Below are 226927 nucleotides of genomic sequence, written 5' to 3'. Positions count from 1 at the left end.
CAAATGTCCTCATTTAAAGTCATTTACATGATGTGGTGTTTTTATTATTTCGTCTACTTTGTCCCGTGTACAGAACAATATGTCCTACAGATGTACAGATGTTTACAATAGGTTTCATCAGGTGGATGATGAACATGTGCGGGTTCTGTTTAAATGAAATACCGGACATTGTGCTCGTGTGTGTTTGAGATTCTACCAATGTTTTGAATAAGAGACAGATGGTGGAGCGCTGGTGGAAAACAAATTATTGGCTTCAGGTCAGAGGGAGACCAGGGAGAGTAATCAACATGTTGGTCTCCATGCGCCACTCCATCATCGCCCTGAATCATCCATTACCCATGCTTCATTGCAGCACTGTGTTTGGACAAGATGGTGCTGTCTGAGTCCACTGAATGACCTCACTGTGTCCGGTTTGAGCGGGACAAGAGGTAAGGTCAGTGTTTCCTTTTCTACAGAGCCCAACAAGAAGTCACAGGCAGTACTGAAGGCACAGCTGCCGAATTTAATACAGCCTTAGATTTAAATCTGTTTACGAGAGAGGAATTCAGTTCGCTCGCCCTTTCTTCCTTTTTCAGATGAGATTACAAGGCCGCTGAGCTGAGCTGAGAAGAAATATGTGAGCTCCTGTCATTTGAAGATGAAAACAGAGGAGTGTTTGAGTTGTGGAAGGTCGCAAACTATTCCTGGCTCAACCGTTTGAGGAAAATATTTCAATTAACAGACTCACATTTTCATTCATTTTCCTCCTTTTTGCTAGTTTGGTGGCTTGCCTGCCTTGGATCGCAGTGGAAGGGCCCCGTTGTTAAACTGTCATCAATAGGGGGAAAAAACAGTGGCCCCGTTACGTAACGCACACCTTTAAACAGCCCAGTCACACAACACACACATGGAATGACAGTTTGTGTTGGAAAAGAGGAATTTACCGAATCTGTTCAATGTGCGTATTAGAACTCGTGGAATCCTGTAAACCCATACTTATAAAAACAACGTGCCTGGAGGGGGAGGCTCCAGAGACAGTACTGGAATTACAACCAGCAGAAGTTCCATTAGCTCTGCACCGTGTGTTTACATGACGTAATGTCACAAAAAGACAGACACGAACATTCGCTATGGACAAGTCACAAGGCAATATTGAGACATAGAGGCTGAAAATATTAGCTTTCTCAGCCAAACGTCAATTATTTTTGTGATATTGTGGATCTTAAATCCTTTACACTTTCAGCCTATTTAACTGTAGTCAGACTGATCAGTTGTCATTGCTAGTCATGCTAGTGCTGCACTACTATATCGTGCTGCAAGGATGACGTACTTTTACCCAGAAGTTAGCATCACCCTGGTGTCCTGGCAAATGAAATTGCCAGAAGTAAAAAGCTAATGTTAGGCTATAACCAAACTACACTGTGATTGTATGACACAACGTCACACCACTAAGCTTCCTACCCCGCTCTTCAGCTCTTTAGCTTGTGTTAACCACAGACCCTATCTCAGGCATTTAACTGAAAACCCATTAAAAAAACCCATTGACTTCGAGACAGGGGAACAGGAAGTGCAAAAATGCTAACTTAATTCCTGCGGCACTCTATAGATTGAAATATCTCAAGTATTGGATGGATTACCATTAAATCTGGTCCAAACATCGATGTCATGGACTCATCTCAGTGTCATCATCGTGTCCAAAATTTGGTTTATGACCAAACACAAACAAAACTAACTGAACCTCCCATCAACCTTAGCTGTACTTTGTGTTTAGTGCTAATTAGCAAACGTTATTATGCATTAACATTCGTTAACATTCTAAACTAGGGTGGTGAACATGGGAAAGATTATACCTGCTAACCATTAATGTGTTTTGTCATTGTTAGCATGTTAGCATGCTTAGCATTTGCGTTTTTCTAGTGACATGTTTCTGAAAATACCGTAAACAGGCAGTTAAACTTTCTTGACCTGAGAGTCAATAAAGTTGTTTGTTTAGTCTATACAAAAACAAAATGTAAAAACGATGAGTTACTGTTAGGGCCCAACTGGTCTAAAGTTCTTGTGCTAGTGGTGTAAACACCAACACTCCAGTGGTTCCCTAAAAACTCCTACTTCAGACTGCTAGCTGCACGGCTAGCTGAGCTAACTAGCTAACGGCAGCTACAGTTAGCAGCAGTTAGTGGTTGCTCCAGCAATATGCTTGAACCCTATTTGTTTTGAATTCGACAGGTGGTCAGTTCTTACATATTGCACCTTTAATTAGTGAACATTAGACATACTTGGAAACAGATTTTGTTATCTTTGGACAGAGCCCGGCAAGCTTTTTCTTATCTAACTCTTGGCAAGAAAACAAATAAGTGTATTTCCCATAATCTTGAACCATCCCTCTATAAACCATGTATTTCTGCACATCAAAGCAAATCGAATTGATCTCCACTCCATAACTAATCGCCAATTGATTTATGCTGACGACTTTTCACTGTCTCCACCTTCACATGCTGGAAATACCTCAGATTCCTGTGAGGCATCCATGGAAAGCATCACTGCTGTGTTAGCTGTTTGTATGTGCGGCTGTCTGTGTTTTCACAAAGGACACTCTGGTGCCATGTCTGCATGGGTAATGAGGACCTCTGGTGTAACACCTGCACCGAGCTGACAAAGACCAAACAACACCTACTGTGCTGCTGTGAGGCTGAGAGGTTTCGTGTGTGTGGGCGTGCGATCCAATGTGATTATACCCTCACAGACACAGCAGACAGCGGGCCATTTATAATGCTTTCCTCAGAAACACCTCACACAGACCCATTAACTGAACTCTATGGAGCTATAAACACTGATTATCAGGCTGCGTCAGCAATGGATCACTATGAATCAAACACGACTCATCTGAACTCTGACGTCACAACACACGCACGTCAAGACTGTCTCAGACATTCAGAGAAACACAACTCAGGCTCGAACTCTATCCTCCAGCTAAACGTTGAGGTGGGAGGATGTGTTTAAAGGTGTTAAACCGCTAACTGCTCAACGCTCCTCTTGAGAGGGAATGCATCATGTCTGCGTTGCATTGCACATCAACAAGTCAGACTGGCACCCATGTAAATGCACGTTACGCAACACTTCACACCTGCAGATGCACGTCCAGAGAGCCAGAGATTGTCCTGTGAGGGTGTTGGTTAGAATTTGCTGGGAAATGATGTCTGTATGCCACCTTCCTGCTCTATAAAATCCTGCATGCCTAAAATCCTCTCAGTCACCAATCAGATTGCAGTGGCTGCTGTGTAAACAACTCCGATGGTGAATATTTCATTTTCCACATGTCTGTCCTGATTCAGCAGTCAACACTGTTTCTCTCATCTGTTTTGTTTTTATTCCCCGGTGCCAATGTCCCCAACAGCCCTCCCCTCTGTTTCCTGTTGCATAATATTATGTAATTCATTTTCAAACAAATGCAGCAGTGAGATGTCCCTTCAGTATTAAACAGTGGAAATCTTGTCCTGCCAAGAATTCTGGGATTGTGCTTCGAAAGGGTTTTTGAAGCGACTGCCATATGATGTCTGCTATTTTCCATTCTCTTCTCCATTTGATTGTTCTACTGATCATTTTTATTAGTTAACAGTTGAAACTCTCTATTATGCTAGTGTAGCTTAGGTACCCATTTTGCTTTGTTTAAGACAGTGGTTCCCAATCTAGGGGTCAAAATCAAGACATGACAGATGAGAAAGAAAAGGAATATTTCTTTTACATAGATGACAATTTTACAATTTTTGCTTTTGTTTGCTTTTGTGAAATTATTTCATCTTTTCAGGCCTTTTAAAACTCCAAAGACACAATCAAAATTAAGATCACATGCTGGGATGAGGGGTCACATGTACATGTTTTATTGTAAGGGGCTATGAACCACTGCTTAGAGGTGCAATATGTAGGAAATTGGCCACCTCTTGAATTCATACTCCAAACAAATGGGGGGGGGGGCAGTATATCACCGGAGTAACTGCTAACTGCTGCTAACTGTAGCTGCCATTAGCTCAGTTAGCCATACACCTAGCCGGTCTAGCTGGTTAGCATGTTAGCTTCAGTAGATATCACTTCAATACAATACGTAGATGTCTTTGACATGACGTCAAAACTCTTCTTTTTTCATATTCCATTATACATTTTTGGTATTTGGTACATTTTTAACTTAAATTCTTTCATATTGAACCTTTAAAGCAACTATAATTGATATTTTATATTGAACTTAGAGAGAATTCTGAATCTGCAGCTCCCTTCAGCTTTCCAGAGCTTCACAGTGGGTTTCAGCTCATTGTTTGGCTGTCCGGCTCACAACTTTACTGTTTCACTTCACTCTCCTCACTCTCAGCATCGTTTTCGACTGCAGCAGGCAGCTGTTACACAAAGCTCTAAACCCACTGCACAGCAGCAAACAGCAGACACACACAGTTAGCAAATAGCTGGTGAGCGTAGTGTTCGTTGTTCATTTAGCAGCTGAAGAACCAGATGTTTCCCTCAGCAGATGGTAGAACATAAAAATAGAGCTAAAAGAGAGTGAATATTGGTTTTAAATTCATCAGGTGGCCAGAAACTAGACTCCTGCATGATGTAAATAGGCTAAATTTGCCATATCATCTCAAAGATATATATATGTAACATTTCCACATTAAAATGTCTTGACCAGACCTTTGTTGTATATATTGTTGAGTTGTTTATCTACATTATCCCAAATGTTTCCAACAATTTTTACCTGTGCGTTTCATTTGGTCGCCTGTCGCTGTAACTTCCAGAGACAAAGGTGACACCAGATAGATTTTCATCTGCAAAACTCCCATCATCCAACGCTACTTCATGACATCAACGAATTACCTCGTAACCAGGTTTAAAGAAAGACTTCTGAACGGTAGCTGTTCAATACAAAGTCATGTTTGTGCAGCCAAACATTGTTTAAACCTACAGAACTTTATATTTAAAATTGTAGCGAGTATCCCAAAGTTTTAATGGTATCACCTATGCCTATTTACATTTATTAAAATGATGTACAAGACAAGCAGAATAGTTCAATATGATGGAATGATATAACCATGCCATGAAATAAAAAAAGGAACATCGGATATGTGGTTAGGCAAGAAAAGAATGTAAGCAACAATCAAGTAAGAAAATGTAGCTACAGCGTTAAAGGCACTGTAACACACTGTAAGAACCATCATCATTAGAAAGTGTATTCCTGTGCTCAAGATGTCGAGCACTTGAGCAGATAAACATGGAGTCCTGTCTCTCAGTAGAGCTACTTCAGCATACAGACAGAATACATATGGAAGAGGTTGTGTGCATGTTATGATCCCCTGTTCTCTTTTTACAGGTAGTCTGAGTCGTTATGTTACATAAGAGAACACACCTCAACGGTAAAAACATCGTGGAGTACTGGTGACTTTCCACTGGCTGTAAAACAGACAGGTTAACTAGGCAGCAGATTGATCTTGTGGGACCAAACACAGATGTGAGCTGCAGGCTGCTCCTCAGGGTAACATGGTTCAGTGCTGTTGGTATTTATATGAAATGTTTTGTAACAGAGGGCAGTCACAGCACACAGCAAGAAAAAAGGATAAATGAAAAGGACACCGGAGAGGGACTGAGAGAAATTCTCATAAATCTGACCAATGGCCTTTAGCCCCTGTGAGACTAAATTGTATTTTTGCACATTAACTGTAACTGTTTCCCCGCTCTGCTCCGCTCAGCACAGAATCAGACCCAGTCCCAGACGTATCACATGGAGACAGTTGGAACACAGGTGGACCACATGCCTAGTGTAAAGAGAGAAGAGAAAGCCGGAGGGGTTGGTTTCAACAATAAAACTAAAAAGGTTTATAGACTATAATGTGTCCAGTCAAATAAAAATCCATGGCTTTTATGTTTAGCCATGCTGCAGCGTGGCTTCAGGGGGTTGGCAATGTTTGTCTATCTGTCTATTCACTTTGGTCCAACAACTACTGGATGAGCTGCTATGAAATTTTGGAGTGACATTCATGGTCGCCAGAAGATGAAGCCTTCTGACTTTGTGCTGATCCTTTGTACTTTTCCCATAGCGCCAACATGAGGTTGACATTATTGTTGGATCAAGTGTGATGATTCGATACAGATTTCCATTGTGCCCGAAGAATGAATCCCACTGCCACCATGAGGTTGACATTTGTGTGCCTGAGTAAAACTGCATGGACTGCCATGAAATTTGGTTGAGACGTTCATGTTCTCCTCAGGATGACTTGTAACTTTTATATATTTCCAGTACTTTGGTTTATGTCTAAATACCTGCAACACTTATCCCCCAAGCATTAGCTGTACTTTGCTTTAAGCGCAAATTAGCAAATCTTAGCATGCTAACACACTAGGCTAAGATGGTAATTATGGTCAACATATATCTCTACGTTCCACAAGCTCTCTGTTAAATGTTACAATCATGTAAACATGAGCAAAATAGCTGCCACAGTCTTAAAAGGCTACCCAGTGAGACAGTTACTCCTTACTGCTGTGTGCTTTGTGCTAACGTTAGCTGCTGAATGGATCCGTTGTTGCCCCAGCAGTTCAGTCCCTTGGCTCAGGACTTGTGTGCTTTGTGCTACTTGAGTTAGCTGCTCGCTCAGGGGCTGTGTACTATGAACGCAGCACATCATTGTCAACGTTAGCTCATGTCTCACATGTCAGAAAACACCAACATTTTCACAACAAACGTAAACAACAAACATAGCTATTGTGAGTACTCACTGCTGTCAAGCTAGCATGTTAATAGTGCATCCTCACTCATAGCTCTGCCACAAAGCCTCCACTCTCCTCCTGTATTTTAGGAATTGAGACGTCTTCAAGATGGAGATGAGGAGACACAAAATAGAGATATGAGAAGATCCTTGGCTCAACATCAGCTCTTTAGTGTTGTCATTGTGACCGTGATGCCATGCTAGTGTTAGCATTTACCATAAAGCACCACTATGGCTGGTGCTAGCCACTAGCATGGCTGTGTCTGAAATCACTCTTGTTCACTAATTTCTTAAACCCTATAAAGACACTAATAAATTACAGCAGTTTTGGAGACTTGTCATCACTGACTGTAGAGTCACACAACTAAATCTGATGCATTGCATTGTGGGATTAGCAGAAAGTAATGTGCATGCCATGGACACAACTTTTTTTCATTTTTGAGGGCAATATGTAGTAGATCCATTTACAGACTGGCAACATAGTGCACTCAGTAGCAAATATCTACATGTAGGGATGTTAGCATGTGGGGTTTATATGGGTTTGGTAGGAAGAAAGGAAGAGCAACCACATCATGTCCCCATTTGTAACCAGACTACCAGCCTGTCCTCCTGAGCCAGACATCCTGTCCAGCTGTGGAGCAGGGAGAAGGGTGGCAGTGTGTGGACCAGGTTGCCTTGCTGTTGAACCTGCTGAGTGAATGTTGGCGTGAGATTCCCAGATTCCTGCACCCTCACTCCCGAGCCTAAATTTCACCCCGTACCCAGGTCATAAACTGAGATTACGGTTAATCACATGGTGGTTTAATAGTAAAACTATGAGTTACGGAGGAAGTAAACAGCACAGCCAGTAGACACATAAAGAGATGCTGTACAGTCAAAACAACCTGCAGAGACATACCTACCGCTGGGACGCACTGAAAGAATTTTCTACAGGAAAAAACAAACATCAGATTGTGTATTTTTCCACTGATGCTGTGTGATTTCCACATTGTTTGTCGCTTTCAGCTCACCTCACCAAGAAGAAGACACACATGGACCTCTACACACCCTCTGGATATTTCCCTCCCTGCCACTCTCCTCGTCCCCTCCCACTCTCCGACAGTAAACTGTATAAATATCCTACTCTCAGCATTGCTGGGATTCAGAAACTGACCTGCACTGACCAGGGACACTCGGGTGAGAAGACACCAGCTAAAGAAAGAGAGAAAGAATATAAATCAGGTGGAGACACTCTCTACTGAGCAGAAGATAAACAGTTGCATCCCTGCAGATTTTCACCGACCAGAATCGATTCTAACATGTGGCTCCAGGTGTTTTTCCTGTGTCTCTCCTGCTTGACTCTGCCCAGCCAAATCCAGGCCCAAGCCTCTTTACGCCGCGCCAATGACCAAGCCGGGCGCTGCCACTACACCTTCACCGTGGCCAGTCCAGAGGAGTCCAGCTGCACTGGAAGCAGCACAAATCCAGAGATGGATGGAGTCTTGTCCCGACTAACTCTGCTGGAGGCTTTGGTCAGCAGGCTCATAGCAGGAGAGGACGGAGGAGCCGGGGCTGGCATCAGAGCTAACGGTGAAGAGGCTCTCCAGGAGGCTTACACACAGGTTACAGGGGAGAAAAACCAGCTACAGCAGGACAAGGAGAGTCTGAACAGGCAGGTACTGGAGCTGCAGAGGAGGCTGGACGAGCTGAGTCAGGAGGCAGAGAGCCTCAGGCAGAGACCCTGCAAGCAGACGCACACCTCAGGGGGAACGCAGCGTGAAAATAGACCTGCCAGTGGTATGTAGTATCAGTGTATCAGTGAGAAGGAAAACACACACAAATCACAACTACTAAAAATGTGTTTAGGCGTTCAACAAGTACTCTTCTGGGGAAGGTGACAGGAAAATAAAAATATTTTTCTGTAAATGTTTGCTGCCCTTCTGCATTTTTGTGATAAATGTCGTTGTGGTGGACTTAGGCTATGAAAAGTCTCCTGGGACAACAGGTCAGGTTGCAGTTAACTGTCCCAGGTTGAGTAAGGGGATAGGAATTTACAACACAGACTCTTCTTTTACGGCTTTGTCACTCATGCACGTCTGTTTATGTACGTGTGATCATTTTCAGGAGAGCAATAGCAGGGTTATAGAAGAAACCTGCTGTGCACATAAATGAGACACTTAGACTTTGATGTTGTCTGTGTGTAGTTTACTAGTAGTATATCCATAAATCGTTGTTTTCTTTGTTTTTTCTCTCAAAGACCCTGCATATGATTTGGGGAATGGTGCGTACCAGGAGATGAAGGCTGAGGTTACAGAGGTTCCAGCGTCCCACCTCATTCCTGAAGGGAATCACAACTTCACAGGTAAAGTTTGGGTTTTAGTGATGCTGATGTAGCTGCTCTTATTGGACAGATACCATGAAGTTTAAGTCTCTTCATTTTTTTCTCTCCAGGCTGTGGAGAGCTTCAGTCAGTGGGAGATCCTGTGGTGCACAGGAAGGCTGACAGTATCACAGGGAAGTATGGGGTGTGGTTGCAGGATCCCGAGCCCCAGGCCCCTTATTACACCAACAGGACAGTGTGGCGCATCGACACAGTAGGTAAAGATGTCCGTCAGCTCTTTGCGTATGAAGACATGGATCAGTTTGCCAAAGGCTTCCCCATGAAAGTCCTAGTCCTGCCAGAGCCTGTGGAGAGCACGGGGGCCACCATGTACCGCGGCTCCCTCTACTACCAGCGCAAACGCAGCCGTACCCTGATCCGTTACGACCTGGCATCAGAGAGCTTGGCCTCACGCCATGACTTGCCTCACGCCGGCTACCACGGCCAACACCCTTACTCCTGGGGCGGCTACACTGACATCGACCTGGCGGCGGACGAGCAGGGCCTGTGGGCGATCTACAGCACAAGCAAGGCCAAGGGCGCAATCGTGATCTCCCAGTTGGACCCCGAGAGCCTGAAAGTGATGAAAAGCTGGGAGACCAACATCAGGAAGAACACAGTGGCCAATGCTTTCATGGTGTGCGGACGTCTGTACACGGTGGCCAGCTACACCGCGCCCAACACCACCGTCAACTATGAGTTCGACACGGCCACCGGCGTGGGGCGGGCTGTCGCCGTGCCATTCAAGAACAAGTACCGTTACAACAGCATGGTGGACTACAACCACGCCCAGAGGAAGCTGTACTCCTGGGACAACTTCCACATGGTCACCTATGACATCAGACTGGGCCGGGCTGGACATGGCAGCAGTTAAAGAGACACAGACAGAGAGAAACTGTAGTTTATAGAACTGTGCTGGTGCAATGAGATGAAACATGTAATCATTTGCATTGTACTGAGCTCATCTATGTATTTTTGCATCATTAAAATCTATTTTTTCTATTCCTATTGTAAATAAGATCTATAATGGCAACAGACATATATTCAGAGAGCAGATTCATGTAGAGACACTGATGATCTCAGCCATCAGTACAGACAGAAATCATGGTTTAGGAAATCAATCATTAATGATATTTTAAATATGTTTTTCCATCAGAAAACTGTTTTAAACACTGACATGATCTATGTTCGATGTAAAATCAGAGCAGGCTACATTAGGAGTTAAAGGAACAGAACACCAAGTTACTTGAATGACAAATTTAATAATAAACTGTAGCAGTTTATCATTGAGAGTAATAAATGGCTAAAATGTAATAAGATCATTTTATATAGAATGTCTCCTTGTATTAAATAAATTACACATTTCTGGTATTTTGATTAAATACATTTTCTCATACCAGCATTTTGTATTTTATTTTGATATACTTGATGAGCAAATATTTGTAATTTGTATTTTTAAGCAGTTAAATTTAGAATTGCGAAATATTTTTGTTTTCTGTCACAAAATGCTCATGTTATTTAAGTTCTCAATAAAACATTTATAAAGTGACGCACTTGCTTGTTCTTGTTTGTATTGTGATTTTTTGGCAATATAACAAAGTCACATCTTTGTCTTTGTAATGATGAGCAGAAATGTAGTGCTGCCTGTTATTGTCCTAATGAGTGCTGGAGTATTTATGGAAAGTGTATCAAGGCACACTGTATAGAGGCACACACAGGCAGGTTACTAATTCTGGTATTTGTTTAAGTTGATTTAATTTTTACTAAAATACAGAATTTTTTTCCACGATTCTCCATAATGCTTTTTTATTTACTTAGTTTGAACCATGAATTAATTAAATGTAGAATATAATTACCCAAAAAACTAGGCTATCTGGTAAAACTGGACATTTTGGACATTGCAATTAAAGCTTTATAACAATCCCAACATTTGTGTACACTCCTCTGATGGTAACTGTACAACCAGAAGCATTAAACGAGTATTAAATGTGTATATAGTAAGTAAAGTATAGTACAGTGTATAGTATATCCTATCCTCGTGCAGCGAGCATTCTCTTGTATGCTTGTACGTATGATGAATATATTAAATAAATACGTATGACATGTCTGCTTTGTGTGCATCATGAAGGGTTCTTCAGTATATTTACTCAATTGGCTGCATGAGGGCACCAAATAACTGTCAACTGTCTCTAACAATACCAGACTAAAAATATAGTAAGCCATTAAACTGAAGGCCAGGTGTGGCCTATCACAGACCAAGCCTGTCACCGAGCTGACATTTTCATCAAAATATGCCAAAACTTGAGCCAATGTGTGTGTGAAGAGGCACTCAGCTCACTTACAGTAGCTTCATGTTCAGATTCATTCACAGGCCCCAGCATCAAAAACACGTGCTCCTCCATCTTGGCTCCTGAAATCCAGTACACGTGGAACAAGGTACCAATCATGTTAAACTTTAACCAATTTTCTAAAATAAAATGAGAGACAGTTTCAACCAAACTTAATTTATAGGCTGTAGCATGTTATCAGCAGCGCAAATGAATCACCAGTTAATCATTATAGCAACAAAATGTGGCGGGAGAAATCCCCTCTGTCATGTAGCAGTCGGACATTGTGACAGGACCTCTTCAGAGCGACGCCACCTACTGTATGTATGTATGAAGTACAAGTGGACTGTTCTGTAAACTGTTATGTGGTTGTGTTAGTGTCATGGTAAAGTCTGTGTTAAGTGAGCCCCTTAAATGACTGTTACAGGTGGTTAGTTAATTAGCCTCTGCTAATTTTAGCTGCAGATAGAGAGCCTTGTTGAATGTTAGCTAGCAATCAAGCTAGCATATTGTTGATGGGAGGCTTTGGTAACACTTTGAAGCCGCAAATTAAGGTGCTGCTATTATATGGGGCATCAATGAAACACTTACCCAACTGCAAAGCCTGCCTTTATGTAAGTAGGGAGGAGAAGAGATTAGGACTTAAAGGTGCAATACGTAAGAATAAGCCACTTGTCAAATTCAAACTCAGAACAAATAGGAGACAGCATTTCACTGGGAGGCAACCGCCATTCCGACATACCGCCATTCCGACATTAGGCCCTAATTGTCGGAATGGCAACACTTAAACCTTTAATTAAACGTCCCATCATTCCGACATTTTTTGCCTCCTAATGTCGGAATGATGGTATTTATTTCTTTTTTAAACGTGTTGCCATTCTGACAAATCTTTTAAAAGGGTTAGGGTTACGGGTTGCGGGTTAGGGTTAGCCTTGTCAGAATGCCGGGACGAAACTTTGTCGGAATGCCAGGACGTTCGCATGTCGGAATAGTGGAATGTCGGAATGGTGACATGTCTGAAAAGTACAATGTCGGAATGGCGGTCTGTCGGAATGGCAGCATGTAACCCATATCACTGCTACCTGCTGCTAACTGTAGCTACCAGTAGCTAGTTAGCTCATCTAGCCATGCTGAAAGCCTGGACTGGGAGATTGATACACCAGGGGAGAGTTTGTGGTGTTTACTATCTGATTACAAAGTGGCTTGGGCCTAGCCAGTTAGCATGCTAACGTCAACACAGTACAAAGATGTCTGTGACATAGCGTCAGAACTGTTAATTCTCCACATTCTCTCAGTACTTTTAGTTAATTTTTGAATGTCTTGAATTATAATTCTTACATATTGCACCTTTAAAGGGGGTAACAGCTTTTTAATTATTTTTACTAAGTACCCCTGTGAGTACCCAAGTCGAGCGTATGGTAGATTGATGAAAAGAAAATGGGGTAGTGGTGCTGATATTGCAATTCATTTTGTTGTGGTATCATTTATTTTAAAATTAGGATACACTTACAACAACTTTCTACTATCAATATAGTGTACTTATGGCTGCCAGGAAACAAAACATTTGGCTAAACTTGGAGGAAGGGTGACTATCTGTTGCTATCGCAATAAAATGTGTGCATGTTTTTCAAAATGATGATCAAATCCTTGGGAAGAGTGATGTACTTCTACCTCCATCATATCATCATCAGCCAAGGTCATGACTGTTTCTTATAAGCAGCCCCTTGAAAACCCCTTCAACACTGTAAATACACTATAGTTAACACAATGTATTTCATTGGTACCCCATATTAACAACATAATGTGTTGTTAATATGGGGTACCTATGTGACCCCCTGTTAATTAAAGGCAGTTAGCTGCTAAAGTTGTGTTACTTCAGTTTTTGCCATCTGAGGTTGTAGTTGACACCAAACACACATGCAAACTTCTCTGTATTGTGGCTGACAGATGGATAAGATTTAAGTACTGTGAGCAGTTTGTGCCTATATACGGTATACCTTAGTTGTCAGTATAAACACATGTTGAGTCTCTGTGTCCTGACCAGACACTCCATATTAGTGTAAAACTCCTGAACCGTCCATGCTGTGACAGGCCGCCATATTCTTGTTGTACACTGCCCTCTGTGGACGACTGTTCGCACATGCATTATTCACACAGTTTATTCTACTTTAGTCAAGCACTGGCAAAAGGCCTTGTCTGCTTGCTGGTTCATCAGTTTAACAGCAGAAACCACAAAAAAAAAAACATCTGCATAGTTTAGTTTGGGATTTGCTGTGGTATGTTAAAGACGGTGGTTGGCAGCACAGTTAAAAACACTGTAAGAGGAGATGGGATGTATTATAATGACAGTCAGGAGACTCAGCAGCAGCAGCTGATGGAAACTTGGGGGAATGTGAGTTGACTCCCCCCCACCACTGTTCACACAGATACAGTGAACACACTGTGGGTTGTTACAGCTCATTTAAAAACCACATGCCCCTTAGGCGACATTGTGCCACCACATGCTGACATTAAAGTTCTTACTTTACCAGGAAGCAGTGTGTCAGTGTGACTTTCATACAGTAGATAAAGTTTTCATATCCAGCCACAAACTCAGTCACTGTCTCAGTAGGATACAAAACTACATCTGCACATGGTACACAGTTAAGTTTAATTGGCTTTTTTATTAAAAAGTTACTAATTAAAATTAGCTTCTGTTTCAGGATTGTCAATTAAGTCCATGCACGTCGACACCGTTGTGCAAACAAGCTGCATGTGAAAGCTACAACCCGTCAGTGACTATCCGAGCCTTCTGTTTCCATACTTCCTTCATTCTTTAAAGAGAGAACATAAAAATAAATAAACACATAAGAACTAGGGATGCACGATATGGATTTTTTTCAGCCAATACCTCTAACCGATAATTACCTGCCTCTCACAGCCGATACTGATCAACGATAATAGCTTCACATTCTTGTATTTTAAAAATAAGTTCATAACCTGTAGTGTATGCACCCCTGAGGGTAAAAAGGATAAGATGTAGCGGACAAAGATGGATGATTTATTATTCATAGCTCTAATGAGATTTATTGCGTTAAACTCAAACCAATGCCCACTCAAGCGACGACATGTGTGGCTCCTGTCTACGTTGCGTGGTTCTACACAGAGGCAGCAGCTCCACATCAGGAACACGACAACAGCATTGTTGTTTTTCTTCTTCTCTGGTTTTTATCGGCAGCTGGCAAACCAACTTTTAAGGTGCATACCGCTACATACTGTGTGTAAATGCTGCACTTGTTAAGTCATTTGGCTTTGTATTATCAGTTCTATTTATTGGCTATAATTTAATTATCTGCCGATAACCGAAAGTGTAACTTTTCTATTATCTGGCCACTAATTTATCGGTCCGATATATATCGTGCATCCCTAATAAGAACAGAAAAAGATAAACAAAATAAAAGCATACTGAAGTAACTTTGATATAATCCAAAAACAATAAAGTTACATTTTGATAACAGCAGGGAATTTCTGAATTACACACACTCATGCTACACATTTCCCCCCCAACACACACACACACAGTTCGACCAAACCTAAAGTTTCCAATCTGCCATCCAGAGTCCACTATAAACCATGCTGAGTCTCTCTCTCAGTCGCATGAGCAGTAGGTCCTGCAGGCAGTCCCAGGTCACCCACAACCTCTCCACGAGACTGTACTGGCAGTAACCCATAGCCAGACCAAAGCCCACATCTGTCACATAGTGCCTGGCGAGCAGCAGCCGGGACAGGCTCACCAAGGCAGCCCAGCCCACCACCAGGACCCGCATGGAGGCCGTGTCCACCAGCTGGGCAAGAAGGAAGCGGGCACACATGGCCGCCCGTGTGGCGTGGCCCGAGGGGAAGGAGTAGCGCTCCACGAAGAAGTTGGAGAGGATGTCAGAGCGGTTCTGGGTGGGCACGCGACGTCGGACCAGAGTCTTCACCAGTCTGACCAGCAGCAGGTCCAACAACAGAGCTGTGAGGAGCAAACAGAGAGGACAGCAGAGGTGTCAGTTTGCATGACAAGGCGCATTATCATATCCTCAAACAGTGAGGGCTCACTTTATCTAGTTAAACATTTCCCCTCACAGCAAACTGTTTTTACTGTAATGGATTGTAGGAAATGAGCAGTTATATCCCTCTGATTTACTTATCCATGACTCAGCATACAACTTTCTAATCAGGCACCCTTTGGAAACTACTGGCTTTACTGATGATTAATACGTCACCTATGTTTTATAGATCAGTTATGAGCCAGTAATTGGAAGATCTCCTTTCTATTTGGTAATAATGTAGTTAGAAATGCTGAAAAAGAAAGCGCCTTTAGCAAAGCAGGATAATTTCACAAACTGGCAACCCCAAAAATTGCTCTTATTAATGGCTCGTAACTGACCCGTAAAGCATCAGTAAATTCTTTGTTAACCATTAATACCATTGGTTACAATGTATTTATAAAGGCTGTCTTAAGGACCTTTAAAGGAACAGTTCACCCAAAAATGAAAATGTAGTCATTATCTTCTCACCCTCACGACTATGGAAAGCCATGTGAAGCTTTGTAGTTCAGTACATGTCTGGAGCTTCACAGCAAAACCGCGCTGCAGCTTTCTCCTTATGACTGAAGTAGATGGGGACCTGCGTCAGTGAATATTTGAGCTTCACAAAGGGTGTAAATAACGTCTTTTTGAATTAATTTGGGATCCCGGGGCTCCGGAGACTTAGATTACAGCAGACAGATTCTATGAAGCCACTTATGTTTTTTTCTTTACATATTTAAAACAAGTCCCCATCTACTTCAGTTGTTTCGGAGAATGCTGCAGCGCTGTTTTTCTGTGAAGCTCCAGACATGTGTTGTGGACTACGAAGTTTCACCTGACTTACTATCTACATGGTGGTGAGTAGATGATGACAGATAATAACTTATCCTGTAAGTTATTTCTGAACCCTTTGGATTTGACTTTGAACATGAATAGAACGACAAATGCATAAAAAGTTCTCTTATATGACATCACATTAAATCAAATGAGACCCTTCACCTCGTTATTTCCTCGGTTTGACTATGGCCCCATTATTTCCACACTTTCATCCTATAGGCCATCGAGTGCCAAAAATAGCTGTGGTATTCCACCACTGCACACTACAGTAAAACAGCACAGGACTTGATCTCAGAGCTGTCAGTCAGCAAATATAATCTGCACGTGCAAATAAAGCTTCAGCCATAGATGCCATCAGCTGGGCTCAAAGGAGAAAACTTTCCATGGCTGCTGCTGCTGAGCGGTGACTGTTTCCCGCTCGGTCACGGGGACGCACAAACAGCCTGTAGCTCTACTATTATTTGACACTCGGGTGGACTGATGCGGCTTTGTGTTGTGCTATTTCGGAGCCGTTAACATTATGCAGCTCCACAGAGGCGCACTTAGATGTATGCGCTGCCAAAGGCTTCACTGTGGAGCTGGCACGAAGGTGAAGCCTTATTGGCGCAATAACGCATCGGGTTCACCCGTGATAGATATAAAGGTGCGTGAACACCGTGAATGATGAAGCAGGTTGATATGAAATGGGGTTTTTTTTGTCTTTCATTAAATTTGATATATTTCATATAAGAGTGATGCGTTCAGGAAAGATTCACAAATAAAGATTGTTTTTGTTTTTGAAGAGAGATCTTGTTATAGCCAAAATGTGAATATTAAAGGGGCATTATGTAGTTTTTGGAGGAGAAATTCAAACTCAGAATTTCGCTGTGAATTTTAATGAGGTACTAATACAAACTCAGAAATGTTTATTTTTTCCATAAGTGAATAAACAAGCTGTTCTCAGAGGAAAAGCTCCCCAGAACACTGTTTGAAGCTAGAAAGGTGGCAGGGTCCGCCACATACAAACAAAGTAACACAGTATGAACTTGTGCTGTTCTTTAAGGCCAGTTTGTTTATTCAGTCATGAAAACAAAGAGTGTTTGTTTATTTAGTTTGATTAGGCAATTAAAATTGCTTCCCCGAAACTACACAGTGCACCACATCTGTTGATCATGGGTTGCAGTTGTTAACTGAATAAAGCATCAAATGAAATTATAATTTGATTGCAGGAATCAAAGCCAACACTGACATTTATAACCTTACTGAAGTCATTCTTGATAACCTGATTTCCACACATTGTCTCACCCAGGGTCAGATTCAGCATGATCTCCTGCTCCTCCACACTCTCTCCCCGGACCAGAGTGTACACGGTGCCGATGAGCCACGGGATGACGTGCCCGGAGAACTCCACCAGCCGCACCAGGGGCCGTATGCTGCCCCATGGAGACTCCTCACAGGCGCACACTCCGAGCCGCTTGGACAGCCACAGATCTATGGCCAGCAAGAAGCGCAGCGTTATGTTGAATATCGGCTGGCTCAGACTGACGGAGAAGGCTTCACTTTGCGCACCGGGGGCGAAGTAGGAGCAGCTGGAGCCCCGGCGGCGGGCATGGCACTCAGACGATGCCCGGCTTCCACACGCCACTCCACGGCAACTATTCCGTCTGGACGCTGGTGAGGACATTTTCATGTGTCTCGAGTGTCCTCAGTAATCTACCCGCCCTTTCTTTATGGACCACCTGTGGCCTGTAAACACTTTAATCCTGCTGCGCTCCTTCGCAAAACATCCTGCAGACTGGAGAGTCCGGATACTGGGGTTAAAATGTCACCAGTACAGAACTGGACTGCTCTGGTCACGTGGCTCCATTTTCCTTCCCCATTAACTTATAATTAAACTAGAACTGACTTTTACATCAATGGTGTACTTGCTTCTATAGCTGTAGTCAGTAATCTTAATGCTTACATTGCTTAATAATCCAGTGAAGAAGTGTTGCACTTTGATTAAAATGTCTCAATCTTCCGTGCGTAAATTGGTCATTTTGGAAAACTGGGGACGATTGCGCGTCAACACTCGAGCTGAACTGGTCCATTATATACTGCCACAGTATGCAAATACAGTAGCCTGTTGACACTGAAGTTTCCGCCTCCTCTCTTCTCTCCTTCCTCTGTCCTCACAGCTGCTGAACAGACGCAACACCTCCACGGCCACACTGAATATGCCCGGACTGCTGCTCGGAGATGTATTTCCTGATTTCGAGGCGGAGAGCACCACTGGCGACATTAAACTCCACGAATTCCTCGGAGATTCGTAAGTAGACTTCTTGAACAAGCTGTGGTTATTATTATTATTTTTGATCATTGATTTATGGATGTATCGACAATTCAGATCACACACATACACACACACACACACACACACACACACAGAGAGAGAGAGAGAGAGAGAGGTGCGTCCAGTTCCTGCTTTATGACTTCTGCTTTACACCTTTGACTATCTGCCATCTAAACCTTTTAACCACTGTGGCCCATATCTGCATATGTCATTAATAATGTCATCTATAATGTGGTGGACAAATGGACACCTACTTTGCTAATTAGGTTAGGTTTAACAGATATGGCTGTTTGAAAGCTCTTGATCAGACAGAAATGAACTTTTGTTAAAGCAGGCCAGAGTTCAGACCTAAAAACCTCACTGTTGACGGAGCACAATCACATTGCTGACCCCATTAAATAAATCCCCTCCTGTCATCATCTCTATGGCAGAGGTCACATCCTGTCACTTTGATGTCATGTTGGCTGCAGGTTCAGTGTCATCCTGTTTACGCAGCAGTACTAACCACAATACTAAGAGGAAACAGTCCTCAGATTTAACACCACTAATCTCTTTTCACTGCAGGTGGGGAATCCTGTTCTCCCACCCCAGAGACTTCACCCCGGTGTGCACCACAGAGCTGGGTCGAGCTGCCAGGCTCAGTTCAGAGTTCAGTAAACGCGGCGTCAAACTGATCGCCCTGTCTGTCGACTGCCTGGAGGATCACCACGGCTGGACCAAGGTGTGACAGCATCTGTTTTTACGACACCACATCTGGACCTAGATGTCTTCAAATGCCTTTATTTTTAAGCAAATTTAGCACAGTGTTAACATGGGACACCTTTTCATCGCTTCAAGGGAAAACTGGCAGCCAGAAAATACTGAATGTGAGATATTACAACCATTTTACAGACACAGGCGACACAGGTTACTCTGGTGAGGTGCTGCCCTGTATTTGCCTTGAGCATGAATTTGATAGGTGTCTGATTCCTACATATTGCACCTTTAAGTGGAAAACTTGTTAAGATGGTCAGATGAAATTATGGAAGTAGTTACAATTAAAGAAAAGCTCACAGTTCTGGGTTGTTAGGCAAGTTCAAATTAGTAAACTGCAGATCTCACCCATTTTCTTTGTGGTCCCATGCAGTGGTAGGTTTTATGTAATAATATGGTTATTGGAGGGAGTTATGGTAAATCTACATGTTGCCAACAGATAAGTGTAAATGGTTAAATGTAAGGGTTATTAGGCTCAGTGGGTTTAAAGATTTGTTATATGAGAAATGTTGACTTCTATGCAAAAGAGCTTGACTCATTTAGACAAAAATAAATTAAAAGATGGACACTGTTCTGCACCTAATCTGTTCACTGCACCTTATACTTTATTTTATTTTGCACTACAATTAATACTGCTTGTGTATACATCAACACTGCTCATTTATACATTTTTATACATATTTTTATATATATATATATATATACATTTTTATATTACATTTTATATTGCTATGTTAATATGTCTAGGTTGTTCTTTTTATTTTACATTTTATATTGCTATGTTAATATGTCTAGGTTGTTCTTTTTATTTCACTGTGTTGTCATTCGTCTCTGTGTGTAATGCTGCTGCTACACCTTAATTTCCCAGCTTGGGATCAATAAAGTATATCTATTCTATTCTATTCTATTCTAAATGACATTCGCTAAAATGTTTGTGTCAATTAAGAGCTCACAGATTCAAATTTAAGACCATTTAATGAATTTTAAGGCCTAACATCTGAATTGATACAGACACTGTGCTGACTCTGGGCTTGTGTATCTGTTCTAACAGGACATCCTGGCATACAACTGTGAGGACTCTACCTCCTCGCTGCCCTTTCCCATCATAGCCGACTGTAAACGGGAGCTGGCAGTGGCTCTGGGCATGCTGGACCCTGATGAGAAGGACAAAGATGGCATGCCGCTCACTGCCCGCTGTGTAAGTCTTCACAGTCAAAATCTAATGCTCTTATTTTAGGGACTTAATATCTTATCTACTCTCATGCCCACAGAGAGCGACTATTAGCCCTCTCAGACTGCACCTCTCTGTCTGTCTGTGTGTGTTCAGGTGTTCATCATCGGCCCTGACAAGAGGCTCAAACTGTCGCTCCTCTACCCGGCCACCACCGGACGCAACTTCGATGAGATTTTGCGAGTGGTGGACTCACTCCAGCTCACAGCTGGGAAACGAGTGGCCACACCCGCCGACTGGAAGGTATGTCATATGTTGGCGACGGTCATTCAGCATAGAAACGTGAATTGACTTGCTCCTATGTAGAATAACCTTGTTTCTTTTCAGCCTGGAGAGTGTGTGATGGTCCCTCCCAGCATGTCCGAGGAGGAGGCTGCCTCTCTGTTCCCAACCGGCGTCTACACCAAAGAGCTGCCCTCCGGGAAGAAGTACCTGCGCTACACGCCCTAGCCATGAGCACGGGCAGGGACAGCACTGATATTCAACACTGAGACAGAATGAATTTTCTAAAGGGGGGTTGTTTTGGGAGATGGGAGCATATTTTTTCTTACTTAATGATATTTAAAAAACATTTAATATATGCAGAATGGCTGAAAAGCTTTCTATTTTGCAACTGTGATACTGTTGGGGTTAATATACTTGGATCATACTCATACTGTATGTATGTATTGTTTACCAGTATACCTCTTATTTATTGGAACAATGCAAGAGGAAGTGGTTTAATGGTGTCATGGCCACAAAGGATGATGTGATGAGAGTAAATAATACTATTTTCATGCCTGTACTCTCATTTTATCTGACAGGTTTATGCCATTAAACACAGTCAGTTACACTTTTTAAGAAAAACTGTTTTGGAATTGTGTAATTTTACATAAGAGATTACGATATCTTTGCAGTAGTTTTGCTTGGCCAAATTATTTAATTTCACTTAAAATCTGTACTGTAATGGGATGTGGAGTATTTGATGAAAGAATTTCACTGGTGTGAGACAATAAAAACATGAAGGTTGCCCATTTTTTCCCATTATTTTTAGATTTAAGAATGTTTAGCAAACGATGAACTGTAGCAGTGAAATCGCTCTGACATGACTTCTGTTGGTTCTGTTCGGAGGCGGCTGTTAACTCAGCTGTGTAGGATTTGGTGTCCCACCCCCCTCACTGGGTCGGCGGCATCAGTGAAGAGCTTATCAACTTTGATCCTGGGAGCTGCTGGCTACAGGCTTCTCTCTGTGACCGGCAGACAGGAGAATTTAAGGACAGCAGGGGCTGGTCCGTGAACAGGAAATGGAAGAATAAGATAAAATACAGTGAGGGGAGAACAAAGGACAAGGTGTTTAAAAATGAATGAGTGTCACTATTGAGTTGCGGCGTGTTAAATTATATATGAAAACACATTAGGCTGCAGTGACAGTGAAAGGCACGAGCACAGTTCTATTATTTTAATTATTTATTAGGAGCACATATGAAGTTGACTGTACTGTTTGACTTTGGATGGAGCTGAGAAGCCACGAGCAAGTCAATCCCCGAAATCTGTTAATGTCCCCACAGTCACTCCTGCATCATGATTTCAATTTGAGAAGTTAGCAGCCGTGGGGAAGCTCTGCCAGGTGGTTTGAAGTCTTATCTATGCAGCGGTCATACATTCAGAACCAACTTCACCGCCTGACAGACATTCACCCCTCAGAGAGCTGTTTTCCTTCAGGTAACTGAGAAGATTTAAAAACTGGACCATTATCAATACCAGGAAACGCAGCATGGCTCAGACTTGTAGTCTTGTTTCCAGTGTATGGATTCGTCATCACTATTACGTCAGAGAGAGTCGTTTCCAGCGCAGCCGTCTCCCACCGACACCGTCATCTCTGGTTCATGATGGCCTGGTACTCCCTCTGGTGGGCGAACAGTCGCAGGAACACCTTGTACTTTCTCTCATAGAAGCTGCAAAAAGCATTAAAAATGCAGGAAATTAAGACACAGATTTGATGCACAGTACTGTACATTTCAGTTTCCATTGTAATAACATGCAGACTTCATGAGGTTCTCCAATAGCAGGGCCTTGATCTTGAGGAAATAATAAATACATTGTGGTTGCTCCTTAAATGAATGGAATCATTTTACAAATCAATCTTTATCTTCGAGTCATGTCGCGCATTTCAATTATTATCATATTCGCACATCCAACCGACTCAAATGCAGGTGTGTTGGAAAGTGTCACTTCAGTCTTGAAAAAAGGAAGAACTCAAAATGAATACACTGTGATGACGAGCAAGAGCAGCGCGCGGGATCTTTTTCAAGACATTTACAAGCAATGCACTTTGCTTCACATTTACAGAGGACCGAGGGCGTCACAGGAAGAGTAAAAGTAACAAATAGTAAAACATTTTATTCACAAACGACTAATTGTACAATCAAAATAGGCATTAATAAAGTAAGTTATTATTCTGTAAATAAATAGACTAAATTAAAGTGATTCATTATTTTATATATTATTAGCAATAAAAAGGGGAATTATAACAAGAGTTTAGGTTTTTTAAAGTACATTTTTTATTCATGAATTTTATAATATAATCTAAAATAATGTATTTATGTTTTATATTGTTTTTGTAAATCCCTTTTGAATTTGAGAACTTTATTGATAGAAAAACATTTCAAGGTTGTTCAAAGGTTGAATGAGTAGCCAACCTTTTCTTTGATTAAAAAAATGTTGCTGTGTTGCACTCTTGTTAAACTATCATAAATATTTAATCCATACTTGTTACTATTCCACTAACTTTCACCAAATGTTTAAAATAAAATTCTGTTTCTCTCACCTCTTGAGTTCACGGTCAGACTGAACAACTTTCCCCACTTTTGCCATTTTCTCCATCGCCTCCTAAAACATAAATTGCAAAGACAAATATCATTTAATAAATCATGTTACGCACATTCAGTTTCAGGCCTGCCGTGACCTACTTATGGTATTAACACAAGCCAAGTGCAGCGGTTTCGGTGCGACTGACTTTATGCCTAATGCAGTGAAGGGCCTCTCTGCTGTCTAAACCTACAAAATCCAGCCAGTTGACTGTGTGCAGCTCAGAGGATCAGACACAACAACTGCCGGCTGTAGTTATGGCTGAAAATGGGTTGACAGGTGCAGCCTAGTCCAAACAATAACGTCTTATTTTTAGTAGATCTGGATTAAAGGCTTGCCGCTCTCTTGTGCTATGAACTCTGGTGTTGAGACACCAAGCGATGAGAGCTCGACCTCGCAAAAGATTAATCATTGCTTTATATCTTTAAATGCATGGCGACTGAAGCAATGAGAGCCGTGCACTTAATACTTATTGTGTGTTGGTTCCCACCAGCAGATGGAGGCATTGAGTCAGTGATTATAAGCTCTGTGCTGTGTGCATATGGCATACAAAACAAGAAGATTGCAACATGCTAAATAAGTTGCAAAATACATTTTGTTTAAAGGGGCATGCCACCAGTTTTACTCAGTTCACTCTTCATGAGGAGCACTACTCTGGAAACAAATGTAGAATGTCTTCTGTGGCTCAGATGGAGCTTTTGAGTTTGTTTATTATTATTATTATTATTATCATTATGGATTTAGCTTGGGACTTGAGACAGTAAGCCTGCATTACAAACTGGAGGTGTCTGTTTTGGAAGAAGAAGGCATTAAAAAGACAGGGGCAGTCTGATTGAAGAGGCTATCCTGTCAGGAAATAGAGGGTCTAATGTCATAATATAACATAACATAATATAATATAATATAATATAATATAATATAATATAATATAATATAATATAATATAATATAATATAATATATACATCTCGGACTAACTGCTAGTTTTGGGTAAACTTGAGCTGCCATTTTCTTTAGTCTGCTACCCGACAGGTCAATCAGGTCACCAACCTAACATTAGTGAAAAAGTTGATATTAAAGAGATATGAAAGCATCACACAGGCATTTTATATGATTGAAATGTGAACACTTTGAAATAGCATCAAGAAAAAAGACATTTCGACTGTGTGTAAGCTAGTGTGTGATGCAGGGGTTTTCTCCCAGGAAGTAACTGTAAACAAACATTTTGTTCAGTTCTTTACTATTTATTTCACTTGCATGAAATAGCAAGGCATATTCCCACCGTGACTATTCATGGAGCTTGTGTTTGAAAGCACACATCAATACTGCTAATTATCAGGGGCAATTTCAACCCCAGAATCACTTCATAAAGCCTTTTCTGTCTGAGCCACTGTCAGCTTTATGACCTAGTTTACATACCGTATGTGTTTGTGTGTCACTCTACCTGTATACTGTTGTAGTCCTGTGATGCACATGCACCCAGGACTGCTGCTCCTATTAACACAGCCTCCATCTGGTCAGGCAACACCACAGGCAATCCTGAAAAGAACAATAATGGAAAAAGTTAAACTGGCCTCCACAGGAGATACTGTGAAACAACACTGTTTCACAACAATATGTAAGGTTTATCAGAAATTAAAACTTCTTGTAAGCATTATTTAATATTTCTGGGTGAAATTAAACTGTCAGCATCCGTTGTAAGTATTGTGTACCTGTAGCGTTGGCGTGAATCTGTACAAACAGGGGGTTTTTGCTCAACCCGCCACAAAGGAAGAGGGTTCTGATGTCATGTCCTGCTTCTCTCATAGCGTCCAGAATATGAAGCGTACCAAGCTGAAACCAGAGAGGAAGACACAAGAGGAATCAGCTTACAAGTAAACAAAAGCAACCTTCATTTGTACCAAAAGGTACTAGGATGTCAGACGGAGACTCAGAGGAAGTCATTTGAGACTTAGAGACAAATAAAACACAGCGGACTCACAGCAAGGGCCTGCACAGTGGCCAAATAAAGCAGGGCCAAGTCATCCAAGGTTTGGGAGAGTGATAGTCCGATCATCTGCAAAACAGTAATGACTCATTCATTCATGAATGTCTCAGGGCTGAATTGTAAGAGTCACCAACGAACGGGTTGATGAAAGCAAAAGTCATTGAGGATCTGGTATCTCAAATCACCAGTGATTCAGATGAAAACAATATTCATCAGTTCTCTGCTCTCTGGCTTCCTGGAACTACAGATATGGCCGAACAATAATTAGCTTTCTGAACACAGAAATCAATTCAGTGGTTCAACTGTGGTCTTAAACTCTGACGCACCTACATTTTAATACAACGTTCACTCTTTGCACTGACGCTGAAGTTAGTAAAAACTGCTGTCAGTGCAATAATACAAATCTGAAATCTGTGATATTTTGTTATGCAATAAGAACTGACCCTGGATCTGACTCCGGTGCTGTTCAATTAGCTGCAAGCTAACTATATCATGAATTGATTTCTTTTACCACAATAGTTCAGCATTTTGTAAAAAAAACAGTTATTCTGGTTGTTTCCAAGATAAGCTTATCTTATCTTAGCTTAGCTTATCTTAGCAAGTGGAGGGAGAGGACAACAGATACGCTGACTCACATGTCAAATGAAGTCAAGACACAATGATTTGTGAAGAAGAAGAAGAAGAAGAAGATGAACAACTTAAAAATGAAGTAAACTATTGGTTATCGTATCGATATCGGCCATGAGAAGTAGGTAATTATTGGTTATCGGTATCGGCTGAAAACAAAACATATCCTGCATTTCTAGGTTTTAGGGGACAGTGGTATAGCTTGGCTAACTGTTCCCCTCTTCGTCCAGGCTCTATGCTAAGCTAGGCTTATGGCTTATGTTGAGTAAAGTAAATCGTAACAGTCAACAAGCACCTTCCTTGGAAGCATACAAGTTACTTCACATCATTTATGTGCTTGACTTATTATGATTCTATTATTATTATTTTTCTACCAAAATGCAAAGAAAGAACTAAAATGGACCATATAACTATTTAATATACTTAAAAGTTAGAGGGTCTGCAATGACCACTTCACTTCTCAAGGTTATTGCTATAAATAAACTTAAAAACCCATATATCAATAATATGTAATCTTATAAGTTGAAGCTTCGACTGGTGTTCCCTCACCATGCCCTTTAAGGTGGGGTCAGCCAGGGGCGATCTGTTCCCGTGGAAGTCCGGCCAGACGTGCAGACTGGAGCCCAGCAGGTCCACAGCGGAACGATTGTTAGCCATTGAACTCAGGTGGCTGTTCAGGTAGCTGTAGATGTTCCTGCCAGTGGAGGGAAGACTGGGAACAATAACAGTGTACAAATGAAGAACCCAGTCTGATGAAATAACATGTTGTAACACATTTAACACGTCATAGCAGGAAAAGCACAGGCGTCACTAATAACATGTTCCAGTAAAACATTAACAATACACCAGGGCATCTTTGTTTAAATGTTAGTGAATGTTAAGAAAATCAAACAATTAAAAAATGAATGACTTTAGCTTTATACACAACCTCACTGAGCACGTAATCTTCCAAAAGCTTACTGAATATTATTAATCATCAGCTGAACAGGGAGGACAGCTGTGCTAAAACAGTTTTTGGGAAGTGCAGCACTAAATGCATCAGCTGACCTCTGCAGGGCCTGTTCCTGGAGCTGGGCGTATGCAGCGTGGCCCTTCACCATGTGGTCGATCTGAGGGAGTACAGAGAGAAATGATTAAACAGGGAGGATTAAAGATGATGCAGTTGATGAGATAACTGCTGAGTATCTTCATAATAAATTATTTCCAACTATTGATTAATCACTGCATCTACAAAAAACACTCATAAATTACAAAGAAGCAGCAAATGTTGGACATTTTTGCTTAAAATATGACGGACACGATTAAACGATTATCAACTATATCTCAAATAGTTGGAAACTCGTTTTCTTTTAATGTAATAATTGAACAATCATCACAGCTCTAGCCTCCTTGCATACAGGCTTCTAAAGCGCTCGACGGTGGACTCACCAGCCTTCCTGTCGCACTCTGTCCTCCCTCGTTGAGCCACATGTCGGGCACCATGGCGGACAGGCAGGGCCCCCACACTCCGGGCACAAACAGAGGCTGCTCACTGATCTGATGCACATGAAGGTAAAAAATGTGGTGTTTTAGTTAGCGTTGTATATCACATTAACAAGGAGAATGGGGATGGCACCATTAGCCGTTACTGTGGCCCTGTCATTGTACTAAAGGGAAATATCCATGTTACTTAGCACATAAGAATAGTGTTTGCTTTCATAAAACTTCACTAAAATGTACAACAGGAACCATAAACCACTCACCGCCATGTGACAGGTTGATGTCCCACAGATCATCGCCATGCGTGTGGTGATTGGCTGGTCCTCACAGGGCAAGTGAAAGCCTTTTACGTCTGCACCTATCACACCTGGGAAATTACAGATTTTAATCAGATTTGATCAACATCAGTATTTTTTATTTTGCAGGGGAGAAAACACCAGCTACATAATACAGAGTTAACAAAACTCCCGTTCGAGCCCCGTCAGGGACCGATCACAATGATTTGTAGATCAAAAGCTTTAAATCCTTCTGATGTGCTTCTCTAACCTTCACATGAGATTCAGCAGTGACACTAACTGCTGGAATAATGTTTGTCAAGCTGGTTTCAGTTTGAGGTGGAAGGTTCATCTATAGCTGGTGTACATCACTGTGACATGAACGACAACTAAAAGTGCAGAGCGTTTTAACCTCTGACTGGTGCAACAATGTGTGATGGGCAGAGGTCACAGCCAGAGGCCGGAGGTGAAAGTTCACGAGCAGTTTGTCTCCAAGAACAAAACCAGATGGTCAGGATGGATGGATCTGCTGCTGCTGCTGCCCTGAAGCTAACAAAGTGCTCACAGATACAGTACACAGCAGCATTAATAAGTCGCTTTTAAAACAGGCATCTGTTTGTTGCCCAAAATATTAAAGCTGGGAGAGCTTTGTTGGGCTCATGCGTCAGTTCTAGTCAGGGATGTTTCTCATACTTCATCCCCCTCGTGTATCCTGACTCCTGTTAGCTATCGAACAAGGCAAAAATGCCAAATGATGGTTTTGGTGAACCCCTGTCCTTTCATTCAGCACCACGATCAGGTCAAAATCAGGTCAACTCATTTGTGAAAAAGAAATCTAAAAATGACAATGAAATGACACTGTCAATTACCTCAGAGAATGCTTTTAGGAAAATTCATTGGCTTTCTTCGGGGGCATGCCTGAGGTCGAAATTTTTAGACTTGCTGTTTATATTTACATTCCCACTGAGATTGAAATGTTGTGTTCAAGGAGCCCCTGACCTTCTCTAGCACCACAGTTATGCTAAGCTTTATATTTGTGCAGAAGAAATCTCTAAATTTAACCAGAAAAGTTGAATTGAGTTAAAGAGCATCACCTTACAATCACACAAAAAAGAAGATAATAGTGGTTAAAAGTTTATATTTTAAAACCTCTCAAAGTCGTGTGGAATCTGCAAAGTGACTGTACCTAGTGCACCTTTGAAAAAAATTGATATATTTGGCAGAATTACACTGATTCAAAAAATATGTTTAATGATGTAATACCGAGGCCTCCAGCGTGAGCATCTATGAGGGAAGCACCGACCGCAGTTCCTGGGTCCAAACCCAAATCTGCGGCTGCCTCTCGGGTGAGGCCGTCTCCCAGCGGGCTCCCTGGAGGACACGTCACACTGCCTGGATGTGGGAAAACAGCACAGTTTCAATAACAGATGAGGTGTCATAACATAAAGATCATAACATAAACGCTCTGAAGTTTCTAAGCAACATTTGTTAAGTATCTTGGAAGCCTGTTTGTAAATGTCTTCTACCTATTTTGGAGGAGTTGTTTTCCAGGAGATCCTCGAGGCCGATGCTCGTCCAGAAACTGGCATCCCATCCCTCTGGAGGGCAATACGTCCATTTACAAACCAGAGTACATAAAGATCTGTGACGATGAAGAATAGTATTGTAACAGGTCTCATAACTGATCAGGTACATAATGTATATTAAGCACAGCATGATGTCACATAAACAGTAACTGAAGGCCAGCGTATCAAAAACAGTTTGTCCATGTTAAGACACCATGATAAGGAATGACCCCTCCTCACACAGTCCCGGTGATCATCGTTAAACAAAGCTCACCGTGTCAAAGAGCCTGTTGCCTTCCAAGACAGGAAGTCTGGAAGGTCAAAGAAGTGAGCAGCTTTGTTCCAGCAGCTTTCCTTTAGATTCTGGTTTAAAAAAAAAAATAGGACAAGAGAAACGCGTGCTTATGTGAAGAATAACAGATCATACATGTACTGACAGAGACCCTGACAACAAACCAAGAGGTGTGTACGGCTGAAAGACTTCTAAAGCAACACCAGGCACATGCTGACTGGCCAATAAAACATATAGAGATCAGCAGTCCTGTGGTGACCTTGCTCACCTCTCACCTCTTTGAGCCAGAGCAGCTTAGGGGGTTGCATCTCTGGTGACATGACCCCTCCCACCCTGTTCAGGACCCTGTGGCCAGTGTTCGTTATACAAGCAGCCTGTTCTTCAGCACGGTGGTCCATCCACATCACCACGTTCCTCTGTCTGTCGCCTGGGGAAGCAAAATGTAAACAAAATATACCAAGTGGCAGATACTGCATGGACTGAACACCCTAAGTGTAATTCTAAGATTGAAACTGGTTTACTAAGAGATGATAAATAAATCTGCACTGATAGAAATGTGCCATCTAGACGGTATAATTAGTTATTTAACTTGAGTACCTGGGTCCTGACCCCTGTGTCCACCTTGCTTAATTGAAAACAACATGAGCCCCACCCATCTCCATCTCCCAGGGTTCTGCACTGTAGCTGACCCTGACCTCTGACCTGGCTGTGGAGGAGGGGAGTTTAGCTTCAGGGATCAATAAAGTATCCCATTACATTAGACTAAAACAACTCAACAAAGCGCTCCAAAAAATCCATTCTAGTAAAATATTTACAACCGGAAAAATATGTTGGTACGTTACCATTGACTTACCATCCAGACTGACTGGCACAGGCTGGAAGCTTTGGTCCAAAACCACTAAAGAGCAAGTGGCATCAAAGCCGATCCCTCGTACCTGACTCCTCTCCACATTTTGGGTAACTCTCTGGAACAGATCAAATAGAGCTTGAAAAATCCCATTGGGTCAGAGCTTTTACACATAAGTCTGTGGAGCGATTGTATGAGGGTGTGTATGAATACATTAACAGGCACTGCGTGTGTGTTACACTGACATGATTACATTGTCACTGCGATTTTCACACAGATGTCCTCTCAGCCAGTAAATCCCAACCAGGTGTTAAACCCCAGAGAGTACCTTAACAGTTGCCAGGGGGTACAGGGTATGAAAAATTGTTAAGTAGCTCAATAAATTTGAAAATAGGATGCATTATGTTGTCCAAATTTTGAAAATGTGAAGTTTAGTAAATCTACTGTCACAAAAACCAGTAATACTAGTAACACTGACTGTACAGTGAACACCTCCCACCGACCTGAGGCTGCTGATGTCTCAAAAGATCTCTGCTGCCATTGAGAATGCATTAAAGTTAGCAAGTTAGCACGTAAGTTAAAAAAAAAAGCTAAAAGTAGTGGAGAGACTTTTACTCTTTCTACAAGAAAGAATAAAAGCAAAGACTATTTTGCCTAAAGTAATAATTAAAGTATGAATGATAAAGTAATGTCAGAATGTAAGCTAAATGTAATAAATAAAAAGTTGAAAAGGCTAAAAGTAATTAGCCATAATTAGCAAACAGTTGGAATAATTAGCTAAAAGTATAGTATTAACTCTTAATAGCAGATATTATTATGTTATGTTATGTTATTATATATGTATGTTGGTTAGAGAGACAAAAAAAAGGAAACATAAATTAATAATTAGCATGAGCTAAAAGTTAACTGAATAAACAATTGAAATATTAGCTAGCTCTTAAGTAATGGGTAACGCAATCAGTTGAAATATTGGCTAACTAAATGTAAAGAAATAAAAACCGAAATATTGGCAAAAGGTAAAAAGATTAAAATAATAGCTAAAGTAATGGATAACTTTATCTATTGAAATAGTCTATTGAAATTGTTAAGATAAATAGATAAGGTTGAGATATTGGCTAAATGTATTAGCTTATGGACAAACAGTTGAGCTAATAGCTAATAGTAATGGACAAACTGTTGTCATTGTTGAAGTCTCTCCATAGGAAGGCAAACCCAACATAAACAGTCACAATTCAGATGTACTGTATGTATAAATAATGTTACAACATCCACTTTTCTGTTGTGTTACGTCACATACACTTGTAACAATGTCTGTGATGGAGCACTTATATCATCTGATGTGTGTGTTAATAAAAGGCTGGACCACACACACACACACACACTGCTCTGAGCTCACCACACCTTCACAACCGAGCAGCACTTCTCCCAGATCTCAGCCGAGGACTGGACGTAGTGTTCGGCCTGAGGCTCCCAGATGCTGATGGGCTCCTCTGCGGTGCTCTGCAGCAGGCCGGCCCTGGTCACCAGTGCGGCCCTCACACTGGCAGTGCCCACGTCCACTCCCACATAGTAGACCTCCGCCATGAGCAGGCGAGCTGCATGTAAAGCAGGGGGAGCAGAGGGTCCGAGGGCTGATTATTAACCAGGCTACACTGTCGCTGTCAATATTTAATAGACTGTTTCGTAATAAATGCGCATTAACACAGATACTAACGCACGTACACGCATATAAACCATTAAACACATGTGCTTATGGCTGGTAATCATTCTCTGCCTTATCAGACACAGTTCATCCACAGCTGAACACCACAACACAACGGGAGAGATAAAGATCCCCCGCACAAGATTTGAAGAGAAAAACAGCTCAAAAGCAAACAGCAAACCTTATAAAAACAGAGAGGACGTTTGCACATCTGCTAGAACAATATCTCCGAACTTACCGGCGGGTCAAAATCTTATTTGAGCGGACGAAACATCACTTTTGAGTTTCTGTAAGCGCACTTTGAGCTAGAGACTGTGGTTGCGACGGAACGCGCAAGAGGCCAAAAAGGGCAAAGTCGAACATTTCAACCGAGCGGTGTGAAGCCAGAAAAAGGACGAGCAGGATCTTAAATGAGTTATTTTAACCTGTCTGTCTGACATTCCTCTGGTGTCTGCTTATCTTTTAAGAGTCCGTGTTCTTCGAGGACTGCTAGGCCATGAAAAAAACACACACTGCAACACACAATCAGCCCAAATCTTCACATACATACATCATTGCGGGAGATAGGGATGTCATGTAATAGCATGTGTCTCTGAAAACAGAATCATGTTCCACTTTTATAAAGACTTCCAACAGGACTATCATATAAGTATATTCTAGGCTGGATCACAGGGTCCTGGGGCAAAAAATAGCACAGCGGGGCCCCATATCTCCAGGGCCCCCAAAAGCCCTGTGTTCACTGCCTAATGACGTGTACATTATTTTATAATATTGGAAATTATGACAAAAATAACCCAATATCAGATCCAATAATCAATCACTCTTCCTACGGACGACTTTCACTTTTACCAAGATAATATTTTTAACATAATATCTTTACTTTTACACAAGTATGACTTTTGGTTACTGCATTTAGGATAATTCACCATGTGAGCATAATAAAACCTAAATAATGAAGGCATTTAAACTTGTTCTCTACAAGACAAGGCTTCAGGATTCACCAGTAATGCAAAGTTCTTGTCGTTTCAATTAATAGCCACAAATCAAAACACTCAGTGAACCAACATATAGGACACCATGTCTGTTATTATTAATTCTTTATTCAGTCAACAAGCTGTTTCCATGGCAGACATTTTGACCTGTCGTAGCGGTGGAAGCACATGTAGCTAATGATAGTAAGTCCTGTTATTAATCAGCATGCAGCGCTCCAGAGCTGGTATGCAGGTAAGAGGTATGCAGCCATTGTTACTGTCATTAAGTTCACCTCTGCTTTCCTTGTAATAACGTTGAAACATCCTCTGTAAAAAAGATCTCCTCATGAGCAGCGTACATTAATTACTGATCACTCTTGAATGAATATAGACACAATTTACTGCATTAGATGATAATGTGTTATAGTAGTTTGGTGGAACAGCTGCAAAATGGGCTGCGTGAGACAACAACCTGCCATCAGAGACATCTGACCTGTCAAACCTTCTCGTCTGCATCCCGTCCGGTCTCTTTACTCCATTGTGTTCATTTCTTAGAGGAGATCAACAGCTGTCTAAAGGAAGTGGAGCTAACTGTGATCAGCGTGTTTGGACCAGGAATGATCAGCAGAGATGGAGTACAGAGAAAAACCAAGCAGCACGACAGGAAGAAACAGATGGTCTTCGACAAACACTGCACGGACAGTGTTTGAAATCTCATCTGTCTCCCCCTTACTGCTCAGTGTGTGTGTGTGTGTGTGTGTGTGTGTGTGTCCCTCTGGTCCACGCCTGAAGGTAATCAAAACTTTTCTCTGTTGATACATCAACACATGCATATATAGTCTTTCTCTTTGTGTTTTGCTTTCATGAAAAAGGGGGAGTGTTTCCATGGACCCTGGGCTGTCCCACCTCTGGACAACAACAGCAGGCCTGTTGGGAGGAGGCAGGCAGGACCGAGCTCCTGATTAGAAAACTTCGTGCAGTGGAAACAGCTGGCCAGGGCAGGGAGGAGGAAGGAGCCCTGTTATCTAAAAGCAACCCCGTCAGGCCAGCGGAGGGGAAAAGCTGACAGAGAAACAGGAAGCACGGCCAGGGCACAGCGGTAGTTGGAGAGGAAAGTACTCCTCGGTGGGGCTGAACACAGGTGTACAGACAGAGAGCGACGAGGCTGAGAAAGTTATCTGAACATTCGAAGAGGAAAAAATGAAAGAAAGCAAAAGCTGAGGCCCTGCTCGCCTTTGTCACGGCTGTGGTATTAGACACAAACTAAAGCATTCCAGCGCTGGATTTCCACTTCAGGGTGTCAAATACTTCCAAATGGGTGTTGCAGGGCCGTGTTGTGAGGACAACATGTCATCTCAAGAGTGTTGACCTCAGGCAGCTCTGGTTCTCCCAGGCTGTCTGGGGCTGTTAACTTATTTATAGTTGGCTTGAGGAGAACATGTTGAATAATACAATGGGGGAGGCCAGACAGACTGGACTGCTGCAGCTGTACACTGCCTTCAGTCATGAGAGCAGCTTCACATTTACCTCAAAGGCCTTTTTAGAAATCAACCACAGAATATAATGAATATCTTAGACTTCCATGTGACTTAAACACTCCCACAAACTTAGATCAAGTTTATTTATCAGTGCATTGTATTTAATGCTTTAAATTCTGGACATTTAGACTAAACTGTGAGCTGATGAGACAGATCTTTATTCATCGAAAAGATTTACGTGTTCCTCTGTTTTCATCAGTGATGGAATGTAACTAAGTACATTTACTTGAGGACTGTAGGCAACTTAGGTACTATTTTCAGGTACTTGTACTTTACTTCAGTATTTCCATTACTACTTTACACTTCCACTCTACTACATTCTGGGGGGAAAAAATATCGTACTATTTACTCTACTACATGTATCTGATAACTTAAGTTATTAGTTACTTGCATGCTGCATCAGAAGCAGTAGCACATTTTTAAAAAAATGTTTTGATCAGCAATTGGATAAAAAAAAACACTGAACCTGATGATCAGAAAAACGCTAAATATGGGATTATAAGTGCTGTATCGTAGGCAACTGGACGTGTTTCAGTTTGTTGAAGACGTTTCACCTCTCATCCATCAGGCTTCTTCAGCTCTAACTAACTGGAGGGGAGCTGCAGGCTTTGAACCTGATAATCGGCCTGGTCAATAATGAGTCCACCCAAAGTAGTATTCTAAATACTTATATATGTATTTACATTTTCAGTCTTCATGTTATTTTACTGTGTATGTATAGATGTATAGATACACATATGTATATGTACATATATACTGTGTGTATATGTTGGGATGAGCAATGTATCAATATCATATTGTTGTTGTGATATTCTGTGACAGTACCAATAGTCATCGCTGCACAAAAAAAATCATGATATTTGATTTCATTCCTCGCATTTATAAGGGGATTTTGTGGAGACTTCAAAATATTAATATTAATACTAATACAGATATAAACTGTGTCACGTTATAGCAAAAACAAATTGCAATGTTATTTTAGGGCTATATTGCCCAGCCCTATGTACATACATATATATATATGTGTGTATTTATATCATCTCTATGTAGCATTTATTTATACTGTTTATACGTTTAGCAGTCCAATATTTAAACCCACCAGTTTTCTTTCAATCAGGTGGAATATTCTACTGTTGTTTGTAGCATTTATGCTCAGTTACAATGTAGTACTAGGCACATGTAGACATCTTATGTCTATTTCTAGTAGCAATTCTATTTATAAATGCAAACACATATAGAAGTATAGGTATACTCATAGTTTAATGTACATTTTTTAGTTAGTTTATTAATGATTATTTTTCATTATTATCTTTAAGTTTATTTTCTATGTTTTATATCTTATTTTTTTAAATATATTTTTTCCCTACTCTTATATCTTATTGTGTTCTCTGTTTATATCAGATCAAAACGTCTCTATAGTGTGACATTTCTATTTTAGAAGGAGCAACTGTAACGTACACATTTCCCCTTGGGGATCAATAAAGCACTTCTGATTCTGATATACATACAGTCAAATAAAAGACAGAAAATATGTTGTTATAGAACCGAAAAAGGTGCAAGTTACAATTATAATAAGCAATAACATCATCAAAATTACAACACAAGCACAGAAATATACACATTTTGGTTGTTGGAGCTACTCCCATTTTAATTATATGAAATTTGAGGAAATATATTGGGATCTGCACTCAAATTTAAATTCAGGACCGTAAGAAATCCATAATGTCTGTGCTTGAAATTCAGTTTATTGCTCAGCCCTATTCAATAATGTTAATTAATTATACTTCTTCCAGTGACAAGCATCCCACGACCTCATATATAGAGTTTATAGTCACAGTTTGACCTGTGTTGGCCTAAATGCAAATGTATTTTCATTCCCACTACAATTTATGTTTGCTCATCTCTATGTAGCTTTTCTTCCTTATGTTTCTCACTGTAAACTGTGTTTGGCCCTTTATGTAAGTCATAGGCTTATTTCCCTTACGAATCCTATTCTTCCTCTCTCTGCAACAACCAAGAAAAACTCTTCAAACATACACGGTTGTAAAAAGACAATTTGAACATGTTGTGTTCCTCACAACAAAGCAGAACCTCCTGGTGCAGGTGTGACCTCATTTTCTTTCTTCTGTCTTTAACCCTTTTCACCAGTCTACCAGCCGACAGCTTCACTCTCTGAACTGTTACATCTTCATTAAAACAGGCGGTGAAGACTTCATGTGTCTGCATTTTGATAATGAGGTCATCACTTGAATGTGTTTGAATCTGTGAAACTTCACATTCTGATCAAAAACGCCTCAGTGAGAGAATATTGATTATGTGCTGTGTGTTAATCAAGGTTATAAGCTGTGAGGAGCAGCCCTCACCTCAGGATGGGTAACTAATAATTGAGCGGGTAACTAAATATTCAAAAACACTACGTAATCCCAGAGTACATTGCTCCACTGTCTGCATTACCTAATCCCATAAGCCATCGCGGGGGGGCGGGGATATGGCCAGTTGTCAGAGCAACCTGCATGTCATTAGACATACCCCGCCTTCCAAATCATCTTCAGCCAATCGGAGGCCGTAGAAATGACATCATTGTTATTTTCAGTAGAGCTGCAGCTTAGAGGTGGATAAAGTTCGTCTCCACGTTGGAAGTGATAGAAAGTATTATCCCTGTCCGGACCGTGTTTCTGTGTTTTGGTGAAGGAGGAGAAATCTCAGCGGATACTTGAGGTGTGAAAACAGAGAGGCTCGGCTGCGGGGGAAGTCCGGTTTGTGTTGATGATCGCGAGGATCACAAGAGAAAAGTTTTCTCAGGACGCGAAGTTGTCAAGTGAGTTGAACTTCAACAATAGGCGGACTCTACCGCAAGACAGTTGAGAGACGAGAGAGGCACGGGACGTATGTAGACAGTCGATCTGGGACTTTTTTCCTTCTTTTTAATGAGAATAGACGTCCCTCAAGGTGATAAAAACTTTATGTCCAGAAAAATGGAAGCGACCTTCTACGACGAAGCCGTGGGTGCTTCCAACTCTCAGCATGACGGGACGACAGTGTACGGGTTCAACCCGAAAACCCTCAAACAGACCATGACCCTGAACCTTAACGACCCGAAGAACTTCAAACCCGGGCTGAGCTCCAAGGCGCTGGACATCCTCACGTCCCCTGATGTGGGCTTGCTGAAGCTGGCCTCGCCTGAGCTGGAGAGGCTGATCATCCAGTCGTGCAACGGGCTGACGACTCCCACCCCGACCCAGTTCGTCTGTCCCAAGAACATCACCGACGAGCAGGAGGGGTTCGCTGAAGGCTTTGTGAGGGCACTGGCCGAGCTGCACTACCACCAGCAGGGACCCGTCGTCCACCCTGACGCACAGGCCGGCGCGACCACCAGCATGGCAGCCGCCTCTGCCGCGTCCGAGAGCGGCGGGATCCCCTACAGCTGCACGGTGCGCACCGAGCCGCCGGAGTACACAAACTTGGGCTCTTTCAGCCGAGGTGTGGGCTCTGCGTCTGCACCTGCCAACGAGAGGCACCCAGCTATGTCCTACCCATCCGCCCAGCAGCCGTCCCACAACCACATGGAGCACCAGCTGGCGGCGGCGGCGGCGCAGCACTCGCGGCTACACGCGCTCAAAGAGGAGCCGCAGACGGTGCCCGAGATGTCCGGCGACACCCCGCCGCTCTCCCCCATCGACATGGAGAACCAGGAGCGCATCAAAGCGGAGAGGAAGCGCATGAGGAACAGAGTGGCCGCGTCCAAATGCCGGAAAAGGAAGCTGGAGAGGATCTCCCGGCTGGAGGACAGGGTCAAAAACCTGAAGAGCCAAAACACGGAGTTGGTTTCCTCTGCCAACGTCCTCCGGGACGAGCTGGCTCTGCTCAAGCAAAAGGTCATGGACCACGTTAACAGCGGCTGCCAGCTCATTTTGACGCAGCAGCTCCAAGCTTTCTAGACTGCCAAGGGGAAAGAAACCAAGGGACGATTCTTGGGGACCAAAATGCAGCTTACAGTGGGCTTGTTCTGCTTGGCGGTGGGGGGAGGGGGGAGTCCATGTGTCTCATTTCATTTTTCCACCAAATTATCCGCTCAGGCTGCATCCACTGAATCTGTGCAGACAAAGAGCAGAGGACGGAGACTGGGAAAGTTGTTGCGCGCAGCTCAGAGGGGGACATTCGCTCCAAAACACGCCTCTGACGGGACTTGTTAGATATTTCAGGCACTTTTTGTCTTTTCATTCAAAAACCACAACATCTAATTCAGTCGGGCAGCACGGCGACTGATCATACGTTCAGATCATTTTTTAAAGTAACTCTCACGCAGCCAGGACAGCCAGAGCCTGCGCGGGGATCAGATTGCAGACGGGCTGAAACACAGGCCTGTCTTCCACCATGTCAACTAGCAGTTTATGCGTTATAGACTTAAGTCAAGCACTGAGCATCCCACCAGCGACTATACAGTATGTACAGAGTAACACTAACATAAAAAAAAAATAAAGTTTCACACCTTTTTACGCAAGGACTCTTCTAGGTGTGTGTGTAGCAGTTTACTGACAAAACCTGCCTTACTTTCTTAACCCTTCTGTTCATACAAGTTTGTGATATAGGTGTAACTAATGTTAGACCTGAAATAACACTTTGTAATAATATTTGTACGCTGTATTTTGAGCACTTCCGAACTGTAAATACGACAAAATAAAATGTTGGACACGCGTGATGTGTTTGTACCTTTCTGAATAATGTCACAGCTCATTACTCCAAGTGTTTGTTATTGGAGGAACTGGGGCGGACGGGATACTGAGTCACCGGTGCAGTGTGTGAGTGTGTGCGTGTGGCGCTCGTAATGGTTGGTGAGGCTACGCGGCCGCCCATTGGACAGAGAGGTGTCGGAAGTGAGGCGCACGCTTCCATATATGGCAAGAGGCCCTTCAATGCGCACTGGGACGGGCGTGTGTGTGAATCACCGTCTTCCCACTACAGCTGGTGACTCCTAGAAGAAACCTATGAGGCATAAGCAGATCTGTTTACACACGTCAGGAGTGTGTAGAGGGACAAAGGAAATGTTTTGATCAAGGGCAGACACTACAGGTGGAAACAGCAGGGATATTTTACTTCTTCTTTCACAGTAGTGGGAAAAAAATACACGTCTCGATGCTTATTTTAGCTCAGAGTTCTGTTCTGGCCGTTATCAAATTAGTGGGCTGATTTTAATATTCAAACAAAATATCAGAAAACTTGTAATAAAAAAATAACCGTCTGAAAGGTATAATATGTAGGAACATAGCCAGCTGTTGTCATACTCAAATAAGAGGTCAGCATATCAACAGTGACAACAGCTAACTGCAGCGGCCGTGAGCTAGTTAGCTCAGTTAGCCGTGCATCTAGTGGTCCGGACCAGGAGCTCGGAGCATCCTGGAGTGTTGTGGTTAACACCGTGAACAAAGGAGCTTTGGGCTAACTTCAGTAGAGATCTGCAACACAGCACAAAGACATCATGATGTAAAAACTGCCATTTCTTCACATTCTGTTGAGAAGTTTACTTTATTTTTCTTGAGTGATTTCAATTAAAATTCTTGCACACTGCACCTTTAATGCAAGTGATCAACTGGGTAAGTTTCATGGTTATATCTGGTAAAAAATGTTAAGATTAGTCAGAAATAGCACTTGCATATACCAAACTATTCAGTTTTATTCCTATCTGTATTCTGAAGGTTTTTACAGATGGGTTTGTTCATATATCATTCATAGACTGATTCAGTTGAAAACATTTAAGTGGCTGTTGACAATATTTTGTCTATTTTCTGAACTGTCCAATAACACACTGTAAAAATCTTTGACTCTAATATGTCAACAAAATGAAACAAGAATTTTGAACCTGGCTTTATCTTACGTTTAGATTTCTCTTCTGGAATTGTCTGCAAATTTAAGTGCACACTTAATTAGACAATGCCTCATTTACATATCGAAACATCACATTTCAGAAGAGTTGTCATACAAAAAAATAACTGTCTTGATCCAAGTAATTTACTGGGGAAGTTTCATGGTGATATCTATTAGTTAAACATTTTACCCTATCCTATGACAGTATATACCCTTGAAGGGTCATTCCCAACCTGCAGGCTAGTGAACAACATGTACAAAAACACATTTTTATTTATTCTCTCAACTACTGTCTGTGATATAAATTACAAACAAGCTTTGTGTAGAAAAAAGGTACAAATCTATACATATTTCAACCTGAACTAGATGCTGCACGCAAACATGGCAAACAGATATTGAAGTGCACTGAGACATTAAAAATTCATCTTCATCTGTACACACATTGTGGACCACCAACACTGATGGGTACTCACTGGCTCTAAAGCAGACACCGGTAAATGTTTCAGGAACACTATGGAGAGAATGTTGAGATATGTTCATGAGGGGCGTGGTGACACAGGAGGCAGCTGTGGGGCAGATTTTAAAGAGCCTGCACAGCCACAGTAGTCCCACACAGGTGTCTTCACTTACTGCCTGATTAGACCAGAGTCATTGATTGACGTTTCTGCTGTACCTGTAAAGGCGGGAGCATTTCCATCCATGTTGAACTTTCACCTGAGACGAGGTCTAATCAGATTAAATGAAAACACCTGTGTGTAACGCACAGAGCCTTTAAGACTGTTTAAATATGCTGTGACCTGGTCGTGTACACAATGCTGCAGGATTAGATATCGACTGTTCTGTATTCTTAGGATGTTTTCGATACCCGACAACCTGAACGAGCTTCTTACCCACAAACACGACACACTTAAACATTAACGCTGTGCCTTATTTTCCTGTCCAGAGCTCCTAAGCTGATATATCCTCCACACTTTCAATATTTTACCACCGAATAAGATTCTCACTTTATAACAGAAGTTCCAAATTATTGTGGGTCGACTGCCAAAGTGGCTGATGGAACAGACACAGCTACAGTGTTAATTTGCCAGCTATTGGCGGGTGGATGGAGTTCACTGCCCACTCTGTGTCCACTGTCCAACTGCTTAGTTTCATCCCGCTCCACTCATGATCTGGACACACTGTTCCCCATCCAATTCCACGCAGGGATTATTTTTGCATTTGGTTCCTGATGGTATCCGCTGTTTATATTCAGTCCTGTGTCAGTGGGTCTCAGCTGACGAGCACGCCGTCTTTTGCAGCGAGGCGCTGCCGGTGTACGTGGTCCTGCTCTAGTTCTTCGTGGCTGGGGTGCCAGAGCCGGGACAGGATGCGCTCCATGTTCAGTGCATACATCGTGTGGGAGGGCATTACACCGTGGTGAACCTAAAGCACACACACGTTTCAGAAAGACATTCAACCATTTAAACCTCTTTTGGGTAAGTGATGGCAGCCCAGATGGACTAATGTGAGCAAATTCTGTGATACAGAGCAAACATACAGGTCCAAGCACAGGTCACCAATGTGACTCATGAAAACATCACTCTCATTTATTCAAGTGTTCTGGTGGGATCAGCTGACGGTATCATGTCACAGCACTCTGTAATGAGCCATGAAGCTGGTGTTGTGAAACTTTGGCATGTGTAGTAGTATAGTATAACCTGTGGGGGCGGAAACCTTTTTCAACGTTATTTTGGGGCAGAGTCACTACATTTTTAAAGTGTATTTTATGTATTGATTGCTGGTGATTCTACACATGCGGTTGTTATGGCCCGGTGACCACTGAAAGTGAAGTTATGACTCTAATAACCAGCTTTGCCGAGATGGCTGCTGAGTGGCAAGATTTGCCTGTTACAACTTCCTAAAGCTCAAATAGCTTGTTTCCTCATTACAAAAGAGAAAAATCTTATGCACCAATTCCAAAGCACAAAATGTCACATGGTTTATTATAAGGTCACAGTTTGATCACCGAATCTGACCACGGTGGCACAATGCAGTCACGAGTGTATGACTGTACTTGAGAAATGGACCTGACCTGCTTTTTTGCTTCTTGGGAATATCAATATCAATGGGATATGTTGAAGTCCTGGGACGGGGAACACACATGAGCACGTTTCTCTCACCTGTAAAGCCTCCAGGAGATCAAACATGCTGATCGGAGGGAGGGGTGCGGGGAGCATGTCAGCAGAACAAGCCAATAAGTGAACGGCTTGTTGTTCTGCTTCATCGGGCGACACTTGAGGTGGTGGGCCAGCAGGGAGGGAAGCACTTGGAGGGGGACTGAGAGAAAGACAATGTAAACACCATTATGGACTGAAAAATATGATCAGTGTTACCTCTTCCCTTTAATCACAGCAACAGAATCAATGATTAACTGTACAGATAGTGTATAGAGAGACAGAGCAGCAAGAGTATGTCTACCTCAACTCATTTCTTTTATGTTAACTTATTAATTGTCCATACCATTCTGTAACACTGTGATAAGCAGCGAGGCTGTTCTTCAGATAAGGCTGTGGCGTGACATCACTGCCAAAGGCATAAGGGAAGTGACCATCTCGTAAACGATACGCCTTCCTCCGGGTGATTACAGCAGTCAGGACGTCTTTTAAGTGGTGCTGAAATAAATCAGGACAGTAAGTCAAGCATGGCTCGATCTCCATGGTAACAGGCTGTCAGTCAAACTCTCTCTGTAGATGTTAAAACGCAGATTGTCAATGAAAAGTTAAGACCACCATTCTGTCTTGTTCTTGAGTTTTTACTTAAGTTAGAAATGATTAAGTACACAATGATTAGTTTCTAGAGGAATTCCCCTGTAAGGATGTAGTACAAACTTGTATGGGAGATCAACCTGGCATAAAAATGAAGCATGGATACTTGCTTCCAGTGTTGGGAGAGAGAGTCAGATAACTTTTGCCGGTATGTAAAGTGTGTGTAATTTGTTATACTATCATACTCTGATAGAGGGTATACACAGATAGTAAGTAAAGCCCTTTGAGACAAATTTGTCATCTGTGATTTTGGGGTGTATAAATAAACCTGACTCTACTTAACACTGATGGAAAGTTGCTACAAACCTCAACAGCATAGATCATGGTGCTGACGGCATCGTCTGTGATGTTATCCAGGCCCAGCTCAAAGGCCGTCACCATCATGCGGGCCTCCAGCTGGCCCCGTGTGGGCAGCAGCAGAGTGTGGGCGCTGAGACGCAGCTCCTCCTCCTCACCTCCCACCTCCCGTGGGCTGAAAGGTTGGGCGGCGCTCAGAGGGTTCTGAGGTTGGAAACGATGCTGAGGGCGCAAACAAGACATGTAAATATCCAAATGATGAAGAGAGCTGATTGTTTCAGTTGTGATATTTAGGCAACTGGTTTATTTGAAAATTTTTAACCTGCTTTTAACCTTAATGTACACAGCCTCTGCTGGGTTGAATGTCAGAAAAGATACTTACATCAAATTTCTGTCTGGAGGAACATTTCTTCTTCCCCTTTGGTTTGCCAGGCTTTGATGCAGAACTAGCTTGCCACTGTAATGGCCCTGCGCCCTCTAGAGGACAATAAAAGAACAGAACAGAGAATGAATTGAAGAAACAAAAATGGAGATGCTATATAAAGAAAAATAATAAGAATTTTCATAATTGAATGTCTCTAACTGGCTCATGAGAAATTAAACCCATGCTTAAATAGAGTCAGTGGTCATTTAAGTCATTGATCACAGGCACTGTACTTCTTTGTCACATACACACTTTCAAAATACATTTAGGATTAAATGTAACTGAGTTACATCTATCTGAAAACAGTCCTCCTCCAATACTAGAGATGGAACTGATGATCTTTATCAATTCCCTAATTGATTCCTGATCAGTTTTCAGCAACTGCTTTATTCTATCCAAGTCTAAGCAAAGTGTAGCTGGACAATTTGGAACCAGTTCTTGTATCATATCCCCATCCTATTCGTGAGACAATAAAACCAATGTAACAAATACATCTTATTAAGTTACAGCAGATTATGGAACTGCAAGAATGAATAAAACATAGCTTGAATTAACTCATATGCAGTGTCAGAGAAAGTAAGTAAAATTTGTACCTGGTGTGGAGACGATGATCTGGCAGCGTGTGAGAATGGCCAGGAGGAAATCATTGTGAACGTGGACTGCAGAGGAGGAAGGAGGGAAATACAAAATGAGCAACAGCTTTTCAAGTTGCATCAACTTTTAGGCTTAAACAACAAAAAGTGTTTATTCTTGCTCACTAACCGTTCTCCTGTGCCAACAGGCGACGCGCCTCAACGTCAAACTCCTCCTTGCTGATCTTCTGTTTGAACCATAGCTTCAGGTTTGCCCAGTAACTGCACAGAGAGACAACACACAGGAAACATCAGTACAGGACACACCTCACTGTGTATTTACAACACTGATCATTTCATAAACAAACCTAAATGTACATTATATCCTAATTAATGTCTTAAAGAGTTTAGATTTAGATCATGAACAGCTTTAAATAAGTAGCTTTATAAATTTAAGATGTTTTTTTTCTTTTCTTTTTACATCTCCCATCCTTGTTTCCTTCAACTTGACGTTAACACAAGTTACACAAATATTTTCAAACAAACACGTTCAAATTGATGTAGCCTTGGTTAGCTGATGAAGCTCGTTGAGAAAATGTTAATACGTCTGGTTTGCAGTTTGTCTCGCGTCCTCTTGGAAGCACATCATAAATACCGAATAACTGCATAAATATCAGCTCATTGAAAACCGTTGCCAACGACAGACGCCGCAAACCTTAGCATAAGTGCTAGCAAGCTGCTAATATGCACGTCGCTTGCTAACAGAAGAATTACTTTGCATTTCGGCGGCAAACCGAGAAATAGAAAAGAAAATCAACACCACAAACAGAAGACACACGCGAACAGCTTATTACTCACTGCTTGACATTATCGCCAATCGCGTCAGTCAAGTTTTTCTTTGCAATCTCAAGCTCGCTAGCATGAGCTGCCATGGCGTTCATGAAGTCCTACAGTGACGTCATCTACCGGCGACAACAAGTTCTTCTCTTTTTTTGTACCTGAACTTTATTGTAACGAGTAAGTTTTCATGAACAAGATAAATATGACCTCATGAGGCGATTATTGGATAGATAGATGGATAGAAATTACATCGTTATATTAACATGACAATACTTAAATAATACGTATTCAATGAGAGAATACATTTTAAACAGAATGATAGATAAATAATAGCTAGGGGGCGCTGTGACACTCAAACAATGTTTTTTATTTTCCCAGAAAACATGTTCATACAACTTCACACCGATACAAGACATATGGAAACTTATACTTATGGATACTTATGGATAAAAACATGCTTTTTAATTTTGGTTGGATCTATTTTGAGATGCCTTATTAAAGAATACCACTGGTTCATCTTTTCTTTGTCTACGTCAGAGCACCGAGAGTGAAATGCTTATAAATGATGTGTACAAATTTTCACTTTTCATCAATGACAAAGCTTTAACATTAAGCACACCTGGCTGTTTCACCTTTCTTCTCATCTATACAGAGTGAAGACCACGGTAGTAAAACTATTCCACCTCTAGATGGCATCATAGTATGATTTAAATCCTGCAAAGCCCAGTCCTCTGACATCTGGCTGATGGAGAGCTGCGTAAAAAGAGAATATAGATCAGTGTATTTAACCATTTGACATACTTTATTAAAGTGTCTACACACATTACTGCAGCAAGGTGAAGGTGTAGTGCAGTAAGTCCCATTCCAAGCCACTTTGTTGCTCATTATTTTTGCAATTGAGCATGTCGAGTTAAACATGATATGAGCTGATACAACACCATGGACTCACTGGAGCCTGATCTGTATGTGGCTGTAGGGTAAATATGTCGGTCTGATCACTGCCAAGAATGTCGCCTGAGAAAAACAGATTATCTCATGGACTTTGGACTCTGGAGCAGGTAAGAGTAAATCTAAATTTGTTTTTTGTCCCACCGCCCTGCAGGAATGTATTATAATAATCTCCAAACCTTTTATTGCTGAGTAAAGTTGGTGTAAGGGGGATTATTTGGTCCCCCAACTCCAGGAATACTACTTTTAATGATCTCAATAACCTTCTTTCAAAACAACGCCAGCTGCCAGAATCACAGTAGTTTTAATAAAACTGGAGAAAGCTGTATTTAAAAAAAATTGTATCACATCCCACTTTAACCACTGAAATTCCTGCCCCATTCAAAAGTCCCTCACATCTGCAGCTACTTTATAATGCAGCAGCTGAAATATGAACTACTGCTAAATGAAGAGATCAGACAGGATATTTCCTGTTCTATCAACGTCATACCAGTCAAATTCAGAACGGGTGGAAAAGTGAACTAATCATATTTAAAGCACATACAGGGTTGGCTATGGCAGTACATTAATTTCATTTGACTATTCCTTGGTATAGGCTTAATTTAGTCTGTTATCTTCCTCTTTCTGTTCTTTTTCTTTCTTATTTCTCCTCAAGGAAATTAATTAAACTGATGCCGCACACTATTTTCTTTGTTTTTTCCTCAGTAAATGTATAATTTATCGTTAACAGCTGAAAGAAAACACCAGAATTGGTGCAACTGCCGTGAGTCCTTTTTTTAATACTGGATGTGAAACATTTCTGTGGTTTGTTCTGTTGTCCTTTGTGGCTTTTTGGCTCATACCTCTCTCGAGCAGGTTTAGGCTGGGAGGCCCTTTTGTTTTTCACTGTTTTAACTATGGTGTAAAAACAGTTGAGTAGTCAGGGCAATCGCTCCTTTGGCTCCGTCTCCCCAGGCGGTCATGAAGCCTTAAACAGACCTCTGTGACTCATGCCATTCATCACAATAAGTGAAATCGTATATCCAGAGAACATGCAGTTAACAGTCATACTGACTATTAGTGTGTCCTCCAGTTCAGTGACTAATGCTGACTCCACAGTGTTTGGAGGTCACACGTCTTTACAAAGGAGATCCATTTGATAAAGGGGCTTCAAGGTTTGAGTCTAGGATAAACACGCTTTTCATGCCAACCACATGAACAATGAAAACCATCTGAGTTTCGGGTCACTTATAGATGTATTTAACAGGCGTATCTGTTAGCAGGCAGCTGAAACTCAGGGAGCACATTTCTCATGGCTCAGTTGGTCCTTTGTTTGTTATCTTTGGGTTGCGATCGGTGCTTGGATTGACCTCTTTCTGTAAAAAAAAAAAAAACTCATTAAATTAAATCTCATTTTCCCGATCTCAGCACTGTGTGCTTCACAGCTAAATTAAATATCGTTCTACCGTATGTTTTAGACTAATAAGGCAGAGTGGAAACTGCAGCTGTCTGCAGCTGAGCCTTCCCAGATCCCTCCAAATGATGATCCATCTTAAACAAGTGTCTGTTAAGCTTTAAATCAAAAGGCCACTTAGGAACGGACTTAGTTATGGAGTTGTTTGACTGTCCCAGTTTGGGCAAAAATTACTCATGGTGCTTATTTTCAGAGAAAACAGCCCCACATCCTGTCTGTTGATTTGCTGGTTGACACTAACAGAGCTTTTGAGGGCTAATGAGTCACTCTCACGGACATTCCCCAAACAGCAGATGTCTTTCAGCAAACAGCAGCACAGCCAGCTTCTTCCAGAAATCTTCCGAGCCTGGTGCCACTTTGGTGCTGACATTCACAGACAGCGAAGCTTCACTCAGTGACAAAGAGGGCTTTCACTTGTGAAACCTGCAGCAGCTCTCAGAGGACCACACTGCAGCAGCCCTTGGCCATCCCCAGTCTGCTGGCCAGGCATTCGAGGTGGTGCAGGCATGAGTGTGGTCCCCTGATCAGAGCCAACGATGTCACCTTCTCTGTTCCAACGACTGACTGCGCAGGAGTTTGGTTTTTGTGGTCTAATCATGCATTTCCATGCCCCCATGAGGCTGTATAAAATGTGAAGGTTCAGTGTGTGGTCAGCTGAGTTATTGGAAGACTTCGGTTGCAGCTCGTCCCACACTGGCAGTCTGTGGGGTGGTTAGGCTCGACGTCTGAGAGGTAAGCTTGTGACAGGAAAGTGGCCCTGTCGTAAAACAGTGTTGGACTTACAGAACAAGTGCGCTCAGATGGCTAGCTGCTGAATAAATCTCTTGGAAGAGGGTGCCTGAGCCTGCACTTGACATTTTCAGCTGTGTCAAAGGGCTTGTGTGGTTCGGGAAACAATTATCTATATAATTAGATTGTGTTTGTATCTCATTTGTTTAATCCAAACAAGAACTGAACTCACAAATTAGAAGTTGTGGCCTTAAGGGCTTTTTTGTTTTGGGAACATTTTAGTTGGGACAGCATGTTAGCCTACTCTCCGTAAAACCACTGCTTGGTGTTTTTATGCTGTTTGGTCTACAGATAAAACAGATGAGATATGTCAAAATGGGAGCTAAAGGTGCTGGTTGGTACATTTTTTAAATAGAAAACAGATGGAGCCAGATTTGCCGGGTCTATTTCTGGTCTTACACTCACTCAGGGGTCTCAAACTCAAATTTGCTTGGGGCCACTGTTGGTATTGTCATCTCACAGGAGGGCCACTACAACCTTTAAGTACTACAAGAAAGTGCAATATTTCAGAAAACTTTTTATTTAGCTTATTAACGTGACAATACAATAATGCAAACGGCAGTTTGTATACATTTATACAAACATAATTAGTTTTTAACAGTTAGTGCAGATCCTTACTGTTAAATAACTTATTGACACAGAAATGTCCCCCTTTTTGGGACAAGTAAAGGAATTCTGATTCTGAAACCTTGCACTGAACTAGCAAATGATAAACACTTTTACTAATTTTTATCAGACACCTGGCAGCACATCTGCTCATATTTTCTTCATATTTAACAAAATAAATGCAAACATAAGTACACATCTGCATGCACAGTTTTAACAGTGCAAATCCTTTTTCCATACAAATAAGTTTTTTAAACCTTGCGCTTGGCTTGCCGTGTTAGTCTGCATTCTCGGTGTTACACGATGGTCGGGCATGCACCGATTACATTACCTGCCTATTGTTCCCAACGTTGTTTTTGTAAAAAATAAATAGTCCAACGACTGACGCTGCAAGTACAAACCAACAGAGGCGCCTGCTCCACACAGCAGCAGGGCCAGCAGCACAGTCAGTTGGAGCACAGAGTAACAGGAGCATACCTGGCAACCCCCTGCCCTGGACCTGTCTGGACCAGACTGAACCCTGAAGTCGGACTGATGTAATAATAATGGATATTAGAAGATAGAAAAACTGCTGGGCCTGGGTCATCAGAGGAGAGTTGCAGAGAGGAAACGGGCAGTGCTGAAGGCTCATGTATCAGTTCGGGTCAGACTGATGAGAACAACAAAGGTGTTGCAAAATGACATTTTGGGTCCTATTTAGATGGTCTACAGCGCATGGTCTAAAACGGACAGCACTAGAGCATTTAGGGCTTGTCCAAGTCCATTTTGTTAGTTAAACTTCAGATAATCTGGACGTCATGGGTAGGTTTTTGGGCGGAACATAAATCAAACTAATACGAGTGTCGTCTCCCGTTCCTTTAAGAGCCAGGTCCTGGTGCACCTGACCTGTCTCTGAAAGGGAACAAGTGAGGGAAAATTGATCGGCTGTCTACAAACGCCAAAAACGGCCACTGTTTTGCTCTGTAGACGCATTTTTGATGAACGACAGCGGTGATTACTGAAGACATTGCATTTCCTGTGATGAGTCTACTTCAAAATAAAAGTCAACTTGTGTTGTTTTAATCAGAATTGTGTTTTTATTTCAATTACATATAAAGGTGTAGGTTAAAGCAGTGTGAAACAACTGGAAAAACATATATTTGACATTAGGTCACGGGCCGGATTGAGGGGGAGGGGGCAGTTTGAGACCCCTGTGCTAATGTAAGCTGCTCGCTTTACCATACAGACATGAGAGTGGTATCCATCATTGATTTTATAATTCATCTGTCTCCCGTTTTTATGTATTTAAAGGAATATTAAATACAAATCCAATCTCAGAGCATGAGATGTCTTCAAGTTTTTGTACTAAGCTAATTACCTTGAGGCTGCAGCTTTATATCTCACGGGACAAACATGAGAAGAGTATGGATCTTCTTTTCTGTTTTCCAAAAAAGGTTTAAGGTGCGCTGTGTAGTTTAGGGGAAGAAATTTTAATCAGAAGAGAAAGATCTTCACCGACTGATTGTTTATGCCTAAACAAACCAAATACACAAACTCTCTTTGTTTTCATGACTGAATAAACAAACTGACCTTAAAAGAACAACACAATTTCATACTGTTTTACTTTGTTTATATGTGGCGGACCCTGCCACCCTTCTAGCTTCAGACAGTGTTCTGGGGACCTTATTTTCCTCTGAGAACAGCTTGTTTATTAAAAAAAATAATAAATATTTGTGAGTTTGTATTATTACCTCATTAACATTGTAAATATTAAAATTCTGAGTTTGAATTTCTTCCCCCCAAATTACAGAGTGCTAGCTAAAAATGTCAAACAACTTCTTTACAATCAAATACAGATATGCATGTAGACACAAACTCTACTAATGAAGGGTTTACCCTCAGGAAACAGACATATGATGATGTGCTGTGTTTGAACAAAAAGAATAGACAGTGAAAAAGACTCATGTAGTCCAGGTTGTGAGCCAGACTGTGAATTGATGTGGATTGACTCATCCACAGAAATGTGTTACCACTTGAAACGAGATGTCTCCACAATGTATTCATCTGTCTCCTCGTGACTGTTTCATGGCAACACAAAGCACACACTGTCATGTATATGCTAGAGAAGTCTCATTACTGTTAAACGGATTTGTTCTTAATTTCAGTCGGAAAATGTTCTTTGGCACGTCCTTCCAAAAAGACTTACAGTATCCGTTTGAATCAAACAACAACATTTCATCTGGAAGACTCACAGAAAAAGATAAGTTTGGAATGTGCTCGTAATCTTAACAAAGCCAAAAAACTAACAAGCCATGTACTATTTATGACTCGGTAAACAGTATAAATCCGCATGGCAAATGAAAGAGATGAGTTCCTTTGAATCTGAATGAACAAGCTGTCCCCTGACGTGACCTTAAATGTTCTCAGTTTATTGACTCTAAGTTGTGTAATATTGTTTTGCCAAGTATGGTGACTCATTTTGTTTCAGCTTTAACTGCTGTTTTATTTTAACATTATAATGCCCATTTTTTTTATTAGACACCATTTTCTTTACAAAAACATAAAACATGTTTCCATGTCCAGCTGGACCGTTGTCCGGATTTGTGTTTTGTTGCTGTATAAAAGCTGGTTAAAGAGATGGGTGTGAGGGCCATTGTGGTCAGCAAGAAAATACAGCACAATATGAGAGTCTATTTTGGGCTCGGAGACCAAACAGCTTTTGGATACAGCGCTGCTGTTGAAAGCAGACCCACCACTTCAACCCTCCCCCGGCTCCCCTTTCCTCTGGGATGGTTTCCCCCAAAAAGATGCTGCTTTCCTCCCATGCCGGTGATTACAGAGTGCAGGCACCCGTGACTTTGTCAGTGAAAGATATTTTAATGAAAACATACAGTTCGAGCACTTTTTGTTTGGAAAGAATGTAAATTTCTCTGATTTAAAAGGAAAAGGGAAGAAAATCACTTGGAAATTTGGACCGATTCCATCCCAGTTCATCCCCTCCTCTCTCCTCTGTCTTTCTTTCTCCATCCTGTCTGGCTTTCAGCAATGTGTTTCTCGTTGTCTGTGCCATTGCCCCGAACTCTCAATACGCTTGGTCGGCATATTTTTCATGCTCGGAAACCACTCAAAACAAAACGTAATTCCATCTTTTTCTTTTTTTCTCTCTCTCCCAACAATTCTTGTTTTTTTTTTTTCGAGAGTCATACTGAAATTTAATCAACAGACAAATGAGAAAAACATATAACAGCAATTTCCATACGTGCAAGCACACTTTTGAGAATGATTGTCATATACACAGTGGAGGAAATTAAGCTCTATTTTCTGTCGGATCATTTACTGCTCCCTCAGGACACCTGGCCCTTTTCACTGTTATGATAAGTTAATTGTACACATAAATTATCGTTCCTGGTCATCTGCACTCGGACAAAGTAGTTTAACATACAGTAAAGGTCATTTTAAGTGTAGGGAGCAATAATAATATCAGTACTGCTTTTGTATAATCAAATGTACATAAAACATACTCACTTTTTCCATTTCATTAAGGTCTTTTCAGATCTAGACGTGGATACAGAGTCTAAACAAAACTATATAGGTCTTAATGAAATGTATTTTCCAGCTTCCAACAGCACAAGTTAAATACCATGTATGAATGTTTCCCCACATGTTTATCTTGGCGAGGTAGGAGCTACATTCAGGATCTATGACGCTATAGCTTATAAGTGTAATCAATACCAAAAGTTCTGTAAGGACGTGGCGCCTCCTCTCCATGGGGTGACCTATTAATGAGGAAAACATTGTGGTCTCTTACTCAGATAGAAAGCTTGCATCATTAGCTGCATAGTTTTGGCAGCGATTCTTTAATTTCCCTTCACCATCACATGTATTTGCTGGTTAAAGGAGCTGTATGGCTTACTATAAATAGTCATGTCCTCTAATTCCCTCTATGTGTGCATCTATTACAATATAAAGAGAGCAATGTTCAGAGTCCATGTCTGTTACAGGAGGCAGCTCAAGTCACTACTGATGGTTGGTAATCTCCATTGGTGCAGTTCTGTTATGTAGGATCAACCAGTTGCTGATGGTATTGTCCAGTCACAATTATAAATGAGGTTCAAGTTTGCCCTGGCCTCCACAGTCGCCCGTGGACCAACCTGACTTAAAGTATCTCTTCAGTCTATGGGCCTGATCAGCATACGGACAGTCTTCATAGAGTAGAAGCCCCCACCGTAGTCAGCCCAGAATATGCCATCTTGGAATTTGCTGCGGTAGACACCTCCGGTGTACCAGACACCGTTAAGATTGGCTTGGCCACAAGCGTTGTACCACCAGCCTCCTTTATGGAAATGGGCACAGTTACCTGTCATGGGGAAACAGGAATGATTAGCTACGTGAGGTGGGGTCCTTTTCACAAAGAGGATTATACAAAGACACACTTTTGATGTTGTCTTTCAGACTTGACAGAATTTTTCAAAATCATTGGCTCAACCCCATGTCCCCCCTAAAGGTCCACTTTGTAAGGCTGACTTTTGAGTGTCAATCCTAACTCCTCAAATACTGACACTCTGGGATTGTAAATCGGTCGGTTGCCATCCCAAAGCATCAGTATATGACAAGCTTGGAATGAGACTCAAAAATCAACCTTATAACAAAGTGGACCTTTAATGAAGTGAGTGATTTCCGTAGAGGAGAAGAATACCATCATCTGGATGATCATCAATTTTTTAAATGTTTTCGGGCTTCCCGATGTAAGCTTGTTTAAAATTACAACGCTATGAAGTGAGGGTAATTCCTGCAAAGTCTGCAGACATGCGGACTCGTGTAAAAGTGGCCTTAATGGGCTCAACAGGTCTGTGAGAGAGCCCTCGTACACTGATTTGATGATGACGACACCGGGAGTCCTCGCAGACTTACTGGGAACACGCCTCAAAGTCTGTGAGTCACTCTGTGAGTGTGGGCAGTCGGATACGGCCACAGCTTTCCGTTAACTACCAACACCTCTGCCACCTCTGGCTTGACGTGCATGAAGTTAATAATGTTTATGTCCCTTACGCCTAGGATTACATATACAAATCAAAATGGAGTTCTGGTTGGCACAAAGTCACATCAATTTTGGAAAAAATATACTCTGCTGATTTCCACATTGTTAACGCAAAGCTACGTGCTAGCTTGGGAGCGTTGATACACTCGCAGCAACGAACAGAAAACTGGAGGCAATGTATGGCAACATTTTTGCTTCCAGTAGGTCATCAAGGCTATTTATTCTCTATGGGATGCAAGTGAATTGCTTCATAAGGCATTGTGAGTTTCCAGGTGATGTAGGACCAGTCTGAGAAATGTGTTACCTTGAGGGTGTCTGATTTTGACCAATAAAATAGAACTAATTAGGTACTAAAGGTTACAATATTAAAAGAGAGGCAATAAAATATCATGATGCACTTTAAAGGAGACCCTATGTTCCTCTACCTGAGAAGGCGTCCTTGTCTCGATCCAGAGTAGTGAACTGTTTGCCGTTGTGACTAGTGAGGGAGTCCCCGGCGTTCCCCTGGTAGGTGCCCAGTCGCAGGCGGTAACTCTCGCTCTCAGGCTCCAGGTGGAAGCTGCTGTACTGAGCGTAGACCTTCTTGCCCATCCAGTCTTCCAGCTCCACCAACAGCTTGTAGTCCCCCTGCCTCCCCAGCTTGTAGATGCTTTCCAGACCGAGCCAGTATTCCCCGTCTATGTTGCCAAAGCCGCTCTGAGTCAAAGGAAGATTAAAAGGAAGGTTACAGAAAGATTTACAGAAAATAATGTGCATTGTTTTTTAATGTGGTAGCCTAAGGAGTTTAGAAACACGAGGACTGTTTAGGAACATAAAACCTCTTGTGACTGAGGCTGTGGGATTGTGACACAACAAATGACAATTTTCTTTTTGATGACGTTTCAGTCACGGTTCTGTAGTTGAGACAAACTGTGAACCTTCAAAAGAAAAACCACTGTGTCAAAAGAGTGCCACACTGTCTTTGAAATTCCAGAGAAAGACATGTTGTAGAGTTTATGCAGGAATATAAGCATCCATCTTCAGAATGCCGGTTCATCGCTCAAACCCCACAGATCTCTTGGATCACGGCTAATGGTCAAACTGGCCTGGGCGCTTGTGTTGGGGAACCGCAGGCAATCTACGTCTGGCCATGCGCCTCCAGAACACTTCACTTGGTAGAGGAGGGTTGAGGTTTGTGAATGTGGATTAGCTGTGTGAGCCAGCAGATGATGAATGATGTAGAGTTTCAGTCCGTGGCCTCCTCTCTGGTGCTGTGTGTGTGTACATGTGGTGGCTTTGTGGGAGAGCGCAGAGGCAAATCAATGTTGAAGAGGGCAATTTAGCTTCCAGTTACACATGCACAAGCCTGGCCGGGCTGAATGGAACACTGGATCGGCGAGGCTGCCAGCAGCGATATACTCCGTCTCATTCTCACAGTGCTTTGATGAGAGGGTCTATATGGTGTGGTGGAGTAAGCCAACCAGCCATCCATCCAGGAAGGCACCATAGTAGCAGTGGTTTTGGAAAGAAACGCCTGCAGATTGAGCTGTGGAACATACCTTCCTAGTAGGGCCATCTAATATTTCATAATGGGAATCTCAAACCAAATAACCTTGGACAAATAGTGCTGCTGACAGGGCGTTATAATCTACAGTAAGTAAAAACACTAGGATTCTGGCCCAGGAAATAGTCCCAAAGACCCCAGATGGTTCCTCTAGATGGGTCATATAACGGCACCCCTGTTGTCTCTGGATGACCCAAATGTTCAGGTTGGCTCAGGAGAAGAGAGAGAAAAATAAAGACGGACAGGGCAGGGGAAGTGCCATTGTCATCACCTTGTAGTTATCCCAATTCCTGAAGAAGTTAACGGATCCGTCTTTCCTGCTCTGGATGACGGTCCAGCCCCCGTTGTCTATATCCTGTTCACACCAGACCTGCACTGGCCTCTCTGTTTCATCTGGCTTGATCAGGTACATGCCGCTGGTGCTTTGGCCAGCTTCCTGCGCGTCGAGACAGTCTCTGAACGGGCCTGTAGGAAAGAACAATAAGAGATAGAGTTAGGTGGTAAGAAAGACAGAGAAAGTGTGTGACAAAGTACAGTGCGGTCAAAAAAGTAGGAGACCAGCAGGATAATGAGCCCAAACACACCTCACAGCTTTGCTAGAACTACTTTAAGACCAAAGAAGAACAAGAAATCCTGTCACTGACTTTCCTCCACAGTCACCTGATCTCAACCCCAGTGAACATTTATGGGAACACTTGAACTGAGACAGTCAAACATTTTATGACATCACAAGAAGCTCTATGAATCTGTTAAATCATGCTGGGATGACATGAGTCATCAGGTTTTGCAGTCCATGCCAGCAGGCGTGCACATGTCATTAAAGCAAAAGGGGACTTATACCAAATACTGAGATATTCTGAAACTCATTTTCCCCAAGGACTAGGAACCTTCGGAGGACATTGCCATCGCAGGGACCAGGGTCTGAATGCAGTTCCTGGGACCTTGTTTTAACCCCCAAAACGTCCCTGCTTGAGGGGTAGTGGAACTTTGGGGCTGGGGCAATTGTTTTTTGTCCATCGTGCTTCAACTTGGTAGTTATAGAATAAAGCATACAACAGATTATGGAGTCTTCATTCTTGTCGTCACGCACAAAAATGACACCAGTAGTCTAATCTACCTAATCCTCGTCTTAAACTGTGGTGGAGATGCAGACAAAAACAAACTGAGGGTACCTTTTAATTCCTTGAAAAGCAGCTTCTGGGACTAAAAGTTGCGGGTATTTTGGTTGGAAACATAGCTTTAGCGAGGCTTTAGCATTTAGCAGGACTACATCATCTGGCACTGCATTATTTCCATTAAGTATTATACCTTATTTTTGTGGTATAACAATCTAAATTATTAGATTTTGGAGCATCACAATTATTTTTTTAACTATGGAAAACAGATTGGAAATAGTCTGTGAATTAGCTTTAGCTAAGGCTAGCTTTAGCAGCCCTCCAGTTAGCCTGGGTGCAGTCACTGCTGTTTTTTGTAGATACTAAAAATAAATCATGTAAGGTTATTTTTTTATTGTACACATATCTACGGCATAAAAATATGTATTTGATTAAATACACGTCAGAAAGTCTGATTTTGGTCTTCAGTGGTAACGCCATCAATTTTACACATTAAAGTGTGTTTACATGTCTTGGGGAGAACTACTGCATATGTGAAATAAGAGCCCTGAGACAATAATGTAAGTGCCTTGAGTTTACATGATGAGGAACACTGAAGTCACTGTCTGGCAGAAGGCAAAAATAAGTAGGAAAAACCAGTAAACAGGAGAAAAAGAAAAAAAAAAACAAGCAGACAGAGTAATATAAAACACATTTATCTAGGCCTGCAAACATATACGTGTTTACTGTGTCCTCCCAGAACAGCAGAGAAAATGAGGCAAATTAAGCTACTTTAATACGAAATTGCTTTTGAGGTCAAAAAACCAAAATAGATGTTGTTAACCCTCTCTTTAAGGGAATAACATCTGCCTTTTTTCATGGTAATTTGACATTCTCATGAGTTTGTTAATTAATAACATATGTGGCAGTGAGTTTATTTAAAGAGCGAGTAACCCTCTCCAGGCTGATAATATAATAATAATAATAATAATGATGATGTAAAGGTGTAGTCCATTCATCCCATGAAGTATACCAGAAGTGCCTCTACTTTGTGGTTTAGCAGCAGCCTATCATGGCAGCCTGGGTTTTGTCTACATCTCACATGCGATGGAACAGTCTTGTAAAGGATCATTTTCATACACAGCTGCGCTGAAATCCAACACACTTTATTATTCTTGGGCGAGGGCGATCTAAATGTGTCAGGAATTTCTGTTGATGAGCAGAATCGCGCTGGTTAGGTCTTTCTTTGCTTTACTTTAAGTCCCCTGCCTCGGTTGGGACGTTACAACATTTTTATTTCCATCCTAGTTTGTGTTCTTTCGGTTGAGCGGGGAGCAGAGTTCCAGCTGAATTTGCAAATCTTTAACCTTTGCTGGCCCACCTGCAGCTCTGTTCGGTCGCTGATTGTTATTTTGTTATGGTTGGCCTGCAAAGTCTCGACTGCAAGAAATTTTAGCGTGACTGATTTGGACTTTCATGACTGATGCACTGAATAAATGAATGAAAATTAATAATGGTATGGACGGGCAGACGGACAACTCACTAAAGGCTCATTTATGGCCAACGTTAGATAAGGATATGGACGGAGCATCCATACTATACCAATGCGTTCATTTCGTCCGTATTTCTGCATGTTTTCTGAAATGATACGGACGGAGCAGTACCTCCGGTAGTCGTAGAGGGCAGTGTTGCAGTGTAGCCATTAGTTCAAGCGAGACATGACCACAGGACATGAGGAAGAAGTTTTAAAAATGAAACGGACGTATCTATTTTCGGAAGTAAAGGGAGCACAAATGAGCCTTAACTCAATCTTTCACTCACCTTCAGCACTGAAGTTTCTCTGTGGAGGTTTCTGAACTTCCAGGGTGCCACCTGTGGGTGACGGCCCAGAGCGAGAGCCCCTCCCAAAGGCTCGGGTGTTGTCCCTCTGGATCTCATTGGTGAAACGTGGCACATTAACAGGAATGTTCTCAGGCACCACCTGCACAAGTGGAGGCCCCATGGGTGGCTGCTCATGCCTTCGACTGTAGACCTGCATACAACGCTCCTCCAGAGCCCCAATCAGGACTGACTGGTTGTTCACTACTGCAGACAGGGCTGCGTATTTGGCCTCCAGTTCCCTGTACCTGGAGGCCAAGCGCAATGACTCAGTGGTGGCGTTGAGGACGCGTGTCTCCAGTTGCGCTAGCTCCAGTGAGTTGTCCCTCTTCCTGATGATTTCGTGCAGCAGCTGCATGTAGAGCTGGGTCACTCGGGAGTTCATGTTCCTGCTCTCTTTCCTCAACAGCTTCATCTCGTTCACCAGGTTGCCGTCCACATCCACCACCAGCCTCAAGGTCTCCATCTCCCGACGCTGCTTTGAAAGGAGGTCTCGCACCGCAGCCACGTCCAGGCGTGTCACTCGGTCCTTGTCGGTTGAATAACCACGGGCGGCACAGATGGGTCCTGTGATCTTTTGCTCAGGGACCAGGAAGGTGTAGGAGCACTTCTTGCCTTCTTCTTTGGCCTCTGGAGCTCTTCGGATCCGGGAGAGGATGGGGTGCTTGGTGAGGGCTTGGCTGTTGCTCCATAAGGACAGGCCAAACAAAATAAACAGGCGCCAGGTTCCAGGTTCCATGGTTCCTCCTCTCTTTATCACCAAAAAAGCTAAAGATCTATAAAAAGGAAAGAGAAGTGCAGACTGTTTTACCAAAGGAAAAGGTTGATGTTAATAATAAATCCCATAAGAAGAAAAACCAACAATGTATTAGTGTCTCACTTTCCATATCCTGTCTTTGGCACTCATAGCTTCTTCCTGAAAATGTGTATCTTAAAAATGATTCATGCATATTGTATTATTTAAGTTTTAGCCAGGCAAGCGGCTTGAATGCCAATGTCGATCCGTCAATCAATGGTTTCACCACTTTGGTGAAAAAACACAGCGAAACTGTCCTCTTAGATGCCCCAATGGCAGATAAAACATGATAAAGTGCCCTCTAGGGTGCCCTTCCGATGCCCTTTCTGCACGCTGGTGCCCCACCACATACAGTTGGTGCCCTTTTTTTATCACCCCTGCCCCTCAAACATCCTGAGTCCGCCACTGGTAATTATCTAACGTTAGCATGCAAATATGTTAACTATGATGGTGAACATGTCAAACATTGTGCCTCATAGATATCACCATGTCAACATGGCCATTGTGAGCATGTTAGCGTGCTGATTTTAGTAGCGTAGTTTGTAGCTTTAGCTTAAAGCACCTCTGTGCAGAAAGTCCAACCTCACTTAGCCGTGAGCTCAGCTGTAGACACTTAGTCCTGTTAAAAAAAAGGCCTGTAATATCTCAAAACAGCTGAACGTTGTAGTTCTTAGGAAAGATTACAAATGGAATCAGACTGTGCAACATGGACTTGATTCAAAATAAACTACATGTTCGTGATAACAAAGGAAGATGTCACCCAGTGCAACAGTGTAAATCAGTGGGTTTTTAGTAGTTTTTGGACAGCAGCTGAGTTCTGCTGTCTGGCCTAAAGGATGAAATGCTATATTATGCCTTGGCTACACAGACAATACTTGTTAACTTTGGCTTTGTTGACAAGAAGAAAAACACTCAATGTCACCGGGCTTGCTGTTTAAATTGGTCCAAGTATTTATAAAGACGTTTCGTTTTTGTTACCACTCATTTTATACTTCTGTTTCACTTTCCTACCATATGTTTTCTTTACTCCTCTAATCCAATATAATCCATTACAACCGCTGTGCCTGCAAATCTGACATAGCCAAGGAGCATCTGTTGGCATGGTACAGAGGAGAGCCTCCAGTCAAGGCTTAATGCTAGAGCTCTGCTTAATTGTGAAGTAAATGAGCATTAAAATGTAAAGTGAAAACGAGCAGACTGTGGCAAAGGCGCAGCTGCTTTCACACATCCAGTCCTGCAGACTCTCCTGCCCTTGGCAAGAAGTATAGTACCTTCTGGTGTGCCTGTGGTGGAGTAAGAGCAGTGCCACCCACCTACCCACCACAAATCTGTTATCGTAACTCATTTTTTCAATACTTGGCCTCATCGGCTCTCTTTCATTACCGCCCTCACCACATCTGTATCAGGTGTCTGGGTGTGTGCCGGGATCTGTTTTTCATATTTCCTTAGATCTCCTGTGTCAGACCTTCCATGAACCTCGCCCACAGCCTCTCAGTCTACCTGCACCGGCTCATGCGGAGGATTAGTAAAAATGTCTTGACTGAAAATGAAAATATTTGGTAAAAGAACTGAGTTTATGTCACCAATGATGGGATTGAAAATATTTCTCTAATGGGATTGCTTTCACTGCCCGTCATTGATGGAATATGAGGTGTAGAACAGCGTGTATCAGTAATGAGCAGCATGGTAGAAGTCAGCAGGTGGTTATCATCGAGCCTCGCTGACTCATTTTAACTTCTGCCATTTCTGCCTGGCTGGTACGAGCAGATACATTTGAATTTGGTGAGGAATAAAAGAAACTGATGTGTCTGGGTAGCAGCAGGGGGAGCAGGAATCCCTGATTTTGTAAGTAATGTTTTCTGGAGTCTATTTTTGGACGGGAAGCTTGTGTTTTGATCTTATTAGTTGTGACAGCACAACGAATGGAACAGTGGTGGGTGACGTTGAGAAATGCATGCTAAGTGAAAGAACCCTCCTTCCATAGTCAATAGCGAGGCTTGGATCTGGAGTCAGTGTTGAGCCCAAATTTCGGCAGCCGGGCCAAATCCAACCAGAAGGCAGTCTGGTGGATGTGGCCAAAGGAGGTTGAGCAACTTTCATCGAACACTTCTGACAGGCTCCACTTTACGATGGAGCTCATCAAAACAAAATCCGAGGAGGATTTCAACACATGCCAAGGAAGCAGAATTAAATTAATCCAAGACAGAGTCAGCGGGGGCTTTGAATGATTTCTGTGGTCTCCTCTTGATGTTTAGTTGCACTGAAGAGCCCTGACCACAGCTAATGGGACAGATCCCAGAGCATTACCTAGGCTCAAACTGCTGCTGTGGCAGAATAGAACTCTTTTATCATTGTTGAAGGGGAAAAAACATGCTTGACTCAGTGGGAATATATTACAACAAGTTTTTTGTCTTCTTATAAGGCACAATGACTTATTGAAGAAAGGAAGAAAGTGTCTGAGCCAACATTAATTTTTAATAACTGGCTTAAAAGTTCAGCAGCACAAGAAAATGCCACAAAGCCTTTTATCTTAGCTTGAACATGTCAAGCTGGAGTTGTCACTGATCATGAACCATCTGATGGCAAAGAAAAAGGCACTTTAAGGAAAATGGGCCATGTGTCAGAGCTCAGAAACACCTCGGCTCTGTCGGTTAGTTATTATTACACGGAGAGGATTTTTTTCCCCCCATCTTTCCGTAATCACAGGTCATCCCCCTTCAATAGCTCGGTCTCAGCAATTGGCCCGTCTGCACGTCTCCAACACCACAATATGAATCTCACAGGCCCCGGCCCTGACAGAAGTGACAGTGTTTACACAGAGGCTCCTCAGCCAGGGCTGTGAATCTCATCGGCAGTCATTACCGCCAGGTTCCTCTCCGTCGTTCACACCCTGCTGGTCTTCATCAAGTCAGCCGCAGCAGCCGTGTTTTTTTGTTGACTTATTTTCTCCTCTCCTCCCTCAGAGCCAGACCTGACCAGATCCCAACCGCCTCATCCATATTAATGCAGTCCCCTGCAAACCCGGCAGGTCAAACTTTGCGGTGGCTGGTTCTCCCAGCCCAGAGGAACACGAGGACGCTGCCAATCGGCCCACTGACTCTAAGTGGTGCCACTGAGCTCATACTGTCTTCTGGTAAGCTCCCCAATTTAAAGATTTTCATTTACATTGAAACCCTCAACAGCCACAGTCACGTCACCTACTTTCTCTCCAACTTTATTTCAACATGAATGTATTGCAAAGTCAAAAACTCCAATTTTCCCAGTCTATCTTTGTTGTGGCTTTTGCTCTGAGCCAGCAGACTTCTAGGACTCTGCCAATTAGCCCACAAGTTATTCTGATGGTGCCGCTGATTATGTCTGTCTGTTGAGGAGATGATATGACGCATAAGCTTGGTAGCCTACATGGTAAATGTGATCATGGGATTTAAACCAGATGTACATATGGAATTATATACATTTCTTTAAAATAGTCAAAGAGTTACTTTTATGTCAGCATTTTACAGCCACTCCATTGTTATTTATAAAAAGTCTCGGATGTCCAGAGGACCCCAATCTGACTTCTGGCTGTTCTATATTATCTTCACTTATTTAATCACAACAATGTCAAAGTTTCAACAGTTTGAATACTTTTCCAAAGCACGAAAATCATACCAAATTTTAAATTAATATCATAAATAACCTGATCTCAGAAATAAAAAAATGCTAATCTTACCTGTGTGAGTGTGTCAGCGGTCCAGGAGGTGCAGGTTAGACCCGGCTTGATGTCTCAGTTGTGTTTCCCCCACAGGTTCATGCTCTCCATTCTCCTCCTTTCACTCTCAGTCTCCCTCTGTCTCTGCTCTCATTGAGAGCACGGGCCTCCTACAGCTGTGGCACAAGCGAACACCGTCCGCTAGGAGAACAGTAGAGGGTGGTCCATCTAGAGAAAGAGGGAGGCTGATGGTGTGATTTCCCTGTAGTTGCTCGAGCAGAGGGAAGGCTTGGCCCTGCCTTCCTCCTCTGTAAAGTTTGAGAAGAAAAAAGTCAGGCTCCTCCTGATATAAGGTTTCACCACGAATGAAAAACTAAGTGCTGAATCAGACTGGGCTGGGAGTCAGCAGGAGTGGCGAAGACACTCAAAATCAATCAAGTTGTCAACATTTAACTACCTTAAGGTCTTGTTTACAACGTTATTCTGTCTCCTCACACACACTATTTGTCTTGTAGAAACTGATGACATGCTCATAAACTCTTCTTTTCTCTTCTTTCTTTCTTTCACACGGTCTGTCAGCTTCACCTTTTAACTACTAATTCATCAGAGTCGACTTATTCCTCCTCACAAAGCTGTTTCCCATCAGCTGTAATCTAATGACTAAGTGATTCTGGTGATCCAGTAGCTTTAGCGTACCAAATGGAGGGCCTGTTTTTTTTTTTATGTGAGCGTTCCTCTTGTGTTTGCTCCGTATATGGGATGTGAGTGTGTCTCTTGCGGCAATCCAAGAGCCATTGGCAGCTGTGTTTATTTGGTTATGAGGACAATATGCAGAGGGCTTTGCAGACAAAAGAACGCCCCTCAGCTAAATGTTTTGGATTGAAGAGGAAGCACAGGCTTTGATGCATGGGGATTCTCTGCGTGGGGAGAAATACTTTGGCATGTGGGAGGACAGATTTTGCTTATGAGCAAATGAGGAAGGACATTCATAATGAAGTTGTGTGTGTGTGTGTGTGTGTGTGTGTGTGTGTGTGTGTGTGTGTATGTGTGTGTGTGAGAGAGAGAGAGAGAGACCCATATATGTATGAGAGTGTGTGTCTCCTAGGTGGTCGGTTGTATATAATATAGGTCATCCAATTTAAATAAATTATATATAGAAGACCATGTGTTCGGAGGAAGCCGAACACATTTTGTGCTAATTCAATCCATGCCTTGGAAAATCTTTATCTGCACCACATTTAAACAAGACCCAGCATAGATCAGTGTTTCCCAACCCTAGGGTCAGGCACACCTAAGGGGTCCCAAGATAAACATGAGGAGTACCAAGTGGATGAAAGGGATGAGAAAGGGAAAAAAAAGTGTTTGTTTCATTTTCTGACTTGTGACACAGTTTTGCTTTTTTCATGTGAAACATGGGACACTTTCACCTCTACAGCCATCTAAAAATGAACTCATCATTCATGTACACACTAGGGGATAGTTGACAAATACCCTAAACTTTTCTCTGTTCTAAGTACTGATTGTGTCTTTTTTAAAAACCAGACGAGGTGCCCCCTTTTCATTTTGGCCCCTGCCCTTTGAAAGTTCCTTTACATCACTGCTGATAGTGTATATTTTGTCATGTGCAAAAAGGATTTTGTGTTGCATTTAAGGATTAATTGTTTCGTACTGCGGTTCCACATATCACTATAACATGAGCTGTCACACTGGTTAAATGTTAAAAATCCAGCTCTCTGTGTGAGCCCCTCCTTGTGGCTAAACAAGTTTATTACCACCTCCACCTTCACAGTTGTTGCAGGTCCATTGATTTTATCCTGAGCACTAACAGTATGAATGTGCAAGAAAGGGAAATCTTAGTTTCATTACATCTTAATTTACATTACTTACATTCAAATATACTTGTACCATATCGTACTTATCCCCCATCCCCTTTTTGTTATTGTTGTTAATGGCTTTTTGTATTAGCCCCATTTTATTTACACCTACGTACAAGATAACCTCTGATTATCTATTTCTTATTTATTTATTGATCTTTTTTTATTTTATATACAACGATTACTTTTTACATATTTTAGGTAATTTCCTTTTCATAATTGTAATTGTGCTTGGCAACAAATGTCAAATGAATTTGAAGTAGGAAAATGTAATTGAAAGTACAGTAGATAGATTGAGGGACAGACAGACAGACAGACAGACAGACAGATAGATAGATAGATAGATAGATAGATAGATAGATAGAGTCTGATAAATGTAGGCTAAAACTAGCATGGATGAACAAGCAAGCATACCTCTACACAAACCCTCTGACGTCATGCGGACTGACCAATAGGAAGCGGTCAGCCGGTGACAGTTGATACTCGGCGGTCGGCAGCAGCGACTGTTATAAAAACAGAAGATTTCCTAACTTTCATTTGGTTTTGTGGGAAGAAAAGGATTTGAAACAATGGCGTCTTTTAGTTTAGACATTTTCTGAACGGCGCGTTACTGTTATTTCTTTACCGTCCTGTCGACTGTTTACTTTTTAAGCATGGTGAGTTTGACCGCGTCCCCTTCTGTGAAATGTTGCTGGTGTGTTGTTGTCGTGAACTTGTTGATAATGAACGCTTCTGTTTGCGTTACACCCACCGCGCTGTGCGACTTAGCTAGGAGTTGCTTTTGTCCACGCTGGCCCGCAGACACAGGTTGGATTAGGTGATTTAAAGGGGCTTTACTTGTGAGCAGTGCCTCATCTGTTGCGGATAAAATTAGACTAGAGATCCTGTGTCACTGTGGGTCTCATGGCCCCCTGAGGAAGAAGCCTGAGACACACATGTCAGGGCATATCCTGTATAACTTCACATATGTCTTTAATGTGAGCATTAAAAGATAAACAGAAACCTCTAACACATGTATTGGGTGTTACTTTATAGATATATGACATCATGTACAACACAGAATTAGTATTATTATTTATTAAACTGTTGTATTATTCATTATGATGGTATTCTTAACATCCAAATGGGTTCAAGTTCAATATATTTAATGTGATGTTTTCTCTATAATTTGGGTGAACTGACCCTTTAAAATGCCTTCATTATGTTATGTTATTATCTAGTTGCATGACTCTTCTCATTACCTGTTAATGTGTTGCAGGATGCCGAGGGCCCAGAGGCCCTGAGTGACCTCTGCTTGACTCAGGTGTGCTGCAGCCTGGACGCTCTGTGCAGCAGGCGAGCAGACGGCTCCATGTGCCTCAGCTGGGCCCCGCTCTTCCCACAGGAGATGGTTGACCAGCTACTGTGTAAGATGGGAACTAAAGGTGGGTCAGGAGGACAGGAAAAGCACGGACAACATAAATATCTCCCAAGTGATAGCAGTTCTGATGCAAGTTATCACACCATGATAAATGTGACTCACCCATGACCTTCAGTTAGTTATGATTCTCAAAGCACGCAACTGCCTGTGTAAACAAAAGTTAACTATAAGGTCAGAATTATCCTTAACTCACCCTGTCATCATATGATTTATGAGTTCACATGAGTTCTCTGCCTGGCTCAAATGGTGGGAAAAGTCTATTCCACAAACATCAATGTGGCTAAACTGATGCTTCTTTTCCTACAACGTCCCTCTGTCTGCTTCTCTCTACAAGGCATCCTGAATGACACAACTGTTGGGATTTTCCGCAACTGCAAAGAGCTCCGCCTGCGCCGAGCCTCCATCCGCTTCTGTCCAGTGTCTGCAGAAGCTTTTCGCCTGGCCCTCTGCCCTCACCGGCTCCAGGAACTAGATGCCTCCTGGGTCTCTGGGGGCCTCACTGGGGCTGACATCGTCTCAGGCCTGGCCTCCAACCTCGAGTGCAGATCAAGCCTGCAGAGGCTGTCCCTCAATGGGCTCCATCTGGACTGGGAGTCTCTGATGGAGGATGGAGGGACCCATGTTGGCTTCAGCTCCCTGCAGGGCTTGAGGACACTCAACCTTGCCACCACAGACCTGACTGATGCTGTCCTTGAAGACGTCTGCTCTCTCCCTCAGCTGGAGAGCCTGGATATCTCCTGCAGTGCTGTCTCAAAGCTTACCGCACTCCTTGGTTGCAAGAACACCCTGAAATCTCTGATTGCCCACCGGCTGCGGCAGCTGGACATGTCGCCCGCCAGGTTGTTCTTTGTCTTCAGCCAGCTTCACGCTCTCAGGCATCTAGACTTTTCAGATGACCATATTACTGTGGATGACAGTGACGGGAGAGATGGGGACGAGACAGTGCGGCAGCTTCTGGAGGGGAGTCCTCAGGTCCTCCCTTCGCTTGTTTCTCTAGATATCTCTGGACGGAAGAGAATATCCGAAGCAGCGGTCAGAGCGTTTGTGGAGGCCAGAGCTGGACTGGTCTTCATGGGCCTGCTAGCCACCGGGGCTAGCTCGTGTGATATCCTTACTTCACAGAAAACTCTAAAAGTAAGGACCTATGACAGAGTTGATGTCATACTATAGTTTGTGACATGTCAGGAAATCAGAGAGAGCATTATGGGTAGATACATGAGCTTGACTCTCACATAAGTTTCTCATTTGTCTGTGACTTGAGGCTCTGTTTCTATATATACTGAATGTGGCCGCTGCATTTCCTGTCTCTCTGATGGCGCTGATGTGCTGTGTGTTTGTTCAGGTAACTGGAGAGGCTAATGAGAACCAGGTGTGTGAGGCCCTGAGAAGGTACAGAGATCGCGAGTGTTTCATACGAGAGGCCCTCATCCATCTCTACAATCTAATCACCGACATTGACAGTCCACGACCAGATATGCTACAGGTACTACGGTTAGCATTGTGTTTGCTCTTTGAAGCATAAATCTGGTTTAATACGACACAGATCTTAAGATAGGCAACGATTTTTCGAACAGTCTTCAGCTGTTAAATTAATTGCCAACTATTTTGATAATCCATTAATCGGTTTGAGTTATTTTTTCAGCAAAAAGTCAAAATTATCTGATTCCAGTTTTTTAAATGTGAAAATTTCCTGGTTTCTTTACTCATGTATGTCAGCAAACTGAATATTCGTTCACAGATCTCAGCAGTTACTCTCCTAAACATACACAGCTCATAGGCAGAAAAACACACAGAAACACATTTTTTGTTTTAAATTTTATTTCCACAGTTTGAAGTAGCAATCCAAATGATCAGCTATAACGTTAAAGTCTAAAAAAGGAAAGAAATAACATGAAAAAACAAGATATTTTCATTTAATAGTGTTTGTTGCCCATTCCCTCTGCAGCCAAAGTTACAATGTCCTTTGACCTGACATTTTAATTACAGTATTTATACGTGATCAGAACGAGGAGGTAAAGAGGCAGTTTCTAGCAGAGCCTTACAGATGAATAGTACAATGCAACCTCACAGCTGGCTTGGTGTGTAGTCTTAGGAGGTGGGAGGGTTACACACTAATAATATGTGGGAGATTCCCTGTCCCATCACTGTCCTCTACTGATGGAGTTTCAGTGAAGCGGACACCCAGATGGTAAGTGGAGATATCCATCCTTTTCTGGACGGTCCCAACAACAGTCAGTTTTTTACTCTGAAACACACGTGATTATGACTTGTTGTTTCCTGTAGCTGGTGCTGAGCGGGATGCAGAGCCACCCCACCTCCCTGCACGTCCACCTGGTGGCCACAGCGTGTGTGTTCAACCTGACCACTCAGGACCTGGCAGAGGCAATGCCCGTCAGCCTGCTCAGCTCCACTGTCACCCAGCTGCTGTACGCCATGAAGACCTTCCCCAACCACCAGCAGGTCAGGCAACATTCTCAGTGACTCTGATTACAGATCCATAATGATATCATGTAGTTACACAACAGCAAAATGTGGCACAGAGAGGTTCTGCTGCTACCAGCTGGCTTGTCATTCAAATTCTGACCTCAAATTTTATGCCTTTGCTTCCTTTCAGACTGGATCTGTAGTTACTTTATATTACCTCATACATGCATTAACCCACTTATTTTCTTCGCACAGTTCTTTTTAATTCATGAACTGTTTCCATCTCTCCAGGTGCAAAAGAACTGCCTGCTGGCGCTCTGCAGTGACTACATCCTTCAGGATGTCCCTTTTGACAAGTTAGTTTACTTTCTCACTCTTCCAATATGACGTATGAGCCCAAGGCCATGCATTAGCCAAGATAATCAGTGCTCTCATGGAGTGGCACTGCAATGTTTTTCCAGCAAATTGTGATCCAGCTAAAATTATTTTCTCTTGAAATGTAAGCGCCAAAAGAAATAATCCTTCCAGATGTCAAAGCGCAGACCTGAATGCACATTTTCCCAAGGCTTGTCTGTACACCGCTGGCATATTTTCTTAATACTGTCTTCCTTATATCCACGCTGTGATCATGGTTCAGGTATTTAGCAGCCACGCTGGTGATTAACTGGCTGAGCAGCCATGAGGATCCCACCCTTCAGAGGATGGCTGTGGCTGTCATCTCCATTCTGGTGGCCAAGGTCAAGACACTGCTCACTTACTGTGCATTAGCGTGCTGCAGGGAAATAGTATGGCACCTGTTAGTCGCCCTGCACCTCCATCACCTCTTGCACCTCTGTGACACTAGCTGAAGCTTTATGCTTGAATGTAGTCCAGTTAAGTGGGCCAATTTTTCCGTGATAATGGCACTATTTGTTCTAGTTTGACATTTAGAATTCAAAGAAGCGCTCATGTGTCTGTTTTATTTACAGCTGTCGACTGAGGAGACCGCTCAGCTCGCCGAGGACGTCTTCATTATGAAGGTGCATTCACACTTAGTATTTAGTTTCCAACTTACCCAACGTCCCCGGCTTAGCACCAGATAGGCGTGAGTGTATTTCCAGTTCTCTCTGTCTTTCTCACCTGCTATGTTTTCCATTACCCACCCACTGTATACACTCGTTTACACACTGTCACCTCATTGCCCCGCGCACTCGTCCTTCTCCGTTTACTGTTACTCCCTTATTCAATCACCGCTCCGTTTCTCTCTTTGTGTATGTAATCAAGCTTCTCTCCAAGCTTAAGTTATGGTATTTCTGGTGCCACTTATTAATACGTAAACAACTGAATCCAACAGTTGAATTCAATACTTTACAATTTACATTCTCTTTTCATTTTTGTCCGTTTTGTCTTTGACGTGCTGTCCATCATCCTCTTCTGTCTCACAGCAGCTGCTGGCTATCGTGCAGCAGAAAGCCATGGTTGGAGTGGTGGACTCCACTCTGAAGTTTGCCCTTAGCGCCCTTTGGAACCTGACAGATGAAATGCCCACCGCTGCTCGCAATTTCATCGAGTGCCAGGGCCTGGAGCTGTACGAGGAGGTTCTGGAGGTAGAAGAGTCCCTGAAAAATATACTGATAGACACGTTGATACAGAAATGCACCCACACTGAGGCTCACATAGAGGCTGTTCACATTTCTTATCAACATGCATTCTGAGTGATTTGAGCACAAGTGGACAGCTTTAGGTCCGTCACTTCACACCTGGCTTTTAATGCGTCTCGAGTGGTCACTTGTGATCAAGTCTCACTTCCTTGCTCTATATGCAAATATACACCTACATCACTGGAACAAACCCAAACGTTTTTTTACACAAAGCAGGAAATATCTTCAAGTATAATGTTTACGGATTAACACGAAGGCCCAAATAGTTAAGAATGTCTTGCAGCCATCTGGCGTCTGTCTCCACGGGCGTCAAAGTAATAGTTTTTGTTAGGTGTCGTATTTGTAAAAGTTAACACCAGTTTACTGTCAATATGTTATAGTCCTTAATAAATTTGGTGTAAATTGTGAAATCAGTTGAAACAGTTGAAACAGCTGTCGGGCGGCACGACGCACTTCAGACGTGGAGGCAGATGGCACACTAAAGACATAAAAACAGACAGGCTGGTACAGCGATGCTGTGACAAACTGACACTTTTGGGAAGGAAAAGAGCTTCTTGATGTTCTGTTTTTAATGCCGAATTTCCAATAAGGCAACAAATGATTTAGAATTTATTGTAGCTGTTCCTCTAAGTTCGTAAGTTTCTTCTCATGCAACAACTCTTAACATCACGCTATTTGTGTTTTTGTTGTTGTTGTTGTTACTTGTTCAGTGGTTGGTTGAAACATATGGTGTGTTCACAAACATCTTCTTCTACCATCAGCATGTTAAGAGAGCCCAAACACAGTATTTACCTCACAGTGAACTACTTGGAAATCAGACAACGTTTAATCCTTTATGATTGCTGTTGAGGCTTTTTCTTGTTGTTCGTTAGTTTGGTAGGTGGTCCTCGATGCGGCCCAGGACACATGTCCATACACACTGCTAAAAGAATGTGGTCACATGCATCCCAGACCTCCTCCAAATGTGGTCTGAGTGATTGGTTTCAAATGTGTCCTCAATGCATCTTGGGGGTGTTCACACCTGTACGCACAGCTGTCGACTTGTGATCGGATCACTAAGAACGCATGTTGATACCAGGTCTGAAAAGCGTAATACACACAAACTTTTTCCTTGCTGCTGTCCCCTTTTTTTGCATTGCAGTCCTACTACGGTGAACCTTCCGTTCAGCAGAAGCTTCTTGGCCTGCTGGTGAGTTCAGTATGTGTTTGTATATGTGCTCGTATTAGGACAGAATGTGTTATTTGAGTATGTGCCATGTATGACACAGTATACTGCATGTTTACAGCTTTTGTAAACCAGAAAGTGATTGCAGTGTTTACAGCTTATGCTCATTTTCTTTTTCAATCATTCCCACATTCATAGCTCAATTCTGTGACATCAGGCACCTTCTGAATCTGGGAGTTCTGTTAAATATTTTCATATTGTCCCCATTGTTTGACCAATAGGAATAAAATTAAACCGTTGCTATCATTTGTGTTGTAGAACAACATAGCAGAGGTGGAGGCGTTACAGGACAACCTGTTAGAGGAGGACCTGCTGGAGCACGTCCTCAGCCTGCTGCAGGACTCCCAGGTGGAGGTGGGGGTCCGTTACTTTGCAGGGGGGATCCTGGCACAGCTCGCCTCCAGACCTGAGGCCTGGACACTGGGCGACGAGCTCCTCAGCACCATACTGAAGCAACTGGTGTGTGTCTGAGAGAGGCGAGGGTTTGCATTTAACAGACTTAAATTCACCTTTGGCTCTTTTCAAAGTGTTTCTCTGTCTTTGCAGCATGCTTCCATAATGACGTGGTCACAACTGGAGAGAGAAATGGTCTCATACAGGTGAGAGGACAAAACAGAGGGAGAGCTTTGTAGAGGAATTTCTTTAATGTAAGCTACAGTACATGTTGCATAACACTTTATTTCAATTGTTCCCCATCAATAAGGCATCCTACATTCTCCCTTACATAACATTCTGGCCAGCTGTTTCAGATTCTATGTATACAATGTCTGCATGGTTTGAAACACCATGTAGATTCAATTGTAATTGCCTTATAGGTTTATTTATTTGGATATAATGAGTGCTAAAGTAAGCCAAGACAATCACAAGAGAGCAATACCTCAGTTTAAATCCCCTGGATTGCATCGATGCTTTTAAGTACAAAACAAAACAAAAAAAATGTCAAAAACACGTAGTTTTAAATCTCAGTGTACTGCCTCCTCGTGTCCACGTTTCAGGTCGTTCCATCCATTCTGCCCTCTGCTTCAGACCGGTCAGCCGTCAGGAGTGCAGCTGTGGGCAGTCTGGGCCATTCATCTGGTCTGCAGTCAAAACAGTAAGAGACACAAACAGACAACTGTGGAGAGCACATGGGTGGATTTATAGAGGGCAGCATATTTAGATCAATTTGTCAGACAGTACTGTGTGTAAAACATTACCAGAGCTATTCATTTGTTAGTCAATCGGCAGAAAAACATGCTTTATAATGTTTGTTTAATCCATAATTGTAACTATCTTCATATTTAACTCTTGGCAAAAAAGTAAATAAGCATGTTTCTCAAAATGTTGAACTATTGCTTTAAAGGTGCAATATGTAAGAATTTTAGTAGAAAACATTCAAAAAATTAACTAAAACTATCAACAGACTGTGAAGAAGTAACAGTTTTGAAGGTAGGATGTCTGTGTATCATGTTGCAGGGAAATCTACTTAAGTTAGCATGCTAACCAGTAAGCCCCAGCCTGTCCCAGTCCAAAGCTCCTGTGCTAACGTTGTAAACACCAACACTGCCCTGGTGCTCCGAGCTCCCAGTTCAAGATGAATGGCTATCTGAGCCTTCTAGCTATAGGCAGCTACAGTTACTCTATTGAAGTGCTGCCCCCTGTTTTTATATGCCTTCGTGCCGGTGATCGCCGGGCCGGAGGCATTATGTTTTCAGGTTGTCCGTCCACATGTAACATACATACATCTGGGCCATTGTTGTGAACACGATATCTCAAGAACGCTTTGAGGAATTTTCTTCAAACTTTGCACAAATGTCCACTCTGACTCGAGGTTGAACTGATTCAGTGGAGGTCAAATGGCGAAGGTCACCGCAACTGCCTGCCTCATGAACTGATAGCGATTTTAATAATCAATCAGAGGTACACACATTCTTTACTCCAGTAGAAGTAAGACAGTACAGGCTCTGAAATCTACTTACCCACACTAACAAAGTATTAGTACTTCCCACCTCTGTAATCAATGAGTTGGTAAAGTCATTTTTCATGCAAAATGTTGTAAGACTCTCAAATGTGGGGATTCTTGCTTTTCTCCATTTTGATGTAAAATAACTTATTCTTTAATCATTTTACACGTGATACAAATACAACACCATATGTAAAATAAAATAGATTTGTGTAGACCGCCTCCAGAATAACACAATTCAAGTGGCTGTGGGGTCGATCACTGTCAGCTCCCATTCCTCTCTGCTCTGCTCTTAGCCCGTCTTCTCTCTATCCTCCAGCTTCACATTACAGCAGCATGCTGGAGAAGGAGGGCGTGACTGAACTTCTGAAGGCTTTGGCTGCACATCCCGACACACACGGCGACATTAAAGGACTGTCAGACAGCATCCTGCTTATGGTGGAGCGACACCAGGGTCACACGGGGCCTCGAAACTCCTGACAAAAGAGCAAAGAATTTATTTGATTTACTGTCTTTGCGCTGCGCTTCAAATGTTGTAGATGTGCGGTTGCAGATACTGAAGCACAGACAGCTCACGTCAGCCCTCTTGGAATGAAATTTTAATAGAATAAATTATATGCTGTATATTTTATGTAAAGAGTATGATCACATGTTGTGGAACATTATTTCTGTCATTAAACTGTTGAATTTGTTTGTCTTAAAACTAACATTTTAACCACTCTGAGGTGTAAAGTTGAAAACATTCAACCTTAATAAAAGTGTTTCAAATAAACTGAAGTTTGAGAGCAAATCTTGTGTTGTAAATCATGCATGGCACCAAAACTTGTCACTAGAGGGTGCTTTGGTACTGTAGCTTCAGGGTTGTGTTGCCCTTAAGATCTGTTTGTGTAAAACATTCAGTCTTTAGATGTTTATATTTTAAGATCATACATGATAAAAAGCAAAATACCAAAGCAACCTGGATCTCCTCTGTGTTTCTGTCTGTACTGAGGCCTTCATTACAAAGCAGCTGGGCTTTAAAACAAGTTATCTCTCCTCTCTTGCTCTCTTTCTGTCTTTCTCTCTCCCCTGGTATCCTAGAGTCTGAATTCATTATATTTTATGTAACACAGCTGGAAGACAGAACTGCTCGTAGGCATCTACGGAGTCTATTCTAAGTTGCTCTATTAATAATTCCTTTTGAAAAGTGGATTAACAGCCTTGCATGAATATTTGAGTTATACCACTATGTTCAACTTTTAAGTGTCAAATCCCCTTGATTCACATTTTTAAATCCCCCCCAAGGAACTCAGAAGGGATCTACTAAATAGGATATGGCTTTGCGTGCTTGTGATTCAGCCAGGTGAGTCATCTTCTTGCCAGTGGTAGGCTATATGTTAGAAAAGAGCTGCGCACACTGATCCAGGGTCAGCATTTTAACCCCTGAACGTTAATTTGAAAGTGGCAGGCATGTGCAATCAAAGGTCAAGGGCCCTATAGTGAACGTGGTGCGACGTTCAGGTCATGAGAAGTGTGGGAAAATGCCACCGCTTTCCAGGGGCTCTAGGTTATTCTATAGCGTGCATGGTGAGTCTGCGCTAGTGTAGGTTGTGTGTGTGTGTGTGTGTGGAAAATGTAGCGTGTGAGGAGGTAAGGTTACGAGTAACAGAAGAGCCAAAGGGTAATAGTGGTGTGCATTGCCTTAATCAGGTCTTAAAGGTCTGTCCGTGGCTCAAACAGTCCATCAATATTAAAGTGACACACGAGACAGAAAGACTGTGTCAAATAAACAGAAGGAAAAACACGTGAAGATTATGAGAGTTGTTTTTGGGAAAAGTGCTTCCTTGCTTCCCTGCCTAGGGTCAGAATGTAAGAATAACACCACGTGCGCTACATATGACGTTACAGCCAGCAGCCAATTAGCTTAGCTTGTCATAAAGACTGGAAACATGGTGAAACAGCTAACCAAGCTCTGTTGAGCCATGACCATATCCACCTACCAGCACGTTTAAAGCTCACTAATTAACACGTTTAACTTGTATAATAACAAAGGTAATGTGCTAAACTATGTCTTGTCACTATGTCACGGCTACTGGTAGCTAGCAACTGCTAACAGCCCAGAAATAGTATGAAAAAAACAGACACTAGATAGCATTTTGTCCCAAAAATTCCCATTCCCCAGAAGTAAAAACGCTAATGTTAATTAACACTAACTACATCGCGGTCTGTAGCTACAGTTAGCTCAGTTAGCCGTTCAGCTAGCAGTTCAGACCAGAAGCTCAGAGCACCAGGGGAGTGTTGGTGTTTACACCGCTACCACCAGAGTGTTGGACTGGTACGGGCTAGGGCAAACTGGTTAGCATGCTAACTTCAGCAGGTATCTCTGCATTACAACAGATGTCACAATGGCCAAAACTGTTATTTCTTTCAAATCTGTTGATAACTCCAGTTAATGTTTGAATGTTTGCTAACTAAAATTCTTACATATTGCGGCTTTTAAGTTGGAGTTGTTTGTAAAGACGGTCTAGTGGGTAGATTAGTTTCTGTGCTCAGTGCGATGACATAACATTTCTAGCTTGTGCTAACCACAGACCTTATTTCAGGCTAACCTCATTCAAAAAATCCATTAACTCAACAGTAGTCAACAGTGATATCTTGTGTATTTTGATTGATGTAAAAACTTAAGTATAAAAATGCCAAGTTGTGGAGACTCTGGCACGTACACCCTGGTAAAAGGCCAAATAGTTGTTTTTACACTTAGGTTTTTGTATGGATCAAACAAACAGGATGTGTGAATTAGTCAGCTTTAGTAAACTAGATTTTTGTTCCCCTTGAATGGAGCCAAACAAGCAAGCTGTTTCCCCGTGTTTCCAGCCTTTATGCCAAGCTAATCTGCTGGCTGTAGCTGCATATTTACTGCATGGGCAAGAGAGTGGTATCAATCTCCTCATCTGACTCTGGGCGAGAAGCACATTTCCCCAAAACATCAAAGATGACAGAAAGATAAGCGCTGACAAAAAGATAGAAAAAGATACGTCTGCGGGGAAACTGGCAGGTGCAAAAATAGGATTCATGACCAAAAATATCTTTAGACGAGATAAATAAAGCATAAGAGGGATAAAGAGAGACATGCTGGAGATGAGTTAGTCAAAGGAAATTAAAGACCCTTTCAGGACTGCTGGTGCAAAAATACCACAGACCAATTTGCAGATTCCCTGTCTCAGTTTGAAATATCATTGTGCTGCTTTTGAGTTGGAGCTTAGTGTGAGTAAGCATCTGGTTATCTCACTTTTGCAGCCAGCTCCATTGGATTAGTATAATTGTGAACCAGTCTGGGCACCTAGAACACACAAATATACAATGTCTCCAGCTGTGAGTGTGCATGCATGTGCTAGTTCACGTGCGGCAGAGTGTGCAGCACATATGTGTATTTGTGCAGCTATTTCAGTGAGCTAGCAGGGCCTCAGTGTGGACCCAAAGGGGACGACGTTCAGGTTTTTGACTGAAGACATGGGCGCAAACCTTCGAAATACCCAGAGAGCGAAAGAGGGTGAAAGTACATTGAAAGAGCAGGAAGAGGTCGAACAACAAGACAAGGCAAAAAAATAAAATAAAAAACACTTCTCCAGGCAGAACTGTGACGCACAAAAGGACACACCATCTCCTCTCGAATGACCTTTTATTGCTGGGGAAGGATACAGAGTTGGCAGGCCCCTGAGCCTGTGTGCAGATATGTAACAGCAGCAGGACCACCCTCCTCTCTGCCAAGTGGAGGCAGAGGTTCACTCTTCACCGTCAATCAATAGACATGTTCGCAGAGGAGGACTGAGTAGAGTTTGGTTAATATCAACTCCAATAACAAACATACAGTCTGTAACATTGGATCAAACACAATAATTTCCTCTAGTTGAAATGAATCCCAGCTGACAAACTGTGTCTGATTATAATGTGATGTGATGGGGTAATGACAGAGAAAGTGAGGGAAATGAAGCCGGGGAAAACTCTGGAAAAGTCATTGTCGGCCTGTAATCAAACCAGGCTTTTCTTTTTTTTTCTTTTTTTGCTTATTCCTGACCGTCTTTCTGAGCTTCAGTGTGATCAAAACAAGAACTGACAAATTATTCAAGCAAAAAAGAAAGTAGAAAAAAAGGGGTCACTCTGTACACACCGTCTGTATGTTTACAATTGTAAGCATAAGAAATATATTTAACTTAATATAAGTCGCAGCAGTTCCTTTACGTTCCAGCTCCGGAGCATGTTACGTTCCCGTTGAGCACTGCATTATGGGTATATTTGTCTGACAGTAATTTGATGCTGTCGTCCTCATGTGGCAGTGATTAATGATGAAACTGTGTTGAAATAACTGAAACACAGGCAAACAGTTTCCAAGTCTCTGGAAATGTATCCCCCGTCTCTAACTTAAGTGGAAGTCATTCCCCTGCTCCGTGACGAAAGGATTTTCGTCCTATTTTGTGTGTGTTTGTGTGTGAGTGAGCGAGTTTGTAAGTAGATGTGTCACAGGGCTATTACGGTCGGTTAGAGCCAATCTTGCTTGATGTCACATCTCCCGTCTGCAGGCGCTTTTACAGCGGCCAGTTTGCCTTCAGCTCAGTAGATGCACATAATGGTGCAAAAAAAAAAAAAAAAAAACATGAGCTGAACGACCACAGGCAGAAAAACGAGCCCGCTGGAGCTTCTGCGTCCAATAGCGGTGTGCATTTCATCGTCTATTCACCGTACTGGCCTCGCAGTCACAGCTGTGCTCCTGATGTGACCATAGCCAGCTGAGTGCATCTCTGCCCTACCCTTTCTCAAGCACCACAATATCCCCATTAGTACCACACTATTTGTCTACTTAAAGGGGCTCTATGTAACTACTAGTACACTTCACATGTGTACTGTTAATCACTTTTTAATTGGTCATATGTGAGCAGATTGTAATGTGGAAAACGTGAAAAATGAGACCTTCCCCGTCTCTCTCTGTTGCCTACAGGCCTATGGATGATTTGTTTGAGTTGGTGAACGCTGCTGGACTGAGGATTTCTTTGCGAAGGACTCAAGTTGGATTTTTCGCGACAGTCCAAGAATGTGACTTTATGCGCGTTCTCGACCGCCTCACCTCGAGTCTGCTAACATAAAAGACTGGCCTTCAGCACAACGCAGAAGTTCCACAGAGCTCCTTTAAAGCAACTTTTTGGCAAATATCCTTATTTCCAAGAGCTATATGAGGAGATTGTTGCCACTTTCATCTTCAAATGCTTGAATTAGCTAAGCATAAATCTGACACATGTATAATTTTGTCCGGAATTAAAGGATAAATTCACCAAAAAATGAAAATTCAGTAGTTATCTACTCAGCCGATGCAAAATCAGGTGACGTTTTGTCGTCCACAAAGCATTTCTGGAGCTTCACAGCAAAACAGAGTTGCACCATTCTCCTAAACAAAACAGAAATAAAATAAACACAGCTCGTTCAGTGTAATCCAAGTCTCCAGAAGCCCCAGAGATCCCAAATTAATTTGAAAAGACATTATTTAAACCCCCTGTGTGCTGCTGAGCTTGTGCACCCATTTCAGATGGGGTGCACACTAACACCTTTAGGTTAGCGGCTACCTAGATCTAAGATTTTAGCTTAGATAATACATTTTCAATCCATTTTATGTTGGGGCTTTCTTTTTATTGTTTTTTGTTGTCACATTTTAAAACAAGACTCCATCTACTTCAGTTGTTTAGGAGAATGCTGCAACCTTGTTTTTTCTGTGAAGCTTCAAAAAAGTTTTGCAGACTATGAAACTCGTCCAACTTTCCATCGACATGGGGATAATGACTGAATCTTCATGTTTCAGTGAACTGATCCTTTAAACAAACAAGTTAAATCGTGTTAGCTTCAAAGCATTTATTTATGCATTTATTTTTACCTTCGGACAGAGCTGGGCTTGCTGTTTCACCCTGTTCCCAGTCTTAATGCTAAGCTAAGCAAACTAGCTGCTGACTGTAACTTCATAATAAGAGCAAAGACGTGAAAGTGGTATCAATCTTCTCAGCTAATATGAACATTTCTCAAAACCTTGGACTCCTCTAAATGTTACATTTTGATCATGTGGGTAGGTGCTGTTCAGGTTTGTGTTTGTAATTCAGCATTAGCGAGAGTAAAGCACTTCTTCTAAGCTTTTTACACAGTACATTGTCCTCAGAGGTGATTCGTGTTGGAGTCGAATATGGAGGCAGAACGGATGCTCTTTGTGTGTCTGAGCACATGCATACATGTGCCTCTAAATATGGTCTGAGTTTGCAGCGTGGGGGTGTAAAAAGTGCAGAATATTGAATTTCAGCTCATCCACTTAGTATAGCCTATTACTGAAGCTCAACATATTCAGCTTCTATAAAGTACTTCCAAGTGCCCATACGGAGCTAAAACTGTCAGTACCGGGAGCTTTCAGAGCCAGGTGTTCGCCTCGTGTGCTGTACACCAGAATAGCGACTATGTACATGTTTATGAAAAAAGGGAGACATGTGGGTATTCCCTGTCATTCCATCTGTGTCACTGTGATGACATGAATTAGGGCAACAGCTCTCCTATTTCCAGACTGCACCCTCACCCTTGCCTGTGGCATCACATGGCCTAATCAGTGTAAAACACCCTCACGGTCGAGACAAACTCACATATGCGTGTACTGTATGTAGATATAAATGAGAGTTAACTACACAGACATGCACAGTATAATGCATTTTTGTATATACTGAAGGAATCCATGCAAATATTACACCCAAAGCCACAAGAGCAACCAGCAACCAATGGAAATGTTCAGAGGCATCTCAGCATTCTGCTTTATAGGCAACTTACAGGTACAGTACAGTACAGGGTCACTATCTTGGATTGACACTTATGGCATCCAGTATGCAATGCCAGTAAGTATGTTTAGGGTGAGTACATGCATAGTTATGCAGTATGAGTCTGGATCACTCCCTTATATGACGAGGGAGTGCAAGCAAACACACACGTACACACACGCGAGATTCATTCCTGAGAGTCTTATATCAGTGGTGCAGAGAGAAAAAAACATGTTATACAAAAAGTTTGCTTCCTAACTACAACAGGAAAAACTTCACGATAGACATTTTTCACTGCAGACATTTAGACTTCTCACTGCAGGAGAGGCACAGGTGTAATTAAAGACATTAATGATGCATGAGACCAGAGCCCCGACAGCTGAACACCTAAATTAATTACACTCGTGCCCTTAATGCTGCGATTTGTCAAACTGTCGGAAAAAGGTCTATAAAGGTCGATGCAGAAAATGAACTCTCGTTCGACACACTCAACCATCCATCACCAGCACGTTTGTACTTTATAATATACTCTTCATTCTTAAATTAAAACAATAGCTCTGTAGTTGTAGTTCATTTTGGACAAATCCCAACAATATGCACATGTGAGTGCCAGTAGATGTGTGAAGAAAGGTTTCTCAGTAGTATCGCAGATCACATTAAAGAAAGACAACAGATTGTGCAGAGTCGGAGCGCAGATTAACCGCTCTGTCTTCACCACACTGCCATCACACAAGTACCAAATAAATACATCTACAAGCTGATAATCCACATTTAAACAAAGACATTTTGACTTGACTTGCAGTAGAAAAATCACAGGTATTACCAGTAGGCGATTTGATAGTTTTAAACATCATCCCCCCTCAAATCGCCTACTTGGTGTTATCATTAACATTTAAGGTCATATTAGTAACATTTTAAATGCAGACAAATATATATATATTTGTTTAATATTGCAACTACAGAGCTTGTAGAATAAAAAGTTCTCTTTTCCTAAAAAACATTATTATGATTGTGAACTATGAGTTTATGTCTGTAAGAATTCTGTTTTCTGTTTGTTAGCCAATAGTATAACACCGCTGGTGTCATGTGGTGTCTGTTTCGTCAGCGGTCAACAGTCTTCGTCGTTGCCAATAAAAAAACATAAAAATAGCTGAGTTCTACAATATACTGTATATCTATTTTATCCCAGTACGCCATGAGAGAGTAACCTACACTTGTGGTTTTCCTACGGTGACATGTCAAAATGTCTTTTGTGAAAAAAGGTATTTTATTGTACCGGCACAGCTGCACTATTATTACAGGAACTCAGACTCCCACACGTCCAGAAGTTTGAATCCAAGCCCTTTCATGATAAAACATGGTACAAGGTGAAATCTACACAGTGTAAAGTGACGGGGAAAACACTGTGAAGTTCAATTTTGTTCTTAAATCTAATAAATAATTATGAGACACATCTGATTGAACAGATACAGAAATACACAGAGGACGGCATATTGGAGCAGCGTTCTTTGTTTCCTTTAAACCAACCAGGATTTCTTTCTTTCTTTCTTTCTTTCTGCTCCTTCATAGGTTCATAACAGTCAATGCCAGGGTCAATGAAGTGGTACAGCCACATAAGTATGAGCTAAAATGGTTGAAAATGTTGAGAAAAAACACACACAAAGCAGCTGTTGTTTTTTACTATAGTCAGCCAAAATGATTCTGTTTTGTCTGATAGCATCAGCTGTGTTATTGCTGTAAAACTAGATTCATTGAACACCAGGGCTGGAGTAAATTCACTGTAAATTCACTCAATCCAAAGTGTAAATAAAAAAGTGTGATTCCCTTACTTAAAAATTAGGAGCATGGATTTTACAAAGAAAGAATCTCAAATCATTATATTGAGGATATTTCGTCAGCTGTTTCCTTCGCCGTCAAAGCTCGTACACACCTCGTAAGGCTTCTCGGTGCATCAACAGTGCATGCAGAAACAGATAGGTGCAGTTACCCAACAAAGAGAGGGTGATGTAGAAATCAATTATCACACTCTCCTGTTTACTTGCCACCCTGCAGGGCCCGCTGCCAAAACGGACCTCAGCAGTTGGCACGTCGGCTCTAAACTTCACAAATAGATCGTCAACACAAAAACCTTGACTCTGGGCTAACAGATGAGGGAAATTAACCATCAGTGCAAACACACATGACCGGACCATGCAAGCTCAGGTCTGCAGAAGCTCGATCACACATACAGCTACATAGTACACTGATGTGTACATGCATGAGCACACATTTATTCATCTACACTGGCATGAATGCATTATGTTAATGTATTTGGTCGTCTCGTCTCATACAGTACCTATGAGGAGAATGACCACAAGTTAAATATCACATGGAGGCTTTGAAGCTGAGTCACCATTATCCTGCTATGTTTGTTGCCATCATGGAGGTCCACTGGGGAATCTTGTGTGTGCAAACAATGCTATTAAACTCAGGACTGAAAACAGATTGTCATATTAATGAAGAGTAGGTGTATCTATCCAAGTTGTAACACTGGAGGTGCAAACAAACTGAATAACATGCCATGAATATTTTTGGTTTATTGATGAAACAGCCTTTGTCTTTAGGTCTGCACTGGAGTAACAAAAGGTAACAATGGTTTCTACTGGATATAGCGGCCAATGCTCAAATTAGTGTGTCAACGAACAAGCATTATGCATAATGTGAAGATAATGTCAATTTATTTTTTTACCCACTGACAATTTATTTGAAAAACAAGCAGTTCACACCAGCTCGAGCTGTTCGATGGATCTGAGCTGGACTTTAATGAGAACTGCTGCTCCCTAGCTGGAGCCAGATTGTGGTTGAAGGAATAGTTTGTTTTGGGATACACACTTATCTTATTTGCTTTCTTGCCAAAATTTGAATGACACCACTCTTATAACTATATATATATATATGTATATATATATATATATATATATATATATATATATATATATATATATATATATATATATATATATATATATATATATATATATATATACATATATATATATATATATATATATATATATATATATATATAGCCTGCAGGCCTTTAGCTTAGCATAAAGGCTGGAAACAGGAGAACAGCTAGCTTGGCTCTGTCCAAAGGTAAAAAAAAATCCACCAACCAGCACCTCTAAATTTCACAAATTAACAGTTATCTTGTTTGTTTAAGTCGCACAAAAACTGAAATGCAATGTGCCAATGTATTAGGGGGGGTTATACGCCTGACTAGAGAAAAATGTTGTCCAAAAACATGTTAATTAATGAACGTTAGAGGTGCTGGTGGGCAGATTTGTGAACTTTCGATCAAGCCCCAGGGAGAGCACCAGGCCTTGAAGCCAACTTCTGCAGTGGCCAAACCGTGTAATTACAATGTCTCCTGACACACTGGGGCAAAAAAGACTTTTCCCCATAAGCTTACATTGTGAAAGAAGCGTCTGGATAATCATAACCTGCGTGAAAAGACTTCGCTGTCATAGTTTGAGCCATTCTGTCCAATAACATTTGGAAATTCTAGAAGAGCTGCTCAATTAAATGGTTTTATTCCCATTTAAGTTAGCCAAGCGCTAAATGGGAAGTTAGCTGGCTCAGTTGGTGGTGCTCTATGGGTCCCACAACGCGGAGGATCTGGGTAATTGTATACCCACGAAATCAAGCTTTTTTTGGCTTCATGTGCAACTGAGCAGCTTTCACAGGAATGAACTGGGCTCCGCTTCCAAAGGTGTCTCCAGATTTTAATTGTTAGATCCATGCTTTCGACAAAACCAGGTCAGCTGCTTCCCATTTCCAGGTTTTATGCTAATGCAACCAGTCTCTGTCTGTTGCTTGATATCAGAGTGGTTTCAGAATTCCCAAAATGTGAAACTGTATGTTAAGCTGGTAATTGTAACCATTGATACAGGTGCACAGGCTAAAATTAGCATGTGCTCATATCATGCTAATTACCCTCCTACAACATCCTGTTACAGTCAGACCAGCAAGCTGCTAACAAGACAACTACCTTGGCTCATATAGGCTCCTTTGTTCGCCCCTATGACCACATCCCAGCCAAAAATTACAAGGTAATAAAACATATAGCAAAGTTATACATTTGCATACATGGTCAATAATACCCAAGGGCTGCAGACCTCCACAATGGCAGCCAGGGTGTGTGTTACATCACCTAAAAGCACACTACTAATGTGAACAATGAAAAATCCTCATCTCTGTTGAATCATCTCTCTTCTCTTTCAGAGCTGAGCCTGTTAAATCGACTCAGTATGACTCATTAGACTTCTCAGACAGTCCTGGAAGTTGACAGGAGGCACTGTGGGAATCCATGGCGGGCAGAGTGGGATTAAATCGTTTAAACAGTGTGTGACATTTTCAAATTCCCGTTGCCATGGTCATTCCTGGCCCGAGAGCTATGACCCGTCTCGGTGGTTTCTTCCTCGTCGTCCACATCCACCTGTTCGTCCTTCTTCTTGATGTAGCGCTCATAGAGCACCATTATGACGCCCATCACCCATGCCGACACGGTGCCGGCGGCAAAGATGACAAAGCCGATGACGACAAAGAACAGGTAGTCCCAGGAGCCCAGAGTCTGGTGACATAACGTCCGTAGCTGGATGCCCACCTCGCCCAGACGACGGCCCTGCATGTCTGTGGGTGAGCCACACACCGTCTGGCCCTCATCTGTCACACAGACACACACCAAGAAGGAATGATTAAGGATGAATCATACAACAACAAAATTCAAAACATCAGCACATTTGGGCAGAAAATATAATGCAAAAATTGTAACAATGAATTGAACTGGAGACAAAACTTTCCAGGCTGTTTAACAGTCAGCATACAATAACCAGGTCAGCTGTCCTGAGCTGGCATTATTCAGACTATTGAGTCATCTTATTTTGGACTTACAGTAATGTGCTGGGTCTGCATTTCTTCATCACATTAATCCAGGACACTGACATTTTTAATAAAGATTATTGTCATGTAACAATAGCAAACAGAACTGCATTTCTTTGTCTATAAAATATTGAGTTTGTCTAGTAGAGCAGGACAGCAACATTAAGTTAACATAATTTTAAAGCCCCTAAAAAGTTTGTTTCATAATTTTAATTGTATTGTTAAACACTGAAGATCCCCTCCACCAATGTAAAGGCAGAAAAAAATGGTATAAGTAAAATTGATTTATTTATTTATCAAATATTTTAAATTTTACTTAACTTAATTGACTGCTGGACACAAGACGTCTCTGTTTGTGCACCGGAGGCTTCAAGTTTCAATATTACAATTGTGTTTGCTGAATACTGGACCAGGATTGGCATCCAAGCTATTTGCGATGTCACAAATCATGCTCTTAGCCCCGCCCCTTAAAATCAGATTTTTCAATCAGCACAAACAAAATTCACACTTTGAGCAACTTCTTGTGTCAACCACTGCACATACGTAATTCTACACAGTGAAGCTCAAACTGTAGGAACAAGTAAGAGTTATGGGGGACTTTAAACGTACAATATGTAACTTCTGCTGCAGGGGGGCTCTCTAACAAAGCAAAACATGTTTGGGTAAGAGCCGCTGCTCAGCTGCTTAGAGCAGGCTAGAGATTCTGGATTAGAGCCAGACCCTTTGGAGAATAAACACCTGTGGAATTAAAAAGTGGGTTTATCTTCACCCCTGTTTATCAACCTGACTGCAGCAGTGATCCACAGAGGTGACCGCCAGGGGAAAACGTACTTTACTTCATGAATGTGACATTACAGAGAGGAGAGGGGAAAAGCAGAGAGAGAACCGGAGTCTCTGGTGAGTGCTGAGTTTAGTGATTGACCTGAATTCAGAAACGTACTTTAACAACATTTGTTCTGGCGACTGGGTTGCATGACCCCACAGCTGACATCATATCATGATTCAAATGCTGACAAACTGATTGGTGCACAGACTTACGAAACAGCACCTTGCTCCGACTGAGCCTCGTCCACCTCAAAACAGTGACAAAACCAAGGACAGAACACAAATACAGAAATCTTTCATGTGAAATAACTGAAACTGTTTTAATTCAAAAGAAAATAATTTATTCAGCTAGGACCCTGTCACTCAGAGTAAGAAGCTGGGTGAGAAAATATGTTGTCGGGGTCTTTAAAGTGCCTTTAACAGCTGATCTTCTTTGCAAATATCAAGTAACTTCACTTACATGCAGCAAACACAAAGACAGCCTTAACGTATAATTATCATATGATTTAAAAGATCCTCTGATGTTTGAGGTTGCTTAGGAAAAAAATATATTATACACATGACATTAAATGGAGCAGCCTGTTAAATAATTCAAGCATATTACTTCATATTATTTTTTCTAACATTTTAAGTGGCAGCTTACTGAGCTGAATATATCCATAATATATTCATGATCACACAGCTAAAAGACTAAAATGTAGAAAACTGCACCAACATAACAATGCTGCCTTCTCTATCAGAAAACGGCAAGGCTTTAGGAGCCTCCCGTGTGCTACAGTCTCGACTTGATGCCGCATTAAATTACAAAAATATATATATATATATATATCATGTATAAAATATTCAAACTCCTTTCTACCCTACAGGATTAGAGAGTGACTTGGGCCTTTGTGTATGCCTGAAACCACAGATAATACGGCTTCTCATCATCAGGCACCGGGTATGACTACGACTAAGACCTTGCTGAAAACCCACAAATCCTAATGAAAATGTTGAGTTCCTTCTACTACAGCAGAGGGAAACAATTTTAAAAGGGCCTATCAGTCAAAATTAAATACGCCGCATGATGCCTGTCAAGAGAAGCATTTTTCGGAAAATAATCCGGAAGCCTGGCAGAGTCTTTTGTAACTGTGAGCAGAAAAACAGCTACAACACAACAGAGCGCTGCCATCTCCATACGGCCACTGTTTTTAATTGGCTTCTGTTTTTTCAAAGCTTTTGTGCTCGGGGGAATTCCCACTGGGAGAGATCAAAAGACTTGGAAGTTTCTGCACACGAAGACGCTTTCAGTAACCCTATTTCTGTCTTCAGTCTTACTATACACATTCTAATTTGGTAGAGTATTTTGCAATGAAAATGAGGTTTGTACACCTAATGAATATGGGAACTACAAATAACTCATCAATATTGTAACGGTGTTATATGTTCTTGTTTTTCACACCTCAGTGCTTGATGTTACTGGTATAAAACTATAAGTTACACTGATTCTTGCACACACACTATCATTGCACACAAAAACATCCTTTAGATCAGCGGGTCCCACATGTTTTCATCTGAACTACCATATGAACTAGACAAGGCCATTACTGACCACCCGTCATGTTCCAAATGTGTTCATTTCAATTTATTTCAAAGTGGATAATGAACACACAGTAGGCCCATGTTTTTTCTGCCCCTAGGGGTCTCTCATTTAAAACAAAACAAAAGACATAAGTAGCGTGGGATCGTGGGAGTTGTTGTCTTCGCTGTTGAACAACCAGCACTGCTGATGAGAATCTATCTGACGTGACTCAGACAGAATTGTTAATGGACGAGGTAACATTATAACACATTATTACACATAACATTTGTGTTTAGTCACGTTCGCCGACTGCCTTCCTCACTTTCTGACTCTCCCTGGGAAGTTATAGCGACCGAATGAAACTCACTGATACCTTCAATAAAATGACAGACTTCTTTTGGTTTGGACATTTGGGATAACGTAAGTAAACAACTCAACAAAATATATGACAAAGGTTGAGTCATTTTTGAACATTTCAGTGCAGAAATGTATATCTTGATGTAACACGACAAAAAGTGTATAGGCCTATTGTTTTGTTTTTGTCAAGTCAATGTTTTGGTTTGATCAAGTTTGGATTTCTACTACTGCCTATTGCAGTGGCACTGTTTCAGCTATATTTGGCTAATAATTTTAGGCTACCTTTAGCTATTTGACTGTTTTAACCCTTTATCTATTACTTTTAGCTAACTATTTGACTTGTTTATCCATTCATTTTTAGGCAGGCTATCGGCTTTAACCATTTATCTGTTTCTTTTAGCTGGGCTATTATTTCAATCAAACCATTTATCAAATACTTTAAGTACCTAGTCTATTTTACTTGTTTATTCATTGATTTAAGGCAAATATAACTGATTATTCATTACTTTTGGATAATTCTATCAGCTATTTATTCACTGATTACATATTGCATACATATTTCCACTCTGCTAGCTTGCCAACTACTTTTCATGCACTCTCAGTGGCAATGCAAGGTGTCGGTGTTATAACTGACTCAGGTTGGTGGGAGGTGTGATTTGACAGAGGGTGAGAGGGATCATACTGGAGCTTTCAATCAAATCGCTTGACAAGTTAATTTCATAGGGCGCCTGAAGAGTACGCTTTCCTAACATTGTATTCACTCGGTGCATAAATCTCCATTCTTATCCTCAGAGAAGCTCTTCTGTGGCTCACAGATCTGAAAACTAATGTGCGGCTGAAGAACACGAGGACATTCAGCTTCTCTAAGCTCCATCTACCACCGAGAATTCAAAGCGTACTCTGATCCTCTCAGAGGCGGCTGCTGTGCGCCGTTCTCTCATGCTGGAAGACTCTGACTATAATAAACACACACATCCATGCATGCACACACGTGCACACTGGCTCCTAACATACATACATGCACAAGCCCCCTCCACGAGACTTAACTTTTCCATATTCTATCTCTGTCCTTGCAGAGTCTGCTAGTGTGTGTGTCTGTATGTGTTCGCACGTGTTCATGTGTGAGTGTGCCTGACAGCTAGGAAGGAAACCCTTCTGGCTTCACCCCCCTCCACCCACCCACCCACCCACCCAAAGGGACTAGCATCAAAGAAGAGGGCTTTCCCTCCCTCCTTCCCCCATCCACACTGTGCTCTATTTCTAGGCGCTCTCCTTATATAACAGCTGGGAGAGTGCTAATCTCGCCGGGAAGGCGAGACAGAGGAGAATCTGTTGGTTCCTTCCTCAAGCTTTCTCTCTCTCTCTCGCTTGCTATTGATGCGTTTCCTAAACCGAGGAGACAAGCGAGCCGTGTTGCATGAACCAGGTGAGACCCAGACGAGAGATAACAAGGCTTCCGAGACAGACCTCGCAGCTGAAACACAGTTGTCTCCAAAATGTTATCCTTCTGCCACCCCCCCTCAAGCGCTGAAAGTGCGCTTAATCTGTGTTTGTCTGTCTAAATGCATGAATCTCTGTTTTTGTACATTTGTATGCATATGTGTGTGTATGTGTCCATTTATTTCGGTGTGTATAACTTCCCACATGCTTTAGGAGACTCAGTTTAAGAGAGAAGGAGCCTGTGCTGTCTGCTGTGAAAGCGATGGACAGACTGTGTGTATACATAACAGAGGTAGAGAATGTGTGTATATGTGAGTGTCTGCCTCTTCTCTTTCTGGCAGCTGTCACTGGAAGAGGCTCCACTCCAAATTAAGCTAGACAAAAGGCAGCGAGCAGCTAGAAAATAGGACAGCTCTTGCAGGACTCATTTGGATTCGGCCTAAGCTGCACAGGGACCATGGTGAACTGTAGTGTGTGTGTGTGTGTGTGTGTGTGTGTGTGTGTGTGTGTGTGTGTGTGTGTGTGTGTGTTTGTGTGTGGGAGAGGAAGGCAGGGGATGCCTTTTTAGTAAGTGTGGCGGGTGCATTATAGCTATGGTGTTAGAATTATGACTGGCTTCTTGCTCAGTAAGACACACTATAAATAGCAGATGCCCTTTTGCATAGTGACACATCCACACCAAAGCATGAGCTGATTAACTCAAAGTAAGACAGATTGTTGAGTATCAGACACATCTATCAGCTCGGCAGAACTAAAACAAAAAGAGGGGATCGATATTTGATGCTGCAACTATGATTCATTAATCACATCTGCAGCACAGTATCCCAATAGCCGGATAAAACGGAGATGGATTAGTCATTTCCTTATGAAAGACTCTCTTGTTTTCCTCCTTAAACTGCAGCAGCTGAATAAACAAACAGTTGCGAGAGGAGAAATCAAATGGCTCCCTGCCGCCGATCTTCTTTCACCCTCTTTGTTATTTGATAGTCTGAGTACTGTCACGCTCCACTGCCATCACCTGCGTCTCATCCCGCTGAAAGCTGAGGAAGGGCTGAACTTTGCAGACTTCCCCAAATATGTGCACACATATGGTCTTCATATGAGAACATATTTTGCTCGACACACTGCATCTACCGAAGCTAACATAATAGAACTGTGGGAGATTGTGATATCATCTGTTGTGGGCGCTCAGAGCTGCAGACCTGACAGGGACTTGTTTTAGTAACATGATGTGAGGGAAATCCAGCAGTGGGGGCTCTGCATGTGTCTGAGAAGAGGGTCAGCATGGAGTCGTTCCTTCCTTGAAGGGGTCTGAGGGAGACTTTTGCTGTCATTTTGGTAGGGATCACTTTTGCTGTCATTTTTCTCTATTTTCAAGTACTCCCCTTTCTCTCTGTGCGTAGCATCTTTTAATCTGGCGGTCTTTATTAAAGGCTTCTACATTACCCACAATGCAACTTAGCCAGTGAGTTGCATCACTGGAGGTCAATGATCAGGTTACATGCAGCTTCCTCCAGAGCCACTAAAGGCTTTACAGTTTTTCCACTTTTTCACATATGCAGTAGTACTCCCCAAGACCTGTAAACACACTACAATGAGTACAAGTGGTGGAGTTACCCTTTAAGGATTTATAGGTTTTATGGTTAATATAAATCTGTTATCAGCCATTAATGACAAGAATCTTAACGTTGCTTGGTTATGAAAAATCACTCTTGTGTCTTGTCATGCTGGAGGAAGAACACCAGCAAGGTTGCATCACCAACCAGGCAAACTGCCCAGGAACGCTGCAGCTCCAGGGGCCTGGAAGTTACAGGCTTAGTGTATCATAACTGGTTAAAGCAACATGATGTAGAAATTGGCATTTTGTGCGATTCATGAGTGCAACACCACTGTCATACATACAAATCCCAGGTCTGTAACAATTTATCAGATAGGTGCTAACTGCAAACAAAACTCATGACATCATAACAATGTTATGTGTTGAAAATGTGTATGTTGAAGTAAACATGTATGTAACACTGTGATCCTACCCTCTCACTGAAGACACCATTCACCCTATTACAAGACACTGTACCATCAGCATGATTTTGAAGCTGTTATTTTAAGGTTAAAAAGTGACATAATGTTGCTTTAATGCTAGTTTTCTTTGAAAAAGTATTTGGGAATATGTAGCAGTAAAGTACAATATCAAGTGACAAGTGTAGTGTAAGATATCAATATATCGATACATATCGAGTCTGTATATTTGAAACCAGTACAGGACTCATTTTTGCAGCTTCAATACACCCGAACTAGCTGTGTCTGCAGTGCCTGCATCACCACACCACCTCTTAACACACAGTACACAAGTCTTGTTATATTCATCTTTTCCTGAAAGTCTTTAATGTTATGCCTTCAGTGATGTGTCAGTTCTTCCCAGTGGTTATGAACATCAAAAACTGTCAAATATCGATATTATTCAAGTTATAACATTGAAGTTAGAAATTCCAGTGTCGTCACAACAAGGGATTTGATGATATGATGAACCCTCGAGGTGGGTCCTGCTTTATTTTGTGATCGTGCCCTGTCTTGAAAGGGATCCCTGTGTCACTATTTCAGATTTGCTCTTATTTGTTTCATATTCTGAAATTGCTTGATCAAATTATCACACAACTGTACACATTTCACAGAGAGTGGGAGGAACAGGGGGTCAACAGAAGGATTTTTCACGATCTGGCATCACAAAAATGAGTCTTATTACTGGCTAATTACTTGTTTTCAATTATTAATTATTAGTCAATTATTTCTCAACTATTTATAACACAATTATTTACAACTTATAAAGGCTTTATATGGGTGCCTTATCAGACAGTGGTGCCATTTAATTTTCATCTGCTATTTATATCTATCAATCCTACATATTTTTAGGTTGTTCCCAATTAATATAAAACACTTAGAGCCGATTTGTTGGATGGAAGGTGCTTCCTAAATAAGTGCTCATCTTTTCATGGGATACAAGCCGTTTATTGAGGGCAGCCACCAGCAAAAGGCCAATAGTTTACATAACCAGACATTATCTAATAATTAATAACTGGAGCACAGCAGCACGGATTTGTGATTGGCTCTCCGGGGCCTATCCACTTGATACTAAGGAATGAGCAACAATAAATCATGTTGTGGTTATGTCACCTTATATGACATTAGAATAAAATGTAATATATGTTGATAAAACCTTGGAACTTGAAGCCCTCCAGGTGGACCCACAGGCACAGGTCCTCGTTGTCGCACTCGCAGCTCCACGGGTTCCCACTGAGCCCCACCGAGCGCAGGGAGGGCAGCGCGATCAGGGAGGTGATGTTTAGGACCGTCAGGTTGTTCCGACTCACATCCAGCACCTGCAGGGCCGCGTTTTCCACAAATGCGTCCTGGTGGATCTCCGAGAGTCCCGGGTTGTCGGTCATCCTCAGCATCACCAGGCTCGCCAAGGGGCCGAACGTCCTGTCCTCGATCCGGCTCAAGGTGTTGAAGGAGAGGTCCAGGTAGGCCAGCTTGCGTAGATTCCCAAAGGTGGACTCGGATATCTCCGTCAGGGAGTTGTTGCTGCAGTCCAGGTACACCAGGTCGGAGAGGTAGTTGAGCGCGAGCGGCGGCAGCTCCACGATGCGGTTGTTGGAGATGATGAGCTGCCGCGTGGCCAGCGGCAAGTTGACCGGGAAGGTGGTCAGGTGCTGCCCAGCGCATTGAACCACCAGCTGGTCATCACACACACACCTGTCCGGGCAGCCTGAAGCCAGCACCGGGGATGTGTTCACCCCCGTGGCGAGGAGGAGCAGAACTATGAGCCGCAAGGGTTGCGCGCTTGGCTGCGGGGCAAGACGCATGACACCGCCGAGGGCTTCATCCACCCCGTTTGGAGAGAGTCAGACGCAGTCACATACTTCATTGATACATCCTCAAGTTGTTTGTCCCAGAAATGATTTCCAGAGAGGTCAGACCTAACGCTCGCCCGTGGCAACCTCTTGCGCGCAATGTCTCAGTTCATCCTGTCGTCGGTTCTGGATCCAGCGCGCATCCACTGCCTGGAACTTGACATCCAGATGCCTTCATGCTTCATGTTTCAAATCCCATTGATTCATCGGCTTTCTTCCATCAGAACACATCTATTCACACGTTGTAAACGCCCACAATGTCCTCTCATGCCGTGCCGCTTGCAATGATCACGGTCAGTTGTTCCACAACATGCTTGCCATCGTCTCCCTTTCTGAAACTGAATCCAAATGAGGGGGGCGCAGTGAACCGCGCGGCGGGTGGGGGTGGGGGGCGCGTTGTGGAGTGATCTCACGCTCTGGAGTGAGCTGGGGCGAGGGGGGGAGCTCTGGGCAGTGGAGGTAATGGAAATAAAATGTTTTTAAAAAATGGCATATGGAGGTCAGCAAAGTGAAATTGATGCATATAGTTGTGGATAAAGGTCAGTGGTCCAGCTGCAGGCACAGTGATCACCATCTGCATGCCTCAGGTGTCTGTGTGGCAGCTGCATCCTTATATGATGGAAACTATACTAACTATACTATTTGTCAGGCTGTCTCAGGTGTGTGTGTAGAAGTGGAACAAAGAAGCAGGTGCACCTGACACCTGGGCATATCGTAGCGTATGTGATCAGATCACACAGGTTTTCAGGCTTTGGAAACAAGAGAGTGGGGCAATGATAACAATGTGTTGTTGTCTACACCATTCAGACCTATATGTGCAATGAGGCTTTTACAATACAAAACAAAAACTGACACATCAGCCATAGGCAACCCCCCATTCAACCCATACCCATATACATCCATCATGTGATGGGACGAGATGAGTTGGGACAAGGTGGTCTCAGGCAGCAGTTGTTTTCCTCCTCTCTCCAGTCTCAGTATGAGTCCAGAGTCTATTCTTGGTTCTCTGTGTAGGTGTTGAAGTGCTGAATCAGACTCAGCATGATGGAGGAGGAGGACAGATGTGCCGCTGACAGTCCGTGAAAGAAACCACCCGGGGTCGACAGTAAACAGCCCGCTGCACACTGACCACTTTTTCTCTCACACAGCCTCAGAATGAAGTTTAGCCTTTTATCTTGTGTGTATTCCTGGCTGTCAAAAAATACATCAGGAGGGCTGTAATCATGTATAACCTAATGCTTATTCACACTTACCATCCTGTGGACTGAACTAATCCACACAGCTGTTTTTTGTAAAGGATATTCAGTGACATTATGAGGACATCTAGTGACGAATATCTGGTATTGTTTTACACAGTGAGCAGCTGCCATGTAACAGTCTTCCTATATCTTTTCTGATACATGGTTTGCAGCTTAGCAGGTTAATAATTACACAAGACCCATTAGGACTATTCAGATGTATCTACATAATTTAAAGATACAATATGTAAGAATTCAAATTCAAACCATTCAAAAAGTTACTAACATTATCAACAGAATGTGAAAATCAGATATACCAGACTGAATTTAGGCAAAATGTGTATAACATGATATCTAGGAGATTTCCATTTGATGGAATGGTACTGTCATAAAAACAATGACGTCTTATTGAATATTTCCCCAATCTTATTGAGGAGCTGGAACAATATAATGCTGATCAGACTGAACAGAAGAAGACAATTTTAACAACCGTAAGGGGCAATATGTAATACATTTAGTTGAAAACATTCAAAAAATTAACCAAAATTATCAACAGAATGTGAAGAAATATCATGTTGCAGCAATATCTATTGAGGTTAGCATGCTAACTAGCCCATTCTGGCTCCTGTGCTTACTGAGCTAACTAGCTAATAGCAGGTACATTTAGCAGCTACAGTTAGCAGCAGTTAGTGGTGATTCTGGTGAAATGCTGGCCCGCATTTGTTTTGAATTTGAATTTGACAGGATGTCAGTTCTTACATATTGCACCTTTATAGGGGAAACAAAGGGGAACACATACAGTATGTTGTGGAGTCAAATGAAAAGGCCAAATTGTCTCCATAATTAGCCAGCAACCACAACAGGTAAAACGAATCTCTTCAAAATACAGGCTACGTGTTTTCTCCATTAAAGCATGACCTCTTGCATGTCTTACACTCCATGTCTTGAACTTTCTCTATGCACAGTTCCTCTCCTGGCATCATGCAGTGGTCACTGGAATTATTTATTGCCTCATTGACACACCTCAACATTTTTTGCACTGTCATTCCATGACGGATCAACTGCGAAAATTCAAAGGAAAATCTCAGTATAAAGCACACTGTCAAACAAGCGTACAAATGTGTTTGCTTTTGTAATCCCTTGGCTTAGAGTCATGTCTCACTGTAGCTGCAAGGACTTGTCTCCCCTGTTTATCTCTATGGATAATCTGCATTCATAAAACCTGTTTTAGTTATAACAACGACTGACATGTTGGTCGACTGCTTCTAACAAGTGTAGACAAGTTCTTACAAGAACATAAACATCTGTAATATAATATAATATAATATAATATAATATAATATAATAATATAATATAATATAATATTGTCTGACCCCACTAACAATGGTCTGCATACCTCCACTTGACCTGATATGTGATACAGGAAGCCCAGGCCTGTCAGATCCCGCCTCACCTCAACAGAGGGCAGATTTTCTGGCTGCCTTCTATTAACTTTACCAGGACCACGGCCCTGTTACTGTGAACCGGCTCAGCGGCACAGCTTAATGGGCCACTTCAAAAGGAGAGAGCCATCATTAATGTTATTACTGGAGCCTGTGTGCCTGAGATAAATGATAAATGTTTAACAAATCGATCAGTCACACACAAAGCAAATCCTGTTTCCTGTATTTTGAACCATCGCTTTATGTCTGCAATATCTGATAAGAATGTTGAATAATCTATTTTATGCATGATAAAGAAGTTATGGAGGAAATCAGAGAGGAGGAGGTGGATCGATCTGCAACTTTTAAATGAGATTAATTTTTCTTTTTTTCTCTCTTTGTAAATAAATTCTCTAAACTTTTTGTGGAAGAGAAATCACTGTTTCTCTATGGCACTACTGGTGTCTACTCATTTTTATAAATATGTGAAACCTTATGAGGTGAAATTATTCACAAAAAAGCCCAGAATAGACCTAGAGTCAATTCCAAATATATAATAAGTGATAATATGTGTATTGTACTGCTGCTATTTGTATTAATATTTAAATTGTTACTTTAAGTATCACTTTACTTTACTTTAAAAGTAAAAGTGTTTTATACTGTCAGACCAATATACAGTGTTTTATGAAGTAGTCATACTTGAGTAAAAGTAAAGATATTGTGTAAAAGTGAAAGTCACCCATTCAAATAGTACTTGAGAAACAGTCTTAAATTATCCTATATTTACTGTAATTAAGTATCAAAAGTACAAGTACAAGTAAATCATATATTTATTTGCATGTACAGATATACTGTGTGGGTTGACACAATGCCAACCTGGCTGATTATTAGATCCAGTATTCAACATTTTGAATCATATTTTTTATCTGATTGCTGATAAATAAATAAATTCATTTAAAAATGTGCTACTTTGGCTCTGAATAAACTGGTTATGTGCAAAGTAACTAGTAACTAAAGATCAAATAAATGTGGTGGAGTAAAAGTACAATATTCGCCTCCAAAATAAAGTGTAGTGAATGTAGCAGAAAATGTTAATACTCAAGTAAAGTACAACTACCTCAACATTGTATTTGAGTAAATGTACTCAGTTACATTCCATCACTGACAGATTGTTTGATATGGCAGAGCAACACATATACAGAGGCCATCTGTGAGGCTATTGTGAACTGTGCTTCAGCAGTGCAGTGCTTCCAGCTACTGTAAATGCTAACATCACCATGCTAACATGCCCGTACTGTAACCATAAATGCTTAAATATTGGATGTGCTTAATTACATCCCACTAATGCCAATATATTAAATCAGTGTATTATTATTACTGATGCTTTTGAAGTGTCTATAGCACAGTTGGTCGAGGTGGAGCGAATTTTAACTGTTTTATATATTGATGGGTAGCTTAATCTATATAAACGCATGGTATTTTACATGGTCGTCACATGTTTTGTATGTAAAAGCTCCGTCTGTAAAATAACTAGCACCTACAGCTGTCGATAAATAAACGTAGTAAATATTTCTGGCTGAACTGTGGTGAATTATGGACCTACTGTACTGAAATAAAGTAAGTTACCTGAAGTCTGTCTGTCCTCTAAAAGTTAGCTCATCCTGCTACTTCTGCCGGGACTCCCCATACTGTGGCTGGTTACTATGGTAACGTCAGGTGGTCTAACGCGCATGTCAGGACTCGAACTGTTTACATGATGAAATGTTGCCGTCGTGCCGTGAAACACTGACTTTGCTTAAAGTAAAAACCGGATGCTCCCGTGAGATTTAGCACATATAAGCTATAAAAGCTGTCTGGTAAATCATTTTCTAAAAGACAGACATTTTGTGAAGTAATCTTACAAGCGGACACCACGCCCTCGCGCCGTGTACGTGCGTGACGTAAGCCCCGACGCACACACGGATACATTTGAGTCGGAAACTTCAGTGCAGTCGCAGTGTTTGAGTGCTCCAGCTGCTAACCTCGTCCTCTGCGTCTGTAAGGTACTGTAAACGCTTTATATTATTATGAGTTGTGTTATTTTACAGGCTTCCTCTTATATGTGTTGCTCTAACATTAGTGACGCCGCAGTAATCCTTGCTTGACCTTTCTGTTTTATGGTGTCCTTGCTCTCCACTTTTGGTTTCACATCCTATTTTCACCTGTTTGACAGACTTATAAGTCATTTGTCTGATAGAGGGTAAAGAAGCATACAAGCATTTGAATGTTGTGCATTCATATGAATTCAAAAGCAGCATTTTCTGTTGTTTATGTGCCTGAAAAAATAGAACCTCCTTTTTCCTAGCTGTAGCAAAAATGACAAAAGACAGGCTTGAATAACAAAATAGGAGTTATTACCTTGCAAATAAGTCAAAGGTTGAAATGATAGAACAATACATAAATGCAATTTTTTTTTTAACTTTTAATAACAAAACCTAATTATTATTGTTATATAATAATAGTGTTATTTTTCCTCTTTCAAGTGTGCCAAGATGGTTGTGCTGTCCAAAGAGTATGGATTCGTGGTGTTAACTGGCGCTGCCAGCGTGATGATGATTGCACATCTGGCCATGAAAGTTGGCAAGGCCCGCAAGAAGTACAAAATTAATGTGAGCAGAAGTATTTGTGTTTAAATGTATAGCAAAATACAGCCCTCTCTTTCTCATTCATACTGTTTAAAATCTGCACCCACACATCCAAACACCACTTCAACAGCTCTGCTCTTTATTGGTCTGGTTTATAGCCTGCTGCACCTATTTTGTGGCTTTTGTAAATCACTTTGCCTATACAAATGAACGTGTCTTTTAGTATCCTCAGATGTACAGTGACGACCCAGAAACTGGAAACATTTTCAACTGCATCCAGCGTGCACACCAAAACACGTACGTATGGGCTGAAATGAACTTTAATTCGCACACACTCATTGATATTGCACCGCGCTTTCATGATTCATAGTAACAGTGGATAAAAGAGGTGAAAGTTAACATGCTGTTATCACCTCTCACCAGCCTGGAGGTCTACCCCGCCTTTCTTTTCTGCCTCACTGTTGGTGGTTTACATTGTCCTGTAAGTAGATTTTTGCACTTTAGCACCAACATACTGCTTCAAAAATAAATTCCATGCATTAATTGCTGAGTATATTTGTAATCTTTAGCAATTGCAGCACAAAATTGGAGTATGACTGACAGGAATGTTATGCAGGGATTCTGGAAAATGTATACTTCTCTCATACAATCCTAAATTCTGAGTATGTTATCTATCACAGCGTCTCGCCAGTGGACTTGGAGTAGTATGGATTATTAGCAGAGAGGTGTACGCACATGGGTACTCCTCAGGAGGTGAGATAATGTTTGCAATACCACGCTTCATTTAACATTTTCTGCTTTTGTAGCATACAGCAGGGTGTGATGGTGCTATTATTATTACTTTTCCAATTTATCAGATCCTAAAAAGAGAATGCGGGGAGCGTTCGGGAACATAGCCTTGCTCGGTTTGATGCTGACCACAGTCAACTTTGGGCGCCACCTGCTCGGCTGGACAGGACCAAGACGGCTGGGCCCCTTCCGTAAACCTGACTGTTGCTAGGGAGGAAGAAGTCATCAGGGTGGGCTCATCCAGTCATTCACCTTATAATCAGAGCCACTCTACATAACCCATTTATAATCTACATCATGTATGCTAACCTCTGACCAATATAACACTTGAAGCCAGGTGAAGTTCATGCTGTCAGGTGACCTGACCGGTTCTCCAGGCAGGGAAAAGCATTTATGTATTCACTGATTGGCACTCCCACAGTGTGTAAGACCTGTCAGTTATCTTGATAGCATTTTCACCTGCGCCCTGATAAGATGGCCTCATGACTTTTCATAGTATGTCTAACGGAAGATGCTGTAAGAAAAAGTGAATATTCAGAAGGAAGTTTATATTTGCTGGGCATAAAAAGTCAGTTTTGGTACACTAATGAACTTTAACCTTAAAAAGGTTAGTCAAACATATTGCTGTTGTTGATTAAAAGAGCATCCAGTCATCATGACTATCTTTTTTTAATTTTTTGTGCTGTCTCTCATACTGAAAAAACGAGTTTTGACATTTGTCACACTGATGATATTAAATATCACACATTGGTTATAAAAGATCTGGTGTTTTTTATTGTGAGGTGAATGGGTATGGACTGAATGTGTGTGTTTAAGGGAGCGGCTCTCTTTTTAATTGTTCAAAGTCCACATTTCTTGTCTGAGCAGGTGGATTTATATCTTTGCAGAGCTGCTGGCCTCTCAACCAACTGCAACAGAAAATGTACTTCATACGGTGACTCAGCATAATGCTTCAGAACTCGCCCACATACTATAGCTGTAATGAAAGGTCCCACCCTCTGTGCATGTGCGACACAAGGCTTACAGCATTGTGTTTCTGTTTTATTATCAAACAGGAAATCCTTATATCAATAAATTCTTACAGTCCATTTCAATGGCATTTTATCATACATCACTGTCGGCACTTAACAGTCAAATAACTCAGAACACAATAGGTATGGTTCAGCACATTTGCATGATACTCCAGCTAGTACAGATACCAACAATCTAAACTTGACAACTCCCTTGTGTCTCTTCTCTTTGTCTCTTATCAGTTAAACTAACACCATATGCAGAAACATTCTTTATAAATATGAATTTTACAACACATTCAACAGTAATAATAGTGTTTTACCTTTACAATTTACTCATTAAAGTGTTTATTTAGTGTAGTAAGGTCTCAGTGTGCACTGGTGGATTCAACATTCATCATCAAAAACAGAATTCAATTGATGACACAGGTTTCATAAACTACACAGTAAAAGGCTGCAACAATAAATATTTTCCACATATAATTTAGGGTAACTTAAATTTTAACAATTGAGAAAATTGGTGTGTGTGTTTTTTTCCATAAATATGGCTTTTGAACTTCTGATTTTTGTGAAGATTTCCTGCAACACATGAGTTTTAAGACAACACGTACAACCTGGCAATTTGGTTTGAAAGTGCACTTGACTAATATTTGGTCATCTAGGGGATCATAATTTTCCTCCATCGCTTTAGGCTTGTTGGTAACCTTCCGCATGTGTCTTGAAGCACTTGATATCCTCACTCTATCTTTGTTGCTTACTCCTGTTTCTCGCTGGATAACCTGAGGTTGTGTGTTAATTACATTGGAGGACTTCATGCAACCTTATATTCACATTACCTCTGATGTCCCCCAGGGGGCACTGTGACCATTCATGCCACTTTAAAGAGCTGTGCATACAAGAGGAGTCAGATAGGGGTACAGAGGTAATATTACTCGCCTCAGGAGAGAGAAAGAAAACAAAAAGTTTCCACCAGACTGAAGATCTGCAGAAAATTAAAGGGAATGTGGAAAAAAAAAAGTACTTCTGAATCCTCTCATTTAAAAGACTTTCTCATTTAACCTCAGGTAAACATTTTCATCAGTGGCCCAAGGGGGAACTCATCTGCAGGGATGCAGCTGCATCCAGGCAAATGCTTTTCTCAGATCCACACCCATCTTCTTTCTGTCTGCTTGCTTCTGTTCTGTGAACAGTGGAAGTGACTGACGAGATGCTTCTCTTAGTGGGCGTACCTGGAGAGTGGTGTGTCCTCCATCAAATCATCCTGAGAAGTTAATTAAAACAGGATAAATCGTACTTTTTAACTTTTTATTGTGGTACAGTTGTTAAGTATGACTTTGTAAGGTGAGAAACAATGCCGTGACGTGAATGCTTAAATGCTCAGTTGTATTTTTTATTTTTTTTATTTTTTCAGGCATGAGTGATGAGTGAAAAAATACCAAAAAAAAGGTGTAGAGTTGTAAGAATACAAAATCACATGTAATGCATAACTGAAAAAACTTTTTCATCTTTGTGTTTGTTGCTCGTTTTAATTTTGAAAAAAATGTTTTGAGTTATTTGGGGTTGCAATTAAAGGTCCAGCAATTTAGTATTGCACTTCCATTAAGTTGGGTGACTACAGAGAGTTTTTTGGTGCGTAAATACTTTTCCATCTCCGTTCAAGCAGCGCTCGAACCTAGTTCAGACAGCGTTGAGTTTGAAAGAGACTGAAGTAAAAAGATTTTAACAAGTAACCACTGTAACACTGCCACTGGCCTCCATGTCAAGATCCAATCCTTGCCAGCTGGCTAATCGGTACTGTGCATGTGCAAATCTCAACAGAGATGAGAAAGAAGTGAGATGTCTCACTCTTTAGCTACTTCCATCATCAGCTCAGAGGTATATGATCTGTTGCTTTCTACAGTCTCTGTTTGACCGTGCGTTGGTCACGACAAACACGACAAAACAAAAAAACAAACAAATAGAAAACAGGAAAGGGAAAACGCAATGGGAAAGAAGTTGATGCACCATTTTGAAGGTTAACCCTCGTTTAGAAAAGCAGTGCATATGTGCTAATTTTGGAGTAAAACTGGTATTAGAAAACATGAAAAACCTGAACTGAGATGACCTTAATGACATGAGGGGTTATTTTCTCTGACTTTAGACAGCTCCCTTTACAGCCACAGCAGATACTGTACAACTGTTTTCACTGGCTGAGTTGTACTCCTCAGGACAAGTTAACAAGAAGTGGTGGAGTGCCCCTTTAACCCTTCCTGTATTTTAATACATGTACGTACAGAGAAGTGTTTCTCACCATGGGTAGATCCTGCAGCCGATGAAACTCTGGGTGGTTCGTCCGCTGGCGGAACCTGAGGAAGAGGACGACAAAGACGATGGCAGTGGTGACGATGAACACTGACAGCAGTCCAGCCAGCAGGGGGTCAAGAGGGGAGCTCAGGCGGTAGTGAGGCCTCTTTAGATCTAAATGACACAAAAATGGACAAAAATAATAAAATATAATGAGAAAATGAAGTCAATTTAGAGGAAAACAATACTCTCTCTGTTGTCCATCACCTGACCTTCATCTCCAACATTAAGCTCAGATGGGACTTCCCAGTGTGTTGGCACTGCAGGCCCCTGGCCCGGAGCTGAGGTCAGAGGGTGTCCTGTGGTTGTTGGCTGTGTGGTGGCTGTGGTCAGTGAGTCAGACTGTGGCTGGATGGTGGAGGCGTGGGCTGTGGAGTGTGCATCCTGTGCTGTGTGGGCTGGCTGAGATAAAAAGGTGGTGAGGGGATCTCGGGTCAGGAGGGCTCTGCCGTCAGCGGTTGAGAGGTGTTGCAGAGTGGTGGTGCTCTGCACGGTCGGCGTGGATGAAAGGCCGTCTGCAGCAGCTGAAAGTGGGGATGGGAGGGCAGTGCTATATCAATTCAAAACAGCACAGAGGATTCTTCAAAGGAAATGGACCGTACACACAACAGCCAGAGGCAACCCTACACCACCCTGCTCATGACAACTAATCACTGACATTAAAGCTGATATACAGGGTGGTTTTGTTGTCACATGCCACTTATCCTGCAGACAATGCAAAAAAAAACCCTGTTAAAAACAGCCAGCAGTGTGGCAGTGACCCGTTTCACACACTGTTTGTATTTTCATGAATCAAATCAGCAGCATAATAACAGTTCATGATCTGATATCGCTGTGTTGGTGTTGCTCCTGGTCCATCATCGCAACTCGTGTTTTTGTGATGTCATAGCTTTGTGTCTCAGGAAAATGACCTGGAAAACATTGGAAAACCAAATTTGTAGCATTTGGTTAACAAAGTGAAAGTTTCTACTTCAACCCAAACCATGTTGACCAAGCATTTATGTCCAGATAACTCCAGGTACAACACCAACACCAGTCGCAAAGCTATGACATCACAGCAACATGATTGGTCCGTTGCAATGGTAGTCATGGAACAACACCAAAACGGTTACCGGTGGTGGTCATTACTGTTTTTGCAGTGGCTGATTCAGAAAAACTACAAATGACCACTTAATATCCTCCACCATCTTTACAGCAACATTATGTAGAAATCAGCATTTTGTGTGATTTGGCGCCCCCCACAGTTTCTGAGTGCAACACCACTGTCATAAATACAAATCCCAGGTCTGTAATAGTTTGTCAGACATAATGTAGGTGCTAACTACAAACAAAACTCATTACGTCATAACAATGTTATGTGATGAAAACTTGTATGTTGAAGTGAACATGTATGTAACGCTGTGATCCTACCCTCTCACTGAAGTTACATAGTGCAGAAACAAGTGATGGGGGGCAGAGTGGCTGAGACAGAGACACCATTCAGCCTGTTACAAGACACTGTACCATCAACATGATTTTGAAGCTGTCGACAGTGAGCTAAACTCTCAGTTTTAAATCACAGAACAAGATGTACGATATGTTATATGGAGGTGGTTATAGATTAAACATCAGAAGATCTAAAAATAGATCAAGTTGATCGACAGACAATTTTGCTAATCAATTACAGCAGTTTTTTTAAGCAAAACTGACAGTAGTTGCTGGTTCCGGCTGCTGAAATGTGAATATTTTCAGGTTTTCTGACACTTTTATGTCAGTAAATGTAATATTTTTGTAGTTTGGAAGTAAATTACATGTTACAGACCAACCCAATATCATAGGATCGAGAAAATAACCAGTAGATCAATTGATAATGAAAATATTTGTGAAAATGTAGCTTCTAATGAACACACTTTAAAGGAGCACTATGTAGTTTTGGGGAAGAATTTTTAATCAGAAGAGAAAGATCTTCAGTGACTGATTTCTTGTATAAACAAACTAAATAAATAAACTCTCTTTGTTTTCATGACTGAATAAACTGAATAAATAAACTGACCTTAAAGGACAACATATTTTCATACTGTTTCATACCTTTCTAGCTTCAAACAGTGTTCTGGGACGTCAGTCAGTTCTTTATTATTATCTCTGCCAAGGTTATGTTTTCACCTGTGTCCATTTGTTTGTTTGTTTGTCAGCAGGATTACACAAAAACTACGGAACAGATTTCCACGAAACTTGGATGGAGGACGGATCTCGGCCCAGAACAGACCCCATTAACTTTTGGTGTGGATCTGGAGAAAGGCACTGATCCAGGAATGTTTTCTCACTTTCTGTAAAATTGTGAGATAGGCCTTAATAATGTATGGATCTGGACGATCTCTGAGTGAGTACAATTTTAAATGGATCCAAATAGAATCTGGATCTTGCAGATTTAAATAGGTTTCATTTGATATTGGATTAGGCTTGATTGAATTAAAGGGGGCTGTTGGGCCTTGGTGGAGACATGCGCTCTACTGAGGGACATTCATTCATTCTCTCTGTGAAATTACTCCAGAAACATTAAGTTTCATGTTCACTGCCTTTTTTGCCCCTTTCACCATGAGTAGTCTATACTCTTACTCAGCTTTAAGCACATGTGTTTGCTTACATCACATGTTTGACAGCTCATGCTGACAGCTGGGGAGACGGGTGGGAGAGGGGTGTGTTCAAGGAACTTTGTACATTCTGTAATTACAAGTCAGACTATCTTTCTACTGTTTACATGTAGGACAGAATGAAAGGGGCAGTCATTAGTGCGAGCAAAATGGGCTAAAGATAAAGGCGACGTATTGTGAAAAGCTGATAGGGCAGAATAAAAGCAAAGCAAACTGAATTAGTGATGTCATTTTCAGCTTTTGAATGAGAAACTCAAACAGCACTTTTTGCCAGGTGACGACCTCCGCATTATTCCACATTAAACTACAGGGACAGACAGACAAGTGATAGCAACAGGTTATAAAGGGGGCGAGAGTGTGATCTGGAAGGTGTTATTGTTTGTTATTTCTGAGCTGCTCCAAGAGGTAACATGGCATCAGTGGACGGGGTTATAAATATATCTGTTCCTAAATACAACACTCACTCTCAATATCGGGCCAGTCATTCAGGAATGACTGGCCCGAATGACTGAATGCTGGCAAAGGAGCTGAGTCTCAGGAGTGAGTCTGTGTTTGCAACACAGTGTAAGTGTGTGGGATGTTTTATTTTGAAAATCTGGTTAAAGTAAACAGACCTGTTGAAAAACTATAGATGCGTTGTAACAGAATTATGGATGATGACCATCATTTTATTGTTTCCATGTTTCAGTAAAGGCTAAGAAGCATATAAACACTGCACATAGGTGTGTCTTGGTTACCTGAAGGTGAAGGAGTCATGATGACAGTTACATCCGTGTGTGGAGATGAAGCCACTGCAGAACTAGTGGTCAACAAATGTGTTTTATATACTTCATTTGTCACAGTCTCCGAATGCACCGTCCCTTCAGTCTTGGAGAAGGTAGAGGTTGGAGTCGAGGTTTCGTCTCCGCCTGCAGGATTATGTGTCCGCTCATTGCCAGGATCCTCTGTCAGGTCAGGAGACGCTGAGCTTCCAGCAGGACTCGGGAGGGCAGGAGGCAAAGCACTGCTCTGACCTATGAAATCAAAGATAAATAATAAACGGTTAAATTATTTGTTTGTATTCATTTGTAATTACTTGTAGTGTTGTTCCCAACTATTATCTGAGTTGATGGGATTTGGATGGAGGGGATGTGTTTATTGTTGTGTCTTATATGTAATTTATATAAAATTGTGTCTAAAACATTTACCTAACAATTGCCGAGAGCTTGGTATGTAATATCTTAGTAGTAGCAGTAATATTTTATATTCAGTCATCACACATAATACAATAAATAAAACAGTATAGACATTATAGTTCAGGTTGGCTTCCTCAGCACCCACTTTTAAATCTCATGAGATTAGTTTGAGACAATTGATATTTGAATTGTACTTTTGTCTTTGGTGTGGTGTTGTTGCATAATCCTGTCTGATGCTTTTTTTTAACTTAACTTTTTCTATTTTATTGTATTGGTCTTAGTGTTGTGTATTTTGCATTATGTTGTTTTAATTGTCTTTTAACTTTTCTGTATAGTTTTTTTATCTTATTAGAACATGCAAACAGTCAATGTATTAAGTAGTGACAGAACAGGCTTAGTAAGAAGCAATATGCTTAAACATATTTAGTTTATTATCACTGAAGACAAAAAAGTTGGACTCAGAGAAGTTTGGCATTTCTTTCCCTAACCAATGACTCAAAATGAGTAACTTCTTATCAAATAGTTGCAGATTCATTTTCAGTTTCAATTCAATTCAAGCAGAAATTGAATTACTCTCCTCATTGCAACTCTAAAAACCCCGAAAGTATTCAGTTTACAATCATAAAATTCCAGAAAAATCAGCAAACCCTGCTTGTGAATGACTCATCCGATTAACTGATCATCAAAATAGTAACTACACAGTAATAGTAAATCTTCTGCAGTCTTCTCATGGCAATATTTGCAACTTCATTAGTAAAATGTGGACTGAAAGCAGCTGAGTGTATTTTGCTGCTGTTCCGCATTAAATGAGGTTAAGGATAAAAACGAGATACAATGAGAAGTCTAAATGATGTCTGCATATATGACAAGCTCTGATAAATAAACAGAAGAGTGATGGGCACAAATCAGAATCATAAAAAGAAATATTCGGATGTCAAAAACTAAAATATATTCAGTTTAATATCATTGAAAAGTAAAACTGTAAGTAGCAGTAACTGCTAATTGAATATAGTTGCAGATTAATTTGCTTTTTGATTAATCTCCTAATTGCAATTATAAAACCAACAAAATATTCAGTTTACTCCTCACCACACCCCTGCCAACAAATGACTCATCTGATTAATCGATTATCAAAATGGTTGGGGATAAATCTACTGTCACCAACTAATTGATTGATCAACTGACACTGATTGCATTCTTCTGGGAGCAATGTTTGCAATTTGAAATGAAACTAAAATGAGATTAATGACAAATTACTGACATTAAACCTGCATGTATCAGCCTAAAAGTTCTCATACATAAACAGCAGACTGGCTGAAATAAGTCAGAATAAAACGAGTAACCACACAGACACTCTGCTGAGCGGACTATAAAGTTAAAGAAAGAATAAACTAAACATTTTTTTTTTTTTAAATAACGATCAAATGAAACCAACAGCCTGCAGCTCTCTATGAACTTTCCAAAGCAGATCGATGGCCTGTCTGGAGCATCATGTGCTCACTGAAAAGGAGTCCAACTCACGTCAGCAGTCTGTCCTCATCACACACACACACACACACACACACACACACACACACACACACACACACACACACACACACACACACACAGAAGGGATGGCAACTTACCTATCGTCTGCGATGAGCCGGTAAGGACCACCATTACGCAAAACACCAAATGAATGTCAGCTCTCATCCTCCCTCTGTCTTCCCCTGCAGATCTCAATGAAAAAAAGACGCACCAGAGCAGCGGGGTTCTCCGCGGCGGCTCTGCTTTTTAGCTCTGAGGTTGTTTCCGTTACGTGATTTGACAGGGCACATCATCAGCGCTAAAAATATCCTGAGGGAGTCGGGCAGAAGAGAGGTAGGGGTGGGGCTGCATGGCGGCGGCGGCGGCGGCGGAGAGAGCACACAAGACGCGCGCGTTTCATCCCCAAGGAGCCACCACTGATCCCTCTGCACATTTCATCCCTCCATGTTCGTCCTGTTCACTCATCTCTGCATCCATTCCTCTAAAAATGCATCAGTTGGCAGCCCGCTGTCGCTCCGCTGCTCCAATCAGACGCCAGTGCGTCAGAGGCGCAGCTGTGTGCGTCAGGAGCGCCTGTTGTAGCCGCGGAGAACTTTCACTATTATAGGCTTGTTGCAATATCACTTTAGAGACACTGGACAGTGATAGGAGGATGTGTGTCAGTGTCCGCCGGCGGAAATGTGAGACAACAACTCCTCAGCCCCCACAGAGGTCAGTGTGTCGTCACGCCTGAGCGCACTGCCCACATGTGTACTGGCCGGACAGCTGAATGACCCGCCGCGTCCTCTGTCAGCGTGCTGTCACACACTTTTAGAGGACACACTGCTCACGTTTTTATTGCTTCTTTTTTTTTTTTTTTTCCGCGCACAGGCTTTAATTTGTGGAGGATACCCCACAGCAACAGGAGCACACCTTCCTTCCTTCACATGGAGCCTCCAGCCAATCCGGGAGACAGCCCGGTGGAGTTGGAGCTGACGGTGGAGAATGTGGAGTCGGTAAGTGACTTGTTGTCAATAATGAGCCACTTCACCGGACGGATGTGTGTTGGACTGAGCCTGCAGAGCGAGCTCCTGTCATGTCATTCAAAACACCCAAACTCACTTGAATACTTGTTAACCAGAGGAGCTGCGGCATCATCTCTTATTAAACCACATGTTTTATTTGATTCAATAATTCAAGTCGAAGTTAAACAGCTGCACGTCGTCCAAATAGAAAACACTTGTTTGTTCATTGTGCTTTAACGTGTCCGGATCAGACGAACTGGACCTTTTTGTAACATGAGACCAGCTATAAGCATATGCTGTCCTAATAATAACTGACACCATGTGCTTTGGATTAGCTGCTATGACAACACATTTCTTTACTCCATTAAAACAATTGGTCTTGCAGCATGCAGGATTTTTAATGCTGATTGTGGTCACACTCACTATCAGTCTGTGTAGATGAGGCTCAGATGCATTTATGGTCATTAGTGTGTACATGCTCAGACACAGTGTAGAGGAAATATGGAGGGGATTGATTGTTGAACTTGGTTGAACTTAATATGATTATTAGAGCCCGAACATTATATGGATTGGATGTTAATATCAGGAAATAATGGCCTGCCCCAGATATAGGCCTGTCTTACTTTTAATTTCAGTCTCTGCCCCAATACTCAGGTATGACTCTAGTTTTCATGATTATATATCAATATATTGACTGTTTCCTCTCTTTGTATTGGTTCCTCTCTCTTCCTCCAGGCTCTCTACCAGCTCTACTTTGACCCGGACATGGAACATAAGAATGTGGCCCAGAAGTGGCTGACCCAGGCCCAGGGCTCTGCACAGGCATGGCAGTTCTGCTGGGCCCTGCTTGACCCAGACAAGGTCTGTTGTCGAGCGCTGATCAGAGCTTCAAAACGTTTCATCAGAGATTATCGTCTGCAGCAGCTTTTTTGTCTGTTACAGCAGTGGTTCTCAAACTTTATGGCTCCCGACCCATTGAAATGAAGCAACAGGCACCTGTGACCCCTGCTAAGCAGTAGCCACTGTGTCACAGTATCTTTCTGTCTCTTTCCAGCTCCCAGAGGTGCAGTTTTTTGGTGCCAGCACCCTCCACACCAAGATCTCCCGTCATTGGAGCGACCTCCCCGCAGACCAGCATGATGGCCTCAGGATGCAGCTCCTCTCCCACATCCTGCACTTCTCCCAGGGGCCCAAAATGGTGCTGACCAGGCTGTGTGTAGCCCTGGCCGCTATGGCTCTTAACTTAATCCCACAGGCTTGGTCCCAGCCCGTGGCGGACATGGTGAGGGCCTTCCAACCGCAGAAGCCAGACTCTGAAGGTGGCTCGGGTGCAGAGGCCACCCAGGACCCTCATGCTCACTGCCTCACTCTGCTGGAGCTCCTCACAGTTCTTCCAGAGGAGTTCCAGAGCAGCCGCCTGGCTCAAGCTCGTCGCGCCCAGCTGAGGGAGGCTCTGGCTGGGGAGTGGGCGGTGGTGTGTCCCATGCTGCGCCAGCTCCTCCAGAGTCAGGACTCCTCGAACAAGGTGAAGGAGAAGGTGCTCCGCTGCCTTTCCAGCTGGGTGGGGCTGGACGTGCCGTTAGGGGAGAGTCATGAGCTGGTCCAGGACTGTTTCACCGCGCTGTCCAACCCAGAGCTGTTCGACACAGCCGTGGAGACGATAGTTAACGCCATCTCGCAGCCTGACTGCCAGAGGTGAGAAACACGCTGGAAGTTCATTACGGTCGCAGTCAGTTTTCAGGTGTGTGAATCAGAACATGTGTATGCAGGTACATCGATGCTCTGGTGAGCTTGATGCCTCTGGTGCTGGGACTCCATGACCAGCTGAAGACAGCGGCTCAGGACGGGGACATGGAAACATCACATGGTATTTGTCGTATTGCTGTCGCCATGGGGGAAACTCACTCCAGGTACACACTGATGCACATACACACCTCCATCCTGTTACCTGGCTTCAGTAAATTGCTTTTATTTGTTAATTTTTTTATCAATGTGTTTATGACAGGGTTTTGTTGGAACAGGTGGAGCACTGGCAGGAATATCTGGCTTTGGTGAACATGATTCTTTTCTGTACCGGCGTCCCCGGGCACTACCCGGTCAGTGAGACCACCAGCTCCCTCACACTCACCTTCTGGTACACGCTGCAGGTAAGATCAATGCATGGGATAAATACATGTTTAGTGGAACTTTTGCTTTTATTTCTTTCCACATTAAAAAGTTGTTTCTTTTCAGTTTGGTAACTTAGTAGTAGATTTAGTAACCAAAGGGTATTTCTGATGGTTTTCTTGCACGTTCAGGATGACATCTTGTCATTTGAGGAGGAGAAGCAGGCAGTTTACCTGCAGGTCTACAGGCCGGTGTACTTCCAGCTGGTGGACGTGCTGCTACATAAATCCCACTATCCCTCCCAGGATGATTATGCCTCCTGGTCTTCTGATGACAAGGAGCAGTTCAGAATTTACAGGTAAGACACAAAAACAAAAGCGTGATTTGGAGCTGGATTTTGTTTCCTTTCTAAAATACAACTAGACGAAAAGTCTGAAAGGATGACCGATGTGATCATGTTGAGGCATTTCTTTTAATGTGGCTAAAAATGATCGCTACATTTCGATCTTTGGATTTTATCTCCTACTATGTTTTGTTGTTTTGCCTTTCAGAGTGGACATTTCCGACACCCTCATGTACGTGTATGAGATGTTGGGGGCAGAGCTGCTCAGTAACCTCTACGATAGGCTGGGCAGACAGCTGATGGACCCACAACAGTCTGCAGTGTGGCAGGTAATGGCATTAATTACTGACTGAGTATCATCATGTACAGCATTTTCTATAAATTGTTGGTTATTGTCCACAGTGGACAATAACCAGGGATGGAGTATGAATACATTTCCTCTCCTGCTCTCTTGATTTCACACCACACCTTGTTTTCCTCCATCTTCAGGACACTGAGGCCTTGTTATTTGGCTTCCAGTCCATAGCTGAGACCATAGATGTGAACTACTCGGATGTTATCCCCGGTCTTATCGGTCTGATCCCCAGAATCAACATCAGCAACGTTATGCTGGCTGACACCGTCATGTACACCATAGGTACATACCCAATAGACACCTCGCAGATCATCCATTCTTACTCAGATATTTTTGGTGGTATCTTCAGCAGTCATTATTATTATCTATAGCCATAGATGTCCTGGACTCAACTGTATCACAACTGTTTATTTTCACTGCCCATGACATGTACCTCATTCTGAATTTTCAGGATCCCTGGCTGAGTGGCTGGCCGACCATCCTGTGATGTTAGGTGCCATATTACCCATGGTGCTTCAGGGCCTGGTGAAGCCAGAGCTGTCCGTGTCCAGCGTCTCCACTCTGAAGAGGATCTGCAGGGAGTGTAGACACGACCTCAGCCCCTACGCTCAGGACATCCTCACTGTGTCACAGGTCAGACTCACAGCCTTTTTTTTAAAACAAGGTGTGATTTCTTGACTGTGTATTAACACTTGTGTTCCTCTGCAGGATGTGCTGGTGAAAGAAATCCACAAGGTGAGTAAACAGCCTTCAGCATCCATCAGATGTATTCTATTCTTAACATGGACGCACCAGCCGTCTCTGCGAGGACATGATGTATGATGAGTGCTGTGTGTGTTCCTGTGTGTCTGTGTGCAGAGCAGCCAGTGCATGTGGTTGATGCAGGCTCTGGGTTTCCTCCTGTCCGCCCTGCCGGTAGAGGAGATTCTGGTCAGACTTCACTCTCTCATCACTCCTCACGTCCAGCAGCTGGATACACTGGCCCAGCAGGAGGTAAAAGAAACTCATGCAACTACAGAAAGGCCCCATAAATACTACAATAATTACTGTAGTTGAGATGGTTGTACAAACTGGGTATATCATGTACACTACATTATACTTGAAGTATTATTAACAACTTTTACAGTAACAAGAGTATCATCAGCTGTCACACATTCCACATAACCTTTCATCAAGGCTACATATCCCATACCCATTCACCTCATGTCCCTTTACAGCCTAATCCCACGAACAAACAGTCTATCATCCACATCCTGGGGATGTTGTCCAGCCTCTTCACCACTCTGGACATCAACAGACAAGCAGACAGCTTAGAGGGAGCCTCCAGCTCCAGACCCACTCCCTCACAGAGCACACGAAACCCAGTGAGTTCAGCCATACAAATGGAAGAGATTGAGCATGAAATCACCTAAACTGTTTCTGATTGTTAATCAACCCTCTCACTTTAATTTTTTATCTCCATTGTTTTTTTAGGTTGTTGTTGTGCTTCAGCAAGTCTTCACGTTGATCCAGACCATCCTGAGCAAGTGGCTCGATGACTCAGAGGTGGCCGAGGTAGGAAGGTTTTACTGTTTGCTTCAATATGCATGTGTATGATGTGCGTGTGTGCAGGTATAATTTATCCGTGTGTGTCCACTGACTCATTCCCAGCTCTCCCTTCCCCTCCCTGCAGGCAGTGTGTGGGGTATTTGATAAGTCGGTTCGAACCCTCCTACACGATTTCGGGCCCATGGTGGCTCAGCTGAGCGGGATGCTGGGGCAGATCTACAGCGCCTTCCCACAGGCCTCCGCTCTGGACCTGGCACGGCAGGTACGCCCCCTCAGATCCGGGCCCTAGAAAAAACATGTGATGGAGACTTCTAACATGTTTGTGGGATCAACTTTCACTATCTCTTTTGGTTTAGATGGTTCACATATTTGCTGGGGAGGAGCAGCACATCTCAAACATCAAAAGCCTGACTGAGATGTTGACTTCTGCCACACTCAGTATATTTCAGCAAGGTAATAAACGCCTGCAAAGAATTTTTAATTTGCTTTTAGAGAAAGTATTGTCTCATTTTGTATTTATTTCACAGGCCCACGGGATCATCCTGATATTGCAGAATCATTTATGCACCTTCATGCTCAGGTAAGTTGAATATTCCTCTCCGTTATAGTGCACATCTGCATCACACAGAAAGCTTTACCCTAATTACTTTGTTTTTCTTCAGATTCTTAAGAGGAAGCCTGATTTGTACCTGTCTGACCAGTTGGATGTTAAAGCACTGTTTTACTGTGGTGAGTATCATTACATGTTTGAACTGTCTGCAGGTGATTCTCACAGATAAGATTCAGTATCTGATGTAGGAAAATGATGTTTTGGTATATTTCTGCATTTTCTGAAGACCAGTTAAGTCCAAAAATGGTATCAAAACTGATTAAAATGAATTGTGTGGCACTACTGTACCACTTTTACATATGTTTGATTCAGTGCAATGTGTGGTCAAATTCAAAATTGCTGAATTCATTAAAGGATAACTTCAACGTGCACAAGGGTGAAAATAAGGTTTATCCAAAGAAAATTATGTTTTCTCTGATCCTTTTACATTTGTGTGACTCACTATCTGAAACTTTCATTTAAAAACAAATCTTTCCATCTTGTTTTCTACAGGGGTTTTATCACTGAAGTTTCCAGAGACACCCACAGTAAAAGCTACTTGTCTCTTCTTTGTAAGTTGAGGCAGAAATGTGCAATCTAAAGTTGTACTGTAGTTTTGATCTCACGCTGACTCATCAGCTCATAGATTCTTGTTATTTTTGCCCTGGCCCTGGCAGACAGAGCTGCTGCCTCGCTGTAAAGACATGCCCTCACTGGGTGACGTGTTGCAGAGAGACGGAAAGCTCCTGATAGAGACCATACTCGAGGTGAGAGATATGAGACTATTTATCATTAGTGTCCTGTGTAACTTATTCCAGACATTAAGTCTCATTTATAAGTCTTATAAGCGTTCTGTATCTTTTGATTACTGTCTCAGGCGGTTGGCGGCGGCTCACCTCGCAGTCTGACGGAGCACTTCTCTGAGGTGTTGTTGAGTCTGAACAGACACTGTCCGGCTCTGCTGTCCCAGTGGCTGAAAGAAACACTGCAGACCCCCGGGTTCCCCTCCGCCCAGGTCTCCACAGAGCAGAAACACACCTTCAGCCAGCAGCTTCTAAGGTAATAACACATCCACTAACAGTTTTTAAGAATAGGTGAATCAAACATCAAAATTGTGTTTCCATTTGCAAAGCAGCAAGTGCATGTTTTCAAAAAGGTGACAGCAGTGCAAAAACAGGACTGTGTGAGAAGAACCATGAACGATGAAAAGTGAAATGATGTTTGAAGTTGCTTTCAGTGCATTTGCAGTCTTGAAAGTGCCGCAATTCAATATTCAAACTGTAATATGAGAAGCATGTGCCTTGAAAATAATTGGTACTGCAAGATTAAAAATGGATGATTTCTAGATTTGCAATAAATAAAAAGCACGCATGCCATAATTGTTGGTAGTAACTTGGGAGACTGCACCATTTCAAACACTCTGTATTGACAGTCATAATGGCTGTCATGTTTTCTATATTACTGGATGATGCTGTCACTTTTAGTTTAAACGTATATCCTCATCACAAATCAAAGACATGGATAAAAGGTTTGCAGTGATGGAATGTAACTAAGTATATTTACTCAACTACTGTACTTCAGTACACTTTAAGGTACTTCCATTATCTTAAAGGAGACATATTAGCCAATTTCAGGTTCATAATTTTATTTTGGTTTACTACTAGAATAGGTTTACAGGCTTTAATGTTCAAACAATCAGTTTTCTCAAACTCTATTCCCCCCCGCTCTGGTTTAGCTCCTGTCTCTTTAAGAAAACCCAGTCTCCTCTGATTGGTCAGCTCACACACGCCTGACCCACAACAACAGAGCAGCTGTGCTAAATCAAATTTATGCCAAACTATCCACTAGGCATAAATTAGGCAAATGTGTGCAATGGTGACATAGTATGATGTCACAAAGTCACGAAGTTAGAGGCAGGACCACTGACGAGGCGTTTCAGGAGCAGTGTTATTTGTGGGAGAGAGGAGCTTGTTGGTGTGGACTGACCTTTTTTACCTTTCAAGATCTTTTACATGCAACAGAACATACTGTATATAAATGGGAGACTTTAACTTTTTTAAAGTAATATTTCAACATGATGTCTTTACTGTCATTAATGTACGACTTTAGGATACTTCTTCAGCTTTGTGCCAAAGTGACACAAATATACAGTGAAATATAGCGATATCAATTGTTTTGACAAAACTACCTGACATCTTTTTCTTCCCTCCAGGGAGCAAACCAACAAACGTCGAGTGAAGGAGATCGTGAAGGAGTTTTCTCTGCTCTGTCGGGGCCTGCAGGGGTCTGGATACTAGATTATTATTAGATTGAGCTGGCAGCACTGTGACTTTTTACTCCTAAATAAGTCTAAGAGATTGTGAGAAAAACAGGAAACACAAACCTAAATCGGTTTCAATGATAAATGGTGCCAAACAGGATTTTTTTACTTGGGTAGGTGACACTGGACTATCAAAAAAACTGTTTGACTTGGACTGAACCGAAGCAAAAACACAGATAAAGTGGGCCTTTATTAGGATGAGTGGGCCCTCTGTGCATCGTGTTTTTAATAAAAATACTTCTGTCACATCAAAAGCTGGAAAAAATTAGGGGAAAAAAGCATCACGTTGCCTTTTTTTTTTATCTCCAGGCGTGGATCCAAACCTCTGCTCCATCTGACAAAAAACACCAATAAACAGTTTGTTCTTTTCAGCTGCGTGAGCAACTGTGTGTGAGTGTTCTCTTATTTATTGTTTCTCTTCTGTTGTATACTGCTTGTAGTTCACACATTATCAAAATATAGAAACCCCACCCATCCCCACCCAAACCAGGCTTCTTCTTCTCTCTGTTAAAAAGGAGAGCCTTTTAAAAATGTGACGTCATTACATTATATAGCTTAGAACTCTTGTACATGTATACTTCTGCTAATATATAATAAAACAATGTCATCACTTCCACAACAGAAAAAATGAAAACAAGACCAACTTTTTTTAAGCAGACAACGTGTCCTGACAACAGACTGTTTGTTTTTTTAATCAGTGACATCACTGTGAGGGATGGCAGTTGTTGGAAGTTCGGATCCTGTGTAGAAAAAGTGGATCTGAGGAGAGTTGTAGAGGTGGTCGGTGCACTGAGAGGTGGTGCTGAGATGAGAGGGATCTAGTCTGTGAGTGTCGTTGGTGACTCTGTGCGTTTCAACCACGGCTTAGCAGACTGTCGCAGTCCTGAACTGTCCTGTCCGGCTGTTCACTATCGTATCCTCGTGAAGAGGTTCAGCACTGACTTTGATTCCTGGGAAAAGAAAAAAATAGTGTCAAGAACTTTTAATATGTAATAAAGAGCTGATGATCATTTTGGTAACAAAATGGGGGTACTACTCAGTATTATGTTTCACTTTACTTGAAGGTAAACAAAAAGAGTAACTAATGACTTATGAATTAATACTTAATGAGTCGTCACTAGTTCGTGCCACTCAGCGGCTGGCTCAAAGTTTACCAGTAACAACTCATGAAGAAAGTGGGCAGTATGTCAATTCAAATTTATTTCTGAACTAATCATTACCTAATGATTCATTAATACAGTATTATCTGCTATTATTATAGATAATACTGTATTATTATTATTATTATTATTATTATCTATATCGTCCTGAAATCACAGTTATTCAGGAATGACTCATTAACAGTTCATTAACTATTAAGTAGTTCCTGATTGATTCCTTATTCGCTCCTCAGTAACTACAGTCCAAAAACCAAAGACTCTTCATTTATTATCATAAATATAATATCAATATATTTTAGAAGTTGGAACCAGCAAATGTTCGACATTTTTTCTTGCAAATGACTGAAATGAATAATCAGTTATCAAAATAGCTGGCAATTTATTTTCTTTCAATTGACTAATCGATTTATGATTTGACTTGAATCCACAATTGGCTTCATCTATCAGGAGAATGTTACCTTCATGTATTGTGAAATGCACAAACTTAAAATGAGACATCAGAGGAGACATCATGACATCAACATCGACATCATGACAAATACACTGTACCTTGGTGCAGCGTGTCTTGCTGAAGACGTTCCAGAAACGTAGTGTCTCATCCCCGGCTCCTGTGACGATGGCCTCCCCATCTGGTGACACTGCCTGAGAGGGAGGACGGAGAGAGAACAATAGTGAAAGGGTGAGCACGGTGAGAAATCCAGTGAAGAAATGTAACAAAGTAAAGTTACCCAAGCCCTGTACACTTTATACTTCTTCTCCACCACATTTCAGAGGGAAATACTGTACTTTTTTCTTCACTACATTTATTTGAGTAGGTAGTCCAGTTACACTGAACATGCACGGCCGGTCATTTAAAACTGTAATCTTACCAGATAGAGCACTCTGTAAGAGTGTCCTGTCAGCTTGGCCACCTGTGTTAGTGACGGATACTTCCACACCAGGATCTGGTTCTGAGAGTAGCCGTGAGTGCTCACCTGTAAACAAACGGGGGAACGAACAACTGACAATACATATATTGTTGTTGTAGAGCAGTGATAGTCTGCAGCCCCCTGTGGGCCTTGAAGGCGCTGCAGGTGAGCTGTGAGAGGTCATTTACAATTAATAAATAAAGTTTTTAAATATCAATTTTGTATATAAGTTTGAAATTACCGTGAAGTATGTATGATTAATTATTTACATTTCTAGATAGTGTCTTAATGTCAACACTGAGATGAAGAAGAATACTCTTTTAAAGATTTTAAAAATTATTATTTTGTCATCTGCTACAAAGCAACAATTACTCCTTAATGACACAGAAATGATGATGTGTGTGTGTCCTCACCAGTTCATTAGCGTGTTTGGACCAGGCCAGGTTGCACACCTGCGAGCCGGTGTCTGTGCTCTGCAGCGCCTGACCCGTCAGCGTGTTCCAGAAGCGCAGGCAGCGGTCTGCGGTGCCGCCGCCTGACGCCAGCAGCCCGTGCTGGTGTGGGGACCAGGCGATGGCCTTCACTGCTGCCAGGTGATCACTGTACTGCTGCATGGGGAGAAGGCTGGAGCTGTTCCACACCAGCAGCTGGGACGGAGCAGGAGACGAAAAAGGGGACGGGATCATGAAGCTTAAATCGTCTCAGGATTCTTTCATTCAAAAGTCCCTAAGAAAAAAACGAATAATTTTCTCACCTTGTTGTCGTTGCCTCCAGACGCCAGGTGCTGGTGGTCAGGAGACCACTTGAGACCACACACTTCTTGTCTGTGACCTTGCAGCCTCCTCTCAGCGGTAGGGGGGGTTCTGACGTCCCGCTGGAGGATCACTCGGTCCCGACTCCCCGACGACAGCTGCTCTCCGTTCCACGCCAGGGCACCTTGGGCACAAAGGCTCATATTTCACTGTGGCTGTCAAAGAATCCATCTGCTGTTTCTTGATATGACAGTAACACATGTTTGGTGGCACAATATACAGGATACGTTGGACAGTATGATAAAGTGCAAAACAACATTATATTCTTTCTTTTCTGTTTGGAGATTCTCCTTGTTATCCCTCTAGTTTGCTAAAAGCAGATCGTAACGAGCTGGTGATGACTGACCTACACGTGCTGAGTGACCCTCCAGACTGGTCAGTTTCCTCCCACCCGCCGCGTCCCAGATCTGAACGTAACCTTTGTGGGTTCCGACAGCGACAAGACTCCCCTGATAGGACCAGAGACAAAGTCAAATCACACTGTTGTTTTCACATTAATTCAGTTAATTTTCTCTTATACTTTTGTCATACATGAGCAGAAGGTTCAGCCTCACCCTCTCATTCCAACAAACTGATGTAACAGAGTCCCCGTCCACTGACAGGTCACATAACCTTGTCACCTGTTACACAAACACAAGAATATACATTTACCATTTTATTTTTCTCTTCGGTGGATCACACACTATATTCATTCCCAACCATAACAGAATAACTTAACCATACCTGGCTGGTGCAGGCACTCCACAGGTAGACGCAGGCTCCCAGGCCGACACTGAGCAGGTTGCCCGCTGACCAGTCTACCAGGTTGAGGTAGAAGTCATCCTGCAGCTCCGGAGCGTCCAGCACTTTGAAGGGGATCTTGGAGATCTTCCGGGCTGGTTTACGAGGAGAGCGGAGCAGCTTGTGACTGCAGATAAACATTGCGAGGAAAAGGTCAGCTAGACGGTAAAGTTTAAGCGCCATTTCATGTTTGGTGTGCAGCACTTGAGACGTGTCATACCTCTTGTTACTAAGTGGAGAAAGGGAGTACGGTGAGACTTCATTATCGCTATCGAAAGGCACTCTCTTAGTGTGGACAGTGTACTGCAGAGGATTAACAAAGCAGAATTACACTCAGGGATGATTTTATTCATATTATCTGATGTAAGAGAGAGAGCAACAGCCATTTTCTTTTATCTCGTACCCTAAAAAGGCTGTGAGAGTCCTGAGAGAGGACTGCATGCCGCCGGTCGTCTGTGTGAGGGTCCGGCACAGTCTCTATCCCTGCCCCCAGTAACTCGTTCCTCAGCAGGGCAGCGTACGCCACAGCATCTGCAGGGGGCGAGGCAGAGAGAGTGGTGATGGAAACACAGAAGGTTGAGAGACAGAACTCAGGATTTTACACAAAAAAAAAGACAACTTGGATGATATTTAAGAAGTTAGTCTGACCTTTGCTTGAATCTGAACTGGCATCCTTTGCTTTATGGGTCTGATTTGGGGAGCGACAGTTCTCCTGCAGAGGAAAAGGAAAGGTGCGTCAAATTTTGCATTGTTTTGTTTTTGAGGGGAGGTGTAAAATATCAAAAGGTAAGGCTGCAACTAATGAGTATTTTCATTATCCGTTAATCTGCCGATTAATTCCTTGCCGGAAAATCGTGAAAAATGCTCATCACAATATCCCTGAGCCCAGAGTTATACCTTCAAATTGCTTATTTTGTCCAACCAACAGTCCAAAACCAAAAGACTCTTCATTTACTATCATACAGCAGCAAATTCTCAACCAGCCATGAGTTTGACATTTTGGTTTAAAAGATGACTGAAACGATCAATAGATTATCAAAGTAGCAGGTGGTTAATCGGTTAATCGACTGGCAGGTGTAAAGGCTGCTCACGTTGGCATAGTGGAAGTTGATGCTCCAGTTGCTTCCAGCGCGGGTGGGGATGAAGCGGTCCCCTGACTTCACACTGACAGGACTGCAGGTAGCACTCACACACTGGGATGGCAGGAGAGACACAGTTAAATATAACACATCACAGCAGGAATATTAGTATTTGGTAAAAGAGACAATATTACTCAGGAGCTTTTAATTTCCAGGTCATGGTTCTCACTATATTCTTTAGATCAGGACATTATACTAGTTTCAGCCAGCTATCCTGTATACACACGTACAAGACATGCAGCTGCAAACAGATGTTCTGTCAGTCTGTGTCACCTTTGACAGGCGGGCCTCTGTCGGCAGGTTCTGGTGGTTGATTTGCCTCAGCAGCCGTCTCTCGTACTCTTGGTCCATCTCCTCACAGGCAGCAAGGCCCCTGTGCTGCCCTCCCCGCCCCCCCTTTTTAAACCTCCTCCCGGCGGGGAAGTCCGCACTGGAGCCCCATCTCTGTGGAAAAACACGTTAGCTTCATTGAGAACACAAACCAGCAGTGTGGAGCGCTCAGAGACAAAACGCCGACCGGCCTGGTTAGCATGGTGTCTGTGCTCGCTACATGGTTTAAAGACCGAGTCGCGCTTTGTGGTTTCTCGCTGGCTTATTGACAGACGGATAATATCGAGGTTAAATGAGCCTCGCGGTGCGCTAATGACAGCCGCACCGTTGTCATGGCATCATGCTCGCGCACAACAACCCGTTCAGAGGCAGCGTAACATCAGCTGACGACGCTGCCGCAGCTCCGGGCTCTCTTACCGGCCGACACGGAGGCTCAGGGGACCAAGTCGACCGTCATCGTCGGTGGGGGGGGAACACCAGCGCCGCGGCGGACACACTGCGGGCCGCTTTCCTCCGAGTGACAGCGGTGCGTCTGAATGCCAACGCGACTCGCTGGTGTTGTTTATGTTCGCGACAAAGATGGCGACCGAATCAGCTGTGGCAGAAATTCTCTGGTTGACTTCTGCTGCCTGTGCAGTCAGCGCGGCGCGCGGCTCGACAGCGGCGCCCGCTTGCGATGCGCGCTCACTGCAGGTGGAGTAACACTGCGGTTATTCGCCATGTGGCCGCGGGGTGTCGCTGCTGCACTGCAAGAATAATTTGGATAGTGCTTCCAAGCAGCCCAGTTCATGCAGTGTTTGACCCCAGGTCCCTCTTTAACAGCTAAAAAAATACATGTTTAACATTGTTTATCCGCTGTTTACTTACATGTTTCAGTGTATACACTTCAACACAAAGAGAGTACTTGTTCATGCAAAGTACATATAACATAAAACATGAAAAATGTCCCTATTCAGTGCAATAACAATGCTGAAAGGTCAGTTTTTATATTTTATCTTCTTAATGAAATGCACATTTCTATTGTCTCCGAGGCAAATTGTATTACTTTCCGACAGTTTTGGTTTTAATAAAGTCAAAAGAAAAGAAAAAAAAACATTTAAAGGATAACAATATGTTGATTTTTCAGTTGGACCCCAAACATAGAGGAAGTAAAGCTGATCATATCTATGCCAGTATCATACCAAAAAGCTATGTAGGGGAAATGCTTCCAAAAAACTACTGATTCCCCTCATACATACATTAATTAACTTTATAGGACCAATATGTAAGAATTTTAGTTGAAAATGTAAAAAAACGTGATGATGTCTACGTATTGTGTTGCAGACATATCTACTGAAGTTAGCATGCTAACCAGCTAGCTCCAGCCTGTCCCAGTACAAATCCTGTAAGATTGGTGTAAACGCGAACACTACCCTGGTCCCAGAGCTCCCAGTCTGAACTGCTAAAGTTAGCAGCAACATGTAGTTACTCTGTTGATATGTTGCCCCATGTTTGATTTGTGAATTTGACAGGTAGCATATTCTTGCATATTGCACCTTTAAACCAACCCTCTCACATTCATTTGCCTACCATCTTCATGGACAGTAGCAGAGATAGAGAGGGTTTTGATGGCACAGGCTCGCCTCAGGGCTCCTCTGTGAGCGTGACCTCAGAGTAAATAAAGATCCTACATTTGCCCTCACTGATCCCAAAACTTCCACCCTTTGCCAACAGCGCCAGCGAGCATTTTGCAAACGAAACAGGCAGATAAAGATGTACTCTCTGAACTCTTTCATGTGTGGTTTTGTGCGTTACGAACCACTAGAAAAGAGGGAGAGGAAAACTGGCCTACTGCTGCTGCAGCCAGGCCTTTAATGAGAGTGAGTGAGTGACATGGTAGAGTGGAGACATGGCATGTCATCTGTGGTGGCACTCTGATCTGCACGTAGGCTTACATTACATGTCTGCCGACACAAGCACTGTTTATAGATGCAATCTGATTTTCTTTCTGTGCTGAACGGCATCTCTGTTTTCAATACAGACCAACTACCTATGCATATGTTTCTACTGTGCTTTACTTGAGTACTTTTATACGTTTTCTCAACTACTTTAACATTATAAATTCCACTTTTCACTCCACCTCATTTATCAGAGTCATAGTTATTTGTAACTTTCAGATCCAGATTTGACAAAAATAGACAGATGATGAGCTTATAATGTTATTTATTGTCGACCTGGTGGCTTCCGGCCCTTGTGTCTTGTGACCCCTAACAAACAAAGACATATTTCTTCTCTTAACTACTCAGATGGTTCCAATTAAATACCTGTTTGAGGCCAAAAGAGTGTAAAATTAGCTGTCACATGCAATTTAACTGCCCCTTCATGAACGCCACCATTTATTTAGACAGTATAACTGTTATTTTTAGCTGTCGTTTCAGCTTCTATGCCTACTTGCTAACTAGTTTTCATGCAATCTCAACAGGCGTTATTCAGGTGTTTCTGCTGGCTCAATATGTGGATTTATTCTTTATTAAAGGGGAGACAATTTTTTTAATGCACTGGCCAATTTTGAGATTTTGTTCGATTTCGCTTCCATTGCATGTCTTCTTCTCAAGGTTGTTGAGCTACTGTCTTTCCATGGACCTTTTTTTGGTTTGCAATTACAAGAGGAAGGAAGAGAAGTATAAAAACACTGCACAAATCTTTGTAGCAGAGTCATCGTGAGACATCAAGGAAGTGAAGCACATTCATATGTGTCAAAGCTTAGATTTTACAAACCTTTTCATGTGTCTATAAAGCACCAACTGGTCCATAAAATACATCTATTTAAACACACCTCTGATTAATTGGAAGTCATGAAGCATCCAGACCCCTCAGGTGATCTGGGACAGGCTGACTCAGTGTTCCCAGGAAAAAAAACAAGCAAGGTGAGGCAGCTTTCAGTTTGTACGCTCTCCACCTGTGGAGCAAGTTTCATAAATACCCGAGGTCTGCTAAAACTGTCAGCTCATTAAAATCAGGGCTGAAAACATTACTGTTTACTTTAGCTTTCAAATTATTTCTAACTTTTCATAACTTCTTTTTAATCTGCATTTGTGTGCTTGCTTTTGTTTTTATTATATTTTAGATGCAATTTTAAATTTTAGGTGCAATATGTAAGAATTGTCCAGCTCAAAACAAATGCGGGGCAGCATATCATCTGTGTAAAAGCTAACTGCTGCTAACAAGAGCTGCCCTTACCTAATTTGCAAAGTTAGCTCAGTTAGCTGTGCAGCCAGTGGTTCAGACTGGGAGCTCAGGGACCAGGGTAGTGTTATTGTTTACATCTCTAGCACAGGAGCTTTGGATCAGGAAAACTGGTTAGCACAGTAACTTTACCAGATATCTCAGCAAATCAATACATAAACATCATAATAATGTAAAATCTTGTATTTTCCTTTTCCTTTTCTCAATTATTACCTGCAGATGTAGATTAGAGCTACTAAGCTAACTCTGGTACAATGCATCAAATGGCAACAATTATGTTTAATATGGTAAATGGTTCCTCTACAAATAAAGATTAATTGAATTGAACTGAATTGTAATACATTTTTGACGATTTTCAGCTACATTTCTTCCATGATGCCCGATTAACTGTAGCTGCCATTAGCTTTGTTAGCTTGCTAGCTTGGTTAGCTGTGACTGTAGTGGTCCAGACTTGGAGCTCGGAGCAATAGAAGAGTGTTGGTGTTCACACGGTACAGGAGCTTTGGACCGGGACGGGCCAAGGCTAGCTGGTTAGCATGCTAACTTCAGTAGATATCTCTGCAACACAGTACACGGACGTCATGATGTCAAAACTGTTATTTCTTCACATTCTGTTGGTCATTTTAATTATTTTTTATTAACAAAAATTCAACAAAGATTCGTATTGTCCCTTTAATATTTTATATTTATTGTATTTCTATGCGCTTGAAAAGCACTTTGCACTGCCTTGTGTCTGAATCGCTCTATATAAATAAACTAGGGGTCCTGACCCCTACTGGGAACCACTGAACTAACTGTGTGTAAAGCAGTCAAAACTTACTTCTTCAAGTGGACTCTTGTTAGATTGTTGTATTGCTTCTTGTACTCACGTCAAGGATATGAGAAGTTTTCCACCACTGTACATTATAAACTACGGCCATGTTTACACCCCTCACCATGCGCACATTCCACACGTGCACACACTTGCAGCCACATACGCAGACAAACACTGACCGGGATTACTTACAAGAAGCTATCTGACCATCGTCTCATTTTGCTTTGAGACAGCCCAGCCAAAACAGCCCCTCTTATCTGCATCCTCCATCAGCTTCGCACTGAGCAACGTGCAGCCAGGGCCACGTTGGAGAGGCCCAATGCCGACGTGCAGGGCAGTGTCTGGGGGTGTAGAGCGGCCGTCTGGCCCAGTCAGGGTGGAGGGGGAAACGCTGCGGCCTTATCGCTCCTGTAAATACAGCGCAGTTCAGTGGGCACAGAGGAAGCTGTAGGGGCAGTGCTTACAAACTGTGACGCTCTCAGATTCTTACTGGAATTCACAACAAGACAACAATAGGACTCTGACTAATCTCATCTCTCGCATGATGACGAGAAAAATAATAGTTTCAGTATGATAGATAATAAAAGGAAAGAAGGCGATGAGTGCAGGCTCAGCGTTTTTTCCAGGCAAACATGAATGGCTTTATTGTTCATATCCTCTCAGAGAAAGAGTTGATGGAAAGAGTGGTGTTTGTGCACATGAAACCGAGCTCTGGAAAACACAGCAGCAGGCTAGTACTGTAAAACAACAACCTTATCTTTAAATCATGTGAGCAGGGCATGTGGTGTTTGATACGTCACGGCGTCAAGTGTTTACAAATGGTGTTGATGGTGCCACCTTTATTATTAATGTGTTGGTGAGAATGAACCATTTTGGTTGGTTGTTTTTTGGGGGGGGACAGTTGGTTAGTTGTCTGTTTGGCTGGCTGTTTGGCTGGCTGCTGAATAAAGGGACGGATCCTGGAATTTTTTCTCACTTTCTTTTAACATTCTTGATCTTGATGATAAAAATCAGGCGTATTAAGGTGGCTGGTATCAATGAGTTACTACAACTTGATGTGGATCCAAATAGAAAAATCCATATCTAGCGGATCTAAATACGTTTTATTTGATATTGGATTAGGATTGATTGAATTAAAGGGGGCTGTTGGGCCTCTCTACTGGGTGACGGGTGGCCAGTTCTTACATATGGCACCTTAAGAGGAACACTTCATCCTTCAGTTTATCACAAACATTCAAAATAAACACATTTCACAGAATAAGAAGGGCACGGAAATTGTTATCTGAAACATAACTAAAGCTGTCAGACAAATGCAGTGGAGTAAAAATTATGAGCACTACTGGATCTAAGCCTTGGTGGTAGATCCAGACGTGTACACGTGACATTTTGCCGGTCTGCATTGTTATGCAGCGAGAATGTTTTTGTTATCTCGCCCCTATAGATGTGGTTGAGTTGATATTTTCATTTTGTGTGGGCCTCCTCTCCCTTTTCTCTCTTTCAGTCTCTCCCTCCACCGCAGACTGCCATGCTGAACGTCTCCTCCCACGCGCTCGCTCACTTTGACACACCAGAGAGTTAAAGAGCAGCACACTCTCCCCTCGCTCCGTCTCTCTCTGCCTTGGTGTCAAATAAGGACAAGTATTGATCAAACAGAGGGGCATGTGGGTTAAACGTGATTTGGTTTACAGTAGATCTTTTATATTGATCCGACCAACATGGAGTCACATTTCAGAGAAAAGCTGGTTGTTTTGTGAGGAAGCCAACAGTCTGTGCTGCTGTGATGCCAGAAAATCAGCCGGAAATCCCCCCAACTGTATGTGAAATGACTATATGTATGTGTCTGTGCATGCATGATCAGTGTTCACTATCCATCTTTCCTCTCCTCCCCTCAGGCGGAGTGGATTCCCTCCATCTTCAAGTCTCACTTCTGCTCCTCTGCTGCTATGTGACACATTATTCAGAGTGTGTGCGAGCATGCATGTGCTTCAGTGTGTCATCTTTAAGTATGCATGTGCGATCCCGGGGGTGTCAGAGTGCTCTTGTGTGGCGCTGCGTCCCCACAGGGATGTTCCCTTCCATGTCCGAAACAGTTCCCGGGCCGGCTGCACGCTGGGTAAAGAGCCCAGAGGAATCAGCACAAATGTCAGGCGGGTGCTGTGTCCTTAAACGCATCATGACAGATGTGACTTGACACAGACAAGTGCTTCACACACGGGATAGTGTCCAAGGATCCACTTCTTTTTAAATCAGCATCTTTCTTTCAAATAATTGAGGCTCATGAGAAAATATGCAGTCATCACACAGAATTAGCATAATATTTTACTATTCAGTTTATTTTCCATAAATCCTGATTAATTTGACTCAAAGTTGGTAATAAACTCTGCATGCATGTCCTCCTTTTCCCTCATGAAAAGGTCAGGAAACCAAAGTCTTACATTTCGGGTGTGTTTTGACATTTCTCATGCGTTCGCTCATTCTGTGTGTTATATAACTGCTGCCATACGCATTCTATGTATCTGAAGATATTCCAGAGAGTTGCATGCAAAGGCAAATCCGCACAGAGAGAAACAATGCCGTATCTATGATGACTGCCGCCATGTTTGATAACTAGATGATTTGTGACATTTTCTGGGAAGGACGCATCCTGTTATTGTCCAAATCCTGCGTTTTCGACCCCACGAAACACAAGACACACAAACACACACATACAAGAGGCCTTAGAGGAAGCTGACTGCCTCATCTGATCTTTTCCAGATTCATCTTTTTTTTTTTTAGAGCGGGGCAGAACTCTGTTTTCACTTCCTTACCGATCTGTCTGAGCCACTCAGAGCTGATCTCTGCCATCTACACACACGCCTAGGCTGCTATTGAATTATCCTGGAATGCCCCATATTAGCCTGTATTCCTCTCACTGACTGCTGCCCAGTTGACTTCAGTCCTTACTGTCAACTCAACTAAAAACAAACAGCAGCTGGCCAGGAGAAACTGCAGGAAGACATTTGTTTTTATAAAGTGGATACGGAGAGAGCAGGTTTGTTTTGCTGGAAGTGGTTGTCTTCCTCTCTCGCCTTGGCCCCGGGCCGCGGGCCCTTTCAGAGCCTGGCTGGTAGAGTGGAGAAAGGAGGTGGATTGGCTGTCAACTGGATCCACTGGCACTAGGAGCCTCCGGCCCAGCCTGGACCCAGGCAGTTCACAGACACCGGGGCCAGGGCGGTCTGCCTTCACCCTGCTGACGTCAGTCACCGACAGACCACAAGACTTGTGTTAGAGTTTCAAACAAACTCGCTGCCCATTGCCATGGCAGTGTGGACCACCACCATGGAAAACGCGAGTCCTCGTCTGCGCCAGTGTTTACCATAAACAGAACCTCATTCTTGCTGAATCTAAGGAAGGTTCATGTTTCCTGTTGTCAGCCGGACATCCACTAAGTAAACACAATCTAACGTCTCAGAAATCTTTCAAACTGGACGTGTGATGTATCACACATGGAGTATATTTAAAGGAGCACTGTGTAGTTTTAGGAAAGAAATTTGAATCATTGAGTGATTTTTTTCATGCCTAAACAACTGAATAAACAAACTGACCTTAAAGGACAACACAGTTTCATACTGTTTTACTTTGTTTATATTTGGCGGACCCTGCCACCTTTCTAGCTTCAAACAGTGTTCTGGGACCTTATTTTCCTCTGAGAACAGCTTGTTTATTCAGTTATGGAAAAAATACCTATTCCTGAGTTTGTATTATTACCTCATTAATAATGTAAATGTTATAGAGTTTGAATTTCTTCTCCAAAAACTACATAGTGCCCCTTTAAGTCAGTACATTGTGTCAACAATGGCTCTCTAGTCTTTCTCAGCACTGCTCCATGAGCACTGCCAATTTTCTATCCTACCAGGTAATTTTCATAGCTAACTAATGAGTGCCATCATCTAAGTTGGCTTTGGCAACACATTTAGAATGTAATGCCAATGAAGCCTGTTGAACTGAAAAACTGAGCACCTTTCAAACATTGGTTCACAGATGAATACATTAAAATACCTGAACTCTTGAGCTGAGACCTAAAGGCAGAATGAGTGCTATCAAGCATTTATAAGCCATCAAAGACTGAAATACATATCGTTATCATGAGATATATGAGAGCAGTAGGTTTCTTTTTTGCCGTCTGTTTTGTTGAAACTGAAATCAGTGGAAGTCATCTCACAGCTTCATGCGCGCCCTCCCGTTCATCACGTATTCTCGATGCTTATCGCCTCGGGTCAAGGTGCTCGCGGCCATGGGAGAGTGAATGCCCTCATTGCGAAGCGCATAGCATCACTATCTCTACCCTTCCTGTTTACACTGATGGCTCAGCGTCCAGAACTCAAATCAGAGAAGAGACACGTCACCAGCATCACTGCTGGGAAGTGACTAATGACTCGATTCAGTTGTTTTGCTGCTTCTGTCATTTCCAGCAGGTTTTTCCCCTCAGAGTTGCAAAACTGGAACTACGACATGAACAAAACCACATCAGTTGTTGTTTTCTTTTAATTGTAGGATCACGTGTGATTGTGGCTTTAAAGATTAATTTGAATGTTATTGTGCACCTGAAGAAACATACCTGGCTGCTTTCATCATCACTTCTTCTCAAAGTTGACGAAACAGCTTTGAGACGAGGATAACAAGTGTTTGTTTGATCCAAAAACACACAGACCAGAACTTTTCTGTAATACATGCCCGTTTTAATAATCTGATAGAAAACATTTGTTGAGCACAACATACACCATTTGACCATATATTGTGAGGAAAACACTGAAAAAATAGTTTTGAAACCACGTCATATATTTCAGCAAATATTCCTGTAGCTGTACAATGACCCGTCACCGTACACAACATACTGAGTAAATATCCAGCCTTCATAATCCGCTAGGAACAAAAAGACAAAAACAAAAGCCAGACTTCTTCTGCACCTCGGCGAGGTGTTGTTGTCGCTTCAGACTGCACAAACGATTTCTGGCTGCGATCTTAAAAACCAAAACAGACATTTCAAATTGTCAAAATTGAACTGCATAACTTCATGTTACGGTCTCATAGCAAAATAGCTTGCGAAATACATTAAACTGGAAACCACCAGACGAGTTCAGTCAAAGTGTGATTTGACATGTGGTAGTGCATATAAATAATAACAAATATACAGGGAATATTAACAATCAATATCAATATTATCATATACAAGAATAAGATAATAAATACACTGTTACAAACAGCTGAGGGGTCAGCACAACACAGCCGGGTGCAACAAGATTGTGCGACTCTGTGAATACTCACATACACACTCACATGCACGCACACACGCACGCACACACGCACACGCACACACACAGAGGAGATATCATGTCATGACACGATATTGACCCCTTTTATTCTGAAGGTTGCACCTTACAATGTGGTACCTTTAAGGTAGCGTTGGACAGATCGGCAACCAGCTGCCGAGCTGTCGACGTATTCAAAGTGCTGGGATAAAAACTACAAGATACTACGATGAATCTATCACTTAACAGGTGTCTGTTTAAAATGTGCACACAGTCTTACAGTCATTCAAAGTGTACAGCACGAGAATGGATTGCTGTTAACCACAAGAGGTGTGTGAGCTCATGAGATGGGGAATCACGAGGTGGAAACAGATTTTTCCATGCTGGAATAGCTCAAAACACAAGGGAGCAGATCTTTTAAACCTTTGTCTTGGATATTTTTGGCAATATTTCACTTCCTAACTTTGCCTTCAGCTACAGAAAGATGTGAGGGATCAATTTGGCTTCTGGTTGGAAGTTTGATTTGTTACACTAGTGACTCTGAAAAGCGTGAGATCACACTTTTCAGAGGTGGCAGTGAAATCATCAAAGTGCTTTCTTTACAGGATCTTTGGAAATTTTTCTTTAGATGTTTTTGGACTCAAAAAGCTGACGGGAATCTGACCCATGAGTTATTAAATAGCTTATGAAATGAATTATTGGAACAAAGTTAAATTATTTTGGTTTTCCATGTTTACTGTAATGTTTCCTGTAAGTTACCGATGCGCTCCACCTCTCCATCCGATGCCACAAAGTGCAAATTGTGCTGGGAAGTCAGCTGATTTTTAGAAATACATCCACCGGACGCTTTTGTGAGAACAAGCTTGTACTATTGCCAGAACATTAGGAAGACTGTGTGAGACAAATGTGTCCTCTTTTTGTAGAAAATCTGACACATTTTACAGCTACATGAACGTGTTCAATAAATTATAAAAACGCTTACAAAAAGACATGGTTGTTAAAAAAAAAAAGGCACACAAATTTTTCTCTTTTAGACAAGTGTTAGAAAAAAACAACTTGGTTACAATAAACTTGTTGACCAGTAGTTTTGGTTGGACACTTTACGAGGTGGCACCCGATCCCGACACAAAAACATACAAAGAATTTAAATGAACATAAAAAACATCCTGAAGTGCAAGTTTGGATTTTTTACTAGTCCCAGTACACGGATACACATTGTCCACTTCACGTTCTTTGTCTGTGAGAACCAAGATTCATCCCCCGACTCCGCAGTCCGACAGTAGTCCCTTCTTTAAAGAACAGACGCTACGTTCTTCCAGCTCCCGTCTAGGCGGCTCAAAAACAAACTGCCACAGGGTTTCCAAGCCTTGTTTGCAGGGGTGCCCCACATTCAGTCAGGCCCTCTTTGCCAGGCAGCTCCGAAGAGCCAGATTGCAGGATTGCTCCACTGCAATTAAAATGATTTCAGCCAAAAACAGCAGAAACTGCTGCACTCTTAGAACAGCGTCAGTTTGGACAGCTATGTTTGGTCGCGTGTCGCCGTGTCCAGATCAGTCGGATGGTCTTCCAGCGACACGCTGTCAGCTGTCTCCATCATCCTGCTCTCCCCGTCTCCATCCTGGTCGTCCAGCGTCAGTTCAAACTGGAATTTACTCGTCACCGGTCCCCCCTCCAACTCCCCGTGTGGGCCGCCCTCCCCATCGCTGGTGTAGAAGGGAGGGGAGGGGCTCTGGGGGATCATGCTCTGGTACCAGTTCCTGTTGTCTTCCAGCGTGTCTAGGATGTCCTGGGCATCGGGGTGGACCAGGTCAGCCCATGTCTCCCACAGAGGGTGGACGATGTAGTCAATGAAGCCAACCTAGAGAAGAAACGATGATGTCAGTAACAATAACAAAACATTTTATTAACTTGCTGCTTTTGGAGTTTGATGTGTGTGTTCTCTACCTGTGTCCTCTCCACTGAAGCTGTGTGTTTGTCACACATGGGGCTGATCTCCATCCCCCTCTCCCTCTCTCTGTCTCCCTGGTGGAAGAACTCATCCATGATCCTGTCGGTCCACTGCCGGTACAGATCCAGAGGCTTGGTCGGGTTGCTCAGGTCGGCACAGTGAACCATGTTACGCAAAACCTGCAGAGAAAAAAAATACAAAATTTAACTCTCTTGCATCTCTTTCATGCGTTCCAGACTGTCTGCATCATGTGTTTGTACAAGCGTGCCTCGTACCTGCATCCTGTCTGTGTAGTTGTCCAACAGCAGCACTCCAGAGCTCGTCACCTTCTTGGTTTCGACCATCGTCTTCAGATCAGCCAGCAGGCTCATGTGTTTGGACATGTCTGTTGCCAGTACCTGGAAGAGAGCGAGACACGGGGGAAATGATGTAAGAAATGATTCAGGGAGGAAGCAATAAAGTAGTCAAGACATCACTCGCAGCTTCACAGAGTAATGTTTCCCCTCACCATGTCTATAACCATCCTCCGGAGTGTTTGCCTCTGCTTCTTGGTGAGGTTTTGGAAGATGTCGCAGTTGTCTTCCTGCAGCAGTTTGAAGCCCACGGCCAGGTGGTGGTTCTCCAGCACTGACTCATCATTGTACATCAGAGCCAGCTCGGAGTCTGAAGGCAGAGGGAGGAGGAAGGAGGAACAGGGAAATTAAATGTAATGTCCCTAAACAAAACCCTTGTTGTTGTTCCCTTTTAGACAGATCCCATTAAACCATTATATATATATATATATATATATATATATATATATATATATATATATATATATATATATATATATATATATATATATCTTGTAAATAAAGACTAAATAAAAACTGTGTTTTTGTGAGAGGACTCACTGGTGTTGATGAGGAACTGGTTGGAGACTCCTGGATGGTCCACGTCGTGAATGGCTGCGGCGAAAATGGCTGCCAAGATCTCCAGATCAGTGAAGACGGCCTGCGTTTGAAGAGGAGGAAGAATAATAAAGAAATGAGATCAATGAATGAACAAGCCAAACAAGGTAAGGTATTAGGCAGCGGTCTAGAGGCCGGTCCTTCCACGTGTCATCCTCTCAGGCATGCAGTTTCATGCTAAACTGCACGTCATGCCAGTCACCTCATTAAATCAAAGTAGCCTGAGAAAAAGGTGTGGGCGGTGATGCCACATGGTAATGGTGTCACATGTAGATTCAATGAGGAACCAGAGCTCAATTTGAGGATATAAACTATCAAAAATGTAGCTGATATAATTTGTGTCTGTGACTTACATCCAATGCGGGCGTGGACAGGAGGATATGAGTGGACTGTGCTACATCAGCGGCGTGTAGGCTGTTGTGGTAGGCCACGTCGGAGTGATAGTGGCCCTCCAGGGTCAGCATGAACGTCACAAAGGTGTCCGCTGGAATCTTGAACGTCCTCATCAGGTCTCGCTCCTGCGTGCGACACACGGTAAGAAAATGAGATAAAGAAGACCTTCAACAGTGAGAAGTGATTCCTCACCGAAAGCGCGTTACTTTCAAGCGTCTCTTAAATTAGACTAATGATCTGACCTTAAAATCAATTCTGAAACCGCTTTCGGCAAATTGTGAATCATATACGGCAGAAAAGGGCTGGAGATGAATATATTTGATCTCCTGCCAGGGTGATTCACAGCTACAAATCAATTTCAGTGGCTAATGTCAATCTAGCAGATGTTCCTGTAGTGACACTGACAGAACATACTGTACACACTGCCTTCTATAGCCGTGTGTGTATGAACACTTTCACACTTTTTTTAATGTGACGAGGAGGTGGCACTGACCTGAAAGATGGTGTACATGATGGCTGTGAGCGGTCGGTTATGGGAATGCTCGGCCACTCTGAAGATATTCAGGCCCCATTTGTTGATGTCCTCCAGGTCCTATCAGAGAGCAGACTGTGAGCATCTCAGCCAATCACACGATATTCAAGTCATTATGGTGTACAATCTCTCCATCGCTAACCTTCGACAGCAGCTCCTCCTGGTCTGTCTTGACCCCGAAACGATTGCTGGAGCTCCCGGAGATGCTGGGCGTGTGTCTGACCTTCCTCACCCCGCTGATATGAGTCATCATCCCACCCTGCTGCTGCTGCTGTTGCTGCTGCTGGCCCTGCCTCCTCTTCCTTTCCCTCGACTTGGGAACCGGACACGGAAGCTCCAACTCATTCTGCTTGTCTGGATAAAAAGGAGACAAAAGTGGAGGGGAGACAGTTAAAACAGTGGTTTTCAGACGAGGCTAGGGGATGTCATGTTAATCTGGGCTTGTTTGCCTCTATACTGAGTAGACGAAGTTAACATGGGGAGATAGTTGACCTTTCACACCTACGTGAAAACACATTAAAGCTGCACTGACAGCTGTTTAATTAGCGAGCAATCCTTGAGTTACTTTACTAAAAATACTTTTCCCTTGACAGCAAAAAAGCTGCAAAAATGAAAGATTAAACAACAAATATTGACATATAAACATGACAAGATTGTAAAACATAATGACAAAGGGCCAACAAGTGCTAATGAGGTGTTGAATTATGACAATGTTCCGCTGCATTCTGAGAAACGCCTTGTAATAACAATCCACAGAATCGTGGAAAGCTAACTCACGTGAAGCCAAAATGTTTTGAAAAGGAGGGACCTGTTAGGATGCAGGTTTGTTCTGTACATGTGATGCTCTATGCAGCTGACAGTGTGCATGTGTGTGTCTGTGAACCAAACATATACTGCAGCGAGAGAAAAAAAAATCTACCTCAGCTGCATCCTCCACAAAGAAAGCACAGGAAGAAAATGATCTCACTGCACCTGACAGGTGTTAGCTGCAATGCAGATGACAACAAAACCACAGAGCTTCAAAGATCAGCTCAGTTTCTCTCTGTGTTTGTCTCCATCATGCACAAATCTCTTTCACTGCACCACTTCTATTGTTAGGCGTAGTGTCTCCGCCATGCAGCCTCTCTTCCCTTTTAGGTGTTTGCTCCTCTGAGGCGAGAGGACGGAGGCGTGTTTACGAGCAAGAGCAGGGACATGAGTGCACACAGCCCTGATAAGCTTGCTGTCTGGGTGTATGATGGCGGTGAGCTGGATGGAAAACCTGCGGGGCAGACTGGCTGTTTGCTGGCTGCCTGTGAGTCATGAAACGCTGGCGGGCGTCTCAGAGACAAGGCAACACTGCTGTCTTCCTGATGAATAATGCAGAGTCTATCTGAACCTGATGGCACTGAATGCACACAAGCATTCTCCCTCTCCCCCTGATTGCCCCCGATCTCACCAGAGGGAAGTCTTCCCTGAGTACAAACCACCACCTCCCCTCCCTCACTCTAAATCTCTCTGCAGTCAGAGCGAGGCGAGGGGACTCTCTGTCTCTCTCCTACAGACCAGATCAGACTGGTTTGAGAGCAATGGGGCACACCAAGTTTCTCTGCTACTTAGCACATGCTTTGAGTGCCACATGCAGACATGGTGTGGCATGTGAAGATACAATGCATACTTCAACGTGTGTACGTGCAGTTATTTGTGTCTGAATATGTGCTGCAGTGCTCACCGAGGAAGGTGTTGGAGATGTACTCTGACACTTGGTTGCCTGAGCGACTCATCTCAGACAGGTGGCTTAGCTCCCGGTTCAGCATCCTCTTGAACTGAAGGCAAAAAAACAAAAGGAAAAGCATAAGGTTAGATGCTCTATACAAGGTCATACACATTCATTACATCATTTTCCTGCTGTTTCCGAGCAGAAGAATTAAGCATTTCCTGTTATTTTCCACTGGAGGAGAACATGGCCTCGTGTTTTTTTATGCGCCATATAAGGTCTGTGTTTATGTCTTCTCGGTCCTGGTTTGAGTTAGTCACTGAGACACTTGACAGCCGAGCATTTCAACAAACAAAACACAGAAGTGCAGAATATTCAGTGTCGTCATGTTTTTTTGCTGAATTCTTGCGAAGGAAACAAAATGACACGCCAGGATGACAAGAATTACTCTAATCAAACACTTCCAACTGTGTGATCAACACATGGCAGAATTGGAGAAATCTGAGACATTTCACCAGCTACAACAAAATGACATGAATATACAGTATGTTCACACACACACACACACACACACACACACACACACAGTCCAATCTATGCCAGATCTCCTCTGGGACACACCTTGATGTATCCCCAGGACACAGAGAACAGGTAGTTGGCCTCAGGCATGGTGCTGAGCTGTGCTGAGCCCCTGGCGCTCCCCAGCAGAAGCCCTCTATGCTCCTCTCTGAGTGGACCCCAAGGCTCAGCTCTGAGCCCTGCAGCTTGAAGCTCAAAGTGCCACTGAATCCCTCGCCTTCCAATGGTCGACTACAGTAAAAACGCCCCAGCTGAACTCTCCAGAGGGGCTGCGGCAGACCCCTACATCCCTGGCCAAATGCGCCTCCTCATAGTTCCCCACCGTTTTCCAGGATCGCAAGCAACTGGCGAGAGTGATGGAATCCCCCTGGACGCAATCAATATTTCCTTTGCTTCTTTTCTCTGGTCCGTCTGCCTAACCCTCTTTTGCCTCCTGCCACCAATCCGAATGTTCTCCGGGGGGGAAATCCAGCCTTACCCCAGCCCAGACTGAGCAAGGCAGGGAGGAAGGGCAGGCTCTAAGACAGATGGAGAAAGGAAAGGAGGGACGGAGAAAAGCGGAGAGGAGGGGGGGGGCGCTCTAGCTGTAGAGTCCCCTGTGGCAGAGAGGCCGATGGAGTCTCTCTCTCTCTCTCCCTTTGCCTCCCACCCTCTCTGAACATTGAGCCACGCACAGCACTGCAGAAAATTAGAGTTTGGGAGAATCCCCCTATCTCTCTCTCTCTCGTTCTAGCTATTTCTCTCTTTCTCCCTCACTCCTGTGCTCTCTGCAAACCCCCTCCCACTGTCTCTTTCAACCCCCCTCCCTTCTCGATCTGCTCCCCCTGCTCAGTAATGCAGAACAGATCCAACACATACTGCGCAATGCGAGGCTTCAAAGCACCACAGCATTTATCACATGGGTGAGGAGACGCTGGGTATTAATTTATCAGATTGGGGTTGAGTCTTTTTCTTTTTGTTTTTTGCACATTGCAGGTGCAGAACCATAAGCTGCTGCACACACTTCAGTCCATAATCACTAGAGTACAATTTATAAAGGTCTGATCCGAGAACATTGTGTTTCCTGACTCACTGCAGCGGTATTCTCTTCTTAAAAACGCAGATGATGGCAGACAAACAGATGAGAGTTTTCAGTCTGCCGCCCACCGGAGTACCACCAATTGCACGACAACCTGAACGCCATGGCAACAGAGTCACGTGGCCCACCCCTCCATCGTTCTCACGGTGGTCTCCACTCTAAACTCATTGCATCACATCACACACAGACACACAGGGATGCTCTGGATAGACACAGCTGGGCGAGACACACAGAAACACACAATCACAGATAGATGTTGCAGGGGGCAGATTCTGGTGCAAGATAGCTTTTGTTGTCAGGAGAGAGACGCACTAATTCAAAACCACATCCTAATCTTTATAATGAACACAATGGAATAATGGTGCAGTCAATTATTTTTCCTGAAAATGTGATTGCAATTTCCTGTTTTTATAAAGCCATTAAAAAAAAAAAAAAAAAAAAAAAATCAGCCACGATTGTGCCTTTTGCCAGGGCTCTTTTATTTCATACAATGGGGTCTTTTCTCTTCATACTGAACCAGACTCTCTCTGGTCTCAACAGCTGTCTAATAGCTGTCAAGTCGACAGCTAACATCTACTTGACTGTGAAACCTGAATACCACTTTCAAAGCGTTGGCTTTACTCAAAACCCAGACCGCCAGAGGCAGTCCATAAAAATCAAAGAGAGCTCGTAAGGACAAAAATTTTGAGCTTGGAATCAGACGGCTTTATTCCACTCAAAGGGAACTCGTAATTGGTTCTTTAAAGCAGCGGAAAAGCGTGGATTAGCGTGACCTCTAGGAAATGAATGAGGCACAGAGCCACATGTCAGTCGTCCGGGGTCATGTAGTTCAGTGCAGACACACAGCATACGCTCACGGCATGGTGACGAGTCTATGAGTGTTCTCAGGAGACTAGATTACTCAATGGATAACGTTAACTCATACATCCTTTTACGTTAGCAAAGAGCGCGCACACTCAGAACAAACCCCCTGTTTGAGGTAACAGAGAGAAGTTACAGCACCATAAAAAACTTGCGGTTAGTTCTCAGAAAAAGAAGTGATGAAAACAAGTTTGAATATTCAAAGTAGGTGCACACACGTTTCAGTGCCTCGCAAAAAACAGCAATGTAAATGATATGTTAGGGGTGTAAGCCAAAACACTATTTACACCTGAACTCATTTAAATTAACACTAAAAGTGTAACAAAGTTTCTTCAGCCAAATATGTCACCACACTACACACACTACTCTACTTTTGTCTTACTGACCTGAATCCGAAAACAAAGAAGACAAGAAAATCTGAATGTAATAAGTAAAAAAGGCGAAAAAAACAGCAAAAACAATATTTAATCATGTTTGTAAAGAAATGAATTACCTTAGTTCAAATCAATCTATTCTTCATAAATGATACTCTCCATTAGCAGACTGCACGGCAGGCAGCACCATGTAAGAAGCTCCAAAACCAACTCACCTTTTTCCAACTCGTAAGCATCTCAAAGTTCTTCTTCTGCTTTTCAGAACAACATAGTCCCATTGTCACTTCACATAAAAAAACAAACAAAACCAAAAAGAAACGCCGTAAAAGTTCTACGGGCAATAACTCTGTCCTAGGCTCTTGCCTGCTTCCTCTCTCTCTATTCTCTTTTCTCAAGTGGAGTCAGGCAGGAAACATATAGCGATAAAGCTGACTTGACTGACTGGCCTACACAGTCTAACCAGAGACTGATGGCTCCTCCCTCCCACACAGGCCCGAGCATGTGTCCCCACCTACTTCCCCTTTTCACTTGATAAACTAATTCACTGAGGTCACTTACTGGTAGACATCCTGCTTCCTTACAGGGCCTCAGGCAACAACTAACATACCTGAGCTAATCACTGAAAAGTCCCAGATAAGTTTAGCAGACAGCCATGCTGATGTACTGCTGAGGAAAAATTATGTGTATGTATTTGGGAAGTTCTTTAAATGTTGGCTCAGTTCTTACGGCACACTTTGACCTCAACTGAAACTGAAACAGAATTGGGATTGCACAGGAACATCTTATTGCAATACCTCAGCTGTGCAATCTGGCAAAGTCCGGAGTGATCCAATGCTGCCTCTGTCCCGTGTGTGGTTGTTTACAGTGTCAACACACTGTGGATTATGCCTCGTGAGTTGTTTCACAGTTTAGTAACAGTAGAAAGACACATTTCCTAGAAGGTGATGATCAAAACTAGTTAAGAATAGAGTTACAGCAAGAGCAGGTTTCATATTTACTTTCCTAATTCTGGCTTATTTTCCATGATAACAGCAGATTACAGAGGTAAGACTTTTAATTACAATTAGGCACCATAATCACTGCTGCAGCTCGGCTGATCTCCTTACCGCCCTTTCAGTCAAACTGAATCACAACTCTATAATTTAATATCCATTGCCCCTGCTACGGCTACAGACCCACCACTACATCTGTTTCAATAATTTTGTCATTTTTTCCCCTCTGAAGACGGCGGCGCTTCAAAGCTGAAGTGACCACACGTGAGTTAAAGTTTCCTACTGGCTCGCACTCTGCTCGGGGGCTCGCTCGCACGCAAACCCGCAAAGCGCTACACTCCTCTAACTGGATTCAGATGGCAGTGTTTGTCCAAGGCCGTCACCGGCATCAGCATGGAAGTGTGGCGAGGCTAATGATAGTGAGGGGCAGGGAAGCAGCTCCCTGTTCTGAGGTCACGGCGACCAGGCTGGCGGTCAGCAGGGTGTGTGGTCCCGTAGCCCCGGATACACCTGCGCCCTTGGACACTGAAAGTGGAGACACCCTGGTTTTGATCATGGGTTCAATTACATCCTCTCTGGTTCCGAAAAGAAACAGGCTCTTTGTCAAACATTACGTCATATAAATGTTGGGAGGGAGCACAAGTCTGCAGATGCTGCATTAATGGAACCATATTTGACAGCAATTTAGCAATAAAAGATGAAGAGACCAATAATTGATTTCTTTCCTTTCCTGTACAATTGCACAACAATCACGCACACTGAGGAATCAAAACTGTGATATCATTAACTGTTGTCCTCTGCCCTTTCCAAAACAGAATTGGTCAACAATGCTTAGTGGTGCTACTGGGTCATACTGAGACTCTGACTCACGGTGAACAATGTGCCTGGCCTGTCTGACCGAGCGGCTGTGTTGCTGCATGGCCTTGTGCTCATTGTCCCGACAGTCCCAGTGACGCGGTTGTCTGTAAAGACTCAACCTGGATGCTTGGTCAAAAGCGCCGCTATTGTCGTCTGGTAACCAGGGAGCAGAGGAGAGGGGGCAGTGGGGGGCAGGGGAAATTGAGAGACAGGAAGCTGGTGTCACGGTCACAGTCACCCGTCACGGTCTGACAACACCCCTCCCCATCCCAATTCTCCCTCAGACCACGGTGGAGAATGAAGACGGAAATGGACAATGCCACCCTGGGTGTTTATAATCTGACGCCGCCGTACAGTCTCCACTGTCTGCACAGGGGTTGAGTAATAGTGTGCTATGTACAGCAATTTGGTTGAGCTCTGCACAAATGAAATACGCCTGAAAAACTTCTATGTGCATCAAAGCAAAGGGGAAGTAATTAGTTCTAAATAGCGGCTTGGTGTCATCTCTGAGTACCACAATGTGTTTATTTATATTCACTTAAACCAAACCGGAAAGCTGACATAAATATCCAAAACAAAATTGAAATAAAATGCTGGATTTAACTCATCTGTGAAGCCAATTGCTGAGAATGGTTTCTTTATCTATTTAGCTATGCTAGCAGTGTTCTCTCAAAATGGAAATGTCTTGACATTCATGGTGCCCAGAGGATGTTCCAATGACTTTGGTGATCCTCTGACCTTTCTCTCTACCATCATCATTAATTACATTAACTTCAAAATCAAAATTTGGCTGTGTCCAAAACTGGAAAATAACTACATATCTGCAAATTTAAAGACATTCCCATCATGTTCAGATGTAATTACTTGTTAATTAGCAGATGTTAGCATGCTAGCACGCTAAACTAAGATGGTGAATATTGTAAACATTAAAACTGAGCATGGTAAAATTGTCATTGTGAGCATGTTAGCATGCTAACTGGCATTTAGCTCAATGGGCCGCTAAACCTGAAAACAGCCTCACAAGGCCGCTAGCCAGATTCGCAGTCATACTAAAAATGATTGAATTGTCAGTTAAGTTTATGGTTTCAATACACTGATGTTATTTTGGACGGTAAATTTATAGTTAAACTCTAAAATATCCTACCTCGTGTACGTTTGCTTGAAAAACAAATGTTGATAACCATATTTGAGCGATCAATGCAAAAAAATGTGTGTTTATGTATATAAATATGGTACATAAATATATCAGCTGATATATCGATATGAGAACAATGGCATCGGCTCCAAAAAATCCAGTATCAGTTGGGCTCTAGACAGTATTTTTAAGTTTAGCTAGAAGAATAATGGTGCTACATCTGAGCTATTTAACTTGCTAACATTTGTGTTAGCAATTCTAGTTTTGCTCACTGGTTTCACTGGTGCTAGCTGGTGAAATAAAAATGGTAAAATTTTTTGGTTTTGATTGACCAAAGTGCAAAAATGCCCACATACACACAATATTGTACGTGACTGCACATTTTTCAGCAAAGCAGTAAATTCAGTTCCACAGAGAGCAATGAGGATATAGCACATTGTACCTGGGTAAACCTTTAAAGCTGGTATGAACTTTCCTCTAACAAGTCTTCATTTTCTCTGTTAATCTTAAACCACACTCTGTACAAACTTATGTTAGTCAGTTTAATGTGACCTTTTATGATGACGTCAAAAGTGTGGACCAATGTCCCACTGAGCTCAACCTTACAACATCCACATCACACTGAAAATGAATGACAAATGCATCTGTGTGCAGTTTAAAATCATACTGCACGCACATCTGATGCCTGGCTGGTTGTGTAACATACCGTGTGTTCAGATAGTTTGAATGAGGTGAGGAAACAGAAACAGAACAGCACTTCCATAGAATACAGGCTATTCAAACATTCACAGTAATCATGTATGCAAAACAGACACTCCTCATTTTTTATTTTCTTCTTTACAAGAGATCCATAAAATGAAGCCAGCTCACACACTACCACAGAACGGCTGTTACTTTGCAAGTGCGTCAATGTGGTGAAAAGCAATTTACATTTCGCATACACTGTGCAAATTGACGACCATGCTGTCTGCAACAAAGTCCAATTGTACAGCTGCACAAGTTCAGGCTCAATGTCATGACCTCTGATAACTATTACATAATATAGACAGAATTATAATTTTGTAATACTGAACAGCTGATTGATCTGTAACTGAACCTGTGAAATTATTGTCATTGATCTAAAGCTTGTTAATTTTGGTATGGGAGACATGGCACTGTCAAGTGGGGGTATGGTGTGTTCCTTGGAGGTCTTAGGTTGATTAGCATCTCAGTAGATAGACCAGGGTATGACACAGTTATATATACTAAGAGTTTAAGTTGCACGGTATGACGTGATCATAAATATCAGTCATTAAGAGTGTATCTGTGGTTATTTGACAACTTTTTAACCGTGTTATTTAGAGATTAAAGTATCTCCTATGTGAGTTGAAAATCTCATCTGATCTCTTGCACTCCAACATTTACAAGATTTGACCTGAGATCCTCTTTGAATAATTCCATTAAGCCAGTTGTCTAAAATATGAAAGTGAAACGCTGTGTTTGGAAGCGAAATGTATCCTCCATAACAGGCAGCTCAAATGAAAATCCATAACTGCATTTCCATAAACAAAAGTCCCATGCAACAGAGGACAGACTTAGTCACATTATATTGGACATAAGAATGCAAAAACTTCCTAACAACTTCACAAATGCACTGTTTGCACACATATATATGTTTATGTATGTATGTATGTATGTATGTATGTATGTATGTATGTATGTATGTATGTATGTATGTATGTATGTATGTATAAAAAGGCTAAATTGTCCTACCTTGTTGGAGGCCATGTCGCTGACTGAGCGGTAGGTCTGGATGGTCTCCAACTGGTCCAGACACCAGTCCAGCTCCTCCATCGTCTCCATAGCCAGCTTCTGGTAGGATTCATCTGCCAACAGACACATGGACACGTAATCAGGCCCGAGAGGATCCATGTCCATAGCGGAGCCCCCCGAGACCATGCATTGAGGTCCGAGGGTCCCAGAGTGGCTTGATCTGACAGAGGACTGGCCCGTGGGACATCCGGGAGAAGCGGAGGAAGAGGGGGAGGTGTGTACGCAGAGCTCCTTCATCTCGTTACGCTCCACCACCTCAGAAAAGTTCAAGGAAGTCGTGCTCTCAGACAAACTGAGGCTAGAGTTACTGTTTGCCGACTCTCTGTAGTCTCTTTCAGTTCGTACCCCCTCTTTCCCTCACCCTCGTGTGCTCTTCAAACCCCCTCCCACTCGGTCTGGTTCCCCCGCCCTCTCTCAGGCTCTCTCTCGTTTGCCCCCCCCAGTACCACTCTGCTGAACTAGTGGCGTGCAAAGTAGGCGGTCTGCTGCCTCCTGCTGTTGATGTGCCTGTGACCCCCTCCCATTTAAACACATACAAATGTTGTGTACATACCGTTACAGTACACAAACCCACTGCATGAAGAGGGGCTTTTGGTAAAAGATTATATTTTAATCTTTTGCTTTTGGCTATGCTTTTTTATGCCAAACAATTGCATCTCTATGATATCTAATACATCAAAACTATAGGGAGAAGAAGAAGAAGAAGAAGAGAAAGGGAACAAAGAGGAGTAAGAGAGACAAACCGACATGAACTTATTTGATGTTACACTGCTGCAAAGCCAACCGCCTAAACCCCCTCCACTCCCGGTGACTTCCTTTCTGAAACATGCAGACCACTTCAAGGCTGTACTCTGCTGAACTGCAGCAGCAGCTCACACCACACCACCGGGCTGCACAAACTGGCTCTCTCCTCTCTGAATCTCTCTGAGGGAGAGAAAAAAATTATATCAAACACCAAACTCTGTGTTTGCACAAGCAACACGAGAGGCAAACTTTGACTCCCTGAGTTGGGGGGAGGCCAGGCCAGGGTCTCGCTGTGTGCCAAAGAAACCAAAGCACTTCCTCTTTGGCCCTGAACTCACACAAAACAAGGAGCGGAATTACTGAATGGCGGAGTGACTGCCGAGGACAATCGTAGCTGTCATTCAATGAAATCGCTTTGTTGTTAGCAGCTGTCGCTCACATGTGGTAGGCACAGACGTTTTAGAAGGAAAAAAGCGGTTTATGAGAAATGCACTGAGATGATAAAAACATGAGGTAACAAATTAATAAGGAGCGTTCTCTGATTTACAGGGGAGACTGTTGATTCAACAAATTTCTGCCTGGAGGAAGGGAATGCTGAACGCATCTGGATCTCCCCCACCTTCCTTTTTCTATGGAAAAGACTGATCTCTACTTCATAGGGCTTCACACATGGAAGAAATTTAGCCCATATGCTTAGCACAACAGGACAGCCAGCGTGCTGCTCCCCAATTTACGTCAATATAGTGGATCAAAGCACTTCAAAGCAAAGTGATGGCGCACAGACTCTGAACCACCGGTGTTTAACAAAGAAGTTCAATGAAATTTCGAAAAATAAGTGTGCCTCTGAGGAAACCTCCCACCATTGAACGATAGCAGAACAACGTGATGACAGTGACTCTTCTGAATCCAAAAGGAGAGTCAAGTTTCAACCTTTTAAGCCTGACTGTGGTTTTATAGAAATCAGGCCACTGGCTGCTCAGATTACATGAGTGCGACTGCTAGCACTAGCCTCATTGCTCAGGTCAGACCAATTTTCCTTTACTTCAGCTCCAGGTTGGACAATTCAAAGAACCCTTGGCTACAATATACCGCCAGAGGCCAAGCCTCATGGTCCAAACTATTCACAGGAACCACCGGCATCCAAGCCATGTAAAAGTCAGTGACATGGAGCAGAAATCAAAGCAGCTCATGCACGAGGCGTGAGCTGTTGAAACGGGGTATACACCAATATGCGGCCACTTGAGCCATAGGGGCAGGAGACATTGCCAAGAAGGTGCAACCGCATCCTGCCCCCGTTCCCTCCAATGAGTGCATATAGAGACATTAGACATTTTAACAGGGAAGTTGGGAAACATCAAAGGCTTGGCTCATCCACGCTTGCCCGTATGACCGGGATTCAGGTCATTTTGAAGCTGGCGGCTGATTTATATACACAGTCCAGAACCTGATGGCAGTAAAACCCCTCAGATGTAGAACAAAAGTTTACTGGTTTCAGTATTTGGCTTCAAACCACTTGCCTCGAGCAAGATTACTGAAGCAGAACATTATTCATCTGTTGTGTTGCCTAAAACTGACAACAGCTGGACCTGGGGCCATACTTCTCAACATGAATCATGCTGTTAAAAAGTATGTTTGAGTCGAAGTTGTGATTAAAACAGTCTTGCACACACATGCACACAGTAGAAGTAGAAGGAACCTGCTGAATCCATCATGAATACTGTGTGCTAAATGGGCTGACAGACATTTCACAATGTCACCAGTCAAAGGTGGCGTGACGCACTTTGAGTCTGAAAAACCTGCTCCCAGACAGAGTGCGAGGTACTTTTCCAGCCTGTTTTTTTAGTCTATTTTTTTTTCTTCTGTGAGTCCTAATGCTTTGGCCATATGCTGGAGGCTGCCGAGAGGACAACAGACCTCAGTGTGCAGACAGACCCCGTCTGCCTCCCCTCTCTCTCCCTTTTCCCTCCAACTCTCTCCCCTATAGGGCCACAAACCGGCCTCTGTGAGAGCCATCAACTGCACCAACGACCAAGGCTGGGCTGAAATACCCCTCCACCCCCAACCCCTCATTCCCGCCCAGGACACCTTCCGCTCACATCCACCTCACACTGCCCCTCTCTGTGCTCTCAACCTACCCCCCAAAAACCTGTTTCGCTCGCTGTCTGGCTGAAGCTTGGTGTGCAGGACTGGACCGCCTCATCTATTATACCTACTGATAAACTACAGCCAGTGGCTGAAGGAGTATTTAGATCCTTTACTCCTTTATTTACTAGTAAAGTAGTAATACTGAACAATACAATATATATGTGTAAAAATGTAAATGGTGTCAATGATTATTATATACAATTATTTTTTTTATTATTAAGATGTTAAGATTAACATGTAAAAAGCATTTTAATGTTATAGCTGCTAATTTCAACAACTTTATTGTATTACTTCACCAACTTTTTATACTGTTGGGTAGTTCAATCCACAATGCTGAAAACCATCGCCTATCGTCTGATCAACTGTTTAGCCAAGGACCCCTTAGCTGATACAGAGACTGAGCTGGGACCCCCTGTAACATAAAATGCATATAATTCAGTTGCCATGTATACAGTAGACAGGTTGGCAGCAGTTGTAGCATGGCTGATGCAAGACATGTTAGCCTCACCCTCTGCAATCTCTCAAGGGTTTTATAGATGTGGAGGGTTTGTTAGAGTCTCTTGCACGATAAGTTACAAAGCGATCCACTCAGAAGAATGTCCGTACACTTGGGATAAAAATACAGATAACTGGCCAAAATGTTTAAATAATATACAGTATAGTTAGCTGACTAGTTCACTGTTATGGACAGCTGCTGCAGAGTGATTTAGCGTAAGGTTTGGTTAGCTTGCTCACATGATTGTACGATGGATTGGATTCATGTTAATGTGTATTTCAGCTCAGTTGGAAGAGCAGGCGTCCCATGTACAGAGGTTTTGTCCCCACTGCAGCAGCCCAGGGTTTGAGTCTGACCTGTGGCCCTTTGCTGCATGTCATTCCCCTCTCTCATCCCGTTTCCTGTCATTCTTCAACAGTCATATCAATAAAGCCAATCGAAAGGCCAAAATATACATAAAAATTTTTTTTTTAAAAAAAGCCGTCCTGCAGTAACTCGGAGGATAGATGTATGTAAACTCTAACTATAGCTGCAGAACAATGTGTCCCTTTGAACTGAAGTAGATGCAGAAAGTAACAAAATTCCCAAATAGTACTTTAAAATTATTCTAATGTAAAATACTTGAATAGCTGTATGTTGCTTCAGTGGCAACAGCTGTTAAGCAGCATTACAAGCTTGACATAGAGTTGAGTTGAGTTTGAATGCAATGTTTGAGTTTACTTGGTGAGGTTGACTTTACCACATTGACTAACATGACTCAAGTCTTGTTAATCACACTAATTTGACTTGTCAGGAAACAATTGGGCCAGTTTCAACAGAAGGTCTATGAAAACACATGAATCATCACCGCCAGTTAGAGTGTAAACAGTCCTGCAGGTATCTGCATGTCACAAACACACACATTTCTCATCATGAAGGAGAAAACACTTTAGCGACACATGCACATACTCAGAGCTGTTTGTGTTTCACTTCGCACCAAACGTGAAGCCGAGACAAGCTGAGGCTGAGCAATGAATCACCTTTGTATCACTCCCAATGTACGTCAATTCACCATCAGTCATGTCAGGGGAAAAACAGAGTTTGACACAGCGAAACAGACAGAAAGAAAAGGAGAGAAGCACCTCACTTCTAGTTTATATAGATATATGAGATATTTATCTCTTCATGTGAACACTGAACTCAGTACACACCCGATGGGAAAATACACAAAAAGTGTGAGTTCACTGAATTTGATCAGTGACTTGCCTTCAGCAAATTTCACTATTTGTTCTTTAACTGTGTAATTCTGAACGTGTATACGGCTTCATTCTTAGAATTAATACATCTACTACTTAATTTTTCCACATACTGTTAGTTACAAAGTTTTATTTATTAAAATACATTTTGCATTTTTTGGAGGATTTTCTTAGCAATTCTGAGTGCTTTCTAGAAACAATGGAGATAATCAGGAACATGAGTTAGAAAATAATATAATAACACCATTAAAACATATTGGGGAAAGCATGTATTATAACCTCAAACTGCAGTTAACTGTGGCTAACTGTGGCTGCTGTTCGCTAGTTGGCACAGTTAGCCATGAAACTAGCAGTCCAGACGTGGAGCTCGGAGAACCCGGGGAATGTTGGGTGTTTTTACACTGCTAGCACGGAACCTTTGGATCAGGACGGGGCTAGCTGGTTAGCAGGCTAACTTAAGTATTATTTTTTGCAATACAGAGAATAGCCTGCATGTCAAAACATCAGAACTGTTATTTACATTCTGTTGATAATTACATTTTTTAAAAATGTTTTTAACTTATATTCTTACATATTGCACCTTTGATGTACTGCATGTAAACTCACTTATAGCCTTTTTTTTTTTTTTTTAAACTATCAGCAGCATACAGATCAGTAAATTAAGCCACATTGTTTATATTGTATCTTATGGTCTTTATTACTGTATTCCATTCATTAGCTGTGTCATTCCTACTATTTTAATATAGCTGGTTTATATTGTATATTTGTGTGCGTGTGTTCTGTTTGGTTTTTCATTGCTGGCCTCTACCTACCACTCAAATTCATATCTTATCAGATTCTGAGGAAAAATGTCTCACAGTCGCAGACAAATATCTCATTTCCCTATTGTCAGAACAATAAAAGGGTTATATGCAAGGTGTAGCATTTTGATACCTCAATAAAATGTTTAAAGTGGTATTTAAAGTGATGTAACATGTGGTGAGGTGGACATTCACAGCAGGTCCAACCCCGAAACCACACCATCAAGCTTTGTCTCCTCTCACAAACAACCCTCACTACTGATTATGTCTCTTCATAGTTTACATCTGCGGCATAATCTACTAAACTATCAAAACAAAAGGCTTCAATACACACACACACACACACACACACACACACACACACACACACACACACACACACACCTCATCAAGGCCTGTTTGACAGCTCCTTCACAATGCACCATGGAGCTGTGTTGGCACGGGCTAGCTTGAGGGATGGGCCGCAGCGAGGTTTATGACTGTGCTGACGTCAATGACATAATTCAAATACTTAACCAGGCTGCACGCTTCCAGCCCTCTGGATCCTCTCCTCTGGCTGCGAGCCCGGAAAACCTGACATGGACTACTGCAGACAGGAGCGGAGTGGACTGGCCAGACTGTAAATGACGGGTCAGATTCGTTCTGGATGTAATTTTGTGGTCAGATGTCTGTCTCTGTGTCCGTCCACCCGTCTGTTTGATCATTATTTTAACTCTTACACACAAAGAATAGGGGCTTAAACAAGAAATCATCCAGACAAACTATGAAGTGTAATCTCTTTGAATGATAAAACATTGTTACCAGACAGCAGATGTATAAACACTCCTTTGCTTTGGTTTCTATATATCATGATGAACGATATATATGCACACACAGACTTACACACCTTCAGACGAGACAGACCCTCCTGCCCTGATTTGAAAGTGATTACTCCTTGTTCTTTAGCATCAAAGGGCAGATTACTGTAGATTAATACCTGCTATTCTCCTTCATTATTCTTTCAGAGTAACCTGTTTCAGATTAGTCTTTCATCAATTCTCTTTCAGGACATGTTTACAAAAAAGGCACAAAAGATGAATGAGTAATGCTTATTGTGTTGGGCCCCACGCCCTGGGCAGTTTACGCACAAAGTCACGTGTCTATTCAGTTTCAAAGCGAAAAAAAAAAACGGGTTGTTTGAATGTTTTCTGACATACTGAATTCATTTTGCAGGGTTGCATTAAATTCTTGTGAACTGGATTAATGAGCAGCTGACATGCATCCCACAAAGAAAGACACACTGTTCATTTTTGTCAACAAAGACCGTAACACTCATAATCTATGAACATTTTACAATCGTACTCAAACAATTTTTCATTGGAAAGCCTAAAAGGAAACTTGATGAAAGGGCATTGCAATGGAAACACACTGCAATACAAGGTAATATTAAACTGAATCATACTGTGTTAAGATGTAAAATGATGTGTCACAGCAACTATGACTGAACACAACTCCTATCTGTAGTCTTCACCGAATAAGATATAATTCATCTAAGAACGTCCGTAGTACATCCTATGAATTTTATAGGGATCTTAAGTTAAAATTCCTGATATATCCTATAATAGAAGTTCTCATTATATTAAAAGGGGCAGTGAAGATCTTTCTCTTTCAATTTGAATTTTTTCCCCAAAACTACATAGTGCACTGTTGGATAGACACAATCACCTTGAAAGTAAACCTTCAGTGAGCTAAAGGGACTTAAGCTTTTACACATTTTTTTAAAAGTAACTACAAGCAAGGAACACCTTGTATTTCTTGTTTGTTTAACCTAATTTTTTTCCAGTGTAGGTTCAAAGCCTACTTGCAAAAAGAAGCCACATGCTGGTCTAAGTTGAAGTAAGGCAGCGTGCTCGGGCCAACAGGTTCCACTTTGGGCAGCGCTGCCTTAAACATTAATTTGTGAAGGCATTGTGTAAACATTCATTTCTCAATACTGAGAAATTCAGAACTTCAAGAATTCAAGAACATGATGAGACTTCACATCCCGTTCTTGGTCAAATAACTAACCGTGGACCCTGGAGTCCTGGCCATCTGGGACAATATTCAACAAGTGATGACCGTCACTGACTAATCATCAATCCTTGACGGTAAAAGACGTCATCATCAAGCATTCTCCTCAACAGTACTAATTTTCAGGCGTAATATAGAGGAAAGCCTATAATCTGAATCAGTCAGGGAAGAGTGAGCCCTTTGTTGGCTGCAGGGTTCATGGGACTGCATGTGATGTGGCCAAGATGGTTTGTGAAGCGTAAACTGCAAACTCACATGAGGAAAACTACAATCCCCTCACGTTACTGGAGTAAGATGGTAAACAGCCCAGAATGACGCATTTGGAGCTGAGCAAATCTTTAATATGCCCACCCTCCCCAGTTTTCTGTTTCTTTTGCACTTTCACCCAGTGACTGTGGTCACGTTCCTGCTCTTTTTGTTTATTTCATCCAATCTGACCTTTTTTCTGCTTCTCCCATATCACATCTGATTAAAAGACTCAAAACTCTGACGTCTCTCTCTGACCTTTGCTATGTTTTTGTTCTCTCCCGTTTCATTCCCTCCAACAATTTGGCATATCTCTCACATGTGCTTGAACCCACTCTATCTCTGTGTCTAACCTCGCTACCTTTCTACAGAAATTCACACTACTCTCTGTGTCCATCTTAAAGTTTCATAGAGCTCCTTATCTATGCGATCTTTGATGCAGGTACTGTATCTTTTTCAAAACTGTGCATATTGCCTCACTAATATCACTCACACAGACACAAAACAGGAAAAATCTGTTCTCCTCTTCCGGGCAAAGAGTTGAGGAAAATGAGACAGAAAGCAGCACGGAGAGGATATGAGGGCATCCGTCCTTGTTATATTGTTAATTGTTGTAATGTCCTCCTTAACAATTTGAACAATTACTATTATTTAGGTGCAGGTGGGCTGTATGCTCTTTGCACACTTAGGAAAAGCTGGAGACGGATATATTCTATGGTGGGACTAGAGTAAAAAAGATGCTTCATTAGAAACATAAGTGTACTTGTCTCAGAGGTTTCAAACAAATCCACAGAGTACATCCCATTTGTTTTTCTCATTCTATCTTGCCGGAGGCCAGTAACGTGATGGTTTCACTCGTCAGAGTTTACTCTGAGAAGGTCAAGGTTTGTGAGAAGTGTGGAGGAGGAAGGACAATAAGAGCCTCACAGTTGTCTTGTATTTTTTCCTGCTGCGGGACGCTCCTAGCAGCCCATCTGTGCTGATAGGAAGTGGAGAGCACCCGTGTGGAGGCTGTGCTGACGTCAATCGGGCTTGAAGAACCAGTGCAGCAGGAACTAATATCCCCACCTCCCTCCTCCCCTTCTCTCACCCGTCCTCTCCCTCCTTTTCATCTACCTGATCTGAATCTGAACCATGAAATATCTTGCTGTGGTTCTCACCCTCTTTCTGTCCCTCTGTCCGGTCGAAGCGTCAGTTCATGGGAATTTTTCTGTTGTTATCAAGTCAGAGCTTCCTGTATCCATAACTCAGACGATTACAGCTTCTATTTGTGCCTGCAAAAATGCTCCAAGATAACGCACGTTGTGCTGATCATGTAAACATCTATTACCGTGTTGACATGGAAATGCAGAACACTTAACATGAAATGTGTACTGTGGTGTGTTTGTAACTGCACAGTTTACTCTATTTACGGCACATGTATGAGCCTGCAGTAACGCTGCTGTATGCTACTGTCATTCATTGTTTATAACACTTTACCTCAAATTATAAATGTTGTTGGCAACTGTGCAGGAGAGCGTCAATTAACTGATTAGTCAATCGAAAAAGAAAATTAATTTCCATCTATTTTGATAATCCGTTGATTGTCATACGAGCAAAAATGTCATATTTTCTGGTTTTATATTTTAAATGTGAGGATTTGCCGCTTTCCTTTGCAAGTAATGATAGTAAATGAAAAGTCTTTGGTTTTTTACTGTCGGATGGACAAGAGAAGCAATTTGAAGACGTCACTTTGGGCTCTGGGAAATTGAGATGAACATTTTTCACAATCTTTTGACATTTTATAGAATAAATTAATTCTTACTAAATTAACTGATTAAATAATCAGTAGATCATCATTAATGAAAATAATTGTTATTTGCAACTCCACTGTGCAGACTTTTGTCACATGCAAGTGAATTTCCATGTCTGGCTTGAAATGCATGAAACTGCACGTGCATGGGATTAACACAAAATATGGGGTGTATTTATGTTGGGATCATTATCTCACATTCTTTTGTATCATTAAAATCTTAAGAAGAGCATGGTCCTCGACAAACAGACAAAGAGAAGTGAATTCCATCGCATGCATGTGACAGCTTCCCACAGTTCCCGGAATCATTGATCCTGATGAGGGTGTGATTAAACTGCCTGTTTCATATACTGGAAGGCTTTGGACAGGACTCACCTGACAGGCAGACTTTGGTGACAGAAGGCTGATTGGCAGCAGGAGACTTTCTGCAACCAGAGAGAAAACAAGTCTGTAACTGTGTAACAAATGGTTGCATTATTTTTTCCACAGCATGATCTGATTTCAGCAGCAGTCAATGTTGCCACAGCACAAACATAAAACAGGTGCTTCTACAGTTCTCTGAACTGCTAACAGGTCAGATTTTCTACCATGTGACGTTGTCATGTCTGATTCAGTTTGGGCTCACTGTGAACTCTCTCTCTGAGGTCGTATTGACTCTTTGTCCACCTCTGAAAAAACCTGATGAAACTGCAGCAAATGACCCAGTTCAGTGATCAGATGGAGCTTTCATGCACTCTTCAAATGAGATGAGGTAACCCCCTCTTCCAGCAATAAAATAAAATGAAATGTCACTGTGTCCAGTACAAGTCTTCAGTGCTGCTGCTGCAAAACAGCTTCAGCATTAAAAGCTCAAGCTCTCTACACTTGGTTTAAAGTCAGTGGTTCCTTCATGAGAATGTCACATTGAGAGCTTTTTTGGTGCACTGGCGCCCCCAAGTGAGGTATGTCGGCATTGTGAACTGTGGCATCTCAACATATTCCTGAGAGCTAAAATCTCTCGTGCAGCTTTCTAACAAAGATCATATCAAGAATTTCTATCAGCACATAAATGACAAAAAAACACCCAGTATAGAAATCATTGTTGCATATGTAATCATTCTCACAGAGCACTTGCAGATACTGGAATAAAATTATGAGCTGACTTACTTATAGGATGCACATTGTACATTTGTCAAGGTGGTGAAGTTGTTCCTGACGGTGCGAAGGCTTGCCAGAACCTTAAGAACAAAAAAAGAAAAAACAATGAGAAGAAGCCACAAGAACCACTGGTGGGGTTGAAAGGAAAGGAATATTTACATGAAAAAGAAAAAAAGGTATGTAATAATAGTTGAGGATTCAAAATTGACACTGACAGAAGGTTTGAGAGAATACACACAGTGATAACATGACAATATCACTGAGATTCTATTTAGTATTGTGATAATGTTATAGCCACAAAGTTTGCAGCTGATTATGCAGACTGATTGACTGATTGTTGTGCCTGCATCATTTACAAGTGTTAATAAGCACTCTTTGCAGCTGCATCTCAATACTGAATCGTGCTCATTGATCCCACTACCACCCAAAATAGGATGCATTTTTAACCTTTAGTAACTGCTGATGGGATTCAGGTGAAATTCAGCAAGGTACTAAAACTTACTGCTATTTATAAAGTTTCAAAAAGAGACACAATCATCACATGACATTTTTTTTACTTGGAACTTATTGTGTCAATCAGAGAGCAGAATTCGACTGGACAAAGCTACAGTTTAGCTACAGTTTAAGTTTAGGAAGATGAGTCTAAAATGACCTTGCTATGCCTACTAAAGGCCACCAGGGGGCAGGTAAGTTAATTATGAGGTGCTTCACATCTTAAAGCCCCTTGAGGAAAACTGAGTTTGTCCGGACAAAAAAAAACCAACATAAACCTACTTGACTATGACTTTGATTTTTTGACTTTTGATTACCTGCGCAAATGGAGTCACAATCAAGTCCTCTCCATGCCTGAAATGGGATGAGGAAACTATTAAGCACTAACACACACTGTTGAACTTTATTTGTTGTCTTTTTAATCATCATTTCAACTCACAGTTCTCCAACAATTGAAGAGTTTCGAGACAAGGACTTGGGTGACAGGTCGTAGTCACTGTCGGAGCGGTACAGGAAGGACTCCCGGCGCTGGCCATGGCTCGCCAGGTTGGGATGTAGGACCAGACCTGAACCTGGGGATGCCTGCGGGTCTGAAGGACTGCAGCACAACGACGGGCCATTCTCCACTTCAAAGCTAAGAGAAAAGCACAATAGTAAACAGTTAAAGAAGTATTATTTAATTGCTGTGAAGATGGTCATTTCATAAAACTGGGCTGTTTGTGCCCTGGAAATATTTCTTAAATTAGTGCTACATGACAAAGACAGAAACACTTAATATTAAATGTTTGTAACTGCACAATTTACTCTATTCACTGCACATGTATGAGCCTGCAGTAACTCTGCTACTGTCATTCATCATTTATTACACTTCCATCAATTTATAAATGTTGTTGGCAACTGTGCAGGAGAGCGTCGATTAACTGATTAGTCAATCGAAATAAAATTAGTTTCCATCTATTTTGATAATCCGTCAATTGTCATTCAAGCTAAAATGTCATATATTTTCTGGTTTCATATTTTAAAATGTGAAGATTTGCTGCTTTCCTTTTGCTCGACATGTAGAAAACCTAAAACCAAAGGAATGCACTGCGCAGCACCTAAATGCTCCCACTGTTTGGTGATGTACTGCGAGTTGGGCGGTACTTGGTATTGGCTTGTCAACAGTTGTCTGGTCACAAACTCGTATAACAGCTGAAAAATACACTAAAATATGTTTCTGAAAACCTTTGATGCAAGAAACAGGCAATGCAGTAACAGATTATTGATTCATCTTTGATTAACACTGATTAACACATTTTACAGTTTGATCTGAGTTGCGTGTTGCCCCTCTCTTGTTCGGCTACTAAATTCTTTGTCTCTGTACAAAAAATGCAGAAGTACAATCTAGGGCTGGGCGATAAAACGATCTCGATAATTTTCATGATAAAAATTTTTCCACGATAGCGATGATAAATTTATGAATCATGTCCGAACCACATCAGGTCTTACAGAACAGGAGGCTTTAAAGCTGAACTGAACAACTTCCTGCAAGCTCAAGCAATATTCAAAGAATACAGTAGCATAATCATCCTCAACATTTTACCTTTTTATTTTATTTTCTTTAATCCATGTTCAGTTCAGTATACTACCTCTAAAATGTTTGAGACACGTTTGAAACAAGCAATTTGTTGTACATATTCATCATTTCATTTATCCAGTGATTAACATAAAGCCGAATGTTTGTCACCTATTCATTCTGACAATAAATAACTGTATTTTATAAACCATAATTAACCTTCTGGTTTGTTTTGGGTTCTGTCCTAAGGAAAATACTCTTAAAACTGTCAGTTCAACATTATTATTGTTAAATATACTGTATATCGTGATAATTATCGACATCGATCAATATAAAAAAACATATCGTGATAACAGTTTTGGCCATATCGCCCAGCAGAGAGTTTTCAGAACATTATTCATTTACATACACTGCCCACACTGTTTTGATACAAAGATGGTTGACATTCGCCGGAGTTTAACTTTAAATCAATCAAAACAACCATTCATTTATCAAGTACTTTCAATAAGCTGCCATTAAGCATTGGCTTGTGCAACATGTTCACGTATCCCATCCAGGAAAGAGATGGTTGCATAAACCCTAAAATGATTAATCATCCATCCATCCATGGGTCCAAACCCAGACTATTGTGCTCATTAAATAAGTATGCTTTGCTGGTCAGTGAGAGTAGAGGAGGGGGTGTTTTATTGTAAACTGCTGCTCTGGTCTGTGTCTGTCCATGACAGTTCCACTCATTCATCCCTACTTAGCAGCAAAGACAGGACCAACTCTTTGTAGTGTTTATGTCAGGCATATTCTAGTGTTCATTCTGTTTTTTTATAATGACAGATACACTCGACCAAATCTAATGGTTTTTAAAACACACACAGATCCTGCACATAAGTTTTTGTGTCTGTACCTCCCTGCTGAGGGAGTGCAGATGGTGAGTACAGTAGTTCAATCTGGAACAAAAATCTCCTCTGATTGCTTGAGATTAATGTTTTCATCCTGGTCAAATAAATCCTGTTGGAATAAAACTGAAAACATGACCAGTCTAACGCAACATATAATCAAATAATAGCCTTTTATAGAAATAATACATATACAGTCTGATACAAAGATATAGAATTCTAAAACACAAAACAAAAAATGTGGTGTAAGACGTCCTAACAGTAAATTCCTCAAGAATTGCTCAGTGCAAAAGCAAACCAGAAAGAAGCTGATTTCATAATACAAAGTGTTGTGTAAATGTAGAGCAAACATCTACAGTCCATCTACCCAGCATTTTGCTGATGCCACAGTGAAACCACCACACATGCACAGATGGATATAATCCATGTCTGTTTGTCAGCATAGAGCGGGTGCAGGAGGAGAGCTATTGTGTAACCAGATGATCAGGTCAGATGGACCGGAGTTTAGAGGTGAAAGGTCAAAGTGTCAACGCCCAGCAGGAATAACAGATACCAAAAAATGATGAATGAAAAAGAATAACTCTCACTAAGTCCTGAGTTTAGCTTGGATAATATGGACACACAGGTTGAATCTGGAAAACTGATATATAAAACACAATGATTTGTCAGTCCAACTGCAGTAGAAAGGTGTACACAATCTAACATCATATAGCTTTCACAAACGTGCTCAGCAATCAGCCAGCATCTCTCAAAAAATCTATCTTGTAGTGGACTGACCGTCCCAAAGGTCACGTCACTATTTTGCCTACATTTATCCCCCCGCCTCTGTAATTTCTGCAACATGTGGGATTAACTGGGCGCATATCCCACTGAGACACTCGGTCCCACACCTCAGCCAGAGGGGTTGGGATTAATGTGAAAAATGCAGACACTGATTACACATGACACGACGATAAACGTCATCCATGCCGCGCATTGCGTCATTCAAATTCCAACTTCACAACATTAAAAGCATGCTTTACCTACAGCCATCTAATCTCTTAATCTGACATGGGCATAGCAACACAGTATGTTAACGACACATATTTTCTGTAGAATAGCAGTCTGGTACAATGAATCTTGTAAAATTCCCTTTTTTCCCTTTTTAGGAAACAAGTTTCAATCTCATGCTGCCATAATTTGAAAACATCTAAACACATGTAGAGAGAAAAGAAAAGAGACAGTCTAGATTAACAATTTAGAAACAGACAAAGAAGAAAAAGTAAGAAATATTTCAAAGACAACTTTGAAGAGTCACCTGGGAGCCGAGAGGTGTTCTCTACTGACCACTTCCTCGCTGAAATCAAAGTGGCCAACTCTGCACCTGGGGGACTTCCGTGGCATTCTTCTCTCCATTCCACCTCCACCCTCCTCATCGGGCAACAAAAAGCACCGAAACTGAGGCTGCTCACTCAAACACGCATACAGACTCGCACTGACAGACCCTCTTTCTGTGCAGGCCACGTGCTGCTGGACTAACGTAGGCTTTGGCAGACGCTAACAGGCAGATCTGGGCTGGAGCACTCGCAGGCACTCAGTTCATCTGGCTGCCTGTCGTTTTTCCCTCTATATTAAACCACTGCAGATTAGTCAGGGCGTTCATCATCCCACCCCGCCCTTCACTGGGCCACCTATGATGTCCTATAAAAACATATGCACTTGAGTTTATGGTGAAAAAAAGGGAGGTATTAAAGTAGAATATCCAGATGTTCATATATTTACCAACATAGAACCTCTCACTAATGTGCATATGGTATAATGTAGATAGTTAATACAGAAAAAAAACAAACATCTGTGTTATGAGGACCCTTGTTCTCAGTTCATATATACTTCAACATAATCGAAACAATAATAGACAATTTAAAACAAGCTGACCTTTTCGCCTTTGCAAGAAAATGATTCAGCTACTTCAAAAATGTTTATCTTACTCCATTTAAACTTAAAATAGAAGAAAAACATGAGTACAGTGAGACTGAAGGTCCCTATTGCTGCAAAAAGCCTTTTTTTAGGCAGGAGAGCAGGGGTGAGATGCTGAGAGGAGGGACTGTTAGTAGGGTAGAGGTGTGTGGGACAAGGTTCCTAAGATGTTTTGGAGAGATATAAAGGTCACACGTGAAAAAAACCCAAAAGAAAAACCACATGAAGTGATGTAAAAACTACGTTTAAGAGTAAAATCGCCTGATTTTAAGCGTTTGAGAATGTCTTCATTGTCAGACTGCTATCCTTACAAAATGACTTAGAATAAACTAAAATAGTACTTATGGTCTACTATTGGCAGAACCAGTGTATTATTAGAAAAACTAATAAGTGTTTATTTTATTTATCTGTTTGTACATCCACATCAGAAGAGTTCATTTATCTATGGTATCTGAACAGGCTGAAAACCTACCTGTGTGACTGGGTGAGATTTGAGAAGCACCAGACCCTCCTGTTATCATCCGAGTGGAAACAGAATAAAAAAAAAATACAGGCTGGCTTGCTTAACCTAGACCCCTGCTATATAAATACATATTTTTTAAAAACATCGTCTCCAGCTTCACACACTGGATCCAGAAAAGAAAGCAAGGAACTGCTACTCATTGAAATAATTACGAGCACTGATAATGGAATATATTCATCCAAGTGCCGGGGAAGAGATTTTTCTTAAAGCACGATTTGAGGAAAAGCACTCTGCTACTCTGCTCAGCTTGTACTTTTCAGTGTTTCAACAATGGAAACATTTTATGATGAAATAATGTCATCATCTCTCGCACATTTCAACACAAATAATATCAGTGCTGTAACAGCACATGCCTGAGAAGCAACACAGGATCTGGATGAGATTTATTCAAGAAACTCTTCTTTATTTGTATACTATTATAATTCGGCTTCTACTTCTGTACACTCAGTCGCTACAGCCGTCCCTTCTCTGTTGCTTTTCCTGAGGTTTGTCACAATTATTTTTCCATTCTCTTTCATTTTTGAGATCATTATCTGACACGAGTGGATACAGATAGAGCATGTCCTTTATTGTACAGACTGTAAAACCCTCTGAGAATGTTTTTTTTTGGCTCTATGAAGATATGTGACTTGAAAAATGTGGGTAAGCGACCAACTATGATCACCAGTGTTTCCAGTGTTTTCACATACTCTTTGAGTTACTCTTTAAATCACTCCCCTGGACTCTAGATATTTTTGGCAGCCTGAAATAAACTACTGTTAAGGGTCTGTGTGACTTTCTAAAAAAAAAAAAATAAATAATAATGTAGCCCTCTAAGAACAGAGTATATAAATAAATAGTTTTCACAAATTGAGAGTGAATGGAAAGTCTCTTCCTCTCGCACAAACACAGCAACTGAATTCTTACCAGGTATTTGCTACAGTGAAGCGCCTGTAACGACGAAGATGTTTGTTTACCACCTGCTTGCGAAAGCATCTCGGTGAAAGTTTCTGACCAGGATCAAAAGCAACAGCACTGCATGGGTCCGACCTGAGCTCCCCGCACTCTCCACTGGCTTCCATTAGTGCTTTACAATAAAGTCCAATGCAAGAAGTGTGACACTATTAAAAGCTATGGCCTCCTTGAGAAACAGCTGAAATCAAACTAACTATCAGAGCCTTTTCTTTAGTAAAGATTAAGGAGTTTGTGTAATGTAGTCAGGTCTCAAAAAGACACACTGGAGAGAAGATACTGTGCTAACAAACATTCGCTCATATACTCAGAAGAATATGACTCTAACTTTAAGATTAATTTGATTGGTAGATATATTTTCACACATCATCAACAAGCTGATTGGCTAATCAATAACAACTGGAAAATACCACTAGAAGTTGTGGTGTGTCCACAGCGACAAACAATAAACAGAGCAGAAGTTTTCCAGTTCCTGACTTTTAATCCAGATAAATGCAACCCATGCCTTTAAAAGGCAGTCGCGCAGAGCAGAGTCATAGAGATGAAAGCAGCTGATGAGAGAGTCAATGGACAGAGAGTCCCTAATCATCTGTAGTTTAGTGGGCTGAGACACAGTGGTTCAAAGAAAAAACATATATGGGGCAAATTGACTTTCATGATGTAAAGTGGTCCCTTTTATCCATATTGCCTCCATAATGCTATCATGAAACAACAGCCTCCTGTGCTCTGCGTCAGAGGCAGACCCAACAATAACAGTGTGTTGAACTAAATTACTGCCAAATTATTTTGTACCATCTGATGCCCCAGAAAAACTGTGTTCCTGTGCAAGAAACAACTGAAACTTAGAAGAAAACAAGGCGTTGAAAACACACACCAAAGTATAAAACATAAATGTCACTGCCAACTTTGCTGCTAATTTGCAGATCTGATGGTGAGACGGGACACAACACCAGACTCCCACTGTTCCTGACACACAACGTTTTCAGAAAATTCTGCTTCTACAAAAATACAAACCTTCAACTAAAACCAAATAAAAACTAAATGCAGGTCTCAAAAATGAAGAATAAAAAGCTGACTACATAAAAATAAAAACAAATTACCCTGAAGCATGATAATCTTCTTTAGATATGGAGGCGTCACTTCTACATGACACCTGCACCATAAACGTTGTGTCACTGTGATGACCAAGCCTTACCTGTTGGGGTCAGCTTGTGTGATGTCGATTCGAGGCAGAGAGACGATGGGCAGACTCGTAGGTCTGCTCCGGGTCACTGGATCTTCATCGGGCGTCAGCGACCTGCCCCTGTCCCTCTCCTTTTCCGCCTGTCGCCATGACAATGGAGGCAGCTGCAGGTTGCCAGAAAACCGTCTGTGGACTTTGCACAACTCTACCCCGAGGGTGCTGCCTGCAAGAAATTGTCCTACAGGAGGCTCCTTATTCTCCTGAAGGCGGAAAGACAAAAACGACAGTGAAACAACGGGTTGTATTTCCATGAAATTGGCTGAAAATCTTTGATACAGATAAGCTTTGTGAAACATGGGTGACATATGGCCTAAGTGTTCGTTTCCTGGTTTTCAAAGGCTGCATTACAGTAAAGTGATGTCATTAATAGACTGTTGTACTTGCCTTTACCCACATGTTAATTTCATTACTGATGATAATTTATCAAAAATCTCATTGTGTTAATATTTTGTCATGGTACCAATACCATGATATGGTTTGGTCAATAATATTGCCATATTTGATATTATTGGCTAGTCCTCAGGTGCTTTTGAAGATATTTCAAAATATTAAGATGGATAAAGTGTACCGTGATATAGCCTAAAAATATGCAATTATTTTAAGGCGGTCTCTCCCAGCCCTGGTTAAATTAGTATCAAGTTAGCGTTTTCTTTAAAAATAAAAAGCACAAAAACAACAGAATTCGACAGAAATAAAGATTTGTAGTTTTGTAAAAAAGAATATAGTCAATAACAAGAGCCAAAAGTTAAAACAATGAAAAGAAAAATTAATAAAAAAGGAAAAACTTAGCGATGTATAACATCAAGGCTTTTGCTAAAAAAGAACATTTAAGGGACTGATTGAGCACACATAAACATGACTCTTCTACAGCGACTCAGAAGTCAAAATGTTTAAACTCTAACCAAACAACCTGCCGGCCCTGCACATATCCCTGATTAATAAAGTGACATACAGTATATTGGCTACATTTACGTTGTTATTCTCTTTAATACACAGAGGAAAATTAACCATTTGATCAAAGCCTATTTCAGGCTGTCGACACCTGAGCTGCCAAATGACATTTTTATGCAGCTATGCTGAATATAAATTGTGTGTTTAATGTGTCTGCTTGAGTGTGAATGTTCCAGTAAGGAGCACTAGGTGCTTCGCTGACAAATGACGGGTTGTAAACAAGCTAGAGCGGTGAGGAAACCCAGGCGTACTACCAGAGCTCATTCTGCATACATCACCCTCCACTTTATGTTCACCACAAGCAAGTGTAAATGAAACACTCCGACAGGGTTTAAATGAACAGAGGAGATGGAGAGGCATGACGTTGTCGCCAGGGGAAATGGGGGATCGAGGAATTCCTAGAACCTGACTTCAGCAAACAAGAAAACATTTGTCTGTTTTGTGTATGTGGTGCAGGAGTCAAGACAGAGAAGATGAATGTGATAGACAGGCTGACAGGGATTGAGAGTGAGAAGTAGAAGGAGTGAAGCTGCAGTATGACCTCACTGCACTGTTGTTAGGGCTGACAGCTAACTATAATCTGACAAGACCAAGTCTGCACATGATCAACTACTAATTCTCTCCTGAATGACAGTATTAAGCCTAATGAAGCTGAGAGAAAATATCAATACTTCAGAGTGTAAAAATCCAATGAGTTCAATAGTTATATCAAAAAATTTACTTCAAATTAAATTTACTATCATAGAAGACTTAAAAAACAGTAAATTATATTTGAGAAGCTTCATCTGTCATTCAGGATTTAATTAAAAATATGTTACATTTTTGCAACTAAAAACAGAAAGCAGCTGCTAAAAACAAAAAGTATGACGACTTGGAGCATTTATTTAAGCTTAGTAATAAGTCAAAAGGACCATTGTGAAACACACGCACATCTGTCTTGTTAAGATAATGCTTCCAAAAAACTGTAACTGTAAGTTATATCTCCCAAGGGGGCTGCAACTCTGTCATGTGCTCCCATCAAAATTTCTTTTTGAGTGCACGAAGAGAAGCACAATGTTTCAAGTCCAAATTGGCTCTTCGTCATGGACAGAGAGATCCTCTGAAATGCTAAAATGACAGCAGACAAATACTGATGAAAGGAGGGACGAAAAACGATAAAATTCACATTAATGAGTGGGTGAGTGAAGTGAGACAGAGTGGTGTCACATGATGAGGTAGAGCGACAAGATAGAGGGAGAAAACAGTCAGAAAGAGGGCGTCATCCCACCTACTTCCTCCAGTCAAAGTGAAAAAAAGTAATAGCAGGGACACACCAGTTGGGAAGCAGAGAGGAAACATGAACGAGACAGTAAATTGTGAACTGTAAACTGGAGGGATGAGACCAGGATAGGAAACATCTCTGCAACTGAGAGGAGTGAACAGAGGAGAAAATTAGAAACCACAGAGAGAGGAGTTTACCTCGCTTTCTGATTGTCAGTAAACGCAGCTCTGCTGACTCCTCTGCTCCTTCTAGGAAATGCAATTTGTCTGATTTATTGTGACTGTCTCTTTAAATAAAGACACAATCTTCCTTTCCCAGTGAAAAAGGAGCGGAAAATTGAATCTGGCAGAACATAAATCTGCTCCGCCGACTCTGTTTGATAAGAGTGATTGTGTGAGAGGAAACACTCCCAGATCAAACGTTATAAGCAGAGATCTAAATAATCTCCTGTCAATATGTCACAGTACCGACGCTGTTTCCCTGCCAAATTATTCATCAATTGTATATTGATTGTATCTCTGACATCTAGACATGTAATTCTAGTTCTTCATTGATCTTGTGTCTGTTGTCCAAATGGCATTGGGAAGAACAGATACTACTGATTTACTTGGAGTGTACGCCTGTATATAAACCAGCAGTAGGATAAAGGCTTCAAAACAACGGTCATTTTTAGAAACATGGATTTCATATGTGCCGGAACATGGTCATATAAGGACAGGAACTGAGATGAAAGGTACAACAATGAGTCTGAAACGGAGGATGTGTAGCGCCAGTGTCAAACAGAGGTGGAGTGGGTGTTTTCTCGATGAAGATGAAAGGCCTCTCTTGGCCGCAGAGCCCAAACAACTCTCTGGGTTACTTCCAAAAAGCCTTTCCTGAAGAAGGTGATATAAATGAGACAGCTTTAGGAGTGAAGCTCTAACAGCATGGCTTGATGTAGTGCGTGAATTATTGAACCTAGAAGCCAAAGAAAAAAAAAAAATCAAGAGATTGCCTTAATTATTAAGGAGCTATAGGAGAGTTGGGAGATTGACATTCAAGTGTGTTGAGAGGCATAGTAGATGTTTTTACAGACCTACATTTAACTTTTCTGTCAATTTAAGAAAAACAGACTTAAGCTTGATAATATAACGATGAGAAAATACATAATAAATACAAATAATTTAAATACTACTCTAACTTGGACCATGTCACACAACCACTGTCTTGTCTGATAGGATTTCCTTGTGTCTGCTTTCTTAAAAAAAGTCTGATTTGTAGAGGTGAGAGAAGAACTCAGATCTTTTTCTGACATAAAAGTAGAAATAATACTGTGTTCAAAACTCTACGTTAAGTATTACGTAAATATTAGTAAATATTAGTATTATCATCAAAATATACAAAAAGGACCAAAAGAAAAATTACCCATTCAGCAGATTAGCCCATTTCATAACAGTATTTACAATCACTGGATTATAACTGGTGGTACAATGTGTCTGCATCATAAATGTTGCAGCTGGTAAAGGTAAGGCTAATTTCAACTACTTCATATAATGCTGGGAAGCTTAATCCACAATAATACATCATAATCTATTTTTGTACTAATAATCTAAATCTGCAAAGTATCTAGTAACTACAGTTAAGTAGCATAAAATCAAAACCCTCAAGTACAGGTACCTAAAATTATACTTAAGTACAATACTTAAATACTGTTTATCTATATGTCAATGACAATGAATCATTTTGTCCTCTTAATGGTTGATGAATTGTGTAAACAACAACCCTGATTCCAAAAATGATGGGACGCTGCCTAAAACAGAAAACCACTAGCGAATCACTTGTCTGACTGTTGTTGCTGACATAATTTTTTTTCAAAAGTATATTAGAATGTTGTCAATAAATTAAAATAAATAAAACGTTGACATAAAAACAGGCACCATTTTCCTTTTTATATTGCCTCACATGCATCTTATACAGAGACATTAAAGAAATCTGCACAAACATCCATGCCAGTCAAGTGTATTAAGTATTTTAGGCGCAACTAATTGAAGGTTTTCATTCCAAAAGTGAGATGGTGACCTTTTGAATAATGTGTTTGCCATTAAAAAAATCTGCTGGCACTGAAAGTAAAAATCATCATTAATCTCCCTGATATTACTGGCCATTACACTAAATTAAACTTTGTATTTCATCTATAAAAATGAAAAATTCACACGATTAAACAATTGCATTACCATTAATTGTCACTAACTATCCAGTAATGAAGTGTGGGGGGATTAGAGGAGGATGGAGGCCAGTCACAGCAGGAAAACTTTCATCATCCAGGATGTAGCTTGGCCTCTGAGCTCCTGTTGGACAATGTCAAGGTAAATGATATGGCCTGCCTGCCCAGTCATAAACACCGGTGGCCTGGAGGAGAAACAGATGGGCCTCCCTGTCAGATCTGTCCTTCCTCCTCTCATGTTTCCATTCAGTCAATGCCCTTAGTGTCTCCTGCTGTGAACTGTCTTCTAACACCTCTCCTCCTCTTCCCGCTCTCTGCTTCCTTCTCCTAAACTATGCATCACTCCTCAACTCTTTGTCTCCATCATCATCCTAACTCTCACTTACACACACACACACACACACACACACACACACACACACACACACACACACACACACACACACACACACACACACACACACACACACGCACACGCACGTACATACAACACACTGTTCTCCACCCCACGTCTCTGTTCCAAAACACACACACACCATCTCGCTCTCTGCAGCGTGTCCTGCCGGATAGCGGTCTGTTGTGTACAGTACAGTCATCTGTTCATGAGTCACCGACCACCGCACAGACATACTGCACCTTGCTGCCTCAATGTATTCCCACAAGAGCTCACTGTATTGTTGTTCGGGAGGCAAACGTTATAAAATTTACTGTAACTGTGCAAACTGCAGAATCAGGCTGTAAACTTTAGAGGCGAGATGCGGAATGTCAGATAAAAAGAAATCATGAGTGGCTGTGTAATGAATGCATGGATGGATTCATGGTTGCACAGATGGAGAGTGGAAAAATCAATACTTACATCGCCTGGTGTAACTCCCTGTGCACTACTGCTTTTCTTCATCCTGAGGGATGCTCCGCCAGACTCTCTCTCTCTCTCTCTCTCTGATGCTCTCTCCGACAACGCAGTTCTTTCCTGCTTCTCCTGCGCTGGGCAGCCTCACTAGCATGCCTGCACATGGGAAGCAGAGAGGAGGGTGGGGGCAATGGTAAGTTCAAAAAAGTTATGCTGCCTCCCTCAAGGTGAACATCATGTCTGCAATTTCATGTCAGACTTGCATTATTGTTCTGTCTTGGTGTTGCAGTTCAGTGTGCAGTAATTTGACACAAGCCCACACTGCGTTTGCATTACATAACTTTGACAAAAACGCAGACATTACATGGACTGTGATGGATTACCTAGCTCAGCAGTTACAAGTTTGTACAGGTAGACATTCATACAGTAGTAAAACACACTCTGAAGGCAGCAAAGGCACTTTGAAAGAGACACTGGCTGAAGAAAGTATACAACAGAACTGTAAGGCTTGGACCTTTATAAATACCCTCCTCTTGTTGTAACCTTTAACGAGATACTTTTGATGCATTGTCCCCATTTTGAATGATGGTTAATACTTTTTTTTTTTTTTTTTTTTTAAATCGGTTAACTTCTTTACAGCAATTAATCGAATAATCATTAACATCCCTAGTTCAAAACACATTTTGTTGAAGATTTGGTGTCAATGACAAAACAACACTTGAAGATGTTACTTTTAGAAAGATTTTCAGCCGACCGTTACATTGGTTGGCTGTTATCGGCTGATATCCGCCTATCACAGATATATTGGTATCAGTGAATATTGAGTCCCATATGCACCAATATGTTTTTTCTTCTTTTTTTTTTATTGAGGTTTTATACTGTGTAATAATTCATTTCCCAGTAAGGCACTGGTGGTATTTCAGATAATTACATTTAGTCTTAAACTGTAAAATACCCTGCCTCTGTTACAAATCATATCATACACATTTGAGGGACCCTCAAAGTTGGAAATTGTAAAAATCTTTGGTTTATGACCAAATACATATTAAATTCATAACATTCCCATCAGCCTCAGCCGTACTTGCTAAGTGCTATCTAGCAAATATCAGCATGCTAAGGCAACAAACTAAGATGGTGAATGTGGTAATCTTATATATGTTAAAAATCAGCATGCTAGAATTGAAATTTTGCATGTGTTTGAATGCTGATGTTAGCATTTAGCTCAAAGCGCCAATGTGCTTTTTGTGAGTAACATAGCCTTACTGTAGACCTATTGTAGACCTATTGTAGACTCTTTTTTTCATTTAATAGAGAAAGCCTTACATTTTCAATGGCATCTACACAAAAAATGAACAATTCAAAATGAATTGGATACATTTTGATTTGAATCTAGAACACTGAAAGATCCAAATTCAAAAGGACATAAATAGCTCTTACTAGATGCCAGCTTTCAGTTCTTAACATAGTTCAGTTGGTATAAAAATCAAGTTGTAAATCCTTGTGGGCAACAGTGATGTTAAATGTGATTTGTAGAAAAATGCTCTGAAAAATGCACAAACAAAAACAGTGTTCCTTTGACCATGGTGTGTATTACTGCATAAAATACACTCCATGAATGATTCCATGAAAAAAGAGCAGTGCACAGTGTCTGTGCCTGGAGGTCTTTTAGACCCGCCTGTCAGCCTCTTCTGAATGCACTGACTGTACACTCATCAATTATAGAATGACCACAGTGGGTGGAAAAGCACCAACAGGCAGACATGAGTGACTAACCTATGCGACAGAAATAAATCGATATTTTCCATGTCACTATTGATGCCCCCCCCCTCTGTTGCCCCCATATTACCCCTCATTTGGCAGACACTGTGTCCTTGTGTTAAAGTCAAAGTAGGACTGTTATTGAGGGAGGCTGTTGTTGACGCTTTCAAGCTCCTGCCAAGTCAAGAGGCATGAGAAGAGAATTTCTTCAGCCGCACAAACAACACAATTTTGTATGTAGCTTTCCAGACAAACATCTATGTGTGGCTCCCTGCTGTCCTCAGTTGGTGTGGGGAAAAAAAATGACATGAGTGGTAAAATGACAGCATCTGCAAAAAAACTCTTCAGCAGCTGGTTCAAATCTCAGCTGGAGGTTTTTTTTTCAATAATGTATGAGGATACATCGATGTTTCTATTATCGGTTCACAAGAACACTATTCAAATTCTTCTAACATCCTGATACAGAGGTTTCAGGTTGATCATTGAAAAAGTACTGTAGATAGAAAAGGTCAATGCAGAATCAGCCAATAAAATATTCTAAGTAATATTTTTTACAGAAACATGAAATGTCATAATCTGACACCAACATTTTTCTGCTCCTTTGATTAAACACATACTACTACTCATCATTCTGTACAGGGTATAACTAGTAGACTGGATTATTTTAGTGAATATCAGTCAAAGTCGTTCTCAAAGTCAATTTAGTGTTCTAGTACTAAAGTACTGTAAATGCTTCTAATTTTCAGCATGCACGGTAATTGTATCCAGGCTCAATATTTCATACTGGTTGCACTGGTGCCCCTAACTTTTTCATTTAGGCGCACCGGCAGATAATTTGAGTGGACCCAATAATACATTACATCCAAATTTCTTTACACATTATGTTAATTATTGTAAAGGGGTGGAAATGCATGTTTTCTTCATTTAAATCACATGCAACAAGAAATTGTGAAAATGATCTCCATTCTCTAAAAAATAACCACTGAATCTTCTGTGCTCTGGTGCAACCAAAGAAAAATAATGATGTTGATGATGTTTGTTTGTTCGTTGATCAGCAGTATTACACAAAAACTACTGCACAGATTTCCCAAACAGTTGAATGGAGAATGGGTCTTGGCCGAGAACAGACCCCATTAACTTTTGGTGTGGATCTGGATAAATATAAAATACAGCTGATGCTGATGGGAATGTCATTAGTTATGCAATTATTTCATCACCAATTGGAGTATTGGGCATGTTAAAATTCTGATCTGATAATGGCACTGTGTTTAAAGTCAGAGGATCATTAGAATGTATCTTCTACGAACCTTGAACATCTGTAGAAAATTTCATGGTATCTTATTGTTGAGACTTTTACTCACTTTACCCAAAATGTCAATCTAATGGTGGTGTTAGACTAAAATTAGGGGTCCATCACAGTCAGTAGTCTTGACCAAAGTGGTAACCAGCAGTGCTATCCCTAAACCCATGCTGCTAGCGTGGCTGGAAAAGGTAAATTACTTTTTACATTATTCAAGCAAACTGGTCAAGACAACATAATTATAGCTTGTGCAGATTAAAACCATTTAGCTTCTCAAAACCATCCTACTGTTAAATAAGTGCATAAACTATGATCCACTCAAGTAGGACAAAAAAATATTTTTCTTGCCATCAGAAAATTTCATCATCCTGAAGAGCATATCATTATCATATTATTATCTTTACTGGACACTTGAATACTCAAAAAAAAATTTTTTTTTAAAATCTTCGTCTGGTGTCCTTTTGTAAAAGGTCAGGCTGATACAAATTATCATTGGATGAATGGAGAACTACCTTTCCAAACAAGCAGTGAAGAAGGCTACCAGTAAAAGGTCATGTCAAATCATGTCATGTAAGGCCAGCAATGATGGGGGTGAATCTACAATTCTAAAACTTTAAGACTGGAAGCACAAGTCATCATAGGAAGGGTCCAGAAAGGTCAGCGTGTCCTTAAGGAGCACTTACACCTTGTACACCATACCCCAAAAGGATCAATAAACCCCAACTGTGTAGCCGAGTTATTTTTTGTAACGAGCAGTTAGGGGAGTTGTCAGACCACTTATTACGAATTCAACTGGCATACATCATTTAACGGTTTGTTTCTGTGCTTCAAAAGTTATTTTTCTAAGTTTGTAGAATCTCCAAGGACTTGACTAGTGCGAGGGAAACATCACAGTTCCAGGAAACACAGCACATTTAAACAGTGCTCCAAAACCTCTGTGGTTTACTGTTGGATAGAAACACATCTGGGACTTTTGCTCACAAAGTTTTCTATGAAATAGTATTTTCTATCTCCCAATCATCGCCAAGGACACACATTTTAAAGCCACAGTTACAGGTCCATAGTGAAATAAGTGAATAACACTGACTGAACCATGCCTCTGTATTAACCCATTCATATCATTTGTACCCTTGCATATTTTTGCATTGCTAATTGGTTACACTGCCATCTTAGAGTTTAATCATGAGTGCACATGTGATTTTTTTATGGGGCTGCAGCTAAAGGAAATCATTAACCATTAACCTGCTGACTCAATCAATTAATTGTTTTGTCTATAAAGTGTCAGACAACAGTAAAAGAAAAATGGCCAACACACTTTCTCAGAGCCCAAGGTGAAATCTTCAAATTGCTTGTTTAGCCCAGCTAATTTTAATTCATTGACGTAAAACAGAGACATTATAAAATCTTTGTGTTCGAGTTAACTGGAACCAGAAAATGTTTGGCATTTTAGTCACATTGTTTTCCGTCAATTGATTAATCCATTAATCAACAAATCATTTTAACAACAGTGCACCACTATTCTGTCATTCTCTCAATTTATAGTATACAGTCTGGAAATACAATTTGTAGTACTGGTACTACTTATATTGCACTGCACATATAATCTTCTGTCAGTGTTTTGATTAATTTTATACTAAATGTTTGGAATACTTTTATAAGAGATAATTGACTCGCATGGTTTAGCACTTTGAAAGACACATCTGTGATCCCATTTGAAGCTCATAACCTACAAGTAAAGATGGAACAAATACAAGATTATTTCACATAATGGGATAAGAAGCACTCAGGGTAAGTTGATCATGGTGATTATCCATTATCTAGATAATGGTGAATCGGAATAATCGTTTATATCCTCACATTAGTGTGTTAAAAATGCTGTATAGCTCAATAACGTAAAGTCCTATATTGATTTTTAGATTTATTTTGAATTGCTACGAGGGGGATCCTGCATATTTCCTTTAAAAAAATCCTAAGCCTGTCACCGTAGCTGAAAGCTTGGCCTGACCATTGTATCTCGAGTTAAATTGGATGTGTAAAAAATATTATGGATTCCAAACTAACGAACAGGGAGATGAGGTGCCCACCTGCAGAATGGAAGTTGTCTGCCCCACAAACCAACACCTCCAATTTGCACTCCAATCTCTGTGACCACCTCTATTCACCAAGAAGTTTGTTTTTTGTTATTGAGAAGGATGTTCCCTAATAAAGATCTAATGCAATAAAATGTTTGTAAAAATGTGTTTCTTAACAAAATATAAGAAAGTGATTCCAGTAGTGCCATTTTAAGAGTTTTAAGCATATGTTGATGATTATGGGGATATTATTGATAATCACAATTATTTTGGCCAGGATGAATAATCGAGACATGACATTTTACATCCCATGCCTGTCCACAAAAAACCCTCACTATTATACAGAATTATTTCCCGAGAAAAAAAATGTATCCTTTCAGTAAGCCTATTAAAGAAAATGAAATTAAAATAATTGCTGCAAACTCATTTTCGATGAAGGCTTTTTCCTTGCCATCAGCACTTCAGTGAAAAGGTCAGGGCTCTGTCAGTACATCCAGGGAACGCATGAGCCTGAAACTCTGAAGAGCATTTAAACCTAAATCTCAAGAGACCACTAAAACAAAGATCATTGGACAAAAGACACTGGATTGAAAATGCGCCCCGTCTCTACTTTGGAGAGAAACAAGCTTCAAGTGACCTCTTGTCTCTGTACCCCAGCATTAGGTCATCCCCATGGTGGCTGCCTGTACCTCTACAAATAATTGGTTGTTGATGTGAAGTGGGCAGCAGAATGCGTGGTCATGAGGAAGCACTCGACATAGTGATTGTAAGGATTTGGCTTGGATTCTTGAAGAGAACTCCAGGGATCATTGTTGTGGGTGTATATCATCACCATAACAGAAAACAAAACAAAGCAAAGCTGACGTTTTTTTCTGAGTTCAACTCAAGGACAAGGAAAAGGCCATTGACGGACTTTGCTATTAAGGCTATTGCTGTATTTCTACAGTACAGTACAGCATGTTGTCTCCGGCGAGAAAAGGCTCCACCGTAGATTAGTAATCTGCATCATTTTCCCGAAGAACACATGATACAGCAGCGTATGGTGGTACAAATAGAAAACCAAACTTTACCCTATTCCTAATTGATATTTACCCAGTGTTTCCACACATATATTTTACTTGAATGGGCCACCCATGTATATTAAGTGCCCCCCCAGGTATATTTGGCCACCCATTTCAGCAGTTTTTAGTTTAATTGTTTCTTATCCATCCAAGAAAACAATGCCATCTGCAATCGATTAACTAGTGGACAATCTGCCCTGGCTCTACCTCTCCTGTCTACTGACATTCACACACGCTCTGCAGAGAAACAGGAAGAAAGAGATGTTATCTGGCTCTACATCCCCTCTGTAAATGCACTGATTGCGATACAACCTCCTAATTATTGTACGCTTACTTATACCATTGTTTTGTACAAGCTTGTAAGTGTACCTAGTTGGTGCGATGTCATTCGGTACCACTTTGATGTCAATAATTTTGGTTGACTAAACATCATTAGCAACAAGTTTCCTTCTCATGCAGCTCCTGTGTTGTTTTAAAAATAGAATTAGGGTGAAAAAAAACAAAAATGTGAGGTTTTTTTGGCCTGCTATAAAACTGGTAAATTGTGCTGACAGATTATATACTGTTGTAATGTTTGCCTTTCCTTATTGTCTATTTTCTCATGTCAACTGACTTCCCTGGTATAATGCTTCCTCCTGTTCTTTAAACTTGTGTATAAGTTACTGTTGTTTGAATTTTACTGTTGTCAATAAAGTTTGAGAAGGAAGAAAAGCAGTGAAAGGTATGGGCTGGTGCTGATTTAATAATTCATTTTTGAGTTGACTGAAAAAAGATTAATTAGGAACAATTGGTTATCAGTCGATTCAATTATCAAGCATAATTCTGGAACATTAATTGGTTCCAAACAATCTATTTGAAGACACCACCTTGAGATCTGGGCAATTATTATGGCTTTATTGGTCTACACTTTTTTCTGACATTTTATAGACCAAATAATTTAATTAATAATTCAAAAACAGAATCAACTAATTTAATCAAATTATTCAGTGTGTTTAGTGGTTTTGTGTCTGGTGCAGTTTCTCTCTGGTGCTATGGTTTCCTTCCACAGTCCCAAGACATGTCCAGTAAGTGTACTAGAAGCTCTGAATTGGTCGAAGGTGTGAATTTAAGTGTGACTGGGCTCATGTGATAGACAAGTGGCCTGTTCAGATCCTTTCCTTGCCTCCTGTGTATCCTGGAAGAGACATCAGCCCCTCACCACCAAGAATAAATTAGTATAGACTATGGATAGATAAATGGATATTTAGGGTATCTGCTTTGGCACCCAACACAATTTCAATGCTCTGAGAGCATGTAATGTGAATGAGACTCACAACGCTATCATTACAACCAATGTTAGCACTTTTGTCACATTTTACGTAAGTGGTCAGCAAGACTGAGAATGTTCCCATCTGACCAGTCAACCTATGTCTCACAGCTTCCAAGCACAATGGAGATCTGTGGAGGGTGAGTCAGTTGCCGTCATACATTTTAAACCGCTGGACACCCACACAAAGGTAGCTTTTGTAGCACTATAACAAAGGGGGCTCAAGAAACCGTGTGTGGAACTGCGTAAATATTATGTTAAATTACTCTGTAGTCCAACAATGAGAGCTTTCAAAGCCAACTGTGTGCCACCACAATTATGGGTTTCAGGATTAACTTTACAGTGGTCACTTCTTAACAGGCAGAAGAAGTCAGATTTACTGTAAATGAAGGAATCATTAAGAACAAAAGTCAAATCAGTTCCACTTACCCAGCCTTGATCCATTCAGTGGAAAATGAATCTGTATTTTAATGTAAGCCTTCAAACACTCATCAACTTATGAGTGCGAAAAGGAGAAGTGAACAGCACTGGTCACAAGACACGACAGCTGTTGACTGCACAGCAGCAGGTCCAGCTTGTCTGATGGGCCAGCCCACATTTATTCAATCTAGACAACACCACGCCCACTTTATTTACACCTCAGAAACTATAACAATTTAAACAATTGCTCACTGATGTACAGTGTCCACAGATATACTTTGAAACACTCTGACCCTTCTCCAAAGTAAAATTTTCACGAACAGGCTTTGAGGTCATTTTTCTGACACTGAGCTAAACTTTAATGACCAAATAAAAGAGATTATGCAATCTTGTTTTATCACCTCAGAAATACTGTATATCTAGGAATCAGTTCTCCTTCTGCCCTTGAAAATAATAGCTGTGGTTCTCACTGAAAGAACTGCTTTGAACTGAAATGCACCTCACTGGGGAATCGACCAAAGTCGCCACAACACTATATTCAGCTCAAAGACAAGATCTCAGTATTTCATCACACTGCATCTACACTGGAAACATTTTACCGATAGCACTAAAAAGTATTTAAACATTTTATTGTTTATTTTTCATGTCTAATCTTTCAAAAATCACCACTGACAAACCCCAGAAGTAAATAAAAGCGAAAAGGGACGTGGAAAAATTTTAATAAGCTCGGCCTTGGCTTGTTTGGCTCACAGAATGTGTTGTCTGAAGCACAAAGTCTTTAAACTCAAGGTCTTCTTTTAATCACACTGCCACAGGGCACTTTAATTATAACAGAGCTAGTGAGATAAAAAACACAGTACTTGTATTGTTAGTTTTATATTATTGTTAATATTAAAGTATAGTACTTACTGTACTCGACACTGTGGTGTTCCCTTTTGTTTCATTTGTTAGCAATATAATCTATGAAAACAAAGTTATTTTTAGATGTAGCAGCTGCAGGCAACAGAAACAGACGTTAGATGAATGGCCAAGAGGATACAAACTAATATGTTATTGTTCATAATGCAAATCACACCAGCAAAACACTACATCCCTCCTGGACCATTTTTTGACTGGCTGAAAACATATACCAACAATTAAAGCAATGAATTACCAACTGAGTTACATTTAAATGAAAACTATGTAACCCAGGATAAAAAACAACTTTTCATTTACTCTGTGTTTTTCTTATTACTGTAATATCTACATGGACATGACTTATAAGCTGGGCTGATAGACTTCAACTATACAATATTACATATAATAGATTAGCTGTGACATTCACTGATTCCCATATACAACACAAACACTCTGCCCAGTTTATAATGAACAGACATTTTGTATTAAATGTCTCTAAATCCTTTTAATGTGACTACCCTCTTAGACACATCCATCTTAATGCAATTCACACAGAATATACCACCAATCGATATTTGGCCAGTCTTGTTAAGTGGTTAATTTTGTATGAATACACTGTATAAGGTTATGAACTGTAAATACTTGCTGGAAGGCTGCAGTAAGTTTAAGGGCTTTTCTAATCTTATCCCTCCTTCCCACACTGTTTGTGTGGGCATGTCCAGCACACAAAGCAGTTGTTGCACTTCATGCCGGTGCCCTTACACTCACTGAATAAGTCAGACAGTAATAATAACCACAGAATTATATCTATATTATAGCTTATTGAAATGACTTAGTCTACAGCTAATATCAATTCTTGTTTCATAGAGAGGAACAGAAAAAGTTAGATTACGACCATGTAATATAGGGAGTCCACCAGAGCTCCTCTCCATTTAGAAAGAGCTAAAACATTTAGTTTAATTGATTACTTGATGGTCAAAAGTTTAATCTATTTTCAAAATAGTTTGGTTGATCTTTTAAGTCAGTTTTTAAGTAAGTTTTAAGCAAAAATGCTACTTTTCATTGTCTTAAATTATAATAAAGTAAATATATGGGGGGTGTTGGTGGTTTTAACTGTAGGTGGGCCAGAAGAGGCACTTGGTAGATGTCACCTTGACTCTGCATGGGGAATTGCAATGAATATTTTTTACCTTTTTCTGACCTTTGATACACCAAATAATTAATCTATTGAATGTCCTGCTTTTAGAAAGGGGGTTTTAGTTGCAGAGCACAAAATCAATACCTTATCCCGCATAGAGACTTGCAATATTTTCCTTCAAGTTACTTCTCTTCTTACAGTATCACCTGACAGGGGAGAAGGTGATAGGTCTACAAAGCATTTATCATTAGGTTGGGCTGAAATCACTGTGTCTACAACATGCTGTGAGGTCACAATTTAGCTTAACCCCGCTTTTTCAATTTTCAGTATAAGCACTATATAAACATTTATAAATGGTTGACTAATGAAGTTGTAAACAGGTGTAAGTGTTTAATAATGTATTTGTCACTTTAACTCCTCCTGTGGGTACCCACAGGTAGAGGTAGATGTATAAACAGATAATAAATGACACTTTATCCTATACTAATATACTGTAGTAATCACAGTTTATATCATTTGTCTTGAAAAGTTGTAATTATTGACAAAGACTGTACAAAAATAAAGACTTACAACTCACCTTCTGTCGGCTTACAACTATATTCTAGTGCGTTATTAACCATGTTTGAATATAGTGTTATTCATGGAGGTCAAAATAAAGTGTTATTGTAAAGCAAAGTTGTCAATATTCATTAAAGTCTAAAGATGTAAATGTCAATACAATGTCTTCTATCATGTAATGCAAGTAGACACCTATCAAACATCATTCAACACCTTTACATTATTTTTAACACTCAGCCATATGAATAAAAAAAAAGCCAATCAACACTTGTCAACTTGGATTACTTGTCACTGAAAAATCCAAACCAAGTCACAGTGGAAACTTTGCTGTTTGCATTTGCATTCAGTGCAGTGAAGCAGATTCCAGCAGAAATGAACTTTTGAGATGAGTGAGGGCTGAGAGGAGTTTGTTGAGGTGGGAGAGGAACAACACGCCAATGTGTGGCGGCTGAAAGACGACGTCACTGTGGAGGCCACATGCAGGGAACCGACTGCCCTACTGTACAGGCTTAAACAGAGAGTGGCTGAACAGGCCAGACTCTGTGAGCCTGCTGCCACTGAGCCACATGTCACAAGACCATTTTAGGATTGTTCTTCTGTCACACCATGTGTTGGTCATGTTGGGATTGCATATATTCCTCTTAAAGTCATGAGAAATTCGCTCACTCAATCAGACACTGCAGAAACAAGAAGGAGCAGACTGATTTCTGCCTTATTTGGTTTGAAAAGTAGGAAACAAATATAACAATTGATGAGATCCTATTTTGTGCTAGTATACCTGCTTTACATTAACTACATCCCTTTCATGTTATAATGGTGTACAACTCTACTAATGCTTAGCACAATGTGTTCCTTTCAGTGTTCCTCACACATACTATCCTTTATTCTTTCTTGTAATCACATAAAAGAGGTGAATAAATGCTCAATTCATCAGGAGCTTTTAGTGCTGTGCAACTGTGGTAAGACAGACACCTATCAAAGCATTCTAAGAGAAAAAGATGAGAAATAATTGGTTGACTGTGGATGAGTCAGCATTCGAAGCCCAGTAATTAAGATCTGTCAAATTCAAACACCCACACACACACATGCACTAATTACCCCATCGTCATCAAGTCACCCTATCCAACATCCATTCAGGTATTTTGATTGAAGCACTGTGTCAGCACTTCATCAGTTATCCGTTGATTAGACATAACTTTCCATTGCCAGCCGCATGGATTAAAGCTTTGAGGGTGAATCATAACAAATGACTTGGAGAGTCAGGAGGTAACAGAAGGCTTGGCAGAGTCAGCAGGATCTGGGGCACAGAGAGGGCCTTTGGTGAGTGTCACCAGTTGGCAACCTCCATATCAACATGGCTGTGAATTCTTCAGATGACAGAAATGAATCAGTGCGCAGCTTTGACCTGTGCTGGAGGCGGAAGTGAACAAATCGATTTAATCCACCTGCTCCTTTATACACAGGGTGGCTACAGTATATCCTGCTCTGCAGCACAATAGACCCACACATCATACACCTACCACTTTCGTATCACCACTTGTATCTATATCAACATCTATATTAGGGCTGCAACTTTGCTGGCTTGGAGGAGTTTAAGTGTATGTTTTTTCTTTGACTCTTTGTGGTGTGGTTTGTTTATATTGTATATGTATTACTTATTGCTCATGTATGAATTTTTGGCTTGTTGTTATTGTGCTGTGTACACAGGACACCCATGAAAAAGACAGTCAACTACTTTCATTGCACCACCCTGTATAACTAAGGGTTAAAAGATTCAAAATTAACCATTATTAACAATCTCAGTTATTTATTGTATCATTCAATTAAATGTTGAGTCTATAAAACAGTGGAAAAAAGGCCAGTCACACTTTCCATAACACAAACTGACACATTCAAATTGCTTGATTTGTCCAGCCAAACCCAAAGATATTCAGTTTTCTTTCATTTGAGACATAGGAAACTGGAACTATCACAGTTAAGTCAAAAAACTGACAAATAATTTTATTGTTTCAATATTATAATTTTATTCAATATTATAATTTGGTAGCCTGAAGCGCAGCTGCAGGCTACCAGTAAGCTACTGGTAGCCTGCAGCTGCGCTTCCAGATACTTATCTTGTGTGCATGAAGACGATAAACTGATTAACAGCGTCAGCGATGTTGGGTTTATTTTCAGATATCCTCAATTGATTTGTTTTGGAAGAGGGTTTACTCAAAACGATATGAGAAACTGAACTCTGTAACAAACTAAATTTCTGTCTTTTGTTGTTTATTGTTGATTCCACAAAGGGTTGCATTTTTTGTGTGTAAAATACGCCTATCTTTGTAAAGAAGAAATGAAAATGAATCAAATCATGATCAAGTCAATTCAAATGGATTTGGAGAATCATAGCACCCCTTTTGATGATCAAAATAGTTGTCAATCAAATAACTGATTAATCGTTTCAGCTTTACAATCATTCGGACAAATGCAATGTGAAAGTGGTCAAGTGGTGCAAATTCAAGAAAGGATAATCCTTTATACTGTCTAATGTACTTTACTGTAGACTTACTGTAAATCTGTCAGCCTGTAGCTCCAGAATACAGAGAAAACTAATCTCTTCTGCTTGAAAACCAATGAAGAAATCTTATACACTGCTTAGTCAGCGATAAGGCTTGCAGTAGAAAACCGATTCTGACCACAATATTCCCACCCAGACATAAAAAGCTGTACTTACAGCTGAAGCTCTTCTCCTTGAGCCAGTGGTTGAGAAGTGGATGGGCGGGAATTCACGTCAGCAGACTGTCAGCCTGAAAGACAAACAGTGGATGGATTACAGATCACATATCACAGCAAAAAACGGACAATATTTTGTCCAGCTGAAACTTTGTGATTAATCAGCAAGACGGACCCCTGACTATATCACAATCTTTTAGGGGCAACATACACACATATGTATAGATGTATATATCATAACATATAGATATTTATACATGATGAATTCTGATAGGTCACAGTAGGAAAAGTGAGAAAGTGAAGTGTAAAAGCTGCTGCCTTCCTGCTCTTGACATCAGGAATCTAGCACAATTGCTGTGGTACTCTAAACACATGACTGTTATCACAATCACAGCTCAGATTGCCATCCAACAGATAAACACACACACACACACACACACGCACACACAATGTTTTCCGTTTTTACAATCACAAACACCCAGTCTGCTAAGATTAATGCCGAGCACAGACAAAGCATGTAGCCTATTCATCAGCTGGAGAAGAAACATCAATGTTCAACAGAATAGGCAGTATAGTAGCCACACCACAAGTAAAGCCACCAAGCAGCCACTGAGTGAGTCATCAGTCTGGCAGCCAGTCTTTTTAACAAGGAGCTGGATGTATGTGGCCTGTTGTTTCAGCCCTGACTGAGAATAAAAGGACAGTGGCCAGAGTTCACACCACATGACCAGGCGCATTACAGAAATGCTATGAACTGGGCTTAAAGGGAAGTGCACTTCTGATATTCCAAAGTGCTACATGACAGTATGTCATGTGAGTAAAATGTCACTACTGTGACATAGTAGAAGAGTTTATGTGTGATGAAAGACATTGCACAGCTCTGGAAAAACTATTTGTAAATGAGGGAAAATACTCTATGGATCAGGGGCGGACTCTAATATCAACTTTGGAGGGACTACATGAAATTTTCACAAGCGCTCTTCCTGAGGGGGACACCAAAAGTAGTGCTGAAACTCTGCTTCAATGTTTCCGTATGTACGATATTTACCGTATTTGTACGATAATTTACCCTCAATAATGCCTAAAATGTTATAATGTACGATAATTTGAACATTTTGTAATGCTTACATTAATAATTGGTTTTAGTCTACATGTCTCATTTTAATTCTGCGGTGTTTCATCACACAACCGTCTGCTTATTATGTGCGTGTAGCATATGTGTTGACAGGCAACACAACAAATATATGTCACCACATATTGGATATTTTGTTGTGAAATTGAATGACATCTGCTGTGAAGAGTGCACACTGCAGTTACAAAAGAGAGAAAAACAGATGGCAGGTACCCTCAATGACTTCTCTTCTTTTGTTTACACTTAGATTCTAATTGACTGGTGAAACAAGTTATTGTTACATTTATATTGTTAATAAATGATTTAAATTTGACAATAAGGCCTTAGTGTGGTACACTGCAAATAAATAATGGAGATTATATCACTCATAACACCACGTCGACCATCTTCTGAAGTAAGAATAAAACAACTTAAGTGTATTGAGTTATTATGGCATAAAACCAACAATCTTCAACTAGACTAGTCTAAAAATGGCATAGCCATCTGTGCTAAAAGAAAAAAAAGAAGAAGATCAAGAATCGAATTGAATCATCACCTTAAAATCGAAAATCAAATCGAGGATTTGGAGAATCGTGACACCCCTAATAGAAATATAAGACACGGTCGATAACGTTGACAGAACTCATTCCATCCATGTTTTGCCACACGTGCTAATGTCTGGGCTACTGCAGTCGTGCACATAAGTACATCAGGAGTGGGAGCGAGGTAAAAGAGAAAATGACGACAGAAAATGTTAGCTCAAGCAACACCGTTAACGAAGAAGATGAACCAACAGACAAGAGCCCAAGACTCAAAAGACAAGGACATTGTTGAAAAGATGGGTCCAACGAATTGGGTAGTGTGGAATTATTCTGGCTATTTAAAGTCTGACAAGAAGCAGAGTAGTGTGCACTGCAAACTGTATCGAAAACATGTCCCCACAATGTCAGGTAATACCAGTAATCTTTTACCATCTGAAGCAGTGCCATCCTCTAGAGCACGCACAATGCAAGACTTTACAGTCCCAGACCCAAGCAAATGCTGGTGATCCCCCTAAAACAACCAGTGTGATACCTGCGCAACAACAGACCATGGTGTCCTCTTTCTCCAGCGCCATGCCATACGACAAAAAAATGAAGAGACACAGTGATATCACAAATGCAATAGCCTACTTTATTGCAAAATCAGAATTAAGATTTTAGTTTATTATATTATACCCATTTTATTTATTTGAAATACAGTTGTGGATGTGTAATGTTTCTACAGTACATTTGTCATGTTCAACTTCTCACAGAAAATAAATATTTAAACCAAAATTAACCTCATGATATCTGCACATCTCACTAAGGAGTAAAAAGGAACCTTTAAGCTTGATAGAAATAGTGATTTGATTTATATCTACTGATATGACAAAAATGATCTTGATAAGAATTTTTTCCGTATCGCCCAGCCCTAGGAAGACATAAAAAAAACTACTGGTAGCATTGGGGCTGGGGAATATATAGATAATATATCATCACTGTGATATGAGACGATATATTGTCTCAGATTTTGGATATAATTATATTGTGATATGGGTTAAGTCTTGTCTTTTCCTTATAGAGTTTTAAAGACTGCATTAACAATAAAGTTATACAATTTTCTGAACTTATGAGATTGTTCTACTTATTCTAATACTTGCTTTTACTCACTTAGTCATTTTATCCATATTATTGATTATTATTTATCAAAAATCTCTCTTCTGAAAGTACCATTGGTGACCTCTGCAAACATATTGAGATATTTGATTTTGTCACCCATTCATAGCATTTATCAAGTGCTGTTCAGGAAATTTCAAAACATTGAGATATATAATATATATATTTCAATATAGCCCTCAAAACATTGCAATATTAATTCAAGGCCATATTGCTCAGTCCTAGGTAGCACCCACAAACTCCAGTCTCAAGATTGGAAAGATTTTTCTGATCTGTGCACATTCCAGCAGATGTTCAAGCCAATTCATGTCAGCAGGAGCAAGGCTAGAACAGCTATAGGGATGAGCTGGTAGAAGAAGACCCTATAGCAGAGTTCCACAGACAATATATTCCATAAGAGTTGGAATATTTAAGGAGTAGAGGAGATGTGCAGGTGGTGGTAACACCATCCACATGACCAGGCAGAAATTAATTGGGGTGGTGTGACCAATACACACACACACGTGCACGCACACACACACACACACTCACACACACACCTGCATGTCTCCTTGCAAACCTGTGTGAAGAAGCTTCATGGTTGTGCTGCACCAGACTCACATGCTTATAGGTAATTCATTTTTTTCTTTAACAAGATTAACTCAAGAAGGACAAAGAGTGCAATCATATGCAATAAAGCATTTGTAAGGAAATTGTCAAAAAATTTGTCAGGTTTCTGCTCCCAATAGTTTGAACTGTGATCACAATAAACTGGCATTTATTATAAATGTACCTTACCTATGCAAAAACATAATATTGCATGGGCCCTTGTGCAGCAAAGAATGGGTTTCTCCATACATTACCTTACTTCATGTACAGTATGAGCTGTGGAAGAATCCAAATGACCTATTGTGTATGTGTAGCTGACAAACCGTTTTAAAGTTTCAGCACTAACAATCACTAAAATGGAGATGATGAATGCAAAACTGTTATTATCATCCGCAGTCAGACCGGCACAACAGAAATATGTTCATTTGTCCTCTGGAGTGAAATAAAAAGCCTAACGTGTAATTTATCTTCCAAAGGTCTTAGTTGACCTCATTTGTCATTGCTAAATGGACACTGATTGATCGTGTAACAGCCTATAAAACACTTTCAGGTTTACAGACCTTATCAGCAGTACCTCCATCATTGTGTTAATGAGCAGACTTTCCATCACACATTTTAAGCCAATATTTCCTTCTTCACCATTCACATCTTCATTGTCCCAAACTCAAACATAATTCACTCCTCTATTTTACACCTCCTCCTCCATAATGAAAGAGTGAACACTAATGTGAATGGCTTTTACCTTGTTTGACCTCATGATCATACTTCATGCAGAGTGCACCTAAACATCTGTGTATGCGGACCATCATCGTTTAGCATTGTGTTTCAAAAACTAGACACATGGTGACAAAAACTGAACAAGAGATGAGAGATGCCCTCACAATACAATGCCTGATAGGGATGGAGAGCACAGCCTACGTGAGATGACTGAATCAAAGGACCTCTCGGTGCACTGCTGTTGCTTTTTTGTTTCCTCAAAAAATAGCCTCAAATGACGGATACCTGACACCTGGGCGGCGTGAAACATCTTTTTTTCTTTGTTTTTTTTTTGGCAAACCTCTGAGCCAGCAAAACCTTTGTCCGTTAGCATGCTAAACTTTAAAACGGCAAAAGTTTCAAACGTCGCGCGGGTTAGAGGCTGTCGTTAAAACGCTAATGTTATTACACAGCGTAAACGGGACGACGTCGGTAAAACATGCAGAAACATTAAAACGTGTTAAATTTGTTCGCTGCGTATTGAGGAATATTTAAGTCGTTTCACACAGGACGGTTAAACCCAGTCTGAGGTCTTACCGGTGGTATTTCGCTGTCCCCCCACGCTCCGCTGCGGTTGCTGCACGCGGTACGGTGTCCGGGTTCTCTGCCGCGTTTCGGCACGAGCCCCCTTTTTATCAGCTTCCATTTGTTCCATTCGCGCTCGTTCCCCTTCCCGACCCCGCGAGCGCATCGATTGGCTTTGGCACCGACGACGCAAATCCTTCCGCTCACCAATGGCTGCCAGCGCGCCCTCCCTCCCTCGTCTTCCCGCTACTGCCTGCTCCGCATCCATTTGGTTTCCAGCCAGCCGGGGAGAGAGAGCATGGATGTGTCTGTCTCTCACCGGTTTAATGAGTCTATAACCCCACACACCCCCCCGGCTCTCTGTCTTTCATCGACTCCCTGATGTGTTTTAGTTGATTGACTCTTTAAATAGAAGTTATGCGTACTACTTTAATTAAAGTTCTCCACATTGTCTGCTTGTGATTTAGTGAAGCAAAGTTAAGGTTAGTAGCTACTGTAATGCAAGGCAGCTCATGTAGCTCATTAAAGAGAGCAATAGTTACTGTAATGGCAGGATATTCCAGTTAGAAAGTTATGATAAAATGCTATCTTAAAAACCATTATAACAAGGAATATCATTATAACATTGGTAAGTTAATATAATAGTTAATGCCATGTTGTGAACTTGAATCTGGTTGTGCTAGTTTAAAGGTGCACTATGCAGTTCAGAGAGGAAAGAGAAAGATCTTCATTTACTGATTTTTTTTAAGCCTAAACAAACTAAATAAACAAACTCTTATATTTGGCAGACCCTGCCACCTTTCCAGCTCCAAACAGTGTTCTGGGGACCTAATTTTCCTCTGAGAACAGCTTGTTTATTCAGTAATGGAAAAAATACATATTTCTGAGTTTGAATTACTACCTCATCAATATTGTAAATATTGAAATTCAGTTTGTACTGCATTGTGATGTGTAGTGGTGGAAGTAAGTGAGTTCAGTCATCATCCCCATGTCGATGGAGAGTCGGGTGAAGTGATTTCTGGAGCTTTGCCACAAAACAGCTTTGCAACATTCTCTTTCACAACTGAAGTAGATGGGGACTCGTTTTAATATGTGAAAAAACTACGTAAAATGGCTCAATATACAGCTTGTAATTAAAGTCTCTGGAAGCCCAGAGATCCCAAATTGATTAAAAGGACAATATTTACACCCTCAATGCGCAGCCGAAATCACACACCCACTTTAGACTGGGTGCACACAAACACTGTTAGCTTAGCAGCTACAGTGAAGATTTCATCTTGAAAAAGTGTGTAAATAATATCTTTTCACTCGACTTTCTATCGGCTTTGGGGGTGAGCAGAATATGAGTAAATTTTCATTTTCGGGGGAGTTTATCCTTTAAGTGCAATTCTGAGGCATTTGTACTTTAGTACTTTAGTATATCTGTTGCCAATACCACATCCTTGGAGAATGAGCTTGTATGGTTTTTCCTTCTGAACGGACGCAGCTTTTCGGCACAATCTCTTCAAAGTCCTAAAACTGACAACTACACTGTGTCTATGAGCTAAAAGAGAAATAATGTCTAAAGCCGATTGTGAAGTACAGTTTCACCAATTTGTCTCAACAAGGCATTTTGTTGAGGCAGTCATATGCACTGTTTGATGGAGACTCAAAAGGTCGACTTCAATCTGGAAATGTCAAGTATTCTTGACATTTCGAATTTTTTCTTGAAGTGCATAATGAAAAAAAACTTTATGCCTACTATATGTGTTTTGAGTATGAATTTGTACGGTGGCCAATTCTTATTCTTAATACATGTTGCACTTTTACACAATGGACAATTTAAAAAGATTTTAAAATACAACACATTGTTAAAGATTAAACAAGTGGCCTTCAACTTTTTTGGCCTGAAATGTTTGTGTAATCTGGCTCAAATTTCAAATGTTTTTCAGAACAGCGCCTCCACATAGTGATTTTTGCCTCCATCTTCTCACATGGTTTAATTTCGATAAGTGTTAAATGACCATTTTGCTGCTAACACCTATATACTTTCACTTAAATTTCATGCAGGATATTCCCATATTTTAACACTACTGTAAAACTTCCACTTTCACTTTAATGAAGGATCTGAACACTTATTTCACCCATGGTGATGTGTAGTGTTGCTCTGCTGCATTATTCAGTTCTTTCACATCTTGTTGCGTTCATCTGTTTTGTGTTGCATTGAGGATTCACTTTACTGAATGTTGTTTGTCAGTGGAAGCTAACACGATTGCAATCTACTTTATATCTTACAGTATCACACAACAACATAATATTTTGTGATGCGCTGTATTATGTTGCTCCACACTGTGTAGTATTCAAGGCCAGACTCAGCAGTCTTTTAGAATAATTTTGATGCCTTGGCTGTTGCCAGGCAACAGCTGTCCTGGAACAGCATTGAATGAGTGTCCCTGAGCCTTTCACTTTCTTCATCTTCATCTTTACCTTCATCTTTTTTTCTGCTCAGTGTCTTTCCCTCACACAGACACTTCAGAGTAACAGCAGTTTGTACCAGTTTTTCTAACTCGACAGACACCGATAGCCCATCTCAGTGTCGTGTTGTGGGTTTTAGGACACAGCAAAAATTCTGATTCATATGGTCGCAATGTCACTGATGTGGGAGTAATGGATATTTCTTTTAACAACACACATACCTAGGTACCTTAGCTGGGGTTGATCAAGCAACCAGCCTCTCTTCATGAAATATGCAGTTAACAGATGGCTCATCTTGATCAGCCACCTTAAGGACTCTCTCTGTTTCTGATGGATCTCATCTTGCACATACTTGAGGTATGATGTACCCCCCCTTCCTGTGGCACTCTTCTACACATATGCACTTGGACAGCCCAGAAAAAAATGTTGGCGCTTTAGCGTTTCCGCAAACCACTGATACATTCACATTTGTAAGTGCCATATGCTTCATACCATATTGACGGTTCTACAAAATGTGTCATATCACAAACACATTACACAACAATTTCCAGTGTTTGTGGCGACTAAAGCAGGTATTTTAAGACAGAATATGCTCTTTTCCTAACGCCAACCAAGTGGTTTTTGTGCCTAAACCCAACAAAAGCATAAACACAGCATTGTCACAGCATGAGATTTAAAACTGAACTTTAAGAAATGTTAAAAATGTAATATGTAAAAATTTTAGTTTGAAAACATTTAAAAAATAACTATAATGATCAACAGATGGTGAAAGCATGATATTAGCAATGCTAACCAGCTAGCTTTTGATGAGCCAAATCTTATATGTTGCACCTTTAAAAAAATGTAATGTTTCAACATATCTGTGTTTTGCAGAAACGTACATTGCCAACATTTATTCTAGCATTGGGTTGACTGGACTGTGCTCATCATGTTGATGTCCCGGCCGCAGAACTGTATGTGCTGACATCCAACAGGAAGTCAAGTCGATCAGCAACAGCTCAGACACCCCTCACCTGTCTTGATGTTTTATATAGCAGCATGTCCGGCCTTTGTGTAGCTGTTTTGTTGGTTTCTGGAAAAATTTTAGCGACTGCCACAGACCAACTTTTAGCTTACAGTCCTGCCTTTAATTTTTAATGTCTGCTTATTTCTTCAACTTGACTCAACCAAGCATTGTGTTATACAGTATGTATTGCACATAATCATCTTTGCAAATCTTCTTTACATGTGTGTTCCACACAGCAGAGCTGACACAGCTGCTGTCCTCTCTGATGGATATCAGTCCATATACTGTACATGCTGTGTCTACTCCTCGTGAAATGCAATCACTGGAGGCAGGAAGCACAGATGTTTTTCATGGAAATAATAATTGATTCGCAGAGTGTGGGTCCTCTTTGTTTGCGGAGGAAATAGACTCGGCTTATAACACACAAATTGGCGAGGCAGCTTCGGTGCATTCGTGACTCACGTGACCAGAGAATGAAATCAAACCCAGCTGCATTGGTTATTTCTATCATCCTATTTAACCCTGAATAGATCATGTTGGATTCTTATCATTCAAATGTCATGTAGCTCGCTCACACCTGACAATGTTGTCACTCTGTTTTTAATATTTTTGTTGATTTATTTGTGATTGAAAGGATAAAAGTAGAGTCTTGCATAGCCAAAACAGACAGAGAGACAGAAAGATGGTTTTCAGTGGTAATGACAGTCTGCTAGGCAAAACAAGGAGCTGTTAAACATGCTGCTTGATTAATATTGCACAATATCTCAACTATTAACAGCTGGTCACACCTGAATTTCTGTCAGTCAGGCCTGGGGCTCACTTGCATAGTCTGGCCAAACAGAAATGTACCTAACCCCAAAACACACTCACGCACATATCAGCCCTCCTTTTGTGTTTTAGTGGGAGGCTGTTACAGAGTCAGTACTCCTGGTGTGCTGTATAAATAGTGTATAAGTGTCTGTTTTAATGTATCATCCATTACCACTGCCCAGACACAAGCTTTACACAAGCCAAATCAATTTCTCCATCTACTTCACCAACCACTGAACATGCTTATTTGGTACAGACGCCAGCATAAAACATATATGTATCTCATCATTTTTATATTGTTTTCAGCAACACTTTATAACATCATGAATAAATGAAATGGCAAATTTATAGTTAATTAAACTAAACGGTGTTAGCAAACAAAGAAATGTTGTATAATCCATATATTAAGCAGTCGTAAAGGTTTATAAACATCGGTTTCAATTTTGTACCAAGCAGTTGCTTAACAAATGGTTTGTAAAGCATTTCATTGTTTGTTAACAGTAAAATAAATATTAAGTTAAGTTTCATTAACTACGGATGTACCCTTTATTAAAAGGTGCAATATGTAAGTAATGGCCTCATCCGTCTGGTTTAAAGGAAGTGTATTTTGAGTTAACAAGGCAACTAAGTTTATCTTTATACTTAATATGGAGAGAAACTTGAATTCAGAAGGTGTACAGTTGTATTTTTCTGTCTAATAAGGAAAACAGGTATACGATTATTTACTTTCATGACATTTTGTGAGTTTCATTTGTTTATTGATTAGACTAAAAAAGGCAGCGAAAGCTTGTGGAGTGTAGCAAACTTGCCACTCACGCACATCTCCCAGCTGAAACTATAAGAAACCTGAGCATTACCATCGGACTATCACCATTTGAGGAACAATGGAGAGGCTAGGGCACGCTGGTTAGCATGCTAACTTTGAATTTTAAAAATTCTTACACTTCATACCTTTAATGATGGTTATTATACATTGTCACCTTTTTTTAAATTTTTTTTACTGAAAATCGTGACTCATATCGCTATCACAATATCTGTCAAAATAATTGCAATTTGTTTTTACATATCATTCAGTCCTACACTGTAAAATTCATTATTCTCAGCGCATCAGCAGAAGTAAGACAGAGTCTGTACATTTGTATATACAGAGAGTTTTAATTAAAGTTAGAAAACAAAATGCAGTCAGGAGTTTACAAAATAACCTCTGAGAGCTCCTCCGGCACTCATTAGTGTGGGTATGGGAGTCACAATAGAAAGAATAAACGTATCTTATTTAACATGTCAGTTGTGAAGAAATGAGAAATTGCACAGGACGCTGACTAGGATTTTCTGTGATAGTCTCTATGGAGTGGGCTATGCATTCAAAGTACAGAACCTCATTAATAGTCGGTTAATGACCATGATGAAGTAGAACATGAGGATGTAACATTGATTTACAATTACAGATTTTATCCCCTGATGATGGAACACATAAAACTGACTCAACACCGGATCACAGTGATTTCTCTATGAATCAAAATATACACTGTGAGTGACAGGCACTTATGAATGAGTTTACAGGTAAAGCCCTCTCCTTTAGGAGACTTGGCCTAAAATAAATACATGTACTGCCCATTCAACATGTAAAGAAATATGATCTGCAAATGAATATCATGCTCTTGTCAATAGCAGGAATATAAAATGGATGTGGGTGTTTTGAACATAGATGCTTAGATGTATGATATTAACTTAACAGCGCTTCTTTAAGTGCCTAAGCTTATTTTTTTGAGGATCAGGTTGCTACATAGCACTGATTGAAAGCCACAGTTCAGTGGTGAATATGCTCCATTTTTGCATTCGGAAATGATCTTTGGTGAGAATGTAAACAATTGCACCAAAACAAAAGGTAAGGCTTTAAAGTCTTGTCACAAAATGAAAACAAACATATCATACAAATATATCTTCACCTGATTAGGAGTTCTACAGCTAGTTGTCAGATAGCATGGGTTAAGATAACTCGCCATGCCTTTACACATTATAAACAACAAACAGTGCTCATAATAAGCAAGCCATAGTTTAGTTTAGCCACTTCCCACCAGAACGACGAGGACAGATAATGCTGTGAGCATTGCAGTGTAAGTTACAATGAAGTTACTCTTTAGGATCCCTTTATGATATTGATTAACTGAAGCATAATGAAATAGCAGGCAGCTGCAGTGAGCAGGGTGGATTGGGGGTTGAGACAAGCTAAAATACTCAGGATAAGGTGGATAGTGATGGGGTTACAGCATAAGAAGGGTATAGGCATCAGTGTCTCACTGATGGCAGACATAAGGCACAGTAATAGGGCACATAGAGTTGTTTCCAACCCTAATCCCCCCCTAATATAACAATCAGCCTGAAAACATACCCAGTAAATAAGACATGTTACTGCCTTTACTGTACGTGAGCATCATCCCATATTGAGTGCGGGACACGTGTCCCTCAGTCTGCAGTCTATCCACCCAACCATCCATCCATCCGTCCGTCATTCCTTCTATCCACTGTCTACAGGCACTCTACCACTGCTCCCAGCTGAAGTCGTCCCCACCTCCAAACACAACAAAAAAGCCAAAGATGGTGAGGAAGATGACAGCGTTTCCTGTCATCACCAGACCGCAGGCACCCCACGCGATCTGTAGGAGAAAAATACTCACACTTAATCAATCAACAAAAGAAATCCAAACTCTTCTTTTGGTTTCATAATGCATCGCAACAGTCATAAAATATACTAACAACTGATGTGGTGAAGACAGCATAGACATATCTACACAGAGAAACAAAAGCCAAGGATGGTGGCTGTCTTTACCAAACGGAAATCCACAAAACATTTCGACATGTAAGTGAGAACTTACTGTGGAAGTGCGGGCTAGCACAATGGGAAGCCCAAAAGCTGACACCACAATGCCAGTTGTTAAGAAGTAGGCCAGCTCTCTGCAAGCATTGCTGGAGGAATCAGTGTCATCACTGAGGCGTCTGGATATGAAGGTCGGGATGGGGCTTAGTACGTAGAAAATCAGGACAAACAGTGGCCAGTATATTCTGCAAAAACAGGTGTGCAACAGTTATGGGCAGTGCACATTTTATGACATATGATGGTATGAGTTTGTAGCTTGTCAGATAAAAACTAAGAGGTGCAAATTCAATGAAAAAACACACACAAATATTTAGCCATATACGACAGAATGCAACATTTAAAAAGGGGCAAACTATCCTCAGTTTATCTGTACTGAGAAGTATTACTCTGTCCTATCTCAGCTTGGGCTTGAGGTTTTAAACTAGGGCTGACACTAATGATTATCTTTATTATTAGTAAATATGCCAATTATTTCTCTAATTGTTCAATTAATCGTTTAATCTAGAGCACTGGTTCCCAAATGTTGTGAGGTAAATTCAGATGTACAGTGGGATTTTGTTACAATTATACATTATTATTGCAATTCACAGCTATACAACAACTAATGAATGAGTTTTTAATGTGCCGTATCAGTACTTTGTACGCATTCATTTTCGAATAGAGGGGCAAGTTCTATACCCTAAAAACCGTCCAGGGAATCCCAGTATTTAGCCATTCACGCAATTGTAGGGTGGTGGGAATTATGAGAGTGTGACACATCAAAGGCCCTGTTAAAGAGGATAACAAGGGGGGAATGGATCTCTTTATTGTGAGGAGCAGTTCACCTCATTTTGAATTTTGTGAGCTGTCTGGTTTAAATGCGTGTGTTGCTGCTTTTTTGTCGCTTTACTAAGTTTAAATGAATTCTTGATTCAATTTGTAAATAAATATCTTATGAGTGATATAGTTGTTTGTCAAATTGTATTTGGCATTAGTGAATTAAAACATGTACAGAGTGATTAGATAACACATTTTATAGAGGTTATTGAGCACAGACATGAAAAAAGGTGTGTCTTAAGATTTTGGCTTGCCCTTTGGTATGCCTTGGGCACAAACGGTTTGAAAACCACTGGTCTATAAAATGTCAATGATCAAGTTCCCAGAGCAGAAAGTAACGTCATTGTTCCAACCAACAGTCCAAACCCAAAGTCTCTTTGTTTCCTATCATAAATGTAAAAATGTAATACTGCTGTTGTCCCTCTGTCACCATAGCCCATTACTTCAACATCACAGCTACTTTGCACTACTAATCTAAGGTATACTATATATCCTAGATATTCAAATTTAATTTATTTTTACATTTATATATTTTTTGCTCTACACCATGTGTGCATTACAACTATTGATGCAATTATCCTCCTTGATCAATTGTACACATCTGTAAGTGAAAGGCAAATAGTGTACATAGTGTCATCATTAATATTAATACTTTTTCACTTTATTGTCATATTATTCTATTTCTGTCTTGCTTTGCTCTGTTTTACATTTTTATCCATCTTTCAGTCGCTGTCTTTACCTCTCCCCATAACTCTAAAGCTGTTCTAGTAAGTGAATTTCCTATCTTATTTTATCTTATCTTAATAATGACAAAGAAAAACTGCAAATCTACAGATTGCAATTACATTAAATTGTTGCAGCCCTAGTGTAAACAGAAAGACTGCATGTCAAACGGAGAGCGTGGGATAAAGACGTGGGTATTTCGAGGGAAGGGGGGCTCTAATGAAAGACACTATTGAGTTGTGTGATGGAAATTGTAGGATTTAGCATTTGTGGAGCTTTACCCATACTAGGAACTACATTTCTAAGCTTCTGCTTCATTGAGTTTGACCGTTCCTTTAGAGTCTATCTCTTGAAAGTGCAGTATTAAATGAATGGAGCTGCCCTTTAAGGGGTGTTTGTGAGTGTTGTGTTGTTTTCGTTAACTTTTGCTGTCCACATCTCTCTGATTAGCCACCACAATTATAGAGCCTTAATAATTCACGTCAACTCCATGTCATAAAGTAACATAAACACTTGGTTATTATGACAGAGGACTTACCCGTATTGTTCCAGTGCACAACCCAGCAGAAGAAATGTGAGTCCAATGGCACCACTGAAGGACAAACCAACCAGTGCTGAAGGAAGAGAAACATGACTTTATATTACATTACACTGGGAGAGAAGTTACAATAACAGACGACAGAGACACACGCTAGGCTTTTAACACTTGGTACACGAATTGCTTGTATGCTAGCTCAACATTTAAGATGAATTTACTGTGAAAATATCACTAACTTAGAACTTAAGACAGGTTAATAACTTAACAACTGATCTCGATAGCTTGCGACACATCTTCTTATCTTTGGACAGTGTTGTATGTGATGATAGCTTTCGAAATGATTCAGCAAAGCTCATCAAACATGTTGAAAACTAGGCTAATAAAGTTTCTGAAGCGCAGACGCTAAAGAGGAAGGTCTGTCTAACTTAACGAGCAAAACAGTCAACTGATTCATAACGACATTATTTTAAATACCTTTGATGCCGGCCATGGCGATAGAAAAGAGAAACTTTCTGTTTGACGCTTGTTTCTTTTCTTTGTGTATTGTTTATGTGCTCAGGCTCTTCTTCTTCTTCTTCTTCTTGGCAGACGGACTTCCTGCTTCCTCCATCGAGCTCTCCCTCTCGGTCATGTGACCGTCTTAAAGGGACAGTAACACGGCAGCCTGCACGAGATTTAAACATCAGTGTGTGTGTGTGTGTGTGTGTGTGTGTGTGTGTGTGTGTGTGTGTGTGTGTGTGTGTGTAGTGAAGGTACAGACACACACAGCCAGGTGCTGCCAGCTCTCATCATCATCATCATCATCATCATCATCATCATCATCATCATCATCATCATCGTGTGCTTGTGAGCAACATAAATCAAACACAGTTTTCTCCCTGGTTGCTGCCATCCCTCCTGACGAGGATCACGAGATCATGCAACATTCTTCCTGGGAGCTTTGATTAGGCCTGACATCCACATGTTATCTGTGGTGTAATGGGATTTAAAGGGTAACTACACCAATTTTACACATTAATGTATGTTTACAGGTCTTGGGGAGTTACTGCACGAGTTTACTATATGTAAAAACAAACAAACAGGCAAACAAAAAAACAGTATGAAAGCTTTTTGGTTCCAGAGGAAGCTGCATGTAATCTGATTCATTTCATACACTGATGTCACTGGAGTTTCATTTTGGGTAATATAGGCACCAGGGTTTGAAAAGGAAGAAGAGAACACTGTCACAGGAGTACAATGCTAGACCTGTGGACTCATTTTAAATACCTGACGCCTTAGCCCACCAGTGCCTGTACACATTCATGAAATTGTTAATGTTATTTCCTCAGTTAAGAAATTAAGATGACCTTGCTACACTAGTGATTGTTTCTTTAGACAGTGGTGCAACTTCCACTAGAGTAAGATGACCCCAGATGAACCTGAGCTGTCTCCCTCTTACATTTTGTTCCACTAATGTGAATTCTCTTTGAACATATTTTTATACCCTATCTTCAAGAGCACCGTTGATCTAACAATTTCATTTTCCGATCACTGCTTCACTTTAATCGGTGTGCATATGACAACAAAGAACTTGATTTGACTTGTTGGGCTTCAGGTTCAGAGAAGCAAACAGCAGAAAGGTCCGGTACTTCAAAGGGCATGAGTGATCAGAGAGCTGGACCAGATGTCAGCGGACTGCTGCTGCTGCTGTCTGGATGGAAAACATGTAGCCACCAGAGCTGATAAGTTAAATGTTACTGTATAACAGCTTAAATGTATCCTACAATAAAGACAATGTTGTAAAAGTAAAATATTTGCAATCACCGTTTTAATTTTCAGAACGGTTATTCCTGATATGGAAAGATATATTTGAGAGCTGGCATGTTGTTACTCGTCTTACAGCATCACAAACTTGACTGCAATTTCAGGTTGAGTTTTAACTTCCCTGAATGAAGGAGTGCGAATGATCAAAAATATTAATTTCAGGCTTCATGGCAGGAAACACCCACACTTTTTTACAGAACGAGTCCTGGGTGTGTGAGGAAATGTTTTCATGTGAGAACCTGTTAAACTACTTACTTTTCATCAAAGTAATTCTCTCTACAGTCACAAAACCATAACCTGACTTCCTGAGCGTGCACAGCCACACACAACAATGTGAGAACACACAGTGTTATATCAGAGTTTCACAGAGGAATTGAAACTAATGTTTAAGAGCCACACGCTGTGTTTAATAGGAAGACATTATGTCATGATTGGTTGTTTTGATCGCTAGGAGTGCTGATGATTTTGAAACCCTGCTGCTTTTTCGCAAGTGACTCATTGGTTTAAATTACAATTGGAACAATTACACATAACAAAAGTGTAATAGACAATTTCCCGCTAGTGTATGAGACAGACACACAAGCCACACATGAACCAAAAATAAAAAGCAGTTTAATTAATCAGGTACAGAGAGTAAAATTTAGCCTAAAATGCAAACTAATGCATGTTGTGCAGCTATACTTGGAATTAAAGCTCAGTTTATACAAATCTGGAAAGAGAAACAAAAAGGGCGTCACGTTAGCAGTGATGGAGTAACATATGGGAGGAATCATGTGATGACTGACGGACCGCTTCGACCTGTCCTGTGATGGAGCTGGGAGATCTTCAGAGCGATGGTTGCCAGGGGTGCCAGCATCACCTGTCCCAAACAAGGATGATGTGGTTAGAGACTCAAGCACCTGGCTGCCATATGCCACTGATGTATATGCTGTATAATATTTAACTATAAGCAGGTGTATACTGTTTGTAACTTAGAAACATTTTATTACAGAATGATTTATGTTTTTCTTGAATATATTTTATTATATAACATGTTTTATGCACATCACAAGCAATTTTTCATTTTTTACTACTGTGGACTAGCTATTGTACCTGTGTGTCTTCAAAGATTTGCTCCTTCTCATAGCTGTCTATGTAGATTCGAACTGTCGCCCCATCACTGCCTGTCCCGCTGAGTCTGTAGATGATTCGAGAGCCATCAGAGAAGATTATCCGCAGACCCTGCAGTGAAAAAAGTACAGACTATGTGAAGCTTTTATGATCTGCAGAAGGCACATCGTGACCACTGGACACAAAAAACCCTTTCAGGATTACAGCTCAGTGTGTGTCATGTACCTGGTTCCTGGTGATGGTGCTGTCTACTGGGTCAGTGTACTCAAAGTTGTCTGCTTTCTCCACTTGGTAAATTTTGTCCTCCACAGCGAATCTCTGCTTCACGAAGGACTTGTTGCTGATCATCATCTCCAAATCCTCCATCATCTCACAGGCTGCATCTATGTCTACATTCTCATAGTCATATCTGAGCAAAAAACAACAGCTATCAGTGACAGAATAAGGGCTTTATGATGAAGGTTGTAAAAACAATCCATTATTGCTATTATTATACATGTAATAATTTTTAGAAGACTTTTCTATATTTCTTCTTCTAATTCTTCTTTTTAATATTTGTATGGCAACTAAGTCTTTTTTTAAAAATTTTATATAAATTACAGATATTTCAAGCCTTAAGATGAGAATATATCTGTTTCAGACATTGTTGTGGTCAAACTTTAGTAGAAGAAAAATAATCATGTTAGAATAAAACTTTGACAAAAGTCACTCATATGAATAGTACTTGATTAGAAGTCTTAAAGTATCTGATATTACATGTTTTAATTGACACCATTTTCTTAATTTTCTGGCAAAAGATGTACTTGAGTATCAAAAGTAAAAGTACAAGTATGTTATACATATATTTACATGCGTGTAATAATGTGTACTATATGGGTTGACTGATCAAAGGATCTGATTGCAGATAAAATAAATTAATCTGTTGCAGCATGCGTGTGCAAAGTAACTAGCAACTGAAGTGTTTAAATACATGTAGTGGAGTAACAAAGGTGGAGTAAAAAGTACAATATTTGCCTCCAGGATGTAGTGGAGTAGAAATATAAAGGAGCAGAAAATGGAAACACTCATGTAAAGAAGTACCTCAAAACTGTACTTAAGTACAGCATTTGAGTTAATGCACTTAGTTGCATTCCATCAGTGTGTACAGTAGGTACTGATGGCAACAAAAGCAAGTAAATCATTTACGAAAGCACTAGATGATAGCAGCCAGAGTCTCTGACATCATCTTTTTATGTTTATTATTAACTGGACCACACACAGCTTGAAAGAATATGTAATGGCACATATGTTCCACTAGATGTCAGTCATGTCCTGTATGTATATTCTTAACGTGCATCTGTATCCTCAGCCCACCTACAGTATTATTATCCATCTATATCAGCTCAACAATGTACACTATTTGTACTTAGAAATAATAATTAAGACACCGTTTCTTACATGTTGCTGTTGATGATGGTTTTTGATGGATGATGGTGTAAAGCAACACGTGTTCAAATCTCACCTGGTGAAGTAGTTTCTTCCATATTTCAGCCAATGGTCCTTAAGAATGTCCTCCACACTCTTCCGTCTGGTGGCCAGGATGGACAGCCATGCCAGCACGGCCCAAAGCCCATCCTTCTCTCGAATATGGTCTCCACCTTAAAGAGGGAATGTAATGAAGTTTGCCATGCACAGAGAAAAACACAACAAATACAATTACATATAATTATTATTACATCCTCACTATCTCAACTAAAATGGGGAGTATTTTGATGTAATAACTTGCTGAAGGGATACAGTACCTGTACCAAAGCTTTCCTCTCCACACAGAGACAGTCTGCCTGCGTCCATTAGGTTCCCAAAGAACTTCCACCCAGTGGGAGTTTCATATAACTCTATTTTTGTTGCCTTTGCCACTCTGGAAGAAAACAAAACAAAGGAGTATTCTTAGAAAACAGAGTTAATGCCTGAAATAGAACCACTGAAATAAAATAATTGCTGTTATTATTAATGCACAAATCTTATTCAAAGATCTATTTGCACATAAATTTCTGTAAGTTTGACATGGCTTCAACTAGGGAAGAAGTCACTGGATCATTGCGATGTGTATTTTTACCTGTCTAAAGCTCCACTTGTTGGCATGCTGCGGGCGAAGCCTCTCACCCCTGTGTGCTGGAAGTATGGGATGCAGAAGATGTTGTCAGCTATCACAGCCACAGAGTCAGGTGGGCTGACGAAGAAGCCATGCTTACCAAGGATCATGTTACGGTCCTGCAAGGCCGACAGGCAGTCACGTCAAAGCCTTGTAATAGCTTTGTATTCAATTAGAAAAATGATTACATTGATTTGATTTTGTTTTAGTGAATCTAAAGAAAGGGACAAATTACAGCACACTCACCCCATCGCCATCAAATGCTGCACCAAAGTCATACTGTCCGTCTCTCATGCTGTCGACCAGATCTGCAGCGTAAGTGAGGTTAGGATCTGGGTGCTGACCCCCGAAGTCCTCCATCGGGACACAGTTGATGGCAGAATTGACAGGACAGCCGAGCTCCTCGCAGATTATTCTCTTCACATACGGTCCTACCACTGGGGAGAGGATGAGAGTGAAGTGGCATAAAGTCAATGATGAACTGCTCAAGTCAAATATGGTGTTATAGCGCACAAAGTAACACTATTGGCCTTCTAAAACATTAAACACAATACATATTGGGCAACACATGTATTAACTTGTATTAACTTGAGGACTTGATTGATACCACTCCCATATTTGAACGCTAAATATGAAGCCACAGCCGACAGCGGGTTAGTTTAGCTTAGCACAAAGACATGGGGAAAAACTATATCCTGTCCAAAGGTAATATAACTACCACTATCACCATCTCTAAAGCTCATTTACTTATTATTACTTATACATTTGGTGGTGATAGGTTGATTTTTTTACCTTTAGAGGGAGTGAGGCTAGTTGTTTCCCTGTTTCCACTTTTTACGCTTACTTAAGCTAGCATAACATGTTTACCACACAAACATAAGAACGGTATCAGTCCTCTTACTTAACTCTTGGCAGGAAAGCATATATTCATAATTCCCAAAATATTCTTCTAACTGTTCCTTAAATAGCGTGTTAAAAGGCTATAAAGCCTGAATCATGTAGCCTAGCTTGTCACAGTAAAAGGGGTATGTGGAATCCTGTGAAAATTCATACACTATCAATAGCACCGCATGACTTCCTGTGAGGGGTTTAATGTTGTGTTGTTGTGGTGATTTTGGTGTGGGGGTGTTGGTGCGGGGGTGTGTTAGCAGCGACTCTGGGATGGTGGGGAATGTTTGACCATTAGTTTCAGTTTCAGTGTTTGGGAACACTTGTAACAGCTTTAGCAACCTACTCATAGTAGGTAAACAGCTGTAATACACTCTGTCAAATGGGCACACTCAGTCAGATAGTCAGATGTTTTGTTGACTAAGAGGTCAAAACAGACTCTTGTGTCCGTCACATTTGACCCTCTGCAAACATTTAAGGAACATGATCATCGAGAACATGTTGTTTGTTCTGAGAACCTTTAACGTAGTCGTACTGAGTCTGGACTCCACAATGACACGACTGGGTTGCTGGTTCAGTCCTCCATATAAAAATGACTGTGTGTGTATAATAAATAAATAAATATATAAATATAAATGGCTCAATAAATAAATTGTTGCTTTTTTTTTTACACATAACAATTACCTTTACTAATGCTTTTCTAATATTTGTGTAATTTTACTGAAGTTATATTTTAAAACAGTACTTTTACTTATAACATAGTACTTTTACACTGTTACTGTTTTTGATGTGATAATCATTCTGCCATTTGTTTTCAGAGTAACAGTGAATGCACTGATGAGATTACACGCTCTTGGTAAATATGCTCTCACCTCCATGCATGCCGTCGAGTCTTATCTTGATGTGGTTTTCACCAGACAGAAACTCCTTCAGAGCAGCAAAGTCAAAGATGTTCCGCAACAAGTTGGCGTAGGATTCCACAGAGTCCACAATTTCCACTGGGCACAACCAAACATGAGAAAGAAAAACATGTTTTTAATTTTGTAATAGTTAATTCTATGAATTTACATGCCATCATATACATTAAGATTAAAGCTGAGCTGGCTAGATATTTCACTGTGTCTGTCCTATCATCCATCCACATAGCCTTTTTTCTCTCTTGTTGCCTCTATCTTCTCCTAATTGAACGTGATGGCTGACAGACTAAGGCTGCAGCTCACCTGTGAAGGGTTTGAACTTGTTCTCCAGATCAAACATCTGTTTGCCCAGGGTTGTCAGATCAACACGCAGTCCGGGGCAGATGGCAAACTCCTCTATGGTCCTGCTGATCTGAAAGATCTTGTTTGTGACAGCCTCCTTGGCTGGGCCTGGATGCAGTAAAAAGCCTCTGATATTACAGGTGATGTGATGTGTACTATATAACAAGAATAATTAGATAATATTCAGGGCTGTTTGGGATATTTATTGGTAATACCATGCAGAACTTTTGATGTACTTGAATTTTGCCCCAGATTTTATGTCAAGGCAAAGTCTGAAGCTTTGCCTCAGTCTTTGCCAGAGTCCAGCCTTGTTAAATGTCTATCTGACTTCTCTCGTAACACTATTTCTTACTTGGCCGAAGCCCCTGCGTGCTTCCTGCTCTCCGGTTACCGTACCTCCATTTGCAGTATTGAACTTAATGCCAAAGTCTCCATCAGGTCCACCGGGGTTGTGGCTGGCAGTGAGGATGATGCCACCGATGGCTTTGTATTTCCTGATTACGCAGGAGATGGCCGGCGTGGACATTATCCCATGGTGTCCAATGATCAGACGACCCACCTGAGGAAATGTCACACAGGTGTGTGTTTGTGTGAGTTGGCTGGCACGAGTGTGTATCTTAATTTATCTGAGTGGGGGAGGGGAGGGGATGCCATTGAATATCAGGTTTGGTGTGTCATGCTTCTTCCTAAAAGTAACTGGGACTAGTGTCATTTAATGAACAACGGTTATGGCACATCAGCAGCAGGTTATAATGTGTATAAGTGGCCGTGCGATGAAGAAAGCATCAGAAGCTTGCTATTGAAAATGGATGTTATAATGGAAAAAATGCAGATTACACTGGGTGTATATTGCAATAAGACAACATTTATTAAACACCTATTATTTCAACAAAAAAAAGCTTTTTAGTGTAAAAGGGTGGTGTAGTTTATTTTGGATTGCAAGGAAAAAGAAGGAAGAATCTTTATTTAATCTTTATATCATACTATGTACAACGTAGTGAAACTGTACTTTGCATTTAACCCATCTCGAGGAGCAGTGGGCAGTGTGTATGCGCCCGGGGACCAATTCCAGATCTTAGCCAGTGCCTTTGGTCAGGGGCACTGACTGGAGAATTAACCTAAGGTACATGTTTTGATTGTCGGAGGAAACCAGAGTACCTGGAGGAAACCCACACAAGCACGGGGAGAACATGCAAACTCCACACAGAACGGCCCTGTCCCAGCATTATTAAGTTGGCTCCAAAAGCCAAATACCTCTTTGAGTTTTATTTTCAATCAAATTATCAGTTTTAAATGAATTACCTCAGCAAAGGAGGTCATGTTTTCATCTGTGTCTGTTGGTTTGTTGGTTTGTAAGCAGGATTACATAAAAATAAACTATTCTATGTCATACATTTTTATTTATTGTTTTTTTTTAATAGTAATGTCATTTAAAGACCTGCCAATAAATTAGAGAGCTCAAATCATCTTTTTGGACTTTGTATACATTCAAATTAAAGATTAAACCTTTAACTTGCTTTTATTTGCATTATTTGCATTTAATTTAATATATTTCTCCCCTCAAAATACAACCATATTTCAAGAGTTCAAATTAAATACTAATCAGACACGTGGCTGGTGCAACCAATGAAAACAAAAGGATAATGGCAGTTGATGGGGCAGGTGACACTGACATACATGCTCTCACCCCCCACCCCCGAAAACACACAAATACACAAACACACACATACCAGCATGCACACACAAACAAACACACACATACACTGACCCCATTGGCAGCTGCCATCTGCACAATGACCTCAATAGCTGTTGTGTTGAAGAAGCGACCATCTCCCCCCACCACCACCGTTGATCCCTGGCGGTCACGAAGGTCAATAGAGGAGAAGATACTCTGGATGAAGTTGTGTAGGTAGTTTCTCCTGGACTGGAATACATACACCTTTTTCCTCAGGCCGTTGGTGCCGGGTCTCTGGTCGGGGTAGGGGGCTGTGGGGACAGTCAGCACCTGCAGAGGACTGTTGTCCATTGTTTCAAAATGAGAATCAAACCTAATCTAACAGGGTAGAGAGCCGTGGAACCTGTTGTTTAGAGGGAAATCCCCTGTCAGTTGACATGGGGAATGGTACGCAGGGGCAGAATGGGAGGGTGAAATCTTGACTCCTCCTATTATTTGACTGGAGGCACAGGGTTACAGTGCTACTTCTGAGGCCCAAAATAACCTTTCAAACTAATGTGTGTGCAGAGGCATGGGGAGTAACTGAAGACGCTCCTTCACACATGTGCAGGGAGATCACTGTCAAGGCTGCAGGCCCCGTCACAAAGAAGTGTGTGTTTGGGTGTGTCAGAGTGAAAGTACTGAAGTGTCATGGGAGCAATTTGTCCATGTGTGAACGGCTGCAGCTGTGCTCCGAGTGATGATATGCAAAAAGAAGGATGACATCTCTCATCGGAGATGGGCTTAGTGCTATTTTAGGAGGGGATAGTTACACTTTCTTCAAGCTGAGTGTGTGAACTGAGAGTGATAGGAGCAATTAGAGAGTCTTAGTGAATATAGATGTGGTTTAAGGAAAGTATCTGCTTACAAAACAAACATAATTTGTCAAATATAATTATACATGCAGCACAATCAAATCAGAGTGAAACGACACTGCCCTCTAGAGTTTATTAATGGCTCCTAACATCACAGTACAAAAGAGCTTGCATCCTAATCTCTCAGTGCAACATTCAGAAAGTTTCAGTATGTAGTAATAGCATGAACATGTATCAGTCATTCATTTACTTTTGCATGAAAAAAGTTGGTGCATTTAGTTCAAGGATGACATTACACTCGGCGAAATCACTGTTGAATGTCAGGACCGCAAGCGAACTACAGCCCATAATAAAGAAAAGTGACACGATGGAAGTTTGTCTACTGGGTTTTATCACGGCTCACCACACCTAAATGAATATATTAGCATTATATGAAGTCACAATTATATTTTGATTTATTTAGATTAATAAAAAACAGCAAATGTATCAAAACAAAAGTATGTAAAGTAAAGATGAGTGTGATCTATAGCAGTGGTTCCTAACCTTTATTGCTTTTGACTTGGGTTGTTCTGATAGTGATACCATTATTGGAAATGCCTCCAATACACCCTAAAAAGCTGGATTGGGTATTGTACACAAGTCTACAAACTTATCTGATAGCATGTAATTTATTAGCACCAATTCTTTTTTATACACCTCTCCATTTAGACATAAAAGGCAAGTAACTTGTGTAACTCAAGCACATGTCAGCAAACTTACATTTGTTGATATAATCATATTGGGAAGGAAAACATGGTATCGAAACATCTCTACTTTTCACCCCCGAATGAAGCAATATCTACTCAGGATGCCCTTAGATGTATCTCCTGACCCCCTCAAGAAGTCCTTCCCATCATGTTGAACCATCATGAACCACTGCTATATAGTGAGAGTCAATGTGACCCAACATAAAAACTGCTCACATGTCAGCCCAGTCGCCAGAATAAAATGTCGGCAGTTAACGTTTCTGCAAACCACTGATATGTTCACATTTGTGGGCTACATACGATATAGACATTTCTACAATACCTGACACCTTACGTTCACGTCATATGTTTATGACTTTTATCTCTGGAGGTGAAGGAAATGGAAGTACAGTTAAGCTAGGTGACAAGGCCACAAGACCTTTGTGGTGACCAAGACAAGACAAGTGTATTAGGCCAAAACATGATCTTTTCCTAACCCCAACTAAGTGTTTTTTCTAAAAACCTAACCAGACTATATGCACAGCATTGTCACAACAAAAAAAATGAGAATTTAGAGGTGCAATATGTGAGAAACTTGGTTGGAAACATTTAAAAATTCACTAAAATTATCAACAGAAGGTGAATAAATGGCCGTTTTGACATTATGATGTCTATGTTTTGTTGTTGCAGAAATATCTACTGACGTTAGCATGCTAACGTGCTAGCCCCACCGGTCCAGGACTGAATCTCCTGTGCTAGCAGGGTAATCACCCCTTGGTCTTCAAGCTCCCAGTAGCATCCCTAGCTGTACGGCTAACGGAGCTAAATAGCTATGGGCAGCTACAGTTAGCAACAGTTAGCGATTACTCTGGTGAAATACTGCCCCCCATTGTTTTGAGTTGGAATTTAATGAATGGCCAATTCTTACGTATTGCACCATTAACCTAAAGAAATGTAAAACTGCAACTTAAAAAAAATGTCCATTTTCAACATATCCATGGTTTGCAAAATATACATTGCTGACATTTACTCTGGCGATTGGGTTGTGTATATGCCTGTATGTTTAAAGTTCTTGTCCATAACCTTCGACCTTTGAGGGGCAGTGAGTGAAGGCCTAGTTTATGCAATGTGCCCACTGCAATTCAGTCTAATTTAGATTCACAATACATTTTAAAGTGTTCTATTACATTAGAGACTATCCTGACATGAGCAGCAACACAGTCTTTTGGCTTTCTCTGTTTAGGACACAACAGCACTTGACATCAGAAGAAATATCCTCCTCTCTGCCCAAGCCTTCTTGAACCATGGCTGCCCACATGAAGCAGTGCCAAGTCTCTCCTGAAGAGGCCACTGTGTATTGCACTATTTTCACTGGAGAATGTTGATAAAGGATCACTGAAAGACACCTGTCTCAGAGGAGGCTGAAGAGGAGGAGGTGGTACTGAGGAAAGCGACAGGGTGCACAGAGATCTGGGTGAACTTGAGATAGTGCGAAGCCTTGTGGCCCAGCCTCCACTGAATCCCTCTCCTACGCTCTGAGCGCCCCTTTGCTCTCATGAAGAAATATCTCCCATTCAGGTTGGCATCTCCACAGGCGTTGAACCACCATCCACCTGCAAGATGACATAAATTACATGTTTGTGCAGCTGGTGCTGGATGATAAGTATTCATTAAACCCTATTACATGGCATCACATGGGATAAACATGTCAACCTAATGCACATCTGCTTCACCTGTGTAGTTGTGGGCACAGTTGGAGTCTGGGTGTTTGTCATTGTCCCTGTCCTTGGTGGAGAACATCATGCCTGTGTGGTTGCCCATGGGGTCCGGCAAATCTCCAGACAGATGCGTGAGGTGAATGGTGTAGTTGCTCTCCGGACCATTAAGGTGAAATTTGTATTCGATGAAGCGCCTGCCCTGCTTCCAGTCTTCCAGCTGGATGTGAAGGATGGAGTTGCCCTGAGCGGCCAGAGAGTGGATCTTCCTGAGACCCAGCCAAAACTCCCCTGTGAGCGAGAGACATCAGTGAGAGGTGAGAGAGCTGACATGCTTTAACAAGTGTCTTCGAGATGTGATGCGCACAAACTCGAGTACAGATATGAAGAAGTTATAAAACTGCAAATGTTATAATCATGATATACGCCAAATAATTTAGAATTTGACAGTTAATAATGAATGTTGTGACCTCAGAAGGGTAATGGTGCTTAAAGTCTGGAGAAAAGAAGTTTCTCTCACCTTGAAAATCTCCAAACCCATCTTCATACTTCTCCCAGGTTTGATCAAAATTTACTGAACCATCTTTCCTTCGCTGGATGACTGTTGCTCCATGGTCTAAATAGAAAAGATTGAAAATGTAATTTAAAGTCATCATATTAAAAGTTTCGGTACGTAAATGATTCATACTTAGCAAAAGTTTTGAAATTGGTCCAGTAGATCATCTCAGCTAGCAGCTGCGACACGACTGCAGTAGCTGCAATATAATCCTTTGGGGCAACTTGAACCATCAAAGTTACGTCCATGTCTTCATTCACTGACTTAAACTGACAGGCTGAGGTTATCATTCAAAGTGTCTGACAACATTAACCTACAGAAATTATTCCTAAGGAGAATTCATTCATTTCTGTGAAATGAAAAGATCCTTTATGTAACCAGAAGCAAGTCTCTCCTAAGGAGAAGACACACTCTGAAATCTTGTGAGAGGTGAGTTGTTTCATTAAGACGACGGTGGAAATATGAGTCAGAGTTGGAGAGAAGTTTGGAGTTTACTAAGAGGAACTGCCAGCAAGAATTCTTTGGCTGTCGAGGCTTAATAATGAGCTGATTTTGACAATCTAGAGGCACCAACTGTAACAACTCACTTTCATTTCACACTAACAAAAGGACTAATTCTGTAGGAATTGTTTCTGTAATGTTACAATAACAACCTCTGCCTGTAAGTGACAATAACATACTCTGATGGTCGCAGTTGCCCCAAAGGATTAAACTGTCGCAGTTGTTTCGCGGCTGCAAACTGAGGCAATCGACCGGACCGATTCCAAAGCTTTTGGTAAGTATTAATCATTTACACACCAAAATATGTAAACATAGGGCGTTTTTCATGAATAGTCTTTACAATAATATATGGCTGCCTTTTTTCAGCAATTGCTATTTGTTGTATTTACAGTCTGTAATTGCTTGTCTTTATATTAGTTTTCACTTGAGTCCACCATTCCCATGATGGAATTAAATTGCCTTCATACTTATGAGGGATTCACAGGAAACAATACATACATGTAATCCAGCATTATGTATTATGTATCTCATTGATATCAGCTGTTTACTGTTCGCTCTCCCACAGCTGTGTCACAATACAAACCCAACATTTGCTATCGTTAAGGACTACAATATTAAGTATGATAGACAGTTGAGCATAACAAAGACTACAGTGACATTGACTAGAATGTCATTCTTAATTAAAAAATAAACTGTTGTCCCGTGCTGTGGTAAAGTTTGAGTGTTTGTGAGTACCTTTGCTCATGTCACAAATGGCCATGAAGGGCTCTGCTCCGTTGGGTCTGACGGCGTAGACGCCGCTGACTCGTTCCCCTCTGTTGTACAGCTCATTGCAGTCTGATGGCAGATCTATGTAAAAGGGACCACAAAAATGGTGTCAAACCTCAAACTGCTCTGAATAAAGATGAGTTGCAAAGTGGTGATCTGGAGCAGAGAGCTGCACATGAAGGTCAATAGTTCATATCAGCAGCATTAGCAGGAAACGTGGCAGAAAATGGCTGTAAATTGTGTGGACACAACTTTTGTGCTGGCTTCTCTGCTGCATGATAAAAAAAAAAAGATGATAAACCACTCTCAACATTTCCTCATGTTTCATCATTGAGCTTACTCATTATTTCGGTGGTGCTGGAGGTCAGGTAAGGGGTGAGTGTTGGCGCCTCACTGTTGAAGATTTCGTGCATCTTCTCAACGGTCTCTTGGGTCAGTGTGTTGGTAATCTGTGGGGAAATCGTCAGGGAAATCCTTAAGATTGCAGACATAATCCTCAGACTGACTCTGGAGAAATACTGTGGATTAAACAGCAGCTCCACACATAATAAACATTGTAGAAAAGCAGATATTTTCCAAACTTTTTAAGATATTTTACAGCAACAATGTGATTTTTGAGCTCTCAGGGCCAAGGAAAATACATCACAGAGGCACTGGCTGAGATTATTAAAAATATGGACAGGTCCTTTATTATGTCTGCACCCTCCAAAGACTTAAAGTCTAAATTATACAGTGCAGCACCATGACTCCATTAAAGTTTCTACCAGCACATTCAGAGCGATGCCACGATGATGACAGCTCATAGCTCAAAAAGCAGGCAAAATAATTGTAGGAAATTTCCATAAAAATGCATATTTCTGCACAGCAACAAACTAAAACCCCACTGACTGAAGAAGGGACTGTGTGAAAATGACTGGGGTGGGAGTGGGGCTGAAACTTATACTTAGTTTAAATGAATGAATTAAATTAAATTAAGACTTTGTGTATATGTATATCTTCTCTGCACCCCTTCTTTCTTTCTTTCTTTCTTTCTTTCTTTCTTTCTTTCTTTCTTTCTTTCTTTCTTTCTTCTGTTTTTTGTACAATGAATGAATCGTAGGACAGCATGATTCTGGATGAGAAATATTGAACAGACCCTCTCGCCCCATCTAATAACCTCCTACAGTCCCTAACATTTACCTTTTCCTCCAGGTTCTTGATTTTGGCCCTCTGGTGGTTGAGCTGGTCGCTCTGCTCCCTCACAGCCTTCAGTAGCTCCATGATGTTCTGCTCCTGCGTTTGGATCACCTCCTGATCACGGAAGAGAGTTGGAATCATGTTAAAGAATGGTATTACTTCATTGTCAATATCATACATAATACTTTGAGTCTGTATGTTAGCAGTCAAATACTTGGAGAACAAATGTAAAACAAAGTTAATGATAAAAATACTTCTTAATAAATAGTATCGTTAATTCAAAAAGCATATCCTGGCACCTTGTCGAAAACTTTACAGAAAAGAAAAGACAGAAAAAGTAATTCATGTGTTGAGTGTTGTGTGGTCCAGGTTCAGGTTTCCTTTCCAAACAGGTGACTCACCCTGAGGCTACTGATCTCTGCCACTTTGTCGCTCGTCATCAGGCCGTGTGACAGACTGCTCAGCTTCTCCTCCAGGCCTTCCAGCTTGTTTTGCAGGTGACCCTTCTCCTGCAGCATGCTCTCCACTTTGGAGCTGATCTCGACAGACAGGCCCTTGATCTCTTCGTTGTTGGCCTTCAGCACCACGGTGGTCTTCTTCAGCTCCTCTTCCTCCTCTTTGATTTCACTGGCCATCACCGCCAGCTGGTAAAAGGAGCGGTCGAAGATGTTGAGCTTCTGGAGGATGTCGTTTATCTGTCCCTTCGTCTTCTGCACAAACTCCCGCAGGCTCTGACCCAGCTGGAGGAGGCCGTTCGCCAGGAGACGCACATCATCCAGAGCAGCAAAGCGGGAGCGTGTTTCGACCGGGGCCTCGGGCTGGGGGACAGGCTGTTCCTCTCTGCCACAGAGGGCAGGGACACAGGCAGCAGCCAAGAGAAGCAAGAAGGGAATCAGTGTAATTCTCATGTTGTTGTCGCACTGCTTCTCCAGCTGTGTGTCGGTGATGTAACAGGAGCCCTCTCCCTCTGCTGTGACTGGACAAAAACCCACAGAGGATCCTGGGCTTTATACACTGACCAGAGTCGGGTCAATGATTAACCTGTTCATCTGATCAGTATCTGCTTTGATGCAGTTTCCTCTGACACAGTGGACAGTTGATAGTTGTTTAACTGCAACGTTTAGTCAACAGCCAAACTTCATTAACAGAACGAGGAATTTTTAGGATTGGACAAAGTACTTGAATGTTATAAAATATCTCATACATTATGGGAGTTTTTTGCGATCAACATGTAGAACCCAGCTCTGAGTTTTGCTCCATTTAAACTGAATATGTAATTTGCACCCACAGGTTGACTTAACTTGTGATGATAAGCAACGGTTAAAAAATAACAATTGCATATTCATTTGTGCCAACTCTGTCTAAAGATGTTTTCCTCTGAGCCAGGACAGTGTGACACAGTGTTTTCAACTGACCTGCAGTTACCTGTCCTGAGGCCCTGGCTGATGGCCTGTTGTTGTTCTGTGTCTGGTGTATTTTTAAACAGGAAGATGACCCAGTTAACTTATAGGATGGGTTGAGGAATATGATTCGCAAGTTCTTACGAGTTTAAGGTTATGCAACACATATAGTTTCTTTGTTTTTTTAACCCGGCAGTGGGTAAGTGTAGACGTTATGAAAGTAAAGCTGCATGTAATGTTTCCAGGGAACACACAGCTGTTGCTCAAAATGAAATCAAGCAACACTGTTTCCCGTGGAAGCCGAGAGCCGCCTGCTTGCGATTATTTCTTTTTTTATGTCGTTATCTCAAGGTCAAGAGTTAAAGATAGATAGATAGATAGATAGATAGATAGATAGATAGATAGATAGATAGATAGATAGATAGATAGATAGATAGATAGATAGATAGATAGATAGCCTTATTAATCCCCAAGGGGAAATTAGGTTACCATAGCAGCTGGTACATTCAAGTACAAATACAGTACAAATATAGAATAAGAAGCAATAAAGTACTATATACAATATACAAAAAAAAACAGTAAAGGACTATATACAATAAAATGCTGAGGTAGTTATAGAATAAAATAAAATACTGAGGTAAATAAAATGAAAAATAAAATACGATAAAATGCTGAGGTATTGAGGAGTAAAGTGGAACATAAGGTGCAACAGTTTTATATACAGTAATAGTAATTTAACTACAGTAGTAATAATTTAAGATTATTTGTGCGTTTTGGAGTGAGCATTGTAAAGTCTGATGGCACCAGGTAGGAATGATTTCCTGTGCCGTTCCTTTAAGCAGCGGGGTTGAAGGAGTCTGTTGCTGAATTATCTTGACAAGCTTAAGAGCAAAGCTTGTCCAGAGTTTTGTGGAGGGGGTGAGAGACATTGTCCATTATAGCCAGCAGTTTTGCCAGCATCCTGTCCTCCGCCACCTCCTCCAGGGTGACAAGCTTAGAGCCAACAACAGACCCTGCTTTCTTTATGAGTTTGTTCAGTCTGTTGACGTCCTTCATTTTGATGCAGGTGCATTATGTAGGAATTTTGGTTGAAATCATTCAAAAATGAACTAAAAAATCATCAGATTTATATCAAAGACGTCTGTGTATTGTGTGCCAGAGATTTGTATTGTTAAGTTGCTAACCAGTTAGCCCCAGCCTCGTCCTGTCTTGTAATATCACTCCGAGCTCCCAGTCTGGATTGCTAGCTGAACGGCTAACTGAGCTAACTAGCTAACGGCAGCTACAGTTAGCAGCAGTTAACAGTTCCTCTGGTGAAATGCTGCCCGCTCTTTGTTTGGAATAGCTTACTGCACCCTGAATTATTTCATTATCTTGAGAAAGTAAGCTTTGTTATCTTGACATAAGAATTTGATCTGTGGTTACAAGAAAACAAAAGGATGTTTCCTTCCTCATTACTTATAATGTTATAGATGGCTGTCTTAACAATTGTAGCAACTAATTTAAGCTGAACTTGTCAGATCAAGGAGTACTCATTATTGATGAATGCATCAAAGTATCAATCAAGGTCTAACACAGGCGGAGATTGCATTGTGTCTTTCTATTAGAGATAGCATTCAGATCAGTTGTGAATTAGGTTTGATCAATGAACCTGACACTTGTTTTTGAGTTCTCCACAATTATCCTGTGATCTTGGGAAAATGAAAGCCATTTACTTGTGATAAATTATCTCATTATCTTGATAAATTAAGGTGTTATGAGAAAACCGTCTTTGTTATCTCGAGATAATAAAATAATTAACTTGTGTTCTCAAGATAAGATTCATTCTGCAGTGAATCATCATTCCATCCAATGGCTTGCAAGTAAGGTTGACCTGTATTTCTGCAACACTGCTTAGGAAAACAATTGGCTTAACAATGGAATAACCAGTCCCTTGAAAGTAAGAGTATACTATGGTGTTAGTTATAACTGCCTGTCCACACAGGGTGATGACCCCTGTTGTCCTCTGTTAAACGTTAACTAGCTGCAGTGTGTACACAGTAAGAACAGTCCACAACCCTGACTTCAGCCGGGGGCCCTCCGCTCTTCACCACACGCCCCCTCAAGTGCAAGGAGGCGTGTGTGGTAAACAAAGGGAGAAGAGTGAGGCAGTGACTGTTTGCTCTACTTGTACAAAAGCTGGAGGTGGAACATTTACATTACATTTACACCATTGATCACTCCTTTGATCATTGATACAAACACCGAAGCGCTTCTGTACGAGAATCTGCCTCTACCTGCTGATGGACTCTGTTCTCCATCAATGAATAGCAAGCCCACGTAGGAATTGGCCCACAAGCATGATTACAAGGGAATTGGGGTTTTTTCCCTCTTAATTTCTATGCCGCTTTCATCACCATCCAGCATTTTCTGCTCAGTAGAAAGGTCAGTGTCATGCACATGGTCAGTGTCTGTTTTTTCTCCCAAATATCTCATCATGAGGCAACACTTTGGCAACCTCCAGAGACAGTCTGTGTGTCTGTCCCACGTGCCACAAAAAGCGCAGGGGTGAGCAGGGAACTGTAAAGTCTCACTTTTTTGTCGCTCAACATTCAGAATTCTCCAAAATGAGAGCAAACAGCTAACTGTATCGTGAGGACCTCACTGAACTCCATTAGTTAGTACCATTTAGTGGCATCTAGCGGTGAAGTAGCCGACTGCATCCAACTAGACACCCCGTGGAATGCCCTCTCTGAAGCCAGTATTTGGTTTGTCCATTCTGGGCTGTGATGAAGGGGACCCGCTCCGTCCATAGATATAAAACAATCATTCAAAGGTAATGAACACATTATGATTATTAGTTTAGAGAGATTATCAACTTATGAAAACATAATTATGAATATTGTAATCCATTTCTGCCAGTGGCCAAATGTGGCTCTGTGACGCTCTGTGACGCTCTGTGACGCTCTGTGACGTAAACATGTCAGTGTGCAATATCTGGCCTTGAACTCGGTTCCTCCCCCCTCCTCTGTTGATGTGGGTGTGGGACCTCATTGACACTCATCCCATCCTTGGAAATGGTCACACCCAATTTTATGATATGTTAAAAGTAAAAGCATTTATTGTATTGAAATGCAACGTTGCGTCTTGTTTGATTTTTCTGGCCATTAGGATCTTTTAATCTTGTTAAAAATTGGTCTTTACAAATGGAACAAGATTCATTAATAGCGCAACACATTCATTTAAATTAAATCCCAATAAGCATTCATTGTGTGATGTGGAAACTGGCTAAATTTGATTATAAAGTGAAAATTCATCAGTTTTAGTATATAGTGAATGTAGCTTTTAAATGCAAAATTCCAAACCTAACTTTGTTTCACTGCTGTAACCCCAGACTAATAAATACATATTTTAGTTTAAAGAGCATGGAAGGAGCAACAAATGCATTACACACCAAATATATACTTCCTACTGGCTTGTTTTGTCCTAAAATAATGAAAATGATTAAAGTGTATATCCGTCTTATGCACTCACCTGGCATGCAAATCATCCTGCATGGAGTCCAAACCCCACGGTTGTAACAATCTCTACATATTTCTGGTTTTAACCACTTTATAGTTCAGGCTGCACTTAGACAAATAAATATCAAACATGAGAGGTAACATTTTCAAACAACAGAGCGCCAAAACATACATACCACTCATACATTTAAACTACCCATAACTGCTTAATCACAATTTAAGATTACCGGACCTAGGATCAACATCAAATTGTACTCACTCGTAGAGGTAGATGAGGGAACTAGGGGTGCTGAGGGGGCTGAAGCACCCGAAAATGAATTTACAAGAAGGCCTAAATAATTAAGAATTTGTCAGAAACAAAGTTCACAAAGTTTAAAAAGTTTCTCCTAACTCAACAACTCACTAAATTGAGCTATTTTATAAGGGAGTCTGGGGAATTTCTCTCCCTCCTGACCTCCTTGCTGTTGTTGACTATAGTTGATGTGGCTGCTTTGACCTATAATATGTTGGTGTTCCAGTTTGCCGCCTGCTGTAGTGCAAAATGTTCTCAAATTGTTGTAAATTGTTGTTAATGAATACAAAACCTTGGATGCCATGCACCATTTACCTCAGCACCCCAAACTGTGACTGACTTCCTGCATCCCTGCTCACAGACACTAGCCACCTACATACACCTGATTTATGTTATCCAGATCATTGCATTATTACCATAATAACGGAACCTTTGGCCTTGAAGCTGTGACATTGAAGACAGCAGTATGTGAATGTATAAATGTAGAAAACCTCTTTGAAATGCAAAAGATCTGTTTAAATTGATGCCTGCATTGTCCTTGATGAACCCAAACAGAACCAGGAATTACAAAGGCAAAACATCAGCAGCATCTCTTGGATCTCTCCTGCCAGTGCACTTAGTGACAGCATTTGTTTTTACAGTGGTCCACAGTACACACAGTGTTAAGGCTTACAGGAAATGTAAAAGTGTAATTTATTTATACCTACTGTATATATGATTTATCATTCGAAAGTTTTATTCTGTAAATCACTGTTCACGCTTTTTTGAAAAAGCTTTCATTAAATAATTATTATTTTAAATTTGTAAGAAAAACAAACTCATGCATGTGGTATTATCATGTGAAGGGAAGAGATGAGAGTGGTTTGTCATGCAGCGACTGTGCGTCCAAGATGTCTCCATCTCCTCCACACCACATGATTTGCAACCGGTCAACCACATGTCGGCTTTGTCAGTTTTATGTACCAAGAAGCAAAGATTATTGTGTGGTTATTTAGTCAAAATTTCCTGTTGTTAATTGCGCTTGGCTAATGAAGGTACACAGAGTTTGAACTGCGAGCGTTACTGTGCACATCAAATGTTTTGGCCACATGTCAAGGTTTCAAGAGAAGTGACATCCTCTTAGAAACACACAGTTCCCACAGTGCCATGAAAAATCATTCCTCTATACTGAATAGTACAGAGCCCGGGAGCTGACATGGATGTGTGTGTAGTGACCAGCCATTGCTGCAGGAAAGTCTGGAGGTCATCATCCATCTTTTGGGAGAACAGTATATTAATCATCACTCCACTGAAGTGTTCAACAGAAGTTAATAAAGTGTATTATCATTGTGTAACGGTATTAGGTACATGTAATAGGTATATTGATGAGCCACGATGAGTGTCCAGGTGTTGGTTGTATTAGCTATTATTCTAGTGATGGACGAGTTGTCAAGGTAACGAGGTCTGTCCCTCCTGCTCTTCTTCAGGCTTATGGTGAAATTAGGTATGTTAGGCTGAACTATGAGGATGAATGCTGTGAGTTCTTTGATAGGGATGATGAGGATGTGTTCCCTGAATTTAATGTCATTTGTCCTGTTGAGAACATTGGACCACTCTGCCTAGAACAATGAATCCTCCTCAACTTCTGGCCTCAGCTCCTCCGCAAGGAGACGCAGGGAAGAGAGCGACGAGGAGGAGGCTTCTGCTAAGAGGCCGAAGTGGTCTGACAAGAGCGACTCAAATTTACTCTAAAATGGATGAACAGTCCTCAATCAGAGTCCACATTAGCTCTTCATGACTTCCACACCACAGCAGAACCACAGGATGGCTGCAGTGACTCTTATCCCCACTGATGACCAACTTCTGCGTCTGGCAGGACCAGTGATTCCCAAGGTAGCCTTTGCGTCTGGCAGGGCTGGTGACTGCCCAGGTGGCGTCTTGCACTGGGACCTGCGTCATCATATTGGCAGAAATGAAAAATCAATCCCTTTACGCTCAAGGCCGGCCTTTACGTCTGCCAGGGCTGTCAACATCCCAAGTTGTGTCTTTTTTGTCCTGTCTTTTTGTCCTACCGCCTAATTTTGACATGATGGCTGGATCGATGTCTTTCATTCTGAGGGCCATCCTTTGTTTTTGGTGGTGCCAGCGATACCGCAGGTAGCCCTGGCGTCTGGCAGGGCTGTCGACACCTTGAGCATGTGGCAGGTTAGGAACCTTCAGCTTGGTCGTGTGAAGAGAAAGACAGCAGAAAAGAACTTTTAAAGAAAGCGTCTTACTCTCTTACTGTCAAGCTCCTAAAGGCTGTTGTACAGGAGCAGTTTAAGCAGCTAGGAGAACAAGCTGCTGACAGTAAGTAAAAATGATCTACTGCACATGCTACTCCTGTTTAGCTATATATTATCATTATTTTTAAAAATTCAAACTTATCTTTCTGCATATAATATTAATTATTTTGTAATCCAGAGATTCTTCATCCAACCAACAATGATCTATTTTCCTCTCCTCTTATCTTTCTCCATCAGCTGCTGCTGTCCTCTGAGGATGAAAAAAGTGAGTGTCAAGAGAGTCATCTGAAATATGGTGTAACCCATCTGCACACTGTATGTTATACCTGATTATTCATTTAGTATCACATCAAAAATTGTGAGATTATACATTTGACTTTTTCCACCACTTGAGCTCCCGCTGTTTACTGTGGTCTAAAGGGTGAGTAAAATATATGGACAGAGAAAGTGATTTTTTGAAAGAACTGGCTATCCACGTAATGTCACTTAGCCAATAAATTAGATAATACTTTTCTTACTGACAACAATTTGTGTTTTTCCTCTCTCATCCTTCTCAGTGCCCTGAGTTGCTGCTGATCACTGTGGAAGAAATCAGAGGAGGCCCAGATTTGACGTCCTGCAGTACCTCCAGGGTTTCCTTGACAAGAAAAATGAACACGCACTCCAGACCAGACTGGAGGGACGGTTCAACGCAGGACAGGCTGGAGAGCGGTGGTCGTCTGTGTTTCAGTAAGTAGCATAATAAGATTACAAAAGAAGGCCAATTATGCTGATGATATTTCACAAAGCTGACTTTAAATATTTTTCACTCCAATACTGTAAAAGATGGAGCCAATCAGTCTCATCTTGGGTAAAATAACCAGTGACAGATAAATGTTAAAGATGATTCAGTCTGCAGGTCAACAATTAATAGTCCATTAGTCTAATATAGTAATAATAACCCTTGTGTTCATATCAACACTCTCACTACTCCTGGACAAGTCAAGACAATGATCTCATAACACTGCACCACAGTGTGCAATTGTTTTTACTGAGATTTGCTGTTTTGAAATGTTTTGATTCAATCAAAATGAAGGAAAACTCAAACATTTAAGGTTTAAATGACAGTTTGAAATGTACTGAATTGAAATATTATTTTTCCTTCTTACATAATAAACGTATTTATTTTGATAAGATAGGGCAGGACTCCTCCTGTGTCTCTGGCAGCTCTGAGAGAGGCACACAAAGGCAGCCTCACAGCAGTCCACTGAGCTCACTGTCACATTACTTGGTGGTGTATTGAATAAAACACTCTGACATCTGAAGTGACACTGTGCTTTGTGACATTTTTTTAACGTCAGGGATGCTAATGTGAAGCTTTTTAATATGTGAGTCAGCTGCATCATAAAGTATAAAGTCAAACTGCTCCTGAAACAAGATAGGAAAAAACAATTATACCTGAATCAGGTTAAAGCAACATTATGTAACTTTTTCACCTTAAAATAACAGCTTCAAAATCATGTTGATGGTTCAGTGTCTTGTAACAGGGTGAATGGTGTCTCTGTCTCAGCCACTCCGCCCCCCATCACTTGTTTCTGCACTATGTAACTTCAGTGAGAGGGTAGGATCACAGCGTTACATACATGTTCACTTCAACATACAAGTTTTCAACACATAACATTGTTATGACGTAATGAGTTTTGTTTGTAGTTAGCACCTACATTACATCTGACAAACTGTTACAGACCTGGGATTTGTATTTACGACAGTGGTGTAGCACTCAGAAACTGTGGGGGGCGCCAAATCCCACAAAATGCTGATTCCTACATAATGTTTGTGAGAAATTAAATAGTTTTCCATTCAGTAAGCAATGTACTGTAAAGACCATATCAGGATGTGAGAGGAGGAGGGGAGAATCCTCTTTTGGGGTGAGGGTCAGGAAGTCAGACGAGGGGCAACTGTCTCTGTCTGAGGTGTTACAGGAAGGTAGATGGTAGGATGACATTTACATTCTAATAAAGTATCAAAGGGTCCCTGTCCTGGGAAAGAGATGATCAACCAAACATCAGGGGGTCATTGTTTTGGGAAGAAATGTTGTAACCCCCCACTTTGTTTGTATTTAAGTCAGAAACATTTGGAAGACGGGCCAGAACACTTTGGGTTTTCTCTCCATGCTGCATGTATTAAAGAGATCTGACTCATCACGCTGAGTCTACAATTCTTCTGAGAATTAGCAACTCTCAACCTCACAAAGGAGAATTTCCACTACATGTTGCTTCAAAAAGCCTTTATCCAACACAGGGGTACTTACAGAACCATAAAACACCAACCGGTTTTGACCTTGTAGGTCTTCATCAGGGTACAAAATGGTGGACAAAGACCAAGAAAACATTTTTACAAACTTGGCAATGGGTGTCACCCAGTCTTGATTGAGTGAATGCAGGTGGTGATATCAATGGATCCTAAGGGGAGTCTTGTTGTATATGACACACCATAAACCATTGCATCAGGTTTAGAAATCCAAAAAGTTTCCCTTTGGAGAAGTCTGTGTAAATGATCCACACCACTGATGGACGCCTTTACTAATTCTAAACCCTCTCTTCCCAAAAAGGAATTGCTACTATTATGTACCTCTTTAAAGTGTTTGGCCATTGGGTGGTCCTCATTCTGCATATTTGTGTGCTGAAAGTCTATCCTTAAGATGTATTTTACATAAAAGTCCCTCCGATTGTGTTTTCTTCCTGTTTTCCAGTTAGTAAATGTCTCTGTTTGAGTTACATTTAAACAGCATTTGCACATGTTGAGAAGACACAAGTACCAGAGGGTTTCTTTAACCACATGTCCTCTTTGCGGGCTGGTAGATGACTCATTTGTAAAAAAAAAATGGTGGTGAGATTTAGTGCTATAACGTGTGACAGCAAATGAGCTGGATGACGTTCTCTCTCTTCTGTGGGACTGAATGAATGAATGCCCCCGAGGTGTCGTTTTCTGCCAGCAGCCATCAGACTGTACGATGTTTCTTACCTGAAAGTCTTCTGCTGGAGGGTGCTGAAGCAAGTCATCTGCAACATGTATTCAAACTGCCCTGTTTCGCTTTGTGCACATTGTTCACGACGGACTGATCTGTGAGTCATTTGCTTCCATTACGGAAACATGCAATTTTCCTCCTCCTTCCATTATGACAATATAATGACAGTGATATTTTGAACAGATGATGATGCATTTTTATCTCCGCCTCTCTGTCCAGACATCGAACAAAATATGATTGAATGCAGCAACACTAACAAGGTTGAGCTGTTAGTGTTTTGTTTTTATCAAAAAGGAAATGCATAAAAAAAGAGAGAGAAAAAAGAAAAGAGGCAAATTTTATGAATAAAGCTGAACTACTGATCTACAATTCACACACACACACACTGTCAGAGATAAAGTAAGTTAATTAGTGGGAACTAGATCATTTTCATGAATTGATAGTGTTTTGTCAATAAACAAACCTTAACCTTAAAAAAACTAACTTGCAATAATTTTATTGGCAGATTGGAAAATGAATTACTTTCTGTTTTTCAGTTGATTGTTTTACATGTTGCTGGTGAGCCATACCAGTCTTTCACACACCCTACATTGTCTCATAGCCTTCATGTAAACAGTAATACTGGCTGACCTATAGTCGAAAGCTGACGTCTTTGGTAGGGTTAGGGTCGATTTCCAGCTTCTTTACTTAAAAACTTCTGCATCTTTCATTTTAAATAAGCCGAGTTGTCAAGGGTCTGTGGCCTCCTGGTCAAAAGGACGGTCTTGATTCATAGGTCACTGTTACATGACTACTTACGCTGTTTTAGTTGGCCAATGCAGCTACAGCACAACCTGTAACTCCCCTGACCACAAGCCACAGTTACATAACAGACATGAAATGGGGAAGATGTCAGCTGTGACCTTTAGGTGGACTGAACTACTTTAAACCTTTCCATCTGTTTTGTGTCAGTTCAGTTGTCTGTAAATGGAACTTCTGAAAAAAGCACTGAGCAACAGGTATTGACTGATTACAGATATTGGTAAGATTAGCAGGATTATTTCAATGACATGAAACTTCAGTGAACACTCCTCTGAAAACATCACAGGATTTTTGCTGAAAAGAGGACCTGCCTCTTGGCAGTGTTTGACTCGCCTCCAGCTATACTTTCCACCAGTAGGCAGCTTCCACAAGTAATAACACTCAAATGGGTGGAAAATTAAAACCCTGCAGCCAGCAAGCCTCGTGCCTCATGCATTTCACTCTGTGGGACAAAATCTCTATTTGTGTAAGTAAGTAAATAGCGACTCATATTTCTACTAATATTTTAAGTATATTACAAAGTGAATTTATTCGCCACTTTTCTCCTCAAATGTGATGCAACCCTAAATCTTTCTCAGAAACTGTCTTTCAGAACATTTTTGCCTTTCAGCCAAGTTTTCTGCAGTATGTGGTCAATCCGTCAGCAGTCATTTGGTCCAATAAAGACTGTTTTTTTCTCTCTCTCCCTCCCTCCAGTCAAACCACAATCCCTCTCGGAGTCAGTTGTCTGCTTCGGTAATGGAAAAGGGAGTATTTCTTGCTAATTCTTACTAATTCCTTTTCCATCCATGGTGGGGCACAAGGCGGCGGTTGCAGTTCCTTGTGAGGCTTTCCCGCTTCATCATTTCATACACTTCATTACCACCGCCTAGTTTATTTTGCTTTCCAGTTAGGCTTAAGTCGGATGCGAGCAAATGGAGACTGTGATAAACAGTTTTCACTGTAAGGCACATACTGTGGGATATACATGATGGAAAACAAACATTTCTCTTGGCTCAAGGAGACAAACTGAGCCAGTTGCACCCCAACACACACACGGACACAACCAAAAAAGAACAAGACAGAAAGAAAGAGATGAACTGTAAATATAAGGGATAAAATAAACAAAATGACAGGGAAGGAAACATAAGAGATAATAAAGAGAACTGTCATGTACCTGCCTTTCTCAAAGCCCGCCTTACTTTGTGCATCCATGGGAAGAGTTCACCACATGTAATGCCATCCCAAACCAATTAGCGGGGAAAGGAAGTGGATTTTAAAACCGTCCAACAGCGAGACTGCACTGGTGTTTACATTGTATCTAAGGAGGTGTCCTCACCAAGAATATGCCCATATAGGTCGAGTATGAAAGCAGCTATGATCCATATTTACTATTCTCGTTAGGCGGCATCCTCTTACTACGACAACAAAGGAGGAAGTCAGGTGAAGTAGTAAAAAAGAGCGACGAGTCTGCATAGGGTGGAGGTTGGGGAGGTGTCCATGACCAGTGTGAAAGCAACTAGTGTGAAAAAGTTATTTTAACTTACTAAAGTACGTAGTTAGGTTACTACCTCACATATGTTACGCAACTTCAGTTTGCTTATGTAACATAGGTATATTTGTATCTATACAGTGTTTCCCACACGATTTTGTAAGGCTATGGGGGGTGGACCTCGGCCCCCTTTAGTGAGGTCTGGGGCCATTTTGCACATTTAAATTATGGAAAATATAAAATGTAAAAAAAAAAATCAAATATAACACTGAGCTTTGGCTCTGCTGCCTGATGATTGTTCCAGTCCTCACAATTTACTCTACCACACAGCTCTGGCTATACAGTGTTAGCACAAGCCTATAAACTATAGTCAATACTCAATATCAATCTATTGCTTTTAATCTGGTAGCCAATAAGTCCTGACTTCTAACTAAACCTTGACTGAGAGACCAGATAATCATTGCCTTGTTTTAACATTATCAGTGCCCGGGAGTGCCATGTTAACTATATATGTGCAACTGGGTTATCTCTCCGAGCTGCGGTTCATTAACATGCTGTAGACTGACTGGGAGTGAGAGATGTGTTGGTGAAGAAAGGATGCGAAACGTTGGAGATCTTCAGCGCTTTTATGGGAGGGGAAAAACATGTCTGGATCAATATGAGACCATGGTGCAGCAAATTAGACTATCGCGGTCCACCAGAGTCTCGTTAATTAATGGGAAACACTGATATAACATTAGGAACTTGGATATTTTAAGCCAAACCACAATGTTTTCCTAAACCTAGCCAAACTGCGACTGCATGATGGAGGTCCGCTATTCCTGTCACTGGTACACTGCAACGGTCATGTTGTTTTGGTAACAGTGATATATGTTGTTTCAGGAGTCGCTGGTAATCGATAGAGGAAAAGTCAGTATGATTCATCCTCTGGGAACCACAAATTTCTATACAAAATTTTGTGCCAATACATCCAGTAGATGTTGACTTATAACACAGTGCATAAGTAAAAACTTTGACCTGCTGATGGCACTTGTGGGTCACCAAAGTTGGTAAGGTTCTTCATCTTGGCACCATGAATGTCTGTACAGCAATCCAAATAATAGTTGCGACATTTCCAATAAGACCACAAATGTGAACCTCATGGTGGTGGTAGATGAAAAAGTCACTAAGGTCAGTGTGATTCATCCTCTGATAACCATGAATATCTATACAAATGTTTATGACCTGAAAGAGGATCCATGAAGAATGAGAGGTATGCACAGAGAGAATTAACCCCCATGGGTGGCACCAAGCCCTCTACTCTCCCCCCCCCCCCCCCCCCCCCCATTTACTTGATTATAGAGGACAGAGACCACATAACACTGGATAGGGTTACACATTCTGAAAGAGGGAGGTCTATGAGGCGCTGCATGGTCACTGATGTTATCTGAGAGGATTATGGATGGTACACAGTAAGGTGACTCTGGTACTTTCTCTTACTTCATACCAGATGCTCCTTATTTTGACATGTTGTCACCAAGGTCCCAGAAGAGTTGTTGTCTTGCCCAGCAGGCTACACCTCTGAACTCCTATTGGTTGCTGCCTGAAGGAGTGGGCGTGGCTCTGTATGTCTAGACTCCCACTTGTCAGTCTTGTTGAGGTACACTAGGAAGGCATGATCAGAAGCCCCTCCCTGCTCCCCTGCTCTCTTCTACACACAGGCAGACCCAGCTTCTGTTATGGCAGGGGGCTGCACATTGGCATTTACCAAACAGCCGTGGCATGCCAGCCTTCCTGACAGCACGTCCCCGCCTTCCCAGGAGACAGACGGGCAGGCTGAACTGAGCTGAGAGCAGACTGTAGTGGACTGTCTGACAAACACGCCCTCACATCAGCAAGACAAAGTGGAAGAAACTGAAGCTGAACACATGTCACAAGGTAAGCTCCGGTTTAATATTCATCAGGTATCTCTCAGTCAGCGGAGGACTGTTGGATTGGATAGTTAATCAAAGCCGAGATGCTCAATGTTGACCTTGAAAGTCTTCGATCCGGGACTGGCTGATCTAAATTCAGGGTCAGAAAAGCTTTTGACTCTAAAGTGATTTAACAAATTGTGTGGAGTGGACCTCTGAGCCCGTGCTGAATACTAATCAGACTTCCAGGAGAATAACTTTTCCTTTTTAAAGATTAAATGTTAAATTACATTTACATTTTATTGCACCTATATTTACACTCTGTAGAGAAATGCACTTGAAGCAACAAAAACACACATGTCCACGTGAGCACACACACAAGGCAGCAGGCTTTCTATTTTAACCTTGCCATGTTAACATACCACAGCTTTCTTCCTTGCATGAAGCCCCTGGCAGCTGTTTCATCCTATGAGCTTTCGCTCCACATACCACACAATGAGGCTCAGATGCCACAATAGAAAAAAAAATCTGACCCTGTTGCTGTTGGACTGCAGCCAGGGCAACTCCAGTGGTCCAAAATTGTCAAGGCAAAAACATACAAACTGAAAAAAGATCACAGGATTTGAGGGATTTGAGGGAGTCTTGTTGGAGACAGTGAGTGAGAAATGCGAGTTTGACAGAAAAAAGAAGAGACAGAGCAGAGCAGGAGGTGAGAGGGAGCCAAACTGTTAGGTTTCTAAATCAACTCCGAAACGAAGACAAGGTTGAGAGTTATTCGCTGGAAAAAAGCTGTGGCCTGTACAGCCAAAAAGAGGATGAGAGGAATTACTTTTTCCGGGAATAGAAACATAGACAGGGAAACATGTAGATACTGTACAGGGAGATGGACAGGTACTGGGAAAGAAAGAGACAGAGGGAGAAACATAGTGATTGGCAGAGTACGTGGGGAGAGCTCTGTGTTTTTAAGACTCATTGTGAGGTCCCAAGTTCAGGATTGCGTTAACTGTCTCAAACTTAGAAGGCAGGCATCCACACATTACGGTGGTGCCAAAAAGTGCCTCCGTCCAAACACAGAGTACAAGTAGGTGGGTGGCTGGGACAATGGGATCGAGTATCCAAATTGACAGCTCTGCAAGTTCATCCCACACGAACCCATGAAAACAAAAACAACAAAGACTATATAGAATTCCACTTGCACTTCTTGGAACGAAACGTTAAAGTCATGCTGCTACCAGGCTTACAAGGCAAGGCTAACATGCAGATAATAGTTACCATTGTATTTTAGTATGTTAGCACGCTAATGTGAGCAATTTAGCACCAAACTCAAAGTACGACTTAGTCTGATGGTGATGCCATTCGTTTTTCAAATGTTGGATATATGAAATTTCTTGACTTAATGATGGTGCTGTATGAAAAGTTAAAACTGGGGTAGGCAGTTTTTTTTTGGCGTTACTGGGCTCAGTGGACTGAGCCAAAGCTAGAGTTCTGCACCTTCATTTGTCTGTGTTTTTGAAAATCAAGCCCTTGATGAGAGACTTTGACCAGGTCATTTCAGAAAGAGGGTGTTCCTATTGGCTATGCTACAAATGCAGACGCACATGCAGGTTCCTTCAGATGGTGAAAACCTGATTCATTGGCGGCAAATCCTGCAAATTTCTGCTTTGCCTACAACAGTGTATTGTACAAAACATTGTGAGCACATGGTGGCACTGGATTAAAAGTCAAGGGATCAGCAAAATCATTAGGATGTAACCTCTGGGGACCGTGAATGTTTCATGGCAAACCATCCGACAAAGTGGTGGACCGACCAACCAACATTGCCATCACTGGAGCAATGTGACTAAAAATGAACACGGCAACATGTCTGCTGGTACCATCAGTGACTAAACCAAATGTTAATCTAAAACGATCCCTTTGTCCTGATCTGAGGTTGAAGCATTTATCATAGCTTCATTGGGAGGTCGTCCCTCTTGCTGTGTCATGAGTTCATATTTAATTTGTGGCTTTGGTAAAGAACGCTGTGGATTGAGATGTTGTGATTATGAGGTTTGTGCTGATGCAGGAAGTCTAAAGGGTCTCTGTGAGAAGGGACACACGCAGCTGTTGTGGGAACATAAAGATGAAAA

General features: G+C 41.3%; 16 protein-coding genes across 17 annotated transcripts; 6 read left to right on the top strand and 10 right to left on the bottom strand.

Annotated features, from left to right (window-relative positions):
• The first annotated feature begins 8020 nt into the window (after nt 1-8020).
• LOC141017006 (myocilin-like) lies at nt 8021-9955 on the top strand. Its single transcript, XM_073491627.1, has 3 exons — nt 8021-8498; nt 8959-9063; nt 9153-9955. Exons 1-3 carry the CDS (start codon nt 8021-8023, stop codon nt 9953-9955), a joined length of 1386 nt encoding a protein of 461 aa, XP_073347728.1.
• Nucleotides 9956-14980: 5025 nt separating this feature from the next.
• LOC141017005 (polyisoprenoid diphosphate/phosphate phosphohydrolase PLPP6-like) lies at nt 14981-17960 on the bottom strand. The gene is made up of 2 exons (XM_073491626.1): nt 17582-17960; nt 14981-15402 (listed from the first exon to the last, which is right to left on the bottom strand). The coding sequence occupies exons 1-2, from the start codon at nt 17958-17960 to the stop codon at nt 14981-14983; spliced, it is 801 nt and encodes a 266-aa protein (XP_073347727.1).
• Nucleotides 17961-18468: 508 nt separating this feature from the next.
• Nucleotides 18469-21601, top strand: LOC141016572 (peroxiredoxin-6-like). Its single transcript, XM_073491023.1, has 5 exons — nt 18469-18584; nt 19173-19329; nt 20413-20559; nt 20689-20835; nt 20920-21601. The coding sequence occupies exons 1-5, from the start codon at nt 18493-18495 to the stop codon at nt 21040-21042; spliced, it is 666 nt and encodes a 221-aa protein (XP_073347124.1). The 5' UTR covers nt 18469-18492; the 3' UTR covers nt 21043-21601.
• Nucleotides 21602-22020: 419 nt separating this feature from the next.
• fggy (FGGY carbohydrate kinase domain containing) lies at nt 22021-32550 on the bottom strand. Its single transcript, XM_073491022.1, has 16 exons — nt 32451-32550; nt 31912-32105; nt 30517-30628; nt 29939-30090; nt 29646-29734; nt 29333-29448; nt 29070-29198; nt 27795-27898; nt 27481-27588; nt 27100-27161; nt 26602-26764; nt 25420-25494; nt 25151-25271; nt 24883-24977; nt 23399-23460; nt 22021-22526 (listed from the first exon to the last, which is right to left on the bottom strand). The coding sequence occupies exons 2-16, from the start codon at nt 32092-32094 to the stop codon at nt 22445-22447; spliced, it is 1653 nt and encodes a 550-aa protein (XP_073347123.1). The 5' UTR covers nt 32095-32105; nt 32451-32550; the 3' UTR covers nt 22021-22444.
• Nucleotides 32551-37306: 4756 nt separating this feature from the next.
• On the top strand, nt 37307-39416 carry LOC141017189 (transcription factor Jun-like). The gene has a single exon (XM_073491836.1). The coding sequence runs from the start codon at nt 37649-37651 to the stop codon at nt 38657-38659; it is 1011 nt and encodes a 336-aa protein (XP_073347937.1). The 5' UTR covers nt 37307-37648; the 3' UTR covers nt 38660-39416.
• Nucleotides 39417-40838: 1422 nt separating this feature from the next.
• Nucleotides 40839-45623, bottom strand: tada1 (transcriptional adaptor 1). The gene is made up of 8 exons (XM_073491303.1): nt 45539-45623; nt 44871-44962; nt 44702-44767; nt 44067-44161; nt 43694-43906; nt 43083-43234; nt 42743-42899; nt 40839-42005 (listed from the first exon to the last, which is right to left on the bottom strand). Exons 1-8 carry the CDS (start codon nt 45619-45621, stop codon nt 41853-41855), a joined length of 1011 nt encoding a protein of 336 aa, XP_073347404.1. The 5' UTR covers nt 45622-45623; the 3' UTR covers nt 40839-41852.
• A 6491-nt stretch (nt 45624-52114) lies between these two features.
• On the bottom strand, nt 52115-63873 carry LOC141016820 (angiopoietin-related protein 1-like). Its single transcript, XM_073491371.1, has 6 exons — nt 63793-63873; nt 63357-63643; nt 58792-59624; nt 56148-56341; nt 54759-55029; nt 52115-53652 (listed from the first exon to the last, which is right to left on the bottom strand). Exons 3-6 carry the CDS (start codon nt 59585-59587, stop codon nt 53465-53467), a joined length of 1449 nt encoding a protein of 482 aa, XP_073347472.1. The 5' UTR covers nt 59588-59624; nt 63357-63643; nt 63793-63873; the 3' UTR covers nt 52115-53464.
• A 1815-nt stretch (nt 63874-65688) lies between these two features.
• Nucleotides 65689-74637, top strand: LOC141017431 (protein zyg-11 homolog). Of its 2 annotated transcripts, XM_073492159.1 has the most exons (15): nt 65715-65865; nt 66468-66633; nt 66964-67468; nt 67547-67763; nt 67972-68112; nt 68913-69089; nt 69345-69409; nt 69691-69790; nt 70022-70072; nt 70478-70639; nt 71835-71882; nt 72177-72377; nt 72465-72517; nt 72914-73011; nt 74180-74637. In XM_073492159.1, the coding sequence occupies exons 1-15, from the start codon at nt 65863-65865 to the stop codon at nt 74338-74340; spliced, it is 2148 nt and encodes a 715-aa protein (XP_073348260.1). In that variant the 5' UTR covers nt 65715-65862; the 3' UTR covers nt 74341-74637. The 2 variants fall into 2 exon arrangements, with proteins under 2 accessions (XP_073348259.1, XP_073348260.1); XM_073492158.1 differs by having other exon boundaries at nt 65689-65865; nt 66964-67763.
• Nucleotides 74638-85044: 10407 nt separating this feature from the next.
• LOC141016281 (leucine-rich repeat-containing protein 52-like) lies at nt 85045-93632 on the bottom strand. Its single transcript, XM_073490547.1, has 2 exons — nt 92984-93632; nt 85045-85373 (listed from the first exon to the last, which is right to left on the bottom strand). The coding sequence occupies exons 1-2, from the start codon at nt 93630-93632 to the stop codon at nt 85045-85047; spliced, it is 978 nt and encodes a 325-aa protein (XP_073346648.1).
• Nucleotides 93633-98291: 4659 nt separating this feature from the next.
• Nucleotides 98292-100512, top strand: mgst3a (microsomal glutathione S-transferase 3a). The gene is made up of 6 exons (XM_073491111.1): nt 98292-98382; nt 98863-98988; nt 99188-99261; nt 99388-99445; nt 99645-99717; nt 99822-100512. Exons 2-6 carry the CDS (start codon nt 98872-98874, stop codon nt 99962-99964), a joined length of 465 nt encoding a protein of 154 aa, XP_073347212.1. The 5' UTR covers nt 98292-98382; nt 98863-98871; the 3' UTR covers nt 99965-100512.
• Nucleotides 100513-109367: 8855 nt separating this feature from the next.
• LOC141017279 (importin-13-like) lies at nt 109368-117016 on the top strand. Its single transcript, XM_073491942.1, has 21 exons — nt 109368-109436; nt 110181-110306; nt 110500-111140; nt 111215-111355; nt 111451-111592; nt 111743-111909; nt 112103-112223; nt 112384-112531; nt 112701-112882; nt 112958-112984; nt 113108-113242; nt 113467-113613; nt 113723-113803; nt 113922-114059; nt 114154-114250; nt 114325-114377; nt 114460-114526; nt 114900-114958; nt 115064-115153; nt 115264-115445; nt 116599-117016. Exons 1-21 carry the CDS (start codon nt 109368-109370, stop codon nt 116681-116683), a joined length of 2898 nt encoding a protein of 965 aa, XP_073348043.1. The 3' UTR covers nt 116684-117016.
• Nucleotides 117017-117382: 366 nt separating this feature from the next.
• Nucleotides 117383-122497, bottom strand: fzr1b (fizzy/cell division cycle 20 related 1b). The gene is made up of 14 exons (XM_073491943.1): nt 122253-122497; nt 121779-121949; nt 121458-121559; nt 121015-121078; nt 120770-120897; nt 120587-120669; nt 120310-120493; nt 120141-120206; nt 119933-120035; nt 119529-119710; nt 119188-119421; nt 118736-118840; nt 118416-118508; nt 117383-117656 (listed from the first exon to the last, which is right to left on the bottom strand). The coding sequence occupies exons 2-14, from the start codon at nt 121854-121856 to the stop codon at nt 117615-117617; spliced, it is 1464 nt and encodes a 487-aa protein (XP_073348044.1). The 5' UTR covers nt 121857-121949; nt 122253-122497; the 3' UTR covers nt 117383-117614.
• An 8073-nt stretch (nt 122498-130570) lies between these two features.
• Nucleotides 130571-185829, bottom strand: LOC141016423 (3',5'-cyclic-AMP phosphodiesterase 4B-like). The gene is made up of 18 exons (XM_073490778.1): nt 185804-185829; nt 181116-181188; nt 167896-168045; nt 162577-162824; nt 155946-156140; nt 155824-155860; nt 155024-155094; nt 154253-154302; nt 144311-144423; nt 136697-136790; nt 135128-135339; nt 134947-135045; nt 134414-134578; nt 134004-134103; nt 133619-133773; nt 133386-133508; nt 133107-133289; nt 130571-133020 (listed from the first exon to the last, which is right to left on the bottom strand). Exons 3-18 carry the CDS (start codon nt 167935-167937, stop codon nt 132682-132684), a joined length of 2226 nt encoding a protein of 741 aa, XP_073346879.1. The 5' UTR covers nt 167938-168045; nt 181116-181188; nt 185804-185829; the 3' UTR covers nt 130571-132681.
• A 5367-nt stretch (nt 185830-191196) lies between these two features.
• On the bottom strand, nt 191197-195644 carry LOC141016502 (leptin receptor gene-related protein). Its single transcript, XM_073490891.1, has 4 exons — nt 195488-195644; nt 195014-195089; nt 192935-193121; nt 191197-192715 (listed from the first exon to the last, which is right to left on the bottom strand). Exons 1-4 carry the CDS (start codon nt 195501-195503, stop codon nt 192599-192601), a joined length of 396 nt encoding a protein of 131 aa, XP_073346992.1. The 5' UTR covers nt 195504-195644; the 3' UTR covers nt 191197-192598.
• Nucleotides 195645-197411: 1767 nt separating this feature from the next.
• Nucleotides 197412-204235, bottom strand: LOC141016883 (phosphoglucomutase-1-like). The gene is made up of 11 exons (XM_073491458.1): nt 203973-204235; nt 202601-202763; nt 202166-202312; nt 201818-201943; nt 200304-200494; nt 200022-200176; nt 199708-199823; nt 199428-199563; nt 198152-198335; nt 197909-198037; nt 197412-197675 (listed from the first exon to the last, which is right to left on the bottom strand). The coding sequence occupies exons 1-11, from the start codon at nt 204228-204230 to the stop codon at nt 197586-197588; spliced, it is 1695 nt and encodes a 564-aa protein (XP_073347559.1). The 5' UTR covers nt 204231-204235; the 3' UTR covers nt 197412-197585.
• Nucleotides 204236-204852: 617 nt separating this feature from the next.
• Nucleotides 204853-211149, bottom strand: LOC141017454 (angiopoietin-related protein 3-like). Its single transcript, XM_073492181.1, has 7 exons — nt 210576-211149; nt 210178-210288; nt 209339-209447; nt 208966-209079; nt 207694-207789; nt 207192-207464; nt 204853-207071 (listed from the first exon to the last, which is right to left on the bottom strand). Exons 1-7 carry the CDS (start codon nt 211080-211082, stop codon nt 206851-206853), a joined length of 1431 nt encoding a protein of 476 aa, XP_073348282.1. The 5' UTR covers nt 211083-211149; the 3' UTR covers nt 204853-206850.
• Between the last annotated feature and the right edge of the window lie 15778 nt (nt 211150-226927).

Source organism: Pagrus major, chromosome 21, assembly GCF_040436345.1.
Source record: "Pagrus major chromosome 21, Pma_NU_1.0".
Taxonomy (NCBI): Eukaryota; Metazoa; Chordata; class Actinopteri; order Spariformes; family Sparidae; genus Pagrus; species Pagrus major.
This window is presented reverse-complemented; position numbering and strand designations above follow the sequence as displayed.

Coding starts and splice junctions, on each gene's coding strand:
- LOC141016423 (XM_073490778.1), bottom strand. CDS start 167,937: ATGAAGAAAAGCAGTAGTGCACAGGGAGTTACACCAGGCGAT. Junction 144,424..154,252: donor CACCAAAGTCTGCCTGTCAG/GTGAGTCCTGTC, acceptor GTCTGTTGGCAG/ATGAATCCTACCAGAAGCTG. Junction 134,579..134,946: donor TCATGTACACCATCTTTCAG/GTCAGTGCCACC, acceptor TGTCGCACGCAG/GAGCGAGACCTGATGAGGAC.
- LOC141017431 (XM_073492158.1), top strand. Junction 69,791..70,021: donor TCTCCATTCTGGTGGCCAAG/GTCAAGACACTG, acceptor TTTTATTTACAG/CTGTCGACTGAGGAGACCGC. Junction 70,073..70,477: donor AGGACGTCTTCATTATGAAG/GTGCATTCACAC, acceptor TCTGTCTCACAG/CAGCTGCTGGCTATCGTGCA.
- LOC141016883 (XM_073491458.1), bottom strand. CDS start 204,230: ATGGACAACAGTCCTCTGCAGGTGCTGACTGTCCCCACAGCCCCCTAC. Junction 199,824..200,021: donor ACAAGTGGAGCTTTAGACAG/GTAAAAATACAC, acceptor GTTTTCTTCCAG/AGTGGCAAAGGCAACAAAAA. Junction 197,676..197,908: donor AAATCTTTGAAGACACACAG/GTACAATAGCTA, acceptor TGTTTGGGACAG/GTGATGCTGGCACCCCTGGC.
- LOC141016502 (XM_073490891.1), bottom strand. Junction 193,122..195,013: donor TGTGCACTGGAACAATACGG/GTAAGTCCTCTG, acceptor CTGTTTTTGCAG/AATATACTGGCCACTGTTTG. Junction 192,716..192,934: donor TGCTAGCCCGCACTTCCACA/GTAAGTTCTCAC, acceptor TTTCTCCTACAG/ATCGCGTGGGGTGCCTGCGG.
- LOC141017005 (XM_073491626.1), bottom strand. CDS start 17,960: ATGTCCTCACCAGCGTCCAGACGGAATAGTTGCCGTGGAGTGGCGTGT. Junction 15,403..17,581: donor CATGCTGAATCTGACCCTGG/GTGAGACAATGT, acceptor TGCTCCTCACAG/CTCTGTTGTTGGACCTGCTG.
- LOC141017279 (XM_073491942.1), top strand. CDS start 109,368: ATGGAGCCTCCAGCCAATCCGGGAGACAGCCCGGTGGAGTTGGAGCTG. Junction 111,356..111,450: donor ATGGGGGAAACTCACTCCAG/GTACACACTGAT, acceptor TGTTTATGACAG/GGTTTTGTTGGAACAGGTGG. Junction 111,910..112,102: donor GAGCAGTTCAGAATTTACAG/GTAAGACACAAA, acceptor TTTGCCTTTCAG/AGTGGACATTTCCGACACCC.
- LOC141017006 (XM_073491627.1), top strand. CDS start 8,021: ATGTGGCTCCAGGTGTTTTTCCTGTGTCTCTCCTGCTTGACTCTGCCC. Junction 8,499..8,958: donor TGAAAATAGACCTGCCAGTG/GTATGTAGTATC, acceptor TTTCTCTCAAAG/ACCCTGCATATGATTTGGGG. Junction 9,064..9,152: donor AGGGAATCACAACTTCACAG/GTAAAGTTTGGG, acceptor TTTTCTCTCCAG/GCTGTGGAGAGCTTCAGTCA.
- LOC141016572 (XM_073491023.1), top strand. CDS start 18,493: ATGCCCGGACTGCTGCTCGGAGATGTATTTCCTGATTTCGAGGCGGAG. Junction 19,330..20,412: donor ATCACCACGGCTGGACCAAG/GTGTGACAGCAT, acceptor CTGTTCTAACAG/GACATCCTGGCATACAACTG. Junction 20,560..20,688: donor TGCCGCTCACTGCCCGCTGT/GTAAGTCTTCAC, acceptor GTGTGTGTTCAG/GTGTTCATCATCGGCCCTGA.
- fggy (XM_073491022.1), bottom strand. CDS start 32,094: ATGGCGGAGGTCTACTATGTGGGAGTGGACGTGGGCACTGCCAGTGTG. Junction 30,629..31,911: donor AGTGCTGCTCGGTTGTGAAG/GTGTGGTGAGCT, acceptor GATCTGTTCCAG/AGAGTTACCCAAAATGTGGA. Junction 24,978..25,150: donor GATTCACGCCAACGCTACAG/GTACACAATACT, acceptor TGTTCTTTTCAG/GATTGCCTGTGGTGTTGCCT.
- LOC141016281 (XM_073490547.1), bottom strand. CDS start 93,632: ATGCGTCTTGCCCCGCAGCCAAGCGCGCAACCCTTGCGGCTCATAGTT. Junction 85,374..92,983: donor GGAGGGCTTCAAGTTCCAAG/GTTTTATCAACA, acceptor TCTGTGTGACAG/ATGAGGGCCAGACGGTGTGT.
- LOC141017189 (XM_073491836.1), top strand. CDS start 37,649: ATGAGAATAGACGTCCCTCAAGGTGATAAAAACTTTATGTCCAGAAAA.
- LOC141016820 (XM_073491371.1), bottom strand. CDS start 59,587: ATGGAACCTGGAACCTGGCGCCTGTTTATTTTGTTTGGCCTGTCCTTA. Junction 55,030..56,147: donor GGAATTGGGATAACTACAAG/GTGATGACAATG, acceptor CCTTTGACTCAG/AGCGGCTTTGGCAACATAGA. Junction 53,653..54,758: donor AGACAAGGACGCCTTCTCAG/GTAGAGGAACAT, acceptor TCCCCATGACAG/GTAACTGTGCCCATTTCCAT.
- fzr1b (XM_073491943.1), bottom strand. CDS start 121,856: ATGGACCAAGAGTACGAGAGACGGCTGCTGAGGCAAATCAACCACCAG. Junction 119,711..119,932: donor GGGTCACTCAGCACGTGTAG/GTCAGTCATCAC, acceptor TTTGTGCCCAAG/GTGCCCTGGCGTGGAACGGA. Junction 118,509..118,735: donor CTTACAGAGTGCTCTATCTG/GTAAGATTACAG, acceptor CCTCCCTCTCAG/GCAGTGTCACCAGATGGGGA.
- mgst3a (XM_073491111.1), top strand. CDS start 98,872: ATGGTTGTGCTGTCCAAAGAGTATGGATTCGTGGTGTTAACTGGCGCT. Junction 99,446..99,644: donor TTGGTGGTTTACATTGTCCT/GTAAGTAGATTT, acceptor TATCTATCACAG/CGTCTCGCCAGTGGACTTGG. Junction 99,718..99,821: donor ACATGGGTACTCCTCAGGAG/GTGAGATAATGT, acceptor CCAATTTATCAG/ATCCTAAAAAGAGAATGCGG.
- LOC141017454 (XM_073492181.1), bottom strand. CDS start 211,082: ATGAGAATTACACTGATTCCCTTCTTGCTTCTCTTGGCTGCTGCCTGT. Junction 209,080..209,338: donor CAGCACCACCGAAATAATGA/GTAAGCTCAATG, acceptor CCTTTTACATAG/ATCTGCCATCAGACTGCAAT. Junction 207,465..207,693: donor TGGGTTTGGAGATTTTCAAG/GTGAGAGAAACT, acceptor TCTCGCTCACAG/GGGAGTTTTGGCTGGGTCTC.
- tada1 (XM_073491303.1), bottom strand. CDS start 45,621: ATGAACGCCATGGCAGCTCATGCTAGCGAGCTTGAGATTGCAAAGAAA. Junction 44,162..44,701: donor GATCATCGTCTCCACACCAG/GTACAAATTTTA, acceptor ATTGTCCTCTAG/AGGGCGCAGGGCCATTACAG. Junction 42,900..43,082: donor TATCACAGTGTTACAGAATG/GTATGGACAATT, acceptor TCTTTCTCTCAG/TCCCCCTCCAAGTGCTTCCC.